A 288,358-nucleotide genomic window follows, 5' to 3' on the forward strand; every position below is an offset into this window, starting at 1 on the left:
TTATACTGTAGAGTTACCAGATTACTACAGTAAAATTACTATAAAAATGCCGTACTTTTACCAAAAAAATGCTGTAAAAAAACTATAAAAATTCAGAACTTTTACCGAAAAAATGCTATATAAATACCGCAATAATGCGATAATTTTATAATAATAAAATCGTATTTTTTTGGTAATTATACCGTAGATATCCTGCGATTTTGCCAGATTTATCCTGATATAATGAAAAATTGTAAAAAATTTGGTTTTATTTTATATTTGCTTCTGCGGTTAAAATCATCGAAAATGTGCAAAGTGTAAAATTTTATAATTTATTCTATTAGTTCACACATTTCTTATTGAAACAAAAGAATGTAAGTGAAAATAAGAATCCGGGAAAATTGAGGTTTTCAATTTTCTTAAGTTTGTTTGTATAGATATAAATACAATTAGCATCAACTTTCGAATAAGCGATTTGGCATAATGGTTAACAGATCAGACTTTAAATCATTAGGACTCGGGATCGAGCCCACGAGTTGGCGGGTTTTTTTTTTTTTTTTTTTTTCATGACAGTTATTGTACCTATAACTTTATAATGTTATATATAATTATATATAATTAAATAAAATTTTATATAATTATATATAATTTTTGTTCCGGGTAGAACGGTTTGATGCTGCAAAAATGCCGAAAATATACGATAAATATGCTGTATAATTACGGTTTTAATGCTGTTAAAAGACCGTATTTTTTCTGTGTTATTACCGTAAATATTCTGAATTTTTTTCGTGAATTTTTGGTAGTATTGCGGCAAAAAAACTGGCCAAAATAACTTGAATAATACCATATTTATGCAGTATTTATACCGTATAATTCCGGTATTATTTCAGTATTTCCAAAACCGCGAGGGTAGATACCCTGCTTAAAAAATCTCGTAGAATCCAATAGATTCTCATGAATTCCTATAGAGATTTTATAAGAATAAATGAGTTCTATGAGAAGTGCTATAGTTAAGTATAGGGCCTTATACATACAGCTATGAGAATCTATCGGATTTTTTAAGCAGGATAGTTAATCTTACAATATTATTTATCGCTCTCTTACCACTAATAATTTCTACGAAAAAACATGCTGAGATTTTAATCTCACTGTGTAATCCGGACCATGCCACTTGTTTTGCCAACTCATCAGAAATGAATAATTCCAATGCAAAACGAGTGGCTTTTTGTACATTGCGACCACCAGCTTTCCTTATCATGTCTTTCTGTAATATTTTTATGATAGTTATTCAAAAATCATAAAATATCAACAGCTAATTAGTACTTACAAATTCATTTTGCATAGAAACATTGTTCTTGAGACTATGATTGAAGTTTGCGTAAAAGTTCGTCAGTCGCTTCACGTGTGATTTTATGTTTAACATGCCACTCTTTGATGAACTCAGTAAGAATTGCATCATTATCACCACTAGCAACTTGATTGTTTACATGGAGATTAAGTAATTGATACTCTGATCGGGTTACTGGTTGATCAAAAAAGTTAAGCCCATCAATCAATGGCAAAGGCTCATCATTAGCTTGATCGACAGCTCCTGAAAAACGGCTAGGATCATCTGAAACGTCTGAATCGCGGCTACTGTTATCGTCGTCATGGTCGTTGTCGTTATTGTCATTGTTGTAAATATTAATGTTAGTGTTATTATTATTATTATTTAAGTTAGATAACAAATATTCCGGTGCAAGTATTTGTTGCGTACGTCGTTTTCGTTGTGGTGGTCCAAGCAAATCAAGCGGTTTTCGTATCCGCTGTCGAAAATTTTCATACTTTATAAATAAAATTTTACCTTTTATGAACCGTTGAGTATTGTTAATCAATAGCTATAAATTATATTATAAATTGCGAGCCCAAAAACTCAGCCCTTAAGACTCTACGGTGATTGAACTTCACTTCGATCCTAGATCAATTAGCGATAAGACGTATAATTTAGTTTTACTGTCATATACTAGCAATTTATTTGCGAGTTTGTTAATACGGATAACTACTTTGTAAATCGGGAAATTAACTTGCGTTATCGTTGTATTACTGGCAATTCTCTTGTGATATACTTTACTGTCCAAGTTTACTGATTATTATAAACAAAGTTAGTTCAATTAGATATTATTGTACGTTACCGGCGATATAATCACAATATAAAATTATACTGTGCCACGCATCTGTCTACATTACATCCAGCGCTTGCACTTTCTTGTAAGTAATTTTTATTATTATAATTGGCAATAAACAATCATTGTACTTGTTAATCATTCACTGTATCTTTTATCTGTTCATCCTACTTATTTCCTATTTTACTGGTAAGCTTATCGAATAGTCTGATAAAATAAATATTAATTAAGTTACAAATAGTAATTTGACCATCAATAAGAATATTCTATAATTTTATAAGCCGTGAGGTAAGTTGATGTTTTCTCATACGTTGCCGAGTTTGAATAAGTGCGGGTCTTTGCTTTGCGCGAACCCCAGCCCACTGCTCTGTCCAAGTAAAATAAAATTTGTTAGAGGCCAGCCTAAGCCAGGGTTCAACCCGCGAATTCTGGTGGCTGCTGGTAAAAATCGCGAAGACGAAAAGCGATTTGTCTCAACTGGCGCTCGAACAGGGACTTTGCAGTAGTTCAAACGGGCAACGAAAAGTCTTTATTAATTTTTCTCACGGCTTTACAGTAAAAATTTTATAAAAATTCCCAGTAATAATTTAAAAAAATTTTCTTACCAGTATCAGAAAAAATATACTTTTCTACACTCATAATTGTATTTCATTATATCATTCATCACCAGCATCTAATTTCACAACATAATTAATTTCCAAAACTCTTTTATTTATTATTAATTGTATCAGATAATATTTGTCATTGTAATTTTGTGTGCCGGTTCGTTCTTATAGGAATTTCGTTGTTCTGTGACCTTGAGCGTATACTAGCTACACGCGTCATAATATGAGACGTTAGTGTTTATTTACCTTACAGTTTACTTGATAATAACAACGCAAAATAAACACTTAAAATTTTAAAATAAAATTTTGTTCGTATATTTTCTAAGTCCAGTAAGTAACTTAATTTGTAACACAAAAGATTATTACACTCGTTTCCGATTTAAAATAAAATATCTTTTGCTCGACGAAATAAATTAAGTACTTAAGCAAACTACAAATAAAATCTTTGCAGTAATAAATAAAAGTTTATTAGTCATCAGGAATTTATCAATTAAAATAAAATAATTTATTAACTTGAAGATTTATTAATAGTAATCGGATAACTTTTAATAAATTATTTTCTGCCAAAATTTAGTCGAAGATTAAAATTGTAATTAGAATAAAATTTCTGTAATTATCAGTAATCTTAATAGCTTAATTAGTCATCACATCATGTTGCCGAGGACACCGATTCCAAAACCACTTCCAGCAGTTACTAGTAATAATTATAATAATATTGGTCACAATTTACTTCAATTTCCGCCTAATCCAGCATCAAGCTCAATAATTCCTACGACTAGTGCCATTGATGATTTGCTAGACCTCACGGGAGGTATACATAACAGCACAGTGAATAATAATAACGACGTTTCTGTAAATAATATGATTGGCCATCCAACTGCACAGATAAATAATGCGAGCTTAATAGCAGTCTTGTCAAATGCTATAGCTCAGCTACAAACTGAATCTGCAGCCTTGCAAGCCGCACGCCAAGAGTCGTCACTGACGGGTACAATCTCACGACCTTCCAATACGTTACCGATATCATCGAATTCGGGAACGGCAATACAAGCTAGAAATAATCTAACTTTTCCAAATAGCTGTATTTCTAGCACATTAATGCCCAGAGAATTGTTTTCAACGGCTACTGTCTCACAGGCAGCAAATCCCCTCACGGCTGGCCATCTTGCTCCGCAATCGTATGTGCAATCGTCTCAAGCAAGCAGCGTGTCATCAGCTGTACATCAATCACCTGCGCAGGAACCGTACGCGCATCAAACGGTCCCACTACCAATTCATACGTTACCGTCGTATGTACACACGCAGCCACTATCATCTAATATGATACCAGCAAATATGCAGCCTGTAACGTTCCATCACCCACACAACGTGACAACTGGGTATACGAGCGCAATGGGCTTTAATTTTACTTATCTGTACGAAATCAGTCGATTTGTAAAATCGTGGAATATTTCTTTTCCTTCTCGGAATCGTACGTCGTCATTTGATGCACGAAAATACATCAAAACTATAGAACAACGTATGCGCAGCTATGACATTCCTTTCGAGAATTTCCCTACGGTTGTAACCAATACACTCAACGGTAACGTCCTTGAGTGGTATTATCAAAATGAAGAATTATTTATTAATTGGGCAACTTTTATATACTATTTTAAAATCTGGCAAACGCAACAGACCGATGAGGATTTATTGCAAGAGATCTACGCAGCTAAGCAGGGTAATGACGAAACTGGAGTATCTTTCGTGAACCGGATGCAAGGAGCTTTTATGCAATTGGAGGAGCCGTTACCGCAAGCGAAGCAAATTCGCATAATAATCGCGCGGTTCAATCCGTGTTTTTTGCAAAAATTTGCAGGGGAAAATATCTCGAATTATGCGGAATTATTTACGCGTGTTAGTGCTTGGCAGGCGACGGCTAACGCACTCAATTCCAACTACAATGTCTCAAATAAACAAAGAGCACGTAGTCCCATCGATCACTGTATCCAAGACTCTCCAGATTTTGATTCAATCAACATTATAACTACCGCACATCCACATGCATCACAGAATAAAAAACTCAGTTCTAATAAAAATAATAATTGTAATTGTCATCGAAATTCAAGGCAGTCTGACAATAGAGCGAATGATTCAAATTTAGAGCTTCCAGCTTTACTAAATAATTTTATATCATTCATGAAATCATTCCTGGAAAGATTAGAACGAATAACCCTGGTTAAAAAAAAAATTAAAGAGGATTAAAAATGAATTGAATCCTTTTTAATTCTCTTTAGAGAATTGAATAGAATTAAGGAGAATTCATATTTAGAAATTTTTAATACTATTTAATTCTCTTCAGAGAATTAAATAGAATTAAGGAGAATTCATATTTAGAAATTTTTAATACTATTTAATTCTCTTCAGAGAATTAAATAGAATTAAGGAGAATTCATATTTCCAAATTATTAATACTTTTAAATTCTCTTCAGAGAATTAAATAGAATTAAGGAGGATTCATATTTTGAAATTTGTAATATTTTTAAATTCTCTTCAGAGAAATCGAATAGAAAAAAAAACTATTCCCAAGAAAAATATAGAGAGCCCGAACTGGGATGGATATCCCGAATTGTCCATGGGGAAGACCACTGGTTATACCAAAAATAATATATTATCTATACCAGATATATATATATAGGACGTGGTGCAGGGTATACTGCGCCACTACCAGTAGGTACTTCCCACTCTGCTACGCAAAGTTCACTTGGAAGCAGTAGAGTGAAGACTGACGATTAACATCCGCTGCATTTGCTTTTAACACTTCTACTATAAGTGTCCATATCCAAGAAGCCCGCACGCTCTAGCGGTGAGCGCAGAACTAACTTTCGCTCACTTACTCTCTCCCGCCAGATTGTCGGTCGGCGAGCGTCTCACGATCACTCTTACATTTTTTTTCCCGTTGCCTTCTTCTCTTATGATTACTTTTTTTTCCAAAAATTTCTCCATAAAAAAAAAATAAAATTTCACGTATAAAATAATTATTTCTTTTCATTCCCAGAATAAAATTTTAATATATAAATAATTACAAATCATTATTATTTTGTTTTTTCAGTTTAAAAAAAAAATTAATTTTTTTTGTTATGGTTACGATTCTCTCGAATTCTCAGCGAGAACAGGAATTGCAACATATGACTTTGAAATTAAAAAAAACAAGATGGAATTGAACTTTTTCGAATCCTGTTTTATTCTCTCGGATTCTCGAAAGGAACAGTAATTGCAACATTATTTTAGAATGGAAAAGAATTAGTTAGAATTAAACTTTTTCCAATCCTCTTTTATTCTCTTAAATCCTCCACGGGAACAGAAATTAAATATTATGTTAGAATTAAAAAGAATTAGTTAGGATTAAACTTTTTTGAATCCTTTTTCATTCTCTTGAATCCTCCGCGAGCACAGAATTTCAAAGTTATTTTAGAATTAAAAAGAATTAGTTAGAATTCAACTTTTTCCAATCCTCTTTTATTCTCTTAAATCCTCCACGGGAACAGAAATTGAATATTTTTTAAGAATTAAAAAGTATTAGTTAGAATGAAACTTTTTCCAATCCTCTTTTATTCTCTTGAATCCTCCGCGAGAACAAAAATTCAAAGTTAATTTAGAATTAAAAAGGATTAGTTAGAATTAAACTTTTTCCAATCCTCTTTTATTCTCTTGAATCCTCCGCGAGAACAGAAATGAAATATTGATTTAGAATTAAAAAGAATTGGTTAGAATTCAACTTTTTCCAATCCTCTTTTATTCTCTTGAATCCTCCACGGAAACAGAAATTAAATATTATTTTAGAATTAAAAAGAATTCGTTAGAATTAAACTTTTTGAATCCTCTTTTATACTATCGAATCCTCCGCGCGATCAGAAATTGCAATATTATTTAAGAATTAAAAAGAATTAGTAAGAATTAAACTTTTTCCAATCCTCTTTTATTTTCTTGAATCCTCCACGGGAACAGAAATTAAATATTATGTTAGAATTAAAAAGAATTAGTTAGGATTAAACTTTTTTGAATCCTTTTTCATTCTCTTGAATCCTCCGCGAGCACAGAATTTCAAAGTTATTTTAGAATTAAAAAGAATTAGTTAGAATTTCACTTTTTCCAATCCTCTTTTATTCGCTTGAATCCTCCACGGGAACAGAAATTGAATATTTTTTTAGAATTAAAAAGAATTAGTTAGAATTCAACTTTTTCCAATCCTCTTTTATTCTCTTGAATCCTCCACGGGAACAGAAATTGAATATTTTTTTAGAATTAAAAAGAATTAGTTAGAATTAAACTTTTTCCAATCCTCTTTTATTCTCTTGAATCCTCCACGGGAACAGAAATTAAATATAATTTTAGAATTAAAAAGAATTCGTTAGAATTAAACTTTTTGAATCCTTTTTCATTCTCTTGAATCCACCACGAGCACAGAAATTCAAAGTTATTTTAGAATTGAAAAGAATTAGTAAGAATTGAACTTTTTCCAATCCTCTTTTATTCTCTTGAATCCTCCACGGGAACAGAAATTAAATATTATGTTAGAATTTAAAAGAATTAGTTAGGATTAAACTTTTTTGAATCCTTTTTCATTCTCTTGAATCCTCCGCGAGCACAGAATTTCAAAGTTATTTTAGAATTAAAAAGAATTAGTTAGAATTCAACTTTTTCCAATCCTCTTTTATTCTTTCGAATCTCCCACGGGAACAGAAATTAAATATTAATTTAGAATTAAAAAGAATTAGTTAGGATTAAACTTTTTTGAATCCTTTTTCATTCTCGTGAATCCTCCGCGAGCACAGAATTTCAAAGTTATTTTAGAATTGAAAAGAATTAGTTAGAATTCAACTTTTTCCAATCCTCTTTTATTCTCTTGAATCCTCCACGGGAACAGAAATTGAATATTTTTTTAGAATTAAAAAGAATTAGTTAGAATTAAACTTTTTCCAATCCTCTTTCATTTTCTTGAATCCTCCGCGAGAACAAAAATTCAAAGTTAATTTAGAATTAAAAAGGATTAGTTAGAATTAAACTTTTTCCAATTCTCTTTTATTCTCTTGAATCCTCCACGAGAACAGAAATTGAATTTTTTTGTAGAATTAAAAAGAATTCGTTAGAATTAAACTTTTTCTAATCCTCTTTTATTCTTCTTAATCCTCTACGGGAACAGAAATTAAATATTATTTTAGAATTAAAAAGGATTAGTTAGAATTAAACTTTTTCCAATCCTCTTTTATTCTCTTGAATCCTCCACGGGAACAGAAATTGAATATTTTTTTAGAATTAAAAAGAATTAGTTAGAATTAAACTTTTTCCAATCCTCTTTTATTCTTTCGAATCTCCCACGGGAACAGAAATTAAATATTAATTTAGAATTAAAAAGAATTAGTTAGGATTAAACTTTTTTGAATCCTTTTTCATTCTCGTGAATCCTCCGCGAGCACAGAATTTCAAAGTTATTTTAGAATTGAAAAGAATTAGTAAGAATTCAACTTTTTCCAATCCTCTTTTATTCTCTTGAATCCTCCACGGGAACAGAAATTGAATATTTTTTTAGAATTAAAAAGAATTAGTTAGAATTAAACTTTTTCCAATCCTCTTTCATTCTCTTGAATCCTCCGCGAGAACAAAAATTCAAAGTTAATTTAGAATTAAAAAGGATTAGTTAGAATTAAACTTTTTCCAATTCTCTTTTATTCTCTTGAATCCTCCACGAGAACAGAAATTGAATTTTTTTGTAGAATTAAAAAGAATTCGTTAGAATTAAACTTTTTCTAATCCTCTTTTATTCTTCTTAATCCTCTACGGGAACAGAAATTAAATATTATTTTAGAATTAAAAAGGATTAGTTAGAATTGAACTTTTTCTAATCCTCTTTTATTCTCTTGAATCCTCCGCGAGCACAGAATTTCAAAGTTATTTTAGAATTAAAAAGAATTAGTTAGAATTCAACTTTTTCCAATCCTCTTTTATTCTCTTGAATCCTCCACGGGAACAGAAATTGAATATTTTTTTAGAATTTAAAAGAATTAGTTAGAATTAAACTTTCTCCAATCCTCTTTTATTCTCTTGAATCCTCCGCGAGAACAAAAATTCAAAGTTAATTTAGAATTAAAAAGGATTAGTTAGAATTAAACTTTTTCCAATTCTCTTTTATTCTCTTGAATCCTCCGCGAGAACAAAAATTCAAAGTTAATTTAGAATTAAAAAGGATTAGTTAGAATTAAACTTTTTCCAATTCTCTTTTATTTTCTTGAATCCTCCACGAGAACAGAAATTGAATATTTTTTCAGAATTAAAAAGGATTAGTTAGAATTAAACTTTTTCCAATTCTCTTTTATTCTCTTGAATCCTCCACGAGAACAGAAATTGAATATTTTTTCAGAATTAAAAAGAATTCGTTAGAATTAAACTTTTTCCAATCCTCTTTTATTCTTCTGAATCCTCCACGGGAACAGAAATTAAATATTATTTTAGAATTAAAAAGGATTAGTTACGATTAAACTTTTTTGAATCCTTTTTCATTCTCTTGAATCCTCCGCGAGCACAGAATTCCAAAGTTATTTTAGAATTAAAAAGAATTAGTAAGAATTAAACTTTTTCTAATCCTCTTTTATTCTCTTGAATTCTCCGCGAGAACAGAAATTTAAAGTCATTTTAGAATTCAAAAGAATTCGTTAGAATTAAACTTTTTCCAATCCTCTTTTATTCTCTTGAATCCTCCGCGAGAACAGAAATGAAACATTGATTTAGAATTAAAAAGAATTGGTTAGAATTCAACTTTTTCCAATCCTCTGTTATTCTTTTGAATCCTCCACGGGAACAGAAATTAAATATCATTTTAGAATTAAAAAGGATTAGTTAGAATTAAACTTTTTCTAATTCTCTTTTATTTTCTTGAATTCTCCGCGAGAACAGAAATTCAAAGTTATCTTAGAATTAAAAAGAATTAGTTAGAATTAAACTTTTTTTAATCCTCTTTTATTCTTTTGAATCCTCCACGGGAACAGAAATTAAATATTATTTTAGAATTAAAAAGGATTAGTTAGAATTAAACTTTTTCTAATTCTCTTTTATTCTCTTGAATTCTCCGCGAGAACAGAAATTCAAAGTTATTTTAGAATTAAAAATAATTAGTTACAATTAAACTTTTTCCAATCCTCTTCTATTCTTTTGAATCCTCCACGGGAACAGAAATTAAATATTATTTTAGAATTAAAAAGGATTAGTTAGAATTAAACTTTTTCCAATCCTCTTTTATTCTCTTGAATCCTCCGCGAGAACAGAAATGAAATATTGATTTAGAATTAAAAAGAATTGGTTAGAATTCAACTTTTTCCAATGCTCTTTTATTCTTTTGAATCCTTTACGGGAACAGAAATTAAATATTATTTTAGAATTAAAAAGGATTAGTTAGAATTAAACTTTTTCTAATTCTCTTTTATTTTCTTGAATTCTCCGCGAGAACAGAAATTCAAAGTTATCTTAGAATTAAAAAGAATTAGTTAGAATTAAACTTTTTTTAATCCTCTTTTATTCTTTTGAATCCTCCACGGGAACAGAAATTAAATATTATTTTAGAATTAAAAAGGATTAGTTAGAATTAAACTTTTTCTAATTCTCTTTTATTCTCTTGAATTCTCCGCGAGAACAGAAATTCAAAGTTATTTTAGAATTAAAAATAATTAGTTACAATTAAACTTTTTCCAATCCTCTTCTATTCTTTTGAATCCTCCACGGGAACAGAAATTAAATATTATTTTAGAATTAAAAAGGATTAGTTAGAATTAAACTTTTTCTAATTCTCTTTTATTCTCTTGAATTCTCCGCGAGAACAGAAATTCAAAGTTATTTTAGAATTAAAAAGAATTCGTCAGAATTAAACTTTTTGAATCCTCTTTTATACTTCCGAATTCTCCGCGCGATCAGAAATTGCAATATTATTTTAGAATTAAAAAGGATAAGTTAGGATTAAAAATATTTAATCCTTTTTTATTCTTTTTAATCCTAAAACGATAATAATTTCGTCGCTAGATGAAGGAGAATTAGAAAGGATTCATTTTATGGTCGATCTGAATTCTCCGGAGAATTAAGAGTATTAAAGAGTATTAAGGAGTATTAAGTATGTGTGCTTTTTTAATCCTTTTTAATTCACTTTTTTAACCAGGGAACGTCAAGCAGTTCTTCGGCAAATACCACTCCGGCGCAACAAACTTCTGTAAAGAATACACCTGTCTGCGGTCGTTGTGGCCGAATTGGCCACGTTTCTGACCTTTGCTGTGCGCCTACAACTGATAAACTACGAATTAAAGCAGGATTAAAAGTGCGACAAAAATCTATGAAGAATTCTGACAATCAACCCAAAATAAAATACACTGACAAGACCGACGGCGACGTTCAAGATACTCGAGTTGACGATTTAATTGAGCTTGCGTCTCCGATAAATAAAATTCAAAGTAATTCGGAAATACTGGATCCTCGTCAAGTTACAAAAATAAACGAATCAAATAATAGTAAAACACCTAAAGTAAAAACGAAACATCAAAAAGCACATACCGCTGAAGATAAAATTAAAACTAGTCAAAGCGTAGCTCCAAAACTTTACAGTCAGTCACCAACTCATCCAGCAAGTTTTAAAGCTCCGCCAAGAGTCAGTCAGATGGTCACCAACATATTTAATTTAATTATTTAATTATTAATTGTAAATATTACGAAATTATTTTTTACAGTATCTTGTAATATTAGTTCGTAAGCGGTAAATATACACTTCTAGGCTGATCCAGATCGAAATCCAAGGATAGAAGTGAACCTGAAAAGGGTGACTAAACTCTAATATTTTTAGTATCCCTCACGACTTGCAATACCTTTAAATATTTTCATAAAATTAATTTTTATATAACGGCAATACTTGCAACAATAACGGCAATTTACTTGCCAAGCATTTACGGTGATCTACTTGCTATTATTATGGCGATTTACGCGCATTGTAAATATTGTAAATAAACTTAATCATTCTTTTCAGTCGGACAACCTAGACGAGAGGTCAAAAGGGTAACCTTAGCTTGGTGGGGGGGATTGAGACAATGTGAATTGTCTTCTTCTCCCTCAGCCTTGCGGTTCCCATTTTTCCCCGTCTCGTTGCCGTCTGAAACCACCTAAAGCTAGAGTCATAGTGCCATGGTCACATGACTAATTATCACCTCAACGCATGACCGTGAGGGAAAGTGGGGAGCGAGCCCAAAAACTCAGCCCTAAGACTCTACGGTGATTGAACTTCACTTCGATCCTGGATCAATTAGCGATAAGACGTATAATTTAGTTTTACTGTCATATACTAGCAATTTATTTGCGAGTTTGTTAATACGGATAACTACTTTGTAAATCGGGAAATTAACTTGCGTTATCGTTGTATTACTGGCAATTCTCTTGTGATATACTTTACTGTCCAAGTTTACTGATTATTATAAACAAAGTTAGTTCAATTAGATATTATTGTACGTTACCGGCGATATAATCACAATATAATATTATACTGTGCCACGCATCTGTCTACATTACATCCAGCGCTTGCACTTTCTTGTAAGTAATTTTTATTATTATAATTGGCAATAAACAATCATTGTACTTGTTAATCATTCACTGTATCTTTTATCTGTTCATCTTATTTATTTCCTATTTTACCGGTAAGCTTATCGAATAGTCTGATAAAATAAATATTAATTAAGTTACAAATAGTAATTTGACCATTAATAAGAATATTCTATAATTTTATAAGCCGTGAGGTAAGTTGATGTTTTCTCATACGTTGCCGAGTTTGAATAAGTGCGGGTCTTTGCTTTGCGCGAACTCCAGCCCACTGCTCTGTCCAAGAAAATAAAATTTGTTAGAGGCCAGCCTAAGCCAGGGTTCAACCCGCGAATTCTGGTGGCTGCTGGTAAAAATCGCGAAGACGAGAAGCGATTTGTCTCAATATATATCCACAATGGCGGCTTGTACAGCGTTTACCGCCTTTTTTGTGGTTGAAAACATCTAAATGTCCACAAATTGATAACAAAATGAAATACTATAATATTAGCAAAATGTTAACCCAAAATTGTTAGAAAAATGTTAACAATAAAATGCTATCTTTTGAATAATACTGAAAAGTCAACATATATGTAACGTTTTAGGGATGATAAATTATCAACATTAAATTGGTAACTTTTATTTATCTCTAAAAAGTCACCATTTATAACTACATTTTATGGTAACATTTCGCTAACTTTTCCATATTATATTTTGTTAACATTTTTATGTTAACTTTAAGACAACTTTTAAAAGTTATCTTTTTCAAAAGTACTTTTTGTTACCATTTTGATAACATTTAGAAATAGCAAAAAGTTGACGTCGAATAGATAACTAAAAGTCAACAAAAAGCTGAGTTGGCCACTTGGGTATAATTATAAGAGCATAGAAATATATTCGAAAGGAAAATCTGTAAACAAAGTTTATTCCATAAAGATGTACGTTGATCTAATTGTCATCATGGATGATACAAATAAATAAAATTGGCTGTCCAATCTTAACCCGAATGATTTAACACTTGACTAATGATGTTCGAGTTATTTTACGTTTACACTTAAGTTTATTTGTTTATCAGATAATCGCAAAACTACTTACTTACTTACTTATTTACTGGCATATATACTTCCTTAGCAATCAGAGCAAAAAGTTAAAAATCTACAATCTTATTGACGAATTGAAAATTAAATAAAATAAGTTTTCTGCATATATTAATAATTGAAGGCTGAACTAAATGAATTTTCTTGATAACCGGTGTCGACTGTTTGAAACAATCTTTTTCTTTGTTTTTTAAGCGAAAAATGCAACTAACAGATTGCCCTATGACTATTAAATACTTCGGTCGAAAAGCAAAATATTTTCATTTTTTTCCACTTACATTGGATAAATCATCAGACTTAATCAGCACGTTACAAATCGTGCAACGACCGTGCAAATCAGCAAGACACATCTCACAAAAGATTCCGTCACAATTAGAAGTAGTACATCGAATGTGAGATAGATTACATTGATTTACTGAAACTCCACACAAAAGACATATTTCTTGATTATTTCTTAAATTATTATTTGAAATAGAATTTGTACGAAATGAAAACTCTTTTGATGAATTATATTCCCAATAATTTCCGTCTATGAATCTTTTTTTTTGACGCAATTTACGTCTTATATAATTTAAATAGTTTCCTCGGGATCTGAAAACAATAGATTAATAAAAGAATTGAAGGAGCGAAATTCCAATTACTTGAGTATAATACCGAAGAATATGGTTATATAACCAAACTGCTCGATGTTTTGCTCTTCTGGGATAGTAGCGACTCATGATTAATTGACTGAGTCTTAATCCAAATGGTTCGAAAAGAGCCACCATCCAACTGAAGATAACAATTATAATGATTTCATTATATTTCCTATAGTTTGGTGATAGAGGGTCCGGAAGGCAGAGGAAAGTTGAGTTTTTGTCATTTCTTTCGAATTGCAGAAAGATTTTGGAAATATCTCGATAGATTTCGGACATATATCCATTACCAGCAATTTGAAAACCAATAATGTGCCTTTGTTGAACTTCATTCGAAAATCGACCATAGTAATTAATTGTACTCAAGATCCAGTAAAGACTATGATCAACAAACATATTGATGCAGAATTTAAAAGAAGCGATTCCCAAAAATATCGTTGATTTAGCCAGCCGAGTTTTTTCTTTACTACTTAATGTTGTTGATGTAAATGTTATGTATTTTTTCCGTTCTCTCTCATCAAGTGGCAAGACTACATCTTTGCTTTTTTGTGTTCTTATTAAATCAATATTGTAAAAATCTTCAGTAAGGTACTTGTTGTTGAAGCAGTCTTTCGTTAACCACTTATGTCTGTAATTAACAACTCTGAAATTTATAATAGGTAAGCAGCTTCAATGGTAAGTTAATCAATTTCGTTGAGATGCACGATATTTACCTGAGTAGAACACAAAGAAAAAAAAAACTTGTTACGAAACGCATTGAGTTAAACACAATTAAAAAATTATGAGTTTGAGATTCAACATCTTTTAAAATATGAGAAATTATATTCTCATAAAAGTTTGTTTTATTGACTTCAAAGTGTGAAAAGTGTGAAAATTCAATTTTAACATAAAACATAATTTTTATTTGATAAAGAAAATTTTTAATATCTATAAATATAGATCGGATAAAACAACAATCGATTATAAGAAAAAAATTTTATACTTTTTTGTAGTGTATCCAAAATAATGTTTTGAAGCAGAGAAGTCAAAATACACACGAATTCAAGCGGTTTCATTGAAAAACATAAACTTTGAACAGTATTTGCTATTTCGCAAAAACTGTTAAATAAGGGTCCAAGTTTTGCTTGACAATCAGCTATAGCAATTTCAAAACCATTTCGACATCTGTCATATGGAGTTCCAAATTTTTTATTACAAAGGTTTACAATGCTTTCAAGCCAATTGTATGCTGACTTTATTACTGAATCTGAAAAAAAAAAATCGGTCTATCGGTTAACCCTGCGGACCAGCCCCAAAACTTCCCGCTGTTTTTGAGCTCGTTGAGCTCGAAAACATTCTTGTGAACACATTTTCGAGCTCTTCGAGCTCAAAAATACTTTTGTATGCCATTGTTTTCTAAAAAAACATTTTTTAGCATTTCTATCTCCCACGATATCTCGCAAACGAATTGACCGATTTTGATGGTTGAGGCGGCAATCGACGCGTTTTATTAAGTTCTGGAGCTGATTAGATTTTAAAATCGAATTATTCAATTTTTCTGTAGATATCTGGAAAAAAACGTTTTTCACTATTTTTTAGATCAACGATATCTCCTAAACGAATTGATCGATTAAGACGGTTGAGGTGGCAATCGACGTGTTTTATTGAGGTCTAGAGCTGATAAAATTTTGGGAATGATTGGTTTTGTCGATTCGACGATATTTTCAAAAAACCGTTTCCTACTGTTTCTTTCGTCGACGATATCTTTTGAACGGATTATCTTATTGAGACGTTCTTGGTGGCAATCGAAAGCTTTTATCGAGTTCTAGAGCTGATTAGATTTTGGAATTGATCGATCCAACAGTTTTCACAATATCCAAATAAAACGAAAAAAAAAAATTTTTTTTTTTTGTATTTCTTAAATATCTCAGAGTTTATTTGACTAAATGGCCTAAAATTTTTTTGAAAATCTAAGTTCAGAAAATATCTTTCGAATGCCGCAAGAACCATTCAAATCGGTTGATTCATCAAAAAGATATGAGAGGCTTACATCCACACACACACACGCACACACACACACACACACACACACACACACACACACACACACATACATACATACATACAGACATCGCTCTGAAAATGTCAGAAGAGCATCCTAGCACCTTCAAATGTCGACACATGATAAAAACCCGGTTTTTGAAAATCGAGGTGAAACCAATAACTTCCCGAATTTTTGGAAAATCGTCGATTTTCTCAGCGGGAAGTTAAAAATTAATTAAAAATAAAAAAAAATTTAATTTCAAGCATTACTCACAAAGACTGAGAAAAAATTTTCTTATCGTGGTTAAAAGATTTTCAATATTTTCCTTTACATTTTCCAAAATCTTGATCATCTTTGTTAAAGCATGCCGAAATGCAACGAAAGGCTGATTAGCAAAATTAGTTAGGATTTTAATAACTTGTTTTAATTCTTCCTGTGAAATAAAAAGAGTTATTGAAGTTTTTGAGAAACGAAAATGTTTTACTTTTCTTATTTTACTCAATACCTGTCCACAAGAGAGAGACTCTGATAACACTTGAACGTTATGGAGTGTATTATTAGTCGGACCAGTCAACATAATAATGAAAGCATAAGCTATCAAAGCTTGACGTCCTCGCTTGGAAAATACTTGTAGAAAAAGTAGAAACATAATACACCTTAGGAACAACGCAAAAATTTGAGATTCAGTCTTAGAATCTTTGAAAAATTATAAGCATTGATAATATTGCTTACCGAGTACACGAAGAAAAGGCAAAAGTGATAGTTAATACTATTCCTAGTAATGAGCAAAAAAGAGTTGCAGAAGATAAGGTGAACTTTATGTGTATAAGAAAAAACAAAAACAAGATGTAAGTTAGAAAAATACCACTCGAAAACCCGACAATGCTTTTAAAAATCTTGTTTTCAACAGTTTTATTTATAGAAATAGTCGCGATACAAAAAGTCTTTAAATTCGTCGTAACAAAAATACAATTTTGCAATGCTTTATTAATTCTTGCAAATAATCTGTAGCAAATAATAAACATCAAATTATCATCACAAATTTGAGTCCAATCAACATTAATTTAGATTATGTACGTACATATTACTTTGAATATAAATTTCTTTGAGAACGTTATGATTTGTATCCCAGACTTTTGAAATTGTTGTTGACTTGGATTTTTCTCGATTGTAGTTCTTCCTTGCTTGTTCGATTTTGAATGCTTTTAAAGTTGATTCAAAAAATACCATTTTGGATAGCACGTTTTGAATTGCTTTCAATTCATATAACAGTTTTCTCCAAGAGCTTATCCGCTATTATCAAGTAGTATAGTCTAATTAGAATAAAATTAGCTGCGTTTAGGTTGTCTAAGCTCTGAATAATGCTGAGCATACTTTTCTACATATCCTATACTTTTTCTCATAAATATACTCTGAAGTGAGCATAGCTGCTTGCCGAATTATAGGAGATCTGCTAAGAACAGTTAAACTTCAATCACGATCGTCGAGACTGTTCTGGACACTATCTTAAGTGGGCTAACATCCTTATTGCTGCTAGAGTTCCCAGTTTCGCTATTGCGACGTTATTTTGCAGAAAAAAGCCAAATGATATTTGCAGAAAAGATATATAAACCTACTTTGACAACCAAAATAATACTATGACGATTCTTTGTATAGATTATTCTTTGTTGTTTCTTTGTAGTAATGAATACAGAAACTTGTGATACAAACATTGCACAAGAAATTTTTGTCTTTACATATTCTTTGTATTTTAAAGATCATTCCTACAATCATGCTTTTGAAATTAGTGAGGTTAAAAACTCATGTTTTTATAACTCTTTTACTCACACTCTGTCATTCACAACACGCTTATCGTAGTTATATTTTAAATTTATTAAAGAATGCTTTAAGGCTGTGTGGTATTAACTAAATTATTCGATTTGACTGATTTATTAATCTATTTATTAATCGTTAGTACAGCAGTTTTTAAAGTTTCCAAAAAATGTGTTGATCATACTTTTTCAGAAGATTTTTATTATTCGAATGCCATAATAATGAAAGACGTAATTAGAAAAGTACAATTCGAAAATTCGGATAATACTGCCCCCCGGACTTGGTAAACTTGAATGAGAGTAGCCGGAATCGAAGTAGATTTCTCAAGAAAATAACTTTGGGCAAGTTTGTCAATCTAAGACTTCATTAATCTTGGATTAAATTATTATTTCTAGTATATCTATATTGTAAGGGTAGGACCTCCTTCTCCTGTGCCTGAAAATAAGGTCGATCCGCCTTGGCTAGTAGCTCAAGTATTCAAGCACTGAGTTCTGAAATACTTGAAAATACCAGGTACACAGTTTTGATTTAAGGTGTTCGCTGTAATAAATTTATTTTAGTGATTTAAGTGATATTTAAATAATTTAAACAAACGTAGGCAACTAAATATATAAACATATTAGAGTGATTCCAAAAAATCGAAGATTTTTTAACTTCCCACTAAGAAAATTGGAAATTTTCGAAAAAACAAGAAATTATTGGTTTCGGTCCTATTTTCGTAAACTTAATTTCTAACAGATTTCGACGTTTTGACGTTATAGGGACGTTACCCGTCAAGCGGAAAGATATCTTCAAGAGCTCTTAAAGACAACATTCTTCTGAACTAACATCGGGAAATTATGTCAAAAAGTTAGCATAATGTTATCATAAAGATCTCTTATGCACCATCTATTGATATCTGAAAGATCTCTTCAAAATGATTTCAATATGATAACTTCTCGATGTTATCTTTAAGTCCTCTTATTAGAGAGATCAAAATGATATCATTAATGTGATTGTTTCTGGAAGTTATTCACAATTTTATAAATTAATAGGCAAAAAATATTTTTGTTCGATTTATTTTTTAATTATGATAATGAAGATTTTTTCATAATAATAATAATTATTATAAAAGCCGTAGTAAATGAGATATTATAATATAATATAATAATATTAAGATATATAATAAAACATCTTAATAATGAGGTATTATTTTAAATAAAAGAGGAATATTTTTTTAATTATTGAACTATTTTTATGAAAAAAAGTCTTATTTTGGAGCATTCTGTTAAAGACGGTCACCAGCGTACTGAAACCAAGATTTGATCACTGCTTTGACACTAGCTTGGTCAATATAATTCCAACGCCGCAAAATAACTTCTAAAAAAAGAAAACATATCAAGGTCAATTTCAGACAATAGCCTCCACTTTTTAAAAATATTCAATGACCTCGAACTGTCATACCTGTGTTAGAATTTAATTAATTAATCAATTAATTAATAAATTAAAAAAAAAATAAAGTATTAATTGGATGAAGGACTCTGAAGAAGAAAGATTCAAAAATATTCAAGGTATTCAAAAGTATTGAAAAAATTTTTTTTTGAATCCCTTTAAATCGATTTTTTTAATCAGGGGACAACGCAGTTACAATTTCGCCGGGATACAGATTTAAAAAAAAAAAACTTATAGTTGTTATTAATTAGGAGTTTGACGGAATTTGTTAAATAAATTTCAATAAAATCTCCATGTCAATATTATAATTCAAATTTTCAAATTTTGCAGGCTAAAATTAATCCAGCACATTTCGCTGTCGACTCCAAATTGATGAAAACTGAGTAATTTTTTCAAAATCTATATTTCAGTGAAATCGCAACTCCGTTGTCCTTTTTAGATAGATTTCTTTAAGACACCATGTGTCTTATATTACCTAGTAGAGTCAAAAAATACCATTTACTCAAAAGTTTATACATGTGTGTAGTTATGAACAAATCAAATACGCAAAGTACTAAAAATATTTTAATTATAGTTAGATTAATAAAAGACATCACTTTATAAGAGTACAGAAGAGCACATGTTATGATGGAAAAACAAAAAATACCTATTTTTAATTCGATGTATTTCATGTCTTTGGTCATGATAGTGTTTTTGCACCGGTCCACGACATTCGATACGCTATAATAACCGAAATAGTTAAGCTTAAAGCTCTACGTGTGTGTTTATCATACGATTCATTCCCAACTTCTCTCACCATTCGTTTCTTCAAAAGAGGAAGAAAAGAAAAGAAAGAAATAGAAACAAAATATAAAGCCCGTCATGAAAAATATGAAAGTTTCCACAGATAAAAATTATTCTTAAGAATTTAAAATAATTTTTGTATTTTAAGTATTTCCTTTGTTATTTTAGTATTTTAATAAAAAAAACTTACGGATTGAGTGGCTGCTGTGAAATTTTTTATTTTACTTTCAGAAACAGTTCATTGTTTTTGAGATTGAATTACTAATTTTAACTCAATTTCATTTTCTTCTATTGACTTAGGCGCATCATCCTCATTTGTTAAATAAAGTAAATAGCCGAAACCATTTTTTTCAAGCTTGTTATTTCCCCCTCAAGTTTTTCTACAAGTATAAAAAAAATCGAGTACTTTTTTAGTGATCTATTAATTAAATTTATGTTCAGTAAGATTTTGAAATAATGCTTACTATAACAACATTGACTATGAGATTTATAAGTTTGAGAGCTCATTCCTGCGGCAAGATTATCAGGGTCTATAAATGATTGCTGATTACCAGAACTGTTTTCTCCTTCATCACTGCAAAATAGGGAATTATTTTGGATAATACGTTTACTTTTGGGTGGTAGGTTATTAGACAGAGTACGAACTTGACATATTTCATTGTTGAATTTTATTTACCGTGTACCATTTATTTTCTGGACGTCATTTAATTTATATGGTAATTTCACAGGTGTATTTATAAAGTATATATATGATATATAAGGAATCAGAGAAAAAAGTAAAAAAATCGGACTATCGGTTGACCCTGCGGGCCAGCCCCAAAACTTCTCGCTATTTTCGAGCTCCTTGAGCTCAAAGCGATTGTTTTGAATACATTTTCAAGCTCTTCAAGCTCGAAAATACTTTTGTATCCCGCTGTTTTCGAAAAAAACCGTTTTTCACCATTTATTCTCCAACGGTACCTCTCCAATGAAATGACCGATTGAGATGGTTGGGGCGGCAATCGACGCGTTTCATTGAATTCTAGAGCTGATTAGATTTTGGAATCGATCAATCGAGCCATTTCTGAAAAATTTAAAGAAAACTTTATTTTTTGTATCTCTGATATATCTTAGAGTCCATTTGATCGATCGATTGGAAATTTTCAGGAAAGTTGACGGCCAACAAACTCTTTCGATAGCCACCTCAACCATCTCAATAGGTCAATTCATTAAAAAGATATGAAGAGTTTACATCCATACACACACACACACACACACACACACACACACACACACACACACACACACACACACACACACACACACACACACACACACACACACACACACACTCGGACATCCTTCTGAAAATAGTCAGAAGAGCTTCCTAGGACCTCAAAACGTCGACATCTGATGAAAACTCGATTTTCGAAAATCAAGGTGAAACCAATAACTTCTCGAATTTTTGAAAATTAACAATTTTCTTAGCGGGAAGTTAACAATCATAGTATTCAAATTACAAGGTTTTATAATACTTCGTATTTGACATTTCAGCGTTCTTGGAAGATAAAATATCGTTTGCACGAGTTTGATTTATGGAAGTAGACGTGCTTGGAGGAAAATCTTCTAAATGTAACGACTCGTTTTTTGACGAGTTTCGATAATCCAAGTCTTTATTTAGATCATCGGAAATGACTTCGGATTTAGATTGTTTACTTCGTGGCTTTGTAGGATTCAGTACACTGAGAACTTTTTTACTGTGTTGACTTTTTGTGCAATTAAAGTTGAATCAAACAAGAAAATAATTATCAAAAGAAGAAATGAAAACAATCAATTTACCAGTTTCATCAATTACACTTGATGGACTGACAGATTGAGCATGATTTTCTTCACATGAGACTGAAACTAGCAGCCACGCGTGAGCAGCCAAACTCAAATCGTCAGGGAAGAAACTGAAATTTCAGGGCCTGGGCGAAAAAAAAAAATTATCGCGAGATGGCGTTGGTAGTTTCGATTATTAAGCATTAGAGTGACTGAGCGAAGACCATGAAAGCTAATATGAACTCTATGATTTGGGCAGTGAATCAGTGTATGAATACAAATGTAATGAAAATTTAAACATTTCGTTGATTTGTTCACTTAAACTAATGATTTTAATTGTTCGAGAAGTTAGCAGACAATTAAAAAATTTGGAATTTTTTTTGAACAATTAAATTTGAAAAAACAAAAAAAATAAAAACATGCACATGTAGAAAATTTGAAAGACTACAAGTACATTTTTTTAAAATATATTTTTTTTCATAATTTATTGATTTTTAAAAAATCAAAAAATTATTAGACGTCGGCTAATTCCAGTATCATATTAAAAAAAGATAGATTTGTGATACCAAAGAGAGGTTTTGTAGCAAATTTAATATTTTTTCGAGCATGCTACTGGTCAGCAGACAGAAAAAACTTAGAAAATTAAAATTTTTTTGTTAACTTGCTCAGGTATACGATTGTTTATAATTATTGTTTCGCGGATATCAAATACAGGATATCTTTAAAATATTCTGCAATGGTCCTGTAGCAAATTTTATAATTCACTGAGCATGCTACCGGTCGGCAGAAGGGAAAAACTTAAAAAATTTTAATTTTTTTGTTAACCTGTTCAGGTAAACGATTGTTTATAATTATTGTTCCACGGATATCAAATACAGAATATTTTTGTAATATCCTGCAATGGTCCTGTAGTGACTTTTATAATTTTCTGAGCATGCTACCGGTCAGCAGACAGAAAGAACTTAGAAAGTTTAAATTTATTTGATTACTTGCTCAGTTAAACTATTGTTTATAATTATTATTCCGCGTATATCAAATACAGGATATTTTTGTAACATCCTCGAATGGCCTTGTAGCGATTTTTATCATTTTTTGAGCATGCTACCGTTCAGCAGATAAGAAAAACTTAAAAACATTTCAATTTTTTTGTTAACCTGTTCGAGTAAACTATTGTTTATAATTATTGTTCTGAGGATATTAAATACAGTGTGCCTTTGTTTTCTTTTAAAAAGGTTCTGTAGTGAATCCCATAATTTTCCGAGCATACTACCGGTCACTGGAGAGGAAAAACGGAGGGATTTCGATTAACCAGGTCCCGATGACACAGATGTATTGATGATTCAGATCCCGATGATACAGATCCTCAATATCCAAATTCAGTTTGTACAGATATAGAAAACCTATCACCCAAATCCCGATGACACAGATAGTCAAATAACACAGATCCCAATGATACAGATATCATTTCTTGCTTACCGACAGTAGGTTGTGGAAAAAACAAAAGTGTTGCGAAGTTCCAGTAGATGGAGCAAAAAGAAAATAATTGTGGTTTCTTATGCCACTAAAATAATGAATCAAACGATGTATATATTAATTATAATTTATTAAGTAACTTCCCGAGTCGAAATATTCAACGTAAATTCAACGTTTTCAACGTAAATTCAACGTTTGCAACGTTTTCAACGTAAATTCAACGTTTTCAACGTTTTGAACTTAAATTGAACATTTTGAACAGTGACCAGCCTATGAGAAAGAAAAGAGATCGGGAAAAGAAAGCACCAAGCGTTATCGCAAGGTTTTCCAGACTAATTATCAAAAAGATAAGTAGTATCCTCAAGGTCTTTCTCCAAAACACAATCTATGATGCTGTCACTTAATCCAAGAACATTAAATTGAAGACTGACACTGCCATAAGATTGCCCGATCAAAAATGATTTTAAATTATTATAATTGAGTATAAATAATTATATACGAGATATCATATATAATTACATATAATTATACGTGATTACACATGGAATTATATATAATTATATATATGAACCTATATATAGGGCATTCCATGCCAAATCACCGAGGTTTTGACCCGACCCCCTTCGATTTCGCTGAAACTTTTTTATCATTTTTTATCCTACCAAAGACATTTTTCTGAATTTTTTCAGATTTTTTTACCCAACCCAGAAAAAATCATGAATTTTTGAAAAAAACCGCTCATTTTTTTTAAAATTGCTATAACTTTCTCAGAAATTAATCTTTCAGCACTTTTTTTTTCTGTAAATTTGTGTTTTTAAATGTAGTTTTGAGAAAAAAATACAAAAAATGTTTCGAAAGTCACGATATATAAAATATTTCAGTTTTTTCAATAAAACCGTTATTTTTTCGAAGTTCGACACCTTCGATTCTCAATTTTTTTGTTTTAAAAAAAAACTTCAACCAAGACAGTATTCAACCCCGCTATTCCCATTTTGTGCCGACTTTCCTTTATATTTTTTTTTTTCGATTGAAAATACAGAAATTTTTAAATTTGGCTTATTTTTTATGACTTTGCGCTAAAGTTTTTTTGGAATGTTTTTAAAAGATCAGAAGTTGAATAAAATTAGACAAAAACGACCACAAAGTGTAGTAGAAGCAAGGATTGATTTTTTCGGAAGAAAATTCCCAATTTTTAAATATAGTGAAACCTAAACTTACAATTAACCTTCGCAATAAGACAATTTATAGATAAACTTAGAAAAATATCAATAGCCTTATAGACAATTTTAGATCAAATTGAACGGAAGATAGCAGAGTACCGGATATCTCAACTGGTAGAGCACTCGGCGCGATACCGACATGGTCTAGATTCAATTCTCAGTTCGGGCTATCGATATTTTTCTAAGTTTATCTATAAATCGTCTTATTGCGAAGGTTAATTGTAGGTTTAGGTTTCACTATATTTAAAAATTGGGAATTTTCTTCCGAAGAAATCAATCCTTGCCCCTAATACACTTTACGGTCGTTTTTGTCTAATTTTATTCAACTTCTGATCTTTTAAAAACGTTCCAAAAGAACTTTAGCGCAAAGTCATAAAAAATAAGCCAAATTTAGAAATTTCTGTATTATCAATCGAAAAAAATAAATATAAAGGAAAGTCGGCACAAAATGGGAATAGCGGGGTTGAATACTGTCTTGGTTGAAGTTTTTTTTTAAAACGAAAAAATTGAGAATCGAAGGTGTCGAACTTCGAAAAAATAACGGTTTTATTGAAAAAACTGAAATATTTTATATATCGTGACTTTCGAAACATTTTTTGTATTTTTTTCTCAAAACTACATTTAAAAACACAAATTTACAGAAAAAAAAAGTGCTGAAAGATTAATTTCTGAGAAAGTTATAGCAATTTTAAAAAAAATGAGCGGTTTTTTTCAAAAATTCATGATTTTTTCTGGGTTGGGTAAAAAAATCTGAAAAAATTCAGAAAAATGTCTTTGGTAGGATAAAAAATGATAAAAAAGTTTCAGCGAAATCGAAGGGGGTCGGGTCAAAACCTCGGTGATTTGGCATGGAATGCCCCATATATAGGTTCATATATATAATTATATATAATCCCATGTGTAATCACGTATAATTATATGTAATTATATATGATATCTCGTATATAATCATTTATACTCAATTATAATAATTTAAAATCATTTTTGATCGGGCAATCTTACGGCAGTGTCAGTCTTCAATTTAATGTTCTTGGATTAAGTGACAGCATCATAGATTGTGTTTTGGAGAAAGACCTTGAGGATACTACTTATCTTTTTGATAATTAGTCTGGAAAACCTTGCGATAACGCTTGGTGCTTTCTTTTCCCGATCTCTTTTCTTTCTCATAGGCCGGTCACTGTCCAAAATGTTCAATTTAAGTTCAAAACGTTGAAAACGTTGAATTTACGTTGAAAACGTTGAATTTACGTTGAAAACGTTGAATTTACGTTGAATATTTCGACTCGGGTTAGCAATTAACAATACAGCAATTATTTATATGTAATATCACGTTTGTGTAGCGTCTAATTAACAAGTAAGTTATAGATATATGAGACCACAGCTGTGGCGGTTGGTAGAACTCTTAAATTCTAGTTTCAGTCTTTCCGTTGGCGGCGTGACGGTCTGTTTTTAAGTTGGCAGACTTTTACCTGGTAGGCGGTGCTTCGGTCGCCTTATTTGGCGCTCTTGGCTGCAGAGGCGTAGTTGTCGGCTCAGAGCCGCCACATAATAATGCCGATTTTTCAAATATTTCATTTTAAGTTAGTGTGCTAAGTAAATAATAACCTTATTTTAAGAAAGAATGTTAACTAATTATTATTGTGAATAAATAATTATAATTACTTATTATAGTTATATTTATTATAAGTAAGTAAATTGATTATTATCATAAATATATATGTAACAGATATATTATCATTATGAGAAAATGAACTTAATAAATTATTATCGAATAAATTTATAAAAATGTTGATGATTAAATTTTATTAAATAATTTAACACTATTATCAATATTTTAACTTTATCCAAAATTAATTTTATTTTTTAACAGAACACATAGTCAATCTGATATGGAAAAACGAACAAAAATGTATGTAATCAATAACGACATCATAACTGAGTTATTACTGAAATAATGCATGAAAAAAAATTATTTTAATTGGATTAATGAGGAAATTATCATCCATTAACAAAGAGGTACAATATAACTAACAATGTAATGTTATAGATCGAATTGAACGGAATATAGTATAGTGCCGGATAGCTCAACTGGTAGAGCACTCGGCGCGATACCGAATTCGTCTGGGTTCGATTCCCAGTTCGGGCTATCTATATTTTTCTCAATTTATCTATAAATTGTCTTATTGAGAAGGTTATTTGCATGTTTGCATGTTTAGGTTTCCACTATATAAAAAATGGTGTATTACCGTACGAAGGACGGTGTGGCTTAATAAGTTATAGATCAAATTGAACGGAATATAGTATAGTGCCGGATAGCTCAACTGGTAGAGCACTCGGCGCGATACCGAATTGGTCTGGGTTCGATTCCCAGTTCGGGCTATCTATATTTTTCTCAATTTATCTATAAATTGTCTTATTGAGAGGTTTGCATGTTTAGGTTTCCACTATATTTAAATGGTGTATTACCGTTTTTTAGTTATTTTCATTTTAACGTTAAATTCTCAAAATCGATTAGAAAACTATTATTTTTATGAGCTTGGCATTTAAATGAAAATAACTAGAAAACAATGCGGAATTTGAATAAACTTAATTAAAAATAATTTGTAGGGAAAAAAATTGTCTACAAAAAAGGTCCTATGACATTTTTTGATAAGTCTGATAGTTTTGCTGGAAAAGTAAAAAGATTTCGAAATTTTCTGTAGATTTGACTTCCAGCTCCAATAACTTTCGTGCAGACGAATTTATCAAAAAATGATAAGAGATTTTTTTTGTAGAGCGTTCAATTTTCCACAAAAATGTGTGATGGGCATTACAATGTAATTTACGGTTCATTAGTTTCAAAAATCAGAAGAAAAAAAATTTTTGTTTCCCGTGTTATTCTTATGGAAAATCAAAAAGTGCAATGTGGACTACGTTAACATTAATATTAAGGGCTTATATTTTCAGAGGCCTATTTTGGCATCTAAACGAAACTTTTGAGCCTGGTTCCGAGAAAAAAAAAATTTTTTAGTTTTTTTTGAAACGCCCTAATATATGTATAAATTGCATTTTTTGGTTTTTATCATTTACAATTTTTTTTATTTTTTCTTTGAGTAGAAAGCCATGAGTTTATTTTATTTTGATTTATAAACTCTCTTGACTTAGTCCCAATATACTTCAAATCGGTAACATTTTCCATTTTTATTGTTGCTATTTTTTTTTTTCTTCAGTTATATTTGTTATAATAGGTTGTGTGGATATGTTTTTATTGTGGATATTTTTTGAAATGGAATTTTCTTTGTCTCTAGGAAGAATTTGTATTGGTACCAAGAATGGCTCACTGGAGTCCAATTTCTTCAAAATAACAAATTGTTGGTTTTTTTCACCCGTCAATTTTTTTATTGGTACTTTTAAATTGTTTTGATTTTCTACTATTAAAAATTTTCGTTTTTTTGGTATTGCTGTTCGTTCTGTTGCAACTGTTGTTGTTTTCATATCTGATTTTTTTGTAGCTGTTGTCGTCTTTGCTGTTACTGTTGTTGTTTTTTTAGTTGTTGTAATTGTTGTTGAGGGTGGTGGTTTATGGATTTCAAAGTCATTTGTCAAATTACAACAATTGCTCATAGCTGAAGATGTCACTGTTGATGGTAATAATCTTCGTCGAGCTGTAAGTCTGTTTGGTTTTTGCGTGTCTGTGGTAAATGTATATGAAGGAGATTGATAAATTGATGAAGAACAAATATCTCCATTCTGAGATATTTTTGTCATCTCTTCAATGTTATTAATATTAATTTTTTCATTTTTTTGATTAATACCTACATCCGTATTCAAAGCTTTCATGGTATTACCACTAGAGCAGATTTTACCAATTTTACTTACACTGGTCACAGAAATTAAGGGATAGAAAAAAAATCCGAAATTTTTAGGGGATTGTCAACATGCTGTAACTCGGTGAAAAATGGTCGTATAAAAAAAATAAAATAAAGCAAATTGTAGCCTCAAGTTTCTAGTTTTCAGATCTGGACCTCAAAATTTTTTATCATGTACGGTTCCGGAGTAATCATAAGAAAACCAACGAAAAAAAAATTTTCAAAATTTTTGCTGGTCTTTCAATACCTCTATGGGCGACAATAAATTTTTTTGAATAATTCGACTCTCTGACTTTTCTCGAAAATTTTATGCCCTTTAATTTGGTGGCCTCAAAAAGTCTCTACGACGATTTGGCGCCGAGTTATCATTGATCAAAGCAAAAAAGTCCATTTTGGCTTTGATAATCAATAACTCAGGATGTATTGGTCTTACAGAGAATGGAAGCAGGGTTTTGAAAACTGGAAAACATTCTCTATAAGGCAAAATTAGTGGCATTTGATAGAAAAATTTTTTTTAAAGCGATATTGTTTGGTAAAAAACAGGTCAAAATTCACAAATTTAAGGATATTCGGAAATCTTGCTATAACTTTGGATGTAACGGATGAACAAAGGATATCTTCAACTTTTTTTCAAACTCAAAGTGTCCTGAAAAAACCCTGAAAATTTCAAATCGCTGCGATTTTTCTTTCTTAGTGCCCCGAAGCTTTAAATTTATCGATTTTGTCAAAAATCACCATAATTGGTAGTTTCTCGGTTTTTGTTCATTTTTTCGATTTGAAAATTTTTTTTTTACCGATAATCTTCATTTCTTTGATCAAAAAGATCGATTATCGAAACAAATTGAAAAAAAAAAAATTTTGAAAAAAATTTATTTTTTTTCAAAATTTTTTTTTTCAAAAATTTTTTTTTTTCAAAATTTTTTTTTTGTTGTATCTGCAATGATTTATCATTATTAAAAAAAAATTCCTAAAATTTTTTTTACCGCTGTAACTGCATCTGCTTTAAACGTCAACTTAACAAACATACCCTTTGGGTAACTCTAATACCGGCGTCCAATAAAGATGGATCAGCAGTAATTTCATTATTATAATTAGTTAGTGTTGGATCATTCAGTACCAGGATTTTAACTGTCTCCAAGATTTCTTTGAAACTCTTGGGGAACGATTTCAAAAAGTCTTCAACAGATATTTTGGAATGAACTAATTGATCTTGCATATTTTTTATGTGATAAATTCTATCCAACGTACTTTTAGGAGTAGATCTTTTAGGTTTTTCATTATTCAGTACTCTTAAAGAATTAAGTTCTTCATTGGATAGAATTTTTTCTATTCCGTCTGAAAAAATGACGTATTAAATTTTAAAAAGGGTGAATAAAATTAATATAATAAAAAAAATCATTTGTAGGACAAAGAGCTAACATCATTCTAGCTAACGGAATTTTCAAGTTTAGATAAAGAATTCAGTTTAAATAAATAGTAACATACATATGACTTACTTGACATAGATATAAAAAGCTAACATTCCTATATGTATATGACAAATACACAGCCATATAGTTTTATAGTGTTATAAATAGACCATGTATGCTCCATATATGCCCGTACATACACCATATATGGCCATATAGGACTGATTTTTCACTAAATTGCGAATTGTAACATAATTTATTAATTCTTATATATATTTACAGGGTATATTTATTAATAAAATTTAATTGGATTAAGGACATAACCACCATTATCGACTTATTTCATTTATCGCGTCTATAATGAACCGGAAAGTCTTATGTATATATATATATTTTTTTTTCATTTGTATAAATGTTATAACAATGTTTATATGTATTTTAATATATACAAATTGAAAAAAAATATAATTCTTGTAAAATATTATACTTGTCATTTTTTTTTATTGATTGCATGAAATAATTAGTGGTCCGCTATTGGCAGGTGAACCGCTATTAGTCTTGTTACTTTTTTTTTTATCTGAAATCTTTTTTTAATATATAGTTTTGAAACTTTATGGGTAATTAATTTTGTTTTATTACCTAAGAGCGTCCAAAATTCCGGATGTTTTTCACCAATAATTTCATTGCTGTATCTATTAAAGTTTTCTGGGCCGTCATTGGTGTTTGTAGGTGCATTAAAAACACTTACATGATCTGGATAACATTGCCAAGTATTTTTTAGATAATCAAGAAATATAAGAATATTAATATCGATGTTTTTAATTTTTTCTATTTCAATTTTTAAAATTTTTTCGGCGTCATCAAAATTATCAGGAGGTAGGAGAGGAACATTGAGCACCAAACTTAAGAATGAATCAGGGGTTTTCAATTTCATCGCCTGCCATTTTTTTATTACAGCCTAAGATACCAAGCAATGTTTATAGAATGTGGTGATTTTTAACTTAAAAACTTTTGGAAATAATTATAAATTACCTGTACAAAATGAAAGTAGCATCCATGAATTTGGGCCCCGTGAAAATTATTTCTAAGTGCTTTGACCGTAGCTTTTTCAAAGTCACTCATGATGTGAATTTTTTTATTTTTTAAATCAGGAAACTCATTAGTAATCCATTTAAATATAGCATTATACATTGATGTGTCTCTATTCTCTGTTAATACCATCATGGCAGCAATATACTGAAAATTCAAAACAAAAAATAGTAATCGAAAATGTCAGATCTATTGACATTGTAACATTTTTTATCGTATCATTATTACCGTTCCTTTCAGTTTATAATGGATGGTGTATATTTGTTCCATTTTTGGTTTTACTGCAGTGCGCTAAAAACCAATAAAAATAAAAATTTACAATATGCAAGCCTCTTAAAGATTTTGAAAAACTAAAATAAATGCAATTGTTCACCGAAAACGTGCTATCCATGAATATTTCGCTGCACTCAGAAAAACCAACGAGTAAAATGTCAGTGGAAAATATAAGGCCGGTTTTATTGGAGCTAGATGTAACGTGGCCTTTTAAAAAAAGGTTACTTTTTAACAACTTCCCCATCTCATCAAGAGTGTCCGGTATCTTCGGCCGGCTTTTCATTCGAGTTCTTGATAAAATACTCCTCACTGAATGGAATGAGTGTTTTGAACTAACTTCGGGACAACTATAGATAAGAAAATAACTTAACTTAATGTAGAAATTTGAAGTACGAGAACAATTTTAAAAAAATAAAGAAATATCTATTGATGAAAATGCTTACACCAACGAAGTTGAATCAAAAATATCCTTCAGCCGCTCTGTTGTCGCCGTGGCCTTTTCCTTCATTGCTTCACACAAAGTTTTCCAGACGTTGCAGTCAACGTCTGGTAAATCGGTATGCTCTTTTTTCACTCTGAAATCGATGCCCTCATGCAAATCTCTAACGTCGCCAATGTTAGAAATGTCTTCGGTGAAATGCAGCGTAGCCTTGCATCCTGATTTTCTCGAAGAACATCCAGCGACTTTTTTACATTGCTTGTCCTCCAAATATATGTAACCATTATAAAAAAAAAGTGTAGAACCAGGTAGTTTACCGGGAATAATTTCCATGATTTTTTAATTATAGACAGAAGTTATTACATTATAACGGTGGGCCCTGGCTACTGCGTGTCCAGGTAGCCAAGAACCACAGTTAATTAGATTTCCCGATTTTACTGACTTTACTTAAATTTACTACTATTAATTAGACTTATTCTGTTCCAAAATTCTGGTTCCAAAAGACGGGAAAACTCTCAGGAAGCGGGTACTCGTCCTGACCGGACACGCGGCTGAAAATAAACTTAAAGCTAAAGGACTCTGGTGATAGTTAATAATTACTACTCGAATAAATTTAATTTATGAAATTTATTTAACCAAGATCCCTCATTATATACAGTTTTCCCCTTTTTCTTAAAACTAATTTAATTTTATATATATATATACAAGTAATTCAAAAGAATTCGCGGACTCGAAACGCGCGGGAATTAATTGGTAACGAGTGAGAATAATGGGCAAAGATTGGCGGGAAATTTCCGCGTTGAAGAGAGAGAGACATTATACAACGTTATAGATTAATTTTATATATATGTGAGCCAAAATCTGGACTTACTGCTGGAATTGGACGACGTTGCATCCTCGAAATCCCTGGGTGATCCACGGGTAGATGAAAGGTCCGGGTAAGCACCGCCGTTAGCCTCCTTAGGTGAATAATCCAAAACAGTACAAACACTTGGTTTGCTTAAACAGCCTCACCCACAAAAACTACAAACCACTGGAGAAATTTAATTTATAAAAAAGTAGAGAAAAGAAAGCGACTGGTCGATCAGCGCACTGGAGCACAAGTGTCGTCTTCAAATTAATCGTCTCGGGTCAGCACCTAGTGTTGACCCCCCCTTAATTATGCGCAGTGACCATTTCTCACATGTCTGCTGCGCTAAGACTAACGCCAAGACTCAGCCGAACTCGCTAACGAGAAAACCAAATGAGAGCGAGAGAGAGAGAACAAAGGAAGCGAGAGAGCCTCACTCTCACGTCTGAAAATCGCTGCTACACGGTTACAACATTCTAGATAACGATCAATTTGCAAAATTTAAAGACTGATATCATTTGTTTAAATTTTCTTTTACTATATGAACAAACGACTACTGAATAAATAAATGAATGTTTTGCACATACATAATTAATAAATTTGTTGTAATATATTATAATAAAAAAAAATCAACCGGAAAGAGTGCCTACTAGGACCACTTCGACGAATTTTTTATTTCTGTCATGAGAATATAATTTGGATTACTCGAAAAAATTTTTTTTTCTAACGATTTGAAAAAAAATTATGTACTAAATATTATAGAAAAATAATTATCCTCTGATAGAGTTCCCACAAGCTCCATTTCAAATGAATTTTTAGCTTCAATCATGACAAATATAATTTGAATTACTTGAATATTTATTATTATAATTATTTTTTTTTTTTTTGACGATCGAAAAAACTAAAATGCACAATATTGTAGAAAAATCAATTCCCTCTAAAAAGAATACCGATTTCCCGAAAAATTTTTAAATTCAGACATTTAAAAAATAATTTCAATTAGTTGAATATGTTTTTTTTTTGTGTAGCGATTAAAAAAAAAATACGTGCTGAATACTCTAGAAAAATAATTATCCACTGCTAAGAGTACCCACAAGCCCCACTTCAAACGAATTTTTTAATTTATGTTATGACTAAGGCCGGGAATTTGGTTTCGCTAAAAAAGAGAGATAGAAGATGGGCGGAGCCAAGTTTTCTGATTGGCTAAAACTTTTCCCTAGATTTGGTATTTCTTTGTCCTCTGAAAGTGTTTTTTTTTTTTTTTTGTAATGAATAAGAGCTATCACATTTATTATATTAATTTAGCTGTCAACGTTAGATATGTTAAATGGGTTATTCATCAAAACATGGCTAGTTTCACGATCATCAATATTGTATGTAAGTCGTATATACATGTAGAAGGAATGACTTAAAATCAGTTTTAGTAGGTTTTTTTTCCTTTATCAATACTGATTTTGAACGAATAATTAAACTGCCAGTAAATCTTTTATGGGAAATTATTTTTTGTTTAAGCAACTCTGAGGGCCAGTTTTTCAAACCGGGTTTATTTTTATCTGGGTTTAAATGATTATTGCTGGTCTATCTATATATTATTAATGTATATTTAATAATGAATATAATCAATACTAGCAATATTGAAAACCAGATGAAAACAAACCCAGTTTGAAAAACTGGCCCCAATTGACACTTAAATGATATATAAATAAATTTTTTTTTTTTTCAAGCACAATTTTCGTATATTATCTGTTTCCAGGAACTAGCATAATAGTAAAGTATTATGAATCTTTAAGACCCAAATTTTTGAGTTAAATATTTTTTTTCAAATGTTTATTTTCAATTCGGATTGATAATCTTGATAATTATAATTAAATTATACTTTTAGTACCAAGGTCCAATTTTTCAATCCAAGACTTTTTTCATTCGGGATGAAATTGTTATTGTTAGTGTATAATACTAGTTAGTTAGTGTATAATACTAATATACACGATATTTAGTGAATATGTATACCTCTATAGATACATTGTCGATAATTATTCAATCCCGAATTCGAGAAATTTCAGATTTCAAAATTGGCCTTGAGAGTTGGAATGGTTTTTGGTTGAACTATAATTTCTTATTCAACGTTTTACTTGACTTACGGTTTATTTAATTTCAGAAATGTATTATTTTCTACTATCTAGATGCAGAGAATTTTATTATTAAAATTATTCAAAAATTTTAGTTAACGGTCAAATATTTCCATATTCTAGAAAATTATCCCATCTGTTTAAGTAATTTTTAATAAAATTGAATTAATCCTAATAGCAGTTTGCTTTAGCAAAAGTTTACTTTCCAAAAGTTTCCTTGAATATTTCGTCAAATGTCTGTCAACTTCAGACTTTTCCGTTTTTGACGACAATTGCTATATAATTTTACGTAAATTTACTACCCGAGTTAGAATGCAAATTTACTTCAAAAGTTGACTAGAAAAAATTTGTCGTAAATTTTCAGGCAAATTGTTATGTCAATTTATTGTTAATTTGACTTGAAACATTGTAAAGTATTTTTTTACCGTCAAATTGTAGACGTTTTTATGTATGAATTTGCTTACTTTCTGAAATGGTAAGAATGAACATTACCAATTTTTTTTCCTAGTAAAAAATTACCTTTAAATTGAGCAAAAATTAACCGCAAATTTTTATTTTCAATTTTTGCTGTTAAATTATCAGCAACCCATACAAAGTTTGGAAATCGGCCCTAGATCAGGCCATTACTAGGCCAAGAATGTCGATTAACGGCTCAGCAATGGCAATTTTTATTGGCCGATAAACGGCTTATAGCCGGAATGATAACGTCGGCCCATTAATGGCGCTCGACTATCAGCCGATTAATGGCAGCCAGCAATCGGCCAAGCAAGCAAATAAATTTAATTTAAAAAAATTGTTATTATTATTCACCTCGTAAAATTCATAATCATTAACGTTTAAATTATCTAAGGGAGGTAAATGATGTGAAAAAAACTTGGTGGAAATTCTGCTGGACCCAGGCGCGAACTGTCGTCCTTCTGATTGCTGGGTCTGAATGATAACTACTGGACGAACCTACCAATGTTGAATTGATACTTTTATATGATCTACTTATTCATTCTGCCACAACCACTCGGTTTTATAAAATATATAGAGCAATTGAATTAATATTTTCAATCATTAAGAAAAAAAAATATTAATTTCGTACTATTTTGATTATAATTTCGTAATTTTTAAAGATAAAGCTTATTAAATTTAATTGATTATTTATCGAGAATCCAGTTGAATTATCTTACTCTACCACTATTATTAAAAATGACATTTACTTTAACAATTTACTATACTTATTTTTGAATTAAATTAATTTTTATAAGTAAAATGATAAAACTGCGAGTGTTGATTGCAAATGATAACGAACTAAAAAATATATTCATTGTTAGTTGTAAATAACTGTATTCGAAAAATTAAAATATTTATTAATTGAAACTTAGTTTAATTCAAAAATAAATAATTATTAATTAAAGAAAACTACAATAACAAGGTATTTGAATAATTAATAATTGATTGGTAGATTTTTTCATTTAACAAGAATCAATCATGGACCACTGATTCACCAACAGTAGCCCAAAGTTGCGAACCGATAATCGTCCAGTCATAAGTAGCCATTCATTGGCCAGCCATCGGCAGCGTCGTGTGTCTGGTGTTTCCTTGAAAGGGATTACGAGAAGTCATATTCTGATATGAAACCAGCAATGCCATTACATCTACATTCAAAAATTTTAATGAAAATTCATTTCGATTTGACTACGCTATCATGGTGAAAAATTAAATGGCTGGTGGTAATTAACCAGATTTGGGCCATTACGAATTGCCAATGCTTGGCCGAGCGATGGCAGCTACACATCGGCCAACCTACGGCATTTTCTCCATTAACGGCAACTTTGTATGGGAAATTCGGGCAGAAAATTTCAGGCAATTTCAATGTCAAATTACTGTCAATTTCAAGCTAAAGTAGCTATCAGGGTGGTTTTAAGTTTTTACCAACTGTCAAAGACCCTGTCAACTGTCAAAACAGGTTACATGAGATAAGTTGGTTACACGCGAGTTATCGTGTAAATAAATAATACATGGAATTGATAGAATACCAAATAAATAAAAGACGCTTGAAACAGTTTATTTGTTTTGTATTTCGTAAATAATTACATGAATTTTTTTTTTTTATTTTTTGATTCAGAGATTTTAAGGATAGTTGTGTGACGTTCTCGTCTGATTTCATCTATAAAAAAAAAGTTAAATTATTTATTTCAATAAAGTTTTACATCTGAATCATTTGGTATAAACGTTTCGTCGCTTACAGCGGGTAACGGATATCTCCCGAGATAAGAGATTGTGAACGCCGTCGTGGCTTGCAACTAGACATAACATCCGTCAAGGTATGAGTTCCGAGCCACGACGTTGTTCACACAATAACTCGAGATGCTGTGTCATCATATTTGTTTATTATATAAGCTGGTGCATAATGTAGGAGAGTTAGTCTTTCGACAAACTGCCCAGAGCACAGACCTACTTATTCTTTCAATAAAAATCCATTCTCTACCCCTTTGAGTTTTTACTCTTTCCTTAAAAAAAAGACCGAAAGCGCGAGAAAGCTGCTACGGTCACATCCTCCCTACTTCCAACCGAGAGCGCGTGAAAGCTGCTACGGTTCTCACTACCATCCTTAGCCGAAAGCGCGAGAAAGCAGCTACGGCCTTGAAATTACCATCCCTGTTCCATGCGCAAGAGGCGCGGTCGCAAGGCAGGTCGCCGTCTGCAATTCTGGCGATTGCAGGGTCAGCTTAATCCGGTGTCGGGGTCTCCGCCCCAAGTAAACGGTAAATCCGACGGTCCGCGTGTTGCGTCCGAGGAAGTGTTGCTCGGTACGCGTTTAGTGTTGGTCGTTCCGCGTGGTGCCGATCACATCGACGAGGCTGCCGCACCGATACTCGAGTCCAAGAGTATCCCAGCTCCAGGAAGTTCCGGAGAGGGTCCCTTGGATTTCACAGTAGAACCACCATCAGATTGTCCACCAGCCTTCTGGACAGGAATCACTGACGGCTGGGGACTAACTGAGATCAACCTGCCAGCGATAAACCAACCCCCGGGAGGAACCATTCCATTCCGTGACCCTAGGTACGGGTATTATTCCGAGGAGCACTTCCGGCGGACAGGAAGTGACGACTATCCACCGCTAGAGGCTAAGAAGCTAGAGAAAAAGGGAATAGTTTGGGGTGACCTATGGGGCCCTTAAAGGTACGTGCCTAAAGTAATACAGAGAAATTTAAAAGTAATTAAAAGGAGCTTAACAGTCGGCGCATCAGGGGTCCATCGACACCCTAACGTCGCCAGCCTGGTAAATCTTTAATAATAAACCCCGAGAAAATTTTGGGATGTAACAATTGAATGCAATATCCGACTCTGATTAAGGGCCAGTTTCTCAAACCGGATTTATTTTCAATCCGGGTTAAAATTATTATTGCTGGCATATCTATATATTATTAATTAATGTATACTAGCAACATTGACCCGGATAAAAATAAACCCGGTTTGAAAAACTGACCTTAAATTCCGAAAATAAAACCGATGAATCCTGATTAAAACCAATGAATTCCAGTTGCAAATCTTTCGGATTAAATCGGAACTCAGTGTCTTTAATCGGAATTTTTGATTAAAAATCTTTAATGTCATATGCCCAAGTTTATAAAATAAAAAACACAGAGTATGGAACTGAAGAGAAAAATCAAATTTTAAAGAAAAAAAAAAAGTATTTTTCTTTCGTTCGTAAATTTACAGATTAATATTTTTTTTACATTGTGTGATCGTAGCTCTTAGCTCTTATAAGAAATACAATTGTCTACAAAATCAGCTGTTAGGATTATTTTCATACAATCTTTAAAAAATGAATCATAGAACTCAAAATTTAAATAAAATAGAATCCTTGAAGACTTTTTTTTTATTTTTATTTTTGTTTGTAACATTAAATTATTATATAATCTGTCTTCTCATGACAATTTAATGCAGCAGGTCATAACTTTTAAATACTAATTTTTTTCTAGTTACTATATAAAAGAAACACAAAAAATCTGGAAACCGGTTGACCCTACGGGCCAGCCCCGAAACTTCCCGCTGTTTTCGAGTTCCTTCAGCTCGAAAACATTATTGCCAATATAGGTTTGAGCTCTCCGAGCTTGTTAAGGCTGGGCCGCACCTAACGAAATCTCGAATTTAAGAATTCTAATTACTTTCGGAATATTTATGGTACTCGGATGATGAAAATCTTCCGAGGAAGTTCGTCTTTTGCTTTTAGTCGGAAACTAAGAAAATTGATATTATGATAATTATTTAATTAATAATTAGAATTTTTAAATTCGAGATTTCGTTAGGTGCAGCCCAGCCTTAATACCTTCGGATACTTTTTTATTTAAGTAAGTGAATTGTTATTTTTAAAATTTTCCATTGCCGATATCATTCAAACTAATTTTTCAAGCCCAAAAGAGTTAAATTTTATGTTAAAATTTGGAATTTGTTGATTGAGTTATACTGGCACGAATTCCTTGTGTAAGGCTTTCACTAAGCTTGCAATTAAAATCTGGTTACAAATGTCTGCAGCAAGACACATACGTAGAAAAAGACACTAGCACCTGTCGATCTTGAGTGCAGACTTGTTTAAGAATTGAAAAAGATTGTTATACGGGTCATAGGGTATTTCGAATTTAGGCGATTTTTTTTTTCTGTCCGACATGAAAAACTAACAATTCATAGAACAAAAAAATATTACCGCTCGAAAAAAAATTATAAGTCAATGAAGAGCTTAGCGCATTGAAAAATTCGATTTCCCGTTTAAATAACATGAGAAACAAATATTTTTTAGTTTGGAATTTTTTACCTCGGCAATGGCTCATTGTACGAATAAGCCAAGCACACATTTTTGTAGGAAATTGAACGCTCTACAAAAAAGTCTTTTATCATTTTTTGATAAATCCATCTGTTCAAAAGTTATTGGAGCTCGAAGTCAAGTTAGAGTAAATTTCGAGATTTTTCTACTTTTTCTGTAAAACTATCGGACTTATAAAATGTCATGGAATTTTTTTTGTAGACAATTTTATTTCCTACAAATTATTTCTGATACATTTTTTTTAAATTCTGCATTGTTTTCTAGTTATTTCTATTTTAATGTCAAGTGTGGTCTCAAACATCAAAATCGGTTACTCAGCTTGAACGATTCAGTGATAATAAATAACCATTTACTTAGTTTTTTCTTGGATAAGGCATATTACAATTCCTTATAGGTTACGAAACCCATACCGGCCCTTCGGATTTAGTGTTTGATGATTGCTTCATAAATTATTGTAATGTCGATTGGTTTGGAAGTTATGAATGTTAGAAATTTTCACGATTTTTTGAAAAGATCAGTTTTTTTTTCAATGTTAAAGTTCATATAACTTTAAGACTAAAACTCATTGACGATTTCTGTAAAAGTAATCTTAAAGCTTGTTGAAGAAAGTTTAATTTTTGTCCTTAAACTTAAAGTTTTGATTGTTTCTTTCATTAATTTTATATCCTTTAAAATTTGAATGGAATCAAGAAAAGTAGAAAATTTTTTTTCATTCCTGATAACTTATGCGTTTCACATTATAATCCAATCCCATTAGTTTTATTCTATAGTAAACAAAATAATTTTCAAATTTCGCAACTATTTCATGTTATGAAATTATTCCTTTCATTATTTACAATATTTTAAGAGTACCTGCACTATATATATATATATATATATATATATATATATATATATATATATATATATATATATATATATATATATATATATTAGAGTGTCTCAAAAAAATCGACTTTTTTTTTTTTCTTGAAGAACATTGAAAAATCGACAGAGTATCTCTAGACAACGACCCTGTTAAAATATGAGACCTTAATATTAATATTTAAAGGTGGCGATTCACGATTTTCTATTTTCCATCTAAATAACATGGGAAAAAAAAAATTTTAATTTTGGAATTTTATACCTCGGCGATGACTTATTGAACAGATAAGTTCAGGATATATTTTTGTAGGGAATTGAACTCTCTACAAAAGAAGTCTCTTATCATTTTTTGATAAATCCATCTGTTCAAAAGTTATTGGAGCTCGAAGTCAAGTTAAAGTAAATTTCGAGATCTTTTTACATTTCCGGCGAAACTATCGGACTTATCATAAAATGTCTTGGGATCTTTTTTGTAGACAATTTTATTTCCTACAAATTATCATTGATAAATTTTTTTCAAATTCTGCATTTTTTTCTAGTTATTTCCATTTTAATGCCAAGCTTCTAAAAAAGTAGTGTTCTGATCGATTTTAAGAGCTTGGCATTAAAATGGAAACAACTAGAAAACAATGCAGAATTTGAAAAAAATTTATCAATGATAATTTGTAGGAAATAAAGTTGTCTACAAAAAAGATCTCATGACATTTTATGATAAGTCCGATAGTTTCGCCGGAAAAGTAAAAAGATCTCGAAATTTACTCTAACTTGACTTCGAGCTCCAATAACTTTTGAACAGATGGATTTATCAAAAAATGATAAGAGACTTTTTTTGTAGAGCCTTCAATTCCCTACAAAAATATATCCTGAACTTATCTGTTCAATAAGCCATCGCCGAGGTATAAAATTCCAAAATTAAAAATTTTTTTTTCCCATGTTATTTAAATGGAAAATATAAAATCATGAATCGCCACCTTTAAATATTAATATTAAGGTCTCATATTTTAACAGGGTCTTTGTCTAGAGATACTCTGTCGATTTTTCAATGTTCTTCAAGAAAAAAAAAAAAGTCGATTTTTTTGAGACACTCTAATATATATATATATATATATATATATATATATATATATATAAATATACACAAACTTTAAGCAGACTTCAAATGTAATACATATCAATAACTCGGTCTATACATATAACCACACTTACTCAGCACTAGCTTGTCAATCCGAGATTTTAGTATTACGTAATTAAATTCATATTGCTCGTACATGTACATATAAGTATACTAACAAATTGTTAGTAACAATATTTAACAGGTGGAGGCACCTGAGGCCACTGAGGACATAACACAGTTTGCTTGAGCAAAAGTTTACTGTACAAAAGTTTCGTTGAATTTTTCGTCAAATTTCCGTCGGACTTTTCCGTTTTTGACGACAATTTGTATGCAACTTGTTATTCAATTTGACGTAAATTTACTGCCTGAATTAGAATGCAAATTCACTTCAAAAGTTGACTAGAAAAAAGTTGTCGTCAATTTTCAGGCAAAATTTTATTTCAATTTATGGATAATTTTACTCAAATATCCTGATAGCCACCTTAACTGTGAGTTAACTTCAAGCTACAGCCGTATTCTGTAGCCAACTTAAAGAAAAGTATTGGAGAACAGTTACGGTTAGCAGTAACCCTAATAGCCACTTTGCATTGAAATTGACGGTAATTTAATGTTGAAATTACCTGAAATCTGCTGCCCGAATTAGCAGACAATTTCACAGCAAAAGTTGAAAACAAAAATTTGCGGTTGATTTTTCTTCAATTTAAAGGTAAACTCCCTGATAGCCAGAGTTTCTGATCAGAAAGTCGATGTACCTGAGTTGCGACCAACTTGACGACAAGTTGTCTACAACTTTTAGCTTGTGTAACTGTTAACTACAAGTTGGCTACAAGTTGCTCAGAAACTTGGCGACAATCTACTGCCGCAACCTGTCACCAAGTTTCTAAGCATCTTGTCGTCAAGTTGGTCGCAACTTATGGAAATGCCAACTTTTGCGGCCAACTTGGCGACAGGTTGCGGCAGTGGGTTGTCGACAAGTTGCGGCCAACTTGGCTATCAGGGCTTTGACGAAAAAAAAACAGTCGGTAATGTTCATTTTTACCATTTCAGAAGGTAAGCAAATTTATACATAAAATTGTCTACAATTTGAGCGAGAAAATATACTTAACAATTTTTCAAGTCAAATTAACAGTTAATTGACATAAAATTTGATGAAAATTGACGACAACTTTTTTCTAGTCAACTTTTGAACTGAATTTGCATTCTAAGTCGGGAAGTAAATTTACGTGAAATTGTAGAGGAAGTTGCATACAAATTGTCGTAAAAAACGAAAAAGTCCGGTTGACGGAGATTTGACGACAAATTCAAGGAAACTTTTGTAAGTAAACTTTTGCTAAAGCAAACTGTGATTTTAGGGTACTGCTGTATTCTGAAGTCAACTTAAATAAAAGGGAGAGCAAACAGTTACGGTTAAGTTGACAGTAAATTGTCTGTAAACTTGAATTCAATTTGAAAATAAGTGTTACTGTTAGACAATGACGTTAAGTTGATTGAAACTTTCACTTCAAATTGACGGCAAGTTCTTCTGTCAAATTACATTCAGATGACAGCAGTTGATTTGCACTAACTTACACGCAGGTATTATCCAGCCAAGGCTTGCCAGAAACTTGTCGTTTAGTTAACCGAAAATGTTTCACTGCAGAACTTACTGCGCAACCCTAATAGCACAGTTTGCTTAAAAAAAAGTTTACTTTACAAAATTTCCCTTGAATCTTTCATCAAATGTCCGTCAACTTCGGACTTTTCCATTTTTGACGACAATTGATATACAACTTGCTATACAATTCAGTTCAAAAGTTGCCATTTTCCCATTTTTTCACTATGAGGCCCCTCTTCTGGAGTCGCAAGTAAATTTACACTGCACCCTAAATTTTTGTTCGTTTGTGAGGATCATAATCTAGGTCTGAGCAAATTTTTAGCCAGATCTATTCATTAGAACAAAAGTTGTTAGCAATCAAGTTCGAATAAGATGCCATTTTACCCATTTTTCTACTATTAGGTCCCTCTACTGGAGTAGTGCGTCGTGCATATCATCGATAAATGAATAAATTTTTAGACAAGCCCCGTGGTTAAATAGAAATTTGTGTCGCAAACAAGTTGAAACTAAATAAAAAGTTGTGTCGAAAAAAAGCTCCGAAAGTAATGATATTCAATAGTGAGCTACGTTATACAAATGTCATGATCGCGTTACTAGTTGTGTCGCACAAGTGTCACGACCGGAAGGTACTACATGTCGCAAAAATGTATAAACTACATTTGCTTTTTTATTTTGATTATCGATAAAGTGCTGCATAGGTTTCGCACAAGTATCGTGCAGATGTCGCATGAGTGTCGCAGACATTTTATCACAAGTCGTGAGTAAAAAGTCGGGCGCTACGCACGTGATTGATGAATGTTTCAATTTCCGCCGTCGTTTTGTCGCCGATTTAAAGTGTGTGTCACAAACGTGAGGCAACTGGCTAGTAGGTTGTGTAAAATAGGAGTCCAACACGGGCCGAGAATCTATAGTAAATTGTTGTCGTAACTTAGTTATCGTAACAAAATGGCGGGCTGTATTTTACGAGCGTCGTGAACCAGATTAAAAAATTTCTTTCTAATCTCTAATTCCATATCTAATAATTGAAAAGTCAATCAAAAATTTTAATTAGCCATAGCTAAAGGGAATTAGAAAATTACATTGTGATTCTAAATTTTCTATTTTCGAATAAAAAAATTGAATAAAATATTTTTAATTCTGAACATCGGATTGGTGTAGGTTTAATTTTAAATTCTCTGCTTACGCTGAAAATTATTCAAAAAATTTAATGCTCAAATGTCTTAACGATGCATGATCTTAATTCAAATTCTATTATATCTGACGATCAATAATAAGTTTAAAAATATTCAAACTTGAAGACCAAGTAAAACAGTATTCTTTCCTGTTATAAGTGCTGTCAAATTTTTTGTCTTGATTACTTATTTGATTGCGTACCGAATCTGAATTAATAAGTAATTTTTTAATTTTTAATCCCACGTATCTGAATTAGAATTAATTTTTGAAATTTTAGACCCACGTGTCAATTTAAAAACTACTTTTTTAAATTTCAATTTCACTTCTCTTATTAAAAACTGGTTTTTCGATTCTTAATCCCACGTGTTTATATTTAAATTAATTTTTCAATTTTTCAATTCAAGTTGTTGAATTAAAAATTAACTTTGTGATTTTAATCGATATAATTTCAATTACGGATTGAAAATTCAATTTTTGATTGCAAATATTCTCATTAAAGAATTCGCAACCCTGTGTATAGCCTCCCTACGTTTAACGTAGTAGTAATGATCAGATGGTTCCACTTTTGACCACCAGATGGTGTAATTATCGAATGATATAATAATAATAGCAAACGGCAATAATAATAACAGTCATCCCATAGACTATACATTAGACAGTGTATAGCCACCATACATAAACTATACATAAAAAAGTTACGATTTTTTTCCTCGCGTTACGGACGTTTTTTGCCGGCTAGGGTATCCCTCCGCAACACGCCATAAGGAACTTCGTTCCAAAAAAACCACTGCAAAAAAAAAAAATTTCCAAATTTTTGCTCGTCTTAAAAAGGCCTATGAGCTTCAATAAATTGTTTTTAATAATCTATCCTTGAACCTCGTTTGGTTAATTTAATTTGCTGCCCTTAAAAAGTCCCTACGACGATTTATGTTATGTCCTCAGTGGCCTCAGGTGCCTCCACCTGTTAATTAATTAGTGAACTTGAGATCCATAAATAGGCGCGCATTTAAATTTCATTTGAAATTATATATTAACATCTTACAACACTTATTGCGTCTTATCAATATTTAGTCAATAATTTAAATAATAAATCGTCGTGGCACATACTTATTAAATTATATATTTTTATTATAAGAAACTTTAAATAAATAGATAAATAAATCTTTATTTTGTATTCAGAGAAATATAAATACCGTTTGAGTGGTCTTGGAACGTTTCCTGTCACCCGATACTTAAAACCTAAACAAAACACACGCATAAAAATCATGAATAGGCCCTTGTTCTATAGTTAACAGTAAATATGGTTATAAACAAATGCATACTCTATAAACAAATAAGAAAAAGATATATTTGATAAATAAATGTTACTTATAAATGAAAACCATATCACAAGAACTCAATTATTATTGTTAATATATATACGTATTAAATAAAGAGTGACTCGTATAATAAATAAATTAATAGAAATATAGAAATATAACATTAGAATAACTATAATGATGTTTCACGATAAATGATAATGTCAATCGTATCAATTAATTAAATATAGAATAATTATAAAAGAATACACCTCTGATAGTCTAGAATATTTAACTGAAAGATTGTATCCAAATACAGAAAAATAGAATATAAATAATATAAGTAATAAGTAAAGTCATAGAATGGGTAAAGTAAAGAACGTAAATATGTAAGTTTATGTCTCGAATTAGTATTAGTAAAAAGTATAAGTATATTTGGTAAAGAACATGGATATATATATATATATATGTATATTGTATGAGCCTGAGTGTGAACATGAGAGTAGTGGGGAGAAGTTGGAGAGTAGAGGTCAGAGATCTCTCTGCCGTCTGATGTAACTTCACTTCTCTCCGAGAACTATTGACGAGCACAACTGTTATTACTGATCAAATCTAATCTACACTTTATAATAAAACTCAGTCTTCAGATAAAAGTTATTTTATCAATTACATCTATCCTTATCCATAATTTCATTATTTCATATCAAATAATAATCATAATTATCATCATCATCATAGTCAACAATAAATTTATCACTGTTTTCAAATTCAAAATTGGTCCCGCGTGACAACGAACTGCCCACTGTCCAGGAGGTGGCGTCAGCTCCGATCCTAGTAACCTCCCAGGACATAACATTTAGCGCGAATTCATCATTGATCAAAGCAAAAAAGTCCATTTTGACTTTGACAGTCAATAACTCAGGACATCGAAGATATAAAATCTTTAGAGCCAAGATTATCTAAATCAAGACAAAAATTTCTTGAAGCAAGATAATTGGCTATCTACAGAAATAAATTGTTGGCTAAAGAAAATATTTCTTGAGTCAATATAAATTTTCTATCAGTGCATACATCAGTTGTAAGCTTTGAACGCGTTTTCTCTAAAGTCAACATGCTGTTTTGTAAAACTACGACTCCTGTATAATAATTAAAAATTTTTGGGTAAAATTACAATACACTCTGTAATTCTTCAATTAAATTCGTGATAAAAAAATTTAGGGTTGTAAAATTTCAGTGATTTCTGTGTAATTTTATTTAAAATATTTTTTTATTATTTGACTAAGAATTATAGCAAATTGAATTATTAAAATATTTTGTAAACCTTTATCGCTTTTTATTTAAAATCAACGTACTGCTTTGTGAAATTACAATTCATGTATAATAAAAAAAAAACTGATGGTAAAATGACAATACACTTTGCAATTCTATGATCAAATTCGTAAAAAAAATTAAAGTTTGTGAAATTTTAATGACTTCATTGTAATATTAATTACTATACATTTTTTTTAATTCTACTAGAAACTGTAGCAAATAGATTTACAAACATCTTGTGTTAACTTTAAACGATTGTCATTTAAAATCAACGTATTGTTTTGTAAAATTACAAATTGGGTATATTAAATAGAAATGTATGGTAAAAGTACAATACGCTCTGTAATTCTACAATAGAATTGGTAAGAAAAAAATTGAGGCTTGTAAAATTCCAATGACTGAATTGTGATATTAATTACAATACTGTTTTTTAATTTTACCCTCGTGGACTTGGAATCACTGTAAAACCATGGTGAAATCCCAGTGAGATTATAGTAAAAACATCGTGAAACCATGGTGAAATTACGGTGAAATCACTGTGATTTTATGCCATTCGGTCACTGTAGTTTTATGGTTATCTCACAGAGGTCTTGCTGTGAGTTTAGTGTGGTACCGCAGCCAATTCACAGTGAATTCACAGTGAATTTACAGTGGATTTACAGTGACCTTACAGGAAATTCACAGTGAATTTCCAGTGAACATACAGTAAATTCACAGTGAATATACAGCGAATTGACCATGAATTTTTGGTAAAGTCACAGTAAATATACAGTAAATTGGCAGTGAATTTTCTGTGAATTCACAGTGAATATGCAGTGGATTTCCTGTGAATTTCTGACTTTTATTCGTAAACTTTAAATCTGGAAATATTAATAAAAATAAGAATAACAATATTAATATTAATATTAATATTAATAATAATAATAATAATAATAATAATAATAACGAGCCATCTGCAGTCACTACGTGAAATTCCAAGATTTCGGACTTTTTCAGAAGAGTTATTCTGAGTTGATAGAACTCTCAGTAGAAAATTTGTGCAGCTGTCAAAAGAGTCATTTAGAGTTTTTTAGAAAAATAATTGATTTCCTTAACACGTAATTTTTTTGTACTTTGACAAAAATTGTTCAAGAAAACATTAATGTCATAGTGTAATACAAGATACCCCTGTATTACTATCAAAAATGGATTATTATCTCTCTGCTAACATTCAGCGAGTAACGCATTCCATGAATGCTTCAAGATCAGAATTTATAACTTCTAAAATAAGTATCTTACCAGGGACACTACAAAAGGTGGGCGCGATCTAGTGGTGAGCACTGAACTACTTCCGCTGCTGCTGCCGAGCATCATAACTTTTCAAATCAATAATCATTAGGATTAAATATATATATATATATATCTATATATATATATATATAAATATATATATATATAGATATATATATATATATATATATATATATATATATATATATGTTTATTCTAAATGGATATATTTTTTTGTGTCTAAGTGATATTTATTAGAGTTGATATAATTTTAATATTTGGGGTTGTTGGCACTGTAAAATAATTTAGTTGTCTATTAAATAAATATTTTCTTAACTTAACCAAATGATTTTATTATCTTAGAGAGAGAATTATTAATGTCAACCAAATAGTCTATTAAATCATTTATTAAAAATGAGAAAATAGATCATGTCAACGTAATAAAATTTAGTTGTCCTAAATCAAATTTCGTTTAATAGAATTTAACAAAACCAATTTAATTGCCGAAGAGAAATTTTTTTCGTGTATTAAAACTTCCTGTGGAAAATTTGTGCAGCTGTGAAAAGTGTTATTTGGAGTTTTTTTATATTTATTAAAATGTAAAAAAAATATTCATGTTATTTTTTTTTAACTGTTGATTATTTATGATTTTTAAATTTAAAAAAATTTTAAAATAGTATGAGTGTTTAAACACATGAGTGGAATTATCAAAAAAATTTTATAAATTTGATAAAAAAAAATGTTTTTAATTACATCTTTAGATTCCACTCAGATGATTTATTATCTAACATGTTTAAGCCACAATTATATTTATATTTTAATATATGTATAAATAATTACCAGCCGTAACAAGTAATTGAAGTATCAATTATCGTCGACATTATAAATTCGTCTCTTGAAACTTAAGTTTCTAGCAACAAATTATTTTGCACACGGCAACGTAATCCGCCAAAAATTTTAATAAATATAAAAAACTCCAAATAACACTTTTCACAGCTGCACAAATTTTCTACAGGAAGTTTTAATACACGAAAAAAATTCCTCTTCAGCAATTAAATTGGTTTTGTTAAATTCTATTAAACTAAAATTGATTTGGGGCAACTAAATTTTATTACGTTGACATGATCTATTTTCTCATTTTTAATAAATGATTTGATAGACTATTTGGTTGACATTAATAATTCTCTCTCTAAGATAATAAAATCATTTGGTTAAGTTAAGAAAATATTTATTTAATAGACAAATAAATTATTTTACAGTGCCAACAACCCCAAATATTAAAGCAATATATTATTATATCAACTCTAATAAATATTACTTAGACACAAAAAAATATATCCATTTAGAATAAATATATATATAAATATAGATAAATTTGTTCGAGATTAATGAATATATATTTAATCCTAATGATTATTGATTAAAAAAGTTATGATGCTAGGCAGCAGCAGCGGAAGTAGTTCAGTGCTCACCACTAGATCGCGCCCACCTTTTGTAGTGTCCCTGGTAAGATACTTATTTTAGAAGTTATAAATTCTGATCTTGAAGCATTCATGGAATGCGTTACTCGCTGAATGTTAGCAGAGAGATAATAATCCATTTTTGATAGTAATACAGGGGTATCTTGTATTACACTATGACATTAATGTTTTCTTGAACAATTTTTGTCAAAGTACAAAAAAAATACGTGTTAAGGAAATCAATTATTTTTCTAAAAAACTCTAAATGACTCTTTTGACAGCTGCACAAGTTTTCTACTGAGAGTTCTATTAACGCAGAATAACTCTTCTGAAAGAGTCTGAAATCTTGGAATAACTCTGACTTTATACCTCAAACTAAAAGTTATTCCGAGTTTATAAGACTTTTTCAAACTTCGAAGAATGCTTGAACAACTTTTTTTCTGATAATTTAAAATCACCATAAAACTATAGTCAAACCACCATAAATTTACTGTGGACACAAATTTATGGTGGAATCATGGTGAAATCACCACAAATTTACGGTGGAATCATGGTGAAATCACCATCAATTTACTGTGAAATCATGGTGAAATCGCCATAAATTTACTGTAAAATCATGGTGAAAACACCATTTATTCACTGTAAACTCGCAGTGAAATCACAGTGAAATCACTGTAAAATCATGGTGAAATCACCATAGTTTACTGTGAAATCATGGTGAATTTACCATTAATTTACTGTAGAATCATGGTGAAATCACCATAAATTTATTGTGAAATCATGGTGAAATCACCATTAATTCACTGTAAACTCGCAGTGAAATCACAGTGAAATCACTACTAAATCACAATGACAAAATGGCACAAAATCACTGTGAATTCACTATGAATTCACCGTAAACACACCGTAAACTCACGGTGAAAGTGAATTCACTGTGATTTCACAGTGATTCCAAGTCCGCGAGGGTTACTAAGGATTTTAGTGAATTGAATTACAAGCATTTTTGGTAAATTTTGAACGATTCCTATTTAAAATCAACTTACCGTTTTGTAAAATTACAGCTCATATGTAATAAGTAATGCCGAAACTTTTTCCCGTCTAAAAATAACTAGGGAAACAAATGCGAGTTGGACACTTAAAAAATTCGAAAGCCGTGAATTCAAATAACGAAGTAGCTAATTTCATGATTGACAATTTTCATCCAGAGTCCTGCATTGTAAAACAAAAATGTACGTATCTTTAGATAAAACAAATAGACCCACCAAAAGAAAATATGTTAATCGGAGAAATCACGATCGAACGTTTATACAGTACATTTAAATCTGAAAAAAAAAATTAATAGAAAAGTAAAACACATAGATTTGAATATATTCAATGTGAAAAAATAACTGTCATTTGAATCATAATTTAAGCGCATAAAACATAAAAAAAACCACATGAAATTTTCACAAGACGTCCGAACACTGACTCTTCGATGCTTGAAGCTCTTCTTAAAAGACAAATATTTCCTCCCGCAAAGAAATATCTTAGAAATATTATCTGACAAATGACTAACACATTTTGCCGCACAATGACGCTCACATAATCCCACCCATTATCCCATACATTTAGAGACACATTATTTCATACATTCAGCCACACATTATCCCATACATTCAGCCACAAATTATCCAACACATTATCTCACGTCTTATCCCACACACTTTCCCACACATTATCCCACACATTCTCCCACAAATTATGCCACACATTACCCCAGACATTTAGCCACACATTCAGCCACAAATTCAGCCACACATTATCACACACACTTTCCCACACATTATGCCACACATTTTCCCACACATTATCCCATACATTCAGCCACACATTATCACACACACTTTCCCTCACATTATGCCACACATTTTCCCACATACTTTCCCACACATTATCCCACACAATATTCTACACATTTTCCCACACATAATGCCACACATTATCCCATACATTTTCCTACACACTTTCCCACACATTATGCCACACATTATCCCACACATTTTCCCACACATTATCGCACACATTTATTCACACATTCTAACACACTTTTAGCCACACATTTTCCCACACATTATCCCACACATTTAGCCACACATCCCACAAACTTTCCCACACATTATCCCACACATTCAGCCACACATTTTCCCAAACTTTATCCCACACATTTTTCCATACATATTTTTACACATCGAACCACACATCTGATCATAGTACGACACCCAGAATAAAACGTAACGATTATCTGATAGTTTACATATTATTGACGGTTATGCGTGGTGAGACAACTCATAGGTGAATTAGCAAGACAATTAAGTTGATCGATATCATGACCAGGAAATATTATTTTCAAAACAAATGTCATGGCTTTTAGCTCAGAATTTATCCTGACAAATACTCTATAACGATCAAGTCTATTTAAGAACTCATTCGGAAAAGTCTTATTAAGTCATCTAGAATGATAACCAGAAATTAAAAAAGAAAAATGAAGATATTTTGCTTTGTAACTATTATAATTTATTTAAACCTCATTATATTCATTTACATGTGTAAATTCATATTTTCCGAGATTTTCCATCGTAAAGCTGTAGCGTTTATCGGTTAAAATGTTTTTCAAACGTGAGAAGGATCGTTCGGTATCACACGAAGTCATTGGTGCATGAGACATACATCTTACATCTTCCATATCCCATCCTGCTGGAATTTCAACGTTTAGATTAACATTCCCATCTTTGTCTTGAAGCCGTGTAAATATATTCATTACATCAACACTAAAGCCAGAGTTATTCATGAGGACAGTAATCATTTTATCCCTGATATTTTGAGGGATTTGCAAATTGTCAATAATTCCAGATGATACACCTGTAACAATTTCAATCGTAGATTCCAAGCTTTGTTGTTGGGCTTCCAATGAGGTTATGGCTTCTTCAATGATGGAATAGTTTTCGTGAATGGTATGAAAACCGTTTTCTATGTCGGGAATTTGCCATAATTCTTGTACACGTCTGACAGCTGCAGCATCTGGATTTATTGCATTAATAACAGGTTCAATAGCAGCGAAATAACGGTGGTAATATGAAGCTGCTCGCAACCACTCACCCCACCTAGTAATTACTGGTTGAGGTGGAAGTGGAACACCTACAGCCATATTGTGGAACAATTCTACTCTTGTTGGAGCTTTACGAAATACTGCCTTCGTATTTGCTATCACTTCATTAGCATTTACATAAGTCTCCCTAATTTCTTCGGCAACTCGATGCAATCCATGGGCAAGACAGGAAACATGAAGTAGCTTCGGATAGTGTATTTGAAGCATCTGTCCAGATAACATCATGTATGGTGCTGTGTCTGAAACTAACAATAAAATTCTGTCGTGCTGAATATTTTCTGGCCACAATATATTTAATGCAACGTTGGCAAAATTGACGATCTGTTCAGCATAAGCGCTAGGAATACAGCCGCAGTGAAGTAGTCGAGATGTACCAGCTTGTCCTGGAACTAGAACACCAACTATAAAATGAGTAATGCAACGACCTAATAGATCCGATGTTTCGTCAATTGAAATGTATATTTTATTGTCGCCAATTTCTTCACGGAGTTTCTGGAGCTTTCATTCATAAATAAGGTCAACATAAGACTTTCTCAACGTGGTAGGTGTCGGAATTTTCTGACATGTATATTTTTCTAAGAATCTTTGTAGTTTTTGATTATTTAATTTTTCAAATGGAATATTACATTCTAAAAATGTCTCAGCAAGTTCATAATTGAATGTACTTGTATGAGATGAACATTGAGCTGCGGCATCAGCACTAGGTCGTACAGGTTGATCTCTCTGATTAGCAATAAAACAATGAGCATTGTTTAGAATATGCCGCTCAATATCTCGTCTTGTTACCGAATTTAATTTAATTTTGCACAAAGTGCAATAAACAAACTCATCACCTGGTTCAAAAGTACCTGGTATTATCTCCGAATGTCGAACAATACGTTGCCAAACAACGAGAAACGGGAGTCATGGTCTTGGCATATTTATACATGCAAATATTGAGACGCATTCACATAGTTAAAAAACCAAAACACAAATCGTAATATGTAAAATTTAACCCGGAACAGCAATCATACACGTTAAGAAATCAATGAATATTTACATCAATAGAAACACAACACTAGTATTGCTATTGATAAATCGAAATAAGTTTAAACTTCAGAAAATTTATTTCTTGAATCCAAAATAAACTTAAGTCAATCAATATAATTGTGAGAGCTGTCACTTATTAAAGAAACACGAACTTAGTCGCAAAACCATATATCCATATATATATCAGACTAATTTAAAAAACTGACTGTTGATTTTTCAAGAACTACACAAAAAATATTCGTCGAGATGACAAAGAAAAATTACTTTTAAAAATTTAGGTGTGAACATTAATGCCCGGGTTGGAAATAAAACTTAATTTCGACATGGCAGTCTTAAGTCGTATTCAAGTAAGCCAGTACGTCTAATACAAGGCGGACTCACACATTTTACACGATGTGCAATACAATCGGCGTAAGATTCAATACCTCATTGATTCACATGCAACCAACCATTATCTCGCACAGTTACCCACACAGAGTCTTATACATTTAGCCACACACTGACTCACACATCATTTCAGACATTGTCTCACACGATCAGACATATCTTTACTCAGACATTCAACCACACATTCAGTCACATATTATCCCACACATTTTCCCACACATTAGCACACACATTTTCCCACACATTATTCCACACATTATCCCACACATTATTCTACACATATTCCCACACATTCAGCCACACATTTTCCCACACATTATGCCACACATTCAGCCACACATTTTCCCGTACATTTAGCAACACATTGAGCCACACATTATCCCACACATTTTCCCACATATTTCCACACATTCAGTCACACATTATCCCACACATTTTCCCACACATTATCCCACATATTATTCTACACATATTTCCACACATTCAGTCACATATTTTCCCACACATTTTCCCACACATTATGCCACACATTTTCCCACACTTTATCTCACACATTTTCCCACACATTTAGCAACACATTCAGCCACACGTTATCCCACACATTATTTTACACATATTCCCACACATTCAGTCACATATTATCCCACACATTTTCTTACACATTGTCCCACATACATTCAACCACACTTTGTCCCACATATTATTTTACACATATTTCCACACATTTTTCCATACATTTACCCAAACAGCGTCTTATACATTCAGCTACACACTGACTTTCACAAAGTTTCACACCTTCAGTTTTACATTGACTTACAAATTAAACCAGCTATTGCCCCACACATGGTATCGTCCCTTTACCACATACTGTCTTACACATAATTTCACATATTTACTTGCGCATCCACACTGTTTCACATATTATCTCATACATTCATATACACATTCTCTCACATGAACTAGCACTTACTCTTTTACGAACTAATTCAAGTGAAGATCATAATTTATATTAAGATGAATTTATTTTTACAATGAATATCAATTCCATGATAATTATTCTAGTTTTTTTTTGGGTGTCGAAGTGTGTTGCACATTTGTGTGACACAAATTTGAAAATCTTTGTGGCCGATCCATCCAGTCTTTGTCTGCTGCTTCACAAAGCCTGTAACAAATTTCAGTTAATGACAAATTGTATATTTCCATAGTGTTACTTTTAATGAGCTGATCGTCTACTTAAAACAATAGGTAATATAAGATTTTCACCTTCGCACGCTTTCAATATTTCAGGAGGAAACGCTTCTTCAACTCCTTCACACCAGCCAGTAATACTCATTTTTATTAGTTTATTTCCAAAAATATTGTTTAGTAATAATCTTGATAATTTTTTATGGTTTCCTTTTATTTTAGTCATGATTTCGGAGTCTTTAGATGAAACAAACACTCCACTGTTAGGAAAAATCTCAATTTTGCTACTAATTGTATTTACCGTCTTATTAGTCAAATTAACGTCGCGTTTGTTGTTGTTATTGTCATCATGGTTATTAAAATTATTATTTGGGTTGGTAGGGTCAGTATCGTTATCTATTTTATTATTGTTGTCACTTATGTTCCTGTCAATATTGGTAGTATCATGATCGTCGATATTTTTCAAGTCAGTAATATTATTGTTAGTATTGTCACATTCAGTATTATGGTCGTCAGTAATGTCAGTATTATGGTCGTCAGTGTTGTTAGAGTGTATAAAATTTTGTGAAATATTAATATTGTCAGTTATTATAGTGTCAGTTTTATTGTCATCAGTGTTGTCAGCGTCGACATTAAGATTGTTTTTAACAATAATAATTCCATCTGTACCCGAGTCAAAATTAAAAAACTAGATTCAGCCTCCAAATTCTACTCGAGGGTAAGGAGGCTGAAATTAGTTTTTTAGATAAGCCCAAGCTGTACAACGAAACCTTAATTTCAGCCTAAACTTGGTATTTTTGTCCGCTTTTACCAAGTTTAGGCTGAAATTAGTATTACAGAACCCTAAAATGACCCTCCAAAGCCTACAATTTGAATCAGGTGCGGGGAAAGAAGGGAAAGGAGAAGGAATGGAAATCAAAATGGCTGCCGGGAGCGGGAAAAATTTAAAATTAAAAAATTCTTTTTTTATTTATTAATTATAATTTTCAGAAATTTGAACAAAATATAACTAAAATTATCAAATTACTTTAGAAAGAGAAGACGCAAAAATTGAGCCATTTCTGTATTTTTTTTTTTTTTTTTTTTTTATGATGCATCAGATTTTCGATCATATTAATTTCTAACCGAGTAGAAATTTTTAATTTAGGGAAAAAACGCTATAAATATCAACCGAACGCACACGATTCAGTGGGATTTGAACCCGGGACCTAACGAACGAAAGACCGACGCTTTAACGACTAGGCTACGCTACCGACAGTGACTGCTAAGTTTACTTGTGCTATATGAGATTGTAAGAATAACTCACTTTTGAAACAGCAAAATATAATTGAAAATCTATTATTAGTAATAACAAAAAAATTTCTTATTTTTCTTCGTGTGCTATATAATCCTGCGTGTAAGTAATTGTGATATGTGTAATTTTGGTTATATAGTTATGTATAAAATTATTTAAAAAATATATAGGCTCTTATATATGACCATGTACCCCCATGAAAAAAATTTATAGAAAAAATATATTTTTCATATTCAAAAATGTATTAAAAATATATCTTAGAATATATAAAAAATACATGTATAAAAATATATTTGTAAATATAACAAAAATATAGGTATGGTGAGATAAAAAAATATATTCGTAATATATTTTAAATTTATAAAAAATATAATTATCAAAATATCAAAAAATTATATAAAAATATGTTTTTCTGTTAATCAACAACATAGAAAAAGAAATATAAAAAGTTTATGTAAAAAACATATTTTTTATATGTTTTTCCTTACATTGTTGATCAACAATTGTAGATTGACGAAATTCTATGTTCCATGAAATCGTAAAATTAACCTACTTATACTCTTAGTAGGCTGAAGTACCGAAAAATAGGGTTTTAAAGCGATCTTAGGTTTTGGAGGTTGAAAATATTATTCTAAAACACGAATTTCGGCCTCCATACCCTATTTTGAGTATAGTGAGGGTCAAAATAGTATTTCACATTCAGCGGTAGGTACAACATCAAAAGAAATGAGGTTTTTGAGGCTCGAATTAGTGTTTTAATTTTGACTCGGGTATTTACTTACAATGATTCTCGCCTTTTTGTGCTGTCTAAAATACAATATTTATTCAAATTTCACGATTAATAGAGAAATTTAAATATAAGCTCAAGTTTGATCATCCACAGGATCACCCGTTTGTAGATATTGTAATCAATCAAAATAAAATAAAACAAAAACAAAAAAGAGCTTAACTTTAATCACGGAGTAGACGTAACAAATTAATGGAAAGCAAACTTAGTGTTTTGGGCTATTATTTTCCCAGGATGAATTTCGTTATTGTATTTAACAAGACAATCATTCATTTTAGAGTATTTAATGATTTGATCCACCGAAATAATACTGTATGATTTATATTTTTGCCATAGAACAAGAGCGAACATTTTTTAATGTTTATTTTAATATTTATTTTGAATTTTGTTGTGATTATCGAATCGGTGTTTTTATTATACTTTAATAACGAGATGAAATATTTAGAACTGACAGATATGTCAGAAGATGAAAAATGAATAGAGATGTGTCAAATCTTTATAAATGTATTTGTATTTGTCAAAAAAACAATTGACGTAATGAAAATATAGATAAAAGTTGGAATCAAAAGAGAATAAACTCAGGCGTTCTAAAAATTTGAAAAAATAAATTTTTGGGTGTAAAATAAGAATTGAGTTGTGTAAAGCAAAGGGAACTGGGAATTTTAAGTGAAACATTTTTGGATAACAAATCGAGGAACTGTGTAGTGAATGTTCATCTTTCAGATATAATAAGCCGAAAGATAATGTGTGAAAAAATGTGTGGGATAATGTGTGGCTGAATGTGTGGCTAAATGTGTGGGAAAATGTCTGGGATAATGTGTAGCTGAATGTGTGGGATAATGTGTGGCTGAATGTGTGGGATATTGTGTGGGAAAATGTGTGGGAAAATGTGTGAGATATTGTGTCGGAAAGTGTGTGGGATAGTGTGTGGCTGAATGTATGGGATAATGTGTGGGAAAATGAGTGGGAAAATGTGTGGGAAAAGGTGTCGGAAAATGTGTGGTAAAATGTGTGCGATAATGTGTGGGATAATGTGTGGCTGAATGTGTGGGATAGTTTGTGGCTAAATGTGTGGGATTATGTGTGGCTGAATGTGTGGGAAAATGTGTGGCTGAATGTGTGGGATGATGTGTGGGAAAATGTGTGGGATAATGTGTGGGAAAGTGTGTGTGAAAATGTGTGGCTGAATGTGTAGCTGAATGTGTGGGAAAATGTGTGGCTGAATGTGTCGCTAAATGTGTGGGAAAATGTGTGGGATAATGTGTGGCTGAATGTGTGAGAAAATGTGTGGGGAAATGTGTGGCTGAATGTGTAGCTGAATGTGTGGGATAATGTGTGGATTAATGTGTAAGATAATGTGTGAGATAATGTAAGGGAAAATGTGTGGGATATTGTAAGTTCGAATGTGTGGGAAATTGTGTGGGATAATGTATGTTTGAATGTGTGGGAAAATGTGTGGGATAATGTGTTGGAGAATGTGTGTTCGAATGTGTGAGAAATCGTGTGGGATAATGTGAGGCTAAATGTGTGGGATTATGTGTGGGATAATGTGTGGCTGAATGTGTAGCTGAATGTGTGGCTAAATATGTGGGAAAATGTGTGACATAATGTGTGGGAAAGTGTGTGGGATAATGTGTGGCTGAATGTATGGAATAATGTGTGGGAAAATGAGTGGGAAAATGTGTGGGAAAATGTGTGAGAAAATGTGTGTGTTACGTCCAAAAATTGGTACGTAATTATTTAAGTTGTGAGTATTTGGCCCAAGCCGAAGCCTATAGACCGGGAACTCCAGAGGTTTTTGTCTTAATAATATTGCTGGTGAAGGTTGAATTAAATGATAAAATCTCGGTTTAAATTTAATACATATATTGTAAAACCGTACAAATATTATTGGTTGCTAAATAACTATTACAAAAATTTAGTTATTGAAAATTATTTAATTACAACTTTAAACGTAATATTAAGTGTAAACAGCACTTAATAAAATTAATTATTCAAATACAAATATTAAACCGAATAAAAATGATAAACGGCACGTAGCAAAGATTAATTATTCAAATACAATTTAAAAACGAATAAAAACTAATTATTCCAATTTAAAAACGAATAAAAACTAATTATTCCAATATAAATTCTAAACACAAAATTTAAATGTTAAAACAACACTTAAATAAAATTAATTAATCAAAATATAAATTCAATTATAAAATTCGCGACCAGACTATTCCTTAAAGTCTCTTACAAAATTTAATTATTCCCATATAAATTCAAATATAATAATTTGTGACCAGACTATTTCTCAGTCTCATACAAAAGTTAATTATTCCCATATAAATTCAAATATAATAATTTGTGACCAGACTATTTTTCAGTCTCTTACAAAATTTAATTATTCCATATAAATTCAAGTATAATAATTTGTGACCAGACTATTTCTTAGTCTCTTACAAAATTTTATCTGTGGTATTTTATATTAAATATTTATTAACATACCTGGGTTTCCACCTTGCAGTATTTACCGTTGCGAAAATATTTAAATAAAAAGATATACTAGAGAACACTTAGTATAACGCTCACTGACTCTAATTAAAAATATACTCGTCCATTCTACGTGGAGGATCCCGGGGGAACCCGGCCACTGAACCTAAGTTTGATTTACGATCCGCATATTTGGAGATCCTGGTCAAGAGAGAGAGTTCACACGACCAATTTTCCGGGTGTCGATTTTCGGGGCGTTCCAGTTGACCTCAATTGGGGGAAAAAGCGTGACCAATTAAGTGTCCGAATTCCTGGGCCCTTACCCTCACTTTTAGATTTTCCAGAGTGTCGTATGAACTCCCACTACAAGTGGATGCCCTCGTATGAGTATGTGTACATATGTGTGCGTATATGTGTCCACCCACACGCAAGCACATTTACACGTGAGCAAAACACACACACGCATACATACACATACTCATGTACATCATATATTCATGTACATCATCTTTACTATTATGAATTATTATTTATTTATTAAATTATTATTTATTATTGGCTATTATTTATCAGGCCTGGCTAGCTGCCTAGAACCTTTGAGCATTATTTATTAATTATTATTTATAAAATATTATATTATTTACCAGGTCTAGTGTTCTCACTTAGAACCTTTTACTATTATTTATTAATTATTATTAATAACATACTAAATTATTTACCAGGTCTAGTGTCCTCACTTAGAACCTTTAACATTATTTATTAATTATTATTTATAGAATATTATATTATTTACTAGGTCTGGTATTTTTCACCTAGAACCTTTAAACATTATTTATTATTTATAAAAATAATAAAATGTTATTATTTATCGGACTATAAAATAATTTTTTATGAATTATCTTTATGAAATATTTTTAGCTAAAACATTAAAAATGAGTCATTTGTTTTGTTAAAACATTTTTTTTTAATGAGTTTAAAATGTGTTCAGCTCTTATCTAGTATTCGAAAACTGATAAAAATTCCTATTTATTTGTTTGTTTTGGTTTAAGCCGTTAAAAGCTTTTGTGACGCACCACAACGATTTCTAAAACTGACCATCGAGGCACTTAATGTATACTCTCATTATTCTGTTTTACTTATTTAAAAAATTATAAAATTAAAATAAAATCGTCTAAATTTTGCCAGACGTAACATGTGGGAAAATGCGTGGCTGAATGTGTCGTTTAATGTGTGGCTAAATGTGTCGGAAAATGTGTGGCTAAATGTGTGGGAAAATGTGTAGGAAAATGTGTGAGATAATGTGTTGGAAAGTGTGTGGGATAATGTGTGGCTGAATGTATGGGATAATGTGTGGGATAATGTTTGGGACAATGTGTGGCTGAATGTGTCGCTTAATGTGTGGGAAAATGTTTGGGATAATGTGTGTCTGAATGTGTGGCTAAATGTGTGGGATAATTTGTGGGATAATGTGTGGCTAACTGTGTGGCTAAATGTGTGGGAAAATGTGTGGGGAAATGTGTGGGATAATGCGTGGCTGAATGTATTGGATAATGTCTAGCTGAATGTATGAGATAATGTGTGGCTGAATGTGTGGGACAATGTGTGGCTGACTGTATGAAATAATGTGTCTCTGAATGTATGGGATATTGGGTGGGATTATGTGTGCGTCATTGTGCGGCAAGATGTGTTGTTCATTTGTCAGATAATATTTGTAAGATATTTCTCTGCGGGAGGAAATATTTGTCTTTTAAGAAGAGCTTCAAGCATCGAAGAGTCAGTGTTCGAACGTCTTGTGAAACTTTAAATTTTATGTGTTTTTTCATGTTTTATGCGCTTAAATTATGATTTAACTGACAGTTATTTTTTTACATTGAATATATTTAAATCTGTGTATTTTACTTTTCTATTAATTTTTTTTTCAGATTTAAATGTACTGTTTAAACGTTCGATCATAATTTTTCCGATTAACATATTTTCCTTTGGTGGATCTATTTGTTTTATCCAAAGATATGTACATCTTTGTTTTACAATGCAGAATTCCGAATCAAAATTGTCAATTATGAAATTAGCTACAAGTATGGCGTTGCAGGTGCTATTAGGGCATAAAGATCCTCATATTCTTTTCGGGGACCCAATAATCCTGAGCACGTAAAAAAAACATTTGTTTTTGGTCAGACAATAGTTTTTCATTTAAAAATCTAGAAACACTGATCTTACTCATGTTGTCGCTGTTATGATTTCTGAGATCGGGCGTCTAAAAAAATTTTACAACGAAAAAAAATTTTTCTAGATGTAAATTGGCTAATTGGGCAAAGCAAAATTTTATACGCCCTCATGCCTTTGGAACTGATCCATCAGAAAGTTGTATCAGATTCGCGGTTGATTTGTGTCTCTATCAAACAGGTCAATTATGGGATTGTTATTTGAAATAACCTATTTTTTCATAAATATTCACCGGAATATTTCATTCAAATTAATTTATACTATCATTATCCTTTCAGTTTATTAAAAATAAAAAAATACAGTTGTCTCCCCAGAAAAGCTGATCATGGACCTCTCATAGATCTATCACAGATCGATGGTAGACTTCTCATTGATCTTGGATAGATCTACCATCAATCTATCGCAAATCTATCGTTTTTTGTACGGGTCACCAAGGTTCAAAACTCGAACCCAATATTGGTCATTCTAGAGTGAACTTATGTCAGACTCTAGCTACAAGACATCAACTGAAACTTGCTCATCTTTTATACTCTAACACAATGTTCCCTCCATTATTTAAATGTGGCCCAACTCATCAGCAAACATTGAAAAGCTTTCAGCTTTCCTTTGATCTTTCTTTCAAAGAGCATATATTATTTTTAAATAAATTACTCTATTTTTATCAGTGGGTAGAAAAAAAAGGATGTTTGTTAAAACCAAATATGGTTGTATGCCTACCTGATGATTATAGATTGGGTTTTAGCGTTATTAAGTGTATGTTCATTGTTCATAGAACTACACTGTAAAAAGAGCGGTGTTAAAAATGGACTCATTTTAACTCCGCTCGGTGTTAAAATAAAATAACACCGGTGTAGGAGGAGTAATTCACCGGTGTTAAAAATACCGGTGTTAAATCGGGGTAACCGGTGTAAAATCGGTGTAAAAGCGGGGTAACCGGTGTAAAAACGGAGTAATATCGGTGTAAAAGCAGGGTAAACTGTGTCCGCTTGGAGCATTAACTTTAAAGATTATAAAACACAAAAAATGTCAGTTCTTTATGAACATTAATAAAAAATATCATTTATTAACAAGTATAGTGATCGAGTAAGTAAAAAAATATTCACAAAGTAAAATATTTTAACACCGGTAAAGAATATCTACACTGGCGGTGGCGTTATTTTAACACCGGTATAGAATTTATACAGCAGCAGCAGTGTTATTTTAACACCGGATAATTTTTTTTAACACCGGTACAGAATATTTACACTGGCGGCGGCGTTATTTTTACACCGCTTTCGGTGTTGAAATTTAACACTTCCGATTTTAACACCTACACCGCTTACCCCGATGAAAAAAGATTTTGTCTAATCATATATGATCATGCATAATTGTCTAAATATGATCAGATCCAAAAATTGGCGAGGTCTGATCATACATAACTTGATCTGTTTATATATGAACAGATATGTTCATATATGATCATGCATGAACGAATATAGTCATTCTTAGAATCTCATTTACAATATCTGTAAATTATAAATTGAGTAGTTTAATTAGGATTTATTGTCTTTATCAATATAAATGTCGGTTGAAATTAAATAATAAAAAAAAAAATTATTATCCGTTGACTACTATTTTACTACGAGGTCACCCGTCCAATTACTGTCCCACGCCGATGTTGCTTAACTTTGGTAATCGATGGTTTGTAGTCTGATCCTCTAGTCTGTGATACACTTACGATTGTGAAACGTTTATTGCATTACTTAACTCAAATAATCAAATTGATACATCCTACATAAATAATGCACCTAATGATAAATTTAGTTTTGTACATAAAATACAATAGAATTCATCAGATACATATCAGATACAATAGAATTCATCAGATACATATCAGATACAATAGAATTCATCAGATACATAATCAAATCTATTTATCTATCAACTTATAAATATTCGTATATCAATCGATTTCGATTTATACTTTTAAATTGCTGCCGGAACTTTTGAATATTTTTTAAGTATTGGGGATTTAAGTTTGATTGATAGTTGACAGAATGAAAATTTAATACCATTGATATTAAAAAATTGCAATATTATTTTATATATATATATATATATATATATATATATATATATATATATATATATATATATATATATATTAGGGTGGCGCAAAAAAACCGACTATTTTTTTTTTTTTCAATCTCGCATGAACATTTGTTGGTTTACGATGTTTTAAGAAGCCTCTCCACAAATCAGCTCGATAAAAAATTTTTAAGAGGTCGCTCACGAATTTTGAAAATATCGAAAATAATCGAAAGTAGGATTTTTATTAAAAAAATTTTTTTTTTCTCGTGGCAGCAATAGTTTATATTTGTAAAATCATGACTATGCTGAAAATTTCAGCCCAAAATTTAAATATTTAAACGGCGCTCAAGAATTTTGAATGTTTCCGAGCGCAGTCTCTTGGACGTTTTTGAGCGACCCTTAAATATTAATAATAAAGCTTCTCGATTTTTTCACCATCAATTTGCATGACAATGAATGGAAATATAACCCGAGAAATAGAAATAATAAGTTATTTACATACTTTTTTATTTTTTAATTCAATTTGTAGGTTTTTTCGCTTATTCAAAACTGACCGAATTTCATTGTTTAAGACTGTTCTGTATATTTTTGGGTATGCAAAAGTTATATTTAAGTGAAATGACAACAATTGAGTTATAAAAACTAATTCAAACTATTAATTACATATTATCAGTTAATATTCGAAATTCTTGAGCGCCGTTTAAATATTTATATTTTGGGCTGAAATTTTCAGCATAGTCATGATTTTACAAATATAAACTATTGCTGCCACGAGAAAAAAAAATTTTTTTAAATAAAAATCCGAATTCCGATCATTTTCGATATTTTCAAAATTCGTGAGCGACCTCTTATAAATTTTTTATCGAGCTGATTTGTGGAGAGGCTTCTTAAAACATCGTAAACCAACAAATTTTCATGCGAGATTGAAAAAAAAAAAGTAGTCGGTTTTTTTGCGCCACCCTAATATATATATATTAGGGTGATCCAAAAAATAACAAATTTTTTTTTTTTTTCTTCCAAACAGGTTCAAAAGTTTCATTTAGATAAAAAAAGACGCCTGTAAAAATTAGAGCTCTTAATATTAACATTAAGAGGTTCCTCATCGCACTTTTCTAATTTCCATAAGAATAACATGGGAAAAATTTTTTTTACGTCTTCTGATTTTTATAAGTAGCTAACGATGCGTCATAGGAATAATTAGTAGACATTTTTTTGTAGGGAATTGAATGCTCTGCAAAAAAAGATTTCAATCATTTTTTGTGGTATCTATTTTTTCAAAAGTTGTGTGAGGTTGAAGTCGAATTCATATTAAATTTTGAGATTTACTCACTTTTCCGGTGAAACTATCAGACCTATTACAAAGTATCATCGAATCTTTTTTGTAGACAATTTTATTTCCTAGAAGTTATTTTTGATAAAGTTTTTTCGAATTCCACATTGTTTTCTAGTTATTTTTATTTTAATGTCAAGCTCTTAAAATCGATCAGAAGACTATTTTTTTATGAGCATGACATTAGAATAAAAATAACTAGAAAACAATGCAGAATTCGAAAAAACTTTATAAAAAATAACTTTTAGGGAATAAAATTGTCCTCAAAAAAGGTTTACTGATATTTTGTAATAAGTCTGATAGTTTCGCCGGAAAAGTAGAAAATCTCAAAATTTAATATGAATTCGACTTCAACCTCAAATAACTTTTGAACAAATAGATTCCTCAAAAAATGATAAGAATCTTTTTTTGTAGAGCATTTAATTTCCTACAAAAACAAGTCTGCCAATTATTTATATGACGCATCGTTAGCTACTTATAAAAATCAGAAGACGTAAAAAAAATTTTTCCCATGTTATTCTTATGGGAAATATAAAAGTGCGATGAGAAACCTCTTAATGTTAATATTAAGAGCTCTAATTTTCACAGGTGTCTTTTTTTATCTAAATGAAACTTTTGAACCTGTTTGGAATAAAAAAAAAAGTTTGTTATTTTTTGGATCACCCTAATATATATATATATATATATATATATATATATATATATATATATATATATATATATATATATATATATATATATATATATATATATATATATATATATATATATATAAATATATATATATTTAAATATTTATGGTTTCATGTCAATGAAGTCTGATCAAATTTAATCACACATAGACATATATAACTACATATCGGTTTATATCAGTCATGTCTGAACAGATCTAATTATATATAGGCCTATATCTAATTATATTTGGATTTGTATCAATCATGTCTGATCAGATCTAATTATGTATAGACTTATATATGATCATATTTACGGTTATAACAGCCAGGTATGATTATATCTAATTATATATAGACTCATATATGATCAGACTTGATCATATATATACTTATGTATGATTATATATGGGGTTATAACAGCCAGATATGATCAGATCTAATTATATATAGACTTATATATGGGCTTATAACAGCCAGGTATGATCAGATGTAATTATGTATGGGGTCATATATAATTACATATAATTGTATATAATTATATATGACCCCATATATAATCATGCATGATTATATATAACTTCATATATGATTATATATAATCATATATGATCATATATATGAACATATATAATCATATATGATTAGACAAAATCTTTTTTCATCGGGTGGACTTACCCCGGTGATTTTTTACAGTGTAGAAGTACTTTTTTTAATTTGTCAAAAACTCATTACTGTCTTCGATACTCATGTACATTCATTTATAGTAATTGGGTTTGTTAACGAACATTCTATAATACGTCATGAAAATTTATACGATCCATATCCTTCAGCTTTAATTCAAAAGAAAAACACGTACTATGTAATGTAAAATTAAATATTTTAATATTTCAATAAAGAAACTTTTTAACTATATATTATATAATTGAATTTGAAATTATTTCATACCACATACTGTAAAAAAAACGTCATAAGTAAGTAAATAGTATTAATCAGTGTTTAAAATCAATGTAATGAATAAGAATATTATAATTGACAGTAAAATAGTAATTTATTGACACAATATTACACTGAACAAAATAAGAAAGATATAGTATTTACTAATTATAATATGCCTACGCCGTTAAAAAATACCGGTATACAAGCACACAACGACGATGAAAAATACGATTTATATCATTAATGCAAGAATTTCTTTTTCTTATCGATTAATTTTTTATTTTATCTTTAAAAAAAAAAAAAACTAAAATTTACGTCATATAATTATGTATATTCTATTACTTTACATTTCTTGATATTAAATAATAATTTCTTAATAAAATTGTAATGAAGTTAAAGTTGAAAATTTATCTATGTTAACCTCAAATTTGTTATGGGTATTTGCCTATATAAATCATTTGGATTTCTGGCGTATCGTTAACGGAACGATTCAGAAGATAGTGATTATAACAACACGGATCGTTACTATAGCAAAACGATCTTGTGATTTCGGGATTCGCCTGGATCGCGATAATCACGATCCGATAGACCAAGATTTTCCGTATACAATGGATAACCAACCGAGTAGAGTGAATATCACGGTACCGTTGATCGGTGAGCGCAATATTTTTTTCTCCGTGTATAATTAAATCATATATCTTATCATATGACTTAAACTATAGTATAAAATATTATAAGCAATACTTATAAGTTAGCATGTAAAAAAAATATATTACCGATATATCCGTTGCAAATTATAAAATCATATAATATTTTGGCAAAATTTTGTATAGGGCTCCATATATGACTTCTTACAATTCTATATAATTTATCAAATATTTTGAATTATACCGAAGCTCATATATTGCTTTTTCATACGGGATATCATTTTTTTTTCAGGTAGCTTTTTCATGCAGAGAGATAGCTTCAATTGGCGTTTTAATTATGACAATTATGACTTATTACAGAGTTTTGTAAAGCTTGGAGAATCAGATTCGAAGACCTATGCATAAATTTCAGGAGCATTCAATAGCTTACTAGAAATTAAACTATTAACAGGGGTTATCAGATATTTTCGGCTGAGTTTTTTTTCGGAAACAAAATCTCTAAATACAAAATACAGACCGCACTTTGATGCAATACTGTCTAATCTAGCGAAGTGCGCTTAAATTGTTTGACAATCTTCGTTTGTTCAAGAGTAAAACTCGGCTAAAGTTTCTATTTACTGCACAAGTTCAACAAAGATAGTACCGTTCATGGACTTGAGTGTAATGGAGAGACAAGTACAAACCCCTGTTAATGAAAACAAAAATTTTTACATATTAACACTGTAAATCGAAGTGTTTTAATTTAAGACACCTGAGTGTTTTATTGCCATATAAATACATTTTAGTCACTTTCTAAATATTCGCAAACGTTTAGAAAGTGACTACAATATATTTCAATGAGAATAAAACACTTAAGTGTTTAAAATTTGAACACTTCGATTTACAATGAATTAGATGGAAAATTAAAATTAACATAGCGACCTTTTAGAGGAGCTAGAGAGCCTGACTTCCGGGAAGACTTTTTTTCGGCAACCTCTAACGTTTTAGGGCGTAAGTGCGAAAAGAAATTGAATTTTTTTTTTTAACCTCTCAAGTATAGATATTTATTAAGGATGCAGTAAATAAATGAATAAAAAAGAAAAAATTATCAATCTTAAATTATTTATTATTCTTATTATTATTATTATTATTATTATTTAACCACTGAAGAGAGAATCATCTACATTTGTTTCATTGATTTTAACTTTATATTAAATAATGTAAAAAATACCCTTAAGAGGTGTGTAAATAACACAAAAGCGAATGTCAAATTTAACACTCTTTCAGTGTCAAAAATAACATACGAGTCCGTAGAAGTTGAAGGTTATATCTTTGAGAACTTCAATACTCACATGTATTACTTTTAACATACATGAGTGTAACTTTTTCTACACAAACAGCGTATGTTAAATCATTATATGAATAAGTGTGAATTGATCGTTTTACACGCGGCAAGTGTCAATTTTGACGAATCCATTTGTTTTGTATACAGCCTTTTTTCGCTAATTTACAACGTTTCGAAAATTACCTAAAATTTAGAATTGTTTCGGTATCTTTCAATTTTTGTGATTAGTGCAGTTCAGCAAAAATTGAAACTAATGGATTTCAAAAAATTTATTGCTTTTGGCATAGCAAACGAAACTATTTTTTACCTTTAACACTCGAAAATACATTGTTTGAAAAATCAATTTTATTGTTTTTACAGCTATATTAAGTGATAATAAAATAATTCATGGAATTCGGTAACAAATAGTATCTGATTTATAACATTTATTGGAATTTAAGGAATATACGCTTGGCATCACAAATATTTGATAAATAAAAAAAAGTATCTATCTAGTAAACACAATTTCTGGAATTCTCTGATATGTTTTTTCGGTATAAGCATAGGGGCATTTGTCTTTTGTGTGTTTTTCTGTTGTCTTTTTTACACTATTTTTTTGCTAATGCTGTCTTTCGAATTGTGACTATTCAATGAACTATATGCGCTTGTTTTGAGGAATCAGTCAATTGTAGGGTCGTAGACAGTAAGTATAACATATTTTTTTTGGACTTCTATTTTCATCTTACATCGAATATGTCTCACGGCTTACTCTGTCACACATTTAGTTTCGTCTCCACCTAAAAAGGCCGATTTGTGTACACAGTAACGAAAGACTGGATTGGTTAATAATACCAACCAATGACGTGGTGTGTTACAAATTAGGATCACGTTGCACGTGCTTATATTGAGGTCTTGTATACGTTGCTCTGTCAGAACAGCTTTTAAAAGTAAGTCCATTTGTATAACATGTTTTGTGATTTGATTTAATTTATGTGAAAATGTGTATTATTTCATGAATTAGCCATATCAAAGTGAAAAATATGTATTAGTTCTCTGATTACCCTCACATTATAAAACACCAAAAATTTCCGTATGTGACAGTTTTTTCGTTGTAAATTTTTTAAATTATAATCAACAGGAAAAATATAAATTTCAAGTGTTTATAACCGATTTTTTTTTGGTTTTATCAATGTTATTCTGAGTGTCATGTGTGAATAGTTACCACAAAGTAATTGGATTTTTTTGAATTTCACCTGATACAAAAAAAAAATAATAATAATAATAATAATAAATTTTGTAGAACTGTCAATTAAATTTATGTTCAAAGAGTGTTAATAATTATATAGCTATTTACAGAATAGTACTTGAACTATTTAAAAAGTTTTTTTGGAACACTTTTTGGATTCATGTGTGATTTTTTTGGTGTTATGCGAAACATAATTTGATTGTAACTGTAGTTATTTTATTTTGGAAACCTAACATAATTCGAACTGACAATATATAATCATTTAAATTTAATTCAATATAGATATGAATACATAATTATCTTTTTTTATTTTTTTTCTTATGGTTTTAACCGCTAATTACAATATTTGGTTTTCTGTAGGGCCAAATAGAACCGGATGAATAACAGAACATTCGCATCAAATATTGTTGCTTAAAACTATTGGTCTTCTGGAATTGAGCGAAAAAACACAAATTATTAATTTTTCTCAATTAATCGATTTATACTTTAACGAAAAATGCCGAAACCACCACCAAAACCAGAAGAAGATCCCGATCCAACTCCATATCTCTTTGTATCTCTTGAGCAAAAGAGAATCGATCAGTCAAAACCTTATGATGCTAAAAAAGCTTGTTGGGTGCCAGATGAAAAAGAGGGGTATCTTCTTGGGGAAATTAAAGCTACTAAAGGCGATATTGTATCCGTTATATTACCGGGTGGTGAGGTATGTATATTTTTTAATTTTTCACTACAGAAATCAATCAATGTCTAAATTCATGAAACATCTCAATCGATTAGATTAATTTATTGTTCAGAGCAGATTCTTTCAAATTGAAAAGTTCTTCTAAAATTGCTTAACATAAAATAATTGCGTTCAAGTTTGAATCGATAAACAATACTACTTTTGAAATTTATACACGGAGAAAGCGAGCCTAAAAAATTTGAAGATATTTAGTATATTATACATATAATTACGGTTCATTCATTGTGTATTGCCAAAGATATAGTAAAAATGGAGATGTTTTAATGGATACCGCAAGATGATTAAATAAACTTTTGTATTAACATTTTTATCCTACATGAAAAAGCTATATATTGTTTAAAAAATATAGTGAGTATGTGATAAGTATATGGCGGCAAAAATATCTATATTCATCAATGTATGTTTTTTTACACATATTCAATTGTGTATTTATAATAATAAATTCATTTTCATATAATTTTTTATACTAATTTTATATATATAATCTCATATAATGCTCAGTATATTTTTGTCGTATGACTGATTAAAAAAACTCGACTAATTTCTTTTTTAAATTATACAAAAAATATTGTTCGAAATGACGAAAAAAAATCGGTCTATCGGTTAACCCTGCGGGCCAGCCCCAAAACTTCCCGCTGTTTTCGAGCTCGTTGAGCTCGAAAACATTATTGTGGATACATTTTCGAGCTCTTCGAGCTCGAAAATACTTTTGTATGCCATTGTTTTCTAAAAAAACATTTTTTAGCATTTCTATCTCCCACGATATCTCGCGAACGAATTAACCGACTTTGATGGTTGAGGCGGCAATCGACGCGTTTTATTAAGTTCTAGAGCTGATTAGATTTTAAAATCGAATGATTCAATTTTTCTGTAGATATCTGGAAAAAAACGTTTTTCACTATTTTTTTAATCAACGATATCTCGTAAACGAATTGACCGATTAAGACGGTTGAGGTGGCAATCGACATGTTTTATTGAGGTCTTGAACTGATAAAATTTTGGGAATGATTGGTTTTGTCGTTTCGACGATATTTGCAAAAAACCGTTTCCTACTGTTTCTTTCGTCGACGATATCTTTTGAACGGATTATCTGATTGAGACGTTCTTGGTGGCAATCGAAAGCTTTTATCGAGTTCTAGAGCTGGTTAGATTTTTGAATTGATCGATTCAACAGTTTTCACAATATCCAAAAAAAACGAAAAAAAAAATTTTTTTTTTTTCGTATTTCTTAAATATCTCAGAGTTTATTTGACTAAATGGTCTAAAATTTTTTTGAAAATCTAAGTTCAGAAAATATCTTTCGAATGCCGCAAGAACCATCTAAATCGGTTCATTCATCAAAAAGATATGAGAGGGTTACATCCACACACACACACACACACACACACACACACACACACACACACACACACACACACACACACACACACACACACACACACACACACACACACACACACACACACACACACACACACACACACATCGCTCTGAAAATGTCAGAAGAGCATCCTAGCACCTTCAAATGTCGACATATGATAAAAACCCGGTTTTTGAAAATCTCAGCGGGAAGTTAAAAATACTGTTTAGGTTTTAGCTCTAAATATTGATGTTAACAACCGCCTTATCGCAACTTTCGATTTCCCATTTAAATAACATGGGTAATATTTTTTTAAAAGTCTGGAATTTTATTTCTCATTAGTGAATCAGAATATCAAAAAAATCAATGGACATTTTCGTTGAAAATTAAACGCTCTACAAAAAATGTCTTCTATCATTTTTCGATAAATTTAATTTTTCTAAAGTTATTCAAGGTCAAACCCGGGAAAAAATATTATATACAATTTTATAAAGTAAGATCTTAGAAGGGAAGTAATAATTAGATAACATTTAATATAATTGTATGAAATTTTTTTAAGATTTATACGATTTCATGAACATATATACAATTTTATAAAATGAGATCTTAGAAAGGAAGTAATAAGTAAATGAAATTTTATAAAATTGTATAAAATTTTATATCATTTCATAAAACTTTAGAAAATTAGATGTCATTATTGCATCTAGTGTGGGGTAGCATTGTGTAAAATTTGATAAAATTTCACACAATTTTGTAAAATTTTATAAAGCTTATAACAAATTATTATAAAAATTGTTATGAAACTATTATAAAAATTGTCATATGACAACTGTATACATTGAGGTGATCCAAAAAATAACAAATTTTTTTTTTTTCTCGCAAACAGATTCAAAAGTTTCATTTAGATAAAAAAAGACACCTGTGAAAATTAGAGCTCTTAATATTAACATTAAGAGGTTCCTCATCGCACTTTTCTATTTCCCATAAGAATAACATGGGAAAAATTTTTTTTACGTCTTCTGATTTTTATAAGTAGCTAACGATGCGTCATAGGAATAATTAGTAGACATTTTTTTGTAGGGAATTGAATGCTCTACAAAAAAAGATTCTTATCATTTTTTGAGGAATCTATTTGTTCAAAAGTTATTTGAGGTTAAAGTTGAATTCATATTAAATTTTGAGATTTTCTTACTTTTCCGGCGAAGCTATCAGACCTATTACAAAATATCAGTAGACCTTTTTTGTAGACAATTTTATTTCCTAGAAGTTATTTTTGATAAAGTTTTTTCGATTTCCGCATTGTTTTCTAGTTATTTTTATTTTAATGTCATGCTCATAAAAAAAATAGTTTTCTGATCGATTTTAAGAGCTTGACATTAAAATAAAAATAACTAGAAAACAATGTGGAATTCGAAAAAACTTTATCAAAAATAACTTCTAGGAAATAAAATTGTCTACAAAAAAGATTCGATGATACTTTGTAATAGGTCTGATAGTTTCACCGGAAAAGTGAGTAAATCTCAAAATTTAATATGAATTCGACTTCAACCTCACACAACTTTTGAAAAAATAGATACCACAAAAAATGATTGAAATCTTTTTTTGCAGAGCATTCGATTCCCTACAAAAGCATGCCTGCCAATTATTCCTATGACGCATTGTTAGCTACTTGTAAAAATCAGGAGACGTAAAAAAAATTTTTTCCATATTATTCTTATGAAAAATAGAAAAGTGCGATGAGGAACCTCTTAATGTTAATATTAAGAGCTCTAATTTTTACAGGCGTCTTTTTTCATCTAAATGAAATTTTTGAACCTGTTTCCGAGAAAAAAAAAAAAAATTGTTATTTTTTGGATCACCCTAATAATTATATATGCTTATATCTAGCAAGATCAAATATTTGGATGTATTTGGTTATATACAGATATACCAAGATCCAGACATATCTGGTTGGATCCAAACGTTTTTTATCGGGAAACTAATGAACTGATTTTGATGTTCGAGGTGGTGATCGGCGCGTCTTATCAAGTTCTAGAGCTGATTAGATTTTGAAGTTAATCGTTCGCGTCGTTTCGGAGAAATTAAAAAAAAACTAATAAAAAAATTTTTTTTTTGTTGTAATTCTAAATTATCCTTGAGTCTACTCGATCAAATGATCTGAAATTTTAAGAAAAGTTGGCGGCCAACAAACTCTTTCGATTGCCACCTCAACCATCTTAATCGGCCAATTCATTAAAAAGATATCAAGAGTTTACATCCACACACACACACACACACACACACACACACACACACACACACACACACACACACACACACACACACACACACACACACACACACACACACACACACACACACATACATACACTGGGACATCATTCTGAAAATAGTCAGAATAGCTTTCTACACGGAAAAAAATAAATAGAACTGGCTACCATGTCAGATAGTAGTCAGTGCCATCTGTAGAAAAAAAAAATTGAGATAGCAGTGGATCCTATCTACGTAGTACTGGCTACTCTCTACATTGTACTCAGCACCATGTCGGATGTTGCTCACTACTATCCTACATAGTAAACTCTTACATATTGCCCAGTTCTATGTACATGGCAGCCAGTCGTATGTCAGATAGCAAAGGTTACTTTTTAAACATATTACCGACTGCTATCTGCAGATAGCGCCTGCGTCTATGTCAATATATTGCTGGTTACTGTGTATCATAGTAGAGAGTTCTATGTAAGATAGCAATGAGTACTATCTGAGATATTTTTTTCCGTAAGGACTTAAATAATTTTTTTTAGGGATGGCGCTAGTATTTATTATTGACAACGAACAAATAAAATTATTATCATAACTAAATTAATTATGACTTATTCAACTACGTTTACGTATTTAAATATATAATTATTAATTATATATGATATTTTTTTTTATTTGTTTACATTTATTTATATTACGTATTTAAAAATATAATTACATCATATGAGTTCGTTAATTGCTGAACTCTTAAATTTTAAATTTTATTTTATAAAATAAGTTTTTTTCATTTATGGAAGTAAATTTATAATAATAATAATAATTATTATTATAATTAATTTATCAATTTACCAAAATTCTAAAAATTGGCGGTCTCATGCGATTTCAAACAATTCCATTAAATTATATTTATAAATATAAGTGTGTTTAGAATCTAATTCATACTTTTTTCTGTTACAAATAGACTAAGGACTTCAAAAAAGATCAACTATCTCAAGTCAATCCACCAAAGTATGAGAAAGCTGAGGATATGTCGAATTTAACATATCTTAATGACGCTTCTGTTTTACACAATTTGAAACAGCGTTATTATCATAAACTCATCTACGTAAGATATGAAAAAACTAGATTCTAGCATGATATTGTTCTGTTCTATTAATTTTACGTTCTATCATTTTATCTTCACTGATAGAAGGACTTTTTAGCACTTAAAATGATTGCTTAATATTTAAGAAATCATTTTTTTGTATATTTAACAAATATTTCTTACGATTAAAGAAATATCAAGAAATAGATAATTACCCTGATTAAAAAAGTGAATTGAAAAGTATTGAAAATTATCTAAATTCTTTTCAATCCCTCGGCGGTTTTGGAAAGTATTGAATGGAATTGAAATTTCGATCGTTTGAATACTTTCCAATTCCAAAGTGGAATTCGAAAGTATTGAAAAGAATTCAATCTTTCATCATTTCAATTTAGGTATTGAGAAGGATTCGGAAAGATTCAAAAATTTCAATTCATTTCAATCTTTTTCAATCCCACTCATGACCCGAAATGTGAAATTATTTAGGTATTGAGAAGGATTCAGCAAGATTCAAAAATTTCAATTCATTTCAATCTTTTTCAATCCCACTCATGACCCGAAATGTGAAATTATTTAGGTATTGAGAAGGATTCAGAAAGATTCAAAATTTTCAATTCATTTCAATCTTTTTCAATCCCACACTTGATCGAAATATCGGATTATTTAGGTATTGAGAAGGATTCGGAAAGATTCGAAAATTTCAATTCATTTCAATCTTTTTCAATCCCACACTTGATCCGAAATGTCGAATTATTTAGGTATTGAGAAGGATTCAGAAAGATTCAAAAATTTCAATTCATTTCAATCTTTTTCAATCCCACACTTGATCCGAAATGTCGAATTATTTAGGTATTGAGAAGGATTCAGAAAGATTAAAAATATCAATTCATTTGAATCTTTTTCAATTCCTCGGAAGTTCAGAAATTCTTTTATTATTTTGGGATTGAAAAGTATTCATTTTATGTCAAAATGAATACCTTGGGGTATAGAAAGTATTCGAAAGGATTCATTTCTCATCATTTTCAATACTTTTCAATTCACTTTTTTAATCAGGGTATATATAAATCCCAAAAAATCTTTCTATCGGTGTTCCTTTTTCTCTTTTTCATTAAAAATCTATTTATTGGGCCATGAATCTAAGTATATGGCAATAATTGTAAATAACAAAATAATAGTTTTGTGATTAAAAATGATCAATGTATTATATAGTTCATAAATGTTTCAGTGATGACTAGGGTTCAATGCTTATCGGCAAATGATTTCCTTTTTAGATAGTTTCTCTTACAGCAATTTTATTCCGAATTCATAATAATCAACTGATTCATTAATACATCACCAGCTGTTATTGAGAAATTAATAACCAGTGTTCTTAACATTATCAATTTTGTTTTATTTAAAACCTTTGTAAATATTAAAAGTCGAAATTCAGTATAAAGTTTTGAAACTCAAATGGACTTTATTTGTTGCAACTGTGGTCTGGCTAATCTTAATGAATAATGTATTGGTGCATAATTAAATGAGCTTCATGAAACATTCATAATAATAATTCCATACTTTCAAGCTTGTTTGATTTTTCATTCAACGCATGTCTGATTATCGTGACTTATTATATCTGCAAAGCCAACCCTAAATGTCCGTTTACCAATCGGTGGTTAATAATTCGTCAAAAAGCAAATGGCGTCCCATGCTCCTCTACAGCGTGTGTTTATGAGGTCATAAACAACCGCATTTGAATCCATAAGCACATTCCTCAAAATCATTATCGACCATTCTCAAAAACAAACTCTACTATTATCACTACAACAAATAATCTCGACACTAGATATATTCAGAATAAGTAGTACAAGAACAACTACTATCATATATATGATTTTGGGTTTACTTTGCTGATGTAATAATTTGCATAAATCAGACTATTGTTGAATAAAGTATAGTGCATAGCACGTAGGTTGTCTTTATCCATCAAACACAATATTCTTAGCCCTCGTCTCTGGTGTACACAACGACTCGTGTTAAAAACATTGTGCTTCCCGTATCAAGACTCACCTAATCCACTCACTATGCAATTTACTATTGTGAAATAATTTTGAAAAAAGTAAAAGTCATTTTAATGCTGAATACAGAGTCAAGAAAAAGAAGTTTTACCACAAAAATGTAATATATGTGCATAATCGCAATGCATGTACAATCTTTAAACGATTTATTCAATTTTAAAATTTCTCGTAGTCATAAACTGAATCATATTTTTTTTGTTCAATGAATTTTCATTTTTGATTGGCATAGATTTATTTTTTTTTTTATATCAAATGTGCAAATCCACACAAAAAAAAAAGAAACAGAAACAAATGATCAAAATAATTGATGATTTAGAATTTTGATTTCTATGTAAAAACAACGCTCTAACTATTTCTGTATCTTAAATGGATTGCATGGGGCTTACTGATAAATTGACTTGTTATTCATACATTCTTTGCCTACGCTGATAGAAGAATTTTTTAGCATTTAAAAATATTTCTTAATATTTAAGAAATAATTTCTTAAGAAGTCAGAAATATTTGTCAAATACAAATCAATAATTTCTTAAATATTAAGAAATCTTTTTAAATGCTAAAAAGTTTTTCAATCATTGCAGTGAACTAATATTGCATAAAAATATGTTCAATTACCTAATAATAAATTAATCGGAGTACGAATATTTTAGTTACTGGTACGCGGTCCCTTATGGACTGTAGTCAATAAAAAAAAAAATATATATATATTTTTATTTTCTATAATAATGTAATTATAATATTCCAGACATACTCTGGTCTCTTTTGTGTTGCGATCAATCCTTACAAACGATATCCTGTTTATACGGGACGATGTGCCAAATTATATCGTGGTAAAAGACGTAGCGAAGTGCCACCTCATATTTTTGCCATTTCTGATGGTGCCTATGTCAACATGTTAACAAGTAAGTCGATGCCTTAATTCATTTTTCGAAGTTTACAAACTGTAATATTTAGTTAATTACTACCAACAAACCATATAAATCAATAAATAAATAACGGTAAAATTATAAAGCAGAAAGAAAAGCAAAAAGCTGGAAAACCCAATTATGGATGCAATTAGCACTCATGTTATATTAGACAAATTCAAGTAAATGAAAAGATTATTGCATGGAGAGTCATGTGGGGCAAGTGTGCGCAGTGGGTAAGTATGCGCAAGCCCATGTATTTCAGTCCGAAATGAATGGATTTACGCACACTTACCCACAGCGCACGCTTGTCCCACATGACTCGACGACAATTTTTCATTGAAAATTTTTGTTTTTTCCATTTGAACATATTTTTTTTGTTTTTTTTCTATCAATTGTTAATTAAAATAAAATAATTATAAGTTAAATTAGAGCTTTTTGACTTAATTTTAAAGTATCGAAAATAGTTCGCACAAATATTACTAATATGCACAAGACAAAATTATATTCCGCATATTATTTAAAAAACGCGATTTATTAAAGATATAAAATGCCGTAGGATATTCCGATTTAACCAACTTTAACAACAAATGAATAAAAAAAAATCTGGGCGTCGGTTAACTCTGCGGGCCAGCCCCAAAACTTCCCGCTGTTCTCGAGCTCGATAATGCTATTACCTGCGATTATTTTTTATAAGCTTTTTAAGCTGAACCAAGTTACGTTTTTTGCTAAAGTTTGACAAGTTAAGAATCGAAAATTATTAATGAAGAAGCGGTTTTAAAATTTGAATTCTCGATGGTGTTCAATGAAATGAACGTATCGAGGCAGAAATCGATGTCAGTGATCAAAATCAAGATATAAGTGAGTTATAACTTAAGTCAGAGCAATAATATGTGAAATATCCGAGAAAAATATTAAAAACTGGGTTTTCTCAATTTCTTGCTGATAATATGATTTAAACTAAAGAACAAGTTAGATGTCATTATATGATGATCGACAGAGACTATGAAGAAAAGGGTTGGTATGATTTCAAACACATTTAGTACATTATATTTTGATTTATCCGGAAAAAATAACATTTTATGTTATTTTTTTAACTTTTCAGCGCCGATATCTTTTGAACTAATGAACCGATTTTGACGTTTGAGGCGGTGATTGGCGAGTTTTATCAAATTCTAGAGCTGATTTTGAAGTCGATCGTTCAAGTCTTTTCTGAGAAATCACTAAAAAACTAAAAAAAAACAATTTTTTTTTTCGTAATTCGCCAATATTTTCGAATCTCCTTGATCAAATGATCTAAAATTTTCAGGAAAGTTGACGGCCAACAAGCTCTTTCGATTACCACCTTAAACATCCAAATCGGTTCATTAGTTAAAAACCCGGAAAAACATGATCAGGCCTGACCATGCCTGATCATGTATGATCAGGTCTGAAATTAGACCTGATCATGCCTGTTCATGTCTGAGGCGTTAAATACACTCAGGTCTGTTCATGGCTGTTCATGTCTGTTCATGCCTGACCATGTCTGTTCATGTCTGAAGCGTTATATGCGTTCAGGCCTGATCATACCTGTCCATGCCTGTCCATGTCTGTTCATGCATGTTCATGTCTGTTCATGTCTGAAGTGTTAAATACAGTCGGGCCTGATCATACCTGCCCATGCCTGGTCATGTCTGTTCATGTCTGAAGCGTTGAATAAGCTCAGGCCTGATCAGGCCTGTTCATGCCTGGTTATATCTGTTCATGTTTGTTCATAGATATAAAATTTTTTTGACCAAGAATCTATCACGTATAACCTGGGAAAAAAGGATCAGACCTGATCAGATATGAACAGGCATGAGTCTTAAGACTTTCAGTACTTGAAGTTCGTACGAGACCTATTTTTCAACTCAATCTCTTAGGTCCACAGGTAACGAGGCGAACTTTCAAGCGCAAGGTCCACGGTTCGAATCCTAGACACTCCCATATTTTTTATTTTTTTTTCATTTTTATGAAATAATTATATATAATTGTATATAGTTATGCATAATTATATATAATTATATAGGACCATTTTTTCTATATAATTGTTTTACCAGAATGGGCATGAACAGGCATGAACAGACCTGATCAGACCTGAACATGCCTGATCAGGCCTGCTCAGGCATGGTCATTTTTCATGTCTGATCAGGCCTGAAGACTCATGCCTGCTCATGTCTGATCAGGCCTGAAATTTTTTTCCGGGAAGTTACAAAGAGTTTACACACACACACACACACACACACACACACACACACACACACACACACACACACACACACACACACACACATACACACATACATACACTCGGACATCATTCTGAAAATAGTCAGAATAGCTTCCTAGGACCTCAAAACGTCGACATCTGATGAAAACTCGATTTTCGAAAATCGGGGTAAAAACAATAACTTCCCGAACTTTTGAAAATTTACAATTTTCTTAGCGGGTAGTTATAAATCTGTCTATCGGTTGACCCTGCGAGCCAGCCCTAAAACTTCCCGCTGTTTTCGAGCTCCTTAAGCTTGAAAACTTTGTCGTGAATACGTTTTCGAGCTCTTCGAGCTCGAAAATTCGTTTGTATGCAATTGTTTTCGAAAAAAACCGTTTCATAACATTTCTTTCTCCCACGATATCTCGCGAACGAATTAACCGATTTCGATGGTTGGGTCGGCAATCAACGTGTTTTATTGAGTTCTACACTGATAGAAGGATTTAGTTCTATTTAATAAGATTTGGTTGTATTTACTAAATGATTTAGTAACGAACCTTGCAATACTAAATATGTGGTTACAGGTACCAAATCATTTAGTAAAGCTCATTTATTTCCACCAAATAAATATTTAGTAGTATTTAAGAAATGATTTATTGGGGCACAATAAATCATTTATTAGGATTAAATAACTAATTCTTTTAACTTATTTTAGCTTTTAACTTATTTTTAAGTAAAAATATACAGTATTATAAAGAAAATAACCTCATTTGATTATAATTTTTTATTTAAGATAAATAACAAATTTTTAGTTAAATAAGTTTTAGTTATACAAATCACATACATAATTTTAATATACATAAGTTGAAAATTTTAAATTAAACTCCGACGATAAATAAAATATAAGCCATTTAGTAGTAAATGAATTTGTAACGGTTTGATATATTTTTATTTTGTCTATATATTAAAAATACTATATGTTGAAAATAAAGATTTTGAGAGCTCCTCCATAATTTGAAATAATTCAGTTGAAATCAATTGAAAATTAATGTTTTTAAAATCACTGAATTGATTTGGAAATCACAGCACTAACTCCGATTGAGACGAAACGCACAATACTGTGAAAGCGGTGATATATTCACACACATACGCTACACTGATATTTCCCACAAATACATACGTACTTTTCAATCCCAAACAAGCCATCTACCGACAAAACTTACCAAAAAAATATTTAGTACCGATTACCAAATATTTATTTTACCATAATAAGATTTAATTGAGATAAAAAAATGATTTATTAAATTATAATAAATTATATTGATGGGCACAAAATATTTAGTTCTCCCAAATAAGTGGCTAAAAATTTTGTTACTAAATCCGTTTAGTACACAGAAAAAACAGTTAACTTGAATCAAGGAAAATATTCTTGATTCAAGAAATTTTTTTTGATTGATTCGGAAAATAAAAATTTACTTGCCCCAAGTAAACAATTATTTTAAAATTTGTATCTTGAATCAAATTTTTTTTTCTCACGTCAACATATTTTTACGCTTAAATCAAAAAATTTTCACTTGTTTCAAGAGTTTATATTTCTTAAAGTAAGAGATATTTTTTTTGGAGCAAGACACATTATTTTTTTGTAGCAATATTGCATTTTTTTGGTTAAAGAAAATAAAATTTCTCGGATCAAGTACTATTTTTTTTACGCAAGTATTTTTGTATTCTCCGACCAAGAAAACAAAAGTTGATTAAGCCAAGAGAAAAAATTTCTTGGGAGAAAAGATCGATATGGAAAAGGGGAAAGTCACCAGTGCTAGACAGCAGCAGCCGGAGTAGTTCGGTGCTCGCCACGAGATCGCGCCTACGACATGTAGTGTCCCTGGTAAGACATTTATTTCAGAAGTGTTATATTCCAAATTTCATTACGATTTTGTTCGAGTACTCTTCTGTCACTTGACAGAACTACAAGTACCCTTTTGAATTGTACTATAGTATATCCTATAATTCATCATGACTTCAATATTTAATATTAAAGTTTACTTGAAATTCAAGTCTTGAATAATTTTATAACAGGGCTAAGCTGCTACTCTGGTCGTCCTTACTAAGGGCGCCACTGGAAGTAATAACGGCCTCCCAGAGCCGGATCTTGGATCGTCAGGGTCGGTGTAATTTTGGTTAATTGTAAGAGAAGGATGAGGAAGGATAATTTATAAATAAATCAATATAATTTTAACTTTCCACTTTTATACCTTTTTATTTAATTAAACCTTTTTAACTTATTCTCTTATAACCTTTGCACCTTATAAACCTTTTTAAACCTTATAACTATATACCTTATATAAACCTTATACTTTTTATAAACCTTATTTTAACCTTTAATATAACCTTTTATTTTAACCTTTTTATTACCCGCAATATTTACTTAAATCTAATCCAGTTTATAACCCGCGTAATTAAAATATAGCCGTTACCTTTGGCAACTAAATTTAAAATCGCTTAACCTTCGCGAGACCTTATTTTCTAGTTTTAAAATCATGATCATCCTGATCTATTCCACACACACTCACTCAGTCCCCTGGACTATTACACACTCACACTCAATTTTATTTATTTTTGAACCGAACGGCGTCTCGCCATGGACTAGTTCTCCCACCACAACTTTTCCTTTTCAATAATTAAATTAATTAATTAAACGTTTAAATTAAAAAGATTGATTTAATTAATTAATTGTTTATTTTAATTATATTATTAATTCCCTTACGTATTTATTTTATTTTTCGATAACTTTTCCCGAAACTTTTATCAACGTTTCTTTCCTTCAAATACTCGATTATTTTATTAACGATTCCATTCTTAAATTTCCCTTTTTCCGTTTAATTCATTTATTTATTTCACTTAATTTATTTAATTATTTAATTAATTCTTTTATTTAATTTAATTTAATTTCCTTAATTAATAATTTTTACTTGTCACTACCGGTGACCTTGACTACGAAATCTTCTCAATTTTCCCGAGACACTCTTTTACCTTCTTTAATTTAATTTTCTTAATTTTGTTTTATTTTCGGATAATTTAATTTAATAATTAATTAATAAATTTCTCGACTAGAATATGGACTAGACCCGATAACTTCCGGTCCGTGGGTTACACGATCTACCTGGAAATTTCTAGAACATTTCCGGCGAACTGCCTGGAAATATTTTACTACGCAATAGCTCCGGCAGCCTGCCTGGAGTCACTTAATTTAATTAATTTATATATTTTAATTCTAGCCTATTTCTTAATTTTAATTTCCCAAATTAATTTCGACGCGACGATACCTGATACCCTTATAGGAAGAAACAATAGGCCCAAGCTTGGCCGAGGCTTGGCGCAAGACTTATTAACTCTGGGGAAAGCTTGAAATCCTAGCTTGGCTCAAGTCTGTCTAAGCAAGCTTGAGTGACAGTGTTGTGCCAAGACTGCATCTTAGTATTGGCCCAATAACCAATGCCAGTATTGTGCCAAGATTGCATCTAAGTATTGGCCCAATATCGAGAGCCAGTATTGTGCCAAGATTGTTGCTAAATAAGCACCTATGCTTATTAAAAATAAATTAAAAAAAAAAAATATTAGTAGACATGTGCGGGATGGTAACATATGGAAATAAATTTGTACGCAGAGAAATCAGGTGGATCGATGAAACTAATTTTTTTTTTGCATTCGCTGGGTCTCGAACCTGGTCCTTCATGACTGCTAGGCAAGCGTCTTATCCACTAGGCTGTTACGCTATTCACAGAAGCCAGGGGTTTTTAGGTACCATTTGTTATTTAGACTGGTAAACCAAGGCTTATCACTTGTATAATGGCTGAACCTTGTCCCAAGACTGGCAAACGAATGCATGTCACTTGAGTATTGTCTGAACCTTGTCCCAAGACTGGCAAACCAAGACTTGTCACTTGAGCATTGGCTGAACCTTGTCCCAAGACTGGCAAACCAAGGCTTGTCACTTGAGCATTGGCTGAATCTTGGCCCAAGACTGGCAAACCAAGACTCGTCACTTGAACGTTGGTCGGATCTCGGACCAACTTTGGGAGGCCGAGCCTCGGTAGCCCAGTATTGTGCCAAGACTGGCCCCGTTGTCAATATTTTTTTTCCTACAAGGGTATACGACTAAATACTTAATAAATTTTTCCGGCTTTCGGCCTGGAATAAATTTATATAAATACCTTTACACAATTAAATTTTCGCTGTTTTGTCCTCGTCGTTTTTCGTCTGGTATCTGGTCCTGGGTCTTTATGTATTTCTTTTGTCCTCTCCTCAGTGTTTTCTGTCTCGTTCTGTCCGGTCTTTGTCCTTTCGCTCTCTTTCTCTCGCCAAAACTCTCGTTCTCTCCTTCACCTGCTTTTCAAGTACAATAAGTAATTTTGCCAAATTAATTACCGGCTACCTGCCTGATAATTGTTAATACACTTAGAAATTTATCACTTGGTTCCACACAATGTAACCAAGTCCCAAAATGATTAATTACCTTTTATAATTTAATTAGCGTGGATGATGGCGTCCGTTGATCGTTGAAACTCAATTTGTGCGTCTGGTCAGTTTGGTCGTTCCGGTAACAAGTATCGCTTTTCGTTCCGGCTTCCGTATATGAGATCTTCCTCCCCGCATGACTTCGGGTGTCTTCGGTTATCGGTCACTCCTACTTAACGCTAATTGGGGACTGACTGACGAGCCTCCAATTTCCACTCCCCGGTCGACTAGTCGCAACCTACCCGGATAACCCTGGGTGGTATTGCAACTATACCGACGGTGTGAACAATAGATTTTATATTTGAATTTAATTTGGACGCGGTAAATCCAATTTACCCCGTTACAATTTTCCTCGGAAAAAAAAAAACACAAAAAATTACGTTTCGAATTAAAAAAAAAAAAAAAAGAATTAACACGTCAACCCGTCGGAGAGAGAATACATTTTTGACTAAGAAAAATTTAAGTCTTTATTGAAGAAGCAAATTTTTGGAGCAATAAATTTTTTTTTCTTGCCCCAAGCAACTTTTATTTTCATTTAAGCAATTTGTTTTTCGGAGCAAGAGAATTTTTCCCTTAGGCCAAAAGATTTTTTCTTGGCCCAAGGGTTTTTTTTGTTTTCAATCAAGACGTTTATTTTTTGGAGCAAGAAAATTTTTTCTTAGCCCAAGTTAACTTTTTTTCGTTCAAAACGTTGATTTTTTGGCAAGAGATGACTTATTTTCTTTAGCCAAGAATTTTTTTTCTTAAACCAAGAAATTTTCAATTTCGCTTCAAAAATAAAACTTTTTGGAGCAAGAGAATTTACTGTCTTGAACCAAAAAAAAAATTTTGAATCAAGTGTTTTACTTTTATTGAATCAAGAAAGTAAATTCGAAAGACAATATTTTTCTTGAACCAAGTTAATTGTTTTTTTTGTGTACTCAGTATTAAATCCTTCTATCAGTGTAGTGAGCGCAGTTTTTAAATAATTTTTTTTTGCAATTAAATATCAATTAAAAAATTTGAAAACATTCTGGTGTCATCTAGACACTTCAAAGAATATGATTTTGCGGTAGTAAAAGTCGCATCACCATTTTTCAAAAAGTTATTCAATTGTTAATCAACATTTTTTCTACGGGTTTGTGTTGTCATAAAAGGCGGCATAAAAATTCAAATAATTAATCTATAAATTTTTTGTTTCTTGGAGCCTTTTTTATAAACATACTTAACAAGATGACAGTATGAAAGTTTATACAATATTTTGATTTCATTAATTATTAATTTTTGAACTACCAAAAAAATTAAAAATTAAAATAATGTATGTTAAATAATTTTAACCTATCACTGATTTCATATTCTTGTTAGGCATTATATGATTACTTTTCAAATTTTTTCTTGCCATTTGTTTATAAATTTTTTATAAACAAATGGATTAATTAAATATTTTTGAAAAATTTTTTTTTCACCATATTGTTAGCGTAAGGAAATAATGATTTAAAAAAAAAAATTTTTTCTTAAAAACAATATCTTATTGTTCATAATCGTTTTTTTCATCAAGGAATCGTTTTTTTTTAATTATAATTTGTATTTCTAAATATAATGGCAAAAAAAAATTTTTTTTTGTCAACAATTTATTCATTTGTTTGTTTGACAATTTTTTTTTAATTTTAATTTTTTTCTAGAACATAAAAAAATTACAAAAACAGCAACCTGTAACAATATGGCAAATAAAAATTTTTTCAATTTTTTAAAAAACATCTGGATTTTGGAGTATGACAAAGTCCAAGCACTGACTCAATTTGTCAACAAACAAATTGCTGTAACTTTGCAACTATTGCAAACACAGTTTTCGACCTTCGAGTCGTTTTTATACAGTATGAGTTAAGCTTTCTTATAAATTTCAAACCTAACGTTTATCTGTTATAGTTCTCTAACAACACACATTTATTTATAATAATTATAAATGCATTTTTAAGAAAAAATTTTTTTTTTTTTAATTATTATTTCCTAACGCTAACAATATGGTGAACAAAAATTATCCAAAAATATTTAATTAATCCATTTGTTTATAAAAAGATTGTAAAGTTTATAAAATGGCATGAAAAATTTGAAAAGTAATCATATCATGCCTAACAAGAATATAAAATATGTGATAGCTTAAAATTAAAAAAAACACTTGAGAATACAAAATAATAATGCTCACTGTACGTATCATTAGAGTACGACTGATATACTATATATATATATATATATATATATATATATATATATATATATATATATATATATATATATATATATATATATATATTTATATATTTATCATTTAAAGACGCCGCAGAGTATATATTATATATATACTACATATATTATATATATACTAGGGTGGTCCGTTTGGAACGACTATTTTTTTTTTCGCTATACTAATTGTTATTTAATGAAAAAAAAATTCTATATTTCTTATTTGTCATTATTTTAAGCCGAAGGAACGTGTTTATTAAATTTCAAGATTACAGATTATTTTGCATTGTTTAAAAAATTTGATCAATTAAAAAATACATTATTATCTTTGAATATTTTCAGCGGCCGAATTTGCCCCAACTATAGTGAATCAGCCGAAAAAATGAATTAATATATTACATTTTTCATAATTTGACGATAAAAATATGGAAGAATCATTTTTTTAGAATTTTCGGGTGGTCCAATTTGCCCTAGGTGTTATGGGTAGGGCTAAAAATGCGGAAATATATTAAATTTTTTTTAATTCGATGATGAAAATTTGAAAGAATTATTTTTTTTTAACTTTTGGCTGATCCATTTTATCCCAGGTGTCATGCGTAGGGTCAAAAATGCACAAATATGTGGGATTTATAGTAATTAGACGAAAAAACAAATTTATTTTTTGATCAAAATTTCAGAGAGGCCGCTCTGCCCCATCCTCCCTTACAATTTATTTACTTTTGTTTTAAATTATGTTGTCAATTATACGTTGTGTTTAGCTAAGAAAAAAAAAGAGCCACAAATAAACATTTTTCTATACGTTAAATTATTAATATTTATTTTTTTTTATTTTAAAAGCCTCATAACTTTTAACCTATACACTTTAACGAATTTCATTTCAGGACCTTTTCTGTAGAGCATCGAATTTTCTTCAAGTAACTGGCCAAATCTGAGCCGTAAGTCTGACGGTTTCCCGTTAAAATGCAAAAAAAGCGTTTTTTATTAAAAAATCAACTTCTACTGAGACCCCACCTCAAAATATACAAGTTAGGGTAAAATTTCTTTAAAGCTCTGAAAGAGCAACTAAATACCTACAAATCCCACCTATGAACATAAACGTAACGTAAAACGCCGCTGAGCTATAGAGAAGTAAAAAAAAATCCTAACTTTTCCATGTATTTTAAATGGGATACTTTCAAAATCAAATGTAAAGTACTTAATATTAAAATTAAGAGCTAAAACTTTCAGAGAATTTTTTTTTTTCAATGTCTACAACAATATTTTTCAGTGGGAGCGAAAAAAAAAAATCGGTCTGTCAGTTGACCCTGCGGGCCAGCCCCAAAACTTCCCGCTGTTTCCGAGCTCGCTGAGCTCGAGAACATTATTGTGAATATATTTTCGAGCTCTTCGAGCTCGCAATTACTTTTGTATGCCATTGTTTTGTAAAAAACCATTTTTTAGCATTTCTTTCTTCCACGATATCTCGCGAACGAATTAACCGATTTTGATGGTTGAGGTGGCAATCGACGCGTTTTATCAAGTTCTAAAGCTGGTCGAATTTTGAAATTGATTTATTCAGCCGTTTTTGAGAAATTTCAAAAAAACCAAGGAAAAAATTTTTTTTGAATTCTTTCGTCAACGGTTTCTCTTGAACGAATGAACCGATTTTGATGGTTGAGGTGGCATTCGACGCGGCTTATAGAGTTTTAGAGCTGATTAGATTTTGGAATAAATCCATCGAGCAAATTAAAAGTTATCCAAATAAAACATTTTCGAAAAAATTTTATTTTTGAAATATCTCTGAACGCACCCTACCGATTTAGTTCAAATTTATACGGCCTCAAGACATTAACAAGCCGCGTCGAATGACACCTCAACGATCAAAATCGGTTCATCCGTTCAAGAGTTATGAATATTTACATACATACATACGTACGTACGTACGTACGTACGTACGTACGTACGTACGTACGTACGTACACACATACATACACTCGGACATCATCGTGAAATTAGTCAGGATAGCTTCCTAGGACCTCGAAACGTCGACATCTGATGGAAATTCGATTTTCGTAAATCGGACCGAAACCAATAACTTCCCGAATTTTTGAAAATTTACAATTTTCTTAGCGGGAAGTTAAAAATAGTCGTTCCAAACGGATCACCCTAACATATATAGGTATATTGTATACATACAATGCATTGGTACGGTGCCCCGTTGGATATCATATACTATGGAGACTATATACGTATATAGTCTCCATACCCTATACACTCACGCCGTAAAGTATATATCATATACCTATATATATTGTATATGTATATATAGGTATATTGTATACATACAATGCATTCGTACGCTACCTCGTAGGATACACTATACTATGGAGACTATATACATATATAGTATCCATATCCTATACTCCATACACTAAACTATACGTACATAGTCTGCATACCCTATACTCTCCCGCCTGAAAAGTGAAAGTCGTAACGCGTAACGGTCGTAACGAGGTCATTCGTTGAACGTATTTTACTCCTCATATTTTTTCCATACCGGGCTCCTTGTATGAAAATCGATTCTTAAGGAGTAAACTCCAAAAATTTCTTGCTCCAAAAGTTTGCTTCTTTAATAAAGACTTAAATTTTTCTCAGTCTAAAATGTATTCTCTTTCCGAAAGGTTTATTCTTCGCATGTTGATTCTTTTTTTTTTTCATCTGAAACGTAATTTTTGTTTTTTTATTTCGAGAAAAATTATTGAAGTAAACATTAATATTAAATATTAAAGTTATCATGTATTATAGGATATACTAGAGTACAATCTAAAAAGATACTTGTCACTCTATCAAGTGACAGAGGAGTACTCGTGTCAGAATTGCTCCCAAGTTTGGAATATAAAACTTCTGAAATAAGTTTCTTACCAGGGACACTACAAATTGTAGGCGCGATCTCGCGGCGAGCACCGAACTACTCCCGCTGCTGCTGCCTAGCACCGGTGACTTTCCCCTTCTCCATATCGATCTTTTCTCCCAAGAAATTTTTTCTCCTGGCTTAAGCAACTTTTGTTATCTTGGTCGGAGAATACAAAAATACTTGGGTGAAAAAAATAGTATTTGTTCCGAGAAATTTTATTTTCTTTAACCAAAAAAGTGCAATATTGCTACAAAAAAAAAATCTGTCTATCGGTTGACCCTGCGGGCCAGTCCTAAAACTTCCCGCTGTTTTCGAGCTCCTTGAGCTCGTAAACATTATTGTGAATACATTTTCGAGCTCTTCGAGTTCGAAAATACGTTTGTATTCCATTGTTTTCGAATAAACCGTTTTGTACCAATTCTTTTCCCACGATATCCCGCGAACGAATTAACCGATTGAGACGGTTGAGGTGGCAATCGAAAGCTTTTATCGAGTTCTAGAGCTGAATAGATCTTTGAATTGATCGATTCGATAGTTTCCGAAATATTCACGAAAAACGAAAAAAAAACGATTTTTTTTCGATCTTTCGTCGACGATATCTCTCAAACGGATTATCCGATTAAGACGGTTGAGGTGAAAATCGGCGCGTTTTATTGAGGTCTAGAGCTGATAAAATTTTGGGAATGATTGGTTTAGTCGTTTCGACGATATTTGCAAAAAACCGTTTTCTACTGTTTCTTTCGTTGACGATATCTTTTGAACGGATTATCTGATTGAGACGTTTTTAGTGGCAATCGAAAGCTTTCATCGAGTTCTAGAGCTGATTAAATTTTGGAATTGATTGATCCAACAGTTTTCACAATATCCAAAAAAAGCGAAAAAAAAAATTTTTTTCGCACACACACACACACACACACACACACACATATACATACATACAGACATCGCTCTGAAAATGTCAGAACAGCATCCTAGCACCTTCAAATGTCGACATATGATGAAAACCCGGTTTTTGAAAATCGGGGTGAAACCAATAACTTCCCGAATTTTTTGAAAATCGTCGATTTTCTTAGCGGGAAGTTAATAATGTATCTTGCTACAAAAAAAATATCTCTTACTTTAAGGGGATACGCTACCGGACCTCTTTCTCACACTCAGAAAAATAAACGGGACGATCCTTGTTGCACTCGTTGAGTAAATGAGAATTTTAAAACAATTTTTCTGAGTGAAAATTCTAATTCGGAGACGAATTAGAATTTTTGAAAATACGAAATTCATAGCCCTCTGTTAAGGTTTTAAAAACGCTAAAGACTCTCTATTTTAGGTTTCTAGTGTTTGTCCGTAAATTAAATTGAATTGAAAATCGGTTACCGGTACCCCTTAAGAAATATAAAATCTTGAAACAAATGAAAATTTTTTTATTTAAGCGTAAAATATGTTGACAGGAGAAAAAAAATTTTGATTCAAGATAAAAATTTGAAGATAATTGTTTACTTGGTGCAAGTAAATTTTTATTTGCCGAATCGACCAAAAAAAATTTCTTGAATCAAGAATTTTTTCCTTGATTCAAGTTAACTGTTTTTTCTGTGTGGAAATATACTATAAATTTGAATGTTAATATATGCAAATAATCTTGCATATCTGTGCAATTATTATATTTCCGGGTGCATGAATTTGAAATTTTTTAAAGTCATGGTATGAATGCTCAGATCTGATCAGATTCGAAAAAGATCCTGTCTGATCATACATGATCATATGCGATCATACATAATTATATATAATTATGTATGATCATGCATGATTAGATCCGAAAAATGGTCCTGCACGATCATGTAGGACCATTTGTCAGATCTGATCAGATCTGAGCATTCAGACATGATCATATGTGATCATATCTGAGCATTTTTTTCTAGGTAACTGAAAAGTTGACCGTTGATTACTAGTTAACTTTTTGTAACCCTATCTAGATACTCCCTTAGAATTTAATTAAATTTGTCAAAACTGCAATGAAACCAATGAAAGCCTATTGGCTAATATTTTCATGCAAACAATTTATTATGTGAAAAATTCATACCGACTAAATATTAATATTTGTCAAATTCCTTTTATTATTTCAGACAGTGAAAATCAGTCCATGTTGATCACTGGTGAATCAGGTGCAGGTAAAACTGAAAATACTAAAAAAGTAATTGCTTACTTTGCCACTGTGGGTGCATCGACAAAGAAATCTGATGATGGTGACAAAAAAAAAGGTTCCCTAGAAGATCAAGTTGTTCAAACTAATCCTGTACTTGAAGCGTTTGGTAACGCTAAGACTGTCCGTAACGATAATTCATCCCGTTTTGTATGTCCTGACAGAATACCAATTTTTGATCAATACACAGAGAAAGTTTTCTAATGAAAATTTATGCGTGAAATACGTGTTAATATTACACAGCAAAGAAATTGTCTTAAACTGCTATTAAGCTTTGATTATGTTATAGACTAATGTTCATTAATTCTGTTCGAAATTCGCTCAAGTATTGAATAGTTCTCAATTCATCCTAAGCATCATCGTAATGTTTCACGAAAACTTTCTCCGAACGATATTTATTGGAAAAGAATGATATTTAAATTTATTGTTTTACTTATTTTTGAAGGGTAAATTTATTCGGATTCATTTTGGTCCATCTGGAAAATTAGCTGGTGCTGACATAGAAACTTGTAAGTCACGAAAACAATATCGTTGTTGGTAAAAATACTTATTAATTTAATTTTCCATAGATTTACTTGAGAAGGCTCGAGTCATTTCACAACAAGCTTTGGAGCGATCTTATCATATATTTTACCAAATGATGTCAGGATCAGTAAAAGGGTTAAAAGGTAACGTTTTTTTTCTTCAAGTAGTATATTTTCATTCTTTATACTTTAATTAAGATTTTTAATGTTTCGGTGATTGATCAACAATATCAAAAGATAATAACAATATTTGTCACTACGGTAAGCGTAGATTATATGTGTTTTTAATATTTATCCAATAGACAGAAAATAATTTGTTCCAAGGCAGCAGTAAATTACTGATTAAAAGCCATAAGACTTGAACATTAACGATCATACTTAAATAAAAACTCATTTCATAGAAATGTGCTGTCTCACGGATAACATCACTGACTACTACTTCGTATCTCAGGGAAAAACGACGATTCCTGGTGTAGATGATGGCGAGGAGTGTCAACTTACTGACGTAAGAACCGACGTACAATAGACGCTGAAAAGTTGACTTGATTTTACTTAATGAATTTGCCGTTGATTTTTTTAACTGGTTAATGACTTTTGACTGTATATCACCTTTTTAACAGGAAACTCGTAAAAATACGATCTGTGTTTGATTTGTCAATGTATAGTAAATTTTGGATTGAATTCAGTATTGTTTTCAATGACATGAAACCGATGTCAATTGACAGACATAAAATCTGTTTGATTTTATTATTTGTTATTAAAATGATCAATGCATGTTTTTTATTTTACTTTATTTCGTCAGACGATAGTACAATGAAAAAAATATTAATCATCTAAAATAGAACATGTAAATCGATGATTGATATGAATTCATCAATCTTTTTGCTTCAAAATGGAAAAAAATGTGTTATCAAATTCGATGCACGGAAAGAATATGGAATTTTTTTTTCTTCGTATTTTAAACGTAATTTTCACGATAAACTTTTTTCATGAATGGCTATACTTTCAAATTTAATTTTTTACGGTGTATATGCATTAAATTCACCTTTTATCACCTAACAGCATTTTAATGGTGACTATTTGGAACATTTACGAACATCATACTTTAATAATATTTTCATAGTATAAATACAGAAGTAGCATCATAATGATTATTTTATTTGAAAGTAAATATCAATATGTTTGTGCAGGAATAAATACTTCATTAAAATTGCGATCTATTAGTGTTTTTTATATTCATAATTTTGAAACTGTAATTTTTTGTGATTAAAATTAATACAACAACTTTTCGGAAAATTACGATGGTAAATCTAAAAAATTATTCTTAAACTGCAAAAATTAGTACCAAATATGTAAAAAAAAAATCCAAATAATAGTAACGTTTTGTTTTTAGCTACTTTTAGTATTTTACTTATTGCAATAATATTTTTTCCGTGTACGAGTTAGAATTATGGAACCAATCGTAATGATAACATTCGTTTGATTTTAGTGAATTCTATTCAGTCAGAGAAATTTTGAGTTACAGTAACTGAAACACTTCAAGTTAAAGCATTTAATTGAAGTGCTTAGATGAACAATGAACATTGCATGTCAACGGTTTAGTTGCTGTAACCATTCACTTTTCTCTGAGTGTTAGTTTAAATAAACAAATGTTATTTTAAATAATTATTATTAACTGGAACTTCAAACTAAAGCAGTAAAGAGTATCGCCAATGTTCTAATTGTGCTGTTGTATGCATGTTTTTTTATTACCCATTCAGACATGTTGCTGTTGTCCAACAATATTCGAGACTATTATTTTGTGTCTCAAGGCAAGACCACTATTCCCGGCCTTGACGACGGGGAAGAACTGCTTGTTACCGACGTAAGTGCATGATCCAAATCTGAGCTAAAATTTTTAAATAACGAACCTATCTGATCTGGTTAAAAAATATAATGGCAGTTTTCCGAATAATCATGATTTGCTATTAATATTTGTTTTCATATAATTTATTCATTTTCGTTTTCATTCGTTATTTTCCATTTAAAGCAGTAATAGTGAAAGTATTTGTATTTTTACTAATGTTGAATTAATAACTTGTAATGTAGTCAGCTTTGTATTAGACGATTATACTCTCTAAACATGAATAAGTGAAAATAAGTGAATATTCACTAATTCCAAGTGCAAATCGAACCACTAATTTCAAAAAGTGGTTCGGTTGGCACTCAAAATTAGTGAATATTCACGTATTTCACTTATTCATGTTTCGAGAGTATGAGTGTTATTCATACGAAAAAACAAGCTTCATTGCCTTATTAGCATAAACAAATTTGGAGGTGAAACTTCTTCGGGGAAAATTTAGTAAAAAATCAACTCGACATCTCTATGATTTTTTAACTATTAAGAGAGTATTCTTCTCTAGAAGTGTAAAATTTACAAAGTTTTTAAGGCTAAATCAAAAAAAAAAAAATTTCTGTTATCTTTTTTATTAACATTTCGAGATTTTATAAAAAAATTTGTATTCAAAGAAAGTAGAAAAAGAAGAAGTTCTAAAGATTGATATACGGAAATTACACAAGAGTTATGTTGCCGTATCAATAAAAAAAAACCGTTTACCAAGTATCTCAGCGCTTTCACGCTTGAGTTGAGCAAAAGTAAAAAGTACTTTTTCGAAAATATATATTTTTTTTCGTTCATTCAGCCCTAAAAATTGTGTAAAATTTTAGATTTTCAAACCAGAATACCACTTGAAAGTTACAGAATTTGTTAAGCAAGCATTTTCTAGCCTATATTTCATGCTTTATAATTCTATTTATAGTTAATGGAATTCTGAAAAAAAATTTAGCTTATAGATTATATAATAAATTTTATATCATTTGTAAATTATTTATATACGTTATAGAAAAAATTGTACAACAAAATCAATCATATTATCTCTAATATATAAAATTTGTTACAAAATCAATCCAGTAATTAAAGTTTCACAGTCGAAGCTCCCTAAAGTTGATCTCTCCATACAGGACCATTTTCTAAAGTTGCTTTTTCCTCTTCTCCCCACTCTGCATTCTCGACAGGATAGTTTATTCCCCCATGCGCGTTCCGATGTATCACAAAATCAAAACAAACCATCAAGTTAGACATGCATCGAGGCCAACCTTAAATCGTGGCTTTTTAATTATTTTTAATATTGTAATATTAAATAAAGAAATAAAATGAAAAATATTTCAGATAAAAAAAAGTAAACATTTTTTTGCATTATTTATAATATATTAGAGGCATTCCACGCCAAATCGACCACTTTTGAACTCAACTCCTTTAGATTTGGCTGCAAATTTTTTCTTTTTCTACCCCATCAAAAACGTTTCTCATAATTTTTTCAAATTTTGTCACCTAACCAAAAAAAAGTTATAAATTTAAAAAAAAAATGGCTTTTTTTGTTTTAAATAGCTATAACTTTTTCAAAATTCGACTGATTGGAAAATCTACAAAAAAACAATGAACATAGGCTGCAATAATTTTTTGGAATTTTGTTTTCAAAAAGTACTTTTAAAAACAAAAATTTTGAAAAAAAAAAACGTCCCAATTAGTTGAATTTCGAAAAATTTATAGCTATTTAAAACAATAAAGACATTTTTTTCAAAAATTTATGACTTTTTTTTGGTTAGGTAAAAAAATTTGAAAAAATTATGAGAAACGTTTTTGATGGGGCAGAAAAAGAGAAAAAATTGTTAGCCAAATCTAAAGGGGTCGGGTTCAAAAGTGGTCGATTTGGCGTGGAATGCCCCATTATCATTAAAGAGTGTAAAAATAAGACAGTGTAAATATAATAGGCATTTGTTGATATTTCCAGTTTTAATTGTTAAAATAAAACAATAAATTAAGTATCGATATAATATAAGGTAGTAAATGGATTTCTACAACATTTAACTATATGTGTATAATTTTTAAATGTCATTTCTTCAATTTGCTATGTTAACCTGTAATTTGACAATTTTCTCATGTCAACTACACTCACACTTGCGAAAACAGCAGATATCCGACAATATTTCAACAATTGCTAAAATATCCATGTGTTATTAGCAGAGATTAAAAAAAAAAAATAATAATATTTATTACATATTGAAAATACTTTTTTCAACTATTTATATGTTGCGCGGATAGTTTTATTAATGATAAAAAAAATTGTATTTGTCGGTTTACTATCTCGCATAACAGAATATTCAATCAATTATAGATGTTTAAATCACTCGCCAGAATTTTGAATTCTCATTCGTCTTGTAAAAAACGAGTGGGAGAAAATCCGAGCAACTTTAGAGAGCGTATCCTGTCAACTTTAGGGAGCTAGTAACTTTAGGGAGGGCAACTTTAGAGAGCTTCGACTGTAGAAGATGTATTTTGAAGTTACAAGCTGATAATATCGAACTTAAAATGATTTAAGAGATAAATGTGTATAAACATGGTGAATTGCCCATTGGCTAAAATCTTGACTAATTAAAACAATATGAATGATAGCAGAATTGAAAATCAGAATTTTCTGAACTTTAGACTTTCATCTCAAGTAATTTTTGAGCAAAAACAAATAAAAGCATAAAAGTAAAAAATAATAGTTTATCGAGATCGGCCCATAAGCTCTTGAAAGACTCAACGGTAATAAAAGTTTTTGATATAGCTAGAAGTACGATTCTATTTATTAAAACATGGATAAATAGGATTTTAGGGGTTTTAAAAAAAAATTCTTCCCAGAGAGGAAAGTACCACGGGCCCAAGCTTGGCCCAGACTTGGCCCAACTTTGTAGAACCTTGGGCCAGGCTTGTAAGCCAGTCTTGGTCCAGCTTTGGTAGAAGCCTGGAATGATAATCTCGGGCCAAGCCTGGTTGCCACACCTGGCCCATGCTTGGTTGCCAGACCTGGCCCAGGCTTCCAGGAAACGAATAAATTTAATTAAAAAAAATTTATTATTATTAACCTCGTAGAATTCATGATCATTAACGTTTTAATTATTTAAGGGAGGTAAATGATGTGAAAAAAACTCGGTGGAAATTCTGCTGGACTCTGGGCGCGAACTGCCGTCCTTCTGATTACTGGGTCCGAACGGTAGCTACTGGACGAACCTACTAACGTTGAACTGGTACATTTATATGATCTACTTGTATAAACCATGGGTATATCCAAACTTGGGTAATCCTACTTTGGCCCAAGCCCGGGTAATCATTGTAACGGCCAAGGCTAGGTTACCCAGTCCTGGCCCAAGCCTGGCTTGCCATTGGATGGCCAAGGCTAGGTTACCCAGTCTTGGCGTAAGTCTGGGTTGCCATTGGACGGCCAAGACTAGGTTACCCAGTCTTGGCCCAAGTCTGGGTTGCCATTGGACGGCCAAGGCTAGGTTACCCAGTCTTGGCCCAAGCCCGGGTAATCATTGTAACGGCCAAGGCTAGGTTACCCAGTCTTGGCCCAAGTCTGGGTTGCCATTGGACGGCCAAGGCTAGGTTACCCAGTCCTGGCCCAAGCCTGGGCAAATATAGGTGTGCCAAAGCTAGGTTCCCCAGTGCTGGGCCAAGTAGGGGCCCGTTGTTCAACTCTGGCAGCTCTTGTATGGGTTACTATCCTACGGTATATAGTACAGTCAAATTAGGATTGTTTTATAGGGACAATTGCTCCCTTCTTTTTTTTTGAAGTCTTTTTATAATGCCAAAAGTACGAAGAAATCAAAACCTTGGAAAAAAAAAAAATGTGTGCGTCATTTTTTATCAACAGAAAACCGCGTTAAAGGTGCACGACATTAAGCGCGCAGCCGATGCACGGAAGCCCGCAGTCACCTACTTCTGAACTTGAGTGTACCCAGGACAAAATAGACGAGACAAGTGGTCATTGAAAATTAATTATAAATATAAACCGGTAAAAATTTTTTATTTTGTTGTTAATTTTTTAAATAATGATTGATAACTGAATTTCCCATACGAAAAAAATATATATCCGGATATATCTGGGCCAATCTGCATATATGAGACATACATTTTTATATATGTCGTTTATATGCAGATTGGCCCGGATATGTCCGGATATATATTTTTTTCGTATGGGTTCTTGAAGTTTGTTTTATGACAAAAGCTTAACAGTTTAAGAGTATTTCGATAGTTAATTTAGACTTGTTATTCAATAAGAACTTTTGTAATTTTTAAGTATTATGAATGTTTTTTTTTTTTTTTTTTAATTTTCGTTTTTAACGCCAAACAAATATATGCATATGATAATAATCATATATAAGCAGAAAAATTATTATTAATTAACAGCTCTAAAATATTCTAAAAGTGCATTTTAGCACAACATTTCTCCAGTAATTTATAACTTTTACAAAAATCAATATTTTTGGATAGTTTTTTTTTTTTTTTTCAACTTTCTTTGCCTGATAAATACCTTCCAAGATATAGCTTTTTATTATTACTCTTTTTTGTTTTTTGTCAATAACAAATGATGCACACGATTTTTTTTCCTGAGGATTTGACTTCTTCTTACTTTTGGCATTATAGAGAGACCGTAAAAAAATTAGAAGTCAGCAATCATTCCAGTTTATTGACTACTAATTTCACTGTAGTAATAATTATTAAATTGTAATGACAAATTTACAGTAATGTTTCATATTTGTATTTGATTTAAATAATCTTAAATTTAACCGTACTTTTGTATCATAGATCTTTTTGTAGTTATAAGTTCTTGTAGTGAGAAACCTACTTCTGTGCGGCCAGATGGTATCTTTAAATGAGAAATGGGGGCTTAAAAAGGAACGGATTAAGGAAAAATCGTCTGATAAATCTGTCATTCTCTTAAAAAGCCAAGAGAAGACCCATTTAGTCTGTCAATACAGAACGGTTTTGAGATTTTAAACTTTTGCAATCCACTTGAAATGAAGTTTTGTAATAATTTTTTTATTTATATATTCAATCTAACGAACATATATGTTCTCTGGGCTAATTCACCATGCTTTTGTTCCTATAATTTAAAAAACAGTCTAAACGTCATCGCACCGAGCACTAATATTGTTTAAGATTTTTTTTTTTTTTTTTTTCATTTAGAGTTTGTATTTGTTTATTTAACTCTTTTTCATCGAAGGATTAAATTTATATCAGCATTAAAAAAGTACGTTTAAATATGACATCAAATTAACTTCAATTTCTTTTTTCGAGTTTGTTATTAACTAACTAAGTTACTGAAAAAAAAAAAAAATGATTTACGAATAGTACAAAATTTTTTACTTACTACTATCCTACTTACTTACTATCCTATTGTTTCATATTGTATGCATTTATTATCACTTATGGTTTCGTGTTTGATACTTTGGCTGACCATTAAAAGTGCTGGTTATAAGTTTAGTGAAAGCAATGTGATATGTGCATTTGCAGCTTTATTCGTAAGTTTTTAAATGTCGTTTTCTTCCCATTAAAAATTGTCAATTTAAATTGATAATGTAAGTGCGTGACCATTATAAAAAAAAGACAATAATGCAGAAATGTGCCTGTTATCCAACCGGATCGGTGATTACTGCTACATAAGCCAGGGTAAGACCAGAATTCCGAGAGTCAACGATGCATCAGACATGGAGGAAACGGATGTAAGTTCCTCCGTCATAAATTTCATTGCATATACATTTGTCAGATTTTTTTGAATTTAAATTATTCAAAGCAATTTTTTATTTTTTTAATTAAAAATTTGGTACGAATATCGATGAATGTTTAGTAATGTATAGATATCCTCTGTTTCCTGCTGCTAAAAAGCTTTAAGCCGCTTGCAATGGGAAAGAAAAAGTACATAATACTTGGAAAATACTATTTTGTGCAATGAGTGCCTTAAGTTGTCAAGTAATACCGAGAGCACAATTTGGCACACGAATGACCCATACGAAAAAAATATATATCCGGATATATCCGGGCAAATCTGCATACATGCAACATATATATTAGGGTGCTTCAAAAAAAATATATAATTTTTTTTTCGCTCTTACCCCCTGAAACGTTAGTGGTTGCCGAAAAAAAAATCCTCCCAAAGGATGGGCTCTCTAGCTCAACTCTAAGAGGTCGCTATTTTAATTTTAATTTCCCATCTGATTAACATGTAAAAATTTATTTTTTCATTCAAAGTGTAATTACTCGTACGCTGCTCAATATTTTCCAAATTTATACATATACCTTTAAAGTTGAGTCCTCAAGCTTTCCAAAACCCTATGACAAGTCGTAATTACCATTATTCAAATGTCAATTGAAGCTATCTGAAAAGTATCGATTTTGTATTTCAAAATGAAATTGTTAATTTTTGATTTATTTTTGCTAGCTTCAATTGGGGATGATTATAATATATACATAAATATATATATGTATATATATATATATATAAATATATGTCTTATATATAAAGATTGGCCCGGATATATCTGGATATATATTTTTTTCGTATGGGGAGGTGGAGCCGCTCACGTGAACGATTGGTGATCACACTAATTGCACATAATATTCTTTATTACTTACGTGGAATACAAATAAACTATTTTAGTGTTTACCCCACAGAATAGCTAAAAAAGTATATACATTCATATATTTGAAAGAAAATATAACTAAAAAGATTCAACTATACTAATAATTTTAATAAAATTCGTTCATTGAACTATACCACGTATCATTACTTCTTAACCATTACCATATTAATCGATAAAGAATGTTTTCTGTAAAATATTCAGAATTCTATAAATTTAATTGTGATCACAGAATGGAATTTGAAATTTCTTCATTTATTACGAAGTAGATAAGTAAATTGCTAGTGAGGTTCCTTTAATTTAAACTCTTAAGCTCTTTTTATCTTGATACGATATAAGAAAAAAACATTTCTCTGGTGCAGCTGATTCACGGTAAATTATCCAAATTTACCGCAAATCACAGTAAGTACGGTAACTTGCGTTAAATACCATAAATTACAGTAGATATTATCAGTTACGGTAACCCGACAAATTAGGATACCTTACCGTAAAATACCATACGTTAGAACATTGTTCCGTAAAATAGTAGACTTCGCGGTATGGTATGTTTATCACTCCAAAGTTACCGTGCAAATTCAGTATTATCACTATAAAACCAGATGTGTTACAAGTGTATTATTTTAACACACATCAAATGTGTTCTATGTTTAAGGCCATAAATAAAACTATAGTTTTTTGTAGTCACTTAAAACACGTTTCACGGTGTGTTAAAAATCTGTAGAATGCTTATGGCGTTTCAACGTTATTTGGCAAGTGTGTTAATTTTGACTACACACTTGGTTTTACAGTGATATGGTATCTTATAGTACCGCGTCCTAAAGGTAAGGTATTCTGCCATTCTGGAAGAATTACATCAAGGCGAATCATAGTATTTTACAGTAATAGTGTGATTTGTGACAAGACCCTATGTTTTGCGATAAAAGACCGTAATTTACCGTTAACTATGATAGATGTCTGTAAGTTACCGTAATTTTAATCCACCTGGATCTTTTTTATGAATGTAAACGCACTCAAGTTAAGATCGAACGGTAATGTCTGTTAGTGGTGTGTATATTTTTTTCACCAGGTCTGAAACAAAAGTTTAAATTTCTGTTACTGTTCACGGGAAAGGTAGCATATCCGTGAATTCATTGCATTGTCGTCCTGATGAAAAAAGCGCAATTCCCGTTCTACTAAACAGAGCAGAAATTCAAATTTTCCGTGCAAGTATGGTAAAAAAAATTATGAATCCATCTATCAACAACACAATAAAAGCCATTACTTGTTAGAGTCCCACACTTGTTAGAGTCCCACAGCCTTTCCATTAAATTACTTTATGACTTATTTTCACCGTGAATATTTAGATTTGTTAAATCATAAGCTCAAAAATACGAATATAGTAGAGAAATTTTTTTTATTTCCGATAAATTGCAATCACATTAAAAAAATTATTTGCTAAAAAACAATACATCATTCATAAGCCTAGCTCGTTAATTTATTGAATTGTTCATTTAAATAAAACAAAAATTTTTTTTTTTTCTTTCAACATATCCTAGTGTCCTAAAACTTTGCATCTCAATATTTTATGAGTTACGAAAGTTGAGAGATAAGCTCCATTCAAATACGTATGTTATTATTTATAACTAAATTATTATGCCGATAAAAATCTCCAACAACAATCTGATAAAACGAAGAAAGATCTAAGAAAGAATATACCAGTGAAAAAGTAATTTAAATTTACGGTGATTTCAATCTTTCATACAATTAAGATCTACAGAGATATGGACTTCTTTTTTTAGATCTACGAAAATCAAGACAAAAAACGGAAAGTAATTAATCAGGTAACTAAAAGGAAAGTATCTAATAAACTCGAAATTTCGTTTTTAATGAAGATTAAAAAGTTTTAAATGGAATTTTTTTTGAAAATTGTAGATCTTAAAAGATCTTCAAGGATCTGAATTAATTAAAATAGATCTACTCTGATCATAATGGATATAGATAATGAAAAAATTTGATCTGATTAGATTTAGATTTTTGTTCTTCGTTATGTCATCTTCGTATTTTTGATAGCTAACGATTTACAGCATTCGAAAGTTTATTTTTAGTTTGAATTTGAATATGATAAACTTTGGAAGACGGTTAAAACTTTGGGCCGGACCTCAGAACTTTCCGCTATTTTTGAACTCGTAGAGCTAAAACAATATTGTTGTCTTTGAATTCTCTAAGCTCTGAAAAAGAATTATAGAGCTCGACAAAGATTAAAAAACGGTCGACCCCATTAACAGAATCATACATTTTTTGTTGTTTTAAAACTAGTAACATCGATAACATGAGTATCCTACTGTTTTTTAGCTTATCGTACTTAAAAATTCTCGGCTAGAAGAGGATATTTTCTACTCTTTAAATTTTAACTTTCAGATGGTGATATCTCCGAATCTAAATTACCGATTAAAATGATTCTTGCCGAGATCTATAAAGATCACTGTCATAGATAGATAACATCATTTTATGGCAAATTCGTTCAGAAATTAGAAAATTATTCAAAGAAAAATGTATTGGACAACTTTTTACTATTCCGTTTCTTTACGAAAAAAGCTCTCGACAGCTTCATTCAAATTTGATAAATTAATCACTTTTGGAACCGACCAATCGAAAGGTTTCCAAATAAGGGAAAAAAAATTTTATTTTTATTTTCTAATTGTATCAATATCTGTGTTACTGGTTGAAGCAAATTTCAATTTAAAATCAGCTATTAACCGTTACGATTCAAATGCTATTGATGTTACAAAGTAGACTGAAAGTATTGGTTGGAGATTTCGATTCATTCTATAAGGTTAGCATTTGAAATATTCACGCCAGGTGAAAAGTATCTGAGTTATAAGTAATAATATGCTAATTTCAATTAATATTCGAGTTTTATTTGGGCAAAAACAGAGTTGGTGTGAGATTGATATCCCATAAAATTCAATCGTTTTATTCGTTAAAACTGTTTAGACACTAAATAATTATTTTGAAATGGAAAAAGAAGATTGCTATTTTAATGAGAAATCAAATTTTTCAATCAGTGTGGTTTGTTGTTGAGATATAATATTTTTTTTCTATTAAATTTTATTTTTTATGAGCACTCGAAAATGAGAATGGTGCTCTTTAAATGACACGCTAAAATATATATATATTTATATATATATATATATATATATATATATATATATATATATATATATATATATTTATATATATATATATTTAAATATATAAATGAAGTTGTCTTCAAAGTGATGTATATGCATTGCGAAATACATATAAAACCGTGTTCAAGAATATGTACATGTATGTTTTTGAACTCTGATATATATATATATATATTAGGGTGTGTCAAAAAAAAATGATTTTTTTTTTTAAGGTCTCATAGTCTCAAAAGCTTCTTTGGGACCAAAAAAAAATTCTCCTAAAAAATCAGCTCGATATCTCGAAAATTGGGCTGGCGGTTTACAAGTTCATTTTCCCATTTAAAATACATGTATAAATTTTTTTTTTTAGTTTTTCGAGGAAAAATCAAAGAAAAAAATTTTTTTTCCAATTTTGAATTTCTCACCTTTGTAGGAAATTGAATTCCTTACAAAAATGTCTTTAATAGTCATGTTCGTAACTACAATATAAAAAAAGTTACAAGTCCCCAAAGTTAAAAAAAAAAAATAATTTTTCTTTTATGTATAATTGTTATTTTTACTTTCTTGTTATTAATTGGTGATATTTTTTTCTTCTAATTTTAATTTTCAATCTTCTATATAACATCTTCAATAAAATTTTCAAATTTAAAACGTTTTAGTAACTCACTTAACCGCTACAGAATATTATTATAATAAAAAAATCTATTTTATCGAGTGATTGACAACAATACACAAAAAAAGTTAATCGTCACAGTTTTTAATTATTTTTTAAATATTTCTTGCATAAAAATAGCTATATATAGAAGATTGGAAATTAAAATTAGAAGAAAAAAATACCACCAATCAATAACAAAAAAGTAAAAACAATAATTATACCTAAAAAAAAAAACTTTTTTTTTAACTTTGGGAGCTTGTAACTTTTCTGATATTGTAGTTACGAGCATGACAATTCAAGACATTTTTGTAGGGAATTCAATTTCCTATAAGAGTGTGAAATTCAAAATTGGAATAAAAATTTTTTTCTTAGATTTTTCCTCGAAAAACTAAAAAAAAAAATTTTTACATGTATTTTAAATAGGAAAATGAACTTGTAAACCGCCAGCTCAATTTTCGAGATATCGAGCTGATTTTTTAGGAGAATTTTTTTTTTGTCCCAAAGAAACTTTTGAGACTATGAGACCTTAAAAAAAAAAATATCATTTTTTTTTGACACACCCTAATATATATATATATATATATATATATATATATATATATATATATACATATGTTGCTTACATTTTGTTTCAATCATGATTTCCAGACATGTGTTTCTTGACAAATAACATTTACGACTATTACAACGTATCTCAAGGAAAAATTACAATCCCCGGCATGGATGACGGTGAAGAATGTCAACTAACGGATGTAAGTCCCCTTGAAGTTCATTCATCCTTTATAGTCGTAAACTTTTACTGGGTGATTCGTTATGTTCATTTTCATATTTCTGATCTTTCTCTAAAACGTTGTGTTTAAAACTGGTATTATTTCAAATCATTAAATTACTCAAAATCAAAATTGAACCGGAACGGACTCGATATCTCGTGTGGAGATCATCGAGAAAACTTATTATCTGCAAGCATGATATATCATGGAAAATCATTCATAATTTTGTTCATTCGAGACACCTACTCTTTACTTGTCTTCTGAAGTTTCATATGTCCAGCACCTTAAAAATAGTTATTTTTAAGATATTTTTTTTAAGGGTATATCCGAAGAAATTCAAAAATGTAAAAGTTCCATAACATTTATCAGTCCTTAAATTAGAAAATAATTAATTGAAGATTTTCTTTCAACAATAAAAAAAGTTATTCTCTCGTTACACACTGTTTTGATTATACACGGTAAAAAATATTTTGCGGATATCACTATGTCAGTATGGGCGTGAATGCCATACTGTATAGTATCGAAGATTTTTATACGTTATAGAATTGTATGCGTAGATGATTTGACCATTGCGGGAATAGTAACATTGGCGACAGTTGTCGCGGACGCCGCAATATCAGTATGGCCGTCAGGTCCATACTGCGTTGCCGTATCCACAATGTTACTGGCAGATAAACCTAGTCTAACGACATCTACATAGTTTTGGCGGTAATACGATAGTATACATTGATTGACACGTCAAAAATTATGGTGGGAAAATCGAGTGCTATTGTGCCCTCGGCATTGTAGTATGGGTCTCAGGGCCATGATGTTTCGCCGTGCCTGCGAAGCATATGTGTGAGCAATTCAAGAGCACCAGTACTACACAGTATAGTAAATAACGCCATACGTCTGGGACTCGTTACAATACTGTTTTGGAATGTTTCACTTATTATTTTAGTATCTGTCTCGAGACCATACAATCATGGTGTTGAACGCCATGCATTTCTTACCGTGTAGCCTATCGAGTTGAATTTTTTAACTTTAGCGATAAAGTAATGCATCGAATTCTGAAGTTTTACAATGTGAACACCGTAATTTATACTATAGAGCTCAGATTTGTGTTATTTGTCGGTAGTATTCTCTCTCGTATAAATTTTACAAAGCTACAGGGTCAATTCGAACCATATGGTGAATTAGATTATAAGGTATCCAGGAAAAATCAAGTAAATTGTTTTTTTTTTTTTTTTTTTTCAAATTTCTGTCTCCTATAACTATATCTCTTGAAAGAATCGATCGATTAAGATGGCTCGTGTGACAATCGGTACGTCTTATTGAGTTCCAAAGCTGATGAGGATTTGGAATCGATCAATTCCGAAATTTCGAGGGTATATAAAAAAAGTTTATTACCGTTTCTTTTTTCTGCGATATCTCTTAAATGAATAAAACGGTTCGGGCAGTTCTTGTAACAATCGACACGTCATGTTGAGTTCTAATGCTGATTAAATTTTTAGGTTGATCGGTTTCCCGGTTTCGAAGATGTTGAAAAAGAATCGTTTCTTGCCGTTTCTTTTGTCCGTGATATTTATCCGAACAAATTATCCGCTTAAGAAGTGTTTTGTTGCAATCAATACATTTTATTGCGCCCTAAAGTTGATTAGATTGTAGAATTGGTTGATCGAGTTGATTTTGAGAAATTTATGAAAAAACTAAAAAATAAAAAATTGTTTCTTCTGTATTTCTTAATTATAAAGAATTAATCGGAGCTTGAATCGGATTCTATCAAATTCAATCTAAATTTTTAATTAGGGGTTTTTTACAATATAAATTTAACATGAGGACATTATATTTCCAACATGCACTTAATTACTTTTCCATGATTATGTTCTGCTCATAGCAGTAGAAAAGATGGTAGGCAACAGTCATAATTCTGTTGAATAAATTTAATGAAAAATTTATATTTTTTTTTGTTTAACATCTTAGATACACAATCATTTGATTAATAATTTTTATACACAATTGTTGGTCTTAACACTTTAAGGTCGTACTGTTATTGAGTGCAATACTTATAATTAAATATATTTATAGTTTATGAATTATTCGTAACTAATACTATGTTCAAATGAAACAATCTATAATTTTGAAGCAAAGATCAGGAATATACCCGAAGATTTGAAATATATTTAAAGCAATAAGTCCAATTGGAATAATTTTTAAATCTATAAACCTGTCGAAACCTCATACCGAAACAAATAACAATATCCAAACATTGTTCCGTCACTGTGATACTCATGAACCATCATTAAAAGTCCTTTCTAGTGTACTTAACTATTTTTAAGTTTCAATTTGTAACTCAAACCGCTAACATATCCACAAATTTTCACAGTTTTCCTTTAATCCGACGAAGTTACAGTCTTAGCAGTGGCGAAGTTCATCATCAACGATTGTCATTAACAACAACTCACGTTGAAATGGAAATTCTGATGTGTGATGTGATAGAAAATCATTCTTACAAATGATTTCACTATCAACTATACATAAAGTTTATTGTTATTCCAAGCAATATTTAGACTCCATTCAGTTAGTGAATGTAAAGTGTTCGACGACGGTTAACATTAATTACATTCAGTGAATTACTAATGAGTAATTGTAAAAATTTATCGGTTACATAAAGGGAAGAAGCGGCCTTAACACCAGCTGAGACTTTGCTTTGCCTGTAAAATATGTTTTGCTTTAAAAATATAATCACAAATTTTTATTGAGATGTCTTTAGCTGTCGCAATAGCTTTAAAGTTATTCTTTTTAACCTGAACAATTTTATTAAAGATATCTTAATTGTTACCTCATAATTCAATTTTTATACAGCAAGCATTTGACGTTCTTGGGTTTACCCAAGAAGAAAAAGATAACATCTACAAAATTACGGCTTCTGTCATGCATATGGGTGGAATGAAATTCAAACAGCGAGGACGTGAAGAGCAAGCTGAAGCTGACGGTACTGAGGTTCGTAATTTAAGCTACTAAATGAGAAAATACTCAATTCATTATGAAAGTAATTAAATTTTGTGTTAACAAATATTATGATATTAAATAAAAAACTTTAAGTTATTCAGATCTAACAGCAAAATGCAGTTATTTATTCCAATTCTGCAAAATTGAAATAAATAAAAACATTTCACTGTCAGATCTAAATAACCTGGAGTTCTCTATTCAATATCTTTAATACGAATCTGGACTCTATTTCCAGTATTATGATATTAATTAGAGAAAATTATTTAAAAAAGCTTTCTTTGAATTAAAACGTACATCTTACAATAATTTATTTTAATCATTATAATGCTTATGGTAAATAATAGTGGAACTTGATTGTGTATGTTTTGTTAGTATGTCATGAACATCAACAAAAATTCCAAAATCAAACAAAAATTGAGTTTGATTATCGTCACTTCTAAAACTTTTGGTCCACCCTCGCGGGTCTGATTTTACGGCATTTTGCAATAGATATATGGCGAATTCACGGTTTATATATGGATATACATATATGTGTGTATTAGGGTGGTCCTTATGAAGGTCGTTGTGGAATTTTAATCGTTTCGCCCACTAAAAATTTTCCAAATGATTAGAAAAAATTCCAGTAATGGTGTAGCTCTTACTTTCAATATTAACCCAGCCCCCAAGACAGCGGAAGTTTTAAATGGGAAAACACCCTAGCAGATCTCATATTACGGTAGGTTTATAGTAGGCCTACTATAGCTTACGGCAAATGTACCATAACTTACGGTCAATCTCCTTGAGCTTGAAAACATTATTGTGAATACGTTTTCAAGCTCTTCGAGCTCGAAAATACTTTTATATGCTATTGTTTTCAAAAAAAACATTTTTTAGTATTCCTTTCTCCCACGATATCTCGCGAGCGAATTAACCGATTTTGATGGCTAAGGCGGCAATCGACGTGTTTTATTAAGTTCTAGAGCTGATCAGATTTTGGAATTTTGGAGATAAATAAAAAAAACCGTTTTCCTTCATTTCTTTTGCCAACGATATCTCTTGAACGCATTAAATATTATTGAATGGATTGGATTGCCATCAAATATAAATTAATTTAATTTACATAATACACCAATCGAAAGATATATATATATATATATATATATATATATATATATATATATATATATATATATATATATATATATTAGGGTGGTCCTTATTTTGGACATATTTGAATTTCTATGCTCCCAGAGGCTTATGTGGTTCGAAATAAATAAAAAAAAATATCCTCAACGTTTCAGGTCTCTATCTTAATTTTAACCCGTGCCGCACAGCGATGTAAGTTTCCCATTTAAATAACACGGGGTTTTAGGCATTGAACAATTAATTTTTTATTCCGGCTAAAGTAATTGTTCGAAAAATTTGAAACTCTGTAGACTTTATCCTTATATTACCAGCTACTCCTCAGAATTTTTACAGATTTTCAGCTACTATAAATTTGGAAGTACAGCATGATGAAAAAAAAGAAAAAAATTATTTTTCTTATTTTTAGCTAAAATTTTTTCAAATAACATATGAAATTACTCTGCATCCTTATGAGAAGTTCTTACTTTTTTTCATTCTCGCAACTAAGTGGGTGAACGGTATATCTTTGTTGCACTTATACAGTAATCAGGAACTTTGCATTAGTGTGCAGTAAAGTGTTCCTTAAAAGGATTTTTTGAATTTATTACGATCACTTTACAAACGGCTTCAATTGCGACTGAAAAAAATTCCCTTAAAAAGTTTGAGCTCTTAATTCCAACGGGATCACGTGCCTCAAATTTTGTTTTTGTGATTTTTCAAGTTTATTATATTTATTTATAGAAGCGATCTATTTTATTAATAAGTTATTATAGTTAGAAAATTGTAAATAAATAATTATTTCGATATTATAATACACAAAACTATCAACCTTTTGTTTATTATTTATAGCTCAAAACAAATAATAAACTTAAAGGTGAGCAGCTTATTTAAGCAAATATTGAAAGAAATTTAATTTATTGATAATATTTATTGAATGTTATACTAAGGCATAGTATGATTAGTGGCATAGATATACCGATCTCAGATATCAATTGAATGCATTATGTATTTATGAAAAAGACACAAAGTCAAATAACATAAAAAAAAAATTTCTTGAAAAAATCACAAAAAAAAATTTTGCAGTAACTCTTCCCGTTAGAATTAAGAGCTTAAACTTCAAGGGAATTTTTCATGTTGTAATTGAAACTATTTTGAGAGGTAATCGTAATAAATTCGAAAAATCTTTTTAAGATATACTCTACTGCTCATCAACGCACTATTGTCTTATTTAGCGAAGTGCGCTTTAATTTTTTGAAAATATTCGTTTGGTCATAAGAAAAAGTCGTCCAAAGCTCCTGATTATTGTATTAGTGCAACACAGATATGCCGTTCACCCACTTGGGTGGAACTTTTGATAAGGATGCAGAGTGGTTTGATATGTTATTTAAAACAAATTTTAGATAGAAATAAAAAAATTTTGTTTTCTTTTTTTTCATCATGCTCTACCCCCAAAATTATGGTAGCTGAAAATCTGTCAAAATTCTGAAGAGCAGCTAGTAATATAAGGATAAAGTCTACAGAGTTTCAAATTTTTCGAACAATTACTTTAGCCGGAATAAAAAATTAATTGTTCAATGCCAAAAACCCCGTGTTATTTAAATAGGAAACTTACATCGCTGTGCGGCAGGGGTTAAAATTAAGATAGAGACCTGAAACGTTGAGGATATTTTTTTTTATTTATTTCGAACCACATAAGCCTCTGGGAGCATAAAAATTCGAAAATGTCCAAAATAAGGACCACCCTAATATATATATTAAACATAATTATTAAAAACACGGGGATATCTTATAAAAATACTTAATAATATTGACAATTTTATATAAAAATTAAACTTTGAGCCCGAATAACTTTAAACCAATAGTTTTAGCGAAAAATCATAAGAAACCTTTTTTGTGGAGCGTTAAATTCTTTATAAACATATGTATGTCTCAGTTTTTATAATTAGCTGTCTCCGAGTTATAAAATTCTAAAGAGCAAAAGAAATTGTTCCCATGTTATTTCCATAAGAAACTTCGGTTGGAATGCAGACTATCATAGAATTAATATTAAGAGCTCAAATTTTCAGGGATTTTTTTTTTTTTCTATCAATTTGGAACCATTTAACTTTTCGTTACTTGCGTCCACTCGCCTGATGATTTTCATCGCGCGGCGAGCACTGTACCGCCCATGCTAAAGGAAATGCGACGTTGCCAAATTATAATGCTATAATGAATTATTTCTTACAGTAATACATAAATGTACTTTTTTTATACTTAAAATGGATATTTATCAATTATTTTATTGCAATTTTAGTCAAAAAGGCGGCGTCACGCTCATAGCGCGAGTAACGAAAGGTTAAGCCCCTGGGAGCAAAGAAATGTGAAAACATTCTTGCTAAGGATCACCGTAATATATATATGTATATATATATATATGTATATATATATATATGTATATATATATGTATATATATATATATGTATATATATATATATATATATATATATATATATATATATATATATATATATATATAAGTGTGTGTGTCTGTGTATGAATAAATTCTTATACGCAATTCAAAAAGGCTTGTTAAGGATTTGATTTCGTATAAATTTTAGGTCAATCGGTTTAATGAGTTTTAAGGTATAAAAAAAAACTTTTTTTTTGTTGTTTGACTATAATCTTTATGATTTTCAGGAGGGTGAACGTGTAGCTAAACTTCTTGGTGTTGATTGCCAAGATCTATACAAAAATTTACTTAAGCCAAGAATCAAAGTCGGAAATGAGTTTGTCACCCAAGGTCGTAACAAAGACCAAGTTGCATACTCAGTTGGTGCCATGTCTAAAGCAATGTTCGACAGGGTGTTTAAGTGGCTGGTCAAAAAATGTAATGAAACTTTGGATACTAAACAAAAACGTCAACATTTTATCGGTGTGCTAGATATTGCTGGATTTGAAATTTTTGATGTAAGTTTAAATTTTATGTTATTTCATTTTTACTTTCATCGACAGACATTTATTAACTGGAAACGGAATAGATAGAATAAGTTAGAAAAAAATCGTAATAGTTTAATAACTTTGAACATTACATATGCAATATAAATACTTACATATATACTGAAATGCTTCGTTCGAAACAAACAATTTGTCCTGCGCCACATTAAAATTTTATTATTGAGACTATGATCAAAATTTCAACTCAGTTTCAATTCTAAGTACTTCCTGTTGAATCATAGGCTTCTTAGAACTCATACTGAATCACTTATCTTTGCTGCGAAAATCATGCTTTGAATAAAATTGACTATTTTATTACTTCTTATACGTTAACTATTAAGTTTACGATATAAGTGCAGAGAAACTATTCTGAAAGAAAATGTAATTTTCTTAAAAACAGCCTTCTAAGTAAAGTACAAGATTTCGTATTTTACAAGTTACAGGAATTATTATTTAAAAAATGAAATATCCTGTTAAAATAATGATTTACGTTTTTATCGTATGTTCAGGAACTTACTCCTTCAAAACAAAATAAAAACAATTTTATTGAAACAATGGCTTTCACGGTGGACACAAGTAAATCAATTCGGATCATAGTTAAAATTTCTCAGGCTCTATTGAATAACACAAAATTCTTTACAAATTGCGAGTAACGATACTCCGATAGCATAAAACATGGCTACATTTCGGGTAACAGCATCTATCACAAGTTGCTGGTCAAAGCACTAATCACAAGAAATCTTTCAGTAGGTACTACATAGACTTAGCGAAGATTAAGTACACAATAAAACCCTGTTAAAATCTTACTCAAATCTGACCACCACTACACCAGTCAACGTCTCAACTAAGGTTGGGGAATACAATCAAAATGGATGGTTTCAAGTTAACAATACTTTTACTTAAAATTAAAGATAGTTAATGCAAAAATCTAGTATTGCCATTATTCGCACTAACCATACTTTAGATGTCCACAATACCCACAGTTTTGTTTTCAGAGTGTGCAAGATTTGTAGAAAAACTTTGTATTATGTCATACTTCAAGAATCATAGATGAATATTGTTGATATCTTGCTTGAGGTGTTTCAGTACAGTTTCTTAGACATATCTTGCGCCAGATCTGATCAAGACCTGTCATATTACACTCTATCTTACTTTAGCTTTTGTTATTTTACCCACGCCATTGACACATGCTACCGAGGCCCAGTAACATATATAAAATACGTTTTTAAGGTTACTGATTTTCATAATTAATAGATTCCATCTGCAGTCGAATATATTAAATATATCAATATGAGTTGATTTTTTATTCAATAACTAGTTTGTAAATATTCAAAATCATATTCCAATTATTACGGCATTTTTTATTTAGAAAATGACGAAAGATATGCCTAAATATCTGTTTCAGCTAACCTTCAGCAACATATTTTCAATATTCATGTACATTTCTTGATATACATTATAACACAAAGTATTCTTACAAGTCTTGCACAAGTGTATTGGAGACCGGGTTCGCGTAATATATTAACAAAATTGTTATATGTGATTGCTGTAAACAAAAAAAAAGTCGTTTAACCCACAAGTTTTTGTAATCGGGAATATTAAATAATTGACAGGAAAAAGTTAGAATTAAAATTAAAAGCTGAAATTTTCAGGCAATTATTATCCTAATGTAGACAAAGAAATTTTTACTGCTCAGTAAAAAAAAAGGCTTCTTTTAAACTAAGCAACCCAATACGTACATGGACACCCCCCCCCCCTAACCCACGCATACACACGTATATATATTTATATATATACAGGGTGATCCAAAATTAATTTTACATCGGTGAGATTTAGATTGAGGAGATAATTCTGAACAGATAGTTCCTAAACAATATTTCTTAATTTTGAATATTGTGGGAGTTGTTAAATATTCAAATTGGCTGGTCAGAATTGAGCTTTAGTAATAGAAAAAAAAAAATAAAAGAATAAATAATAAGTTTTGCAGCATTGCACGTAGCCAAGTTCACATCTAATTATTTTATATAGAACAATTTAAATATAAATAGTAATTTATTTTGAAACATTGGAATCGGCAAATAGCATCTATATTCATCCAGACGAAATTCAAGACAAAATCCCAGACAAAATTCCAGTCTCTAACCAAGACGAAATACGACATTAAGCCCAAGACAAAATTTTAGACTAAAATCAAGACAGCAACCATGACTTAATCCAAAACTAAAAGCAAGACAATATTTTAGACAAAATATGCAAGATAAACGTTAAATTGATTTCGAAACTAAATTTAAGACTCAAATTTAGACAGAATCCGAGACGAACCCTAGAGAAAATTCAAGTCTCAAACCAAGACAAAATTCTAGACTAAAATTTTTTATGGATAGTTATATTAGCTAGTCGCTGATTCGAGTATTTCTAAATAAATGACTATTTATATTTGAATTAAATTCTATATAAAACAATTAAATATGAACTTAGCTGCCAAAGTTATTATTTATTCTTTTATATTTTTTTCTATTTCTAAAGCTCGTTTCTGATTGGTCACTATGAATATTTATAATAACTCCAACAATATTCAAAATTAAGAAATATTATTCAGGAACTTTATGCTCAGAATTATCCCCTCAATCTAAATCTCACCGGTGTAAGACTAATTTTGGATCCCCCTATATATATATATATATATACATACTTGTTTCAAAGTAAAAGAAATTTTTCTTCAAACCTATTTTTATATGACTATATACGTAAAGTAATAATTTTGAAAAAGAAATATTTCTTTTTAAAATATTAGCTTACACATTCAAAATTAGAGGAATATACAAAAAAAAAAAATCAAGCCAAAAAAAAAAAACTTCATGGAAAATATTCATAAATAGTAAGTATTTTCGGCAGTTTTTCTTCACAGGATAACATTTCAGCAATGACCCGATATTTCTAGGAATTAGTTCGAGCTTTTAATTTTTTCAAAGTCTTGTATTTTTCTAAATTTAATTCTTTTTATAGTAATCACTACCAAATGATTTTGATATTTCAAAAAATGTGATTCCATATGAATCGATCATAAATTAGTACAAACTTATGCAGAGTATTCCATCGAATTTCGAATAAAGCAACAATAGTTTAATATTTATCATTTCTAGTAAATCGAATAGATGAAACGTCTAATAGAATTCTTCAATTATTATTTTTCATTACCTGGTGTAATAGTTCCAACAATTTTACAGTTTGGAATAAATCGAATTAACTATTTCTCATAAAAGTAATCTTTTAATTTTTATCTATCATATAAAATTAAAAATCATAAATGACCATCATTAGGTTTTATGGGATTAGGTTTTAATCCTTAAAAGTGTAAAAATAGTAGCATTTAACTGCTAGTAACAGTTAAGCTGGCAAATGTGGGAAGCCATATACGATCATCTGTCGCTGAAACAGCTTCCATAGTCATAAGAACTTATGGTAAAATAACGGCAGACAATCATTATCACCGGTATAATATTTTTTTTAACACTTCCTCCGAAAGTTCGATGTTCAAGAGCTGAATGGCGTCCCGTAAGTACTTGATTACTGGACATCTACTTTACCGTTTTCTTTGTCGGCTTAGGCCGCAAAGAAAGCGGTAACGGCTGGCGTTGGCTCACATAATAAACCTTACACTCGTTTTTGCAACCACGCGTTAGAAATTCTAGGTATACGTCATAATATCGCAACTGACAATAAATCGTCGCTTTGCGACCAAGTGACATAAACATCTATTATTTATTTTTTTCTGGATAAATTCTAATACATAGATTAAAAACATGATTTCATGGTGAAAATATTAGTTTTACGTTTTAACAATCTAATTTTTCTACTCATTGGCATTATGCTTTTATTCTTTAGCTAGTTTTTTACTGTCACTTTGAGTTGCTTCCACTTAAATGATGTTACTTAAAGTGAATCATTAAATACATACTTACATTTCTCATTAAATTCACATCATAAATATCTCTCATAGATTTTGAAGTTGTATTTTTCAGCTAAATTTTCGAAATTTCATAGTAGAACACAAGAAAGATAAATATTTCGATAACAATGCAACTTCTTTATGAAACTTGTTTAAGGAGAACTATTTCTTAAGTTCCTAAAAAAAAGTAGGTTTTGTTTGAACTGCTTCTTTTGATTGAGAAGAACGCAAATTAGAATTCTTTTTCTTTGTTAATCTCTTAAGTTGATAGACGATTCACAAGTTCGTCACCAATTTTAATTTGTATATATTTGCGGATATATTCATAGTACAATGGATTTGAACAACTGTGTATCAACTTCACGAATGAAAAACTTCAACAATTCTTCAATCATCACATGTTTGTGCTTGAACAAGAAGAGTATAAAAAAGAAGGCATCGTTTGGCAGTTCATAGATTTCGGAATGGACTTGTTAGCCTGTATTGAACTGATTGAGAAGGTAGTCATAATCTTCCTATTGAAAACCCAAAATTTAAAATATATTTCGACAAGTATTATCTATTTCTTGCAAGTGTGTCAAGTCCCTCAATTTCTAATACAAATATCGTTTTGACATTAATAAGCATGTTTTGTAATGTGAAATTCTCAAGAATATAATCCCTTATAATTGATTACTTATGGGATATTTAAATATCTCATACGTTTATTTAAACCAACTCAAAAGATTCAATATATATCTTGAAACCAATATCATATTTATAAAAGAAAGATATTTGATGAATTTTTAATCACCATTTTTCGTTGTGCGTTATTCAAAATAATAAAGTGAGTAAGGCAACATTGACATAATTTGTAAAGATGGAGTTTCAAATGCTGTATATATTTACAATTTATAAAAAGGTATTATTTAAAATTATTTTTGAGATGTACTGTTTGTGTTAACCGTTTGTACTTACTTTATGAATTTAACTCAGTCGATAATTGATTTCGTATCGACCTATTCAGATAAAATTCCTAACTTTATCTATAAACATTTCCACTTAAATATTTCACTCCATACAGTTGAAATAATCTCCTAAATAAGCATAAAAACCATTTCAATTGTCAACGGTATTATTCATCTTTTTCTCGTCACTTGTTATTGATGTAAGTATGTTGCATTCGATATTTTTTAGCCAAATTAGTCAACCCTATATTACATTGAATGTATTTTTTCATAAGCGAATGACTTCAAAGATTTTCTTTGTTCTGAGAATATATATATATATATATATATATATATATATATATATATATATATATATATAAATATATATATCCACGGACATTTATTTATATCTTATAAATATCAGGATGGTTGAAAAAATGACGATTATTTCATTTTCGCTATTATACTCATCAAAAAAGTTGGAAACAGAATAAAAAAATAGTTTCACTAAGTTTAAGCTCAAAAACTAAACAAAAAAAAAGTTGAAAAGCCCTTTTGAAAATCTTAAAAATATTAAATAAATAGATTTCTCGTTTTTTATCTGAAAATATATATCCTTAAAGGTTAATAAAGAATATTAAAAAATATCTACTTTGTCTAAAATTGGGAACAGTGTACAGCATTAATTCTCGAGAATTGATAGTTTTTACATAAATTTTGAGTTTTATTACTAATTCGAATCAATCAATTCAATACTTCTATTATTTCTAACAAATATATATAATAAATTACCGAAATTGTGTTAGTGGGCAAATAACTAACAGTTAAATTACTAAATTAAATATCTATTTATTGTTAGATCATAAATATTTGATAAAAATTTATAGAAAAATAACTATAGTTATACTAGCATGAGCATAGTACGGAATTATGGTAAAATTTACCAATAACATAGAAGTTTTTCAAATACATCGAACAGAATATACAAAATGTGCATTGCAATTTCGACAAAATAACAAACTAATTTTTATTTTAGGAATTGTTACTAGCTGTAAAATATAAAATAAAAGCAACAATTAAAAAAAAAAAAATTCTAATTAAAAGAAAGCTGAAAAAAAATTCTAGAAAACGGTTAACCCTGCAGACCAGCCCCGAAACTTCCCGGTGTTTTTCAGCTCTTTGAAGTGATAAGATGCTATACTTTAATCATTTTTATTTTGGAAACAATAGAATTCCTTAAAATGGGTAACTAGTTTCAAAGCACATAAATAAATCTTATTTGTTTGTAGAATTAGCACTATCCACTTTGCTTTGGAAGTCAATGTAAAAATTCTGCAGTGGGCGAAAAATAAAAAGTTGTCTTGTTAGTTATTCAGTTTAGTATTTAATCGGTTATTTCTGAGATTTCTACTGGTATGATTCAAATTTAGTCTCAAAATTTTAACGTATGAAACATTATTTGCTAAAATATTGTGATTGTTTATCATTATTATTTTTGAAGTGAAAGTGGATTTTCACAGTTACTTCCATTTCATGATAAAATAAAAAATGTTCATACTGATTCATTCAAAGGACATTGACTCCTTGACAATATATTGCCAAATTTATGACTTTCATGGCATTTGCTCAAACAGTTTAATAGCTTCGAGCAACTCTGTATCAACTTCACCAACGAAAAACTACAGCAATTCTTCAACCATCATATGTTCGTTCTCGAGCAAGAAGAATATACGCGAGAAGGCATTGAATGGGCATTCATTGATTTTGGCATGGATCTTCTTGCGTGTATCGAGCTCATCGAAAAGGTACTAATCTTAAAAAAACCGCAAAACTGACCAATGCTACACGTGGTCAGTCAGCTCAATGATTATGTGTGAGCAGCAATAGAAGCATCAACAGCCAGAATTGAGCAATTTACACTCGCTTCCAGTGATGGTCCAGGGTTTAATTTTTGTTTATGTAATCGCTCAACGACTTAAAAACCCATACATTTATCGTTGTTTTTTCATGCAATACATTTACGCCGTTAAATAGCTTATTCTTATATTATTAAGTTTGAAACGATTTATCTTCAAGGAAGAAATTGAAAAAATTGTTTTTAAAATAAATTATGATATTTTTAATATTACCGTTAGTCTGCACACATTTGGTGCAAGAAGTATACTATTTCATCTGAAATAAGTATTATTTAAAAATGTCAGCAATAGAAGATGATTCCATAAGTGATATTAAGATAATTATAATAGGTTAATCCCTGATTAGAAATACAATAAATAAGGATCCAAAACGATTTAATTTTTAACACTCATTGATGATCTTCAATACTCGTAATATTAACGATTTTTAACAATTGATACTTTTCAATCCTTAAATAAGTAAATAATATATTACAATTCATTAGTATTTTACAATTTCTGATTACGAATGAATATCTTAAACGATTTCTGAGTATTGAAAATGTTCGATACTCTTTGATACTCATTAATCGTAAAGTAATATAACAATTTCTAATCACGCGCGAGGATGTAAAATGATTCCATTGTTTGAAATTAAGCAATACCCATAAATGAATTACAACATTTTTGACTAAAAATTAGCTTCGAACATGAGATTGTGTAAGTTTTATAATAGTTATATAATAGTCTTGGCATAATTTCTATATTCTATTTAATAAACGTAGAATTGATTTAAAAATTTTTAATTTGAATATGATAAAAGTAAAAAACGGATAGAATTTTATGAAATATTGAAAGGTCAATATTATTAGAATACGTGGTATTACAGCCCGTTCAAAAAAAGTATATATCCATATATATCTAGGCAAATCAGAATATATTTCGCATATATAAGACTTAGATTCAATTTTGCCCGGATATATCCCAAAATATATACTTTTTTCGTAAATGTTCGTATTATATTTAGTTTACCAACAAATTTACTTCTAAGTCTCTATTAGCATCAGTAATTAATAACAGGTACAGGTTTTGCGTTTTTCTTTACCTTTTTTATCCAATCCCTTGAATATCGTAGAAAAAATATTTAATCCGAACTTAAGACGATCGGATACCTAAATTTTTATCCGTAATGTTGCAAACATTTACACCCTTGTTATATGGATATCTACACTGATTCAATTCATGAGGTTTTGTACTTAACAACCCAATCCATTTTTGTTATATTCATGTATCTCAGTTTTGGGTTTCATTATATTTTGAATAATCTGAAATTCCATACGCTAATACCAACTACCTTAACCAAAAAAAATTTCAGTTCAGATTAAATGCAACCGATATTATTCTCCTACTCAAAGAATCGAATTTTTTCAGTTAGCATTAAAAAAAATTAATCAGCCAAAATCGTAAGAATAAAAAATAACTTAGCCTTCTTTTGTTTGAAGACGATAAATTAAATAAATGTTGCAGACTGTGACTTTTTTTTGCTTTCCGCCCAGTAAATGTCATTAATTTTTGTACTTTAATTTCGTAACGATTCGAGATGAAACAGTTGATTGACGACAATCTTGCGTTATTTTCATAATCCTGCACTCACAGTTCAACAGCTTTGAACAACTTTGCATCAATTTTACCAACGAGAAATTGCAACAGTTCTTCAATCATCATATGTTCATTCTTGAACAAGAAGAATATCAGCGTGAGGGTATTGAATGGACATTCATTGACTTTGGCATGGACCTTCAACAAACTATTGACTTAATTGAGAAGGTATTTTAAGAACTCTAGTACGAGTTTCTAACTGTAGCACAAACGGTCTGCCTACTTAGAACTCACAAAAAAAAAACAACAATCTAAGCATGCCTGCTCTTGCAATAAAGTGTGACTCTACATCATTATTAACTAACAAAATTGCATCGAAATAACAATGTTAGTTTGATGTCTTGTTATTTCATTATAATTTTAAATCATGAAACGGGTTATATATTTCCATTATTTTAACGATGAATATTTAACATACTTCATAATATTTCAAAAATTGTAAATTCCAGGTGTTAACAAAACCGTCCAATATTTAATGAAATTTATTTTTTTATATCAGTCTGTATATCACTGATTTTTTTCGCTAATTATAACTATTCTTCGATCAATTAATCCATAATAACTGCCTTAAATAAAAAAAAAAATGATTAATTTTTCAACAAAGAGAAGATATGAAAAATGTGTTTTTTTTTTTTTTAAATTCATAATCATAATTTTTTTTAATTTATCTTATTAAAAAGCACGAAAAGAAGTTTTCCTTTAGCATTTTGGTGTATCTATTGTTTATTTTTTCTCATATGGATTTGAATGATATCTTGAATGAAATTTTGGATGAACTGCAGCTTTACAGCTTCGAGCAACTTTGCATTATTTTGTGAATGAACAATGACTACCATATTTTAATCACTTCATGTCCATTCTTGAACAAGAAGAATACCGAAGAGAGAGTTGTGGAATTTTATTGATTTTCATTTGAATTTACAACAGACTGTCAATCTTGTCAAAAAGGTAAAACTATCAATAGTGAAATGTGGTTGAGCTGAAAAAATATTTGCATTGAACACACGCTTGCAAGATGATTTTTAATTGTAAACTGTGCTTTTAATACATTTAAACATTATTTATATGATGTTTTTTTATAATTACAAAATAAATCCTTGTAAAATTAGATTAAATTTAACTATATAGAATAAATTCTTCTTTTATCTTCGCATAGAACAAAAAAATAATATATTATCATTTCATTGCAATCCCTCAAAATGACTTCATCTATTTAAATTGATCTCACGTTAAAAGCTTTGCATTCAAAAAATTTATTACTTCGAATGATTTGCGTGAGCGAAATTGAACATATCATTTTTAATGCAGGCATAATATATATATGTAATTCAATTAATCAAAAATTATGTTTTGTTTTAATTACGCAGCCTATGGGGATTCTTTCCATTCTTGAAGAAGAATCTATGTTTCCTAAAGCTACAGATAAGACGTTTGAAGAAAAACTTAATAATAATCACCTTGGCAAAAGTCCGAACTTTTTAAAACCAAAACCACCTAAGCCTGGTCAACAGGCAGCTCATTTCGCTATTGGTCACTACGCCGGCAATGTAAGTTTTAAAAAGAATACTTAATTTCTAATCAATTTATTGAGCATGGAGAACGAATAAATTTTTAGGTTCCATACAATATTACTGGATGGCTAGAAAAGAACAAAGACCCTTTAAACGACACTGTAGTTGATCAATTTAAAAAGTCAACTAATAAACTCCTGGTAGAAATTTTTGCTGACCACCCAGGTCAGTCTGGTGATGGAGGGAAAGATGCAAAGGGTGGACGTGGTAAAAAAGGAGGTGGATTCTCTACTGTATCATCATCCTATAAGGAACAGCTGAATAATCTCATGACAACTCTAAGAGCAACCCAACCACACTTTGTTCGTTGTATTATTCCCAATGAACTGAAACAACCGGGAGTTATTGATTCGCATCTTGTAATGCATCAGCTAACTTGTAATGGTGTGCTTGAAGGCATTCGTATTTGTCGCAAAGGATTTCCAAATAGGATGATGTATCCCGACTTTAAACTTCGGTAAATAATTGTTTTTATGAATATTTCTGTATCCATAGGGTACTCGCTGTTTCCCCAAGAAATTTTTTATTTCACAGATACCCGATAAATCGTTAGTTGCCACACTGAAAAATGAAACTCCTAAAGGAAAAAATAATTTTTCGGGGCCATTTAATAGTTTCCATTCAATGAAGTTTCTCCCAATTAAGAAAACATAAGCAGGGTACCAGAGTGAAGATAAGAAACGGTTTTCTTAAGAAAGGGAAATATTCATATTAGTAAAAACAAAACTTTTTGATGTTTTAAGTTAACGTTTTTAGTAGATTTTTCAGAAATCAAGGTATTGCGTTCGTTCTTATAGTAGAATTTTCAAAAAATTTTGCCATGATCCATCATAAATAACCAAGCAGGCTCAGAAAATAACAATTGGTTATGACGTTTATGTATGCTGGGGGGGGGGGAACGGAGTACTCCCAAAATAAAAACAGAGCTCAAGACGTAGAAACAATAAGTTATTTACACACTTTTCGAATTTTTCAACATAGAATAAATTTATGATTTTAAAAGTTGTGAAAGAAAAATGAAAAGTGGAAAAATTCAAACATGCACACTTCCAACACTCACGTTACAATTAAAATGTAGCTTTAATTTATATTTTATTTTGGTGCCTTTCTTATACCAAGTAGATGTACAATTATAGATAAAAAATGAATAATAATTGATCATATAATTATTAATATTCATGAGAGAAAAAAAAATTAAATGTAAGAGATAAAAAATACCCTCCAATGTTTAAACGGTAAGAATATCATTAAATGAGAAATATTAAATGGCCTCGAAAACGCTTTTAATCCCTCAGAAGTTTCTTTTTGAAATTTCAACTTATGACTTTAGGGATTCCCATGAAATAAAAAATATTTCTTGAAAAAACTAATACCCATAGTCCATCCGTCAGGCATTGCTTTTGTCTCAAAGTTAGAAATTTTAGGGCTGACGAAATCGAATGATAGTTTTGTATATTTTTTGGGATGAGGATTCCGAATTCGTAATTTATTTGTTATGAAAATTGTTAGTTTTTTTGTTATAAAAAATTAACTATTTAAACCTGAGTATTATCAATTACCGATAGCTAAAAAATCCTGGAAATTATTATTTCGTTTATTAGTTTAATAAAGAAAACGTCGTAGAAATATTTCTGTACTTTTTATAATCTTCAATATATTTTGTGTTAAAATTGACATTACGAATATTATAAGATTATTTACAAAAATATGTCATAAATTACTTTATTTATTTTATAAGATTTTATACTTATTTCATAACATTTTTACACTTTTCTGTTATGTGACATTGACAAAAAAACTGCAGCAAGGAATATTTGCAGCCTTACATTTATATTTTCTATTGCAGCTTGTGCATTTACAGCCCGGTATCAATTTAGAGATTAGCGGAAATATTACAATATTTTTAGACATTAACCCTTCGTAGGTCAAGTCGTTTTTCCGAACCATTATTATCCGATGGAAAGCTTTATTCTTGAATTGAAGGCGTTGTTGTTAAAATTTGAGCTGAAGCATTGAATGTATTCCCAAGTTCGTTTAAATTAACTATGAAAAAAAATTTTAATTTAAAAAAGGAGACGCCAGACTTATTAGGCAACTAACGAAGGGTTAATAACAGTTAATTGACTATAAAAAATATTAGTTTTATTATTAATAATGTAAAGTAACGAGAAATATTGTTAACTACTAAGCTTAAAGATTTTTTCATAAGTATCAATATCAATAATGTTTATGTGATAGCGGCAAATATGGATCACTGCACTTTTTTTCCATATCAGATTACAGAAAAAGGTATAAATGGTACAAAATGAGAATGAAATCTTATAAACTAAAACAAAAATATTTAATTATATATTTTTGTAAATAATTTGATGATTTTTATAAGTTAAAATAAAAAAAAAAGTTGTATGAAAAAAAGACAGGTAAATGTGTCATATAATATGGCGCATTCACATGATTACCTACTAGACTGCTTTGCATGCGCAGAGCACGGTAGTGGTAGTATGACTGCGTATCCGGACTTTAAGATGAAATATCTAAAATATTATAAAAATTACAGAAATATTTTCAGAGTTTTTTTTTGCATGCCTTAAGGGCGAGCGTAGGTATGCTCTACTCTCGCCTAAAAATAAATAAACTGGAGTCCGTCAGTTTTTTTTACTAAATTAACGATAACTGTGGACCACGAAATTTTCAGCTTGGGCACAAAAGCAACAGGTGGCATATGTACTATCAATTGAATGAATCAATTTTCACTAAAATTGAAGAATGATATTTCCGTGGTATCAAATTCTTCGCTAATGTATTAATTGTGTTTTTTACATTTCCAGAAATACTTTGCTTATATGTTAGTTACTTTTAATAGGTTTACAACTCGATAATAGAAGATTTATAGCCTTACAGAACAAATTATTTAAAAAATCATGGTAAAAGATTATAATTTTAGGTTCGATACTGCTTCATTCGGAAATACTAATCGGAATATATAGATTTTTTTATATTAATGAAGAAAGATCAAAATTAGATGGTTTTTTTTTCCTCTGAATATAGTTACATGATTTTATCACCGGTGGCAATGACTCAAGAAACCGATCCAAAAAAAGCAGCACAAAAATGTTTTGATGACTGTGGTCTTGATCCAGACCTCTACAGAATCGGACATACAAAGGCTAGTCATGAATATTCGATTATTAATGAATGTTTATCAGTTGAAATGGTTGTTTCCCTTGACTGATTATGTCCCTGCACTGAAAATATTTTTTCCAGTCAACATTTAAAATGCTATAATGTACCTATAGTAATTTCTTATTCTTTTATCTCCAGCACGCCCCTTGTAAGAATATACTCATGTTTCAAGTTAGTCTCCGAGAAATATCATCACATAATACATAAAATCATTTAATATCATTAAATAATTATTAGTTTTTGTGAAAAATTCTTTCATCGTATAGACAAAATATTTTTCTATCTCTTATAATTGAACAGGAATCGTAGACGATATTTTGGGCTTTATATACATACATACAAGCCAGTAGTGATCACAAATACTAATAAGTTACCTTTCGATTTGCATGTGACGTCTTGCTTTAGGTACAAGATATTAGCCCCACAAGCAGTCGACCAAGTAGGTGGAGACCCAAAGAAGGCTGGTGCAGCAATTTTGGAAGCTTCTGGACTTGATGCCGATCAATATCGTCTTGGACATACGAAGGCATGTCGTGCATAAGACTCAGACGATTTTATGCTTGACTATTAGCCAAATGTTGCTTTACAACTCACCTTGCATTATAATTATCTAAAAAACATCACTTTTATTAATTTCTTTTTAAAACAAAATTATTATCATCTAAATGCTAACATGAAACTTATAAAAAATAGTGTGGATTCAATTACGATGATTAAATTGATTGAAACCATTTAAACAAAACCAGCGGACTTATTAGGTTTTAAAACAATCATTTCAAAATACACATCTATACATCCTTACACAAACATTTTTAACATGATTAGATATGTAGAATAATAAGCTGACTTAAAAAACGGGTTTATTTGTAGGTATACTCATCTTTCCTTTTCAAGCGCTGGCTTAGACTATATGTTATAAATCACGTTATATGGCAACAGACTATAAAATAAAATATAGCTGAACAAAATTGAAGTTATTCTCATCCTGCTCGCTAATTTTTATAAAGTCCTTATGTAAGATCTTGTAAGATCTTGTACGTTCTCACAAGAAGTATACATGACGATATAAGTGTCTTATAAGTTTCATACATGAATTTTGTATGCTTGAATCAGGAACAAAAAAATTCATATAAAATACGTACAAAAACAAAATTTTAATCATGAAAAATCTTATAAGAGATATATATGTAAGTGTAGGATACTTGTATCGTACATAAATCTGATATATCTAAGTTAGGATTCAAAAACCCATGTGAAAATCATACAAAAATAAAACATTTTTGTAAGATCTTATAAGAGACATATATCGTGATGTAAGATTCTTGTAATTTTCTCACATTCATTATGCATGCTTTGTTTAGAGTTCAATAATTCATGTCAAAGTCATGTAAAAGTAATAAAAGAATCATATAGAGTTCTGTATGATTTTACGGAAGACTTCTGATGTATGATTTTTATAAAATCATATACAAAATATAAGCATAAAGTATGTAATAATTATGCTAAAACTAAAATTATTATGTCAAAATCAATATTTCAATTCTTAATAAAGATAAATATGATCTCGACAAGGTTTTGTAGATAACAAAGTGGTAGGTTAATATAAGCTAGAGGTCTTCTTTCATACATCCTATTTGAAATCGATACTAATGTATTAAGTGCTACACGACTTGAAATTTCAATGGCAGATTAAACCAACGACATTGTAAACGTAAACTGGTCCTCCAAAGATTTAAATAATCAGTAAGACTTTTATTAAATCTAGTCAACAAACTGAAGACATAATAAATCTTACAGAAGCTTCAAACGTGGATAGCACCTATCTAGACTTAAAGCAAAGTAGTCCGATTATTCCAAAAGTATTTTATTGCTATCAAAAAATGTCTAGAAAATAGAAATCCAAGAATGAAGCTTCTTAGCAACTTTAAAAAAATTTAGAGGAACTGATCATCTAGAGTGTTTTCGTGTAAAATTTCCTTTATATTTTTTTACATTTGCAAAAAATTTTCATTCAAAGACTTCGAGCTTTTCGACAATACTTTTTAGCAATAATATGTTCTCAAAATAATTTTTTTTCTTTCCTAAAGCCTAAATCGATTCTATTCAAGAAAAAAAATTGTAGTTGCTACAGCAGAAATTGTAGTAGCTGAGAATACTACGAGTTGGAGTTACAAAACGCCAGCTTCAACTTGAAATAACTGCCAACACACGTGTGGTAACGCAAACAACAGTCATCAATGTTTTCTACAATATTCAGTCTTCGATACTATATATGCAGTACCCTTTACTACACATTAAAGTATTTGCTATTACAATGTTTTACTACAAAATTGTCCTGGAAACATCCACAATTTTTTTCTGCGTTTGCGTTTTAGACTCACTTGTGCCTTATTCACGTTTACAGTACGTCAAGTAGATTTGATATGTTTTGATAATTATCTAAGTCTTTGAAGGAGCGACTTACGTCTTCAACGCTAATTAGGTTCAATCTACACTTTGAATATCGATTCGGTGGTATAATTCACTAATAAAAAACTTTTGGAAGAGTTTTTAAAGAACCTATTTTATACATTATGTAAATGATTCATTATGCTTAATACGACTAAACTAAATACCATCGATTGGGATTATATTTTATTGTAGTTATTAATCAACAGATATGTGATACTCTGTGCATTTAATATTTTTTTTTTGTGTGATTTTTTTCTAAACAGATACAAAATTCTTTGTGCGAAAGCTGTTAAAAACGGAATGGATCCGAAAAAAGCAACTGAACTCATCTTAGATACAATATCTCTAGAACGAGATCAGTTCCGATTGGGAACTACCAAGGTATAAACAACCTTGGCTTTGAAACACACAAAAAAATGATGAATTTTGGTTGATTTATTTCTTTATAACTTCAAAAAAACTTTTACTAAAAATTTTAAACTTACACTGTTTCTTTTGTTAAGAATATATATAAATTTAACAGTACTAAAGGTCTTATACTATAAATAATAATCATATAAAATAAGTTATTCTAATCAAAATTTGTTTTTGCTAATAGTTGATTTGGGATTAATTTTTTTTTTCTGTTATGGGAATCGAATTACTTTATTTCAATGTACTTACCAATAATGAGTAATAATCAAATAGTTTCTGAAATTGTAACGGTCGTTGAAAATACCAGTTTTCGACAAACTTAATCTTACTTACAGTATTTTCTAGCTTCAAAATTCACGTTTCTTACAAAAACCAGTTTGTCAAATAGCCAGACATATATGTATATATTAGAGTATGTCAAAAAAAAATCGATATTTTTTTTCTTTCGGGCTCTCCACCCAAAATATGGTAGGATATGTCCAAAAAAAGATCCTGTTAGAAGAAGAACTCTAAATTTTAATGTTGAGAGGTTCCTCATCAAACCTTAAGTTTTTGCATTTAAATAACACAGAAAAAAGTTTTTTTTAAATAATATTTTCCTTTGAAAACTATGAAGAAATTTTTTTTCCAAAAAATAAATGAACACATCTTATTTGGCATTAAATTTTGAACGATGTGTTTCTTGTGTATCAGTGTCCAAACAACTGCTGCGTATTCGAGTTTGAAACATACAATAGCAATGTACAGTGCTTTGATAGCATTGAGATTTTTAAAGTTTTTCGTTAATCTGGTTTAATGATGGTTTAATGGTAGTTTAATACACGCTCGGTTGATATAGATACTCCAATCACTTCATTTATATGCTACACAGGACGAAAATAAAAAGTAACCATTTCTATGTGGAGTGAAGCAATTAAATTATTATATACATTTTAATCTTAAATTTTACCGAAAAATTCTCTCCTTATAACGTAAAGCTGAGCTGGTATGTGAATAAAATAAAATGGACAATAAATAATGACCTCTTAATATAATCAATGTGGAAACTGGTATTTTTCAACTGTATTCAGTAAAATCGATTCTTTTTTAAGTCATATTTGAAAAAAATATTTAAGAGATTATTACTATACTGATAGGTACATTCTATAATATATCTAAATACATGTTAAAATTTCGAAATTAATCATTTCTATAGGTATTTTTCCGTGCTGGAGTATTAGGTCAAATGGAGGAGCTACGTGATGAACGCCTCAGTAAAATTGTATCTTGGATGCAAGCTTATATGCGTGGTTATCTAGCACGTAAAGACTTCAAAAAGTTACAAGAACAGCGTCTTGCTCTTCAAGTTGTTCAACGTAATCTCCGTAGATATCTCAAACTTCGTACATGGCCGTGGTGGAAATTGTGGCAAAAAATTAAGCCTTTGCTTAATGCGACTCGAATTGAAGACGAACTAGCGGTAAGCATTTAAAATAGTTCTCTATTGTACTACCAAATTATAATATCTAACATTTTATGCGTTACACATTCAAAAAGTTTGAAAAAACGAAACATACTGGTCTCAAACATTCATGTAGAATCAAAGTACTCTCTAAAACCAAGTATGTAGTTAAAATTAACACACTTGCCAAATTACATTAAAATTACATACGCAATCTATAGATATTTAACATACCGTGAAACGTGTTTGGGGCTGTTCATAAAATGCGTCAGGCAAAATTTTACCTTTTTAGACCCCCCTTCCCTCCCCCTCTCCTTTCACGCTATGTCAAATTTTCTGCGATCCTACTATCAATATTGTGTCACAAATGGTAGTTCTCCCTCCCATTATGACCGACATATATGCATAGAAATATTTATATATTTACAAATATAAAACGAATGACTTTCTATCTATATGAGCTGCGAACGTCACGATTCCTTAGACTCCCCAACCTTCTTTGTCACATCTTGTCACAGTAAGCGACACCCTCTTCTCTCCTATAAGTGCGAACGTGTTTATTGAATGACCCCTTTTAAGTGACTACAAAAAAATATATTTTTATTTATAGCCTTAAACGTGGAACATATATGTAAGTTAAAATAATACACTTGTAACACACTTTGCTTTAGAGTGTAATCGGTCAATACTTTTAGATTATTATCTGAATCAAAATTAAAAAAGTAATTTTGCACTCCAAATTTTACTTGAGGACAAGGAAGCTGAACTTATCATTTTAGAATATGATGACCTGTACTTCAAATTATTATTTCAAAATGATAAAATTAGCTTCCAGGTCCTACATTTTTATGTTGAGAAAGATTATCATCGGATTGTTTACGATAAGTGAAGAAAAAGAAATGAAAAAGGAACCACTAGTTAAAAATGGTAACCATGATCGAAAAAAATGTGAAATTTTTAAATTCAACAATAAATTTTTTAATAATAAATGATTTATTGCACGATTACAAAAAATAACGTCTCAATTTATATTAATAACAATTAAGGGTATGGATATCTTTGAGTTATTAGTATATTATTAATAGTAAATTGTTTTTTGTGAATATTAAATACAAGTGATGTACTGAAAAATCGAACTACCGAAGAATTCAAAAAATAATCTGCTACTAGGACGCTCACTTTTAGCTTGAAACATTTTTTTCTATTTCGAACACAGCTCTTGTTGAAATTATTTTTTTATGCTAAAGAACTAGGCTAATTCGAAGTTACAGTTTATAAGTATGGTAGACCTTGAAAAGTTAAAATATCATCTTGAAACGCCCGGGTCAAAAAAATAACTTGATTTTGGTGTAGTTTTAAAAATTGAAAATAAAGCAAGTCTAGCAAAACAAATGCAAGTCAAATTTAATTTCTTTCTTCAATCAATGAAAAACACATTTTAAGATATAAAAACTCATGACCCTGAAGTTAGCCGACAGCCGCCATTTTAAAAAAAAAAATTTATAAATTTTAAAAAATGCTCGTGTAGATTATTCAATTTTCTAGACGAGTATTTTTTTAAGAAGATTAGAAAATAAAAACTCGAAGTATCATTTGAAATTGAATTTTAAGATTCCTGATTTTTAGTTTAGAAATTTTTACAAGCCTCATTACTTTTTGATTTTTATATACAATTTTTCGGAATCTGGACGAGAATTTTTTTATTTTTCCGTTCACCGCTATTTTTAACCGTTACCGGCTATTTTTAAATAAAATATCTTGTAATTGAAAAAAAAAAACAACAATTTTTGAATCTTGAAAAAATAATCGTCTAGATTTTTTAATTTTCTAAACGTGTATTTTTTGTGAAAGATCAAAAATGACGAATTCTTATTTTAAATAAAAATTCATAAATTTATAATTAATTAAAAGCTAATTCTTTTTTAAAAGTTACAGTCGGAGGCTCCCGTATTTATGACTATGAGTGGAGGCCGATCCCATTTTGTGATAAGTCTGATAGCTTCGCTGAAAAATTAAAAAGATCTCGAAATTTAATACAAATTTGAGCTTAAGTTCCAAAAACTTTAAAAACGAATTAGCTTTTAATTACTTATAAATTTATGAATTATTTTTTTTAAATAACAATTCGAGTATTTTTGATCTTTCAAAAAAAATAACCGTTTAGAAAATTAAAAAATCTACACGAGTATTTTTTTAAAATTAAAAAATTTTGTTTTTTTTTAAATTACAAGATATTTAATTTATAAATAGCCGGTAACGGTTAAAAATAGCGGTAAACGGAAAAATAAAAAACTACTTGTCATGATTTCGAAAAATTGTATATAAAAATCAAAAAGCAATGAGGTTTGTAAAAATTTTTAAACAAAAAATAAGTAATCTTAAAATTTAATTTCAAATTTTACCTCGAGTTTTTATTTCTTAATCTCTTTAAAAAAATACTCTTCTAGAAAATTGAAAAATCTACACGAGCATTTTTTTTTAAATTAGAATTTTTTATTTTTTTCTAAAGTTATAAGATTTTTTATTTTCAAAATGGCGGGTGTCGGCTAACTTCAGGGTCATAAAAACTCATTTCGTTTCGACTTGCATTTGACTAAGTTGTCTTACTTAGTATCGATTGACACCAACTAAGTTAAATTCAAGCCAAGTTAGACTTAGTTGACTTAAATTTAAGTTGTTGAAATCAAATTCAAATCAACGTGACTTTAATTTGACGTGAATATTCAAGTTATAAAAGTCGTATTGAAATTAAAAAATCGGTCTATGGGTTGACCCTGTGGGCCAGCCCTAAAACTTCCCGCTATTTTCGAGCTCCTTAAACTCGAAATTATCGGTGTGAATACTTTTGGATGCCGTTGTTTTCGAAAAAAAATGTTATTTATCATTTTTTCTCCAACGATATCTCTCAAACGAATTGACCGATTGCGACGGTTGAACCCAATAACTTCCCGAATTTTTGAAAATTTTCAATTTTCTTAGTAGGAAGTTAAAAAAGTAAGTGAAGCCTAAATCAAGTTAACTAAGTCAAATTTAAGTCGAATAAGTCAAAATCAAGTTATTTTTTTGACTCGGATAGTGATTCACTCCTTCATACGCTATTTTTAGGGTAATAAGAACTTAAATCACATTTAGATTATATGTATGGTTCCATACTAATAGTAGAATGCGCGATGGTTTCGTGCTTACAATCGGTTATGATATTTCCTTGTAGAGTTTTATCAATTTATTTTTATTGTTTTCAATGTAATGAAATCAGCTGATGCTCTAGCTCCAAAACGATAGTTTAATTAATTTTGAACTTTATTCGCACTCAAATAACTAATAAAATACACTGCTATGATAACCGAAACAGACTTGAAAATGCAATAGAACTTATTGTGATTGTTCATATTATACTAAAAATTATTATTCATATTTCCGAAATATGGCAATAAAAACTACTATCCTATACATCTTGCAGCAAAGCGTATCATCAGGATATTTATATAAATCGGCAACGACTTTTCTCAGGTATTTATTTATTACCTAGGGTTGTTAGGACTACCGGGCTGTTAGGAGTTAACCCTTAGGAACATGATGTTTGGTGATCGAAAATCGAACGATTTTTACCGTATACATTCTTTTGTCTTGACATTAAAATTTGTTAGCAACACTATCATCATATTTGTGTACATAGATCAAAAGTACACATACTTACTCAGACTTGTTTTTCAGTCACATCTGCATTTCAGTTCACAATAACAGTATTTAAATTTAAATAAAATATACAACCATAAGAAAATAATATCAAAAAAAGTAAAGTAAATATTATTTGACAATTTCTGAATTTCTTAGGAAATAGGTAAAATGATACTAAAACCACCTCAAGCTATTTATATCAATTCATATGCTCTAAAATTAACCTTTACCAGTGTAACTATGAGATATAAATATTTATATAAGATTAAATCATCTAATATTACGACAAAATTGTAGTGGGGTGATATTTTTACTAACTTATGGAGAAAGAAAAAGGGAAGCAACCTCGATCCGTTAGTTTTAGAGTGGAATGGTTAGTATTAAGTTAGTCGAGTATTAGTTATGAATAAGATTATATTTCTACGACTACTTTGAGAATAAATCGAGTTAATGCAGAGTCCATATATTCATCCTAACCTCGCATCGGAATCAATTAGACTCAATTAATTTGTCATTAAATTGTCATTTACATACGGAATTAAAAATTATATCACAATATTAAACTCAAATAAAATTATGGATTCTGATAAAATAGAAGATTGTTTTATTGTTCCTTCTGAAATGAAGGATAATAAGAAAATAACCAATAAATATTTTCAGGAATTGCAAGAAAGGGCTCGAATAGCACAAGAGAATTTTGAACGTGAAGAAAAAATGCGGAAAGAGCTAGAAGTTCTAAATTCAAAACTCCTTACTGAGAAAACTGATCTTCTTCGTCAACTTGATGGTGAAAAAGGTTCTTTAACTGAATATCAGGAAAGAGCAATAAAACTTGCGGCACAGAAAATGGATTTAGAATCTCAGCTGTTGGTATGTATACATTTTTTTTTCTCAGTAGCTTAAATAAGATCTCATTTTATAGGCATCCGTAGATGACTGATGTTCTAAGTATTATAATTACTGGAATCCGTAACTTGACACTACCCTGCTTAAACAAAAAGATAAATTCTCATACGTATATCTATGAAGCCCATATAAGATCTCATAGAGATTATTTATTCTTATTGTCTTTGTAAGATTTTTTTTTTGAGAATCCATCGGGTTTAATGAAATATTTTTAGCAAAGTAATTTTTTAAATTCGTCTTATATTAAAATCTTTTGATGAGTCCATTCTAGCACACGTGTATTTAGCCATAAGTGAAAATCAATATTTGTCTCGTTACATCTGATTTGAAAAATATCTGTTCAACTGTATAATATGTTTGAGATAGTTTGTATTTTCGGACAACGATTAATTTCATATAGGATACATCTCTAAAAACTGAAGATTTAGAAAATCGACCAAAAACTTCGTTAAACGAAATCTCATTTTTTTCAGTGGAAATTTAATAAAGCTAACCAACATAAGAGAAAGAATCCATCACAATATTACAACATACTTAAATGATTACATTAAATAAGATATTTGTTTTATGAAATGTACTAAAAATAATTATGTTGAATGGAAAAATCCTCTAACTCCACCAATATGTTCTGAGCTAATACTACCCTGATTAAAAAAAATGATTAAAAATGATTTCACACGTTAAATGTCCATAAGAGACAGGATTAGAAATGATTTGAAGGATTAAAAAGTATTTAAAATGATTAAAAAACAAATCATTTTAAATACTTTTTAATCATTTTTTTTAATCAGGGTATAGACAGGAAACTGGGAGTAGGGTAAGGAGGGGCTAGTTGATCATAGGGGCAAGTTGTACTATCGAAATATCTCGAAAACTAAGCAACTTACAAGAAAAGTTTAGATGGTGAAAAGAAAAGGTTACGGGAGGAAAACACATTGCGCAATTATCAATTGCCATCCCGTGTTAAGACTCATTGACAGAACGCTTTTTTTATTTTTTGGCGTCAAAAAATAAAAAAAACGTCTTCAGAATTTTTCTCCTATACTCGCATGAAAATACTTTTTCGTGATCACATAAGTATTCAAAGATAACTCAATCATTGCTCTTTCGATTATATATGGGAATTTATTTTTAACTCTTATCATTTTTTTATAACTTAACTTCTACTTTGTTGCCTCATTTGGGGCTAATTGAGCAAGGCGCGTTGAATGCATTAAAAGCGTGCCGAGCGATGGTCTAACCTATCTGATTGTATACATGCAATTGTGATAGTGACAAAAACGATTTAATAATTTGGGATTGTTAATCATCTAGCGATATTTTTGGTCTCATAATTAGTCACTACTTTAATTTGATATTTATTTACTTGATAATTATTTTTAAATATATGATAATAAATACAAAAAGTGTAATAATAATTCAAAGATTTGGAAGTTTTAATTTTGTTTGATTTTATTTTTAATATCAGAGTTATAATAATAATATAAGTATGCAATAATGATAATAAATAAATATTTGCTTGTTAATTACAATTTTATGTTGTATTCATATCATTCTATACAGTCATTCCGTTTATTTTAGCCATTGCACAACTAGCCCGCCTAGTGGGGCACGTTGAGCAATTTGGAGCACTCGCGCATTTCCGGAAATAACTTGTAAATTTACACTCGGCTCGTTTTTGGGTCTAGACCTTTTGATGGAGACTAAATTACGAACTTAACAGCACATGAGTTGATTAAATTCGATGCATCGTCTTAAGAGGGGGGGGGGGGGGGGGTAAAGGTTGAAGCGTGAAAAAAAAAACGCTTTTTTTACGAATTTTTTTTAGGCGTATGGATTGAGCTAATTTATTGAAACCTTTTGAACATTATTAAGTATAGATTCAAAACATTATTAAGTATAGATTAAGTAATTTTTTTATGCAAAAGTATCCGCAAACAAGCCAGTGACGGAGCTTTTTCCAGAACGTCTTTTAAAATAGACGATTTGCGGTGAGCAATGTATATCAGCTGGAAATTATTTGAAATAAAAAACCAGTGAAATTTAGTCAAAGCATTATTAAATCCTCCCCCCCAACGATCTCTGATTGTTTTTTTTTTTATTTTTTGTGGTCATTCAAAGTAAAAACTGCTATTTTTTACGAAAATTCGCGCAATTCGTAGGCGGGAAACCCCCTTGATGTAAAAAAAAAATTCTAAAACTTAACCTTGGGGGAAGGTATTTTATACGTAGAAAGTGTGTACCAAGTTTGAAATGAATCGGTGATGTAGTTTTTAAATAACAGTGCTCACGAACTTTGAAAAAGTAGTTTCGAGGAAAATGCGTTTAAGGTTTTAGATGCTAAAAAAGTAAAAAAAGAAAATTTTTTTTTTCAACTTACACAGAAATTTTTCAAAACAGAACAATATAGGTTAGAACCATCACCAAGTAAATAAACTGTATATCTGCTCGCCAGCTGCGCACTTCCTTTCCGACTGCCCGCAGCTATCGAAGCTACAGTTTTAAAGAAGACCAACTAGTTAAAAACTTCCAGAGTTTTGCTCTCCCGGGAAAAATGAATTATATATAGCCATATATAAATGCGACATATATGGCCATATATAGAAATTGGCGATATATAACAATATATAATTTTATACGGCCATATATAGCTTGATATGACTATATATAACTTGACCTGACTATGTATAGAAATTTTTAACTGAATTAAAAAATTTTCTTTTTTTTTCTTTTTTTTTTTTTTAATTATTTTGGCAACGCAGAGATTATCAGACCTGCGAATAATTGAATTCCTAATCGAATTGGAAATTTTAATTCAGAGAAAAACGCTAGACTTATTAATGACCGCATCCGCTTCAGTAGGATTCGAACCCGGGACCTTCTGTACGAGAGACCGACGCTTTGACGACTAGGCTATGCGATTGACAGTTACGACGAAGTTTAGTTGTGCTACTTAAGATTGAAAGAATATAATCACTTTCGAAAAAGCAAAATATAATGATATTGCTTGATTGATTATTGTTATTACAGTGAAAATTGGTTGATTGATATTCGATGTGTATGATATCGAGATGTAAGAAATTTTCATGTTCACTTTTATGTATGTCTTTTCCGGCCAAACTATTAGACTTATCACAAAATGTTGCGGAATCGTTTTTGTTGACAATTTTATTCTCTACAAATTATTGTCAATAAAGTTTTTTCAAATTCCGTATCGTTTTCTAGTTATTTCCATTTTAATTTCAAGCTCTTAAATAAGTGGTTCTGATCGATTTTAAGAGCTCGACATTAAAATGGAAATAACGAGAAATTGATGCGGAATTCGGAAAAACTTTACTTATAATAATTTATAGAGAATAAATTTGTGAACAAAAAAGATCCCACAACATTTTGTGATAAGTCTGATAGTTTCGCCGGTAAAGTAAAAAGATCTCCAACTTTACTTCGAGCTCCAATAACTTTTGAACAGATGGATTTCTCGAAAAATGATAGGAGAACTTTTTTGTAGAGCGTTCAATTTCCTACAAAATATGGATTAGTCCATTCGATCTATTGATTTGTTTAATGAGTTAACAATACTTAAAGCTAATAAAAAAATCTTTCCCGTGTTATTTAAATGGGAAAATCAAATTTTTCAATGTGCTAGGTCTGTAATCGACATAGAATTTTTTTTCTTGCGCGAAATTTTTTTTTTGTGTTGAACTATGATTTTTTCTACATGCACTTAAAAAAAAAATGTTGCAACGATATGACGCACCCTAAAACCTATATATAGTTACATCGCGTGCCAAATGCCAAAAGGGCGTATAAAAGTTATACGCCCTTTTGGCTTTGAAGAACCAAAAGTGCGTATAATTTTTTTGTTTTTGGTGCCAATCGTTTTGTAAACATGTTCTAAGCCTAAAAATAAAAAAAAAATTTCCAAAGCCAAAAGGGCGTATATCTTTAGGTACAAAGATACAAAGATCTAAAGATATACGCCCTTTTGGCGATAGTACGTCAAAAATTTTTTTTCTGCAGATCTTTACGTTTTGAGCGATTCTAAAAAGAATGACAAAAAAAATTTTTTCTACGCCCTTTTGGCATGGAATCCTATCTATCTGCTGTGATACGCCCTTTTGGCATTTGGCACGCAACATATATTCATACATAGAAACAATCGAAAACTATGTATTCCCATGTACTGTTATATATGTCCGAATAAAGTTACACATGGTCGTGTATAGAATTTGAGAGATATGAAATTTTCATGTTCACTTTTATGTATGACCATATATTACTACATATACATATATATAGTTATTTATATTCATATTCAATTACAATCAAAAACTATGTATTCCCATGTACTGTTATATATGTCCGAATAAAGTTACACATGGTCATGTATAGAATTTGAGAGATATGAAATTTTCATGTTCACTTTTATGTATGATCATATATTACTATATATACCTATATATAGTTATATATATTCATATACAATAACAATCGAAAACTATATATTCCCATGTATCGTCCCATATATGATCTATATATGACCATATATGATCTATATATGACCATATATAATTCGTTTTTCCCGGGCTGATCCACTTCAAATTTGGAGACTGTATTCTTAAAATGTTTAACTACAAGAAAAACAAAAAAAAATCCAATTTTTCAAAAATGCTAACCTTTACCCCCCCCCTCCTTAAAGTTATAAAAGGTCAAGCCAAAAAGTGATCAACTAGCCCCCCCTCTACTCTACTCTATTAAAATTTGACAGTATTTATTAAAATTTAGGATTGCAAATATATACGATCTGTGCTATTTAAATTCCAATCAAAATGATTATAGAATATTAAGGTAACAAAATAAAGAACAGCAAGATTGTACCGTGAACTCCATTTCATTTTTTAATAATTACAATTAGTTGAGTTAAATCGTATCACAGTTTTTAAACAGTTTGACTAAAAATTTTATAGTTTTTGATCAACTAAATCGATAATTTTAATAATGTAATAATTTAAATTTTAAATGCTGGAAGAAAATTTATTAACAATAAAAATTCAAACTTTAGGATATCGATCTCATTTTTTTATAGATGAAGTATTATTTACAGACATGATATTTATAGATTCTCACTATGAAAATAGGTTTTGGAATAGTTACAGAACTTTTTTTCCTCTAAACTTCACATCTTTTGATCAGAGAGTACGAATTAATATCGATTCATTTCACATGAATTCTAATATTTTAACACTACTCTAAAAAGTAAATCAGTAGCAGTCAAACACAGTAAGCTTTCTTTAAAGCAAGAGAACCGTACAAAAAAAAAACTTAATATCTAATAACTTTGGACACTCATGAATTTCAAAATTATTATGTAGCAAATATTGATAAAAATAATTAAGTATTCTTGAATTCAAAATTAAAACACGGTTCAATATTCTAATTTTTTACAAAAAGGATTTGAGTGATTTTCCAACAGGCGTCATAAAAATCATGTCCGTTGCTGTTGGTTTACATGCTAAAGAATATCTAAAAATAAGTGCATACACTATAAATATTTCTTTGCTTAATTACTAATTATTACATGGAGTAAGCCTTAAAAAATTTTTGGTGTTATTCGAAAGTGAGCTCAAGGAACTCAAAAACATTATTGCCAATTTATGATTAAGCTCTTTAAGTTCGACAATACCTTTGAGTGCTATTATATATTCAAGCTCTTCGAGTTCGAAAAAAGTCAGGTTTTGTATTAATCTACGAGAATTTAAGAAATTGAAAATAATCAATGAGGATAGTTTTCTAACATTATGCTCACGATTATCCTTGATTAATTTAATGTTTTTCAACAGAATTGAATAGGAATTATCAGGCTAAAGAGTTACGTGAACTTTGAATGAAACCGAAAAGTTAATATATGAAATATTCGAAAAGTTAGAAGCCATGATTTTTCAAAAATTTTGTTGACAATATTATTTTAACTAACGAAATGATTTCAATAAATTATGTAACGATCATCAAAGCCTATAAAAAAAAAGGCCAGTATAAGTTTTAGAACGTAGGGCAGGGCGGGGCTAGTTGATTACTTTTTGGTTTGATCTTCCATAACTTTAAGACGATGCCTCGGATTTAATCAATTCATGTGCTGTTAGGTTCAAAATTTAGTCTTCTTTAAATGGTCTAGTGACACAAAAACGATCCGAGTTTAAATTTACAAGTTATTCCCAGAAATGAGCGAGCGCTCCAAATTGCTCAACGTGCCCCACTCGTGGACCTAGTTGAGCATAGTATGGGGTTAGTTGTGCAATGGCTAAAATAAACCGAATGACTGTATAAAATCATATGAATCCAACATAAAATTGTAATTAACAAGCAAATATTAATTTATTATGATTGTTGCGTACTTATATTATTACTACAACTTTAATATTTAAAATATAATCAAACAAAATTAAAACTTCCCAATCTTTGGATTATTATTACACTTTTCGTATTTTAAATGATATATTTAACAATAATTATCAAGTAAATGAATGTTAAATCAAAGTAATGACTAATTACAAGACCAAAAATATTGCTAGATGATTAATGATCCCAAATTATTAAATAATTTTTGTCACTATCACAATTGCATGTATACAAACATACAGGTTAGATCGACGCTCGGCACGGATTTAATGCATTGAGCGCGCCATGCTCAACTAGCCCCCAATGAGGCAACAAAGTAAAAGTTCAATTATAAAAAAATGATTATCGTTAAAAATAAATTACCATATATAATCGAAAGAGCAATAATTAAATTATCTTTGAATACTTACTTGATCACGAAAAAGTATTTTTATACGAGTATAAGAGAAAAATTCTGAAGACCTGTTTTTTTTTTTGACGCAAAAAAAACATAGTTTTCTGTTAATTAGTCTGAGCACCGGATGACAATTGATAATCATGCAATGTGTTCTCCTCCCGTAACCCTTTCTTTTCACCATTTAAACTTTTCTTGTAAGTTGCTTAGTTTTCGAGATATTTCGATTGCACAACTTGCCCCTATGATCAACTAGCCCCGCCCTGCCCTATACTGGATTGCATAATGCGTTATCCGGGAAGAGACATCTTTAGATTTTTTCTTTATCTGTAATTTAGAGTTAAAACCTTGATTGCTATTCAAAATAGCTTAATGAAACAACATTATTATCAGCCATAAATAATTAATTTTACCAATGACATTTTTTTTTTCGATCAAAGAGGATATTTAAAGCTGTTAAAACAGTTCTCTTAAATTATTTGGGACGATCGGTTCATAAGATATTGATCTCTACTGTGAAAATCATTATTTTTTAATCAATAGTTGATAATATTACGACAACCATCAAACAGAGCTTTTTCATAGCTCAAATTAAAGAGCATAAATAAAAAAAGATTTTCGTCAAAAAATCAATCGTAATTCCACCTCCAACCATGTTTTATTATATTACATGCACTATATTTTTCGTATTAACTGCATCGAAACTAGGAGTTCTAATTTCTGTATTCAGTCAAAACGAAATAATTTTAGATCAATAGCACCACAAAAAATAATGCTGAATTTTCAATCACAATCGTCAAAGTGGTTGGTTATGAGAAGGACATACATTGAGAGGTTTAGAAAAACTTATTTTGCGGAAAGAATACGGTGGTTTCTGTCCTGCAAATCATATTGGCATGAAATTAGCTCATTTAAACTGTCTAAACAAGTATTTGAAATTCGCATTTTCAATCTAGGTGATATAAAAACAATTTCCTCTGCCTGCAGCTTTTCTTGAAATTAAAAAAAGACTTTATCAATTTTTTTTGTTATTTTCCTTTCATTCTCTGTTAATAAAGGGTCAAAATATTTTTTTAAAACTAAAAATGAAAACAGTCATTTTAAGCTATAAAATAATTTCCAAAGTTTCATTCTACAATGATATCTCATGGAAATATATAAATTTAAACGAAAATATAATTTATAAAAATTTATAGGGTAAGAGCACCAGTACCCAGCCCCTAACCAGTAGCCAGCCGGTCATATACTTTAACATTGGCTCAAAATGTATATAGATATAATTTAACATGAGGTGGCTGACTACTGGTTTAGGGCTGGGTACTGGTGCTATTACCCTATATTCACTTCATATTTGGGAGTAGTGTATATTTCATTTTTTTCTCCATGTACAACATGACTTAAATTATTATTTATATTATTATTTTCATCTATAAAGGGATCCAGTACTCGATTAGAGAACTAGTACCCGATCACTCATGTATTTGTATATCTATGTTTACTAAAAATAGATATACAAATACATGGAGTGATTGAATTCTAGTTCTCTGATATGGTACCAGATCTTTTGCCTTAAATTGATATGTCTTATTTTAATTAATATTCATGATACACATAAAAAAATATTCGGATGATTTTATTTTATTTCACCATATCGTAAGTAAGAGTAAGGGTGCATTGAGTAAGAGATGTATCAGTAAAATAGAATATTCAGCCTTTAAAAATAGTGGGTGCAACTTCTTAAGTATAAGTAGTATCAAATTGAATTCGTTTAACGCATTTTATTCACTATGCTCATGAATTTCATGGCGCAGTTGGAAAGTTTTATCAGATAGGCTTACAGTTTCCATTATACATTACCAAAAAATAAAAAATATATTGCAGTCCCCATCCAACTTTCCATCGATTCAGAAGATTTTCATTAAAAATAATATAAATTTACTTTCCTTAGGATGTATCGGAGAGGTTGCAGCAAGAAGAAGATACCCGAAATAATTTATTCCAAAATAAAAAAAAATTAGATCAAGAGATTTCAGGATTGAAAAAAGATATTGAAGATCTTGAATTAGCTATTCAGAAATCTGAGCAAGATAAAGCTACCAAAGACCATCAGATTAGAAACTTGAATGATGAAATCGCTCATCAAGATGAACTTATCAATAAACTTAATAAAGAAAAGAAAAACCAAAGTGAAGTCAATCAAAAAACGGCTGAAGAACTTCAAGCAGCTGAAGACAAAGTAAATCACCTAAACAAAGTTAAAGTAAAGCTCGAACAAACTCTTGATGAATTGGAAGATACTTTAGAGCGTGAAAAAAAACTTCGGTAAGATTCGCGTGAAATACCATTGAAAGATGAACTTATTTAGATTATTATTTAGTTTAAACAATGAAAAGTACCCGTGAAAAAATCTTTGATAGAATAATAATGAATATCGATATCCATATAAAGTTGGACATCATTTGTTTCGTCTTGATATTTCGTTTTGTACTTTCAGAAAAAAAATTTGTTCTAATTATTTGAACTAGTTACCAATTAGCTATTTAAGTAAAAATTAAAATCGAAAATTTCAGAAAGTTCGACCCCTTCAATTTTTTTAAACATTTTTCACAATATATTACAATAATATTAAAAATAATTTTATTGTTGATGATCTAATTATTTTAATCAATTTAAAATATTTTGTTCAGACGTATTATTTTACACTTGTTTTATTTTTTTTATTATTAGTGTTTTTTACACTTAACGATTGTTTTCTTACTTTTTTCATAGTACTATGAAGTGAAAACTTGTCTGAAAGTGAATATGACTTCACTTCCACGATGAGATTTGATTATGGCTCAATTTCGTGAACTTTTTAACGAATGCTGAAATTATCAAAGCAATGATAACTTCACAAAATTGAGCCACAATTAAATCGCATCGTGGAAGTGAAGTCATTTTCACTTTTATACAAGTTTTCACTTCATAGTACTATGAAGAAAGTAAGAAAACAATCGTTAAGTGAAATAAAACTGATTATGAAATAAATAAGGCGACAGAGGCAGCCGATCAATTCTCGTGTGGCTCGGGCAATCACCCAGTTTAGCAGCACCGAACACGGTTTATACTTGGTTGGGTGACCGCTTTGACACGCGTTGAGCTTGAACGGAGGTCTCTGTACACTAGGCGTGGATTGAAGATCCCGTGATCGGTAAAATGAGAATTTTATCGATCACTGAAGCTTCGCCTTCTCCGAAAAAACTGTACTGGCAAGGGTTTTCTCTGTGGTTTGCCCTTGTCACTATACTCTCACGACAAAATCGTGGTGTATAGGGCGCCACAGTATGTATCAACCAACAACAAATAATAAAGTAATTAAAACAAGTGTAAAATATTACGACTGAACAAAATATTTTGAATCGATTCAAATGATTAGATCGTCAACAATAAAGTGATTTTTATTATTATTGTAATATATTTAGTAATTTCATGTAAAAAAAAATAAAAAGTTCCATTCCAATATCTAAAAAAATTGAACTAATTGCGATCACATCTCGAACTGACACTCAAAAGTTGTGCAATTTAGAGTAAAATTAAAAAAAAAAGTTGAAGGTGTCAAACTTTTTGAAAAAGTCGATTTTAATCTTTAAGCTTCAACAACTAATGGATAACTACTTCAAATAATTAAAAAGTTTTTTTTTCTGAAAGTACATATCAAGACGAAAAAAAAAATCGGTCTATCGGTTAACCCTGCGGGCCAGCCCCAAAACTTTCCGCTCAATTCGATTTCTATCGGATTCAGTCGGAAACGAACATTTAAACAGAATTTCTACGGAGCTTATCAAGAATCCGATCGAATTTACATCGGAAAATATTATTTTTTTTTAAATTATTTTCCGATTAACTTTTCGGTTTTGGATTAACTTTCAATCGGATTTACTCGGAACTTTTCGATTTAATCCAATTAAAACTAATTTGAAGTCGATCCGAAATTTCTGGTCAAATCCGATTTGAATTTTCCAATTGGAGTTTTAAATAAGGGTTATTATTTAAACAAATTCGAAATACATAGGCTAGTCTTTGAACCTCTATACTTCGGGAACGGAAAAGATAAATAAAAATTTCAAAAAATTCTTAAGTGTGTAAAAAACGTCAATCCTAAAATGTTGAAGAAACTATGAGTATAAAGATATTTGATGAACAGAATACTAATAAAAAAGTCGACTACGAACGTTTGATCAAAAATATTTCATAAAAATTGTGTCGAAATCCATATAAGAAATAAATGATTTTGTTGAGAAAAAAAAAAGATTCCATTAGAAAACCTTTTGTTTGATGAGTATTATTTTTTGTAATAATAATTTTTTTTTGTCTCATTTAGCACGACTATTTTTATAGATTATTATTTTTAAAATATCAGTTATAAGTGAATAAAAAATTACGACTATATATATTCAAATATAAGTCAATATTTAAAAATTACTTTTTTTCAAACCTCTATGTGTATTGTATATGCTCATATTTAATCATATATGTTTGTTAATGATTATGGATAATTTTTCTATGTGATCATATCGAAATATATATGGCCAGGTATGAATTTTGTCCCTCGGAGACACAATCAAATTTAAACCTTCAAACACTTAGATTCTTCTCATCACTTCATTAATCACGATAAAAAATCTTCATTTGATAAATCGTTGTTTCGTAGAATTGACAAAGTTTTGGGTTATTACAAGGAAGACTGAAAATAGAGCACTCCTATTAGCACTAATGGCACCGTAAAATAGATGTCGCTTTTCACAGTCTTATTGAATAGCTCATGGCAAGAGACACTATACAGAGAAATAAATTAGTTATGGTCATGAAACTTTTTTTTTACTCAACTCGTGATATATGATCTGCAATCGGGAGATGGGAGAAACTGTACGATTTTGAATATGTCTGAGAATGTCAAATTTACAGATCCGGTAACATTATATTAACTCATTAGCTGTTGGTCAGAGTATACTTCATCAGTAATTCGTGCCTATATTGACTTTTTGGAAATAAGTTATGCTAATGACCGATCGTAAGCATATGTTTCGAACCAATAGAGACATTCATTAAAGTTATCATAAATACATTTCAAAAGTTATTAGAAAAACATTTTTATGATTGCTGATAGAGATTACTTTTCGAATACTATAATGATATCTTTGAGAATTTAATGCTGACCAGGTTGTAGACAATGGCTTGACCAACAATTTCTGATAGAAATCGTTCCATAGGATTAAAATAAATATTTAATTAAACATTCGCTGTCGAATCCATTCTTAGTTTATTATTGATAAAGTTTTTCCTCCTCATGGTTTTTTTCAACGTCTTTCAATTTAAGTTTCTTACATATCTAAGAATTTTTTTAAATTCAATTTATTTTTTCATCTTTCATTTTTCAGAAGTATAGGTGTAAAATAAGTGGTCTAAACGTTTTTTCTCAAGGTCACAACTGATCGGTTTTTCAATATAATATTTTACTAATACTATCATTTTGATATGACGTATTCAATCTCAGAAAACTAATAAGAGATAATCTAGATATATTATTTTCTTTTTCATCTTTCCACTAATTTTTTTATAGACATGAAAATTCTTTTAATAAATGCATAAATTTCACATATTATGTATTGTAGCGCTGATGTTGAAAAAAGCAAACGGAAAACAGAAGGAGATTTGAAACTAACACAAGAAGCTGTAGCCGATCTCGAACGCAATAAAAAAGAACTCGAACAAACTATTCAGCGTAAAGATAAAGAATTATCTTCTCTTACTGCTAAGCTTGAAGATGAACAGTCTCTTGTTGGAAAACTTCAAAAACAAATCAAAGAATTACAAGCACGTATTGAAGAACTTGAAGAAGAAGTAGAAGCAGAACGACAAGCCCGTGCTAAGGCCGAAAAACAGAGAAGTGACTTGGCACGTGAACTTGAAGAATTAGGTGAACGCCTTGAAGAAGCTGGTGGCGCAACATCAGCACAAATTGAATTAAATAAAAAAAGAGAAGCTGAACTCAGCAAACTTCGAAGGGATCTAGAAGAGGCCAATATTCAACACGAATCTTCCCTTGCTAGTCTTCGGAAAAAGCATAATGATGCTGTTGCTGAAATGGGTGAACAAATCGATACTCTCAACAAACTAAAAGCAAGGTATTTATAATTAGTATTCGCTGTATAAAAATAAATGTTTTTATCAGCATTATTGACACAGTGAGAAAAAATAACAGCTCTGTCTTCTGTGCTGCACAGTAATCACAACTAAGTGTACTTGGGTACACGAGAGAATAGTTTTGTGTAGTTTCTACTCAACTAATTTATAAACATTATCATTTAGTACAGGAGCCAACTCTATTTTTTTTTAGCGTGCAAATCAAGTGCAATGAATACATTGGTTATACATAATATAATATAACTATCAAAAAATACATTAAAATTCATAGAAAAACGCATATTTCATTGGTAAAAAAGGATACAAATAAGTAGAGAGACTGCATAAATACTTTGATTCAGCCATTTGATAAAAAATCTTTCTTTGAGCATTCATGCGTAGCATGAAAAGATAAAACTTTTTCAGTTCGTAAAATTTAAACTTCTCTTATAAGTAATTTCCACTTTTCATATAAACTAAGAACACATGAATCAGGTTGAATATTTTTGTTATCAATAAATTGCAAACTGTGCGATAATCTCTGATTGCACATCTCAAGCACTTAGGTTTTTTTATCGCTTTAAAATTCAAATTATCATTTATCGAAGCTGACGTTGTTAAAAACATAGTAAAAAATACTTTTTATAACCTCAAAAAGACTAAATATTTTATTTTTCAATCTTATTCTTGATTTAATAATGCCATTTTTCATCGTTAATCACCATTAATTTAATCGATTGTTCTATTTTTTTTTTTTTTATTAATGAAGCATTTTAAAAAAATTTTATTACACAAAAGCTATTATAAGACCCAAAAAATTTGCTAAAATGTACAAAATTTGATTTTTTCTTCGTTAAAAAAAAATGAGAGTACTGCAGTTGAATCAAATTGTAAATAAATAATGGCTTTTTTGTAATAAAATTTTTTTAAAATGCTTTATTAATAAAAAAAAAAAAAGGCCATTCGGCAGCCGAAATGGAAGGTAGATTTTCCAATTAATCTATATAAAAAGATTCATACATACATATCTTGTGATACATCCCGAGTCGAAAAGTTTCAGCATTATTTCAAACTGATTAGGCTTAACTAAACCTTAAATGAAGCTGACTGCGCTGAACTGAACCTTACTTCAAACTGACTACGCTTAATTGAGCCTTAAATTAAACTGTTCAGCCTGTTAGTTGACATCATTTCAAACTGATCAGCCTGCTAGTGAAATTAAGTTAAAGCTGGATTCAATCTGAATAAGCTTAAGCTTCAAACTGACGTAAAATTTTCAGGCTGTTTTAAAACTGAATAGCCTACTATATAAATGAAAAGACACTGAATTCAAGCTGAATAACCTGTCGGTTATTCAGTTCAAAACTAGCTTAACTTTTGAGCGTATTTTCGAACTGAATAAACTGCTATTTAACAAAATTTAGACTTGAATTGAAACTGCCACACTGTCATTATAGAGCACAATTTCGACCTGGACCTTAATTGTGCACTGATTTGAAGCTGATCACACTACTACAATTAAACATATTTTTAACCTGAAGAGCCTGATTCGACGCTTTTGTCAAACTGAATAGCCTGACTAAATGATTTTATTTTCAAGCTTAATTTTAGCCTGGTGGTCCTGAAAAGTGAAATATGACGACCTTTCAGTCTGAGTTCCGACTTATTTTTTAATGTATTTTAAATAGCCGCTTTTTATTTTTTTCTACTGTTGATTAGTAGTTTATTCAGTCTGAATAAATGCTGAAACTTTTCGACTCGGGATGTTAGGGTATAGTCATGATATGAAATTAAGCTCGTTTTCTAAGAGCGAGGGTAAAAAACGACAACGACTATTTTCGATAGAGAACTTCAATTAGTTGATTTGAAAAAACATTATACAGGTAATGTACTAAAATAACCTTCATGTAAACGAAATATAGAATATTTAATTAGTATGAGATCATAATTGTTATCGCCATTACGATGGCAAGGCCAGTTATAATTATAAGACGTACAGGTACGATCGAGACATCATAAATAATAAAAGAAATACTTTTAAAATATAAAATAGCAATTCATAAAAAATTCGGGACTTATAAATTCATTAAAATTATCAAAAACGGCACAGTCAAATATTTAGAAACTTCACAATGAAAACTTAAATATTAAGCTCAAAGATTTCTCATGGAACTGGTAGAGAATAATGATAGATTAATAAACAAATAGGTAAATAACAGTTATAATTTATATTTATTTATTATTATAATAAATTTAAATACGAGAGAGGTTAAACAGGCGTATGACATCGGTATAAAGACACAGTTGACTCGCATCGCCACGATCACATATTTAAAGATATAAACTTTGAAAATATAAAATAGTTGTAAAGTTTACAGATTATTTTGTTCACAACGAAATAGAATTTACGGAATTAGATTATAATAGGAAATACATCAGTTATCCGGAATTAAAACCATATTTTCTAATTTTCTTGATGATGTCCAAACTTTCAAGGTTACACGGAGAAAAATATATTTTTCTGAGAAGTATACTGTATAGTTACAGTAACAATACGAAAAAGTTATCTACTAGATTGTTACTGCAACGATCTACTGTATCGTTCTGACAACAATCCGGTCGATAGCTCTGAGACCTATACCGTATCGTTCTGACAGCTAAACCATATCGTTCTGAGCTCTATCTGACGTCACGTGCGTTCCAAATGATATGAGACGTTTAAAAATCTTTATCATTAATAAGTACATGACAAATAAATAATTTGGATTAAATAAAATAATTAATTTATTAAGCGTCTGCTAGCAACAATTATACCCGATACACAAAATAGACGCGAAAATGGATGCTTAAATAGGTTAGGTGGTGTCGTGTGAGGTGACGACTACGGAAAGTCGTATAGGGCTCACAGCTATCTAATAGATAGTTACAGGAACATTACGGTATTGTTACCATACGTATACATATTGTTGTGGTACGATCTACGAGTTGCTATACTTTAGATCGTTCGAGGAACAATATTTGTTTCTCCGTGTATCAAATTATTGGAAGAAATAGTCCCTGGTTAAAAAGGAGAATTGAAAAGGATTAAAAAGAATTAATTTTTCAATATTTTTAATCCATTTTAATACTGCCAATCCTCTCTTAAATGGCCACGTTACATGGCTTAATCCTTTTTAATTCTCTTTTTAAACCAGGGGTAGAAAAATCAAGTTGAAGGTAAAAAATTAAAGCTTATTAAACAAGCTTTAAAATACTTTTTACGAAAATTGTTTATCAGTTTTAGTTTTAAAGTTGTAGAAACTTAAACAGTGAATAAAAGTTGATTTTTTCGAAAAATTGTGAAAATTTGAAACAGCCATAACTTTTAAACTAATAGACCGACTAAGCCCATCTTCGAACTTAACTGTGATAATCGTCTGTAAAATAAGTGTAGAAGATTTCATTAGGATCCGATAAGAATCGTATGCGTAATCGTGATGACAAAATTGGTTATATCACATATACATATATATCGATATATATACGTACACATATAAATTTTAAACTAAAATGAAAAATTTTCACGTGTATTTTAAATGGGAAAGGGGGGTCCTTTTTGTGATAGTTCAATTTTAGAGATATCTGCACGGAAAATAATATGTAGTATCATTTACTACAAGATTGCAGTAAATGTTTTTGTAGTTACAAATATCATATAAATGATAACAGTTACTAAATATGCGTCAAATTATACTAAGTTAATAAGTTGAATTTACTCCTATCTTGCGGTTAATTCTACTGCACACTACAGTAACAAATACTCCAGGCGGTAGTTGCGAGTATTACAGAAGGAGCAGTTTCCGCTATTTCGTCATTTTGGGGTTAATCTGTTGTGTATATACTCGTTTATTACAACGTCTCATAAATAATCATCTGACAATTTATTGAAAATTAAATAATTGATTTTATGATAAAAAATGTCGTGAGAAAAAAAAATAAAAATTTTGATAGCTTTTTTGTCTTTAAAAGTTGGAAAAAAATTTGGCTTTCATGTTTTTGGATAAAATTTCTATTTTATCTTTTTTGATATTTTTGATATATTTTTTTTTGAAAAGCACATAAAAAAACGAACAATTTAAAAAAAAATTTAGTATGTGCCATTATGGGTGGACACCATTTGTGAATAATTACCATGTTTAGTATATATAAATAACTCAGTAAGTGATTTTTAAAAAGAATTTATAAAAACTTTAGGTTATATACCGTTTATTTTTACGTAACCGCATATCGAGTAAATTAAACTGCAGTTGAAGTTACAAATACCGCATGCTGTGGCATATCTTACTTTCTTCGATAGTCGACGCTTAACTACAATATTGCAGTAAATCTAATCACAATTTGAAGTTGTCTCATGTCATACTACTACAGCCTTTGGTAAATGGAACTCCAGTTGTTGTTGCCACTACTACTATTTATTTTCCGTGTGGTTGAAATTAGTTGAGATTTTTTTTTTATAATATAAAGTAGCTTTTGAGCCCATACGACGTTAAAAAAGAAAACATTTGGTTTTCTGGGACACCCTAATGTATCATAGATTAGCGTTACACTTTCGTATTACAGAGTTACCTCTATCATAGAGTTAGTTACATTTTTCATCTAGAATGGTAATGTTAGTAAATATTCATCAACTCGCCCGCTAATTCTGGTAAGAGAAATTCTTACATGTATCATCTAAGGAACTTTGTAAGTAAATGAACAGTTCAAATATTTATTATACTCTTATATTTAATATTTTATTAGTAAAGCCTGATAATTTATTTAAAATAATATATCAAGTTGATTGAATTTTACAAGAATTAGCGGATGGATAGTGAACAGATAAAAGAACTCTGAAATACCAAGTTAATATTCAGATAAAATTCACATGAAGTTAGGTGTGATTTGAAGTTGCGCATCAGAAATCAATAAATTTAAGTAATCGATTTTTAAAAATTCCTAATTGAAATAAGTATAATAAGAATTATTTCATCTATCATTTCCAAGAACTATCAAATAATATGCAAACGCTTCAAATTTAGAACTAAAAAAAATTCTAATTTGATAAGAAATTTTTCTAGTAAGCTATGAGCTGAGGCATTCTATCATATTAATTCATAATCCCACAAATTAAAGGAACGGAATGTTTAGATTATTTAATTTAAATTGATTTTCCCTTAAATAGGGCGGAAAAAGGTCGCCATGACATCCATGCGGAGTTAAATACCGCACGTGCGGCAATTGACCAAGTTGCAAGAGAGAAGGTACTATTAAATTGCACGTTTATCATGAAGTTGATATGTGCAATAAGTTGATAATGTCTTTCAAATGTGACTTCGTCTCTAACGTTATTATTTTTTGTCTGCAAACTCAAATTTGTGTCTAATATTTTTATCCATCCACGTAATTGATTCTTAGTATGTACCATTCCTTAATCTAAGTGTCCATTTTCTTTACTTTTAACAGGACTGAAAAAGAAAAAGTTCAATACTTTACAGAACTAAATGACCTTCGTGCATCGGTTGATCACTTAAGTAATGAAAAGGTAAATTTTCACACTCATATAGAACTGAGATATTAAAATTTTTTAAATGCAATAAAATGATAATTGCTTATATTAATAAGGAATTTTTCGTGTTTCAAAGTTTTTTATAGATATAATAGTGTAGTGTATAGCGAGTGGGCTAGGGAAGTCTTTATATGAGAACCACAATGTTTTTATTACGAGTCGTAGTTGCACACGCACGAGTGCTATCAAGTGATTAGTGTGTACTGGCGATGAGTGCTAAGAACATTGTTTTTGACGGATAATGACCTAGCTCATGTGCTATGCACTATACTATACTTCAACAAATATCGAATTTTTACCTAAATAAACAGCTTTTCACAACTAATTTTGCTATAAGTATTCTATCCGATACAAAAATCTTTGTGATCAAGCAATTCTAGAGATGTATTTTCCCATAGCTTACGTGCTGAGCAATATTAGGAGAGCGTGTACAACGATATGCTTCTTTTTTCTCTTTTTTCTTGTAACGTTTAGTCAAAAGAATTTTGCCAACTCCTAAAATAATGGAGAATCATTCAGATAGTGAGTTGTAAAATTGAATGTCAATTTCAACCAGAAGGTTACTCGAGTACTCTGCAAAAACATGTGTTGCATATTGAAAAGTTACAGATGTTTGATTTCATTTTTTAAAAATAACTACATATCATCAAGAATAATATTTCTATTACTTTTTGATTGATTTTTTTTTTATTGTTCATTTAATTTAAGCATGTACGCGTTGTTGTATGTAATTGATTTGCATGGATATTCCTTCGATATTTGTAGTTTTATTGTACGGATTCATTTTTATCTTACATTAAACTTTGATTTTAATTATGTGTGTATAAATTAGGCACTTCTATTTGACATTTAGCTTGACTAGTTAATATTTATGAAAGAGTATTGTTTATATTTTTTCTCATCGATGCCACCCGGAATTCGAGAAAGTAGCTTATTGAAATACTTTTTGTATTCAAACAAATTGTGATCATTACATTAAAGAAATTAAAAATTTTAGCTCAAAACTCCAATTTTTGAAGCGGAAGTTCAGACATTTTTAAAGTAACAACGAGTAGTTTTGACACAAAGTATATATTGTTTTGACGCCAAGTATAAATATATATATATATATATATATGGGTGCTTCATTTCGGAGCCACATTTTTTTTTTTTAAGTGCATGTGGAAAAAACCATAGTTCAACACAAAAAAAAATTTTCGCGCATGAAAAAAGATTCTATGTCAATTACAGGCCTAGCTCATTGAAAAATTCGATTTTCCCATTTAAATAACATGGGAAAATTTTTTTTTTTAGCTTTAAGTATTTTTATCCTCATTAATAAATCAATAGATCAAATAGAATGATACATATTTTTGTAGGAAATTGAATGCTCTACAAAAAAGATCTCTCATCATTTTTCGATAAATCCATTCATTCAAAAGTTATTAGAGCTCGAAGTAAAGTTGGAGATCGTTTTACTTTTCCGGTGAAACTATCAGACTTATCACAAAATGTTGTAGGGTCTTTTTTGTTGCCGATTTTATTCTCTACAAACTATTATTCATAAAGTTTTATCAAATTCCGCATTGTTTTCTAGTTATTTTCATTTTAATTTCAGCTCTTAAAAAAGTGGTTCTGATCGATTTCAAGAGCTCGACATTGAAATGAAAATAACCAGAAAACAATGCGGAGTTTGAAAAAACTTTACTGATAATAATTTGTGGAGAATAAAATTGTCAACCAAAAAAAACCTCACAAAATTTTGTGATAAGTCTGATAGTTTCACCGGAAAAGTAAAAAGATCTCCAACTTTACTTCGAGCTCTAATAACTTTTGAATAGATGGATTTATCGAAAAATGATAAGAGACCTTTTTTGTAGAGCATTCAATTTCCTACAAAAATAAGTATTAGTCTATTTGATCAATTGATTTTTTAACGAGGTTACAATACTTTAAGCTAAAAAAAAAAATTTTCCCATCTTATTTAAATGGAAAAATTGAATTTTTCGATGAGCTAGGTCTGTAATCGACATAGAATTTTTTTTCTTGCGCGAAAATTTTTTTTTTGTGTTGAACTATGGTTTTTTCCACATGGACTTGAAAAAAAAAATCTGGCTCCGAAATGAAGCACCCTAATATATATATATAAGATTGGCAGAAGAACGTTTAAAATTATAAAAAAAAATTTAATTCTACAATGAATGTTTTAGAAATTCCTGAAATTGAGGTTTAGTATTTCTAAATTAGAAACGATATTCATTCCGGAGAATGTACTATAAGCATTAAATGCTTTTTCGTAATATTTAAGAAAAACTTGATGATTTCGGTAAAATGTATAATAAAACATAAAATTTTGTACGCAAATTTGTGATATAAAAAAATTGTTAATTTTTTTGTGGTGTTAATAAGAGTAATTCGCTTTTAGTTCTGTTAATTGTTTTATTAAAAATAAAATAACTTCTCTGACTATGACTTAAACATTGAAAGAAAAAAATGTCAAGGTAATATTTTCTTTAGTATGAGATACATCAGAATGACTGTTTTAGTAACTGCATATTTAACTCAAAAATAATTTTTTCAACTGAAAAAAGTTAAATTTTATTCACACAATTTCTAAAAAAAAGATTAATATATCCCGAATTAAACTAAATTCTATTTGATTGAGAGAACAACATTTTTTCTGAAATCTTTAAATTCTTAAAAAAAAAAATACATTAAAATCGTCGATAGCATAATTTTTTGCAGAAGATAGTTCGATGTTTTTAATTACTGTTTTTTCTCTTCATGTAGTAGCTGAATATTTCCTGATTTAAAAGCTTAATTGAATTTTATTTTTGTAAGTGTGGCTCTTAACGATATTTGTTCAATATTGCTTTCTTCAATTATTCATTCATTTCAAAATTAATAAAAAACAATTATTTATATAAATCTCACATTTATCTTATTCACAGGCCGCTCAAGAAAAAATCGCTAAACAGTTGCAACACCAATTAAATGAAGCACAAGGTAAATTAGAAGAACTCAATCGCACAGTAAACGACTTTGATGCCGCTAAAAAAAAATTATCGATCGAAAATAGTGATTTATTAAGACAGCTAGAAGAAGCTGAATCACAAGTGAGCCAATTGTCTAAAATCAAAATTTCATTGACAACTCAACTTGAAGATACGAAAAGACTTGCTGATGAAGAAAGCCGTGAACGAGCAACTCTGCTTGGTAAATTCCGCAATCTTGAACATGATCTAGATAATATTCGTGAACAAGTTGAAGAAGAAGCAGAAGGAAAGGCTGATCTCCAAAGACAACTAAGTAAAGCTAATGCAGAAGCTCAACTCTGGCGAAGTAAATATGAATCAGAAGGAGTCGCAAGAGCCGAAGAACTTGAAGAAGCTAAACGAAAACTTCAGGCTCGACTAGCTGAAGCTGAGGAAACTATTGAGTCTCTAAATCAAAAAGTCATTGCACTAGAAAAAGTAAAGCAGCGTCTTGCAACTGAAGTTGAAGACTTACAAATCGAAGTCGACCGAGCTACGGCAATCGCTAATGCAGCTGAAAAGAAACAAAAAGCCTTCGACAAGATCATCGGGGAATGGAAACTAAAAGTCGATGATTTAGCAGCGGAGCTTGATGCTAGCCAGAAAGAATGTCGCAATTACAGTACGGAACTTTTCCGTCTTAAAGGTATTTGATCATTCTCTTATTTTATACAAAAATTTTAAGCTTCTTTAGATTTCATAAATGAATAAATTAAATAGGTGCTTATGAAGAAAGTCAAGAACAGTTGGAAGCCGTTCGTCGAGAAAATAAAAATCTTGCTGACGAAGTCAAAGATTTACTTGATCAAATTGGTGAAGGAGGACGAAATATTCACGAAGTCGAGAAAGCAAGAAAACGATTAGAAGCCGAAAAAGATGAACTACAAGCGGCTTTAGAAGAAGCAGAAGCAGCTTTAGAACAAGAAGAAAATAAGGTTTTGCGTTCTCAGTTAGAACTCAGTCAAGTAAGGCAAGAGATTGATCGTCGTATTCAAGAAAAAGAAGAAGAATTTGAAAACACCAGAAAAAATCACCAGCGAGCTTTAGACTCTATGCAAGCTTCCCTTGAAGCTGAAGCCAAGGTAAATAATTATGAATATTAATATCCATCGTTTCATAATCATATATTATAAAAATAGTAAGTAAATGTTCTTGTCGTATTAAATCTACAAAATTGAATATTGCAAAAATTAAATTTTTTACGAAAAGCTACGCAAATGGAATGACATGGCTCCAGTGATTAAATTATGTCTGATAATTTATGATTACGTCTAATTGTCCATATGTGATCAGATCTCAAAATTGACGAGGTTTAATGGTACATGGTTATTTACAATCATGCACGAACAGATATGGTAATGCATAAACTATAATAAAACAAGTTTATGAGTAATTATCAATAAAATAGAATAACTTAAGTCATGCTATTTCTTCTAGTAATGCTAAGAATTATAGTTAAATAATTCATATCGAAAAAATCACATCAAAAAAATAAAATTATGGTGAAACTACAGTAAAATTATAGTGAAAACACCATAAAACCTCCACGACACCACCGTGGAACTAATTTGGATTCACCATAAAAATCGGTTGAAATGCAGTAGAAACGTTATGAAAACCTAGTGTTGCCATTGCGAAAAAATACCACATTTCTAATGGATTCCAACTATGTTTTCATGATAGTTCCACGATGTATTACTAAGATCGCAAGGGTTGGAGTCAAAAAATTTATGAAATCAAACGTCATTACCCAAGAAAAATTTTTTTAATAAAATTTTATATAATTTTACTATTGAAATTTCATGAAATTTTAGTTTGAAAATGGCCTGATAAAATTTTATATGACTATATAATTTCTTAAAAAATTTTAGAGAACTTTATATAACATAATATTAACAATGACAGAACCGGATAAAAAACGTTATGACCCTGAAGTTAGCCGTCACCCGCCATTTTAAAAATAAAAAATCTTATAACTTTAGTAAAAAAAAAAAAATTTTAATTTTAAAAAAATAATCGTGTAGATTTTTCAATTCTCGAGACGAGCATTTTTTTAACAGGGGTTCGCACTTATCTCTCTGTTACACTCAAGTCCATGAACGGTACTTAACTATCTTTGTTGCACTTGTGCAGTGAATGGAAACTTTGGCCGAGTTTTTTTCTTAAACAAACGAATATTATCAAATAATTGAAGCGCACTTCGCTAGATTAGACAGTGAAGCATCGATGTACAGTCTGTATTTTGTATTTAAAGATTTTGTTTGCGAAAAAAACTCAGCCAAAAATATTTGATAACCCCTGTTAGAGAGATTAAGAAAAAATCTGTCTATCGGCGACCCTGCGGGCCAGCCCCAAAACTTCCCGCTGGTTTCGAGCTCCTTGAGCTCAAGGAGCTAGAAAATATTGTTGTAGATACATTTCCGAGCTCTTCGAGCTCGAAAATACTTTTATATTCCATTGTTTTCGAAAAAACGGTTTTTTAGCATTTCTTTCTCCCACGATATCTCACGAACGAATTAACCGATTTTGATGGTTGAGGTAGCAATTGACGTATTCTATCGAGTTCTAGAGCTGATAAGATTTTGGAATTTTTTAGTTCAGTTGTTTCAAAGATATTAGCAAAAAACGGTTTTTTTGCATTTTTTCCTCCCACGATATCTCACGAGCGAATTATCCGATTGAGATGGCTAAGGCGGCAATCGACGCGTTTTATTGAGTTCTAGAGCTGATTAGATTTTGAAGTTGATCGTATAAGTCGTTTCTAAGGAATCAATAAAAAACTAAAAAAAAAAATTTTTTTTTTCGTAATTCGCCAATATTTTCGAGTCTACTTGATGAAATGATCTGAAATTTTCAGAAAAGTTGATGGCCAACAAGCTCTTTCGATTGCCGCCTTAACCATCCAAATCGGATCATTAGTTAAAAAGTTATAGACCGGTCACACACATACACACACACACACACACACACACACACACACACACACACACACACACACACACACACACACACACACACATACAGACACTCGGACATCATTCTGAAAATAGTCAGAATAGCTTCCTAGGACCTCAAAACGTCGACATCTGGTGAAATTTCAATTTTCGCAAATCGGGGTGAAAACAATAACTTCCCAATTTTTCAAAAATCGTCGATTTTCTTAGCGGGAAGTTAAAAATAAAAATAAAAATATGCACATATAGAAAATTTAAAAAACTGTAAGTGTAATTTTTTCAAATAATTTTTTTCTTACAATTTATTGCTTTTAAAAAAAATCAAAAACGTATTAGACGTCGGCTAACTTCAGTATCATCTTTTAATTAATTATAAATTTATGAATTTTTATTTAAAATAAGAATCCGGGTATTTTTGATCTTTCACGAAAATACACGTTTAGAAAATTAAAAAATCTACACGAGTATTTTTTCAAAATTCAAAAATTTTTGTTTTTTTTTCAATTACAAGCTATTTTATTTAAAACTAGCCGGTAACGGTTAAAAATAGCGGTGAGCGGAAAAATATAAAAATTCTCGTCCAGATTCCGAAAAATTGTATATAAAAATCAAAAAGTACCTGATGAATAAAGATTTCATACAATTATATATAATTATATATAGACTATATATAATTATATATAGACTATATATAATTATATATAGACTATATATAATTATATATAGACTATATATAATTCTATATAGACTATATATAATTATAGATAGACTATATATAAATTGGATAGAAAAAATGGCCCGATCCAATTGTATACAATTTGTATAGAAATTGTATACGATTCTATATATTGCAATTATATAGAATTGTATACAATTTTTATACAGTTGTATACAATTGGATCGGGCCATTTTTTGTATATAATTTTATACAATTGTATAAAATCTTTTTTCATCGGGTAATGAGGCTTGTAAAAATTTTTAAACAAAAAATAAGTAATATTAAAATTTAATTTCAAATTATACCTCGAGTTTTTATTTTTCAATCTTTTTAAAAAAATACTCGTCTAGAAAATTGCATAATCTACACGAGCATTTTTTTTAAATTTATAAATTTTTTTTTTCTAAAGTTATAGGATTTTTTATTTTCGGAATGGCGGCTGTCAGCTAACTTCAGGGTCATAAAACGTTTGGATTAAACCATGTATCCCGGGAAAAAAAAATTATATATAATTAGATATAATCATATATAGTTATATAAAATTCAATATAATTCTATATAACTTTATATAATTTTTCATGAAAATTCGTAAGATTTTATGAAATTATACAGTTTAAATTTTATAAAATTTTATGGAATTTCATAAATTTTCATAAATATTTCTAAAATTTTACATAATTGTTATTAAGATCCCAAGGAGTTATTGGTATGAAATTTTATATGCTTTTATAAAATTTTATGAAGCCATATATAATTTGATCAGGCCATTTTCAGCATAAAAATTTATAAAATTTCATGACAAAATTTTTTCCCGGGATACCATAATAAACGTTCCATATGTTAAGCCGCGCGATTCGCTTTTCATATCTGTTGGTTTTAATATGAACTATTGTGTTTAATATTTACATTTTTAGACTGTTTTGAACCTTTTAATCAGATTTTGGGAAAAAAGGCTTCACATAATTTCATCTTCACTTTATTATAAAGTTTTCTTGCAATTCCGAGTTTTTTTTCTCAGCGTATTTTATCGACAATGGATACTTGTTAATATTTCTATCAAAATAAAAATTGTGATTTCAAGGGTAAGGCTGAAGCGTTGCGGATGAAGAAAAAACTTGAAGCAGACATCAATGAATTGGAAATCGCTTTGGATCATGCTAATAAAGCAAATGCAGAAGCACAGAAAAATATAAAGAGATACCAACAGCAGTTGAAAGACGTCCAAACAGCTTTAGAAGAAGAACAACGTGCTAGAGACGAAGCTCGAGAGCTCCTCGGAATTTCTGAGCGAAGAGCTAATGCACTTCAAAATGAATTGGAAGAAAGTCGCACGCTTTTAGAACAAGCTGATCGTGGTCGTCGCCAAGCAGAACAAGAATTGGCTGATGCTCATGAGCAGCTTAACGATCTCAGTGCTCAAAATGCTTCAATTTCTGCTGCCAAAAGAAAGCTAGAAGCCGAACTTCAAACTCTCCACGTAAGTCAGAGTCTAAATGTATTAATTAGAATTTCATTAAGTAAAATTATATATACATATTAATCCACAAACATTTATGTGTATATATATATATATATATATATATATATATTTGGGTCTTTCGTTTTTAAGCAACATTTTTTGTTGTGTCAGTTAAACAGTAATAGTATATTGCTATGAATAATTTTTCACGACAGAAAAAAGTTATAAGTTAATAAAGAAGTTGCATGTTTTGTAATTAAAATTTTTTTTTTTAAGTTTAATGGAAGTCTTTAAGAAAATTGAGAGAAAAAAGTATTATAAAAATTTATTTTTTTAGGAACAATAAATTTCGTAGCTTTATAGAGCACGAAATATAACGAAACTTCTGAACTGATAGTTTTTAAGTAATTCGAGTTCTAAATAAAAACTACAGTTCAATCAATCGATTGAAATGTAAAATTGTGGGAATGTATAAATTTTTTACTCCAATTTTCACATTAATAATATTTTTAAATTTTTCAAAAATTTTGAATTCATGTTATTATAATACCTCTGGTATTTATTAAAACAACTTATTTGTTTGTCATTCCCGAGAAAAAATGATAAGATCTAACTATATATAATTCGATATGATCATATATAATTATATATAATTATATCCAAATATTTCTATGGTTATATATGATTATATCTAATCATGTATAGTTGCATATAATCATATCTAACAATATATAACCAAGATATGACTCTTGAAACCGGAAAAAATGATTATATATAATTATATACAATCAGATATGATTATATATAGCTATATATAATTATGTCTGACTATGTATAACGTTGTTTATATATAATCATACATGGATTAGGCATGACAATATTAATCAAATCGAAATTCCAGCTAATATAATCATGCATAATTTTGTGTAGTTAGATATAATAATATATTACTATATCAGATTATATCTCAGCAGCAATAAATATGTACGTAAAAATACTATATAATTTTCAATTTAGTTGGAAGCAGAAATTTATTTCAAGAAGCACTACATTATTAGATTTTATAAGAAATGTATAAGGTAAAAGACCTAATACTCGATCAGGGAACTAATATATCGATCACTCCATATATTCGGATATCTATAATCAGTAAAATTTAGTAAATGTAGATGCGCAAATATATGAGTGATCGGCTGATAGTTCCCTGATGGGGTTCTGAATGTCTCTCTTATTGTTTTTGAATATATATGATCATTTCCGATTATATATGGTTAGATCTCATCATTTTTCCTCTGGTTACTCTACATTCGTTGGCTTGTCAATATATATTTGACTATATAAGAATTTTTGACTCTTAACTTAGTGTTATAGATATTTATGTATTTTTTCTCGAAATTAAAAATCTACAAATGATTTCATTAAGTATATACCCGAGAAAAAATGATGAGATCCAAATATTTATAATAATATCTAAACTGTTAGATATAATTATATATGGTTGGATCTCATCATTTTTTCTTGGGATCTCACTTTGAAGTTATAAAAATTTGTTATTCTAGATTGAACTATTTTTTTTTTGTTGGACATAATATTGTTGTTAGCATCAAGATTTAATAAACAACCACCTAGTATTTTATATCAGATGTATATAATAACCATATAACTTTCCTAAATAACACATTTTTATTGAGCAACAAAAAAAATGTATATGTTACCCTGAATAATTCATATTAATAACGAAATTTTGAAATGACACATTTTTAAGAATCATCAAGGCTTACTAAGTGTGTGAAGCACAATATATACTTAATGAAATCATTTATAGATTTTTAATTTTGAGTAAAAATGCATAAATATCTAAAACACTAAGTTAAGAGGCGAAAATCCTCATATAGTCAAATATATATTGAAATGCCAATGAATGTAGAGTAAAATATTCTTAACGATAATAAATATATATTAAGAAACAATTAATATGAGAAAATCAGTACCTGATCAGGGAACTGGTATCCGATCACTCATGTATTTGTACATCTATATTTACTAAATTTTACTGAATATAGATGTACAAATACATCGAGTGCTCGGGTACTAGTTCCTTGATCGGGTACTAGATCTTTTACCTTATACATATCTTATAAAACCTAATAATGTAGTGCTTTATTGAAATATTCTATAGCATTTTTACATACATATTTATAGCTGCTGAGATATAATCTGATATAGTAATATATTATTATGTCTAATTATACAAAATTATGCATGATTACATTAGCTGGAATTTAGGTTTGATTAATATTGTCATAAATAATCATACATGACTATGCATATCCAATTATATATAGTTAGATCTCATCATTGAGTCTCGGGCTATCAGTTCGGAAAATTCATTGAATCTAATTCATGATCAATTTCATATTAAAGTTCAACTTTTAAGCTCTTTTATTCTGGAAGTATTAATCGTAAATATTTGACCAGTACTTTTACAATAGAGAATTTCATGTTCTACAAATATATCAAGTTCATTTTTCACAAAAAAATTTTCTAGCCCAAAAAAATCAATGTTGTATCAAAAAAATTTTTTTAATGTTATTTAAACGAAATATGTATATATAGGGGAGGGTGGGGCAGAGCGGCCCCCCTAAGCCAATTATTATTTTTTGTGGCTTTCAACCATATGATCACTTTACTTTTGTCCTATTTCGAACAAATTTATGGACATTTTGCCAAAATTCTGAAAAAATTTTTTTTTTTTTTGTGGGGCAGAGCGGCCCCCCTTCAAAAAGTGATAAAAAAAATTTTTTTTTTCGTTTTTTTTTTTTTAATTGTTTTCATCATTAAGAATGTATTTCTTTCTCTTGACAACTATTTTTGGTTTTATATTACTCGAAAAAAATTTTTTAAAGCGTAAAAAATCGTTCACTCTCGATTACCTTAATTACTAATTGTTATTTAATAAAAAAAAAAATCAATTCTATAATTTGACTTTATTTCAAAAATTTATCAACTAAAAAAAAAAATTTAATTTTTATAAATTTTTAGTGATCAAATTTGCCTCTTACATAAAGAAACGGCCGAAAAATATGAAAAAATAATTTTTTCGGAAGTTTCGGCTGGTCCATTTTGCCCCAGGTGTTATGCGTAGGGCTAGAAATGTGGAATTATAATAATTTTTTTTTAATTTGACGATAAAAATATGAAAAACTCACTTTTTCAAAATTTTGGGCTTGTCCATTTTGCCCCAAATGTCATGCGTATGGGTAAAAATGCGCAAACATATCGGATTTATAGTAATTAGTCGAAAAAAAAAAAATTTTTTTTTTGGTCAAAATTTCAGGGGGGCCGCTCTGCCCCATGGGGGCCGCTCTGCCCCACCCTCCCCTATTAGACTGATTCAAAAAAATCGACTAATTTTTTTTATCTTCATTATATCGAAAATATTGTTGGAAATAACGAAAAAAAAATACTGTGAAAGTTTGAGCTCTTAATATTAATATTAACAACTGCCGCATCGCGATTTTCTATTTCCCGTTTAAACAACATGGGAAAATTTATTTTTGAAGCTTTGGAATTTTGTAGTTCACGGTGGGACCAATACTTTTGATTGTTCAAGACATATTCTCATGGGAAATTTTACGCTCTACAAAAAAAGTCTCTTATAATGTTTCAATATTTTTATTTCTTCAAAAGTAATTCGAAGTTAAAATTAGATTGACCATAAATTATTACATTTTTTAAATTTTTTGACGCAACCATCAACTTTATCCGATAATTTTGAAGGACATTTTTTGTAGAGCATTTTATTTCCTACAACTTATCTAAGAGAAAATTTTCGATATTTCTCATAAGTCGTAAGTTATTCGCAACTGAGCAGCGGTATTATTTTCTTTCTATGTAAAAATAGTTAAGAAAACGATTACGCTAGAAATGTCATTAACATCACTATCGATACAATTATCAGTGACAATCCAGAAAAATAATTTTTTGTTTATCATTAGTCTGATTTAGATGAACTTCTAAATGAAGCCAAAAATTCCGAAGAAAAAGCTAAAAAAGCAATGGTAGATGCTGCCCGACTCGCAGACGAACTTAGAGCAGAGCAAGATCATGCGCAAACGCAAGAAAAATTACGTAAAGCATTAGAAGCCCAAATTAAAGAACTTCAAGTAAGGCTTGACGAAGCTGAGGCAAACGCCTTAAAAGGTGGTAAAAAGGCTATTCAAAAATTGGAACAACGAGTACGAGAATTAGAAAATGAATTAGATGGTGAACAAAGAAGACATGCAGACGCGCTAAAGAATTTGCGCAAGGCCGAGCGACGTATTAAAGAACTTAGTTTCCAGGTAATTTATTTTTTTCAATATAATTATTGTCACTTTTCAATATAATTATTGTCACTTTTCAATATAATTATTGTCACTGCCCATGAAAGCCCAGTTTCACTCCTAGCAACTTGATAATGAGCTATAAACTAATACGCGTCTATTCTTTAAATTTGGATCTATATTAATCATTAATTTTGAAATAATACCCTTTCTTATTATTAGGAGTTATAAAACAATTATATAGAATTCCATTGTAATTAATTTTTATAAAAACAAACGTCACTATTTAAAAAACTCGAGTTAATCTTATTTCACCGTAATTTTTTGTAAATTATGGTAAGTTACAGTACCGTGCGGTTTCTCACGGTGGATCTATTTATGTTATCGTTTTTCATGACAAAGAATAGAAAGATGCAGTGCTTGCTAAGAAGCACGGTATTTCGCGGTAAAATTTTGTATTGCGAATTTCCGAAAAATTAAATTTAAGCAAGAACGCTTCAACCTCAAGTTGTATTAAAAGACATTGTTCTAATTCACTAAGTTGAATGTTGGAAAATAAATCAACATTAAATGTAATTGGAAGGACAATATTTTCAGAGTGATTCGATCAATTAACGTAGCTATACATTAGGGTGCGTCATTTTAAGGCTATATTTTTTTTTTACTGCTATACCAAAAAATCTGGTAGTATATAGAAAATAAAATATTATGCCGCTGGGCTAAAGGGTTTAAGTCCAATAGCGGCTTAACTCATCGAAAAATTCGATTTACCGTTTAAATAACACGGGAAATTTGTTTTTTTAACTTTGAGGATTTCTAACTCGTGAAAAAATCAATAGATCGAATTGACTAGTATATATTTTTGTAGGAAATTAAACGCTCTACAAAAAAGGTCTCATATCATTTTTCGATCAATCCATCTGTTCTGAAGTTATTAGAGCTCGAAATCAAGTTGTAGTAAATTTCGAGATCTTTTTACCTTTCCGGCAATACCATCAGACTTATCGCAAAATATCATAAAATCTTTTTTGTAGACAATTTTATTTCCTACAAATTTTTGTCAGTAAAATTTTTTCAAATTCCGCATTGTTTTCTAGTTATTTTCATTTTAATTTCAAGTTCTTAAAAAAGCAGTGTTCTGATCGATTCCAAGAGCTCGACATTGCAATGAAAATAACTAGAAGACATTGCGGAATTTGAAAAAACTTTACGGATAATAATTTGTAGAAAATTAAATTGTCAACAAAAAAGACCCTACTACATTTTATGATAAGTCTGATAGTTTTGCCGGAAAAGTAAAAAGGTCTCGAAATTTACTATAACTTGACTTCGAGCTCTAATAACTTTAGAACAGATGGATTGATCGAAAAATGATACAAGACCTTTTTTGTAGAGCGTTTAATTTCCTACAAAAATATGTATTAGTCAATTTGATCTATCGATTTTTTCACGAGTTAGAAATACTCAAAGTTAAAAAAAAAATTTCCCGTGTTATTTACATGGGAAACCGAATTTTTTGATGAGCTAAGCCGCTATTGGACTTAAACCCTTTAGCCCAGCGGCATAATTTTTAAGTTTCTATATACTACCAGATTTTCTGGTATAGCAGTAAAAAAAAAAAAATATAGCCTTAAAATGACACACCCTACTACACATATTGTGATTTTCCCTTGTCCGCTTGAAAAACTATGGATATCTGGACTCCAATATAGGAACTCATAATATATACCGATGGATTGTCACAAACGTCGTAAACCAATAATTGGAAACGTAGATTTTATAACTCCAAATAATTCTCTATGACATAAAGAACCAATTGTAGTAGAAAGCTCAATACCCCTTATCTTATGGGTTACGGCATGTGCGACTGAAGCGATCGACACGTTCGATTCGAATATGGAGTTTAAGATGGATTCCGACATCTTTCATGAAGAACAAAATTTCAGATTACGTCGTACATTCTTTGGTAGATTTTATAGAAATCTATCTTTTGCATTTGTCCTCATGGTGGAATTATCAAAGAATTTTGCCATAATCTGTCATAATTCATCGAGTAGGTTCCAAAAATACCATTTGTTCAAAAGTTTATATATATATATATTAGACCGGTTCAAAAAAATCGACTATTTTTTTTTTCAAAACCCGCAGTGAAATATCTTCCTAGTCATGAAAGAAGGAGCCTGTAGAAACGGGAGCTCTTAATATCGATTTTGAAAGGTCGCTCATCGTAAATTTTTATTTTACGTTTAAATAACATGGGAAAAAATTTTTTTATTTTTTTATTTTTCTAGCTCGGCATTCGCAGGTCATATAAATGAGTCCATAGCATATTATTGTAGAGAATTTAACGCTCTACAAAAAAGGTCTCTCATCATTTTTTGATAAATCCATCCATTCGAAAGTTATCGGAGCTGGAAGTCAAATCTATAATAAATTTCCAGATCTTATTACTTTTCCAGCAAAATTATCAGACTAATCAAAAAATGTCGTAGAATCTTTTTTATAGACAATTTTATTTCCTACAAATTATTATCGAGAAAGTTCTTTGACATACCGCATTGTTTTCTAGTTATTTTCATTTTAATGCCAAGCTCGTAAAAATAATAGTCTTCTACTCTATTCTGAGAAGTTAAGATTAAAACGAAAATAACTAGAAAACAAAGCGGAATTTGAATAAACTTCATTGAAAATAATTTGTAGGGAATAAAATTGTCTATAAAAAAGACTTTATGACATTTTTTGAATAGTCTGATAGTTTTGCTGGAAAAGTAAAAAGATCTGGAAATTTATTATAGATTTGACTTCCAGCTCCGATAACTTTCGAATGGATGGATTTATCGAAAAATGATAAGAGACCTTTTTTGTAGAGCGTTAAATTCTCTACAAGAATATGCTATGGACTCATTTATATGACGTGCGAATGCCGAGCTAGAAAAATAAAAAAATAAAAATTTTTTTTTCCCATGTTATTTAAACGTAAAATAGAAATTTACGATGAGCGACCTTTCAAAATCGATATAAAGAGCTCCCGTTTCCACAGGCTCTTTCTTTCATGACTAGGAAGATATTTCACTGCGGGTTTTGAAAAAAAAAATAGTCGATTTTTTTGAACCGGTCTAATATATATATATATATATATATATATATATATATATATATATATATATATATATATATATATATATATATATTAGCTTTAGTGTCTTGTTATTTACTATTTTTTACCCACTATTCTTATTTATATAATTCATCCTATGTCCAATTAACGTCGTTTATGTTATTACGGTGTATTACCGTACGATGGACGGTGTGGCTCAATAAGTTATAGATCAAATTGAACAGAATATAGTATAGTGCCGGATAGCTCAACTGGTAGAGCACTCAGCGCGATATTGATATGGTCTGGGTTCGATTCCCTATTCGGGCTATCTATATTTTTCTCAATTTATTTATAAATTGTCTTATTGAGAAGGTTTGCATGTTTAGGTTTCCACTATATAAAATTTCCATCATCGAAAAGCTAACATGTTTTAAAAATATTAAACTTACTTCATTAAAATTGAATTCAAAAAGATAAGAATAGCACTAATTTTTGGCATCATTCCATGAATTAATGAATTAACTTTATAACAGGCTGATGAGGATAGGAAAAACCATGAACGTATGCAAGACCTCGTTGATAAACTTCAACAAAAAATTAAAACATATAAAAGACAAATTGAGGAAGCAGAAGAAATCGCAGCCCTTAATCTCGCTAAGTTCCGAAAAGCACAACAAGAACTAGAAGAAGCCGAAGAACGAGCAGATCTAGCCGAGCAAGCTATTACTAAATTTCGTACCAAAGGACGTGGAGGAAGTGCAGCACGAGGATTGAGCCCAGCGGTAAGAAATTAAATTAAATATCTATTATTTTTCACTATTTACACTCATAATCTTCGAGAATAACTAATTTTTCCATAATCATCTTTATTATTGAGAATGATATAAAACTATTAGCATTTTTGAAAACTACCGTTCTTGAATGTGATATTTTTATTTTTGAAGGTTTTTTCTTAAATATTTATAATTAAAAATTTTCAACGGTCGGAAAATCAAATACTACAGTTTATTATATGCTCAGGAATAAAACAACTCCAGCTTAGACGAAAATGAAATTAGCTGACCGAACAAAAGGAAAACCAGACATCACATGATTTGAATCGTAAATTGAAGCAACTTATAACGTGACTTAATTCAACATAGTGTTAGCCCAAAATGTATTCTTCATCCAAGATAATATAACTTGAGTTTAAACAATAAAATCGTTTTTGTGGCATAATGAATTTTTCAATCCTAAGAATAGAAAATTTTATATCAAGTACATAATGTCGCTACTAAAAATAAGTAACGTTTTTCGATGAAGTAATGATTCACTTGCCAAACTTTGTTTTTGTTATGCAATTTACTATTATATATATATATATATATATATATATATATATATATATATATATATATATATATATATATATATATATATATATATATATATATATATATATATATATATATATATATATATATATATATATATATATATATATATATATATATATTAGACTGGGCCAAAAAAATCGACTATTTTTTTTTTTTAACGATACTGTGTAAATATTATTTGGGATGACAAAAAAAAATTATTGTGAAGATTATTGAAGTCGTTTTACATAACTTCAACCTTGAATAACTTTTGAAGGAGTGAACTTAGCGAAAATTGTTAAGATACTTTTTTTGTAGAGCATTCAATTTCCTTCAAGAATTTTCATTGTCTTTTCCCAGAAACTTATTTTTACATGAATTACAAAATTCCAAAGTTGAACAATCAAATTTTAAAATCATACCAATGTTCAAAGCATGATTATAAGGAAACGGTTCATCTGACGAAAAATTTCAATCAGATCTTTTTTGTAGAACATTAAATTTCCTTTGAAAAATGTATCTGAGTCGATTTCGTTTATCTCGATGGTTTGAGAGTTATGAGACAAAAACCCGCTCATTTGAAAAAAATCGAAAATTGCGTTGATACACCTCTTAATATCAAAATTAAGGGCTCAAATTTTCACAATAATTTTTTTTTTGTCATCCCAAATAATATTTACACAGTATCGTTAAAAAAAAAAATAGTCGATTTTTTTGGCCCAGTCTAATATATAGATATTAGGGTGATTCAAAAAAATCGAATATTTTTTTTTTAACTTCCAACATCGAAAAGTTGGTTCTCAGGCACGTCTAGAAAATGCTCACCAAATTTGAGCTCTTAATATTAATAGGGAGATCCTCCTCATCGCAGTTTTCCATTTTTTCTTTAGTTCCTTAGATAAAAAGCCATATCTCATTAATCATTAATGGTTTAACCAAATCATTATACATATTTTTATAGGAAATTGAATACTCTACAAAAAAAGGGTGTGTTTAAGCCATAACTTTCACCATTTAAAAGAGATTCAAAATCGAAGTTTGAAGAATTTGTTTAAAAAAAGCATTTTTTTAAAGAATTTTTTACGTCATTGAAAAATAATTATTGTCAAATGAGCGCGATATATTTTTGTAGGAAATTCAACGCTTTACAAGAAAGGTCTGATGTTTTTAATTAATTTCTCTAACCGTTTAGAAGATATTCGTTGCCGAATCCCAATGCGTTTGAATTTCAAAAGTTTTTTAATAACTTTTAGATTTATAATTTTTAGATTTTTAATTTTTCCACGGCTCATGAACTCTTTGGAAAAAAAAAAAAAATTTTGAAAACTTTTGTCTCGCGATATTTCTCATGTTTTCGCAAAAGTCGTAGATACAAAAAATGATTTATCAAAATGGACCAAAACTATAGTTTTCAAGCTGTAAAATGCTTTTTTTAAAATCTCGATACAATTATTTTCTACGAAGTTACAGCCTTGCAAAAATCACTAAAAAATTAAAAAAAATTTTTTGTTTCTTTAATTTTTGGCATGAGTGTATATGTAGATCCGGATACACGGCAGTATCTCGCGCCAAGTACACGTTCAAACACATGTGTGTGCGTGTACATGGGCGGCGCGAGGCGACCGTGTCTCTATTCTGGAGTCAGAGGCCTGTTTAACCTCACTCGTATTTCACATTGATAATTATTAATAAATATGGCATATTTTTATATTTTATCTATTTATTTATTAATAATTATCTTATTTGTATCGAATTTACTCATTATTTGCGTAATTTTATGATTTAATGAAAAAACAATTTTTTTTAAATTTCTCTTGAGCCAATGTAGGGATCCACAAGAAAAAACTCGGATTTTTGTTCTAATTTTCGCTTTTCAGCTGACTCCATATCGTAGTATGCAATGAAAGTAGCTAACTCAAATTCTTTTTTAATAGAAATCTTTTCAGGTTAGCAACTGAACAAAATTAAATTTCTATAGTATGTGTATTTTATGGTGTGTTCGGATCCTCCACCTCGGTGCACTGGAGCGCCTGCCATTCACCCCAGAAAATTAAAATTATTTGAAAAACGTGAATAATCAATAAAAAAAATCTGTCTATCGGTTGACCCTGCGGGCCAGCCTCAAAACTTCCCGCTGTTTCCGCTCGAGGAGCTCGAAAACATTGTTGTGGATATATTTTCGAGCTCTTCGAGCTCGAAAATACTTTTGTGTGCCATTGTTTTTGAAAAAAACCGATTTTAGCATTTCTTTCTCCCACGATATCTCAGGAACGAATTGACCGATTTCGATGGTTGGGGCGGCAATCGGCGCATTTTACTGAGTTCTAGAGCTGATAAAATTTTGAAATTGCTTGGTTCAGTTGTTTCGAAGATATTCGCAAAAAACCGTTTTGTACCATTTCTTTCTCCCGCGATAACTCTCGAAAGAATACTCCGATTGAGATGGCTAAGGCGGCAATCGACGCGTTTTATCAAGTTCTAGAGCTGATTAGATTTTGAAGTTGATCGTATAAGTCGTTTCTAAGAAATCAATAAAAAACTAAAAAAAAAAAATTTTTTTTTTCGTAATTCGCCAATATTATCGAGTCTACTTGATTAAATGATCTGAAATTTTAAGAAAAGTTGATGGCCACCAAGCTCTTTCGATTGCCGCCTTAACCATCCAAATCGGTTCATTAGTTAAAAAGTTATAGACCGGTCACACACACACACACATTATAACTAGTCAAAAATATCATAAAATCTATCCCAATTTTAATCAATCTATCGTGTTATAAGAGAAGTTATTTTAGATTCTATATTTATAGAAAGTGTATAAAAAATAAACCGATAGTTGTTTATTCAAACAATAACATTTTTTCTCTATGAAAAAAAAAAAAATAAATAAACAAATAAATTGAAAATTACTAATCGTCATTGCGATTTATGTTTAAAAAAACAAAGTTCTGATGTTTGGATTATTATTCAAAGCTTATCGAATTCATAAAAAAATAAAAACCAAGTATTCGCATTCTTAAACGGTAGTTTTAACAGGTGCTTCAAATTAACTTACTATTTTTACGCGAAATAAAACTAAATAAAAAATATAATATGACCCATAGCCCCAGAAAGGTCGTAAACCAACTTCAGAGTAACCTGCTGCCTTGGTTCATGTAAGTTCGTGTGTCATCACATTCAATTAAAAATCATGTATATCCTATTAAAAGACACACAGAACACGTATAGTAGCTCATATTTTGCTATTTAATAAATCGATCTTTTAAACTTGTATAGACACTTATATCCAGAATCTGTTCAACATGTTTTGACCTAAGCTAAAGATATGTTCAAAAACCTGTTTAAATAATTTAAGTATTATATATCGATTCATTTTACCTTTTTATTATTGACAACTTCATTTCTTAACTAACATTTTAATAACATTTTTGATATTTCACAAGATGCTGAATACAATAATAATTTATCTAATACAATTTTTATGTTTTATTTGTTCAGCCATTTAGGTCATTAATGAAACCTCAACTTGATGGTTCTGCTTTCCCGCCTAGGTTCGATCTTCAACAAGACGGTGATTTTTGAATAAAGTCTTCACGAATTCACTGTTAAATGATGGGATGCCAAGTATTTCAACATTATTGAAAATATTCCTTGATATATGTGAATGAATGGTTAAGCACCTTAGAAAAAAAAATTGTAAAGGACTATAGCAATTAATAGATTTAAAGTAAAATTTGAAATGATTCTGTTAGCATAACAAATATTTCAGCTATAAGGTTAAGTGCATCAGTAATAATACTTATGATTGATTGACTCTGAGCTGTATCTAAGAGTGCTTTCCTATTATAACGCTTCGATTTATAAAATAAAATATGTATTTATTAAAATAAATAAGCAATATCTGAATTCTTGAATCTGATTTTAATATTATCTATCTCAGTTTGTACACTGAGAAAAAAAAATACTTTTATCAAAAACATTTACTTGAGACAAAAACATATATTCTTGATAATTTTCAAGAATATATAATTTCGTCTCAAGAATTCGTAGAATTGAAGGAAATAATTTTTATTCAATTCAAGTAAAGGTATTCTTTTGTTTACTCATAAAATAATATCAAATTCATATAATAACAAAAATAAATTTGATGCTCTTTTCTCAAGAAATTGATAATTAATAATAATAAAATAAATATTTTGAACGGATTTCTTGAACCAAGAAATTCTTGTTTGGAAAATAGTATTTTTTTTTCTCAGTGTAAGCAATTCTAAACAACAATTAAATCCTTATTTGATACGTTTGAAATACTTTATCACTAGATTTTAAGACGATAAAAGCACATTATATAAATAATTCATCAACTAAAATAATCGTGAAAAAAACATTGAGATTATTTTCTAAATAATTTAATTTAATCGATCATTCCGTAAGAAAACTATTTATTCTGGGAATGCTTACTATAAGTAAAAACTTAATTTGAAAAATTTTTGAAATAAGTTTGAAAAGAAGTCTTGTTTAAGAAAATATTGTTCTCTATCCCCAATATTGATCGATGTTTGCACAAGAATTGTTCACAATGTTGTGAACATATCATAAACAATAGTGACTGAAATTTTACGTAAGACTCTTGAAACAGATTTCTTGCGCAAGAATTAAACAATTATTGCTCCAGATTATGATTTCAGAAACTTGCGTCAAACTGCACCAGAGTATGGCCAAGATCCATTGAGCTCCCCTCTTCTATCGATTTATGCTACAACGTTAAGAGTATAGCAGTTTCAGAAGTTCTCATTTGATTTTGAATTACAAACCAAACATTCGTTTAAAATTTACTGTCACCGCTAATGGTGCTATTAATAAATTGGTCATCAAATAAATTAAACAATAACTTGACTTTATAGACAAAAAACTTTTCTAAAAAATGTATGTTCGTCTTAGTTAACAGCTGACATTGTGCACAAAATATTTATAGTCTTTTAGATTAAATTAAACATTTGATTTGATTTTTCATGTTTCCATTACTTATATCTATGAAACTTTTAAAAATACGAAATTTTTCACCATTGAGGAAATATCCGGGAGTCAAAGCGGTTAAATCTACAGGATCTTCGGATAGCGGAGCGATCGGTCTTGAATTTAGCACAGCTTCAATCTGTGTTAACACTGTAGCGAGTTGGTCGTAAGTCAATAGCGATTCACCAATAGTTCGAATAAGATGGAACTTGATTGACTTAACGGCTGCTTCCCATTTGCCACCAAAATGAGGAGCGCTTGGCGGGTTGAACTTCCAGTCTGTGTCATCCGTAGCGAGTAAATACTGGAGTTTCTTTAGCTGTCTCGATCCTGCTGTGAATTCTTTCTTTAGCGTGGCGTCTGCTCCTACAAAATTTGTACCACAGTCCAAGTATAGGGTACTGCAGGAGCCTCTCCGACTAGTAAATCTTCGAAATGCAGCGACGAAAGCGTCAGTAGAATAATCGGTGACAATTTCAATATGTATAGCGGACGTAGCGAGACATACAAATACAGCGATTCATCCTTTATAAGTTTTCGCACCTCGACCTTGAAATGTCTTCAGTGTTACTGGCCCAGCGTAGTCTATTCCAGTGTGTAAGAATGCTTTAGATGGTCTTACACGAGCGGATGGAAATTGTCCCATTAGTTGTTGTGCACGAACACCTCTTTGACTCGTGCACACAACGCAGCGAAGAATATGTGACCTAACTGGAACTCGCCCACCTTTTATCTAGACAGATCTCCGAAGATCAGCGGAGTCAATTGAGTTCCCCTGTGGAATGTTCCATGATGCGAATGATCTATTAGTAGCGTACTTAGGCGTGATGATCTTGGTAAAATAGCTGGATTTTTTTGGTGATCATCCAGTAGCGAATTCTTCAAGCGACCGCCGACTCTGAGTACTCCATTGTAGTCGACGTAGGGAATCAATTTAGCGAGACGATGATTTCGTTGTAGAGAATCACCATCTTTCAATAGTTTCAGCTCTTGCGAATAGTACTGACTTTGTGTTTACTTAATCAGCAAAGTCTTTGCGAGTTCCAGGTCGACTGTCGATAGTGGTGTGGCCAGTGTGGACTGCGGCACTTTTTTAAATTTAGCGATGGCACGTAGACAGATTCCAAGCGTGCGAAGTAGTTGTCACAACTTAGAAAATTTATCCAGTAGCGTGTGTAGCGCCCAGACTTGGACGTTCTTCTAGATGTGATACCGTCTGCGTAGTGATGTCAAAAGATGGCCAGTTTTCTTCTGATTGACTGAGCCACTTAGGTCCCGTCCACCATAGCGAATGCTGTTCTAGTTTGGCTGCTGTTAAACCTCTTGAAGCGCAGTCAGCTGGGTTAAGTTTCCCTGGAACAAAATCCCAGTTGACACTTGGTAGCGATTCTTGAATCTTGGTAACTCTGTTGCGAATGTAGACTTTCCATCTAGCTGGGTTGTTTCGTATCCACGTTGAGAATACAGCGGAGTCTGTCCACAAGAAAATTGGTACATTTTCAAGTTTCAACACTTTCTTGACGTAGAGTACCAGTTGAGCGAGTAATACAGCGGCATTGAGCTCCATTCTTGGTATAGATATGGGTTTCAGGGATGCAACTTGTGTTTTGGCACACACTAGCGAAATGTTGGAGCTTCCAGTAGCGTCAGTAACTTTTAAATAGACGACAGCAGCCATAGCGAGTTGAGACGCGTGAGAGAATCCATGCAGTTCGATTGATACCCCAGTTTTTACATGATTCCAGCGAGAAATCTGAATCTTCGAGATCTGATGTAGTTCATCTCGAAATAAATTCCGTTCTTGAAGAAGCAATGGTGATAGTGTAGCATCCCAGTCGAAGTTCTGCAGCCAGAGCATCTGCATGAACATCTTGGCTCTCACGATGATTGGTGCCAAAAATCCGAGCGGGTCAAACAAGCTAGCAATTTCAGACAAAATTGTGCGTTTCGTTGTTTGTGATGCTTCTGGAAGCGAATTGCCGAACTGGAATTTATCCTGTGCTGGATTCCAGGTTAATCCGAGCACTTTTACCGTAGTATCCCCAATTTCTCTTGGTGTATCTTCTTGGGTTTCCACTGGAGCGACTTGAGAGAGTAATTTCGTTGAATTACTCGCCCACTTTGCAAGAGGAAAACATCCTGCGGCACACATATTTATTGTGTCGAGAGCAACTTGAATTGCCTCAGCGAGTTCATCTGCGCCTCCATAGATGTCGTCAACATAGCGTGTATTTGTTAGCGGTTCAACCGCTTTTAGACATTTTATTTCCTTCATCTTCAGCAAGTTGTAAAAGTGCTCTGCCAGCGAGATATGGAGCTGATGTTGTTCCATAAGTAACTGTAGCGAATGCAAATACTGTTGGGATGTCATCTCCGTCAAACCAGAGTATGCACCAAAGTATCATCATAGATGATGATCTTCCTTGTCAACTGCAATCTGACGAAACATTTTCGTTACGTCAGTAGCGAATAGATAGCGATGGCAGCAGATGCGAATAAGTACGTCACTGATGTCAACTTAGATCTTGGGGCCCACATGAAGGATCTCGTTGATTGATACGCCAGATGTTGTTTTCCAGGACCCGTTAAATACCACCCTGAGCTTGGTGGTAGTGCTCTGTTCTTTGAGAATCCCATGATGAGGTAACAAGTAGCTGTCGGCAAGCGAACGACATATTGACCATCAGACTGTCTGTAGTGTGTATTGACAAAGTGTTGTTCACACTTTTCTACATCTTCATTGTAGTGTGTAGCGAATTCTGTCTGTGACTCTTCTTGATACTAAAACTTGCTTAACAAGTCTTGTAATTGGTCATCAACAGTAACATGATGACCATAAGCTGTCAATTTTGATATAGCGGTATCCACAGAACCATAAATGATCCAGCCAAGCGTCGTTGACTGAGTGATTGGGTCATTGTCGTTACCCTTCCTTATTTCAGCGTTGATTATATGAGCAGCTGGTGCTGCAGCCAGAATGATGTCAATAGGTTGTGAGGTTAAGAAGTCTGGATCAGCGAGTTGTACACCAGTTATGTGCGGCCATTTCTTGTTAGTTAGCGTAAATGACGGTAGGTTCACCGTCAGTAGAGCAAGCACATGAGCTTGGATAGTAATAGAAGCGTTGTTGTGTAGCGAATGCTCAGAAGAGGTTTTGGCGCCCTCTAGGGGGCGTCAAACCAAGCAAGTACCACCCTTTTCGCGGGTTCTGAGACTATTACTCCAACCGTTAGCGGTGCCCACTTGTTTTGCACCTTGTAACATGTGGCAACTCCGTGGTTGCAGGAAGCCAATAGGTACCTCTACGCGGGCGAAGCCGACCCCTTTTGACTGTCTTGAATATCTAAGGGTAATAGCCCGTACACAATACTATCACAAGCTACAGTTAGCAAATGATAATCATTTGGTGATGACGGTAGAGGGCTATCTTTAATAGTTGCCGTCCTAAGATCCAAGTAGGATAATGTGGAAGAAACCCTTTTTAGGGTAATGAGTTATGCTGCAACTCACCACTTATCTGCAGCCTGTAGACCAATACAGGGAATTGGTACCATGGGGGCCCCATTCCAAGCCCCATTTCGGCTAGAGTCTCTTTATTTCCTGGGATGGAAGGAATGGGGGGCCGAGTGAGGTAGGACTCGTGGTGGCTGTGGTTAGATACCACACGCAATGGGGATTTTTGATTATACCCCCGGTAAATGTCCACTCTTGATTACGGCCGAGAGTGTCGCTTAAAGTGTGGAAGATGGGGATTTCGCAGCGCGTGTATGCCCAAAAGGGCGAGGAAACGGCTTCCGTGGAGGAGGTGGACTTAGGTCCCGTTACATTAATTAATTGTGTAGCGAATGCAGCGTCATCTTGCATGACCCAAGTGATTGTCCAGCTGACACATTACCAATCCCTCGTAATGGTACAGCAGCCTTATTCAGTGGTATATCCAGCTTCTTAAATAGCGAATGCGTCACAAAGGATAGCTCCGATTCTTGATCGATCAGTACACGAGCAATACATGTACTCCCTGTCAGCGAATTCAACTTATCAATCGCGGTAGCAAGTAATACATTGAGCGAATGAGCTCAGGTCGATGCAGAAGGTTCTTGTACTGATTCAGCGGCAGCATCCTTATCAATATGTGTAGAAGTATGATGTGGCTTCTCACAATGGTGGCATCTATCTGTAGTATTGCAGTCAGCGAATCGGTGGCGTCCCAAGTAATTGAAGCAGAGCCGGTAGTGATGCACCATCATTTTCCGGTTCTGTGGCGTCGCCTGTTGGTAGCTGGGGCAAAACAGAACAAAATATACAACGTAGCTAGCTGAACCAGTAGCAGGAGCCGTGCAGATAAGGTAGCGGATCAACCTGCAGGTTTACCTTGTTTGTTTGCAGCGGCTGATCTAGCGTATGACTTCGGTGATGGTGGTTTTTCAATCACTGGTTTTGATTGAGCTGAGGGTGCTCTTAAACCAACCCAAGAATTTTCCCAAGCACGTACCTTGGCCTTCAACATATCGTGCAGCTGTTGATAAGTAGAAAATTCGTTGGAGAGTCCCAGCGATGCCATCCACTCCACTCGAAGTTTCTCAGGCAAGCAGTGTACAGTCAAGCGAATCCGGAATGGATCTGATTCGTTGATTGGTACTCCTAAAGCAGCGATAGAGTCAAGCGACTTCTTGTTAGCGAGTAACAGAGCGTCCAGTTCAGCAGCGGAGCGACTAGTGAGCGGTTGCCTGTACAGCAAATCATCGACGTGCATGTCGAGTAATCTGCGTGGATTAGTGTAGCGAGTATTCAATAGTTCCCAAGCAGGTTGGAAAGCGTTATCGGTCACCTGTACATTAGCGAGTAAGGCAGTGGCCTCACCTTTTACCTGCGTCTTCAAGTAGTGCATTTTTTGTGACCCAGTTAGCGCATCTTCTTTTATAACCAGCGAGGTGAACAGGTCCTTGAATGAATCCCATTCGTCATAATTGCCTTGGAACGTAGGCAATTTGATTTGCGGCAAATTGGTTTTATGCACGTCTCCAAAATATGCAGTCTGATCATGGTTGACCGCATGGGCATCATGAACAGGTTCTAGAGCGGGTTTCACAGCGCTGAGTCTCACTAGAAGTTCAGTATACACCTGACTAACGGTACTTAAAGCGTTACCTGTATGGTATTCATTGTTGATGATTTCTGGGATATCATCAAAGATTCTCTCATGAGTTGTGTTGAAGCGAGTCCACAAATCATTCAAGAAAGCGAGTTCAGCATCTATCGCGGCGGCACCTTGAGTAGCGAGTATGGCGTCAGTCAAGCGAGTGGACATATTGCGCATTATGTCGATGCGGTTCATTTGTAGAGTGACTTGGGCTTCGATGGCCATCTTGATTACGCGTTGCACACAAAATGGACGCGATAAGTGAAACCACCCGTACAAAAATGGATTGTTAACTGATTGATCACTGACTGATCACTCATCGATCACGGATTGATCAACAACTCATCGTTAATCGATAAATAATTGATCAGTCAGTAATCAACCACAGATCAATAAGAGATCACTTAAAGATCAATAACTGATCACTAGAGCCAGGAAGTTTGCCCTGCTAAAAATAGCGCTAAAAAAAATTTTTGTGACGACAATTTTGATTGGCTCATTTAAATTTTAAATGAAATCGAATTCAAAGAGGAAACAAAAGAACGATCTACATTGAAAATAATTTTAAATATTAATAGTATATTTATAGGAGATTTTATTTATGTTTTTTGTATTTTATAGGGAAAACCAGTGGACTTGGTCCAAGTATGACAGCTCAACCTCTTGGTACTCCAGCTTGTTCGATCAACTAGTCCAATTTTTTTTGCTTTTTAAAAAAAACAGGTGTCTCGGTCCAAATATGAAGGCTCGACTACTTGGTACTCCAGCTTGTTCCTCCAACTACTCCAATTTTTTTTTATGTTTTTTTTTGGAGGAAAAACCCGTCTTGCTCGCGATCTTGCTCGCGATCTTGCTCGTGATCTTGCTGGCAATCTTGCTCGCGATCTTGCTTGTGATCTTGCTGAGAGTCTCGCTAGCAATCGTGCTCGCGATCTTGCTGGCAATATTGCTCGTGACCTTGGTAGCGATCTTGCAAGCAATCGTGCTCGCGATCTTGCTTGCAATCTTGCTCGTGACCTTGCTGACAGTCTTTCAGCAATCTTGCTCGCGATCTTGCTGGCAATCTTGCTCGCGATCTTGGTGGCGATCTTGCTGAGAATCTTGCTCGTGATCTTCGTGGCGATCGTACCGGCGATATTGCTCGTGATCTTGGTGGCGATCTTGCTGAGAGTCTCGCTAGCAATCGTGCTCGCGATCTTGCTGGCAATATTGCTCGTGACCTTGGTAGCGATCTTGCAAGCAATCGTGCTCGCGATCTTGCTTGCAATCTTGCTCGTGACCTTGCTGACAGTCTTTCAGCAATCTTGCTCGCGATCTTGCTGGCAATCTTGCTCGCGATCTTGGTGGCGATCTTGCTGAGAATCTTGCTCGTGATCTTCGTGGCGATCGTACCGGCGATATTGCTCGTGATCTTGGTGGCGATCTTGCTGACAGTCTCGCTAGCAATCGTGCTCGCGATCTTGCTGGCAATATTGCTCGTGACCTTGGTGGCGATCTTGCTCGCGATCTTGGTGGCGATCTTGCTGAGAATCTTGCTCGTGATCTCCGTGGCGATCGTACCGGCGATCTTGCTCGTGATCTTGGTGGCGATCTTGCTGACAGTCTTGCTTGCGATCTTCGTGGCGATCGTACCGGCGATCTTGCTCGTGATCTTGGTGGCGATCTTGCTGACAGTCTTGCTTGCGATCTTGCTAGCAATCTTACTCGTGATTCGTGTAGTTAATCAAAAAAGCTTGAGTACCAAATTTTCGAGCCGTCATACTTGGACCGAGACACCTGTTTTTTTTAAAAGCAAAAAAATTGGACTAGTTGATCGAACAAGCTGGAGAATCAAGAGGTCGAGCTGTCATACTTGGACCAAGTCCACTGGTGTTCCCTATAAAATAAAAAAACCAAAAAAAAAAATCTATTATAAATATACTATCAATATTTAAAATTGTTTTCAATGGAGATCGTTCTTTTGCTTTCTCGTTGAATTCGATTTAATTTAAAAATTAAATGAGCCAATCGAAATTGTCGTTATAAAGTCTGTCCAGGTCTCAGGGAAGTAAACATGAGGGTGACATACCGTTCAAATTCAGCTGCTGACAGTTTTGGCCGAGCATTCTTTGAAATAAAACCTGAAACATATATTATTTAAATTATTGCATGTATTATTTTATTATCAGGCAATAGTTTTACGAGAAGAGCATTTAATTATTGTAAACACTGATGGCATCTGTAACGCAAATTAACTCTACCGTAAACAGCAGTTAATACATCATTTGGCAACCGTGTCCACCCGTTTCCACCCGTGCGGCTCATTTTTAGTAGATTGTCTGTCCCAATAACTTTCTTGGAAATCTGTCTCGACATTTCTTTCGAGTCATAAACGTATTTGCTTTTGAGGTACTCCCACTCACATGATTCAATATACACATCACTCATTGGATGCAATTCAACCTGTTTATTAAAAGATTATGCTTTTAGATTATTTGTCACCCAAAATCTATCATTTGTTACCTTTCGAGGCCCCGATAAATTCCATGGCATCTTAGAAGAACCACTCGCTGAAAAACAACATGCCGGAAAATCGTTCGTCTCAACAAACGTTTTAGAGGATGAAGATGAAGAACAACCGTGACCTTTGAGGAATCCGACGACGCCTTGCAAGAATCCAATGTAACGTTGAGATTCTAAAATTTGAATAATAATAATTATTTGAATAGAACAAATAAATTTTTAATAAATAGATATATATATTTATCACCATTTTTTAAGTTACACAAAGGACAGTTAAAACATTGGGAACTCCTCCGTGAACTTTTACTTTCAAATGACTCACTTTTACGAGAATTATTTCCCATAAAACGCGGATCATCCAAATCTAATTCGTGAGACTTCCTTGGTTTTATATTTTTTTTTTGGTCATCTTCAAAGACTGGAATGACATCTGAGTTAGAAGTCTCATCTTCTGATGATGAATCAGTGATCTTATTTTCTTTTTCGTGGGAAGTCGCATCTCTTGTTTTGCCTGCTGGAGGTTTGTCTATTTCCTCAAAAATAGATGGCTCCTTTGCTAGCTTTAAATCTCGTTTAAGTTTTCTCTTTTTAATTTCACTGGTAAGCTCTTTACCTTCCTTATTGGATTCTCGTTTGCAAGCCCTCAGGTTTTTCTTGTGTTTATTGTCTTCCGGAACACAAACGTTTCCATCGACATCTACTTCTAACGACTTGTTATGTCCGACTATTATTTAATTAATATTCGGTTGCGTGGATTAGGGCGTTCGGACTAACCAATGCAATTTTCGGCTTAAATATTTATTTCAAGCCTTATTTTATTTTTAGGGATACGTTTCGATGTGGATCCTCTTTTAAATCTAGTTGGATTAAAACAGAGTTATTTTTATAAGTAGGTGAATATAAAATATGCTAATCGACACATACGATTTCGGAATTATAGCGTCCTTATTTCCAATGAAGTTTTGAGGCTGGTTGGGAATTCGTTATTGAGTCGCGAAAGAAAAGAAGTCAATTATAAATTTCTTACTTTTCCGCTGATACTTTCTCTTTCTTTAATTTTCTTCTGGAATACTCCTTTCCAGTAGATCTCGGGATCCTCGAGAATGTTCCCTCGCTGTGGACCCTTGGATTGGCTGCTAGCTTCCTCGTACAAGTGATTTTCGAGGGAGAATTGGGTGATAACTTATTATTTAACTTATTTTTATAAATAATACACAATAATTATTGGCACTGTATGTTTATTTTATATTCGATTTTGGTTGGTAACTAAAAATAAAATTCTTTTTATGTTCCTTAATGGAAAATAGAGATGATACTCTTCAAAGGAGTTTACTTTTATTTTTAAACGCTTATTCAAACTTTTTATTGTTTAAATATACTAGAAATTTTTCGCGCGCGCGCCTATATATCCTGCTTCGCGTATGAATTAGTGTATAATTATATTAGTATGCTTAAAAAAAAGATCTACGTACATCGTTAATTTAATTATTTCTATAAATTTATATATACAATTATATATATATATATATATATATATATATATATATATATATATATATATATATATATTTATATATGCGCACAATGCACATGACAAATATAAGATCTACTTGTAGTTGGTCGTGTCATTTCAGAATCGCACATCGAGGAATACACTGAAATATTATGATTAATTTCTTTAAACTCATAAAATTTTCGGCAAGCAATTTATTGTCAATCTTTTCTTTTATCGAATTTTGTTGAAAAATAGCCTTGGGTATTCGAAAAAGGTATGAATTAATGGAGCGATGCAATCATCGTCCGGGCTCATCATGGCTAAAGGTGATCAATTATAATGTACTGAAGACATCTATGTCATACTGATTTATCTATGTTAATATATATTTTGTACACCATATCGTCTACATTGTATGTTTATATTTACGTATTTACATATATATATATACATACACAGAAAAAAAGGATTTCTTGGCGCAAAAAATTTTTTCTTGTTCTAAGAAAATTTTTACTTGACCCAAGAAATTTTTTGTTTTATAAAGTGAAAACAAAACTTTTCTTGAGGTAAGAAAAAATTTTCTCGGAACAAGAAAAAAATTTTTTAGGCGAGAAAAAAATTCTTGAGCCAAGAAAAATTTTTGTCTTCAATTCATAATACAAAATATTTCTTGCGCCAAGAAATTCTTTTTTTCTGTGTATATATACGAATAACGATTATGACTAATATGAGATCTACTTGTAGTTGGTCGTGTCATTTCAGAATCCCAAAATTTCTAGTTTATAATCGCTGGTCTACGATTAAATATTCCATCGAACGTTACTTATTATTAATGATGTTTACACTTGAATCGAAGAATACAATGAAGTATTAATATTAATTTAAATTAGACTCATAAAGCTCCCTGAAAACATAATTTTTTATTAAGTCATTGATTCTTCTTTTATTTAAGTAAACTTTCAAAGATTCCCAAGATTTTACTCTTGACATTGCTAGATACAATTGCCCATGATTAAAAACTTCTTTATGGAGATCTATCCCAATTTTGGCAAATGTTTGCCCTTGAGATTTATTAATTGTCATTGCAAATGCTAATTTAATCGGAAATTGTCTGCGCTTAAACGTAAATGCGTTTGCATGGTCATGATAAAGAGTTATTCTGTTTATAAATACAATATCTCCAGCTTTATCACCCGTTAAAATTTTACATTTTAATAAGTTGGTTCCGAGCTCGATAATCAATAACCTTGTGCCATTGCATAAACCTTCATTAATACTTAAATTCCTAATGAGCATTACGACAGTGAATAATCTTAATCGTAGTTCGTGAGGAGGAAAATTCGGCGGGTTGAGAGTATTCAAATATTCTATTAAAATGGCTTCATTAATGTTACCATTATCACAATTATGAGTGCTATCGATGCTTGTATAAGCTTTCTCAGTTGCTACATCCAGTAGATCTACAACTCTGTTATTTATTTCGTCCACATCTACATTTCTAGGAGAAAGTATCGCTAATTCAGTAAAATGATTATATTGTTTATTTTTGATTATATCGCCGTATACGTCTCCAACAATATCGGAATTCACAGGCGCTATACAATGTTCAGGAATTAGTATATTATCGTCACTGTCGTTTAAAGTTCCATCACCAACCGATATTAAAAATTTAGCAAATTCCGTTTCTTCTGGTAGTGCCCGCATGTTTTGAGTTTAACTAAATTTTGTAAAGTGCTTCCAAACCGGACTAAATTTAATAGATAAATCTATCATTTCACTACGCGTAGCATGTATTTTTATCGGCAGTAGTTGTCTGAAATCGCCACCAAGAACAATAATTTTCCCTCCGAATGGTTGACTATTTCCGGTTATATCAGATAATGTTCGATTTACTAATTCCAATGCGTGTCTCGGTGCCATCGGTGCTTCATCCCAAATAAAAATATCAGTTTTTGTAAGATAATTAAATTCTTTTGACTGATTTTTTATATTAGAAGTTGAATCTGCAAAGAGTGGAACTGGCATACCAAAAGCTTTATGAACGGTTTTTCCATATGGAAGTAAGGTAGCTGCAATACCTGTAAAAGCCATTGAACATACATTTTTTTTTTTACCTGTAAGAATATGAAATAAGGTTATGTAAATAAAGGTTTTTCCTGAACCTCCTGGTCCATCTACATAAAAGCAAGTAGGACTATTATCACTATTATTAGTATTATTATTGAAAACGGCACTAAGAATAATATCAACAATTTCTTTTTGCCTTTCATTTAATTTTTCATATTGTTCTTTTCCAATTTTCGTATGTTCTTCTTGGGACAAACAATCTTCATCATCGCTTTCAATCTCAGTAATTTGTTCCATAGATGGAAATTTACTGAGGCTAGATCCCTTCAGTATTAACATTGTATTAATATGTCTGTACGCCCTCTTATAAGAAGTGTTCAATTCGTAATGTCTTAGAAAATCTTGCGCCATCGCGTTTTTAAAATCCTCCCACAATTGTTCTGGATAAATAGGCTGGCAATATATTAAAATTCTAACAAATAATCTCCTTAGTTGTTGTGGCATCATCCAAGATTCAGCCTCAGTCATCGCACGTCGCCATTCATCATCATCTTCTATGAGTCCCAACGCTAAGCACGTCGAAACGAAAGTATCATGGGTTGTCCCGTTAATAGTTTTAAGATTATCGAAACTTGTTGCACCCTTAACATTTATCAACAACAAACGTAAATGGAACAATTCTGTTTGATTCGGACTTATCGAATACATTCTGCCAATAGCTTTGAATTGTTTTTGACGTTTAACCCAGGAAAATGTACTTGATTCTTTTCCTTGTTTTTTAAATACGTAATGCGAAGGAATTTCGGTATATGTAAAATTTCTCGCTTCCGGATCGCGAATATTTAAAGCAAAGTAATCAACCAACATAGTTTGTTTTTCTAATGCGTTTTGAATAGTTTCTTCATTTTCAGATAAATCGAAAGTAACTGAATGTTGATTTGGTAAGTGAACTGGCAGTCTTATTATTGTATGACTTTTATTTTGCAATTCTTTATTTAAAATCCGCCAGCATGCCTCGACTAGTCCAACGTAACGTCCTTCGATATAATTTTGAATTTCATCATGTTCAATAACCCCAGTACCTTCAGGATTTGTGATATTCACTGCAGCCGCGTCGTGACCTTTATATATGTATTTATACAGATATTTGACAGCTTTAATACTTGAAACTACTTCTACATTAATGTGACAATTCAGTAACAACAATAATTCTTTATTATAAGGCACTACGTATTGATTATCAACTATGTAATTATTTAATCGAGAATACATTTTACCGGTATCTCTACGTCTGTAATAAGGATAACCATTTTCATCCATTATTGTTTCTTCGAAAAATGGTTTAGGATATTTTTTTGAGCATTTACCATCAATTAAACACCAATCACCGCAAGGTCCGTGAATCATATTTTTCATAACTATCTTATGTAGTTTGGGATTTTGTTCCGGATTGGGTATTTCAGCGGATATAAATTTATCAACCATTTGGGAAGTATTTATTTTAGAACTCATGTCCAATGTAACTAATAAATGAACATGTGGTAAACCGCGCTTTTGATACTCAATGACATATACATAGGCTATTACTACACCAAAATGATTTTGTTTGACTACTACGTGAATCAATTGTTTTACTTTAGCATAAAATACTCTAGCTACGAGATCAGGTCTATCAGCTGCTGTTTGCCCGGGTAATAAATTTTCGCTTATTTCTCGCCATTGCGGGTTACATGTCATTGTTATAAAGAGATCTGGCGTACCATGTGTACGAACAATGCACATTGCATCTTGGTAGTGTTGAACCATATTCCGAGGAGAATTTATGAAAGTTGAGGGTAATATTATCATTTTGCCGATTCGACTATTGGTATTCGTACCTCTTGTTTGTAAATGATCAATTAATCCTTGGTACGATTCTGCTCGTAATTGTTTTTGATGGTCTTTGCAGTATGTTATTCGATCTTTTTCTATTTTAACATAGCTATCAACAACCCATTGTTGAAACAATCTACGTCCCATCAGAAATACGTTATAATCATCGCGGATGGCCATACGATATTTTATATAAGCATTTCGCGTGACACGTTTATTCTTGTTTACGCATTTTAAATCTTTATGCCAACCTTGGGTTCCATAAGGATAAAATAAAGGGTAAATCCAAGGTTCAACATTAGGATCCATTGCACTTACAGTTTTTAATTCTTTTGTGTTTTTATTTCGTATCGTGACGTGCGATTCTGGAATATCTCCATCTGCGGTTGTTGAAAAAACGGCAGCTACTTCATTGACTTTTTGAAAATTATAACGATGACGATCCATACCTGGTTTCAATGTAAATAACAATTGTAATTCAGGTTCGGAATTATTATTTTTAGCTTTTTCTGCATTCAATTCATCTTTCATCATCTGAAATGAACGTGCGAATATATTATGTTCTCTCATGATAGTTTCAATGTTTTGTACTACATTTATATCAAGTTTTGCATTTTGCTCACATCGAAAGTGTGATGCTTCATTTGAGTCAATAATAAAAAGCTGACCATTTGTAGGGGATTTATCGAGTTCAGGATATAATGATTCGTTAATCTGATAATAAACCTGCCCTTGAATTTTAAAACAATAAGGCCCGGAACGTCTGTTACTAAAGTCTGTTAAATTCGCATTAAATGAAGCAAATGAGAAAGAACTATTGTAACAGCGTATTCGTTCATAAAAATGATTAGATTTTTCGTGGGAACCGTCAAAAAGATTTTTTAAAAATATTGGATTGTCTGGCAATTTATCTAATGAAACTTCGCCATGACTGCAACAATCATTAAACGAATATTTCTTATTGGCAACCTGTTCTGCTGAAAAATGACGTGCGTTACAAAATTTACATATAATATCCATAGAACCTAAGTAATGCTCGTTCATTGTACTTTCATCGAAATAATTTGGATTTAATATTCTAGTATTATTATTATTATTATTATTATTTCTTTTTTAAGTTAAATGCTCAGGGGGTTATCCCCGGTAGTCCGACTCTACCGAGGGCCTCACCTGAGCGCCAAATCGTTACTGCTGCGATGCTTCATCAACAAGATGATCAGCATGCGCAGCAGGCCAAGTTTCGTTGCCTAAGTAGACGGAGGGATCCAAGAATTACAGCCTTTTGCATCCTCGATGCCAGAAGCTCAACTTGCGCTGAACAAGTTGGTATTCTAGCCAATGCAGATACAAAAGACTGTTTCATTCCTCCAAGGACGCCAACAATGAGGACGACAAGTTTGACACGGTAGCCGGGGTAAAGTTTGCCAATTTCAAACAAGAGATCCTGATATATCTCGTGTTTGTGCTCTTCTTTAACCGTTATGTTATACTCAGCAGGTGCTGAGAACTCGATAACATAAATGTCACGAGCGGTTTTATCGAAGAGCACAATATCAGGTTTATTATGGTCGATTTTCCGCGTTGTTGCGAATGGCACGTTCCAATAAATGCGGCAACGGTCATTCTCAACAACTTGCGGAATATCTCCTGGCAGATAAGGCAGCACTGGTGTTTTATCGATACCGTGCGTATGTCTAAGGTGGTAGTAAAGTACTCGCAGAGCAGCATTATGACGCTGGATGTATGCACTTCTGGCCAGCACAGGACATGCTGACAAGAGATGCATAAGCATCTCAGGATGTTGCTTACACACCCTACACGATGTGTCGGGTAGCTGCATCTGGAGTACTTTCGCACGGTATTCGAGGGTATTGATTACACCATCTTGGCAGGCAAAAATATATCCTTCGGTCTCGGACATCAGGCCAGCTGACTTAAGGAAGGAAAACGTCAGCTGGGTGGACAAGCCATGGTCACGCACGTGTTTAAAGAACACGCTGTGCATGGACTTGTCCATGTGTGTACTGAGCAGTTTTTGCTGCTCAGCATTCCTGACGACACTCTTAAATTCCTCCTTAGGGAGTTCAATAAGAGGGTTTACTCTTCCGAGACCTAGGGATTTTGCCGCGTACTTTGCTGCCTTATATAAGAACGCTCCCTTCTGCAGATTCTCATGACTATGAACAATCTGCATAAGGAAGTCATCCTCATCTGCAGTGAAATTGACAACTTCGTATGTTAAACCCAAAACCAAACGATCGTGTAGACACTCCAAGCTCTGTAGACCTCTTCCTCCGATGTTCCGGGAAAGGTATAATCTGGTGACTGAGGATTTAGGGTGCATGCTCCGATTGATATTCATGACTTTGCGTGTCTTGATATCGAGATCTCTAAGCTCTTTTCGGGTCCATTTAAGGACACCGAAAGAGTAGAGTAGTATTGGGACAGCAAGCATGTTTGTTGCAGAGACTTTGTTTTTCCCGGAAAGTTCTGATGACCAGATTTTCCGGAGTCTCCGTCCATACTCGCTGCAGAAAGTCGTTTTGATTTTCGAGACATCCTGCATAGGACTCCCGTCAATCCCTAGATATTTGTACGACTCTCCAGCGTCAAGATGGTCAATGACGCTCCCATCTACTAACTCGATATCTTCGCGCAAATCAGAGCACTTACCCCTCACCAGATTAACGACCGCGCACTTGTCCAACCCAAAAGCCATGCCGACATCCCGTGTATACTCCCCTACGATATTTAAGGCTGTCTGAAGGTGTTCCTCATCAGGAGCATATACCTTCAGATCATCCATGTAGAGTAAGTGGGTGATCGAATATTTCCGATCAGTTGGTGGGCCCACTGAGTATCCACGGGTACGGCGTAGCGCAACAGATATCGGCAGCAGTGAGATGCAAAACAGCAGCGGGCTCAGGGAATCTCCCTGGAAGACACCTCGCTTGTACTGTACAACTTCCGTCACACGTTTGTCGTTGCCACATGAAATGTGGAACCGTGTTCGCCAAAGTTGCATCGTACGCTGTATGCATCCCACTGTATCGCGATTGACCCCAAGGCATTTGAGCAAAAAGAGAATGAGCTCATGAGATGTTGAATCGAATGCCTTACGGTAGTCAATCCAGGCCATGGACAGGTTGCGCTGATAGTAGACTGCGTCTTGAATGACACATCGATCTACTAACAGATTCTCTTTGCAACCTGACAGGCCTCTTTTACTGCCACGCTGTTCGTATATCTGCTGCCATACAGGATCTATCTCCTGCAGAATGCGATTGTTCAAGATTTTTGTGAAAACCTTATAAACTGCATTCAAACAGGTGATAGGCCTGTAGTTCTTTGGGTCGGACAAGTCACCTTTCTTGGGGATGAGCACGGTTCGCCCTTCTACAAGCCAGCACGGAATAGGTTCGTTGCCTCTGATAAAAGCTGTAAATATCCGGGCCAGATGGCTATGGGTAGAAGTAAGTTTCTTCCACCAAAATAAGTTAATGCCATCCGGACCCGGAGCAGCCCAGTTCTTACCATTGTTCAGAGCCAAACGAACTTCTTCCACGCTGACTTCAGGGCTCTCTTCATCAGCATTGTCGTTTCGATAGTGGCGACAAAATGCCTTGAAGTCGTTGAGAGCTGGAGTGTCACGATTCACGTTTGGTTGATCACCATACAACTCGGACCAGAAAGCTTCTACTCGCTCGATAGATGGGGGATCGCCAGAAACAGATGTCTTAGGTGTCAGAAAGCGTGAAGGACTTAACCGAAACAAAGAGTTATCGGTAAGCCGCTTCAGCTTTTTCTCTAGTGACTTTTTAGCAGTCACCAGAGCCCGCAACCTGTTGAGAGAACCTTCTTTGATGTTAAGAAGATTTTCCTTATTCAGTGTGTGATGTTGATATCGTAGTCCAGCCGCAATACGGCGGACTTTAGGCGTAAACGCTTTACGAGCATTTACGTACTCAATAACACACTGAATGCGGGAGACATGTTTCCGGAGATCATCAATCTTCAGTGAAAGCTGCCCAATGCGACCTCTCATCTTAGCCTCCGGAGAAGAAGTATTATTTCTTGCCGGAGGTAAGAGTGAGGAAGCAGCATCATAGACAGCTTGATTGATGGTGAGTAGAGTAGAATCTTCCTGAATCCGAAGAGATAGCTCGTGGTTTTCCGTGTCAAGTTGGTCTTTGGGGTAGTGTGTCTTTTTAGAGACACATACTTGTCGTCTTTCAAAATCATTGTCGGCGTCTTCGGAAGAACGGCGTCTCTCCTGATGTAGCTGTGCTGGAAAAGACAGACGGTGAGATAGCCGTCTGTTATTTAACAGTGATCTTCGTGTTCGCCGGAGATGAGAGGCATAATCACGCAGATGTTGTTGTGAAAAATGGCTATGATTAGGGTGCATATCGCTCCAGAGAGCATGCATCCTAGCCATATAGCCTCTCCGCTCCGGTTCACTGTTATTATAGCACATCAGGAGATCGGCTCGTAATTCCTCCGCCCACCTAAATGCGGTCCGTTGTTCGCCAAGGTCGTCATCGTTCGGAATCTCGGTGCTCCGCCCAGCTAGTGGGTAGCCCTCATCCGAGAAGGGCCGGTTGTGGGGAGCACTTCTGTGTTCAGGATTGTCTTGAACTCAGTTTACTTCACATTGGGGAGTTAACCCAATGCGAAGGTTGTTGTGCGCTTAGTAGGTCAGTAGATGGAGGGCTGACCTATCTAGCCCACGGTGCGCCACGGAGTAATCAAAATCTCCGCTGGCCGCACAACATGCACCGTGGGCAACACCCTCTTATTGAACTCCCTAAGGAGGAATTTAAGAGTGTCGTCAGGAATGCTGAGCAGCAAAAACTGCTCAGTACACACATGGACAAGTCCATGCACAGCGTGTTCTTTAAACACGTGCGTGACCATGGCTTGTCCACCCAGCTGACGTTTTCCTTCCTTAAGTCAGCTGGCCTGATGTCCGAGACCGAAGGATATATTTTTGCCTGCCAAGATGGTGTAATCAATACCCTCGAATACCGTGCGAAAGTACTCCAGATGCAGCTACCCGACACATCGTGTAGGGTGTGTAAGCAACATCCTGAGACGCTTATGCATCTCTTGTCAGCATGTCCTGTGCTGGCCAGAAGTGCATACATCCAGCGTCATAATGCTGCTCTGCGAGTACTCTACTACCACCTTAGACATACGCACGGTATCGATAAAACACCAGTGCTGCCTTATCTGCCAGGAGATATTCCGCAAGTTGTTGAGAATGACCGTTGCCGCATTTATTGGAACGTGCCATTCGCAACAACGCGGAAAATCGACCATAATAAACCTGATATTGTGCTCTTCGATAAAACCGCTCGTGACATTTATGTTATCGAGTTCTCAGCACCTGCTGAGTATAACATAACGGTTAAAGAAGAGCACAAACACGAGATATATCAGGATCTCTTGTTTGAAATTGGCAAACTTTACCCCAGCTACCGTGTCAAACTTGTCGTCCTCATTGTTGGCGTCCTTGGAGGAATGAAACAGTCTTTTGTATCTGCATTGGCTAGAATACCAACTTGTTCAGCGCAAGTTGAGCTTCTGGCATCGAGGATGCAAAAGGCTGTAATTCTTGGATCCCTCCGTCTACTTAGGCAACGAAACTTGGCCTGCTGCGCATGCTGATCATCTTGTTGATGAAGCATCGCAGCAGTAACGATTTGGCGCTCAGGTGAGGCCCTCGGTAGAGTCGGACTACCGGGGATAACCCCCTGAGCATTTACTTAAAAAAGAAATAATAATAATAATAATAATAATAAGGACCGAAGGATATATTTTTGCCTGCCAAGATGGTGTAATCAATACCCTCGAATACCGTGCGAAAGTACTCCAGATGCAGCTACCCGACACATCGTGTAGGGTGTGTAAGCAACATCCTGAGACGCTTATGCATCTCTTGTCAGCATGTCCTGTGCTGGCAAGAAGTGCATACATCCAGCGTCATAATGCTGCTCTGCGAGTACTTTACTACCACCTTAGACATACGCACGGTATCGATAAAACACCAGTGCTGCCCTATCTGCCAGGAGATATTTCGCAAGTTGTTGAGAATGACCGTTGCCGTATTTATTGGAACGTGCCATTCGCAACAACGCGGAAAATAGATCACAACAAACCTGATATTGTGCTCTTCGATAAAACCACTCGTGACATTTATGTCATTGAGTTCTCAGCACCTGCTGAGTATAACATCACGGTTAAAAAAGAGCACAAACACGAGATATATCAGGATCTCCTGTTCGAAATTGGCAAACTTCACCCAGGTTACCGTATCAAACTTGTCGTCCTCATTGTTGGCGTCCTTGGAGGGATGAAACAGTCTTTTGTATCTGCATTGGCTAGAATACCAACTTGTTCAGCGCAAGTTGAGCTTCTGGCATCGAGGATGCAAAAGGCTGTTATTCTCGGGTCCCTCCGTCTCCTAAGGCAACGAAACTTGGCCTGCTGCGCATGCTGATCATCTTGTTGATGAAGCATCGCAGCAATAACGATTTGGCGCTCAGGTGAGGCCCTCGGTAGAGTCGGACTACCGGGGATAACCCCCTGAGCATTTAACTTAAAAAAGAAATAATAATAATAATAATAATAATAATAATAATAATAATAATAATAATAATAATAATAATAATAATAATAATAATAATAATAATAATAATAATAATAATAATAATAATAATAATAATAATAATAATAATAATAATAATAATAATAATAATAATAATAATAATAATAATAATAATAATAATAATAATAATAATAATAATAATAATAATAATAATAATAATAATAATAAAGTAAACTGAGTTCAAGACAATCCTGAACACAGAAGTGCTCCCCACAACCGGCCCTTCTCGGATGAGGGCTACCCACTAGCTGGGCGGAGCACCGAGATTCCGAACGATGACGACCTTGGCGAACAACGGACCGCATTTAGGTGGACGGAGGAATTACGAGCCGATCTCCTGATGTGCTATAATAACAGTGAACCGGAGCGGAGAGGCTATATGGCTAGGATGCATGCTCTCTGGAGCGATATGCACCCTAATCATAGCCATTTTTCACAACAACATCTGCGTGATTATGCCTCTCATCTCCGGCGAACACGAAGATCACTGTTAAATAACAGACGGCTATCTCACCGTCTGTCTTTTTCAGCACAGCTACATCAGGAGAGACGCCGTTCTTCCGAAGACGCCAACAATGATTTTGAAAGACGACAAGTATGTGTCTCTAAAAAGACACACTACCCCAAAGACCAACTTGACACGGAAAACCACGAGCTATCGCTTCGGATTCAGGAAGATTCTACTCTACTCACCATCAATCAAGCTGTCTATGATGCTGCTTCCTCACTTTTACCTCCGGCAAGAAATAATACTTCTTCTCCGGAGGCTAAGATGAAAGGTCGCATTGGACAGCTTTCACTGAAGATTGATGATCTCCGGAAACATGTCTCCCGCATTCAGTGTGTGATTGAGTACGTAAATGCTCGTAAAGCGTTTACGCCTAAAGTCCGCCGTATTGCGGCGGGACTACGATATCAACATCACACACTGAATAAGGAGAATCTTCTTAACATCAAAGAAGGTTCCCTTAACAGGTTGCGGGCTCTGGTGACTGCTAAGAAGTCACTAGAGAAAAAGCTGAAGCGGCTTACCGATAACTCTTTGTTTCGGTTAAGTCCTTCACGCTTTCTGACACCTAAGACATCTGTTTCTGGCGATCCCCCATCTATCGAGCGAGTAGAAGCTTTCTGGTCCGAGTTGTATGGTGATCAACCAGACGTGAATCGTGACACTCCAGCTCTCAACGACTTCGAGGCATTTTGTCGCCGCCACCGAAACGACAATGCTGATGAAGAGAGCCCTGAAGTCAGCGTGGAAGAAGTTCGTTCGGCTCTGAATAATGGTAAGAACTGGGCTGCTCCGGGTCCGGATGGCATTAACTTGTTTTGGTGGAAGAAACTTACTTCTACCCACAGCCATCTGGCCCGGATATTTACAGCGTTTATCAGAGGCAACGAACCTATTCCGTGCTGGCTTGTAGAAGGGCGAACCGTGCTCATCCCTAAGAAAGGTGACTTGTCCGACCCGAAGAACTACAGGCCTATCACCTGTTTGAATGCAGTTTATAAGATTTTCACAAAAATCTTGAATAATCGCATTCTACAGGAGATAGATCCTGTATGGCAGCAGATATACGAACAACGTGGCAGTAAAAGAGGCTTGTCAGGTTGCAAAGAGAATCTGTTAGTAGATCGTTGTGTCATTCAAGACGCAGTCTACTATCAGCGCAACCTGTCAATGGCCTGGATTGACTACCGTAAGGCATTCGACTCAACATCTCACGAGCTCATTCTCTTTTTGCTCAAATGCCTTGGGGTCAATCGCGATACAGTGGGATGCATACAGCGTACGATGCAACTTTGGCGAACACGGTTCCACATTTCATGTGGCAACGACAAACGTGTGACCGAAGTTGTACAGTACAAGCGAGGTGTCTTCCAGGGAGATTCCCTGAGCCCGCTGCTGTTTTGTATCTCACTGCTGCCGATATCTGTTGCGCTACGCCGTACTCGTGGATACTCAGTGGGCCCACCAACTGATCGGAAATATTCGATCACCCACTTACTCTACATGGATGATCTGAAGGTATATGCTCCTGATGAGGAACACCTTCAGACAGCCTTAAACATCGTAGGAGAGTATACACGGGATGTCGGCATGGCTTTTGGGTTGGACAAGTGCGCGGTCGTTAATCTGGTGAGGGGTAAGTGCTCTGATTTGCGCGAAGATATCGAGTTAGTAGATGGGAGCGTCATTGACCATCTTGACGCCGGAGAGTCGTACAAATATCTAGGGATTGACGGGAGTCCTATGCAGGATGTCTCGAAAATCAAAACGACTCTCTGCAGCGAGTATGGGCGGAGACTCCGGAAAATCTGGTCATCGGAACTTTCCGGGAAAAACAAAGTCTCTGCAACTAACATGCTTGCTGTCCCAGTACTACTCTACTCTTTCGGTGTCCTTAAATGGACCCGAAAAGAGCTCAGAGATCTCGATATCAAGACACGCAAAGTCATGAATATCAATCGGAGCATGCACCCTAAATCCTCAGTCACCAGATTATACCTTTCCCGGCACATCGGAGGGAGAGGTCTACAGAGCTTGGAGTGTCTACACGATCGTTTGGTTTTGGGTTTAACATACGAAGTTGTCAATTTCACTGCAGATGAGGACGACTTCCTTATGCAGATTGTTCATAGTCATGAGAATCTGCAGAAGGGAGCGTTCTTATATAAGGCAGCAAAGTACGCGGCAAAATCCCTCGGTCTCGGAAGAGTATACCCTCTTATTATTATTATTACTATTATTATTATTATTATTATTATTATTATTATTATTATTATTATTATTATTATTATTATTATTATTATTATTATTATTATTATTATTATTATTATTATTATTATTATTATTATTATTATTATTATTATTATTATTATTATTATTATTATTATTATTATTATTATTATTATTATTATTATTATTATTATTATTATTATTATTATTATTATTATTATTATTATTATTATTATTATTATTATTATTATTATTATTATTATTATTATTATTATTATTATTATTATTATTATTATTATTATTATTATTATTATTATTGTAACAGTTGTTGTCATTAACATTATCATTATTACAATAATTATTATCAAGTAGATCATTATTTCTAGAAATATCGATGATTGATACTAATGGTAATGTTGACCCATCCGGGATTAATACATGCTGACTTAAATGATTATTTGTTGCACGACATTCAGATAAAGTTTTATCAACATTCCTAATTGCCGACGATGGCCGATTCTCTAACTGGTGTACATTAAGTTCTATCGTTTGGTGTGAATCAAACTCAACCACACGACCGGTATTACATATTCTAGGTTTGTCTTTTTTTTTGTTGCTTCTGGCCAATCTTTGGTTAGCGTTTTTTTTATCTAACTTCGCTTTTTTATATTCTACTTCTTCCACCGGTGTACGTACGATTTTTCGTTTCGGCATCGTTAAGACTCGAAAAATTATCCTCGCAAATTCATAAATTATTTAAAATTGACTTATAAAAAAATTTCAATATATAGTTCACCGTAAATTTATTAACTTATTATGTACTTAAAATTATTACGTAAGTTTTATTGTAACTTATGGATTTTCATAAAAAAATGAAAAATAAATTAAATACGAATTTCAAATATATTAGTCATTTTATTTTATAATTCAACATACCATTTTTAATTTCGCTTACACATTAAATCTTAAACTAATATGATTATAAGAAATTGTAACTAAAGTTTATTTCGTGATGTTTTTGTTCTGTTGTCTATTTTTCTCAAGTTCTGATTACTTTTTTTGTATTGAATATATCTAATCTTAAATATTTATATAAATTATGACCAAATTTTTGTTTTTTATTGTAATGTTCTTATTGATTTTAGTTTCAATTGTCATTTAAATTTATTTGTATTTCATATTTCTCATAAAAATATTTCATCAATCATTTTATTAATATATTTTCTGTATTCAATGTTCAAGTTATCTGAAGTCTGTATTTTACTATTTTTATTAATCGAAGAGATCGATCAGCAAATTAAGTCTTTATTTCAAAATTTCTTTATTCAATTATCTGTTATGTCTATGATCTGAAAATGTAGTTTTTAAGTTGATTTGTTTTTTTTTTTCTGTTATTGAAAATCGTACTGTCGTTATATCTGTTTTGGTGTTGTTATATTGAATTTCCCTGAAACAAAAAAGGATGAAACATAAATTTAAAATCACAGATGATTTAGAAAATATACATCATTAAGACTTAGTATAAAAATCACCATATAGTTAATAATATTTATTTTGCCCAACACTTGATAGATTACTCTAACTATAATGAGTATTTGCATTTAATAAAGTATTTTCCGATCACGTGCGTACTTTAAAATTAACTATTAATCGTATTTATTAATTATTATTTGAAGTCTGCATATGAAATTTTTTTTAACAGTCGTTACTGATCTTAAGAAACACTTTGATATTTTATTAGACTATTATTTGAGTAACATCGAAAATATACATGATCCTGAGGTGAACAGACAATTACAAAAATTTTAGGATTTGATTTTCGACAGTTAAATTTGAAGAAAAAAAGAAACTGAAAAATGCACGCGTAGAAAATTGAAAAGACTATAAGTGCAATTTTTGAAATATTTTTTTTTTATAATTCATCGTCTTTCAAAAATTCCAAAAATTATTAGACGTCAGCTAACTTCAGTATCATAAATATACTGTATGGTATGTATGTTATAATTATTGCTGCTATATTAAATATTTCAATACCATTTATTGTATATAATATCAAATTATCTACTATTTGTTTAGCAAACGTCAATTTATTAAGTAAAATGAATGGTGAGACAGATAAGCGTAGATGGTACGTTAATAAATTGCTAATTCATACTTACTTGAAAAGAATGATGACGTCGTATTGTAAATAAAAATTACTCGGTACAAAATAATGTCAATTATCGTATATTCTCTTGAACGAAATAAATTAACCAATAAGGCTGATTATTTAACAATCACGAAACAAAATATAATTGATAATTATAAGATACACGTATCTTTAGGTTATGTAGGATTTCGATCAAAGTGTCCAAATTCTATGTATCATAGGATCATGCAATTTTTTACAAATTCACTATTGATGACAATCAATTAAAATCGATCCCTGCATTTAATCCTTTTTCAGACGTTCACAGAATACCTTGAGAACGGAATAAAAGTTTTGGAATGTCGTTATGCAATTGCAAGGGTTAGCTTTGTTTTTTTTATGTGTGGTGGCTAATGTGGCTATTGTCACGGAAAGCTCACGAGCCGGAAATTGTTCCTGTCAGGAGATATCGGATGCGTTCGACTAAGCGTTCACAACGATCAAAGTCTATCTCTGTATACGGTAGGAGTACCGTTTGTGACCACTGCTCCAGTTTTGAATATTTGATACTTCAATTTAATTAACGAAGAAGTATAATAAAATAAAATTTCCATTGTAAAAATGTAATAAAAGTTCTTTCTACACGCTTTAAAAATTTATTATATCGTTGCGTCTTAAGACAAATTAATTTATTAAAATTTAAGTGTCCAAAACTGGTCTTAAAGTGGCCAAAACGGAAACTCTACCCCACGTGAGTGTCTTGTACTGGTCGCTACCGCCGTTCAAATAATTATAAAAACAATCGTTGTAATTCTTTAAGATAAAATTTAAAAATCAATTATAATAATAATATTTATACGTATATACCAGTACAAAAATAAGTTAATTGTACCGAAAATTATTAATTAAGACAAAAAAATAAATATCTTACAGAGTTCGTTCCAGACTAACAATTCGTGAGTTACTAAAAAAATTAGATGATCTAAATAATTGAGACTATAGGTATGGATGAAAAAAAATAATTAATAATTTAAAAATGATTTAAACTGCGTATATTTATTGATACTTACACACAAATATAAATCCAAATGAAATATTAAAAATAATCTAATGATAATAATGATAATGCAAAGTAATAATACAATATTTTAAAGACAAAGCTTACAGATCATTGTTACAATTTAATAACAATTTTCAGTTGAAATACCAATAGACTTACGTAGCTTTATACATAGTCTACCCTGGTGGAAATTTTTGGGAATTTTCTCTGAAAAAGTCTTCAGAACTTTGAAAAAGTCTTTAGAACTTTGGAGCTGAGTTTTTCAGAGAATATTCCCAAAAATTTCCACCAGAGATAATATTGCATTAAATATAATTATAATCAGTACGCTTGAAGTCATAACGACATAATATTTAGATAATATAAAAATAATCATATGGTTTAGCGTTACTAATTAATAGGTATTATAATTAATTTTTTAAACATTTTTAAACTATTAAGAATTACAAGTTTTTACTTAAAAAATCACAATGTCGTAATGGAAAATATTAAACTAACAATTATGGATATAAGTGCACTTAATTATTTAAATATGAAGTTTTACTTCATTAACGATCTTTATAAGTAAAATATTTTAATTTTCAACCATATATTTACTTTAAGAAAATATTATACTTAGATATTCACTTAAAGAAAATACTCGTTATAAATTTTAAGTAACACATTATAAATATTAAGTACAGAAACAAATAATAAATGACTTGAATGCAACCTAATGCTTAAGCATTAAGATTTCGCATATAAATTCTTGAGATAAAACGAATTAATACACTTATTTAAGTGACTTAAAAATAATAATCACCTTATCAGTGGTGTTTAGAATTATTAATACCATGCTTGAGATCGCTTAGAAACAAAAAATAGCCAACGCCATTGATAACATAAAATAAATATAGGATTGTCAATGATTTGAAAGGAAAAATTTGACACTAACTGTTCCTTATTAGAATATTCTACGGTCAAAAAACATCATGTCCAAGTACTTTTTAAATTAAATATTAATCTCAATATTAATTGAAGACTCGCTAAAGAATCTCTGCTGTCTCGCTAGAATATAATTAATCATTATTATTTCTATAATTATCCTATTAACAGTTTTATTTTAAACCACAATCACGTGAAAATTTTTATACCTTGTTGGGAGATGAATTTTCGTCAGTACGCTTACGTTTGGGAGTTCTAAATCCATTTTTTAGCTTATCTGCGGACAAAATCTCGTCATCAATCTGGACTATGTCGGCCATGGAATTACACTGAATGTAAGCGTAATCATCTGAAATATTTAATTTAATGTTCTAATAATTTATAAATGCTTAAATTAATTAAACAATTATGCACACTCTTTGCCATGAATGACTGACCCCTTGTCTGATTTGATCTTAAAATTTGAGGAGGGGGGGAGGCAGGCGTCAATGACATGTTTAATAATAAATGAATTCCACTTACAAACTTTATCTCGCCATATCTTTCCCGTGACTTTAACATGAGTACCTGGCTTTAATAAATCTGCAGCCTCTTGAGAGTACGATTGCACTTGAACTTTTACGCGAAAAGTACCGTCAGTAATCGCACCATTACCATGTACATTATTACGATAACGTGATTCTTCAAACTCGATACCAATATATGCGTCAGCACCTAAGATAAAAGATTAAGTAATAATTGAAAATCAATTACGAGAATGAATGAAATACAATTAGCAGATACTAACTGACTAATCCATACTCTTCAATAATATTTTGTAATTCAATTTTTTTCGGTTCTACGACTTTTCCAACAAGCTTTTCACCCCAAGTAACTTTAGTACAACCGATGACATTGAGTTCTTTTTTTATCACATCTTCATTAGGATTAGCGTACTCATTAGAAGCCGGGGAGCATCGTAATCGAGAGAATGAAACGATCTAAAAATAAAATCCAATTCAAATTTTTAAAAATTAACATCAAATTAATCTTTACATTTTCATATAAATAATAACTTATTGATAGTCAGCATATTTGTTAGATTATATATTATATACCTTGTTTACACAAACATGGGTCGCGTACGACTGAGTAAAATTATCCCACACGAGTACCCTAACACGTCTCCCATTTCCATTGTTAACGATAAATCGTAAAATTTTTTTGCCATCGCGTACGGTTTTTATACCATCGACGCTATCGATATAACCTTTTAGTTGACTAAGAATAAAAAATTAAGGTTAGAATTATATGCATGCGAAATCATTTTTAAAAAAAATTAATCGTCGTAAAATAAAAAAGCTTACATTAACGTGTCACCATCTGCGAATTCATCAATTTCGTCGTTAGACGTAAAATTATGTTTATCCATTGTTAGTTATTGATATAAACCCTGATATGATCAATATTAGAGATATTATTAAATATAAATTGAATATCGTAAATCGTGTTCGTCGCTCAGCGTCCAACTTGGTTGAAGTCTCTGGATAAAAAGAACTGTAACACTCTCACTCACCACCAAACTTAGCAACCGGAAATCATATTCATAACTTGAGTATATAAATCGGAAACACTGATAGAATCAATCACTTTCATTATTAAAATAACAATAATATTTTTTCCATAGAAAGTCGAAGAATGAATTGGATTTATAATTATTAAGAAAAATTTAATATCGATAAATATTAAAAATTTGATTCACAACTTTATAAATAGATGACAGAATAATTATGTTATGTATTTGTTTTTTATAAAAAAAAATAAATACAAATGGCTGCGTTCATAAAGGCATCAAGGTTCGCGATAATAGGGGGATACAGACCCAAAATTCTATAACTAAGTTGATCTCTGCAAGATGGTGCTGTATTATTATTCTCCAAATTATTATTATATAGCTATACACACACATATATATATAGTTATATATATATATATATATATATATATATATATATATATATATATTATATTATTATTATATTATTAGATAATAAATTTCATATTCATTATAATAGTAATTCATTAAATTAATAAAATATTACAACATTACAAACAAATATAAATAATTTCAATAATAGTAGTTATATTATTATATATTTATTATATGAAATTGAATAAAATTAAAAATTTATAATAATAATATCAAATCGACTGCAATCAAGTTATTATTATTGATTATTGATTCATTATTAATTAAAACTATTAAAGATAATTTACAAAAAAAATTGCTATAATTACTATTAGCTTTTATTATGAACGATAATAATTATAATAAATTACCATGAACAATTATAAATTAACTTAATTGTGTTTTAAATTAAATGATTGAAGAAAAAATTAATGATAACACATGATAACGTTAATTAATTTCGTTCTTATTCTTATTAATGAGTAATTGATGAATAATAGTAAATAATAATAAATAAATCGATTTATGAATATCTTCAAATTGCTAGCAACCAATATCGAGCTTTGAATTTTAAACTGACCAATAAGGAATGAGGCCTCACTTTTTTCGACCTTTAACTAACTTCAGACTTATCATGTATTTTAATGTAGAGGAATATTCAAGATATAAATTTTGGATTACTTATGATCCTTTTGCAAAGATATTTACACTCACAAATGCGGTTTACACCCTTATTTTATAGCACAATGTTTTATTTTTACTATTATTTAAAATATAGATTTGAATTTTATATACTTCATCGTATGGATATAATTAAACTCACAAATGTGAGCTAACACTTAATGAAGCACTCACAACCAGTAACACTCTTTATTTATGCAAATTTTGATTTCTTTTCTTTTCATTATATTTTTTTTTGCGATGCGATTTTGTAACTGCTTTATTTGAGCTAACTGATGATCTGATGTGCAAATATAGATATATAGATGTATATATGTATATTTTAATATATTTCTCACTGTTATAACTTTTTTCCTTTTGTTTTTTTTTTTTTTTTTCATGATTTATATATATACAGATGTTGAGACAATGTGAATTGTCTTCTTCTCCCTCGGCCTTGCGGTTCCCATTTTTCCCCGTCTCGTTGCCGTCTTACCACCTAAACCACCTAAAGCTAGAGTCATAGTGCCATGGTCACATGACTAATTATCACCTCAACGCATGACCGTGAGAGGAAGTGGGGAGCGAGCCCAAAAACTCAGCCCTAAGACCCTACGGTGATTGAACTTCACTTCGATCCTGGATCAATTAGCGATAAGACGTATAATTTAGTTTTACTGTCAATACTAGCAATTTATTTGCGACCTTGTTAATACGAATAACTACTATGTAAATCGGGAAATTAACTTGCGTTATAGTTGTATTACTGGCAATTCTCTTGCGATATACTTTACTGTCCAAGTTTACTGATTATTATAAACAAAGTTAGTTCAATTAGATATTATTGTACGTTACCAGCGATATAATCACAATATAAAATTATACTGTGCCACGCATCTGTCTACATTACATCCAGCGCTTGCACTTTCTTGTAAGTAATTTTTATTATTATAATTGGCAATAAACAATCATTGCACTTGTTAATCATTCACTGTATCTTTTATCTGTTCATCCTATTTATTTCCTATTTTACTGGTAAGCTTATCGAATAGTCTGATAAAATAAATATTAATTAAGTTACAAATAGTAATTTGACCATCAATAAGAATATTCTATAATTTTATAAGTTGATAAGTTTTCTCATACGTTCCCTCGCAGATTTGAATCACGGTGGAAACACGGTGAGTTTGTTCCATTGTACCACTGTGATTACGCGGTGTATCCACCATGATTCCACGGTGGCTTTACCACTGTGTATACACGGTGTTTTCACTGTGATTACGGGGTGGATACATCGTGGAACCACGGTGGTGAAATAGCACAAAGCCACCGTGGAATCACGGAGGATACACCGCGTAATCACAGTGGATACACTGTGTATACCCGGTGGTGAAATGGAACAAACCCACCGTGTAACCACGGTGGATCCACGGTGTTTACACTTTCACGGTGTTTCCACTGTGATTCAAATCTGCAAGGGTTGCCGAGTTTGAATAAGTGCGGGTCTTTGCTTTGCAAGAACCCCAGCCCACTGCTCTGTCCAAGTAAAATAAAATTTGTTAGAGGCCAGCCTAAGCCAGGGTTCAACCCGCGAATTCTGGTGGCTGCTGGTAAAAATCGTGAAGATGAAAAGCGATTTGTCTCAATGTATATATATATATATATATATATATCTTTATTGAATTGATAATTTTATTCTGCTTGATAAAATTATCCGCGAATTTAGGATACTGCTGTACCTGGTATACGACTCTTCGCTGAACTTTAATTCAGCTGGTAACCGAAAAGCAAACCGGTGCTCGGTAGAGTAACTTGCTCTGGGAAAATTTTGACGCTGCACCCATGGGGGTCCGAGTTTAGAAAAGAGGGGGTTTTTCAGCATCTTACATAGTACGAGATGTCCCGTTGACGGAACTTAATTTAAGTCAATGCTAATTGTGGGTGTTACCACGCATTAGACTGTAGTCGACAATAGGTGGGGAACGAAGAATAAGGGAATGAAAGACGGAAAGAAAGAAATCTGGTACGACGTTTCGCACCGCTCAATTGAACCCATCCTGGTTTCTCTTATGAGAAAATGGAATATTTATTCCTTAGGAGTGTTCAACATGAGTTTGAAAAGTTGTGAAATCGGACATAACATCCCCCCTTTCCCAAGCTCAGAAATAGTGAATTCTATTTCTTTGAGCTTGTAGTTGGTGAGCGAATGTTGAACCCTGCTCTTGATTTTGTTTTGAATAGTTCATATAGTTTAGCTCTGCCTTTGGCTAGTTGATCAGCTTGCTCGTTACCATAGGTTCCCTTATGACCAGGAACGTGATGGATCTTAATGTCTCGGGCCTCCATTTGAGTTTTGATGCAGTTAAACTCTTCTTTATACAAAAACTGGCTTCCCGGTTGTAGTAGTCTAATCTTGCCCTTTCCAATTTTCATACCAAATCGTGAGGCTGTTGCATAAATACTCCGAATCAGTGAAAAGGTCTATCTTTGTTAAGTCGAATTTCCTTATAATTTTTAGAGCTTGAAGAATAGCTTCTGATTCTGCGCCGTTGTTAGTGATTCTTCTGAAGCATGGAAGAGATAGGTTTTGGGGATGATGTGGTCCAAAGTAGATCCCTAAACCGGTTGCTGATTCTGAAGAGCCATTGCGAAAACATGATCCGTCCGTGAAGATCACAATCCGGCCTTCAGTGTTTCGTTTAAATTGAAGGTTTTCTGGGCAGAGAACTGATTGCCAATGTTGTAAATATTTTTGAACTTTCTCTATAGATGACATTTGCTTGAAAACTGGATCTGGGTAACCGAGGATTTGATCTCGGCAATCTTTCCAAGAGTGGTATACTCCCGGCTTGTGACCGCTTAGAACTAGATAAAAAGGCATTCAGCTGAGAAAGAGAAGGGCTGAAATGTCCGTAGGGTGACAGATGAAAATAGAAGGGATAAATCTAGAAGGGATTATCCGGTCCACCATGGAAGGCTCAAAGGTCCTTTTCGAAAGTAACCAATTAAGAGAATAGAATCCTGTGTTATTGGTTGTAAGTTTCGCCGTATGCTATGTATATGTATATTAGACTGATTCAAAAAAATCGACTAATTTTTTTTTTCTCCATTATAACGAAAATATTGTTGGAAATGACAAAAAAAAAATACTGTGAAAGTTTGAGCTCTTAATATTAATATTAACAACTGCCGCATCGCAATTTTCTATTTCCCGTTTAAATAACATGGGAAAATTTATTTTTTAAGGCTTGGAATTTTGTAGCTCACGGTGGAACCAATACTTTTGAATGTTCAAGACATCTTCTTATGGCAAATTTGACGCTCTACAAAAAAGGTCTCTTATAATTTTTCGATATTTTTATTTCTTCAAAAGTAATTCAAAGTTAAAGTTAGATTGACGATAAATTTTTACATTTTTTAAATTTTTTGACGCAACTATCAACTTTATCCGAAAATTTTAGAGGACATTTTCTGTAGAGCATTATATTTCCTACAACTTATCTCAGAGACAATTTTCGATATTTCTCATAAGTCGTATGTTATTTGCAATTATCTGAAAATTTTCTTAAATCATCTAAATTTTGTTGATTAAAATAGATTATATTAAATTTTCAGTTAATTGCGCATTACTTACGACCTATGAGAAATATCGAAGATTTTCTCTAAGATAAGTTGTAGGAAATAAAATGCTCTACAAAAAATGTCCTCTAAAATTTTCGGATAAAGTTGATGGTTGCGTCAAAAAATTTAAAAGATGTAAAAATTTATCGTCAATCTAACTTTAACTTCGAATTACTTTTGAAGAAATAAAAATATCGAAAAATTATAAGAGACATTTTTTGTAGAGCGTCAAATTTCCCATGAGAATATGTCTTGAACATTCAAAAGTATTGGTCCAACCGAGAGCTACAAAATTCCAAACCTTAAAAAATAAATTTTCCCATGTTATTTAAACGGGAAATAGAAAATCGCGATGCGGCAGTTGTTTATATTAATATTAAGAGCTCAAACTTTCACAGTATATTTTTTACGTCATTTCCAACAATATTTTCGATATAATGAAAAAAAAAAAGAAAAATTAGTCGATTTTTTTGAATCAGTCTAATGTATATCCTATTCAAGCTCTTACATATTTTGAGATTATTGAACGTAAGACATGGGCCTATCACTCGAACCAAGGGGTTTTCCGCTACTACCTTTTCCTTTTTGATTGGATTCTAAAACATGGTCTCTTCTGGCTCCGAGGGTTTACAACCACTGTTCCTAGTGATAGCTCCAAATCTGTTGTTAGGTCCAGCTAAAAATGCGAAACATTGCATTTAATTTTCGAATTTTGTTTTGCATTTTAATTTTTATTCTACAATTAAAATTCATTTGGCGACCAGTTTTTATTTTTACTTTATTTTTATTTTTTTAAAATAATGTTAGAAAAGACAAGAGATAAGGTAGTTTTTAAAAAAGAAAATGCTTTTAAAAGATTAGGCTTGTTTGTTTTAGCATTTGTTAAAATGTTTAGGTAAGAAGTAAATAAATTTTATAACATTTCATAATAAACAAATGAAGTAATCTTTGAACAATCTTAATCCCTTACTTAATTCTGAGTGCACTCTTGTCGAAATATTTCGGTATCACAGAACAAATAGACAAAAATAGATTTTAATTCCGAAATAGCAATTAAGACAATTAAATATAAATTTCTAGAAGAAAATAGATTTTGTATGACAAAATAGTCATTAAGAAAGTAAAAATTTAAATGAATAATTTCATCGAATTATTTTATTTTATAAATAATTTTAACAAAAATATGAGTAATTTAAACTTTAAATAATAAATCTGATTTTTGAATATCGTAAATTACTGTCGGCTGACAAGCCACCTAATATTTTTCTTTTTAATAACAATTTTATTGTAAATTGGAGTCGGCTGACTAGCCACCTAATGATATCTTTTATTAATGATTTTTTTAAATTTTTATTTTTCAAAATTCCAATTAAGATTTAGTTCCAACACCATGATATTCTACAAGTTAACAAATCATAACATCACAAAGTATAAAAAAAAACACAATAAATTTAAACATTTATAATAAATAAATTCAAATAGCTTTCCCTCGCGGATTCGGGGTTACTGTGAAATCACAGTGAAATCACAGTGAAACCAATTTTACCGTAAGTTTAAGGTGTATTGATGGTAATTTCATAGTGAATTCACAGTCGTTTTGTGCCATTTCGTCACTCTGGTTATATAGTAATTTTACAGTAATTTTATGGTAGTTCCATAGTGATTTCACTTGTGATTCTTTTGTGGGTTTAAAATTAAATTACCATACTTTCATGATAATTTTACTGTCGATCAGCTATCGATTTATGGTAACTCAACAATGGTAACACTGAGGCTTTATCATGGGTTCACAGTCAGTTTATCGTGATTTCACTACGAATTCACTGTGATTCCATAGTAATCTGATAGTGTTAACTCTGTGACTTTACAATAGTTTCACAGTCAGTTCATAGTGGTTTAACCTTGAATTTACCGTGATCCCATGACAACCTAGTAGTATTAGCACTATGACTCTATGATATTTTCACAGCAAATTATTAGCGTTTTCTCCATGATTTCACTCTACTTTGATAGTGATCTGATACGGTACATCTATCATTAATCCAATTTCAAAATCAAAATTTGAATTTTTAATATCATTAATCGATAGAAATGGAATTAAAAAAAAAAATAATATCAATTATTTCATAAATGCTCCTATAATTATTTGTAAGTTTAGCAAATATTTGGGCACAAATGTATTTTATTTATTATGAATTTAGCTATTTTAGGAATTTCCGAGCGAAACTTTATCTGTAATTATCTAATTTAGTTAATTTTATAAAAGCTTAAGACGGTAAAATTCTTCAGAATTATGAAAAAAAATAAATAAATAAAAAAATTGAATAACTTTTTTTTTAAAACTGTATGAATTGAATTTAAACTACTGCAAAAAATAAAGAGAATATCATTTAGATAATATTTCAATAGTAAATATTTATTATTTATTATAATTTAAAATAAAATATTCTTAAATTAAGAAAACTTGATGATTTACAAATGAAGGCAAAATTTTTTTTTTGATAAATATCGAATTCTTTTAATTTTATAGTATTTAATAAAATAATTTTTCTTATAGCTTAGTCTTGAGTATATATAGTATTGAATAGCATGAAGTAACAGATTAAATATTTAGTTCCGAATGCGTGTGGTGGCCGAGCGGGCTAAAGTACATAACTTAAGCTACTCTCAATCGAAGGGTCGGCAGTTCGTGTCCCATCATGCGTTAAAAAAAAATAAAATTCCTTCTATACCGAGGGTAAAAAAATAGCATTTAATCCTCCAGAGGAATTACATGAAGTCGTACAAACGGATGGATACTAAATAATTTTTTTAAACAAGAAAAATTATTTATTGAAAAACCAAGATTAGGATTATTGTTGCTATTATAATATTATTATTAATTTTATTATTATTATCTTTGAATCAATAAATATAGGATCTCAATATTGCCCCTAAATCTCGATGGAAACTAAGCAGATCCAGGATTAAATGATTAAGAAATCACAGTAATATTACTGTCAATTCACAGCGATATTATTGTGATTTCACGAAGAATCTATAGTAAGACTGCTGTGAAATCACTGTATGATCACGGTATTATTACTGAGAAAGCATGACTGAAGCACTGCAGATCCAGCATAAATTGATAGTGAAATCACTGTAAATACACAGTAATACTACTGTCAACTTACAGCTATACTACTGTAAATTGACTGTTATGCTATTGTGATTCTACTATGAATCGATGGTGAAATCATCATAACATTACCATCGGATGATAATTATCACACAGTAAGCAAATGGCACAAAGTTACAGTGATTTCACTGTCATTTCACTATGATTTCACCGAAATTTCACCATGATTTCGGAGTAATCCCGAGTCCGCAAGGGATTATAAGTAATTTGAATTATTATTACAAATAAATTCAAAATATTATTATAAATAAATTTAAACATTTATAATAAATAAATTTAGACATTTATAATAAATCAATAAATTTAAACATTTATAATAAATAAAGGGCATAGCCAGATTAATATGGGAATTCTGCCCCCATGGCTTTTTTGACTCAAACTTAGGGGGTCGATTTGGTGTCGAATGAAAATAATTCACCTCAATTTTTAGCTCTTTAACTCAAACGGTATTCGAGAATTTAAAAAAAGCCTGTTTTTTCGAAATTATTTTTATTTTTATAGTAAAATTCGGAATTAATCAATGATGATTTTTTCCCTAATTCTTACGAGTCCAAAACATGAAAAAATCATATGATCGTGATTCTCAAACGGAAAGCCGATTCTTAACGGAAAAAAGAAAATTATAATCTTTTTTTTTTAGCCTTTTTGAAATATGTCACTCACCAAAATTCGTCAGAAAATGTCTTTCACACTCCTCTATACTCAGGAATTTTTTTGAATTTTTTGAATTGGTGGAACATTTAAAAAAAAATTGAAAACTCATTTTTTTCTTAAAATCTTGCGTTTTAACAAACTTATATTGTTTTTAGTACAAATAAATACGTGAAAATTTTTTTTATTAAAATTTTTTTTTTCTGTATCAAAATTCAAAATATTTCCCAATAGTATGAAAAAATATAAGAATTAGGGTGTCCCAAAAAAAAACAAATATATTTTGTTTCAACGTCTTATGAGCTCATAAGTTACTTTGTATCATAAGAAAAATCCTCACCGAATTTCAGCCTGATATCTTTAAAATTTAGCTATCACAAAGGGGGGTCCCCTTTCCCAATTAAAATACACGCGAAAATTTTTTATTTCAGCTTTTCGTTATTAAGACTATGAAAAAAAATTTTTTTTTTAATTCCGCCTAGTATAATTTCGTAGGAAATTAAATTTTCTACAAAAAAGTGTTCAAGCATTATATACGTCAAACGAACTGGGTCAAAGTTACGGGGTTTCAAATATCAACAAAAATTTAGTTTCCTCGATGTTAATTTTTTTTAAATTATTTTTCATTTTTATTCCATCAACAAATTTTTTTTCAAATTTTGACGAGCACATTCTCGTAGAAAATTTAATTTCCTACAAAAAGTATCTGATATCATATATACATCAAATGAATGAGTAAAAAGTTACAGGGCTTGGAATGTCAACGAAAGGTTAAGTTTAAAAAATATTAAATTTTTGAACTTAACTGTCAACAAAAAAGTGAACTTCATTTTTCGTTGACATTTACGACCTGTAACTGTTTTCTTATCTATTCGACGTATATAAGATATGAAATATTTCTTGTAGGAAATTAAATTTCCTACAAGATAGTGCTTCTCAAAATGTGAAAAACAAAATTTTGATACAATGAAAATGAAAAATAATAAACAATACATGTAATTTAACACTGATGAAACTGAATTTTTGTTGATCTTTGATGCCCCGTAACTTTTTCCCAGTTTGTTTGACGTACATAATGTATAAGCACCTTTTGTAGAGAATTTGATTCCCTATGAAATTATACTAGACGGAATTGAAAAAAAATTTTTTTTTATAGTCTTAATAACAAAAAACTAAAATGAAAATTTTTTGCGTGTATTCTAAATGGGAAAGGGGACCCCTCTTTGTGATAGCTCGATTTAAAGATATCTGGCTGAAACTCGGTGAGGATTTTTTTTTATAATATAAAGTAACTTTTGAGCCTATAAGACGTTGAAAAAAAAAAATATTTGTTTTTTTTCGGGACACCCTAATAAGTATTACCTTTAGGTGTTTTTTGAATCATTAATAACCCTTATAATGACTGTAGGCTATACTGATTCTTTATGTTTATCTTTTGCGAAGATATATTTTTGGTAAAAAAACTTTTTCTACGTATTTATTTGTACTAAAAAAAATATATAAGTTCGTTAAAACGCAAGAATTTAAGAAAAAAATGAGTTTTTAATTTTTTTTTAATTGTTCCACCACTTCAAAAAATTCAAAAAAATTCCCGAGTATAGAGGAGTATGAAAGACATTTTCTGACACATTTTGGTGAGTGACATATTTCAAAAAGGCTAAAAAAAAAATGATTATAATTTTTCTTTCTCCGTTAAAAATCGGCTTTCCGTTTGAGAATCACGATCATATGATTTTTTCATGTTTTGGACTCGTCAGAATTAGGCAAAAAATCATCATTGATTAATTCCGAATTGAACTATAAAAATAAAAATAATTTTGAAAGACAGAATTTTTGAAATTCTCGAATAACGTTAAAGTTAAAGAGCTAAAAATTGAGGTGAATTATTTTCATTCGACACCAAATCGACCCCCGAAGTTTGAGTCAAAAAAGCCATGGGGGCAGAATCCCCATATTAATCCCCCTATACCCTTTAAATTTCTATTATAAGTAATTTGAATTATTACTATAAATAAATTTGATTTATTATTATAAATAATTTTAAATTATTATTATAGATAAATTTAAAAAATTGCCATAAGTAAAACATTGTACATGTGGATGTATGCGTGGGTGCACACGCACATAGACCCACGTCGGGGCGGGCCCTTACCGCTTTTCTAAGGTGAAAATCATAGAGAAAGGGATAGGACCCATAGAAACTGCGTCCTGATTAGATGCAGCTTTTCCCGAAAACAATACGTCAAATAGACTCATTAGGAAAATGTAAAAGGTGTGGTTGACTAGAAAATCGACACAGTTCGACACACAACCAGTGCTGCCAGAACGTGGGATATTTCTACCCCTTCCAGAGCGCCGTGCGCGCGGTGCACACACGCAACTTTGTCTATCGGTGTGTCAGGAAACCGAATGAAGCCGAGAGAAACCAAGCGCTGTAGACAAGCGGAGGAGAAATGTTACTCCCACCATGCGTCATTTCGTACCCGCTCAGATTTGCGTGTTCAAATCCGCACTCGAATTTGATTTTTTTTTTTTTAAATTTTTTTTTAACGCAATTAATTTTTAAATATTTATCTGTTCAAATATTTTAATTAATTGATAATTAAAAATTTGTTGACAAATTTCAATGGCTGTAAAATAGATAAATAAATATTAAAACATAATCCTCTCATTGTACTTTTATTTAATAATAAATTTTAGATTATTAATTTTAATTTTAATAAATAATTATTATTTTTAATTGTTACTTAAAGTTTCAAATACGATTTTTTTACAAGCTGTTACACCCAATTGATACACTGACGCTGTGGACGTGCGTTAATGTTTAGGTTTCAGGAGCTTCAAGTCGTGTGTTCGCAACCGCGACTGAGCAAATTTTTTTTTTTTTTTTTTTAAACTAATCAATAATTAATTAATTTCTAATTATCTTTAACTAATTTTTACAAAAAAAGCATATCAATATATTATTTAAATAATTAACAAAACGTAATTTTTAGACTTTATTTATAGTTTTTTATCATTTTTATGCTACTAACCGTAAGTCTAATGGTTAATTTATTATTATTGATAATTACATATTATTTATAATAATTATTAAACTTAATTCTTACTTAAAGTCTAAAATACGACTTTTATATTACCTCATGTCTTTAATCCGTAAGATGGACCAACGGACGCGTGCTTTCCTTTTAGCCTCACGTTCGCAGAGTCGCGTGTTCGATTCCGCGGCTTAATCAGATTTTTTTTTCTTGTTTTAATTCGAATTTTTTTTAAATTTAAGGATTTTATTCACACATGTTTCCACATCACCCATGAGGTACTGTGTATCGTGATGCGTTCCCATTTTTTTTTATGGTGGGTTTCCCCAGAGGCCTATTCCATCCCTCGCAGATTTGAATCACGGTGGAAACACGGTGAGTTTGTTCCATTTTACCACTGTGATTACGCGGTGTATCCACCATGATTCCACGGTGGCTTTACCACTGTGTATACACGGTGTTTTCACTGTGATTACGGGGTGGATACATCGTGGAACCACGGTGGTGAAATAGCACAAAGCCACCGTGGAATCACGGTGGATACACCGCATAATCACAGTGGAAACACCGTGTATACACAGTGGTCAAGCCACCGCGGAATCACGGTGGATACACCGCGTAATCACAGTGGATACACTGTGTATACCCGGTGGTGAAATGGAACAAACCCACCGTGTAACCACGGTGGATCCACGGTGTTTACACTTTCACGGTGTTCCCACTGTGATTCAAATCTGCAAGGGATAATATAAACCCGGAAACTCAAATGACGTTAACAATTTTTTAAATGATAATAAAATTAATATTAAATTGCATAGCTTGAAGCTGTTGCTTTCTTAGAAAATAAATAAAATGATTAAAGCTTCAAACAGCAGACTAGAATAGATTGTCAGAAGTAAAGCTGTAGGCTCTAATTTCTTTTTAAAATAAATAAAGTAATTAAAGCTTATAAAACAAGACTTGATTCAGGTGGAAGCAGAGCTTAAGGCTCTAACTACTTCTTAAAACAAATAAATTAATTAAAGCTTTAAAAACCAGACTAGATTCAGGTGGAAGCAGAGCTTAAGGCTCTATCTTCTTCTTAAAATGAATAAATTAATTAATTAAAGCTTTAGAAATCAGACTAGATTCAAGTGGAAGTAGAGCTGTAGGCTCTAACTTCTTCTTAAAATAAATAAATTAATTAAAGCTTTAAATATTGCACTTAAATACTTATGAAACATCGGAGCTTAAAGCTCTAACTTTATAATAGAATATATAAAATAATATTAATTTTATTAATAGACGAATAATTTGAAAATTAAATAATTTAAATTTGATTAATAGACGCGAATAAATAATTGAAGTAGAGGTTTTCTAGAGTGGAAAAAGCTGAAAAAAAGTCAAAGATTTTCACGATTCATCCATTACCCAATCGTCATCACTATCATATGCATGTAAATTCATTTGTTGGGACTGGGACTTATTCCTTTCGGCATACAATTTGGAAGGTTGCATCATTTCCACTAAATTTTTGTCGATTGGCATTTCTTTCGCACTTAATTTCTTCGATTTCAAGGTTGATCTTAGAACGCAAAGCGAATTCAGACTTTGTGAATTTAAACTGTTCCTTTTTTTGGTTTTAACGACAGGTATCATAGAAAAAGCCCTTTCTGCTGCAGCGTTTGAATGAGGAAGGGCTCTTATGATACTTAATAATACCCGCAAAGCTGGAAACTGGACCGTACCAGCTGAAGACGTGAAGGTGCAAATTTCTCCCCACATCTCATCAAATGACAATTGGCACCATCGGTCCTTCAGACTTGTACTGACATTGTATAAGGAACGCCATTCTTCCTGAAGATTCCCTTTTGGAATCACAAGTGTAGTACAGATGTTCTGTAATCGAGAAATCGATGATCCCCTATCAGAATCAAGGAGAGCGATTTCTTTCGAAAAAACTGTCAGATCAGACAAAAAAGTGTCGTTCAATGGTAACCGTAGGTGAATTTGTTGCGCAGCTGTTACAAAAAATTTTTTACATTGGGAGCGAACTTCATTAATGACTGGTTCAGGAACTCCTAATTCTAATTGGCTCCTTAAATAATCTTCGCAATCGGTTCCAACATTAACTTCAGACTCATCACGGTGGTTCTCGATAGATTTGAAGTTCTAATGTGTGCACTTATTATATTAATTGAATTTGTGGTCTCAATACAATAAGTGTCCCATACATGTGCAAAACTTAAGGTGTCTTGCAAACCTGTCTAGCTGAACTCAGTATCTCCAGGTGAGGGTAAGCCCCGTACTGGACCACACAGTATTAAAATATGAAGAGAGAATTCTTATACCTAAACTTGTCAGGAAGGTTGCGGTAAATTAGTTTAATATACCAAATTTAAATATAAAAACAATGGCATTTATTTCACGAAGACGCTTTACAGATAATATTAATGACAGATGAACAATAACAAAAATGACTGATGACACTGACTCGACTAATTTCACAAAACTGACTCGACTAATTTAATTAACGACAATGTGACTTTACTGACTCTAATTTAATAAACGACTCCAATCATAAAATATTATTTTACAAAACAAATAATTAACCCGACAATAACCAAACGAGTTCACTTACTCCAACAATCTCCAACCTTAACCAGTCCTTCTTTCCACCGATCCTGTTCCTCCAAGACCAAAACCATAACCAGTCCTTCCTTCCAAGTCCACCAAACCATTATAATCCTTTCCAATCCACCAGGTCCAATTCAAAATAAATATTATATAAATAACCGTTTGAATAAACTTAATTAAACTTAACAAAAGAAATAAGCTTCCACGGGCCGTGGGCTAATATGCTCTTGGCCCATTTTGAATGATGACTAGCAGCACGTGTAGTAGTAGTAGTAGACAGAAATTTGTGGAAACCAAGATGTTAGTGGTAGTTGTAGCAAGGCACGTCCGTCCACGGCGGTTGCTGCGAGCCAAGAGACCGATCGCTCGTGGTCTCTGGCCCTCGTACTTCTCCACTCAGGTTGGCCAACCCCTAAAATAAAATGTCGGGACTCGACCGTAGCAACCCCGGCGCATCAATGACTGTATTTTCTTCAGTTGTTGAAGAAGGAGGGCGGATCTTTTGGCGCGAGTCGAAATTATATTTAAATTGTAATGTGGGAGCATTCCACCCCGTTACAAAGTCAATGTTTAAAGCCTTACAGATTGTAGGATCCAATAAATCTGGTTTCATGAACCTTTGAAGTACTTCAACGAACAATTTCTCCGAAGAAGGTTGCAATTTATGGACTAAGGTTTCACTGGCTTGAAAGTGTGCATTCATCTTTTCCAAAGAGTCAAGTGCAAATTTTAAAAAAAGCAGATATGCTTTTGTCACGGGATTACCCATGACATTTAGCAATTTTGTTGCAGCTGCAACACTACTCATAAGAGATTGTTCGGTCAAATGATTAAACATCGCGTCCCAATTGTCCAAAATCCTAGAAATTGCGATTTGACGAGACAACCACCTTGTCGGAGCAAATCGTAAAAGTTTAGAAGATTTTTGCTTAGAACCTTCCTGAAAAACAGTAAATTCAGCCAATCGTTTAGGGCTACCATTGACGAAGTTCGGAATTCCTGAGATAATTTCATAAACTCCACCTGGAATCGCAACTTTGCAAGCGTCTCTAGCGATTAGCGCTAAAGAATGATAAATACACGGTAACGTCAAAAGATGTGGAAGACGTTTGGTCAAATGCTTCTGGAACGAATTATTTATACCAACCATGACCGGTGCACTATCACAAGCAAGTCCAATTAAATTATCCAGTGGAATTTTATTCTGTTCCAAACTATTTGTAAATTCCTCAAGAAGTTTCGTAGTGCAACAGTGGGTGACATCAACGTGAATTAATTGTATTAACTCAGTCCTTATCATCAAAGAATCTGGATCAACATAGCGAGTCATCAACGTCATCCATTTGTCGTTTGTATTATCAGTAGTCTCGTCAACATAAGCCGAAAACTTAGATGTTGGGAGAACTTCTACGATTTGTTGTATTTGATTAACGCTGACAAAGTTGTTAATAATTGCAGTAACTTTGGTTCTACTCGCACTCATGTCTTGTAAAATAGCAGGTTCTTGACCGATGGACTGGAATAATTCTAACAAGTCTTTAGCGATTGACAAGGATAGATTTTTCTGACCTATAGAAGTCGCAAATCGAATTTCAGCTGCTCTAACACGATTAGTAAAATCCAGTTCAGGTGAATATGGACTAGCATCGCTTGATGAATCAGCACTGAGATTCGAAACACGCAAATTTTTTAGGTGTAAATCAGTTACAGCGTGCCTTTTAAGTTCATGCTTTCCACAAGAATATTCTTTATTGCAAATGAGACAAAAAAACTTAGTCGGATCTTTTGGGACATCCGTCACCCATTTCTTCCACTCTGAATTTTCCTCTAGCCATTGGTGTTGAAAATTTTTTTTTCTTGAGTTTCCGTTAGATTTTTTGGCAGAAGGCTCTGGTAATTCCATGTTTTAAAAATGTCTAATTAACACCAATGTTACGCTGATAAAAAAGAATTGAATGAAGAAAAAAAAAAAAATGATACTGCCGTGGAATTGAACACGCGACTTCGCGAACGCGAGGCCAAAATATGACCGCACGTAAAAAAAATTATATAAATAATAAATTAAACTAATAATATTTAATGAAATAGTTAAATTGATAAAGAAAAATAATTAAATACTGATTTAAATACCTGAGGCAATTGCAGAAATTCACTGGAAAATTTTTATTTATTATTTATTTTAATTATTTATAATTAATTTATTTTAATTATTTATAATTAATTTATTTTAATTATTCATAATTAATTTATTTTAATTATGAATAATTAATTTATTTTAAATATTACTTAATATTAAAACAATCACAGATAACAACGCTTGACATCAACGACGTAATCCACACTCACTAACGGGTTAAAATTCACTGAGAACTGACCATCGCAACATTTAAAGTCTGCGATTTAACTCACAAATACATTACACACACTAACGGCTTAGAAATACACATAGAGCGAACCAATTAGAACACTGCAAATCAATGATGTACATCATCGTCAAATTCCGCGAAGCAACGGTTTTGAGACTGGACCTTTGGCGCGCAAACAAACGAAACGTCGATTGTTGATCAACGTCAGTGTCGAGGATAACTTTCGCGCGTTTTTTAATATATGCGGAAATTTCATATGAGAAACACATTAAAATATAAATAATACGAATAAAAATACATAGAAAAATTAAAAATTTTATTGTAAATTAAAAAAAAAAGAAAAAAAAAATCTGATTAAGCCGCGGAATCGAACACGCGACTCTGCGAACGTGAGGCTAAAAGGAAAGCACGCGTCCATTGGTCCATCTTACGGATTAAAGACATGAGGTAATATAAAAGTCGTATTTTAGACTTTAAGTAAGAATTAAGTTTAATAATTATTATAAATAATATGTAATTATCAATAATAATAAATTAACCATTAGACTTACGGTTAGTAGCATAAAAATGATAAAAAACTATAAATAAAGTCTAAAAATTACGTTTTGTTAATTATTTAAATAATATATTGATATGCTTTTTTTGTAAAAATTAGTTAAAGATAATTAGAAATTAATTAATTATTGATTAGTTTAAAAAAAAAAAAAAAAAAATTTGCTCAGTCGCGGTTGCGAACACACGACTTGAAGCTCCTGAAACCTAAACATTAACGCACGTCCACAGCGTCAGTGTATCAATTGGGTGTAACAGCTTGTAAAAAAATCGTATTTGAAACTTTAAGTAACAATTAAAAATAATAATTATTTATTAAAATTAAAATTAATAATCTAAAATTTATTATTAAATAAAAGTACAATGAGAGGATTATGTTTTAATATTTATTTATCTATTTTACAGCCATTGAAATTTATCAACAAATTTTTAATTATCAATTAATTAAAATATTTGAACAGATAAATATTTAAAAATTAATTGCGTTAAAAAAAAATTAAAAAAAAAAAAATCAAATTCGAGTGCGGATTTGAACACGCAAATCTGAGCGGGTACGAAATGACGCATGGTGGGAGTAACATTTCTCCTCCGCTTGTCTACAGCGCTTGGTTTCTCTCGGCTTCATTCGGTTTCCTGACACACCGATAGACAAAGTTGCGTGTGTGCACCGCGCGCACGGCGCTCTGGAAGGGGTAGAAATATCCCACGTTCTGGCAGCACTGATCTTAGCCATTCAGGGGACCAGGCATTAATGACAACGAGTGTATATATAAAGCAACGATCTACGACGTTATCGTGAAAAATTTTATTTATAAAGTGGTAGACGATCACTCGATGGCAGCAACCGGCGGTTTCTGTAGGCACAAAAAAATTGTTTGCTCCCGGCGATATAAGTGAGGCGCGTGTAACTCCACCAGGAGAGGGAAATAAGACCTTAGGCCTTAAAATTAGGGGGGAAGTGCGTACTTTCGACTAAGGTATAAAGAAAAAGTTTTTTCTTGCTCTAAGAAAATTTTTTCTCATCCTCAGAATTTTTGCTTCCAATTTTTATAGGAAAAATTTTTTGTATTAAAGCAAGTAAAAATTTATTTGGGACAAGTAAAATTTCCTTGTACCAAAAAATGTTTTTTTTTTATGTAAGTTGCAAGCAATATTTTAATTGATAATTGATTATTGTCAATCTTCCTTATTCAACTTTAATTATGACTTAATTTTTATCTACGTTTATTACCATTTTTATTATAGTTTTAATTGATATTTTAATTTAAACTTATCACCATATCTTTTTTTTCGTTTATTTTTAATAAACAATTGTAGCAATTTATGAGATGTAATTCGAGCATTAGCCTATTAATAGTAAATAATTCAAGTTCATAAATTTATTTGAATCACTCGGTATATGTATTTCACGCTTATCATATATATAAGTATCAAAGCAGTTCAAAATTATTATAAACCATGCAAACCTATCTGTTAGTGTTTCTTTACATGTGCATCATTTATAATAGTTTGAACAAATAATGACTTGTTTGATTGTTTATTTCATTGATTCCTGCTACAACCATACTGTTAACATTTTGTACTACCTACTTAATACTGTTGAGCTAATTAAACGTAATATTGTAATTAAGAAATACTTAATTGCTATTTTGATCCACTTAGTCTACAGATAATCTTGTGCCTCAATTATAAATATAATAATTCATCAATTGGTTAATATACGAAAATGATCAAAACATTACTGTTTAGACACATCTCAACCATTTAATAAGCCATCTCTTCAATAATTATTGATGGCCAAAGTCCAATTAATGATGAATTTCACAATCTCCATAAATTATAAAGCTATTAATTTATAAAAAAAAAAAAAAAATGATTTATTTTGGAGAGTCCCTGGTTAAAAAAGAGAATTAAAGAGGATTGAAAATGAATTGAATCCTTTTTAATTCTCTTTAAAGAATTAAATAGAATTAAGGCAAATTCATATTTTGAAATTTTTAATACTTTTGAATTCTCTTCAGAGAAATCGAATAGAATAAAGAACTATTCCCAAGAAAAATATAGAGAGCCCGAACTGGGATGGATATCCCGAATTATCCATTAGGAAGACCACTGGTTATACCAAATATAATATATTGTCTACACCAGATATATATATATTATAACGCAAAAATTATACGCTAATCTTTGCGCTACAACTTCGTTCTCTGTCCTTAGCCTCCAGTCTCAATACTAATAGGGCGCCAGGTAATTTTTATCACTGGAATCACCAAACCAGTAAATTACGAAAATTTTAATAATTTTTGATCTGTGGAATTATTTCATAAACCACGCATAAATAAGATGGATAATTTTTGATCTGTGGAATTATCACCAAAACCACGCATAAAATAAAATTCAAAACTAAAACTAAAATGTTCAAAACTTAATAGCAAAACAAGACAGAGACTGGAGCACTAAAAACAGAGTTACGGTATGCCGTGGTGTCGCTCAGTGTGTAGGTTTATGGAGAGAGGGAGTCGTCCGGGTTAAATCATCCCAAACTCGTGTAAATTATTAGTGGATTTGCAATTTTTATTTAACAATAAATCAAATACTAGAACATAATACAAATAATCTTACTTTCTATAACAAAATACTGAATCCGAAAAATACAACGATCCGGTAAATCCGGACGGCAACTTGGCATCTAAATGATGCGCGTCAAAACCTTATAACTAAATTAATTAAAAATAATTAATTAAAATAAATTAAATAACTGGAGCCAACCGATACTCGAATAGTTCTCGGTGAACGGGAACCATAATCATAAATTTGTTACTCTAGCATACTTGCTGTAGCAAAAATCGTACGACTAACGTACCTGGATCTCATTTTTGACGTTCATTAGGCAATAATTAACTTACTGACTAACATATTCCCTATAATTATTTTATAAAAATAATATTAACATTAGATCGCGAACCTGACTCAAAACTGTAGCTACTTTCTCATACTTTTCACAAATCTTATATCTTTTCTTTAACTAAAACCGTAGCATAATACCTCAAGATTCTAACTCAAACTCGATTAATTATTTATAATAATTTTCTCATACCTGATTACTGATGAATAAAATATCAAGTAACGTCTCACACTGTTTAAACAATACTTCTGTAACGATAACTCCAACCTGTAGCTTTCTGAAGCATCACTCCTGACACGTCTGCTCGCTTCGAGCGACCAGAGTCGAATCCCCTACTGTACTCCCCAAACCAAAAACATCATCGCCATCTATACCGGCTCTCTATACTTTACCCCATAACTCCAACTCGATATTGAGTATGGATATCCCAATGTGTGCGCTCTCCTGGACTTGGCTTCGGTGAGATCGCAGACTAAAATTCTTAAATTTAAGTGACCAACGGTTACCCTCAGCAGCACACTGGTCAAAGCTGTCCACTGAGGCCTACCAACAAAACCCAAAACTCCAAAAATGACCAGAAATAGCGGCTTCCACAGCGATAGTGGTCACTAAACCATCGCTGAGTCCTGCCAATCATAATAACGAAAACTGATCTCTTACACCTAGTCCATAGTCCCTATTTTGGAGCGCTAGCATTTCAGCTAGACCTCTGCACTCCACATGGAAGTCTCATAGGGTCAGGCAAGCATCCTGACATCAGATACAACCGGGTGGCAATTACCTGAGCCCCATTCCACGGTTGCTCCGACTTTTCCACATACTCAATAAATCAAAACCTGTAAATTCCAAAACTCAAACTTTATCTTTTAACCAACTCTAATCTCCACCCATCTCCCATAATAAATTTCCCATATTAATTTTCTGTAGCTAAACGTTACTCCATATTTTATTCTTAGACTATATTTCGATCACCAAAAAAAACTGTATAAAAATCGCAATTTACTGTAGCTAAATTCTGAATCTTGAGTTACCATGCTCGGTTATGCCCCAAAATCAGTTGGTGCTTGTGACGTCAACTCAATCCAAGCCTCGTCCAAAAAATAACGTCACAATATATATATATATATATATATATATATATATATAGGACGTGGTGCAGGGTATACTGCGCCACTACCAGTAGGTACTTCCCACTCTGCTACGCAAAGTTCACTTGGTAGCAGAGGAGTGAAGACTGACGATAACGTCCGCTGCATTTGCTTTTAACACTTCTACTATGAGTGTCCATATCCAAGAAGCCCGCACGCTCTAGCGGTGAGCGCGGAACTAGCTTTCGCTCACTTACTCTCTCCCGCCAGATTGTCGGTCGGCGAGCGTCTCACGATCACTCTTACATTTTTTTCCCGTTGCCTTTTTCTCTTTTAATTCCTTTTTTTCCACAATTTTCTCCATAAAAAAAAATAAAGTTTCACTTATAAAATGATTATTTCTTTTCGTTCCCAGAATAAAATTTTAAAATATAAATAATTACTAATCATTATTATTTTGTTTTTTCAAAGTTTAAAAGAAAAATAATTTTTTTTTTATGGTTACAATTCTCTCGAATTCTCAGCGAGAACAGGAATTGCAACATGACTTTGAAATTAAAAAAAATAAGATGGAATTAAACTTTTTCGAATCCTGTTTTATTCTCTCGGATTCTCGGGAAGAACAGAAATTGCAACATTATTTTAGAATGAAAAAGAATTAGTTAGAATTAAATTTTTCCGAATCCTCTTTTATTCTCTTGAATCCTCCGCGAGAAAAGAAATTGAATATTATTTTAGAATCCCAAGCGAATTTGTTTATACCGAAAATTTAAGTTTCTTTTGAGTTCATTTCCGGTGTAGTAGAAATTGATGAATATTTCGGTATCCTTTACGAATTATACCCAATGAATACCGAGATTATACTCAAATCGTCTCATGTTTTGGGTATGTTTTTGAATTTTTCAAACTTAAATGATACTGAAAAAATATCTATTTCAAGCACGATTTATACTCAAATTATACCGAAATCAGAGAGGTTGAGGACAATATCTATCTATATAAGTCTTTACCTGGTAAAAAAAAAAAAATGTTTCTTTGAAGTTTAAAGTGAATAAATTTATTGCCTACATAGAAAATTATAATAGTAGTTTATCTATCGAGTGCGATCGTGTTTAAGACGCGAGTGTGAAGATTGGTGCCCGAGCCGAAGGCGAGGGTACCAACACACAAGCGTATTAGATTCGATTGTACTAGATAAATACATTAGTTTTTGTGACAGATATTTGAAATTTACTAAATTTAGTGACTATAAATGGCAGGTTATAAATCCACATTCATTTATTTGGTAACATTGTTTTGAGTATTTGTTGAAAATTAGAGAGAAGTCGGTAAGTGGACGAATTAAAATGATAATAAATTTTGTCACAAGATGGCTCGTTAAGTTATTTCGATATTTTTTGGTCATTTGCTATCGCACATGTAACCAAAAAATATTTTTTGATCCGATGATGACGTCACTATTAGAACGATTAAGTATCTTTTTCACTAGCTGTATCTTATCTAATATTTTTTGCTGCCGGCTATAGGCGCTAAATGTCGTAGATTTCAAGTGTTTGTCACAAAAAAATACTATTTCAATTAAGTGTTTGGTATTATAATGCTTTTGAGTAGTAAATCCTTATTTACTTTTTTTTTATATCACCAAAATTAAAAAAAATTTCACTGTTATAGGAAATGTTTCTGTTTGTGTTTGATAGGCATGCAATTATTATCAATTTAGTATTTATATGATTCTATTACAATAATAGTATAGATAGTTAACATAAATATAATGCATAAAAAAATCAAACCGTAAATAAAAATAAAATTGATTATTTCATGAAGACCCGTGACAGCGCTATGAGGACTTCACGAGACTCTCAAGTGAGAAGTCACAAGTTCGGAACCTCAGACAATTATCACTATTTTTTCTTTTTTTTTTTTTTAGTAGATTTTGTTATGTCCACCGCTTAGATTTAAATTAATCATCCGGGATTTCTCCCTTTGGTAGCGATAGAAGAATTTAACGAGCGATTTGGAGGATGCGGACAACAGTAAAGAATACGAGGAAGGTTTTCACTTCCTATATTTATTATTTAATGTGGGTTTTTCGAAGAGTACGAACCCAAACGCCTTCGAGCTTGATCACGTTGCATTTATAAATCGATCAATAGAGAGAAAATGTTTTAAATGTCTCTCACTTACCTTTAGATGATTCTTTCTTCTAACACGGCAGGTTTTTATCCCTCCAGAACTTTGCGGCTCACTCGGCCTCCTCCTGAGTGGATTTGGTTGAATAGGCGCGGCTGGGGTTGTAGGATAAAATTTTATGTGCTACTTTCGAATGAAACTCTGAAGATTGAAGTTATGATCTCTAGTCTTTTTATTAAACGTTTCGATTACAATATTTTTAATTGAACTTCACTTATACACTATACTTTTCACAAATTTTATGAATACAATTTTATTGTATTATGCGTCTTTATTGGGCCCGAAAGCTATTATGCGCAAAACTGAATCGATTCGAGATTGGATTACAATTTATTTTTATTTTGTATCACTATTCGATCGAACCTAATTTTTAATAGTTGTTTGAGAATTTTAAATAAATAATTTGGATTCAGTTATTGACTTTTCGACGCAAACGCGGATTCCTGCAATAACTGAATTTAATAGAATTTTATTTTAAAGGTCTTACTGACTGTTCGACGCAAACGCGGATTCCTGCAGTAAGATTAAATGATTTTTAGATAGATTTTTAATTTAAAATATTCCCTATTGACTTTTCGACGCAATCGCGGATTCCTGCAATAGGGTTCTTATTAAAAAGATAAAATTTCTCTTATTGACTTTTCGACGCAAACGCGGATTCCTGCAATAAGATTCACGAAATTTTCGCGGTTTCGTTATTCGCGGTCCGTAGGGCTCAAGATCATAAGATCTGATAGTCAACTAAGGCCCTGAGCCATGGTGCTCAGGCTATTTAAAACTTTGATTGATGTTTGATGGGAGTAATTAATTTGTTGTCATTGGTAGAAAATGACGACAAGTTTTTATTTATTCGTCAATCGTTATTGCAATAATCGTCGCGCTACTTTTATACGCATAAGTGATGGTAGAACTGACGCTGCGTTTTCACGTGCTTTTGTAAAGAGAAGTTTCGTAAATTTATTTATGAAATAAAATAAATTAAATAAAAAGATTTATTGGACATAACAATTTCATAAAAATCTAACTATTGTATTTGTCCTCATGATGGAATTTTCAAAAAATTTTGCTACCTCTAAACTCAGCTCGATGAGCTGAGTCAGGAAATACATTTAGTTCAAAAGTTTATATATGTATTTATATATATATATATATATATATGTATATATATATATATGTATGTATATATATATATATATATATATATATATATATATATATATATATAATATAACGCGCCGTTCTCTAACGATAGCGTCCGCAATTCTACACCGATCTTAATGGAACTCAGTATACTTATTCTATGGACGATTACCTTGGATGAGTTCGAAGATGAGCCAATTCGGCCAATAAGTTTAGAAGTTATGGTTAATTGAAATTTTGTAAAATTTTCAAAAAAAATTTATTTGCCACTTTAACTGGATGTAACTTCTAAACGGAAGGAGATAGCTTATTTTCGTTTGTTCTATGTGGAAGCTCGTCCAATTGCCTACAATTTTGACTATACAGCTCATTGACTGGACCATTTTTTCTAGTAGATAAATGGTTTTGAACATTTACAAAATATTATAAAAACTAATTTTATGCAGGTTTTTACTTTGATTATAGCCACAATTTAGAACCGATCGCCTTGAAACTTAGTACACGTATTTTGTGGGTGACTAGCTTGTTCGAGTTTGAAAATTAGTTCAATCGGTCGATTAGTTTAGAAGTTATAGCATTTCAAAATTTTAAAAACGTCTAAAATTCATATTTTTACCTATTCTTCCTTCAATATCTTTTGAATGTGATAACTTATCGACTTTATATAAAATTCATCTGAAAGCTCTTCGAATAAGCTTTAATTTTCATGCCTATATATATGCCTAGACCACTGAAATTACTTATTTTACCATTCATTTAATGAAATTTTGCTATTGCATTAGTTCTCCTACTTCTTAGTTCATTCATGGAGCTACTTAAATTCATATTATCGCAGTGTGACACTTATAAAATCCAAACATCTCAATTCAGTAGGTATATACAATTTCGTTTTATCGACAGTGTATAAATGATATGATATATCAATAACAAGATTAACATTAGTTATGGTGATAATATTCTCTATATCTACTCGTCGTTTGATATTCTAATAGGCTTTTTATTTCAAATATTCGTACTAATTTCAAGTATGACACTTTGATGTATCACAATCAATTTTTAATCTTAGAATATTTTATTAGTAGATTCTATTGAAAGCAAATTATCGCCTTTGTCTTTATGGTAGAATTCTCGAGCATTAAAACCATAATCTATCATAATTTTTCGAATAAGGTCCGGAATACCATTGGTCCGACAGTTTGAATATATGCATACGTATCTTTGAATAACGTCAAATCAAAACATATAGTGCATTATCATCAAAAATTCTTCTGAAGCTCATTTAGATAGCTTCAATTTTTGGCATTATACTTATAATTATTTGATTTTTTCTTGTTTTATCATCTCGAGAATTTTTACCAAAATGTAAAAAAAAATTTTATTTCATTATTAACTTTTATTTGAACAGTGACAAAATTCAACAATGAGAAATCTACTTCCATTTCGGCTGCCGAATGGCCTTTTTAATTATTTATTAAAAAAACATATAAATAAATTATTCAACTAATATACTTAAACACATCAAACATATCGATATCTAAGAAATTAATTTTTTTATCTCAGTATAACTTTGGTATAAATTGTTTAAAAAAAAAACCTAAATTATTATTGTGGGTAAGTATAATTTGAGTATACTTTTAGAATTCTACTAAAAACATACCAAACTGATACTCAAATACCAGGTATGTTTTAGATATTTATTCGGTGTAACCAAATTCGCTAAGGATTAAAAAGAATTAGTTAGAATTGAACTTTTTCCAATCCGCTTTTATCCTATTCAATCCTCCGCGAGAACAGAAACTGAATATTACTTTGAAATTAAAAAGAATTAGTTAGAATTAAACTTTTTCGAATCCTTTTTTATTCTCTTGAATCCTCCGCGAGAACAGAAATTCAAAGTTATTGTAGAATTAAAAAGAATTAGTTAGAATTAAACTTCTTCCAATCCTCTTTAATTCTCTTGAATCCTCCACGGGAACAGAAATTAAATATTATTTCAGAATTTAAAAGGATAAGTTAAGATTAAACTTTTCGAATCCTTTTTTATTCTCTTGAATCCTCCGCGAGAACAGAAATTCAAAGATATTGTAGAATTAAAAAGAATTAGTTAGAATTAAACTTCTTCCCATCCTCTTTTATTCTCTTGAATCCTCCACGGGAACAGAAATTAAATATTATTTGAGAATTTAAAAGGATAAGTTAAGATTAAACTTAATGAATCTTTTTTAATTCTTTTAAATCCTCCACGGGAACAGAAATGGAATATTATTTTAGAATTGAAAAAGATGTTAGAATTAAACTTTTTTGAATTCTTTTTTATTCTCTTGAATCCTCCGCGAGAACAGAAATTAAATATTGTTTTAGAATTTAAAAGGATAAGTTTAGATTAAACTTTTCGAATCCTTTTTTATTCTCTTGAATCCGCCACGAGAACAGAAATTGAATAATATTTTAGAATTAAATAGAATTAGTTAGAATTAAATCTTTTCGAATCCTATTTCATTCTCTTGAATCCTCCGCGAGAACAGAAATTGAATATTATTTTAGAATTAAAAAGAATTAGTTAGAATTAATCTATTTTGAATCCTCTTTTATTCTCTTGAATCCTCCACGGGAACAGAAATTAAATAGTATTTTAGAATTACAAAGAATTAGTTAGAATTAAACTTTTTTGAATTCTCTTTTATTCTCTTGAATCCTCCGCGAGAACAAAAATTGAATATTATTTTAGAATTAAAAACGCATTAGTTAGAATTAATCTTTTTTTAATCCTCTTTTATTTTCTTGAATCCTCCACGGGAACAGAAATTAAATATTATTCTAGAATTAAAAAGAATTAGTTAGAATTAACTTTTTTTGAATCACCTTTTATTCTCTTGAATCCTCCACGGGAACAGAAATTAAATATTATTTTAGAATTAAAAAGAATTAGTTAGAATTAAACTTTTTTGAATCCTCTTTTGTTCTCTTGAATCCTCCACGGGAACAGAAATTAAATATTATTTTAGAATTAAAAAGAATTAGCCAGAATTAAACTTTTTTAAATCCTCTTTTATTCTTTTGAATCCTCCGCGAGAACAAACATTGAATATTATTTTAGAATTAAAAACAATTAGTTAGAATTAATCTTTTTCGAATCCTCTTTCATTCTCTTGAATCCTCTACGGGAACAGAAATTAAATATTATTCTAGAATTGAAAAGAATGAGTTAGAATTAAACTTTTTTGAATCCTCTTTTGTTCTCTTGAATCCTCCACAGGAACAGAAATTAAATATTATTTTAGAATTAAAAAGAATTAGTTAGAATTAAACTTTTTGAATCCTTTTTTATTCTTTTCAATCCTCCGCGTGATCAGAAATTGCAATATTATTTTAGAATTAAAAAGGATAAGTTAGGATTAAAAATATTTAATCCTTTTTTATTCTTCTTAATCCTAAAACGATAATAATTTTTTCGCTAGATGAAAGAGAATTAAAAAGGATTCATTTTATCCTCGATCTGAATTCTCCGGAGAATTAAGAGTATTGAAGAGTATTAAGTAGTATTAAATATGTGTGCTTTTTCAATCCTTTTTAATTCACTTTTTTAACCAGGGGTATTAAATAATGAATAATAAGTGAGAATAGAATATTTTTATATAGTGGAAACCTAAACATGCAAACCTCTCAATAAGACAATTTATAGATAAATTGAGAAAAATATAGATAGCCTGAACTGGGAATCGAACCCAGACCAATTCGGTATCGCGCCGAGTGCTCTACCAGTTGAGCTATCCGGCACTGTACTATATTCCATTCAATTTGATCTATAACTTATTGAGCCACACCGTCCTTCGTACGGTAATACACCATTTTATATAGTGGAAACCTAAACATGCAAACCTCTCATTAAGACAATTTATAGAATACATTTATTCGTATATCTGAACCATACTTTATTATTAATTTTTGCTTCGATTGAAACCATTGAAATTCTACTTTATTACTTAAAAGTAAATAACAGTTATCGCTAAAACGATACAGATATTATTACATTTTACGTGGAAAGAATCCAGTTGTTGTCGTCATTGCTTTTTCAGGTCGTCCTCTTAATTTTCTTGGTGGTGGTAAAATAACAGTCGATAAGTCTACATTATTATCATTATTAACAACAGTAGTTGAATCCATTTGTTGATTTTTCTGAAATATTGAAACAATATTTTCTAACTTTTGACGTATTTGATCGAATTCTGGTTTTGTTGCTTGGAGAGCGTCCTTTAAAATCGTATCAAAAAATTTGTGGAGAATTCGTTGTCTTTCATTTTCAAATGTTTCTCCAATCCTGTATTCAGCAACAGCAGTGATATCGTTGGATAGGATAGTGTGTGTCTCGGAAGTCTCTGCTAATTCCGTTACTGATTTAGTACTAGGTGGATTTACAACAAACGAATCAGCTAGGGAAAAATCAAGGAAATTTGAACTTAAAATTGCTAAGTTTCCTTTTTTTGACCATTTATCATCACATAATTCGGCACAAAAAAGATTCAAATTAAAATATTTTCTTACAGCTAGAATGTGAACATATGGTAATTTAAGACTCTTCTGAAAGTGTCATGAACAGTCAGTAGCAGAAGATGTTAAACGATAGCCTTTAATTAATATATTACAAACCTTAGTCTTAGTGCAACTTGCAGTCATGTTGATATAGGAATATTTTTGTAATTCCTCTTTGACTTTATTAAATGCTACTCTTGTCAAAAAATCAGCGTATTCGTTCACACAAGAACCAAGTTCATTCTCAATGTTTAATCGCTTTAAGCCATCTGTTGCAATTAATAAATTAGTTTCCAGCTTAGATGACTTCAACATAATAAAAAAATTATTTGCAAATTCACAAAGCGTACTGTGATAGTTGCACACGGATTTTATTTGCTTATTTGCACTTTCAACAATATTGTTTGTGTCATTCCCATAATTAAATTCAGCCATAGCATACATAGTCCATTTATCACGGATTTCATGCCAGTTATGGTTGAAATAATTTATGACACAATTTGGTGCTTTAGACAACAATTTTTGGTATACTTTGTCATAGTACTTTTGTGATTTAGCATAAGCTAAATTACGAAGCAACTCAAAGCTTCCCAATCTTTCCTCTTTAGATAATTTCATGCGTTTTAACTGTCTGTCAAAAGTTTTTAACGTATGAAACAAACACAGCAAAAACCGAGTATCGGGAAAAACTTCTGCAAATGCACGTCTCTCAGTTAGATCCTTGTCCGTCATTATGCATGTTGTTTTCTTACAGGCTTCTTCGTTTAATTCGCGGAAGTTTCTGGCTATCCATTTAATATTTTCGGCTGTTTCCGATGTTACTATTGCTTCTGCAACGATTTCTCCTCTCCGGCTACCATTTTGAATCATTATTAAATATAATGCACAACCTAAATTGAACAATTTATATGTTCCATCAATAAAAAGCATTTCTGGCCAATTAGTCATAGATTTTTTCATCGAAGCATCAGTAAAAAGTAATGCTTTAAAAGTTTTATCGTTATCTAAATTAATTCTTGTTGTGCAACCTGAAATCGAAAAATAAGTATGAAGATTTCAATATGAACAGTAGTAAAGAGGGGTAATTTAATCCAAAAAAATCCGAGTGATAATTTCTCCGTTCAATGTAATATGAATTATTTTAGATACGATTTATGTTACGTCCAGATTATTGGACTTAATTTAATATTTATATTAGTCCAAGCCAACGGCTTATAGACTGGGAATCTGTGAGGATGTTTGTCTGGGTTGATAATTGATAAAACTTAAATTACAATTAATTATCTATATATTGAGACCAAAAAAAAATAGTTTTACAATTACAAGAGTTTACAAACAAAAATTTTATGATAACTTGAAATTATTCTACAAAAGTACTCGGTGGCTACTTGCCGACACTAGATATTATGAATTTTGGTTTATCTGTATATTAGGTGGCAATCAGCCGCCGCTAGGTAGTATAAATTTGAATTTATATATTTAGTCGTCACCATGAGATTAATTTCAATAACCGATCGGTTTAAATATAAAATAATTTGATTTATATAAAAAGTAACTTATTTAAGAATCACAGTACCTGAGATCGCAGCAATTAGATTGGTTTGTTAGTAGGTTACACTGAATTTAATGTGCGATTAAACTTATTTTTGTCGTTAGATTTAATTTCTTGAATAATTATTAGCTGAATAGAGATTACAAGAATACTCGGGAAATGTTGATGAATTTGAATGTGAAAACACTTGTACAATAATTGAATGGACTTAAGTGTGTAGACACTTGCAAAATAGTTGAATTAATTTTCAGTGTGAAGACACTTGCAATAAAATAGTTGAATCAATTTTCAGTGTGAGGACACTTGAAATAAAAGTTGAATTAATTTTCAGTGTGAGGACACTCGAAAATAAAAAGTTGAATTCATTTTCAGTGTGAGGACACTCGAAAATAAAAAGGAAACTAGTGCTGAACTAGTACGGAAAAAGTGTGAGAACACTTGAATTTTCCTTTCCTTACTCAACTGGAACTAAACTGAACTGAGCCGAACTGCATCGAGCAGTTAGCTCTCCTAGCTCCTACTATCTCCGACAGTTAACTCCAACTAAACCCTGACTGTCGATTTTTGGTTCGACGACACTTTTTATAATCTCTTATCGGGTCTATTCAAAGTATTGTTTTGGGGGAAAACTGTGTCCAATCGAAGCACAGTTCCTATGGGACGATTCCCTTTCTCTATGATTTTCACCTTAGGTAAGCAGGAAGGGCGTGCCCCTATGTGGAGCTATGTGCGTGCGCACCCACACATACACCCACATGTACAATATTTTACTTATAACAATATTTAAAATTTAAATATTTACATTTATTTATAATTATTGTTTAAATTTATTTATTATTATAAGCTTAATTTACTTAAAAATTACTAATTTTTGTTGGTCAATTAAATCCTAATTTGAATTTAAAATAGGTGGCTAGCAGCCGACACTATTTACAATATTAAAAAGTAAAAATTATTAAGATTATAATAAAAAGAAAATATTATTAGGTGGCTAGTCAGCCGACTCTAATTTACAATATTTAAAAATTATATTTACCATCTTAAATTTTAAATTACTCATGATTTTTTTTTTGTAAGAATTATTTGTTTTTTTTTTTTTTTTTGAGGAATTGTTTATTTGAATATTCTTTTATTTGTTTAAAAAGACTACGTTTTAGAAATTATTTATTGGATTATTAATTATTCTTGTAGTTGAAGTTGATGAATTATTTATTTGAATTATAGTATTACGTTTAGAGATTATTTATTTGATTATAAGTTATTCTTTTAATTGACGTTGAGAATTTGTTTATTTGAATATTCTTTTATTTTAGGAAGTATTTCGTTTTTAAAAATTATTTATTGGATTGATATGTATTCTTTTAAATTGTTTGAATATTTGAATATTTTTTTTATTTGTTTTAAATTATTGAATTTTATTTAATGACTATTTCGTCATTAAAATTTAATTTTTCTATTTGTTTTGTGATACCAAAATGTCTCGACAAAAGTGCACTCAAAGAGAAAGTAAGGGATTAAGATTATATTTATTTATACCTAAAATTTATATTCCACGTACACTTTTGTTGATAAATATTTTTGGTTTTCTACGAAAAGTGTTTTCAGATGGCGTTTGGGCCTTTACAATTGCCCGAGGGGTCATTAAGATTACATTTAGGTGTTTGCTCTAGCATTTCAAAAAAATGTCAAAGCAATCAAGTCTAAATCCCTTAAAAGCATTTTACAACTACGTCATGCCTTATCACTAAATATTATCGAGAAATAAAAATAATAATAAAAAAAATAAAATCTGGTCGTCGGTTCGATTTTAATTAATAAAACAGAAATTAGCAATAAAATATAACGTTCAGCATTTAGCTGGACGTAACAATTAGTTTCTTTGGTACTATAGATTTTGATTTTTAAGTTAAATAATTAGTGACACAAGGACTGGCAAATTACTAAACTAACAGTTGTGTTTGGGAAATGCAAAAAATCATATGAGTTTAATAAAAAACGTTGTTCATTAAATAAAGCTATTGCTTTCTCTTTCAAATTATTAGAATTTGCATATTTAAATACAGCATTATGTTTTTGCCTTGCTATCGGTCAAAAATTAGACTATTACGACTGGCTCCAGACATGAAAATTCCCAGTGTCAAAATGCAAGGAATATCTGAATAATAGTCTAAAATCATCTAATTTCCTCCTTTGCCATTCAATGTACTATTTTAGCAACCAAACATTTTTTCTTATGACATTGGAAGTTAACACAGAAATAATAATAACTACAGCTGTCATATTTTAGATCATAATTAAGAAAACAGATTGGATGTTAACAAAAGAAATCTAAAAAATTCTAAGAATATCAAAATATTTATACTTAATAACCTGAATTTTTTTCTAAACATATCCAGAGCTTACGGAGAAAATATAAGAAGCAAGACTTCTATTAATTAAATAATAAATTGATAAATAAAGTGAATACTACAGGAATTCAAGATTTTAGTATCGGCAGAGCATGTCGAATGATGACCAAAAAAGTTATCACCATCTACTTTCTATTAGATCAATATGATAATTGAATTAATGTCTTGAAAGGCACGACTGGGCATAAGTTGACTTTTTATTGATATTATGTGGATTTCTTGATAACTTTTAATGAACTATTAACCAAAAGTTTGCTATTGTTCACTAGTGCTAATCAGGCTGAATAATTCGAAAGATCATAAGACAAATTTTGTAAAAATAATTCATATTTTGATGAGTATAAACCATAATTCAACAAAATGATTTGATAGGATCAAAGAAGATTAAGTTTTAAATCATTTTTAATTTTTTAAAATCATGCAAATCATGTTTGAAATTTCACGATCAATCATATCAAATCATTCTTAATACTGTAATAGCATCTGAATATAAAATGATTCATAACGATTAAAAATTTTTAGTCATTCCGAATACTTTTTAATCCTAGAAATATGTTAAAAAATGATTTGAAAGTATTAAAAATTTTTTAATCATTTAAAATCATTTCGTTTCAACAGGGCAATTGAAATTCAAATTTTTACCATATTTTTTTTCAAAAGCTCATCGAATGTTTTTATATCATTACTTTGTGCAGGTTTTGATGATTGAATGATATTGAATATGTCTTTGGAAGTAACGAAGATGTCATATTTTTTCAATAATTCGGATCGTTTTTTTTTTATTGTTACTTCCTAAACTTAAATATTGTTCAACCTGGGACTTTAATTCGGGCGGTAATCAGCGTCGCTCTGGTAATGCTTTACATAGTTCCTAAAAATGTAATTAAACTGAAGTAAGTTCGTGTTAGATCATTACAATAAAAAATACAAGTTTTATTATTTAGTAAAACAAGTACACTTATCCAAAAAATTAAAGGAACAAGAAAATTTTATAAATTTTTTAGTGATTTTTGAAAGGCTGTAGTTTCGTGAAAAATCATCGCATCGAAAAAATGAAAAAAGCAAATTGAAGCTTGAAATCTCTAGTTTAAAGATCTTCCAGCAAAATATTTTTTTGAGCCATGGTTTTCGCGAAGTCATAAGAAAAATGTCGAGACAAAATTTTTCTAAATTTTTTAGTTTTGTTTTTTAGGTCTACGGGGCCGGGAAAAATTTTTTAAAAAAAACGAATTCATGGCTCGTTTAGAAAATTTATTCAGCTACGATTTGCTTTTTTTTGTTTCTCTGTACGACAATTTGCTGCTGAGATATCAGCCTTTAAATGAAAAAGGAGCCTTTTGTCTTTGATTATTGATATCTCAGCAAGTAATGGTCACACAGTAATTTAAAGGGCAGTTTAATAAACTTGAATAAATTCCCTACAAGCTACATTTTCGATTTTTTCAAAAAAAAATTTTTTTCATCCTTGACATCCATTTGAAAAACCCACAAAAAATGACCATTTTCTGGTTTTTTAGTCAACTCATCGCTACTCTGCAAATATTGATAAAAAAAATAATGTTGCCAGGTAATTTTACAGCTTAATGTACCCCCAAAAACCCTGGAAATTTTCAGATTGATCCATTGAACCGTTTGTCCGGTCCGATTGCTCAAAGTTTTGCAAAAAAATTAAAGGAACAAGTTTTGTTCCTTAAATTGTGTAATCATTACCAAAATGAAAAAATTAATTTTTTTCGGATTTTCTTTCATTTTTGCGTTAGTTATTCAGAAATGTAAGGTCAAGAGGAAAAAAAAAAAATTTTTCCGAAAAACGAAAAAAAAAATAACCCCCCGAATGAAACGTAAAAAAAAAAAAATGTAAAAAAATTCTTGTTTGGTCTCGTTTTTTGGAAATTTTTTTTTTTTCCTCTTGACCTTACATTTACTGAATAACTAACGCAAAAATGAAAGAAAATCCGAAAAAAATTAATTTTTTCATTTTGGTAATGATTACACAATTTAAGGAACAAAACTTGTTCCTTTAATTTTTTTGCAAAACTTTGAGCAATCGGACCGGACAAACGGTTCAATGGATCAATCTGAAAATTTCCAGGGTTTTTGGGGGTACATTAAGCTGTAAAATTACCTGGCAACATTATTTTTTTTATCAATATTTGCAGAGTAGCGATGAGTTGACTAAAAAACCAGAAAATGGTCATTTTTTGTGGGTTTTTCAAATGGATATCAAGGATGAAAAAAAATTTTTTTTTGAAAAAATCGAAAATGTAGCTTGTAGGGAATTTATTCAAGTTTATTAAACTGCCCTTTAAATTACTGTGTGACCATTACTTGCTGAGATATCAATAATCAAAGACAAAAGGCTTCTTTTTCATTTAAAGGCTGATATCTCAGCAGCAAATTGTCGTACAGAGAAACAAAAAAAAGCAAATTGTAGCTGAATAAATTTTCTAAACGAGCCATGAATTCGTTTTTTTTAAAAAAATTCTTCCCGGCCCCGTAGACCTAAAAAACAAAACTAAAAAATTTAGAAAAATTTTGTCTCGACTTTTTTTTTATGATTCCGCAAAAACCGTGGCTCAAAAAAATATTTTGCTGGAAGATCTTTAAACTAGAGATTTCAAGCTTCAATTTGCTTTTTTTTTTTTTCGATGCGATCATTTTTCACCAAAATACGGCCTTCCTAAAATAACTAAAAAATTTATAAAATTTTCTTGTTCCTTTAATTTTTTGGATAAGTGTATATAGAGTAAAAATTGTTCGATAATTAAATGGTAATAAACTTACCTTAGAATGTTGTGGGTGATTCTCATGGTTGAGATTTAGCATTGATATGGTAAGTTTAAAATTACCTGGTTCAATCTCAGTTTTGGAAAATTTCACAATAAAAGGACACTTGTGGTTAAAAGTACTATAAAATAAATAAAATTATGATCACGTAGTGATATTACTAAGGGATGGCAAGAAAAAAATAAACAAAATGGGCCCTTTGAAGTTTTTTATTAAATGAAGTTTCATTTAATAAGCCAAAATTACATATAACAAATAATAGTTTAAATTTCGCGACGGAGACGCGAATTACCCCAGTACTGTATGCGGTCACCCACGTGTAAATCAAAAAAAAAGAAATTAAATTAAATTTAATAAACTCAAAGTCCGAAAAAAAATAAAACGTTGATAAATTTAACTTCAATTAAATTTTAAATTAATAAATAAATAATAGTGTTATTAAAATTGTGAATAATAAATTATAAAGTGTGCCTGGACCAGCTCCTCAGGCTGGGTTAGTGCACGTAGGCGCCAGACCGTTTCTCGAAAACGGACAAAAAAATTTTTATCAGGGGGAAATTTGCGAAGGAAAATCCGAGCGAGTACAGCCAGTAACAAGGCGGATAAAATCGAAAGAAATAATAAAGAGAGAAATAATCAAGAAAAGAAAATAATAAATGCAGTTAAATATATATAAAATAATGAAATAAATTAAATATAGCAGGAAAAGACCCAGGAAAATAAATACAAAGTATTTCCCCGAGAATTGTTGGATACGATTATTTATAAAAATTATCAAAATTCTTTGATACAATATTTCACTGATTACAAATTATAATCTTTACTACCCCTGGGGGCCGAATCTATATAATGCAAAAGAAATTCTGAATTTAAATCCAATATTCAAATTAATAATAAAACATAAATAAATACCAATAATTCACTTAAATAAATAGCAATCCATCAAGATTAATTAATATAAATAAAATATTTATCACCACCTTGGATTACCCCTTTACACTTTACAGGGGGAGAAAGATACGGTGCACACTCACTCTCAAACACCGAATTTCCAAAAATTATAACGTAAATTATGTAAAATAAATAATTATCGCTCTTTCTATAATTATAAATAATCAAAAATATAACATAAATTGCTTGACCACTGGGGTACCCAAAAAGAAAAATATAAATAATAATTCGGGGTTAATTAATTAAATAATAATAATAAGGAAATATAACAAATTATAATATAAATAATAAATTAATAATAATAATATTAATTCCCCTTAATAATTATTATTATTTGCCCAGGAATTTTTCCTGCGAATTATTACGTCGCCGGCTTAGGAATTTGTTTTCTTAGCCGGTGTATAGCTATAGCTATAAGTGTATAGCTATAGGTAGCTATCGATATACGCGACTATCGATACATCCATACAGCGAACTACCACAGCCGCACAATTTCCAGTATGAACTTATAAATTACACAAAATAATCCCAAATAAAATATAATTATTCTACTCAATTCTTTCATAAATTCAAACGTATATAAAAATGTACCATTCAGGGGTGGTAAGATATAAATCCATCAAATTATTAGACTCGCGAATTCCAACAATCCCCGGGGAGGCTACAGATAACAATGCATGGAGAGAAATCAAAGTACTTACTAATTACCGCTTTCTTCCAAAAAATAGGTCTCGTAGCCACACACACACGGTGAACAAGACTAATTAGTACTCTTTAATAGATTAATTACAAGCGATGTTAAATAACGCTTAATTGCGTCTTATACAAAACGTTTTTGCAACCTATTATTCACAGCGTCTGCTCGGTTAGATTTCCCGTACCTTTCTGAGTACTTAATGGGCCGGCCACTTGTTGGCCACCCACGTGGCGCAACAATCGCCCTTAATTATCATTATCATTGTTACCTAGCCCCGGGCCTTTGAATTAATTATTTAAATTATAAAACATTTTTACCCCACCTGAATGATACAAAATAAATTAAATACATATATTTAGTATGCATTTTTACAAAAATAATAATCGTAAAATATATATATAATTACATAATAATTAATCAAAGCCGTATGTTATCCGTCGATATTGCAGGGGAAAATATCGATTTTTCCCCTCCTCTATGGTCACTATTTTCATCTCCTCAATACCCGGATACCCAATTTAAACTAAAAAAAATAAAAACAATGATTGGGGCATAATGTGACCACACATTATGTCCCCTGAATAACGCAAAATCATAAATATTCGCTTATAAATAATAAATAATAAGTGTAATTATTTTTAAATTAAAATTTAAAATTTTAGCACACACGTGCTCTCAGTCATACCGCGCGCATGCGCGAGCAAACGCTGTCTCACCGGCGTGGCAAGGAAATGCCCGCGAAACCATTCAAATTTAAACTTAAACACTATTTTTAATTACTTATTTCTAATTGATCACTAATTAATTTGAATGGTTACGTGACAACATATTAAGGAATTTTTAACTTCAAAAGATCCGTTTTTTGCTTCTCTTTTACTCTATTTATTTGAAGTATGCTTTTTATCTTTTAATATTTAAACATTGTAGTACGTATTTTTTCCTTCTTAGGCTTTGATGTTGATTGGCCGTATTTACAGTTGACAGTAACAAATTTAAAGATCAAATTATTTATTAGATCTTCGACTTTTTCTTGGTCATAATTGTTTTTCTTGAAATCAGAAAAATATAGTTTTTCACTTCTGAAAATTGTACAAACTTCACCATTTTCATTTTCATATTTAGAAATTTTGTCACGGCATTCTATCCATGAATCAAATCTCATCCCGAGTTCAAAATCACAATTCTGATTACAAGTCATGATGATGTTTGTAAAAAAACTTTTTATATCATTTGTTTATTTGATTTCGTTTAAGGCAGTATAAAATAATTATTATCGTTTTATTACTCTATGCAGACATTTAAAAAAAAATTGACAAACAAAATTGTAAATTGTAGTTTTAAGCCAATAACGACGTCTATATGTGAACAGTAAATTATCAACGAGTGGTATTCTCCCAAAAAACAACTTTAATTTGATAGTGGGGGTGGAGATGAGGGAATCATATCTTAATTCAGTATAGTAGGAAAACGACTTTCTAGCTGATTTTATTTTAGAAAATTATTTTATCAACTGTAGTAAAAGTGAAAAATAAATAGTCTATTTGCTAACAACTTAATATGTATAATTAAATAATATTTGAATTTCATACGATTAAAAATCTGATTATTACTAAAGAAATTATTAGCAAGATTAAATTTTTTTTTATATTGCAAGACATCTACACTGGAAGTGATTGTATGGATTTATAAATAAATGTTACTTGATTTGACCGAATAGCGCGTGTTTGAGCAAGTTTCTGGAGTAAGTATCTTGAGTAAGACCCCTAGCTGCTACCCTGCTTAAAAAATCCAATCGATTCTTATAGCTGTTGAGACAATGTGAATTGTCATATTCGTCCTCAGCCTTGCGGTTCCCAATTTTCCCCGTCTCGTTGCCGTCTGAAACTACACAAGTCATAGTGCCGTGGTCATATGACGAATTATCACGTCGACGCATGCCCGTCAGGGGAAAGTGGGGACAGTCCCGAGGCTAGCCCTACGCCCAAAATTATCGATAAATCACTTCGATCCTGGGTCAATTAGCGTTCAGACGTCTTTATTATAGTTATTTAGTATCGATTATCAATCAGGCAATTGTACTTGCAATATTCACATATTTTATATTCCGTAAACTTTATATTCATTTCTGGCAATTAATTTGCAAAGTAATATTTTATTGTTTAGTTAATAAGTGTAACGTCGGGGTAAACGTACAAACTATATTTAAGGTGGTGGATAGTGTTTTCGTGAGTCTGACCCTGCTAGCTCTATTTGAGACTCGTCTTTAATTTGATTTTTACCCGAACTGGCCTTACAAGACTAAAACTAAACCTAGGTACTTAGCCTAATCTCGGAGTTCAGTATTGAAGTTCTTGGTGTTGATGAACTGGCGGCTGGTTGACCCTCAAAAATCGCCTCCTTGGATCGGTGGTTGACCAGGTGCTGCTTCTCTTATACTTAATTATAGGATAGTGGACTGGATCAGGTAAATTCACTCAAACTCTGGTTCAGTTTATAGTTTAGATAATTATTTATTTAACTAATAATTATCAAACTGCCACAACACAACACACTGGTACAATTCTGATAAGCACACAACTAACTGTGTGTGATATCACTGTTACTGTGACTAACTGCACAGGGCTTCCTACCCAATAATGCTCCAAATAATCGGATTATTTACCGATACGCGTGTAACACTAACTGGTTACTATAATTATTAACTAACTGTAATAATTATACTGGTTAATTAACCTGATTAACTAAATGTAATCAACTATAATGTTAATTAACACTGACTCTGATACGGTAGCAGCAAAGCAAGTAAGACAAATAGCTACAATGCGATATAGACTGCTGGTAGTACAAAAAGCTTCTGCGCTGTCAACTGCAGGTAGTATAAAAAGCATGGGGTACTGGTTGCACGTGCTTATATAGGCGGCAACGCCATATTGGAGCACGTGACAGCCACTACCCGAGCTTAAACGGCAGCGCACGATCCCACATCGTAACATAAGTCTTTCAAATAAAGTTGAAACAAGTTAAATATTACCGTACGTTACCGATGGTGTACTCGCAATATAAAACTATATTGTGCCGTCTACATTACATCCAGCGCTTGCATTTTCTTGTGAGTAATTTATATTATTATAATTGGCAATAAACAATCATTGCAGTTGTTAATCATTCACTGTATCTGTTATCTGTTCGTCCTATTCACTTCTCATTTTACTGGTAAGATTATTGAATAGTCTGATAAAATAAATATTGATTAAGTCTCAAATAGTAACTCGACTATTAATAAGTATAATCTACAATTTTATAAGCTGTGAGGTAAGTTGATTAGTTTTCTCATACGTTGCCGTCTTGGAATAAGTGCGGGTTCTTACTTTGCAAGAAGCCTAGCCCATTGCTCTGTCCCAGCATAATAAATATTTCGTAGAGGCCAGCCTAAGCCAGGGTTCAACCCGTGAATCCTGGTGGCTGCTGGTTAGAATCTCCAAGCAAAAAGGCGATTTGTCTAAACTGACGCTTAAACAGGGACTTTGCAGTAATTCAAACGGGCAACGAAAAATTTTTTTAATTTTTTCACGGCTTTACAGTAAAAATTTTATCAAAATTTCCAGTAATAATTTTAAAAAATTTCTTACCAGTATCAAAAAAAATATACTTTTCTACACTCATAATTTCATTTCATTCTATCATTCATCACCAGCATCTAATTTCACAAAATAATTAATTTCCAAATTTCCTTTATTTATTATTAATTGTATCAGATAATATTTGTCATGGTAATTTTGTGTGCTGGTTCGTTCTTATAGAAATTTCGTTGTTCTGTGACCTTGAGCGTATACTAGCTACACGTGTCATAATATGAGACGTTAGTGTTTATTTACCTTACAGTTTACTTGACAATAACAACGCAAAATAAATACTAAAAATTTTATTTTGAAATTTTGTTCGTATATTTTTTAAGTTCAGTAAATAACTTAATTTGTAACACAAAAGATTATTATACTCGTGTCCGAATTAAAATAAAATATCTTTTGCTCGACGAAATAAAATAAATACTTAAACAAACTACAAATAAAATCTTCACAGTAATAAATAAAAATTTATTAGTCATCAGGAATTTATTATTTAAAATAGAAAAATTTATTAACTCGAAGTGTAAAGTGAGAGGATAACTAAAATGGATCTGGTGATGGCGTGAAGGTTTAAAACAATTAAAAATTACTCAAGATTTATCAAATATAAATTATAGATTTATTTACACGTATTTACACTTAAACTGTAAGAAAATACTTTGTAGCAAATGCGACAATTATTACTGGGTAGCAAATGCAACGAAATGCGCACGTATAAAAATCAACACCCCTAGTAGCAATTTTGTCAAAGCCTTGTACCAGCCTGGATCAAGATACTTTAAAAAGATTTTCGATCAAGAATTGTACAAGAATTGGTCCAGATTCTTGGCCAAGATTATTGGTCAAGACTTGAGCCAGACTGTAGTCAGAATTTGTCAAGAATTGGACCAGAAATCTGGAGCTGTCTATTGCTTAATTTTGGGACTATCCTATATAGAGGTTCTCATTCTACATTAGTTTCATTTATAATACTGTAGTCGAGAAATGAGTTCTCTGTGGAAAATGAATCTAGTTTTTTTAAAAATGCGAGCGACAGCTTATTGAATTCGTCATTACATTTGACAAGACATTTTTTTTTACAAATAAAAATAGCAATTTTTATAAGTCAAAATCAAATAGAAAAAACGAGAGACTCTGATTATTAGCAATAATTAAAAAATTAATAGAGGAAGCGTAAAATTAAAAAACGATTATTAAAGAAGAAGCAATTTTCTATTTGTCACAACTTTCGGAATTCTATTCCCATTTTTTATAATTTTAATTATTCATCTTAATCTATTCAAAAACTCCCGAAATTTTTTAAGTGCTAGAAAATTCTGAAAATCAATTTTTCTAGGCGTTACTACAAACTCAATGCGTAATTTAAAAAAATAACATTTTTAAACTTGTTGACTCAACTATAAATGAGAACCACTGCAATACTATACTTTTTACATTCAAGTGGAAAGGAGGGAAATAAGTGCGCGCTCGTCGTCTTTTGCGTTTCTCGCGCAAGCCTATATCAAAACTCTGGGTCAAGAATCTGGTCAAATTCTGGTCACAGACTGGCCCAAGTCTGCAGCCAGTCTGGATAAAGATTCTTGATCAAGTGTCTTGGTCGAGAATTGTACAATTCTTTATAAAGTGCTTCTCCACGTATCTTGCCAAAGAATCTTGCCCAATTCCATTGCTACTAGGGACGTGGTTGTTAGCAGTTAGATTCACGGAATTTACTGTGGTGTTAATTACGCGTGAATGAACGATTTATTTATTCTCAATAAATAGCAGTCTTAATTCACTGACTAAATATTGAGAGTAATTAGCTGAGCGGTTTACTTTTAATTAGCACAAAGAAATACTTGTAATTTAAGAAGGGGTTTTAGAACACGAGGTGAACTGTACAAGAGCACGTTGTAGAATACATTGAAAAAAGCGTCGTATATGAAACCACACACCGGTTTCCTTGTGACGTCAGAGCGGCAGACCAATAGGAAAATTAGTAGACGACGCTGACGAAATTTCAGCCAATAGAGAAAATCGACGTAGCTCGTTGAGATCTTAAGCCAATGAGTGCGTTTCATGTCGCAACTCTTTTATTCATAGTTGGAACTAATTTATTCAAATGATGGATTTTTCCATAGGTGCTGCCGACCTATTGGTGAGGCTCGGCGTTCTCAGGTGGTAGCGAGTTTGGTCTTGACTGAACACGAAGATTTACTTGTTGTAGTCGGATAATTCTAAATAAATTATTTTTCTGCAAAGATTTAGTCGAAGATTAAAATTATAATTAGAATAAAATTTTTGTATTTATTAGTAATCTTAATAGCGTAATTAGTCATCATGTTGCCGAGGACACCGATTCCAAGACCACTTACAGCAGTGACTTGTAATAATTATAATAATATTGGTCACAATTTACTTCAATTCCCGCCCAATTCAGCGTCAAGTTCAGTAATTCCTACCACTAGTGCCATTGACGATTTGCTAGACCTTACGGGAGGTATACATAACAGTACAGTGAATAATAATAACGACATTTCTGTAAATAATATGATTGGCCATTCAACTGCACAGGTAAATAATGCGAGCTCAATAGCAGTTTTTTCAAATGCTATAGCTCAGCTACAAACTGAATCTGTAGCTTTGCAAGCCGCGCGTCAAGAGTCGTCACTGACGGATACATTCCACGACTTTCCAATACGTTACCGATATCATTGAATTCGGGAACAGCAATACAACCTAGAAATAATCTATCTTTTCCAAATAGCTGTATTTCTAGCACATTGATGCCCAGAGAATTGTTTTCAACGGCTACTGTCTCACAGGCAGCAAATCCCCTCACGGCTGGCCATCTTGGCCCGCAATCGTATGTGCAATTGTCTCAAGCAAGCAGCGTGTCATCCGCTGTACATCAAGCACCTGCGCAGGAACCGTACGCGCATCAAACGGTCCCACTACCAATTCATACGTTACCGTCGTATGTGCTCACGCAGCCACTATCATCTAATATGATACCAGCTCATATGCAGCCTGCAACGTTCCATCACACACACAACATGACAACTGGGTATACGAGTGCAATGGGCTTCAATTTCACTTATCTGTACGAAATCAGCCGACTTGAAAAATCGTAGAATATTTCTTTTCCTTCTCGGAATCGAAAAACAAAGCCATTCAGTTTGCATGCTTTTTTAATGGGATAATTTAAAATGAAAAAGAAAGTACTTCAAATTAATATTAAGGGCTCAAACTTTGAGAGAATTTATTTTAAACGTATACAACGATATTTAGGTATGTCAACGAAAAAAAAAAAATATTCGATTTTTTTAAAGCATCCTAATATATAATATATATATACATAAACGTATACTCTTGAGTAGTCGTGACATACTATCCCGAACATAAGGTCCATTAGTGGGTAAGTTGCAGCAAACAGACCCGGACTCGAGGGTAATGGTTATCTGTGGTTCTCAATCCCGGACAATCTTTATTTGCAGTTCCAAATATCCGTTGCTTATAATCCCAGATGTCCGTTGCTTAGTCCCGGATATTTGTTGCTTGCCGAACCGGATATCCGTTGCTTACAGTCCCGGATATCCGGACAATCGTGATTTGCAGTCCTAAATCTTCGTTACTTACAGTCCCGGATATCCGTTGCTTACAGTCCCGGACGCCCGGACAGTCACGGATTTGTCTGTGGATGGTGTTATTAGCAGTACCGATTAATATATATAACTATATATATAGGTATATATAGTAATATATGGTCATACACAAAAGTGAACATGAAAATTTCATACATTTCAAATTCTATATATAACCATATGTTACTTTATTCGGACATATATAACAATACATGGGAATACATAGTTTTCAATTGTTTCTGTGTATGAATATATGTAACTATATAGAGGTATTAGGGTGCGTCATATCGTTGCAACATTTTTTTTTTAAGTGCATGCAGAAAAAATCATAGTTCAACGCAAAAAAAAAAATCGGTCTGTCAGTTGACCCGCCGGGCCAGCCCCAAAACTTCCCGCTGTTTTCGAGCTCAAGAACCTCGAAAACATTGTTGTGAATACATTTTCGAGCTCGAAAATACGTTTGTATGCTGTTGTTTTAAAAAAAAAACGTTTTTCACCATTTTTTCTCCAACGATATCTTTCAAACGAATAAACCGATTGAGATGGTTGGGGTGGCAATCGACGCGTTTTCAGAAAAAATAAAAAAAAATTTTTTTTCAATTCTTTCGACAACGGTTTCTCTTGAACGAATGAAACGATTTTGATAGTTGAGGTGGCATTCGACGCGGCTTATAAAGCTCTAGAGCCCAGTCCATTTTGGAATCAATCCACTGAGCACATTAAAAGTTATCCAAAAAAACATTTTTGAAAAAATTTTATTTTTGGAATATCTCCGAACGAGCCCTACTGATCAAGCTCAATTTTCTTACAGCTTCAAGATATTGACAAGCCGCGTCGAATGACACCTTAAAGTTCAAAATCGGTTCATCTGTTCAAAAGATACAGGTATTTACATACGTACGTACGTACGTACGTACATACTGAGACAATGCAGATTGTCTTCGTCGTCTTCAGCCTTACGGTTTCCCTGCTATTGTCACGTCACCGACCTAAAGCTAGAGTCATAGTACCATGGTCACATGACTAATTATTACCTCAACGCATGACCGTGAGGAAAAGTGGGGAGCGAGTCCAAAAACTCAGCCCTAAGACCCTACGGTGATTGAACTTTACTTCGATCTTGGATCACCATAAGCGCGCACGTGACATTTCCACTACAATAAAAGCTGCGTATGAACAATTTTTGGCTGGACTGTCATCAGTATTCACTACGACGCCAACTTCAGGCACGTCATCAAAACCGAAAGTTGTCATTTACAATGGAATACAATTTTTGATTTCGACACTTTTCAGCAGGCGGTTTGCAAGACCTGCGTGAATATAAAACCAAGACTTCTACATTCAGAGCTACGTGAGTCATGGACCCAGACAGTAACGACCCAGGCTCAGTCATTATTTATTACTACTGGATGTCAAAATTGTCGGCAACGAGACCATAAGATCGCTGAATGTCAACTACCATGGCGACCAGATATGTGTCACGTCTGTTACCAGGATCAGGTCACTACTGCTACTTGTTTCCGTCCACACGACAAAAGATATCGTGATTATTTCCGGGGACGTTGTCAATCATGTGGCATTCTGATCCAGCTATTTGATCCGCAATGTCAGGCCTGTAATAGACGGTACCCAGGGTATAAAGAGTGATTTCGACTAAGTACACCCGCGAGGACATCGAACGTTTCCACAAGATTCATCTACGGTCGCCGAAATAGAAGACTCCAAAGGAAGAAATATTTGAATAACACTATATCAAATACCTCATAAAATTTACTGTACCACAATAAATATGTCATAAAATTCATGCTCATCTCATTAATCATTATTTATCCTTAGCATTATTGCCAGTATAATAATTTTAATTACAGCCTCGAGTCCAAGGCAGCCAAAGATTAATAATCATTATTTTAATTTACCACTTTATCCTTTCACAGCACAAATAACTGATCTGCCAGCAACAAGTTGTATATAGTTCAAAAAAAAAAAAAAAAAAAAATTTTACTAGTCATTAAGTTAATTGAAGCAGATCCAGATCGATGTCCCAAGGTTGAAGTGAGTTCGATTTTTAGGTGTCTGTCTTTGATTGAATACGGCGATTTTCTTGCCACTGTGCGAATGCGCAATTTTGTAAATATTGTACTATTTATTTACTTTTATGTATTATTTATTCATTATTATTTATTGATATTTATTATTTATTGTTATTACCCTGATTTGAATAATGACAGTCGGTCAACGCTGACAAGAAAGTCAGAGGATAACCTTGGCTTGGTAGGGAGGATTGAGACAATGCAGATTGTCTTCGTCGTCCTCAGCCTTACAGTTTCCCTGCTATAGTCGCGTCACCGACCTAAAGCTAGAGTCATAGTGCCATGGTCACATGACTAATTATTACCTCAACGCATGACCGTGAGGGAAAGTGAAGAGCGAGCCCAAAAACTCAGCCCTAAGACCCTATGGTGATTGAACTTCACTTCGATCTTGGATCACCATAAGCGCGCACGTGCTATTAATTATAAAATTTATATAAAAATTTAAAATCATACTAGCGACATACTCGCCACCCTAGTATATTAAGGTTATTTGTCATTTAAACTTTTCATATTAACCAATTAATTTCACTATTGTTAAAATTAAATTATAAGATTAATTAAATAAGTGAATATTCTAAAAAAAATCTGTGCCACGCGCCCAATTAAAATAAAGGAATCTGTGCCACGCGCCCAAATCATATACACTAATGCAAAAAATTAAAGGAGCAGAAAAATGATATAAATTTTTTAGTGATTTTTGGAAGGCTGTAACTTGGTGAAAAAAAATCGTATCGAAAATTTAAAAAAAGCATTTTATAGCTTGAAATCTCTAGTTTAGGTGTATTTTTTTCAAAATTTTTTAAAAGCTCCGATTATTGTGCAAACATGAGAAATACCGCGAGCCAAAAAATTTCTAAATTTTTTTTTTTTTTTCCGAAGAGCCCACGGACCGCGGAAAAATTCTTTCAACTAAACGGCAATAAACTGATTTGATAAATTATTAATACCGTTATTATTGCGATTAAGACTAGCAGGATCAATAAAGTGACCCTGACGAGAAAATCTCGGTCCAGGAAAATTTCCTGATGGCAGGTTCTGACTTGCTGACGTTGTTTGACGATTATCAGTATGTAAAATACGAGACGAACCATTTTCCCCCTCACCAAGACCGAGAATTACCAGGTTCGCGGTACTGACAACCAGACGAGGGTCTCTCACATTTAGCATAACTGGATCTTGATTAACCGACAATCTATTAAAGATTAATTCCAGGTTATTTAAAGCCTGCGTGTGTGTTTGGCTAACAGCACTTTGAGCAGCTATTAAATTCATCAAACGATCCATCCTCTCCTCGACGGAGGCCAATACCGGGTTAGACCCAGGAAAAGCGTTATTGTCAACCGTATCGACAGAGGACTGGCTAACATCAGCTCTCATATTCGTATTTCTATGTTGTAACGAGTAAAAATAACGCGGTTTAAATTAAATTATTAATTAACACATGAATTAATTAAGACGAATCATTTTAATTGCCAGAAAATCAGAACTTAGATGAATAAGTTATTTTGTTAATAATTTTTGATAATTCCAAATAAACCGTTACCCCTTTTTGCTTGGTTTAGCTCGCCGGATTCAAAGCAGTCCAGGGTTCAAAAGGGGTTTTTAATTTATAGCCATTTTTATAAATAAACAAATAATCAAAACTTTATTTAGATAAGAACAAAACAAAACTTCTTTACATGAGCTCCGATGCTCGGTTCTACTACCTTTACAATAAATAAATCCATACTTTTAACGCGGTTTAAATAACAAAATGTCGCGTTCCCGTAACACACAAAATATACACACACACACACACGCACGTACACATACCAAACTTTACGCGGTCTAAGATCGCGGTCTACCCCCCCTTCCCGGTTGCTTCAAGGGAGTCTGGTCGACTACCCCGTCGGCCCTACACGAAGTCCCATCCCATGAGGGTCAGTGGATGGTCTCCGACAGACCCTCACCTACTCGGCTTGCAAGTGCCTCCCACCCCTTGGCAGAAGGCCTCAGGGTGGAGTCCCTCAACCCTCCATGAGAAATGAAAAACTGCACTTACCTGGTCCGGTCGGACGCCTGGTACGAGAGTTTCCGTTAGTTGTCCGTGAATGGTCTTCTCAGACAACGTCTCTGGAGAACTAGGTTGCCTCTACGGGCTTAAATGCGCGGTTTTATCATAATAACTATCCGCCGTAACTGTGGACGGGAATAAATTCCTTCGCCCTCTGTTGTTGACATCGAGAGTATACTGTTGTGAAATATTTTCTAAGTCCCGAGTTTCAAAATCAAAGGAAATCGAGTAAAATTAATTTTATCAAAGATAAAATTGAATTTAAAGAAAAGGAATTCGTTAAGTAAACACTAAGTCCCGGGAACTTAGCCGTGTAAGCGACGATAATCCGCGCGGACGGATAGAGAATGAAAGAACGAAAGATTGAAATATTAGAGTTTATTTTAATTTCAACCAATATTTCACGTATTTCAGTTCATTTCATGATTCTTTCAATCTCTTGAATCGTTTAAACGATTCATTTGAAATCTATATAAGCGTTTTATTTTATTTCCTTTGATTTGGACTGCTCAGGACTTAGAATAATTCTCGCTCGGCGCGCATTCCCATACTTATACCGTACATTCATATAATTTTATATCTCGCTGAATTCATTCAACTTAAACTTTAAAACCACAGCCATATAAGTATAAATAATAATCACTCATTATTCAAGGAAAGTAATAATTTATAATAAGAGAAAAGAAAAAATATTATATACAAAAGTATAAGTCATATTAAATAGAAAAATAAGTAATAGTTATTAAGTAAAAAATGGTACTAAGAAATAGTAATAGTAAAGTACAATAGTAATTAGTTGTTTAAACACAAGAACAATAATATTTAGAATTTTAGTCCTAGTTTTTAAGCATACTAGTTTTAAGTATAAACGATAGTCCAGTAGAATAAGAATAATAATTAGCGAATAAGTAGTATTTTAGTCATACGTATAAGAAAAATAGTAATAATAACAGCACTCTTTTGAAAATAAACACAGGTCACTCCACTCCACCATCACAATGTTGGTTAAAATTACTTGGGTTTTCAGAAATATTTTTTGAGTCCAAGTAACTTGATGGATTACTCAAACTGTTATTAAAATTATTTACGGGCCGTGATAAATTATTTAATCCTAAATCCGGATCTAAATTTGAATTATTATTACTCGCATTGTTATTGATGCTACTAAAACTTTCTAAATTATTTAGATTAAATCCAAAAGTACTCTGAGGATTATTTAGAGTATGTGTATTGTAATGACTCATGTTATTTCTGACATCATTGCTTGACGAATTCAAATTTAATCCCGGATTTAGATTGTTTCCCGCTAGATTGTTGTTATTTAATAATACATTTTCAGGGTTACCCCTGTTACACGTATTTAAGAATCGATTATTTATTTGTGACCTATCCACCAAGTTATTTTGTGACTCAAAAGATGAGAAATTATTTTGTAGAATATTATTATTTAGTGGTATTAAATTATTATCTCTTATTTGGGGAACATCAACGGTCGAAATATTATTAACTGTAATCTGAGATGCGCTAGTACTCGGTAAACTATCATTCATATTGTTATTATGATCATTACTCATCGCCAACGAATTACTTGTAATCGTAGCATTACTAGTATTTGTACTAGCATGTGTAATGATCAAATTATTCAAAGCTGCCGAATTACTAGTGATCGTCGCATTACTCGTATCTCTACTACTGTTGTTGTTATTATTAATATTATTATTTGACGTTAGAGAATTATTTGTAATTGCAAAATTACTCGCATTATTCGATCTAATAGATGGCACGTTTAATACTGGCATTCTCAACGCCGGCAAAGTTCCAGATTGCCGAGAAGCCATTTGCTGATCTGTTACTACCGTACTTGGTAACGGTGCCACAGTTAACGTGTTCGGAATTGCGCGCGCAGGTGAGTGTCGAACTCTACCTGTTTGTGATGGTTGGTTTTCCGTTCCAGGACTTAAAACTACGACTTCATTTTCTCTCGGCGTTTGTTCGCCTTGGCTAAGCCGATGCGCAAAACTATTATGCCGCGTTGTTTTCGACCTCGTAGTCGCCATTTTGTTTACACGTCACTGATGCCGATAATGTGATTAAAATTCCCCAACGAAAAAAAACAGAATGAAATTAATATTTCTATTGTTCCCAAAATAAACAGTAATAAGTTTCCGATTTATTATTCGTAACTAAATAATATAAATCCTACAGGAAAGAGCCTGTGAAATGTTCCAATAATTTTTAATTTAAATAATTTTACTATGAAACGCAGGATATAAGCCTGAGGTCACTTTCGTGTAGATATATCCACGACGCAGCTTTACTTTTTATTTTTAAGATATATAAAATTTCCCTCAAATCGACACCCGCGTCGCAAGTCAAAATTTTGATACTTAATTTTAATATGATATTAATTAATCTTTAATTACATAGATAAAAATTATTTTTAAATATTAAATAAAAACTATCTTCCTCTACGTTTACAGAAAAATAAATAAATTACCCGTCCTACCAAGTTAACCAAAAATAAAAATACTCTATATAAAATACTAAATAAAATTTTTCTAACGAAATAAATTTCCGATCCCCAAAATCCTACCAACTACCTTATACCGATTGATAAAATCAACTGTTTTGTGACTAGCTCTTCTACAGGGCGGGGAATACCCGATCCTGGTCACGAGGAATATTTAGAAATTCTGAGAGTATAGGAAGCTTATCAAATAAGAGACTTGTATAGGTAATATATATATATATATAAATAGATAACAATTTTATTTAATCAATTTACCCAGACAACAGACCCCACTTTACAGTAATTAATTAAATAAAACCGCGACAATAATTAACGACACAAGCTAATGAGAGTGAAGTTGACCTTGATAATTATCACTCTCGACTTTATAAAACTTCCAATTTATTTCATGCTCTCCAACTGAGAGTAATTATTTATAATAAATTTAATTTATATAATCCAAATAATAATTATTAACATTACCGGAGTAAAAATTAATTTATATAAACTTTATAAATTGAAGACATCTACGTCTCGTGACTCAGCGATCTTTGCACGTTTCGCATCCAAATCAGCCCCGGTCCACATCTCCAAGTTTCCGTCGTAGACAAAATTCCAAATCTCCAAAACTCCAACCAAACAAACTCCGACCAGACAAACTCCACTGCTTTCCTGGACTCCACAATATTTCCACAAGGTGTATAATGGACGTAGACTGCTTCCAAATTTATTTCAAACAGGTATCGAGTAGAAATGAATATATGTAATGACAAGTATAACAATGGTAAGCGAGGTGAGCTCAACTCTAACTGACACAGAATTGTCCGTTCTGCCCCTCGGCGAGTCGGTTACTACCTCGTACTCCAGGCTAGCGCATGCGTCCTGCAACTTTGCCTCGTGGCAATTTCCAATTGGTGTGAGATGTCAATTTATCCCTCGTTGTCCAGTTACCGTAGGCAGCCACCAGGTTCTAGTTATTTCCCGAGCATGATGTTGTAATAATAACAAAATCCCGCTTACAAGGTAGTGCTCTACTGTCGCCAAACTTAAAATGCGGGTTTCCGTCAACTTGAATCATCTCCATTTTTTTTATGCAATTCAATGTTCAAGAATTTTTTGGTGAACAATAATTGATTAACTGTAATAACCTATTAATATTTAATGTATATATGAGCAATTAAGTTGTCCACTTTTGAATTTTTGGGCTTTTTTAAACTCAAGTTTGCTTTTGAATTACTGCACTTAATAATTTTATTTTAAGTTTGAAATTTTTTGAGCTTTTTTTTCAATATATTTGCGTTTCAAACAATCAAATTTATTTGTACGACGATTTATTTTCATACTTAAATGGAAAGTTCTTATTTCTTTTCTAAATATATTATACAAGCATTTTTCGTATCAATCAGCCATCGTATTTGTTTGATGTTGAGGTCATCTATTTTAACCCATGCTGATTTATTCCTGATAACTGCTGTATAATTTACTGACTCGTTATTCGTACTAAAGTAAAATATAGAACTTATTACACTGTACGAATTATTATAAAGAACTACTATCGATCTTCCTAATAATTTTCCTATTAATTTTATTGTTTTTAAAAACATCTAGTTTTATCTTACAATTATTAACTGTTTAAAAGATTTTAATGAAATTTTACTGTAAGTTTCTTTTTCCTCTTTACAGTTATCACAAAATTTTTAACTATTAAACCAATGTCCATACACAGTAAAAAATATTGTGTAAAATCAACACAATTTGTGTGTTAAAATCGGTTGACACGAAATTTGTGTTGAAATTTCAACACAAACTTTGTGTAACCCCTTTTTAACACAAAGATTATGTTGAAATATCGCCACAAGAGGGCGCTAAGAATTCCACAGTAACACACAAAATGTGTTAATAATAAGTGTATAACACATTTTTTATGTTACAAAATAAAGTGACACAAACTTTGTGTTAGTTTAACACACTACAATTTTTAACAGAAACCGTTTTCGACACAAATACACAATATTTTTTACTGTGTACGATTTATCAATTAACTCTTGTAAGCTGTAAATTTTATTTTCATCAAATATTTGAACAGATAAAATACAATCTGAAACTTCGTACGATTTCGTATAATCACATGATTTACACCAGTCACTAAAGTTTAATTCATATTGCACTAAGTTTTTAATATCATCATTTTTATCGAAAATAGTAGAAAGTATTATAGATGGATCTGCTTCTGTATCAAACTCTAGTTGTTTCGAAATTGATTCTTTTACAAAACTGGATTTAAAAGTAGTTTTATTATTTGTATAAATGTTCAATAAATTATTGAGTTTTGTGCTTTGACTTGAATCGTTAGGTTTATTTTATAACAATGGCCTTATCATTCTACTGAGAAAAATACACTGCACAATAGAACTGATACATCTAGAAATACCATCTGAATTTTCAATACCATGAATTGATAATAATAAATTTATACATGAAGACTTTTTAGCAATCTCTTGTTCATTTGGAATAATATATTCTTCAACTCCTCATATTAAATCCCATACTTTAGACCAACGTCTATTTATAGTGGAAATTGGTGGAAGATCAGGTCTGTGAGCCCGTCTTAAACGATTATACTCTTGGATTGCTTCTGAATTAGCCTTAATTGAGTGTGGATCAAAGTTTATCAAATGCAATCCACATAAGTTTATTACTCGAGAAAAACCAACGTAACTTTGACCAACACTTAAAACAGTATTTTCTACATCAATAATGACATTTCCCAAACTCAAACATTGACTTTAGTGAATAGTGTTTCCATAGCTAAGACATAATGGAACCTGTTCTCTGATAACAAATGCTTTGTCCGAAATTTGAAACTTGATCTTGATTCTTTCACTAGCGTACCCCTTATCTTTCCCAAAATCTACATTGACAGCTAGTATTGTACTTCCATCAATTGATTTAGAAACAGACTTGACAATACCGATAGCTCCATTAACAAGACCTAGTCTTACATCAATATTGCGTCTAAGCATTACTTTTGCAACTATTTTAATTTTAATAGTTTTTGCAAGTCCGGCAGTACGGCTAGCATCTTCTTCCATTTTACTTAAAGTATCGTATGCTTTTTTTGTTAAAAATTTTGGACAATCTATATGATCACAAGCATCAAGTACAATAACATCAGAAATAATTTTGTCCAACATTACTGAATTTATTAAATCACATTGCTTACAAGTGGGTAATAATCAAACTGTGTTCAAGGGTAATTTATTAATGTAAGAACATATTTCACTCAGTCTGTCATAATATGATAGTGAAGAATCGATAATAATTTTTCTTTGTTCTAGCAACTTCATATCTTCCGCAGTCATTACACCTATACGTACACGAGATAACAACCCAGCATAAGCTTCATCCGTTTTTTGTCGCATATTAATCTTCAATTCGTCATAATTAAATAAGTTGACCCATAAATTACTACAACTGAGTGATCCAGAATATTTTTCTGTATCTGATGATGATAACATTTTGTATGTTAGATCTTTATGTACAGGTGGGAGTTGAAGTAAGTCACCGAAAACGACAATATGTTTTCAACCGAACCAATCATCAACATTGAAAATCTCCACTAATCTCAAATGAATATATAATAACGTGATATTAGATATCATTGATATTTCATCAATAATAATTAAAGTAACATCTTTTAATTGGTCTTGTAACATTTTTAGAGCACTATCTGATAACTGTGTATAACGCGGTGTGTAACCATATTCAACAGGCAATTGTAATACCCGATGTACTGTAAGACCATTAATATTAAAAGCCGCAGTACCTGTAGGAGCCGTTACAATTGTGTTTTGGTTCATTTTTTCATTAATCCAACTCTTGATTACTTCAATAAGAAAACTTTTACCAGTTCCACCTTCACCGCTTACATATAACCTAATTTTTGTTCCAATAGACTGAATTCTCATTTTAATTATTTCAAAAACTCTCATTTGATCAGAATTCATTTGTTTAATCATATCTGTGAGAGTAAAATCGTTTTGTAATTGTTCTGCAGCGTCTTTTAATTCTTTAGCTAGCATGTTGACTTCAATAAGATCATAATCTATTGAATTATTTTTTAAGTCCTCGTCATTTTTGTGACTTTTTAATTTTTTTTCTACCTGATTTTTAACGTGATCCAAGCCTTTTTTGGAATTCTTCATTATACTCATGATAGTCTTTAGTTTGTTCGAGCATGTTTTGTTGGAATGAAAAAGATTCTGTGTAAGTTTAATATCCATTTTTTAGTTCCTCCGTGTCTCACCATGGTTGGAACAGTAATAAAAGAGAATTAAAATAATTTTCTGGTTGGTTAGCAATATTATATCTGTAATGATTTATCAAGTAGCCACGAGATCTTTTTTTAAGAAATACAGACGGACGTATTTAATAATATTCATTTATATTATTTTGCGGTTCACGTTTAGTTATATCAAACCACTTAACAAAGTCATATAAACATACCGATTCTAATTCTGCTGGACGATTAAGATAATAATCATCAATCCAAGAAGGACAAAATGTATCAGTTGATTCAGGATTTAACTTTTTCAATTGTTCAAATTCATCTTTTGTTCTTAATTTCCTATTTCTTATCATCCGAACATCCAGCCATCTAATTATGGTATTTAAATCTGTTCCACGTAAGGAAATACCTAGTAATGTGTCAGCAGCTTCAAAAGCTCCAATTTCTCTATGTTTTAAGCTTCGAAAAGCTATATTCCATAAAAGTTGAGGAAGAGTTTTCGTTGAATTAATTTCACTGACCGTTTCTGATGTTTTGGCAGTTTCTTCTTTCGTCACATACTTTGTGACATATTGAGTCAACAACGTTGATTTTTCTCCAATAAATTGTATGTCCATATTACCTTCCCATACAGATAAAAGAGTAGGATTATAATCATTAAAATTAGCTTCTTTATCAGTGCAAGGTAGATCGTAAAGTCGGCTTTTACTTTCTAAGTTTCTACGACCAGCGATTGAAGTTGCAGCATCACGAAGTACGAAATTATCAGTAATAGTTCACGGGAACCCAAATCTACAGGCTTTAATAATATTGCCTGATTTTTGTTTTTTTTGTTCTTAAACAACAGTCATTATGATGATGCTGTTGATGTGAAATAAAACGCCTATGAAGTGTTGGTGATATATTTTTATTATTAGGTAATTTGCAAGTAACATATTTCATTATAAATTTGGTAACTTCTTCATTAGTGTTAATGCCGATAATAGGAATATTTTCCACCCGAATTAACATATGAAAATGTTGAATTTCTCTACCTTGGTACTCTCGACGCCAATAATAATGAACTACTTCACCAAGTGGTTGACTATCTGACAAAAAAATTCAAGAATGCCTTGAAATTTGTTGTCTATAAATCTGGAAACTGATATTGGATCAGCAGCAATCATTTCATTAGCAGATAATTTATCGAAGTTTGGAGTATTCATTTCTCGTAAGTATGCTGCTAAGTCTTCCCACAACCATTCAGCAAGGCTTATTGTAATAAACCATGATGCAGGGCGGTAGTGACGGATCATGCAATGTATATTATTTCTTGGCCTACTCCAAAATTGGGCTGAATTTCAAAGTCGAGCAAAAATAGTACCTAAATTAGCTTCTAGCTGACCACTTTTTAAATGTTTTAAGTAACTATCTGCAGTATAACGTTCACGAGGATAAGTAACATTTAATGCATGATATATTTCTTGACCTAGTTGACGAATATTGGTATTATGCAATAAAAAGAACGGATATTGATGATTCAAACGAAAACGAAAAACTGCTGACTTTAATCTTGCTTTAATGTATTCATAATTTGTTAGACGTACATTTCTTTCTTCATGTTGACCATTTACACCATGAGGATATAAATCCTAGTCTGGACGCTGTATTACCTTTTCGTAAACTTTTGAGGTCGGTGTACAAAATGAGATTATTTTCATGTTTTTTGACCCGCTGAAACCGAATATCGCAGTTATTTTTTCGAAATCCCGGGCCATCAATTGTTTATAATCATTTGTTTAAACAATTGTTTAAAAAATAATTTTTTGGGGATGGGTTATTTTTTTTTAGTATTTTGGGCAATTTCAAGACGAAAGTTACTCTTATAAAATTTTTCTAAAGTTGATAGTTTCAAAGTTATGAATTTTTGAAAATCGAAAATTCTCGATTTTCACAAACTTTGATGATTAATTACATCTAAATAAATTACGTAATACTAGGTTTTATTTACATGATCGTAAAGAAGAATATTCAAAGTTTTTATTAAAACAATAATATTACGTTATAATTTGTATTAAATAAAAAATAAAAAGTGATCAAAGTTATTGCATTTATTGAGTAACTTGGTCGTCTCGGCGGCGCATGCGCAAAGCGATGATTTACTGTCTCCCTTGCTCTTAGGCGTTTAGGTAGCTGGTGGGGTACCATCAGAAAAGCCTAACAATAAAAGTGGCTAAAGAGCAATGTGGCTAAATGTAAACCGGCTAAAAGAGAAGTTGGCTAAGTTATATAGTGGAACCATAAGAAATGTACAAATTATTAATCGCTCAACCAATCATTGTGGCTAAATGTTAACCATAGCCAATCACAAATGTTATACATAGAAAAGCGGCAACATATTAAAGTGGCGACATATATTGTAGGTACACATACAATTGGTTTCATCGCAATTGAGGCCCTATATCAGTACGGCTAAGTTTCATTTCGTCCATATATTCTCAAAATTGACTGTCGGTATAAAATCACCCGTCGACATCGAAAATTTCAGTCGGTAATAGAGAAAATATGAAAATTAGAGAACACTGTAAAAATTTAAACAAAGAAAGAAAATTTTAATTTGACAGTAAGGTTTGTCAAGTAAAGTTCAATAAATTGAAATAATTATAAACATTCTGTAGACAGAAAAGAGAAAATGATATATTGTATTATACCTCCCGAATATCAATAAATGAAAGCAAAATAATTTTGATATTTATATGTTTCAAATTAATTTTCAATTGTATAGTTTTCTCATATTGATTATATTTCATAAGCTTAGCTGTTTAGGTTTTGATTATAAAATTATATGATGCCAAACAAAAATTTAGATTTATTTTTTTTATTTATCAGCTTTTATTTTATTATATTGATTTAGAAAAAAAATTTTTTATAACATGTATGCTACAGTCGTTGACATTAAAAACTAGCCACTTTCAAAGCTGAATGTAATTAAAGACTACACATCGATTTATTAATGATTAAAAATTATTAATCTTATGATAAAAAATACATACCCAGTGAACACATGACCTTATTTTGACGTCATACGTAGGTCATAGCAATGTCACGACATCTGATGTAAATTTGATGTCAATCTGACGTTCTACATGACTTTAATATGATGTAAAGCTTGTGACATCATATTGATGTAAGCATGACTCTTGTACTATGTCACAGTTATGACTTATGTATTACGTACGTTTGACATAGAATCTACATCACATTGTTATGTAGTAATAAAGTCATTATCCGTATATCATAATGACGTAATTTTAAAATCATACATTTATGTCAGTAGCAAAGTCACGGTTATACACAATGTGGATGTCACTCTTACATCATATCTTTACATCAGTGACAAGTCAGTATTTTACGCAATGCTGATGTAATGTCCGAGTCATAGTTTTTTATCATCTATTTATTGAAATAAAACAATCATAGAATGAATTTTCAAACATGTGTAAATGTGTAAAAATAACAACTAAACGTCGAACATTTTTGGGGTCAAAGTAATCGATAAATTCGATAATAGATCATTCAGACGTTTTAGATTAAAACATTAGCGTGAGCATAAAAAAATTAACTTTATTTTTTTAAATGATATATCGAAAATATCATTTAGGATGACAAAGAAAATGTAACGACAGTTTGAACTTTTTTGCTATTATGATTTTAAAGTTTAGTATCACAATTTTTCAATCGATTGAATTTCATACGATTTTGTGAAATTATTTAATGTTTCGCAAAATTTTATTTAAGATTTTTTAAATTTCACATCACAACAAAAAATTAAAAAATTTGATGAAACTTAATGAAATTTTATACAATTATCATCGAGGTCGACAAATATTGCTTCTATAAAATTTCATATAAAATCATGGAGTTTTTTAAATTTTGTAAAAATCCATCACGAAAACTTATTAACTATGTCTTTTCCGGCATTTCACTCTAAATACATCAATTAAGCACGAGATTTGAACTCTCGTGATGTGGACCAGTGAGCAACGTTCAGGACTCCCAGCCAAGAGGAGCCGTGTTCGAACCCAGCAGACGCCCAGGATTTTTTCATCATTCAACGTTATCTAATCTCGTTTCAGAATTCACAATGCGTTCGCGCGGTAATAATCAAATCAAAAATTCGGTATTTCATTTTATTTTTTTCTTTTTCAAAATATTTTTTCCGAATTGATAATTTTGACATCACCCATATGTCATATTGACGTCATAGAAGGTCAGACAGACATCACATTTACATCATGCATACGTCATTAGTTTTACATCATAATCTTACGTAAAAAAGTGGGAAATAATGAGTCACACCTGACTCATTCGTGACTTATATCTTACGTAAATGATGACATAGCGTAACGTCACTCTGACGTCAAATTTACGTCAATGTGTTTACTGGGTAGTTGAGTCCACAAAACAATATTTTCTTTGTCCACTACTTAGCTTTGATTGTAGATATACATTTGCATTAATTAGACACAATTACAGTTCAGTGCACAAAGATATGTGACTTTTCTCTGCCTCTTATCCACACTTATGCACTTGATGCATATGTATATCTACAATCAAAGCCAAGTAGTGGGAAAAGAAAATATTGTTTTGTGGACTCAACTATGTATTTTTTATCATAAGATTAATAATTTTTATTCATTAATAAATTGATGTGTAGTCTTTAATTACATTCAGCTTAGAAAGTGGCTAGTTTTTAATGGGGTGGATGTCAAAATCCCACACAGCCAAAATCCCACATAGCCAAAATCCCACATCGCCAAAATCCCACATAGCCAAAATCCCACATAGCCAAAATCCCACATTGCCAAAATCCCACATAGCCAAAATCCCACATCGCCAAAATCCCACATAGCCAAAATCCCACATAGCCAAAATCCCACATCGCCAAAATCCCACATAGCCAAAATCCCACATAGCCAAAATCCCACATCGCCAAAATCCCACATAGCCAAAATCCCACATCGTCAAAATCTCACACAAACCAAAACAGTTGGTTTCTTAAGCCAACGTTATGAAATGAATAAAAAAAACGTGTTTTAAAAAATGACGTTATTATTCTCTCGTCAAACTGATTTTACAGTAGATAGCGAAATGATAAGCCGTAAATATAAATTCCATCTGAAATTACAATGAAATAAACCAAAGACAAAATTTTTTTTCATATTTTAATAATCTATTATGTTGACTTATTTTTTATTAATAATATTTCCAAAACTCCTCTCCGGAGTGAATTTCACATCCGAGGGATTAAATTAATAAAAAATTATCTACTACGCGAAAACTTCCCTGTGGAGTGAATTCCACTCCGAGGGAAGTGAATATTTAAAAATTAGTTTACTTCGCATTCACTCCGCGAATTTAATACAGTGTATACACTAGGGTGATTCAAAAAACAAACAAATATTTTTTTTTCTTTCAAACAGGTTCAAAAGTTTCGTTTAGATAAAAAAAGACGCCTGTGAAAATTAGAGCTCTTAATATTAACATTTTCCGCATTGCACTTTTCTATTTCCCATAAGAATAACATGGAAAAAATTTTTTTTTACATCTTCTGATTTTTATAAGTAGCTAACGATGCGTCATAGGAATAATTGACAGGCATATTTTTGTAGGGAATTGAATGCTCTACAAAAAAAAATCTTATCATTTTTTGCGGAATCTATTTGTTCAAAAGTTATTTGAGGTTGAAGTCGAATTCATATTAAATTTGGAGTTTTTCTTACTTTTCCAGCGAAACTATCAGACCTATTACAAAATATCATGGGACATTTTTTGTAGACAATTTTATTCCCTTGAAGTTATACCAAATAAAGTTTTTTCGAATTCCACATTGTTTTCTAGTTATTTTCATTTTAATGTCATGCTCATAAAAAAAATAGTCTTCTGATCGATTTTAAGAGCTTGTCATTAAAATAAAAATAACTAGAAAACAATGTGGAATTCGAAAAAACTTTATTTGGTATAACTTCAAGGGAATAAAATTGTCTACAAAAAATGTCCCATGATATTTTGTAATAGGTCTGATAGTTTCGCTGGAAAAGTAAGAAAAACTCCAAATTTAATATGAATTCGACTTCAACCTCAAATAACTTTTGAACAAATAGATTCCGCAAAAAATGATAAGATTTTTTTTTGTAGAGCATTCAATTCCCTACAAAAATATGCCTGTCAATTATTCCTATGACGCATCGTTAGCTACTTATAAAAATCAGAAGACGTAAAAAAAAATTTTTTCCATGTTATTCTTATGGGAAATAGAAAAGTGCAATGCGGAAAATGTTAATATTAAGAGCTCTAATTTTCACAGGCGTCTTTTTTTATCTAAACTAAACTTTTGAACCTGTTTGGAAGAAAAAAAAATTCGTTTGTTTTTTGAACACCCTAGTATACACTCAGCATAGATTGAATCATTTTTTTTAATAATGGTCGTCACTTATGGGTTGATATTTTCTGTTGTGAAGAATAATATTTAATTAGATGGACACATTGAATTTTTTTTCTGAAACAAGAAATGTAAGCAGTTACATGAGTCTGCACCACTACCCCACACCGCGCAGATTCATGTTTTTTTATTTAAACTTTCTAAATAAAAATTTCCCTGTCGTTCGTATTTATTTTTCTTTTTTGAACTATTGATGTTGAGTATATCGCGCGCTTAAAAAAATTGAAGTCTTTTTTTATAAGTTGTACAACTTCACGTCATTGATATATGTCAAATTGTAATTTATATTTACAAAATTGAATATATATATATATTATTTCCATATTTAATATATATCCTATTATCACTATATATATTTATATATATATAAAATAAATATAAGTAATTATATCGTATTATAATTTTTTGAAATTTATAATTTATTCAAATAATGTCGGTGAATGAGCCCGGCCCATCAACATCATCATCAGAGCCTGACGCTCCTCGCCAAAAAAAAAAATACTTTAAGCGATTAAAAGAGCACGTCTTTGATGGCTATGAATATTCTTGTGGCCGCAAACGTCTTTTAAAAGATGGTACCGAAGTTCTGTAAGTAATCCTCAAACACCATTTCTTAAAAATAAATAATTTTGAATTGACATTTTTTTTATGCACTAAAAAATAACCGGAGTAAGTTCAAGCGGTGTTGGTGTTAAAATTTTTAGTGTCAAATTTCAACACCAAAAGCGGAGTGAAAATAACGTCGCCGACGATGTAAATATTCTTTTATCGGTGTTCAATAAAATTTCCCGTTGGTAAAATATCTTACTTAGTGAATATTTTTACTCACTCGATCACTACAGTTAAACAGTGTGCGTGTATGCGAGTGTATGAGTGTGAGTGTGCGCGTGTGTGTATGTGCACGTGTGTGTGAGCGTGTGTGTGTAAGTGTGCGTATGCGTGTAGATATTTTTTGCGTTTATAATCTTTCCAAAATTATTACTTTGAGCGGACGCAGTTTACCCCTTTTTTATACCGGTATTACTCCACCTTTACATTGGTATTTCAACACCGCTGAATTACCCTTCCTACACCGGTGTTATTTCATTCTAACACCACGTGGAGTTAGATTGAGTCCATTTTTAACACCGCTCTTTTTACAGTTTACACGCAGAGAATTTTTTAGTCAAAATTTCTCATAGCCTTTGGTACTGTAAGGACATATAGCTAGTAACGAAATTTTTACTATGTTGTTAGTAGAAATCGCACTTAATTTGAAAAACGTAGGGCGCATGCCATACATAAATGTAAGAAGTGTAGAGAAGAGCTATCAATGAGAAAACTTACACATCAGTTAATAACATTTACATCTCAATAAAATTGTTAGTTGAACTATTCATGCATCAATAATGTATTGCATGCGCCCGACACTTTTTGTTTTAAATCTTGCAATTATTTTCATAACTATTAAAAATTCACAATCATAAATTGTCAGGACCATCTGTAAGTAGTTCTGAACTTGTATATAGTTTGAAATCTTCATAAGGGTCAGAGAAATTGTTTTATACTTCTTAATCCGTTTTAAAAACGTGGTACATTAAAATTTTTTTTTATTTCGGTAATTATTTTCTGCTTTTTAGTATTGCGTGTGTAAAAATTTGAAATCGATTTTCAACACCATGATAAGATAATGACAGAGACATACGGCACATCTCAGTTTTATTTCAGTTTTTATTCACCTGATCATGTCTGAAATAGAAAATTGTTATAGAAGATCTAAAGATCCTCTTTACTCTCTAAACATGAATAAGTGAAAATAAGTGAATATTCACTAATTCAGAGTGTGAATCGAACCACTAATTCGGAAAAGTTAAAAATTTTGAATACATGACGCTATTCATGGTGCCGGAAATCCTAGTCGTCGCAGTCTTTCCATCTCCTTCATTGCATCTTTATTATATGGTGTTTGTTTATTTGTCATCCAGTTTTGGGCTATATTCAAGAACATAGCTCATACAGAAGTTAGTTTTTTACTGTACCGAACAGACAAACATACGAATACGAATTTTTTATCGGATTATTTATCATTTATTAATTTTTTTTTCTTTCTCTTCTACGTCTTCTCCTTCTTCTTTTTTTCATTTTTTTTTTTTTTCATTTCCTTGCATTGTTATCTAATTCTGAACTATGTTCCGAATTTAGAGTCTCTATCCCTTGTAGGAAAAAAAATATTGACAATGGGGCCAGTCTTGGCACAATACTGGGCTACCGAGGCTCGGCCTCTCAAGGTTGGTCCGAGATCCGACCAACGTTCAAGTGACAAGTCTTGGTTTGCCTGTCTTGGGCCAAGATTCAGCCAATACTCAAGTGGCAAGCCTTGGTTTGCCAGTCTTGAACAAAGATTTAGCCAATACTCAAGTGACGAGCCTCGGTTCGCCAGTCTTGGGCCAAGATTCAGCCAATACTTGAGTAACAAGCCTTGGTTTACCAGTCTAACTAACAAATGGCACCTAAGAACCGCTGGCTTCTGTGAATAGCGTAACAGCCTAGTGAATAAGACACTTGCCTAGCAGCCATGAAGGACCAGGTTCAAGACCCAGCAAATGCAACAAAAATTAGTTTCAGCGATCCTCCTGATTTTTCGGTGTGCAAATTTATTTCCATATGTTACCATCACGCACATGTTTACTAATATTTTTAACTTCCCGCTAAGAAAATCTATGATTTTCGAAAAATTCGGGAACCCTTATAGGAAGAAACAATAGGCCCAAGCTTGGCCGAGGCTTGGCGCAAGACTTATTAACTCTGGGGAAAGCTTGAAATCCAAGCTTGGCCCAAGTCTGTCTAAGCATCGAAATGATAACACCCAGCCAAGCTTGAGTGACAGTGTTGTGCCAAGACTACATCTTAATATTGGCCCAATAATCAATGCCAGTATTGTGCCAAGATTGCATCTAAGTATTGGCCCAATATCGAGAGCCAGTATTGTGCCAAGACTGTTGCTAAATAAGCACCTATGCTTATTAAAAATAAATAAAAAAAAAAAAATATTAGTAGACATGTTCGTGATGGTAACATATGGAAATAAATTTGTACACAGAGAAATCAGGTGGATCGATGAAACTAATTTTTTTTTGCATTTGCTGGGTCTCGAACCTGGTCCTTCATGGCTGCTAGGCAAGCGTCTTATCCACTAGGCTGTTACGCTATTCACAGAATCCAGGGGTTTTTAAGTATTGTTATTTAGACTGGTAAACCAAGGTTTGTCATTTTAATAATGGCTGAACCTTGGCCCAAGAATGGCAAACCAAGGCTTGTCAATTAAATGTCTGTTGAATCTTGTCCCAAGACTGGCAAACCAAGGCTTGTCACTTGAGTATTGGCTGAACCTTGGCCCAAGACTGGCAAACCAAGGCTTGTCACTTGAGTATTGGCTGAACCTTGGCCCAAGACTGGCAAACCAAGGCTTGTCACTTGAGTATTGGCTGAATCTTGGCCCAAGACAGGCAAACCAAGACTTGTCACTTGAACGTTGGTCGGATCTCGGACCAACCTTGAGAGGCCGAGCCTCGGTAGCCCAGTATTGTGCCAAGACTGGCCCCGTTGTCAATATTTTTTTTCCTACAAGGGAAGTTATTGTTTTCACCTCGATTTTCGAAAATCGAATTTTCATCGAATGTCAACGTTTTGAGGTCCTAGGAAAGTATTTTGACTATTTTCAGGATGATGTCCGATTATCTGTGTGTGTGTGTGTGTGTGTGTGTGTGTGTGTGTATGGATGTAAACTCTTCATATCTTTTTAATTAATTGACCGATTGAGATGGTTGAGGTGGCAATCGAAAGAGTTTGTTGGCCACCAACATTCCTGAAAATTTTAGATCGATCGATAAGATAGACTCTAAGATATTAAAGAAATACAAAAAAAAAAATTTTTTTTTTAAGTTTTTTTTAAATTTTTCAGAAACGGCTTGATTGATCGATTTCAAAATCTAATTAGCTCTAGAACTCAATAAAACGCGTTGATTGCTGCCTCAACCATCAAAATCGATTAATTCGTTCGCGAGATATCGTGGGAGAAAGAAATGCTAAGAAACGATATTTTTTAAACAATGTCATACAAAAGTATTTTCGAGCTCGAAAATGTATTCACAATGATGTTTTTGGACTCAAGGAGCTCGAAAACAGCGGAAAGCTTTGGGGCTGGCCGGCAGGGTCAACCGATAGACTGATTTTTTTTTCAAATTTATTTTTAATAAGTATAGGTGCTTATTGAGCAACAGTCTTGGCACAATACTGGCTCTCGATATTGGCTCGGTGTTATCATTTCGATGCTTAGACAGACTTGGGCCAAGCTTGGAGTTCAAGCTTTCCCCAGAGTTAATAAGTCTTGCGCCAAGCCTCAGCCAAGCTTGGGCCTATCGTTCGTTCCTGTAAATTAAATACTGTCGAATACGGGGGAAGTGTAATATTTCACGGTTGATATATTGCAATCAAAGCCACTGCAAAATACTGAAATTTTACATAAAGTACAGAATTTTGCCCTAATTTACAAAATGTTCTTAATAAATTTATCCACTATGATTTTTTCTACCCTCGATGTATAATATACGATTTTTCGTTGCAACGACTTATCTCCGCGTTTATTATTTATTTAGAGATCTTGAATGTAATCGTAAAAAACATCCCATATTTCCTTATGAATCTTGTCCTGGGCGTTCCATGTTAAAAAATGGAATATTTAGAATATCTCAACAACATAACCATCCTAAAGATCTTACTCTGAAAGAACGTAGACAGATCCATAAGGAGTTGAAAGAGGGTATGATCAATACAACTGAGCGTGCTCGAAAAATTTTTGACAATGTGATTGTAAAGTAAGTATTTTTTATATCTGCTCTCTTTTTCTAATTAAAAGCTCGTATTAAAGTTAATTAATCGATTTCAATTAGTCCTACCTAAGATTGTATGATTTAATTGTAATCGGATCAATTTTTTAATTTTCAACTTAATTTATTACAATATCATAAATTGATTTTAATCAAAGTTTTTTATTGCTATCACTATGATTATGAATTTCATTCGATTATAACGTATTACAATGTCATAAAAACTTATCATTGGTTACAATCTAATTTTTTAGCGATTGAATGCTCATTTCTTTCACGATATCGGTTTTATACGCTTCTTCCTCTTTCTCTTCATTCAACCACCCCGATGCTCCATCTATTTCTTTTTCAAAAAAAGTTCGGACAATGAATCGCTCGAGAGAAAAAATTAATCCACCTATGCCATTGAAATTGATTGATATTCACACTTGTTTAAACGATCCACAATGGCGAAAAATTTTGAAATACAATAAAGGACAAATGCAAACATTATTAGTAAAAGATTCTTCCCAGTTTGTGTCTGTTGTCTTTGGCGATCGTATTTTCATTGATCAAGTGTTGGAAAATGTGGAGGATGGTGCTGAACTTTTTATGGATGCCACTTTTGATATTACTCCATCTAGTATTCAAACACGTCAACTTTTGACTATTTTCATTTGCCGTTATAATCATGTAAGTCAATCCCTTCATAATCGAACATCATATTGTTGCTCTAATCTTGTTGAAACTGTTTATACTTTTCTGGATCTGAATGGACCAAATTTAGTTTACAAATTTAAACAGTAAAGCTTGCTATTATTTTTGTATTTGTTTGTTCTATGTTTATTCAGTTCTACCCAAATTTTTATACAACCGCATTCTAAAATAGTACACTTGGCAGCGTTATATGTCTACTTACAACTTCTATACTCAATGGAACTAGTTATAACACTACTCACTTACTTTTTTACTTTACCGTAACTCTACTCAAATATTTTTTACTCTGCTTTAACTCTACTCAGTTATATTTTTACTCAGCTTCAACAAGACTCAGCAACAACTTTACCTTTACTTAGCTGTAAGTCTACTCACGTATTTTGGCCTATTGATAAAATAGAAATTCTTTGTGAGTTTAGCTTTAGCTGAGTGAAGTTGTCACTGAGTCTAGTTGGAGCTGAGGAAAGATATGATTGATTAGAGTCGAGGCTGAGTAGGGGAGAGTGGGGTCAATTGAATCAAGGGGCAATTGAACTAGTAAGCTTAAAAAATAGAAAAAAACAGAAAAATCAGTCGTCCTCTTGGAATTATATTTTAATACACTAAACTTTAGTCTGATCAAAATTTAGAACCAATATGACAATTTAATTTTAAAAAAATCAAGTTTTTGTGTTTTTAGGCATCTGAACTTTTTTTCTCAGCTCTTGACAAATTGTTTAATAAGTTTTTAATTTTCAAATGTAATCTTGAAATTTTTTTTGTAATACCTTCTTTCATATATTAGTCATAAATTTCTAACTTCACATCGAGTAAAATAGTTTTTGAATATTTTTTTTAAACTAATTATTTCAATAAAATCATATGGGGTCAATTAAACCAGTACTCTAGGGGATGGTTGAACCACACGAACCACACTGTGAACATCAGACATGCGCGCGCATCTTGACTGAATGTGAAAAAAAGCTAAACTAACCAAGAAAAAAAATAATTATATTGACAGAAGTTGTAAAAGTGATTGTTCTAACATATAATGTTATATAAAATGATCAATATTATTAGAAGTATATTAATTTCAGTTTTGAGTTGTAATGAATAGTAAATTATTCATTAAAGTCATTCGTTTGTGGTTCTAATACTCTTGGTTCAATTGTCCCCGACTAGTGGTTCAATTGCCCCCGCAAAGGGGACGATCGAACCATTTAATGCAGTTGTACAATTTAGTATTTATTAAAAATTTTCTTCATTTGTTAAGTTATGTGCTTATGAGAAATGATAGTCTATATAATAAAGTATAAAATCGTAAAAAAAAAGTTATCATTTTGCTTTTATTCATCTAAAAAAAAAATCTTCAAGTATTTTTGGTTCAATTGACCCCACTCTCCCCTAAAGAAGTCAATGAGTAGAGTTATAACTGTTTGTCTTGAGAAGAGATGATGAGAGTAGACATGTTACACTGCCGTACGATTCTATTCAATTGACATTGGAACAGTAGTATGAGTCAGAGGCGTGTACTCATAATCTACAGGTGAGTGTTTAGTGCACGCTGAAGATGAATGCAAAAGATATTTTGTTAAATGGATAATAATATACTTCACGTGATACGTGTTATCCTTCATCAAACGCGTACCAAGTAATCCTGATGTATCAAACTTGCTAACTGCGAGGTTTGAATAAATACGGACGATTAATTGAAAACTTTCAAATATATATATCATTCGAAATGCTTAGCAATAAATCTTTGTCAGCTCTATTGATAATAGCAGAGTACATGTAAGAAAGCTAGCCAATACCCTGATAGCCAAGTTGGCGGCAACCTGGCGACAATCTACTGCCGCAAAAGTTGGCAATTACATAAGTTGACATGCACTTTCCGAGAAACTTGTCGACAACTTTCAGCTCGTGTAACTGTTGACTACAAGTTGCTCAGAAACTTGGCGACAGGTTGCGGCAGTAGATTGTCGCTAAGTTTCTGAGCACACGTGAAAAATGAATCATACATGGCCATATATGGTTCATACATGGAGCATATATGGTCATACATGGAGCATGTACGGCCATACATGGACATACAAACTTTTTTAATACAGCCATGCATGGCCATATATGAATCATACAAGGCCATGTATGGCCACGCATGGTCGTACATAGTCATGTATGACTATATGTGGCCATGTATGACCTATATAGTCCATATATGGCCATACATGGGCATACAAACTTTTTAATATAGTTATACATGACCATATATGAATCATACAAGGCTATGTATGGCCATGCATGGTCATACATAGTCATGTATACCTATATGGCCGTGATTAATTGAACATATATGGCCATATATGAATCATATAAGGCCACGTATGGCCATGCATGGTCATACATAGCCATGCATGACTATATATGTCCGTCTCGAACGCTCATCCCGTGAAAAATGAATCATATATGGTCATGCATGGCCGGCTATATAGCTCATATATGCAGCATATATGGCCATATACAGTCATACAAAACCATGTATGGCCATACGTAGCCTTGTATGGTTCATATATGGCCATGCATGACTTATTGAAAAAGTTGGTATGTCCATGCATGGCCATGTATGATTCAATTTTCACGGATATAAAAAATTTGAGCTGACTATTCAATTACTTATAAACAGGATGTTGTAGTGTAAAAAAATAGGAAATTTTTTTGATATCACTAACAGCATATTGATGATTATTAAGGGTATTTAGATATAATTATTATTAAAATTTGAAGTCGTTTAACCATCTTTAATCCGAGATATTTATAATCGAAGTTCTGACCATTAACATTGCGAGCAATAAGAAGTATAAGTTTTAAGCCCTGATTAAAAAAAGCAATTTAAAACGATTCGAAATAAAAAATTTTAAATACTTTCTAATGCTTTTGAATACCTTGAATACTTTTGAATCACTCTTCTTATGGGCATATAACATTGCAAATCATTTTAAATCCCTTTTTTTAATCAGAGAGCCGCGTTCGTGATTCTAATAAAAGAACTAAAAATCAGAAACTTTTGAAAAACTAACAGAAACTGAATGCATTTTCGCTGAAATGAAAAGAAAAGTATTCATCATCTCATTGTTAAGATATAGCAACGCAAAGTTCAACAATAAATGAAAAACTATGCATATCGGTGAATTGGAAAAAAACAATCTGACAACGTCGTACGCGAGTATGAATTTACTATTTAAACTGTAAGTTTAAACAGATACTCAGTCCATTCTACAGCAACTGGTAGAGCATATGGAACGGTGTCAAATTATAATTTAAGAAAATGTTCAACAGTTTTGTGTATACGTTTATATGAGTAGTGTGTAGGTAACCTTCTCACGGGTACAGTATCAAATAAAAGCAATGTCTCATTTTAACTACAACCAAACCTACTCTTACCACACATATGGCTCATAACTTTTTGACAATATTGTAGCAGGACAACTACCTTAAGACATCTCATTACTTATATTGAGGGCAAAACTTTTTTGAGAAATTGTATTGCTTCCAATCAAACTTGCATAGATTATATAAGTTCACTACAAATGCTTGAATAAACTAGCACAATTAATAACTAAATTGCATAATACATCAATTTAAACAGGGAATACCACTATGCTATGCGTTAATGGAAAGAAAAACCGAGAAGGCATATACAGCAGTATTGTATACCATCTTCGAGAAATTCCTCAGCCAAATTCTCGGAAAGCTCCTAATCTTTCATACAGATTTTGAGTTAGCTGAAAGAAATTCTGTTAGAACGGTGATACCATGGGCTTCAATGCAGTACTGCATGTTTCACTTTTTTCAAGTAAAATAATTACATTTATTTACTTATTTTTTTAACTTTTCATCATAACAATTTTTAATTCTCTATAATTGAATAAAATAATTATTAACTCATTAATTTTGGTGTTTTGTTTAATCTACTTTTCGGTAATTTACAACTATTTATCAAACTTGTTGACAATTTTTGGCGACGGGTCCTTAAAGCTTCATAGGTGATAAAAAAGAATATTCAGCTCTTGCTAGGATTCAAACCCACTGTACACCAATAACCATTGTTTTTTAATGACGCATTGCGGGATTAAAATTTTTTTGTATAGTCTTAACAATAATATGTAATGTTTTTTAAATAACAATCACAACAGCAGTTACCACGTGCTTATGAAAGTATACTACAAAAGAGGTTGGCACCATTAATTTGAAACAAAATATAGACTGTGACGTCACATACACGAGATGGCATTAGTTATCCGTTTAAATATCGGCTCTTATTTATTTATTTAGTAGTGTAAAAATTCATGAACAAAAAAACCAAAAATTTTATTTTCAAAAATTATAAGAAATTATAAAGAATATTAAAATATTACAACTTAAAGGGATATAAATATCATGCAATTACCTAATACCGTCATATATATTTTGATATTACTACTTTCTTTTTAGGCAGTTACAAAAAATGCCCGGAAATTGGGAGCTTATTGTAAAAAATCTAAACAAAATACACAGTATGCAATTATAAATAAAAAAGTGGATCGGATAATTAGAAGACTCATGGCTCTGTCTTATCTTCCTGCTCAAAATATTCCTGAAACTTATGGAAAGATTTGTGCTTCTATTAACGATCCTGTCATAAAAAAAATCATGCACAAGTTTTTACGTTATTTTGAGAGACAGTGGTTAACGAAGAGACCCCCCTCAGAATGGTCGCAATTTAAAAATATTAGGACCACGAATAACCCTTTTGAGTCGTTAAACCACATTTTAAATGTTGAATTCGGTGACCATCCACATCCTTGGAATTTCGTTCGTAAGTGTGTGGACTAAAAACGTTTTTAAAAATTATAAGTCTAGTTAGTACGGACGTAAATTATTTCCGCAATTCAGTAATCATTAAACTTTTTTCATAAACTTCCTGGTAGATTCAATTATTACTGTAACTGCCCGGGAAAAAATGATCAGGCCTGACCAGGCCTGTTCATGGCTGTTCATGTCTGTTCATGGCTCTTCATGTCTGTTCATGCCTGACCATGTCTGTTCATGTCTGAAGCGTTATATGCGTTCAGGCCTGATCATACCTGTCCATGTCTGTTCATGCATGTTCATGTCTGTTGATGTCTGAAGTGTTAAATACAGTCAGGCCTGATCATACGTGTCCATGCCTGGTCATGTCTGTTCATGTCTGAAGCGTTAAGTACAGTCAGGTCTGATCATGTCTGTTCAGGCCTGATCATGTCTGTTCATGGCTGTTCATGTCTGTTCATGTCGGAAGCGTTAAATACAGTCAGGTCTGATCATGCCTGATCATGTCTGTTCATGGCTGATCATGGTTGTTCATGTCTGAAGCGTTAACTACGCTCAGGACTGATCATAACTGCCCATGCCTGGTCATGTCTGTTCATGTCTGAAGCGTTGAATAAGCTCAGGCCTGATCAGGCCTGTTTATGCCTGGTTATGTCTGTTCATGTCTGTTCATAGATATAAAATTTTTTTGACCAAGAATCTATCACGTATAACCCGGGAAAAAAGGATCAGACCTGATCAGACATGAACAGGCATGAGTCTTAAGACTTTCAGTACTTGAAGTTCGTACGAGACCTATTTTTCAACTCAATCTCTTAGGTCAACAGGTAACGAGGCGAACTTTCAAGCGCAAGGTCCCCGGTTCGAATCCTAGACACTCCCATATTTTTTATTTTTTTTTCATTTTTATATAAATAATTATATATAATTGTATATAGTTATGCATAATTATATATAATTATATAGGATCATTTTTTATATATAATTGTTTTACCAGAATGGGCATGAACAGGCATGAACAGACCTGATCAGGCCTGGTCAGGCATGGCCATTTTTCATGTCTGATCAGACCTGAACATTTTTTCCCGGGTGATGGTATTCATGGCTTTTTGTCACATAGATTCACATAGAAATTATAATATTATTTCATTTACTGCTTAGTTTTTAGCTAAGTCAATAACAGATAGTGTTGTTAAGATAATCTTGTCATTAAATAGGAAAGTTTTGGAGTAGGGTTTAAATCTGAGCAAAATCGTCCTCGGTAAAATTATTTCGGAATAACTAAGTTCAAGAATACTATTATTTTACAATGGATATTTTAGTTGGATAAGTGTTATGAAGTTGTCAGTGCACAAAGAAGTTCTGTAGTAACTTGATATCATTTCAAATGCGTTGCTATATTGTAAATTTTGCTGACAACGTTGTATTTTATCTATTTTTAGGGTGAATCGCGATAATACCGTGAATTATAAAGGTTTACAGTAATTTTTTTAATTTTATAGTTGTGCTTTTTAAAAATTACACTGCAACGTCTCTGAAATAAAACTTTTGGAGCAGTAAGAAAACCTAATGAGTAAAAAAACTTACTTCTACAGTTGAAAGACATTTTAAAAATACGAACAAACATACGCATGCATACATAGTTCTCCACACATACATATTGATCTCTAATAACTTAACATCTCAATCTAAATCTTAAAAGGTTTATATTTTTATAAAATATTCTAATTTATATATTATAGGACTTCTGACCAAAATTCAAGATAGGTTTTATAATAATTTCGCCTCCATTAAAAAAAATCAACTCAATAAAAAAACAAACAGTCAGATGATGAAAAAAATGAAAGAAATAGAAAATTTAAATGAAGAATTAGAAAGAAAATTGATTACTCCTTTGGAATTTGTAGAGTTGGTGCAAAATTACATTTCATACAGAGCAAGTAAGTTTTCTATTTACAGAAAAAAAAAATTACGTATTCTTGGCTAATCCAGGTTACTGTAATTTACGGTACATATGCGGCAAATTTACCGTCCTTGGTTAAAAATACTGATTGAAAAGAATTGAGAAGCGGTCACTCCATGCAAACTGTATATCTACGTATACGAACAAAATAATTTAAATTATTGAAAAGAATTCGAATTTCATCATTTTTAATTCTTTTTGTGACAGACACTTGAAATCTACGACATTCAGCGCCTATAGCCGGCAGCTAAAAATATTAGATAAGATACAGCTGGTAAAAAAGATACCTAATCGTTCTGATAGTGACGTCATCATCAGATCAAAAAATATTTTTTGGTTACATGTGCGATAGCAAACGACCAAAAAATATCGAAGTAACTTAACGAGCCATCTTGTGACAAAATTTATTATCATTGTAATTCGTCCACTTACCGACTTCTCTCTAATTTTCAACAAATACTCAAAACAATCTTACCAAATAAATTAACACGAATTTATAACCTGCCATTTATAGGCACTAAATGTAGTAAATTTCAAATATCTGTCACAAAAACTAATGTATTTATCTAGTACAATCGAGTCTAAGATAAACTACTATTTCAATCAATATTCTTAAACAGGGGTATTTTATTGAATGATCGAACGAACCCAGTAGTAGGTTCTTTTGATTGAAATTATATGGAGTGTGTCGTTCGAAAAGGGTAGTATTGGAAGCTTTAGAATCATGATACGTCAACTGGTGGCTAAAACTACGCTACTCAAATTAGGCTAAATTGTTAATATATCAGCTGATATAAAAAAAAAATATTTAATTGTCTATGAAATAATTATATCTATACGATAAAAAATTAATTTCTTCAAATTCAAGAAAAATTTTTAATTCATAAAAATTGAATTTTCACTAAAAACAAAGTAAAGTGATATATATTGTGTGCATGGTTGTTAAAGTCGTGCTTCTGAAATGACACTGTACATTTTTTTCATTTTCCTTGCAAAAAGGAAAACGTGGTTATTTTGAATATAAATTGGATAAAAAAAAACTCTACCGTTTTGATGCTTGTTGACTTGAGTAAAACAGTCTTACTACCACGTGTTTACATACACCACCCAAACCGGCTGTACAAGAACAACTCATCCACGATTTTTCAATCTTTGAGAACTTCACCATTTATAATATTTTATAAGGATCATCTCGAATACTTAATGATTGAACACGAAAAGCAAAAATTTTTAAACAATCATTGTCCTTTCACTAACTTTACCACAGTTTAACAAGTGTTTTTGATTTTTTATATTTTCACCGGCGATAAAATTTTAAGTTTGAGGTCTTTTACTAACGAATCGACATATTTCTTCAATTAAAACACTCATTATTTCCTTTAATTATCTTTAACACTTATAATAATTTAAACAAATTACTAAAACGTAAACAAGTTGGCTGGTTTAATATAGTAAACATTCAGAGCCTACTTCGAATAGAGATTATTTGTTAGCCACTAGGTGGCTAATATCTAAGCCACACTCATGCTAAGGTTAGACTCACTTGCGCCCTCATGATTCGTACTGTTTTGTGCTTAGAATTATAACGATATTGTTTTGAAGATAATAGTGAGTGTAGCCTCACCCAGAAAGATATTTTTTCTTCCTATATATTAATATATTTATAATAAATTTTGTAGTTCAAGATAAAGGAGGGTGACTATTATTTTCAAACTAAACATTCCATATAATTTCGATAAAACTTCATCTTTCAATGCTTGTTTAGCTAGTTCAAACGAACTAATATCAGATTAATACCGTAACAAACTGTGACGCATGTTTAAATCAACAATTCAATAAATTAGCAACACGGAAGCAATTTTAAGTTCGGTGGATAAAACTAAATTCATATTTATTTCAATGTTATCAACAAGTCAGTTCGATCGTTACCAATTTCAGACTCCCCATAATTATTATTTAAATGCCAAAATAACTAACAGCTTTTATTGATAAGTGAATAGAGTTTTTCTTAATTGTAATTCATTATTGAAACATACGCCGACAGCTTCCCACAATATTACTCTGAAATTAACTTGTTTGAGGTGACTCAAATTATGAAACATACCTTACTTCAGAAATCTGATAGATTCTTATAGCTGTATGTATAAGGCCCTATACTTAAATATAGCACTTCTCAAAGAAATCATTAATTCTTATAAAACCTATATAGGAAATTAAGAGAATATATTAGATTCTATAAGATTTTCTAAACAGAGTAAACTTTTAAGGAGTTGTTATAAAAAATATACTGAAAGTCACAAGATGAAACATGAATGCAGGCACGATAATGTCAGCTCTTACTTTCAGCAAACGTAGATTTCACCCAGGCCTGCAGTCATATTGTTTTATCTTTCGTCACTTCATATACCATATAATTATTAATAATGTTATTTTAAAATTCAGCTTCTGAAGATGAATCTCAATATAGTAAGAATGATGATAATGGTGATAAAGTTCCCGAAAGGGAAGTCACAGATGATGAAAGTCATGATGATGATGACAGGATCGATGACAGCGACGACGGCCATGACGAAGACGATGAAGATGATGATGATGATGATGATGATGATGATCATGATGATGATGATGATCATGATGATGATGATGATGATGATGATGATAATGATGATGATCATGATAATGATGATGATCATGATAATGATGATGATCATGATAATGATGATGATGATGATAATGATGATGATGATGATCATGATCATGATCATGATGATGACGATGATAATGATGATGATGATGATCATGATCATGATCATGATGATGACGATGATCATAATGATAGTGATGATTTCTCTCTAAGATGGGAGGAATCTTTCAATAATAAAATGGAAACAAATTAAGAATTAAATGTATTAAAAAAAAAAAACATAAATTCATCGTTTTTAAATTAAGAAAAAAAAAATATTGAAAATAATACTGAATTTTTATTTGTTGCATCTAAAAGTTCTCTTAATTACCATAGATTTTACTGTTTAGTTCATTGTTTCAACTAATTTTTCGAATAAAAATATAACCAGAAAAAAAAAATTCCGTCAAATTGTAACAATGGTATGTGTATGTTTAAGGTTGGTCGTTATTTCTCAAATTCGATTTTTTTACTTGGCCATAATATAAATCATTTATTTGTAACTCATAAATAATAATAAAGATTAAAATAGTATATTACACACCAAGGGAAGTAAAGCAAGAAATGTCTCAGATCACATGTAATGCAGTGCAGCCAGATCGTGGGATATTTTTACCCCCTCCTGCTATTACACTCCATGCTATTTTATCGCGGGAAGGGGTAAAAATATCCCACGATCTGACAGCACTGATGTAATGTGATCACGTCTGATTCAGCTTGATACATGAAATCAAATTTAGAATCTCAGTTATAATTAAATATAACTAACTTACTTATAATTAAATATAATTTAATATAACTATAAATAAATAATTAATAAATTAGATACAAAATTTTGTTGACTAAAAGTCTATCATGAATTTTTTTTTTAATTTTATAGAAATAATTATATATAGTTGTATATAGTTATACATAATTTTATATAATTATATAGGGCCATTTTTTATCTATAATTTTTTTACCCGGATGAGCACGAACAGACATGAACATACCTGATCAGACCTGAACATGCCTGGCCAGATATGGTCAAACCCGGTCATTTTTAATATCTGATCAAACCTGAAGACTCATGCCTGTTCATATCTGATCAGATCTGATCATTTCTTCCCGGGCATTGAGTAAATCGTTTTGTTTAACCAGGAGATGGATTCCAAAATCTAATCAGCTCTAAGACTTTATAAACCAGCTCAAATGCTATCATTACCATCGAAATCGGTTCATTAGTTTAAGAAAAATCGTTGGGAGAATTGCAAAAAAGCCTTTTTTTCTAATAAAATCAAAATCGTTGAACTAATTGATAATAGTTCTTTTTCAACGTTAGTCGCTAAAAAAGTGCATCGAATGCCACCTTGACCGTGAGGATCGGTTCATAATTGCTCACCTCAAGCGCCATTGCGCTGAGGGTACTCTATGATCGATCTATTTTAAAAGATATTGGTGATTAAAAATATAAAGTAACAATTTATTTCATTCTTACCAAATAACTCATAATATTCATTATTAAATATTTCAACATTTTTTTTGAATACTTATGAAAAAGAAAAAAAGAATTTCAGAAAAATAAAAAAAAAAATAAAAAAGCAGAAATTTTTTTCTTTTTCGAAATTTTTCAGAAATTTTATTTTTTTTTCTCTTTACTTTATATTTACTGAATAACAAACGTAAGCATGTGAAAAAACCGAAAAAAAATTAATTTTTTTATTTTGATGATGATTACGCGATTTAAGGAACAAAACTTGTGCCTTTAATTCTTTTATAAAATTTTGAGCAATCGGTCCGGAGAAACAGTTCAATGGATTGATTTTTAAATTCACATAGCTTTTGGGACCACATTAAGCTGTTAAAGTGCCGGGTAACATTAACCTTTCCATAAATAATTTTAAACTAGCGGTTGATCGGCTTAAAAACCATTAAAAGTCAATTTTTTGTAAGTTTGTCAAATTGACAAAAGGATCTTTTTCCATTTGAAGATCGATATCTCAGCGAGAAGTGAACGTATCAAGATCCATAAAAAAAGAAATTAAAGCTGAATAATGAAGATATCCGATCCTCATAGTGGTTAAGCAAAAAAACATTTTTCCACGCCCAAAGACCAAAAAACAAAAATTAAAAAAATTTGAAAATTTTTTTGTCGCTGGTTTTTCTAAGATTACTCTAAAACCGCTAACGTTAAAAAATTTTGAAGTTCTAATCGAAAAAGTAGACACTGGAGCTACAATTTCCTTTTTTTTTATTTCTTGTACGACCATTTCTCTCAAAGTTAGGGCCTATTGAAGATCGCCCAACAATTTGGAATTTTCTTTTGATCCTTTAAATTTTTCCATTAGTATATATAATTTAATATGATCGAATCTGAATAATTTTTGGATCTATTCATATATGATGAATAAATATAATCTTATATGATGAATATATAAATATATATGATCAGACAAATTCATTACTTCCTGCGCGAATCCCACCTGACAGTCGTAAGTATATCGAATTCAGTCCCAACTCTAATTGAGAAATAGTATATTGTACAACTAGTAAGGTAAGTTATCGATTGCCCACGAGAGTGAAGTGAACACAACCACACGAATTGAACATACTTTTTTTTATTATTTATGCGATATGATTTTTATTTTAGTGCTCGCGGTTTTGTTCCCCAAGTAGTTTTTTGCTGATTCAACTGTTGCCACAACATTTTTGTGGGTTAAACAATAATCTGCATGCGGATAGAAGTAAATTTGCGTGCTACAAGTTTACTTGTCACACTCAAATTTACTTGTCGCACGCAAATAATCGTATAACGCACACAAATATCGTGGAAACAGTTGAATGGGCAAACAGCTATTTTACGAACAAAAGAACGTGTGCTAAGATAGCATTTATATTGCATGAATGATTAAAAGTATGTTTTTATAGATCTAATTTAGAATAGAAAGATATAAAAAAATCCACATTTGTCCACACCTAGAAAATCGGATCAAGTTTGATTTGGAAAGATCTAAGCTTTCCATTTTGAATATCTGAATTGCGATTGGACGTAAAAATGTCGTAGCTAATATAGTCTTAATCCTTTTTATAATCATATTATGAATAAAATTTTTGAAAAGCTCTAGTGTTAGATAGTTTTAGCCATATTAATAAATATTTAAATTAGAAATATATGAAGTGGCAGAGATCCAGAATAAAATCTAACAGAAGATGTCTAAATTACTTTGTTAATAAAACACACATATTGTATTTGACAGGATTAACCAAAATATCTAATTGGTTTCACGAAAGAATTATAATGTCGTTTTCTGAAAAATGATTTTTTATTTTTCTATTTTTTTAACTTCCCTCTAAGAAAATCGATTTTAGAAATCGGGAAGTTATTGTTTTCACCCCGATTTTCGAAAGTCGAGTTTTCATCAGATGTCGACGTTTTGAGGTCCTAGGAAGCTATTTTAACTATTTTCAGAATGATGTCCGAGTGCATGTATGTATGTATATGTGTGTGTGTGTGTGTGTGTTTGCGGGTGTGTGTGCGCGCGCGTGTGTGTGTGTGTGTGTGTGTTTGCGTGTGTGCGCGTGTGTGTGTGTGTGTGTAAACTCTTTGTAACTTTTTAATTAATGAATCGATTTGGATGGTTGAGGTGGCAATCGAAAGAGCTTGTTGGCCCTCAACTTTCCTGAAAATTCCAGATCATTTGATCAAGCAGACTCGAAAATATTGACGAATTACGAAAAAAAAAACTTTTTTTTTTAGTTTTTTAGTGATTTCTCAGAAATGACTTGAACGATCGACTTCAAAATCTAATCAGCTCTAGAACTTTATAAGCCGCGTCGAATGCCACCTCAACTATCTCAATCGGTTAATTTATTCGAGAGATATCGTTAAAAAAAGAAATGATAAAAAACCGTTTTTTTCGATTCTCTTTGAAGTGACTTATTCGATCAATTTCAAAATTCAATCAGCTCTAGAATTCAAGAAAACGCACCGATTGCCACCTGAATCGTCAAAATCGGTTGATTAGTTCAAAAGATATTGGCGCTAAAAAGTTAAAAAAATAACATTTATGTTATTTTTTCCAGATAAACCAAAATATAATGTGCTAAAATGTGTTTGAAATCATACCAACTCTTACTCTTTATAGTCTTTTCCGATCATCAGATAATGTCATGTAACTTGTTCCTTAGTTTTAAATATATTGTCAGCAAAAAATTTAAAAACCCAGTCTTTAATGTTCTTCTCGGATATTCCATGTATTATTGCTCTGATCTAAGTCAAAACTCATTCAAATCTTGATTTTGATCACTGACATTGATTTCTGCCTCAACACATTTATTTCAGAGAACATAATCGATAATAAAAATTTAAAAGCCGCTTCGTCATTAATGATTTTCGATGGTTGACTTTTCAAACTCTAGCATAAAACATATTCTGTTAGAGCTTGAAAAGCTCATAAAAAAATGATTCCATGTAATAGCATTTTCAAGCTCGAGGAGCTCGAAAATATATTCACAGTGATGTTTTCAAGCTCTTTGAGCTCGAAAACAGCGGGAAGTTTTGGGGCTTGCCCGCAGGGTCAACCGACACCCATATTTTTTTTTAACATTTGATATTGTTGGCATAAGAAACCAACTGTTTCTGTTTGTGTGTGAATTTGGGTATGTGGGATTTTGGGTATGTGGGATTTTGACTATGTGGGATTTTGGCTATGTGGGATTTTGGCGATGTGGGATTTTGGCTATGTGGGATTTTGGCTGTGTGGGATTTTGGCGATTTGGGATTTTGACTATGTGGGATTTTGGCTATGTGGGATTTTGGCTATGTGGGATTTTGACTATGTGGGATTTTGGCTATGTGGGATTTTGACTATGTGGGATTTTGGCTATGTGGGATTTTGGCGATGTGGGATTTTGTCTGTGTGGGATTTTGACATCCACCCTTTTAATGTCAACGACTGTAGCATACACGTTATAAAAAATTTTTTTCCTAAATGAATATTATAAGATAAAAGCTGGTAAATAAAAAAAATAAATCTAAATTTTTGTTTGGCATCATATAATTTTATAATCAAAATCTAAACAGCTAAGCTCTATGAAATTTAATCAATATAAGAAAACTATACAATTGAAAATTAATTCGAAAAATATAAATATTAAAATTATTTTGCTTTCGTTTATTGATATTCGGGAGGTATAATACAATATATCATTTTCTCTTTTCTGTCTACAGAATGTTTATAATTATTTCAATTTATTGAACTTTACTTGATAAACCTTACTGTCAAAATCAAATTTTCTTTTTTTGATTAAATTTTTACAGTGTTCTCTAATTTTCATACTTTCTCTATTACCGACTGAACTTTTTGATATCGGCGGGTGATTTTATACCGACAGTCAATTTTGAGAATATATGGATGAAATGAAACTTAGCCGTACTGATATAGGGCCTCAATGGCTATGAAACCAATTATATGTGTACCTACAGACGTGAGCATTAATGCCTGAGTTTTGAATTTTTAACTCTCATCCACTTTATGAAAGTACAGTCAGGGACATTAATGCCTGGCCCGGTTCACATTTTTATAAGTAGTTATTCCTACTCAAGATTTCCAAGTCATGGCCGGGTTATGTTGGCTACAGTGGAGGGAGTTAGCTACTTGAAGGCAGTGTATAGCCGGTCAAATAATGTAGGGTGGTTATTAGTTAATTTTAATTTTAATTTAAAGTTTAATTTTTAGTTTTAATTTTGGTTTTAATTTTCGTTTTAATTTTAATTTTGATTTTAATTATAATTTTAATCTTAGTTTTAATTTTAATATAGTTTTTTATTTTAATTTTAAGTTTAATTTTAATTTTATTTTTATTTTTTATTTTAGTTTTATTTTTAATTTAAGGTTTAATTTTATTTTGATTTTTAGTTTCAATTTTAATTTAAAGTTTAATTTCAATTTTAGTTTTAGTTTTAATTTTAGTTTTATTTTTAATTTAAAGTTGAATTTTATTGTTATTTTTAGTTTTAATTTTGATTTTAATTATAATTTTAATTTTAGTTTTAATATTAGTTTTAATTTAAATTTAATTTTAAGTTTAATTTTAATTTTCATCTTCATTATATATTTATTTTTAATTTTAATTTTAATTTTAATTTCAGTTTTAGTTTTAATTTTAGTTTTATTTTTAATTTAAAGTTTAATTTAATTTTTATTTTTAGTTTCAATTTTAATTTAAAGTTTAATTTCAATTTTAGTTCTAGTTTTAATTTTAGTTTTATTTTTAATTTAAAGTTAAATTTTATTGTCATTTTTAGTTTTAATTTTGATTTTAATTATAATTTTAATTTTAGTTTTAATATTAGTTTTAATTTAAATTTAATTTTAAGTTTAATTTTAATTTTATTTTTATTTTTAATTTTAGTTTTAGTTTTAATTTTAATTTTCATTTTCATTATATATTTTTTTCTAATTTTAATTTTAATTTTAATTTTAGTTTTATTTTTAATTTAAAGTTTAATTTTATTGTTATTTTTAGTTTTAATTTTGATTTAAATAATAATTTTAATTTTAGTTTCAATGTTAGTTTTAATTTAAATTTAATTTTTTATTTTAATTTTAAGTTTAATTTTAATTTTATTTTAATCTTTTATTTTAATTTTAATTTCAGTTTTAGTTTCAGTTTTAATTTTAGGTTTTAGCATGGCTACCTTCCCACCAAAGATTGAGCGGAAACGATAAAGCTGACGCAGCTGCAAAAAAAGCTCTAACTGATGGTACCCAAATCAACGACCGACTAGCCACAACCAACGAATTTAAAAACGCTGTTAGGAGCATCATTTGGGCTAAATAGAAAATCATGTGGAGACACTCCAAATCTTTACTGCATCATGTAAGAAATAACGTATGGGAAGAACCTCCATCATCCAACAACCGTCCAAATCAAGTAATTTTCACACGGTTGAGAATTGGTCACACTAATATGACACACAACCATCTCATGACACGAGCACCCGCCAACAAATGCCCATGATGTGAATCAAAACTAACAATCAAACATCTTTTAGTCGAATGTCCAAACATCACAGACAGGACCATCAAGCTACCAACGGAAATGACTGAATGTTTAAATGACAAAAACAACTTAATTACAGTTTTAAACCTATTAAGAAAACTAAAAATTGCTCAACAAAATCTAATTCTTAAATTATGTAAAATGTAACTCATGTATATTACTGAAGTCGCTCATGACCTTTGATGTTTATGCGACTTTGAAATAAATAAAAAAA

At 31.3% G+C, this 288,358-nt stretch overlaps 7 protein-coding genes across 33 annotated transcripts in view; 1 reads left to right on the forward strand and 6 right to left on the reverse strand.

Moving 5' to 3' along the window:
- Positions 1 to 1,793, reverse strand: part of LOC130670075 (uncharacterized) — a 2,394-nt gene extending 601 nt beyond the window's left edge. Inside the window, exons 1-2 of the mRNA XM_057473249.1 lie at positions 1,307 to 1,793; positions 1,084 to 1,243 (exon numbers count right to left, since the gene is read on the reverse strand). Coding sequence (XP_057329232.1) covers positions 1,084 to 1,243; positions 1,307 to 1,438 — 292 coding nt within the window. The 5' untranslated portion in view covers positions 1,439 to 1,793. The remainder of the gene's footprint in view (positions 1 to 1,083; positions 1,244 to 1,306) is intronic.
- Positions 1,794 to 13,388: 11,595 nt separating this feature from the next.
- Positions 13,389 to 17,795, reverse strand: LOC130669504 (DC-STAMP domain-containing protein 2-like). Its single transcript, XM_057472451.1, has 8 exons — positions 17,156 to 17,795; positions 16,807 to 17,079; positions 16,580 to 16,730; positions 16,348 to 16,507; positions 15,034 to 15,297; positions 14,765 to 14,978; positions 14,071 to 14,694; positions 13,389 to 14,007 (listed from the first exon to the last, which is right to left on the reverse strand). The coding sequence occupies exons 1-8, from the start codon at positions 17,302 to 17,304 to the stop codon at positions 13,677 to 13,679; spliced, it is 2,166 nt and encodes a 721-aa protein (XP_057328434.1). The 5' UTR covers positions 17,305 to 17,795; the 3' UTR covers positions 13,389 to 13,676.
- A 12,340-nt stretch (positions 17,796 to 30,135) lies between these two features.
- On the reverse strand, positions 30,136 to 31,984 carry LOC130670516 (uncharacterized). The gene is made up of 6 exons (XM_057473929.1): positions 31,656 to 31,984; positions 31,313 to 31,559; positions 31,168 to 31,230; positions 30,883 to 31,086; positions 30,490 to 30,808; positions 30,136 to 30,434 (listed from the first exon to the last, which is right to left on the reverse strand). The coding sequence occupies exons 1-6, from the start codon at positions 31,982 to 31,984 to the stop codon at positions 30,424 to 30,426; spliced, it is 1,173 nt and encodes a 390-aa protein (XP_057329912.1). The 3' UTR covers positions 30,136 to 30,423.
- Positions 31,985 to 69,940: 37,956 nt separating this feature from the next.
- On the forward strand, positions 69,941 to 174,816 carry LOC130670096 (myosin heavy chain, muscle). 27 transcript variants are annotated; one of them, XM_057473297.1, is made up of 26 exons: positions 69,941 to 69,958; positions 70,618 to 70,960; positions 75,580 to 75,723; positions 78,496 to 78,652; positions 92,631 to 92,857; positions 93,153 to 93,216; positions 93,277 to 93,375; positions 93,633 to 93,736; positions 109,152 to 109,289; positions 113,080 to 113,349; positions 117,655 to 117,825; positions 123,176 to 123,355; positions 123,424 to 123,836; positions 126,968 to 127,088; positions 130,623 to 130,886; positions 135,207 to 135,416; positions 144,191 to 144,564; positions 147,894 to 148,406; positions 153,886 to 153,964; positions 156,919 to 157,648; positions 157,723 to 158,084; positions 161,756 to 162,151; positions 166,132 to 166,476; positions 170,092 to 170,340; positions 174,015 to 174,065; positions 174,409 to 174,816. In XM_057473297.1, exons 2-25 carry the CDS (start codon positions 70,754 to 70,756, stop codon positions 174,045 to 174,047), a joined length of 5,850 nt encoding a protein of 1,949 aa, XP_057329280.1. In that variant the 5' UTR covers positions 69,941 to 69,958; positions 70,618 to 70,753; the 3' UTR covers positions 174,048 to 174,065; positions 174,409 to 174,816. The 27 variants fall into 27 exon arrangements, with proteins under 27 accessions (XP_057329280.1, XP_057329269.1, XP_057329262.1 ...); XM_057473286.1 differs by lacking the exons at positions 126,968 to 127,088; positions 153,886 to 153,964; positions 174,015 to 174,065 and adding exons at positions 126,428 to 126,545; positions 153,605 to 153,683; XM_057473279.1 differs by lacking the exons at positions 126,968 to 127,088; positions 174,015 to 174,065 and adding an exon at positions 126,428 to 126,545.
- Positions 174,817 to 177,082: 2,266 nt separating this feature from the next.
- Positions 177,083 to 178,294, reverse strand: LOC130670517 (uncharacterized). Its single transcript, XM_057473930.1, has one exon. It carries the CDS (start codon positions 178,292 to 178,294, stop codon positions 177,083 to 177,085), a length of 1,212 nt encoding a protein of 403 aa, XP_057329913.1.
- A 24,105-nt stretch (positions 178,295 to 202,399) lies between these two features.
- LOC130670518 (uncharacterized) lies at positions 202,400 to 203,929 on the reverse strand. Its single transcript, XM_057473931.1, has 6 exons — positions 203,865 to 203,929; positions 203,616 to 203,778; positions 203,306 to 203,498; positions 203,041 to 203,232; positions 202,728 to 202,867; positions 202,400 to 202,641 (listed from the first exon to the last, which is right to left on the reverse strand). Exons 1-6 carry the CDS (start codon positions 203,927 to 203,929, stop codon positions 202,564 to 202,566), a joined length of 831 nt encoding a protein of 276 aa, XP_057329914.1. The 3' UTR covers positions 202,400 to 202,563.
- A 28,244-nt stretch (positions 203,930 to 232,173) lies between these two features.
- On the reverse strand, positions 232,174 to 234,677 carry LOC130669843 (uncharacterized). The gene is made up of 2 exons (XM_057472954.1): positions 234,578 to 234,677; positions 232,174 to 234,029 (listed from the first exon to the last, which is right to left on the reverse strand). The coding sequence occupies exon 2, from the start codon at positions 233,959 to 233,961 to the stop codon at positions 233,059 to 233,061; it is 903 nt and encodes a 300-aa protein (XP_057328937.1). The 5' UTR covers positions 233,962 to 234,029; positions 234,578 to 234,677; the 3' UTR covers positions 232,174 to 233,058.
- Between the last annotated feature and the right edge of the window lie 53,681 nt (positions 234,678 to 288,358).

This window comes from Microplitis mediator, chromosome 6 (genome assembly GCF_029852145.1).
Source record: "Microplitis mediator isolate UGA2020A chromosome 6, iyMicMedi2.1, whole genome shotgun sequence".
NCBI classification, from domain to species: Eukaryota; Metazoa; Arthropoda; class Insecta; order Hymenoptera; family Braconidae; genus Microplitis; species Microplitis mediator.

Coding starts and splice junctions, on each gene's coding strand:
- LOC130669504 (XM_057472451.1), bottom strand. CDS start 17,304: ATGGTATTTTTTGAATCAACTTTAAAAGCATTCAAAATCGAACAAGCA. Junction 16,731..16,806: donor GCCTTTTCTTCGTGTACTCG/GTAAGCAATATT, acceptor GTTGTTCCTAAG/GTGTATTATGTTTCTACTTT. Junction 15,298..16,347: donor AAAATTTTTTCTCAGTCTTT/GTGAGTAATGCT, acceptor TTTTTTTTTCAG/ATTCAGTAATAAAGTCAGCA.
- LOC130670516 (XM_057473929.1), bottom strand. CDS start 31,984: ATGGAAATTATTCCCGGTAAACTACCTGGTTCTACACTTTTTTTTTAT. Junction 31,087..31,167: donor ATTATAAACTGAAAGGAACG/GTAATAATGATA, acceptor TTGAATTTTCAG/TATATTGCTGCCATGATGGT. Junction 30,809..30,882: donor GCTACTTTCATTTTGTACAG/GTAATTTATAAT, acceptor TTGGTATCTTAG/GCTGTAATAAAAAAATGGCA.
- LOC130670096 (XM_057473270.1), top strand. CDS start 70,754: ATGCCGAAACCACCACCAAAACCAGAAGAAGATCCCGATCCAACTCCA. Junction 78,653..92,630: donor CTATGTCAACATGTTAACAA/GTAAGTCGATGC, acceptor TTATTATTTCAG/ACAGTGAAAATCAGTCCATG. Junction 144,565..147,893: donor GAGCGTGAAAAAAAACTTCG/GTAAGATTCGCG, acceptor TATGTATTGTAG/CGCTGATGTTGAAAAAAGCA.
- LOC130670517 (XM_057473930.1), bottom strand. CDS start 178,294: ATGACATCCCAACAGTATTTGCATTCGCTACAGTTACTTATGGAACAA.
- LOC130670518 (XM_057473931.1), bottom strand. CDS start 203,929: ATGGATAAACATAATTTTACGTCTAACGACGAAATTGATGAATTCGCA. Junction 203,779..203,864: donor GCAGATGGTGACACGTTAAT/GTAAGCTTTTTT, acceptor TTTTATTCTTAG/TCAACTAAAAGGTTATATCG. Junction 203,233..203,305: donor TGAAGAGTATGGATTAGTCA/GTTAGTATCTGC, acceptor CTTTTATCTTAG/GTGCTGACGCATATATTGGT.
- LOC130669843 (XM_057472954.1), bottom strand. CDS start 233,961: ATGAAAAAATCTATGACTAATTGGCCAGAAATGCTTTTTATTGATGGA.